The sequence below is a fragment of the Podarcis melisellensis genome (assembly GCF_964234715.1).
Source record: "Podarcis melisellensis genome assembly, chromosome: 2".
Taxonomy (NCBI): Eukaryota; Metazoa; Chordata; class Lepidosauria; order Squamata; family Lacertidae; genus Podarcis; species Podarcis melisellensis.
In genome coordinates, this window is record NC_138529.1 from 113,252,307 (window position 1) to 113,536,934 (window position 284,628).

Consider the following 284,628-nt stretch of genomic DNA (forward strand, 5'->3'; position numbering starts at 1 on the left):
TATCAATTTAGCCTTTTGTTCTGAATATATTGCATCAATCCCATTCTCGAACCCCCGACCCACTCCCATTTCTTTTAAATTCCCCTTCATAAACTTCCAGGATATGTTGTCAAAGGCCTTCTCCGCATCTATAAAAATTAGAACTGCTTTAGTGTTTATGTCTGTTTGTAAAAGTTCCAATATATCAATAATGTTCCTTGTATTAGCAGACATTTGTCTACCTGGGAGAAAGCCTGCCTGGTCTTTGTGAATTGCTTCGTTTAAAACTTTCTTGAGTCTGCTTGCCAAAACGTCTGCAAATATTTTGTAATCCACATTTAAAAGGGAGATGGGACGGTAGTTCTTAAGTTGTGTCTTTTCAGTTTCCGATTTTGGTATCAATGTGATAAAAGCTTCCTTCCACGATTCCGGCGCCTTCATCCCCTCCATAATTTCATTGCTGACCTCCATCAATGGTTGTATCAGATAGTCTTTCAGTGTATTATAATACTTGGAGGTCAACCCGTCTGGCCCTGGCGATTTGCCCTGTTTCATGTTCTGGATAGCCTGCTCAATCTCTTGTCGTGTTATTTTGCCGTTCAGGATTATTCTGTTTTCTTCTGACAGCTTTGCTAATCCATTTTTCTCCAAAAATTGTTTAATCTCAGTTTCATCTTGTGGCCCTTGAGTATATAATTTTTTGAAATATCTCTGGAAGCACTTTCTAATCTCTCCGGGGTTCTGAATACTTCTTCCTTCAATCTCTAAATTTGTCACTGTATTTAATTTTTGTCTCCTCTTCAACTGCCAGGCTAGCAGTTTTCCACATTTATTAGCCGATTCAAAAGTTTTTTGTTTCATTAATTTAATCTTCCATTCTATTTCCTGGTTTATCAGTTTAGAATATTGTGCTTGATAAAGTTTAATTTCTCTCAGAATCGGCTGAGACTTCGGATTGAATCTTAGCTTCTTCTCTAACTCTTTAATTTTTTCCAGAATTTTGTCCTTCCTTTCATTTTGTTTCCTTTTCTTTACAGTATTCTGTTGTATCAAGAACCCCCTCATCACGGCCTTACTTGCGTCCCAGATAGTTCTTTTTTCCACCGTAGTGTTCATATTAATCTCAAAATAGTCCTTTAGAGCTTTTTGGGCCTTCTTAGCAATCTCCTGATCTCTGAACAGGCCATCATTCATCTTCCATCTGAAGGAACCGGTTGGGATCAATGTCATGTCCATTCTCAGTGCGTTATGGTCGGAGCATGTCTTTGGGCAGATTTCCACCTTTCTAATCTTGGGTGCCAGACCTCTAGTTATCCATATTTGGTCGATTCTTGTCCAAGTCAGTTGGGCTTCAGAGAAGAATGTTCCTTCCCTTCCCAAGGGGTTTCTCACTCTCCAAATATCGATCCAATCCATATTGTCTGTCATTTCAAAGAAGGTCTTTGGTAGTCTCCCATCCTTAGTAACATTTTGGTTCTGTGACTTATCCATGTTAGTTGATACGACTCCATTCATATTTCCCATCATAATGATATTGTTGTAATCCAGATAATCCAGCATAGTCTCATGCAACTTCTTGTAAAATTCCGATTTCCCTTCATTTGGAGCATAAATTCCTAATATCAAAATTTTTTCTCCTTGATATTGTATTTCTATTGCCAAGATTCTTCCATGTTCATCTTTAAACAGAAGTTTAGGTGAAAGGCTCTCTTTTGCATAAATCACCAAACCTCTCTTTTTTACTGTGTCCGAAGATATAAATTCCTGACCGAGTCTTTTATTTATTAACACTTTTCTGTGGAGCCTGATCACATGTCCAGATAATGTCCAATTGTTCCTTTTTTAATATATGAAAATTTTTTATCCTTTTTTCTGGAATGTTACAGCCATTTATGTTCCAACTCAAGAGTTGCAGAGACATCCTGAATAAATCTGGTTATTCTTGCTGGGGTGGTACCTTGTTCTCCGGTTCTTGAGGATCCGGGGGTGCAGGCTCCCCTGGAAGTTCAGGCCCTGGGAGTACTCCAAGTCCTTTGTGAAGATCTTCTCCGTGTGCCGTCAAAAACTTATCTCTGTCCTCCGGCGTTCTAATTTTGATCTTCCTCTCTCTGAAGGTAAAAGATAATCCTTGGGGAAACTCCCACCTGAAGATAATTGAGTTGCTCCTCAGCAATTTTACTAGTTCCGAATAGTCAGATCTGAGGTCCAGCAGTTGTTTGGGAATATCCTTGTAAATTTCAATTCTTTTGCCCAAAATGTCCAGTGACCTTCTGTAGTGCAGACCCAAAATCTTGTCCCTTTCCTCCTTTGATCTCAGTATTATCAAGCAATCTCTGGGCTTCTCTTTCCTTATGAGTCTTCCAAGCCTGAAAGCAGATACTATTTTGAAGTCTTTTTCCTCTAGGTTCCAGAACTTGGAAAATTCTTTAGTCAGAAACTCAGTTAAGTTGCCTTCTTCCACTTCTGGTATTGACCGTATCCTCAAGTTGGCCTCCCTGTTCCGCAGTTCTGTCATAGAAAAATAGATCTGATGTTCTCCTACTTGTTTACTGAGTGGTCTTACTTCTTTTTCAAGCTCTCCTAGTCTTTGGCTAGTATCCTCAGCCAATTTCCGATTTTCACCTACAGCCTCCTTCAATTCTCCAATAGATTGAACATTCTGTGCAACTTGTCCAGTTATTCTGTTCAAACTTTCTGTGTTTTGATCAATTTTAGCTGTTTGCTGATCAGCCTTTCTGTCCAAAGCCTCCAATTTTTCAAAAATTTTCTCTAAAATAGAGCCACTTGCTCCTGAGGCCATATCTTCCAATTGTAGTTCCTCAGTTTCTCCCTCCCCTGCCTGTGACAGGGAAGCCGCTTCTACCTCAGGAGGCAAAGTGGAAGGCAGAGCAGGCACAGATGATCTACGCTGTGAGGCTGCAGATAAAGTTAAAGTTGTTTGTCTGGTTCTTCCCCTTTTTCTTGTTCCACTCATTCCAGAGTTATCTAAAGACCAAGGTCAAACTGAGTTGTTCCCATGAGAAAGCAACGGCCCAGATAGCAACAGTCAAACAGGAGGCCGGGAAAAAGAAAATAAAACAATGTCACTGCTGTAAGTCCAAAATCCTCTAGGGGGAGCTTAAAATGTCTTTAGGGAGGAAGTCAAATCCAGTTCAAATTGGTGAGTCTAATTCAGTGTCCAGAGACCTCCACAAAGATAAATTTTAGCAGAGTTAATACTTAAAACAAGACAATGTTTCTAACGGTGCTTAGACAGCAGATGTTTCAAAGTAGCAAGTTCAAACTCAGAGTATTTCAAAGTTTAGATTCAAAGTATCCAAATTTGCAGACTGACTGCTCAGTTGCTCAGGCAGCTCCAGCACCTGGGTTTCTTGCTTAATTTGTAATCCAATAGTTCAACAGAAGGAAAGTATCCTTGTCTCAATATAAATCCAAAAATCAGCCACTTAAAGTCCTTAATCCGCCCAGAAAAGCAGTTTAAATAGGTGCCAGATCGATTAGTTAGAACATTACTCTTGGTCTCCACTCCTCCTGCTCTTTACTTTTCAAGTTCAGTGTCAACGGAAGACGGACTTCCTGTTTATCGTCACTCCGCTTTCTGCCAGATTCAAAGTCTTAAAAGTCTTAAAATTTTGTAAGGTCCAAATTACTCACGGATTGTTACTTTCCGAATTTAGAGGTTTCAAGAAGAAAGGTCAGCGCTCACCGGCAACAGCAACGCGGCTTCGCTCCGTTGATTGCGAAACGACCCACAGCGCCGCTACCCCCTCTGCGATCCGGAGCCCCTTACGGGGTCCCTTCAGCATTTTGGGGGCTGCTTCTGGCGCCCGCCGGGTCTCAAGACCACAGGCTTCTGCCACCTGTGGTTTTCCTAAGTGGGTCTCCGCTTCGCCGCAGCGGACGACCCGTTTCAGCGGAGCTTCCCTCTCCATGTTAGGAGCGGGCAGCCATTACCGTTCGCGCCGCCTCCGGAAGTCTGTGTATTTAATCTCTTTTTGTTGCTGCTGCCTGGCCATATCACAGAGGTTGGTGTGTGTGTGTGTGTGTGTGTGTGTGTGTGCGTGCGTGTGTAAGGAAGACTACCCAAAGATAGGAAAAAAGCTTGCAGGACTTCCGGGTTGGCGCCATCGCCGAATGGCGGACTCCCTCCGAGCTCCGGAGGGAGTCTGCTCGGCAGGGGCTGGGTCCTACCGTGCCAGCGACGCGGGGACCCTTAAAAACCACGGGCACGGAGCCCGTGGACATGGGTGACTCGGCTGGCACCGTTAGCGCCCTCCCGACTCATGAAGGAGCCTTTTTAAAGGCTTCGGATCGGGTGCCGGGGAGTGGCGTGGTGCTGTGAGTCCTCTGCTTTCCCTGCCGAGCGAAGCCGCATGCCATTCAACGGAGAGCGCTGACTTCTTCCATTGAAAATTCGGACTATCAACAACAACCCGTGAGTAATTGGGAAACCGGGTTCAAAAGGAGAAAAAAAGAAAAAAAATTCGGATTCGGCATGAGCGGGGGTGATCCAAAAAGGAAGTCAGTCCCCCCCTATTGTAAACATTCTAAAACAAGGACTGGGTAACCAAGGTCGAAAAGAGAAGCATATTTTTGATAAAAATTATTAATTCCACGATGGGAAATTATAAGAACTGTGCTGGAGGAGAAGAGTGGAGGGTGAGAAGGAAAAGGTAACCCCCCCTGGGAACCGGGGCGATTTGCAGAGCCTGGTGAAGAGAGACGGAGACTTTGACAGCTGTCAAAGTAGCTGTCAAAGTTGGAGAATATAAAGAGGACTTTGTTATGAGGACTTTGCTGGTTAATTTTGTTACAATTTGTTACAATTTGGATATAAACTGTCAAAAATAAGGAACAACAACTTGACTTTTGGATTAGAGGAAACAAACTTACTACAATCCCCCTAGAAGGGTTTCGGGACATTACAAGAACGGTCGTAAGTGGAAAAATACTCTTGGATTCGCACAGGACTTGTTATCTTCTGGGAAAGCTGCAAAACTGAAACAGTATTTTGTCTACAGAGGTGTTTATATTAAAGGAGACAATAGAATTTTCTATTGAAGAAAGGAAGGGACTGGACGTAAGTTTTTGTTCCTGAACAACAATAACCTCTGTAGAGGTACCAGATTTCTGAATTAGAACGTTTTAGCAGCTGAACAGGACAAGAAACCTGAGAAAGTGAGGAATAAAAGAACAAAGGACTGACTATGACATGGAAAGAACAATGGGAGGAGCGGCAAAGATTAAGGAAATTAAAGGCCTTTTTTAGATTGGACGTTTGAAGTTAAATATCATTAAAATAAATAAATTAAAAGAAAACCGGCAAGGTGGAATTGGGGAGAAATCTGGCCATGAATTTGAGACCTCCAGGCTGATAACATACAGACTGATGGACATGGGGAATTCAAACCGGGGAAGGGGGGGGAGAGATTTGGAATCCAAAGGCTGTGTAACTATTTTTTGAATCTTTTTATATCTTTTATCTTCTATATGTTTATATAACTCTTGTATATCATTTTATTTTGATTGGACGTGTTTAAAAAAGGGAATTCGTGGAAGGAAACTGGGGTGGATCTTGGGGAAAAATCTTTTTTTCTTTTTCTGTTAATGATGTGGGATGGTGGTAAGATTGTATAATTCAAATTGGATAGTGGGCTAAACAAATTAAGTTTTAAACTGGGAGCGAGAGCTTGTAGAACCAAATTAATGAAAGGGGAATACAGTTGGGAGGGGGAGGGGGGAGTCCCAGAAAGTTGGCAATGAAAGTAAGGTTTTAAGTGTATTTTATCTTTTCTTTTTCTTTGTATTTCTATATCTTTTGTGCTCTGGAAAATTTAATAAATATGATTAAAAAAAAGAAAAGGAAAGAAGCTTGCAATTTCTCAGGGGTGAAATCTTGATCCAGAACAATATATAGGAGAAAATAGGTCCCATGCCTAGAAAGCATTTCCTCCCGTGCTTTCTAGGCACTGGTCAAAGCAGTTTCTTGTTTGCCCCTCTGCTTTCCCTGGGAAAACATACTGAATTAGGAATACAGTGGTACCTTGGTTTAAGTACTTAATTCGTTCCGGAGGTCTGTTCTTAACCTGAAACTGTTCTTAACCTGAAGCACCAATTTAGCTAATGGGGCCTCCTGCTGCCGCCGCACCACCAGAGCATGATTTCTGTTCTCATCCTGAAGCAAAGTTCTTAACACGAGATACTATTTCTGGAATAGAAATGAAATGAATAATAATAATGATATTGCTAATACTTCACAGTATCTATATTTGCCACACCACCAGCAAACTCTGATGGCTGCCCCACTCAGTCCCACACAGACACCTGTCCCACACACCATCTATGGGACTATTCCACAGAGTCCCACACAGTTACCTGTCACCCGTGGGGCTAAAAACAAGGAGCAGGAGCAGGCAGGACTTCCGGGTTAGCGCGAACAGAAAATGGCGGATTCCCTCTGAGCTCCGGAGGGAATCGGCTCAGTGGAAGAGGGGTCCTGCCGCGGCAGCGACGCGGGGACCCTCAGAAACCACAGGCGCGGATGCCTGTGGACTTGGTGACTCGGCGGGCACCATTTGCGCCGTCTTCGACCTGCAAAGAAGCTTTTTTTTCAAGGCTTCGGAGCGGGTGGCGGAGAGCGGCATGGTGCTGTGAGTAGACCGCTTCTTCCACGGAGTGAAGCCGCAAGCCATAGCTGGAGAGCGCTGACTTCTTTCCTTGATTATTCGGACTCCAAAAGTGACAACCCGTGAGTAATACGGAATTTGGAATTAAAAATTTACTTTGAATTCACTACGAATCCGGGGGAAGTGCCAAAAGGAAGTCCGCCTCCCCCCCTGCAGACATCTTAAAGCAAGGATTTAAAAAACTAAGATCGAGAGACTGTCTTTTTCTCTTCGGGATAAAACTCTTAATTTCACGACTTGGATCGATAAGTTTATTACTGGAGGATTAGAACTGATCATTAGAGTGAAGTGTAAACCCCCCCCCAGATCCGGGAGCGACCCGTGAGGAAGCCTGTGAAGCTATCTACAGAGTTTGACAGCTGTCAACTGAGCTGTCAAAGTCAGGAAATTCTGTTTTTGCTACTTGTGTCGGTTACTTTTGTTATATTGGACTGTAAGCTTTTAAAATTAGAGAGGTAATAACAACAAAATAACCTGATTGTTGGAGAAAAGAACACTTAGTAACCAAAATCCCTCTAGAGGGGACTTGGGACATTACAATGGCTGCAGATGGAAAATTACAAGCAGAGCTGGACAGGGTGTTTGAGTTTCTGGGAACACTGCAAGAGCAGAGTGATGTTATGTGTATGAATCTCATATCTTTGAGCTCTAAAATAAACACTTCTGCTGAAGTAGTGGACTCGACTCAAGAAGAATCTACAGCTGGAAAGCAAGACATATGTGCTGTTTCGGAGGAATGTGAAAGAGGAGCAGAAATGATGCAACTGAAAAAGAACAACCAGAGGCCTGCTAAGCTAGCACATAAAGAAGATAAAATTTGGAAGTTAGAAATTTGGTTTGAAATGGAGAGTGAGGATTGGGGATCTCTCCCTATGGGGAGTCCGGAAGACTTATGGATTACAAATTTGATCAAGGTGAAGACTGGAAACTTTGGGACATTTGGGAAATTTGAGCTGAGAAAGAACAAGAAGCAGGATCTGGACTCTTTCCTTAAATATGGAGGACTGGTTGGAAAAAATACAGACCCTATTGGGTCAATGATGCTCCGAGATCTGATGTTCAACATAAAGGACTGTCAACAAAGCCGGCTGAAAGGGACTGAGAGATTTAAGGGCCTCGGACGTGATAGATCCAGGCTGAGAACTGATAGACTAAAGGACAATCTTTGGGGATCGAAACCGGGGGAAGGGGGGGAAAGAACTTTAGAATCTAAAGGGTTATAATTATATGTTTTTACTTGTTAAGATTTTTTGTATTTTTTTATTAATTGGGAATTTCGTGAAAGGGAAGGTGGATCGACCTTAGAAAAAGGGGTTAAGGTTGAGTATTAAAATGAAACTTAGAAGTTTGAAATTGGCTAATTAAGACGAATTAAGTAAAATATTAACAAGGGTTTAATTGGGGTATAAAGAACTTGCTGGGCTAAGCTTTGGAATGGGGATGCAAGAAGGGGAGGTGGGGGAAGTCCGGGAAAGTGGTTAAGAAAATAAGGTTTTAAAATTATATGTGTTTTTTGTGTGTTGTGTTGACATGTATGTTTATGTATTGTGTGTTTGTCTTAAAAAAATGAGAAAGTCCTAATAAAAATTTATTTAAAAATAAAATAAAAACAAGGAGCAGGAGTTTACCATGTTCCTGAACATATCTCAGCTGCAATATGTAACTTCAAGGTGTCACTTGGGTTCATGCTAAGAGGATGTCGTTGTTTAATCGTTTAGTCGTGTCCAACTCTTCGTGACCCCATGGACCAGAGTACAGAATGTGAGCGGTATTGGCTTAGGCATTGATTGGACCTGACTATATCTGACTCCTGCCCATTGTGCAGGAAGTCCAGTAAGGGTAAGCCACTGGTAGGGGGAGCCCTGTCGATGTGAACCAACTCAAGCTCCCCCTGGTGTTCCCATCGGGGTCGTGTCAAGGCCCTAGCCCCCAGCCAGGCTTCAGACTAGATCAACACCCCCGGATTCCTTTATCAGAATGCCCTTAAGCATGAAGGGGCAGGTGATGGCCACACCTCCCCTCCCCCCCACAAGGTCAAACAATGCCTAACCGCCACAAGAGCCCAAAGGCTCGCCGCCACATACCCTCACATCTGTAACCAATTGTGCTGGTCCAGGGGGGAGGTTACCATGGGACGAGGTCCAGGATCTGAGTCGAGGGTCGGCAGACAGTCCTCCACGGGCAAAACGGGGTCCACAGCGAGGAGCCGGGCAAGGACAGGAACTCTGGGGGATCCGTACTGGGTGCTGGTCGAAACAGCTCTTCAACGACGTTGCTCCTGCAACCTGCGACCGGGCTGACTGGCCTTTATCTTCTCTGAGGCCAGGGGCGGTCCCGGCCTCCAGGAGACCCGCCTCTCCTGGCCTTAAGGCGAGCACTCCTCCTGGGAGAAACCAGTTCCCTCCGCCTCTCTGCCCTGAGCCTCTGCAGTTCGGGAGAGGCTGAAGGGTTACTGGACCCCGGGGGAGACTCACCTGTAGGCACTGCGTCCTCAACCACCTCCTGAGCCAGAGTGGATTCACCTGGTGCCTGCTCCTGAGGATCCGGCACAGGTGCAGGCGCTTCAGAATCAAGGCCCTGCCCCAGTTCAGCCGGCCCTGGAGGCGGGGACTCCTGTGCAGGCTGGGATTCCTCCAGTTCAGCCTCTGAATCGGATTCCCAGGCCATCACACCAATGCCTCAAGCCCTCTGCAATATCAGCCAGCTATATATCATTCCTCCAATCGGAAAGGTGCACACCATTGTTGTGAAATAAGGCCATTTTACTGAAAACAATGGGAGGGTGCGCGATCACCTGACCATTCAATGCAACCACTTTCTGAGAAATGGAATGATTCAAACGCTTACGGGCACAGTCTGTAGCGGCTAGGGAATTGCTGCCATGCCAAATGCATCTCTCCAACAGCAGTGACCAAACGAGAGTCATTCTCGAGAAATTCATTGCAAGAGTGTCCAAGTCCTTTTTGATAGTGAAAAGCAAGTCCACGGCCTTCCCAGCTGCACAACCAAAGTGTTGGGGGACATGTGCCTCCACCCTAGCCATCGCAATTGGCATCATCTCTGCCCAGTGCATCCCACGCCTCACTAACCAAGAAATCCAGATGTGGGGTGGAAAACCCAGTTGGCATCCCTGGCCATTAGCGGCCGCCCGTTCCCGGGCCCAGCGGACGATACTGTGTCCCACAATCCAGATTTCTATGAGGTTTGACCCTGAAAAGCAAGAAAATGACAGAGGCGTGTAAGTGATTGGTCTGTTTTAAATTTTGGAGCTGTCATGGATATAGTTTTTGTACGCATTGGATCGCCAGCGACCCATGTCTTTTATTCTGTCTGCTGGCAATTCCAAGTGAGCCGTCGTTGTGGCGGCCCTGATCCTAAAAGAATGGGTAGCATATTCCCTAGCCAGAAGCCCACAAGCTTCAATGGCTTTGCGCAACACCCGAGTGAATTGCTGCCTGGCAAGACGGGACCCATCCTCGTGTACCAGGAAAGGGCCGGAACCTGGGGGCCTGAGATCTAAAAACCTTTTTGTGTCCTTTACAGGCCAGGGACTGCTTTTCATGGTTGCCATCAACTGAACCAAGGCACCCTTTCCTTTTTGGTCTGTTTTTGAGCAACGGATGCGAACCACCAACATTGAATCTGAAAGCTGAATATCATCAAGCTGCAGGCCTCGGGATAAAGTACCCAGCTCACCTTCATGTACCACTTCACCAACTCTTAGAGTGCCAAAAAATGCTATGGAATATGCAGCTGAGAATAAACGGGCCTCATATTTGGACCAGCAAACTGATTTTAATTTATTGTGTATTTTATTAAGGAGATTGAATGAAATGGGCCTACGTCCTTCCTTGCTTGGTGGTTGTAATCTGCACCACCCCTCAAGAGCCCTGCACACCACAAACTCAGTGCAAGGGTCCGTGCAGTAAATAGATTTTGCAAAGAAGGAAATTGCAGCCGATTGTATAGTTAAGGTCTTTGCTGCACGACCAAGGTTACGCAGATGAACTAAGAATTGCAGCGCCTGGCCCGTGGTGGGGGGCTCTCGATGTGCAATACCCAAAGATTTTCGACGAAATGCTAGAAAATCAGACCAGGCTTTTGAGTAGGACCTAAGCATAGAAGGGGCAAAAGAAGCCAATACTCCCTGCATCACGTCTTGCTTCCAAGGCTCCACAGGTGCTCCGGGAATGACTCTGGCAATTGCTGTGTTTCTGGGCCTAACAACCAGAAGCAGTCCATCTGAAATCGAGATAGCACATCTGCAATATCGTTATTAATACCAGAAATGAATTTTGCTGAAAATATGATGTTAAATTGCAGGCACCGTAACACAAACGATCGCAGCAGCAAGGACACCCTTTCTGAACGCGGAGATTGTTTGGTCAGGACATTGACTACCGACTGGTTGTCCGTCCAAAAGCAGACACGCCAATCCTTAAAGTCTTCAGTCCAAAGATGAATGGCTACTACAATTGGGGGTAAATCCAAAAAGGTTAAATCCCGGGTAATGGAAGTACCCTGCCAACTTGCTGGCCATTGTTTGGAGCACCAGTGACCCCTGAAGAATACTCTGAAACTCAAGGATCCCACAGAGTCTGATTGCACCTGAAAATCAGCGAAAAGTCTAAAAGTATCCTGCCAGAGAGATATCCCGTTATAATTATCGAGAAAGCCAAGCCAAACCTTGAGATTGGCTTTTACGGACTTTGTGAGGCATACCCTGTGATGTGGTGACAGCAGCCCTGCAGATAACCTAGCCAGCTGTGAGCAGAAAGGGCGCCCAGGGGCTACCACCCGACAGGCAAAGTTTAAGTGGCCTAGGAAGGACTGAATTTGCCTGAGTGTTACTTTTTTGAGTGGGAGGAGCTGGGAGATTGTGCCGTTTTAAGAGCTGACAGCTTGGCCTCAGGCAAACGCGACGTCTGGGCGACCATGTCAAGCTTGATGCCCAAGTAAGTCATAGTCGTGACCAGACCCTCAGTTTTTTCCGCCGCCAGGGGAAGACCTAACTCCAGCGAAAGAGAGGCAAGAGCATCGAGCAACGTTGCGCATGAATTGTTATTTGGTGGTCCAATCAGTAAAAAAATCATCGAGATAATGAGTCACCCCAGATAAACCAGTTTTGAAATGCAGGGCCCAATCCAAAAAGGTGCTAAAAGTTTTGAAAGCAGCACATGCAACCAAACAATCCATTGGCATTGCTTTATCCACGTAATAGGAGCCCTCAAACTTAAAACCTAATCAATGAAAGTCTTCAGGATATATTGGCAGAAGGCAGAAGGCAGATTCAATGTCACATTTTGCTAATAGCACCCCTCTTCCGAAGGTCCGAATAAGTTTGATGGCATGATTGAAGGAGGCGTATTTCACTGAGCAAAGTTCGCCTGGGATGGCATCATTTACTGAGCCCCCTTTGGGATAAGACAAGTTATGAATCATACGAAATTCCCCAGGCGCCTTCTTGGGCACGATACCCAAGGGAGATATGTGCAAATTTGGAATAGGCGGGCTAGTGAAAGGACCTGCCACCTGCCTCCCAGCCGAGACAGGGGAATGGGGGGAAGAAGCCCGCCTATCCGTCTTTTGCAAGGTCTTCCAGCCTGTGCGCCGAGGCTGCTCATCCCCCCTTTGGGGCACGATGGCAGACTGAACATTTTTTCACTCGTGCAATGCAGAACAAGGTTGCTTGCTGTGGGGCTTAGGCGTGGGAGCCCTCTGCTGGGGTGCGGCATTAGTCGCTTGCAAATTATCAAAGAAGGCCTGGGATGTGCCAGGCATCTCACCATCATCACTATGGGACCCACTAGAGTCGCTGGCTCCTGTATCGGAAATGTGGTCAGGGGGAGACTGATGGCCTGAACCCTGGCCATTGTGTTCCGGCCTGAACCTATCCATCGTAGAGTCAAATTCAGTAAAAAAAACGTACGCAATGCACATGGGTTTTTAGCCATGCCTGCTAAGGTTGAACCCTATTGAACCCTGGGTTGCCCTATTGCCTGCCCCGCAATGGAAGAACCCTTGCCTGACTGAGCTGACTGTGCACGCTTGACAGGAGCACTCTTTGTTTCAGAGACAGCAGGGGCCGGATCAATATTTTTCTTTGGAGCCATTAGACCACCTAGCAAGCTCTCAACCACTTCAATTAAAAGGCAGCGCCTTCAAGGCTAGCTCAGTATTAATTACACTGCTGGCAACTGTAATAATATAATCAGTATCAAAGAGCACGCACTCTGCCCAAATATCCTATTGCAACTACCAATTGGGATTTTTTTTTTCTTTTTTCCAAATCCTTTTTATTGAATTACTTTTATACATACGAAAAGAAGAAAAACAAATACATTCACTTAAACACTTAATAAGAAAAAAGAAGAGAAAGAGAAAAAAAAATAGTGAAGTAAAAGAAAAATAAAAAAAGAAGATATTCAAAAGCAAAAAAGACAACAATGTTACAACATAAAAGATCGACTTCCTTCCCTACTAATCTCGGGTTTTTACATTTAATAGTTCTGTTTCACTGCTGGTATTTATTTTAAGTTTTTGCATCGGAAGTTTTATAACAAACCTGCTGTGATTGGTAAGTTTCTAAATTTGTCTTCAAAATATACCATGAATTTGTTCCAATCCTCCTTAAACTTTGTATTTTTTTGATTTCTAATTATTTGCGTCATTCTTGCCAATTCAATAAAGTCATATAATTTTAATTGCCAATCCCTTACCGTTGGGAGGTTAGGGCTTTTCCAATTTTGAGCGATTAAAATTCTGGCCGCTGCTGTTGAGTATTGAAATAAGGTCTTATCTTTTTCTTGAATTTCTTTCCCAACCATCCCTAGTAAGAAGGCCTCTGGATTTTTAGGAAATGTATATTTGAGTATCTTTTTTAACTCATTATATATCTGATTCCAGAATTTTTTTATTTCTTCTCAAGTCCACCACATATGTATGAAATTGCCTTCTTTTGTTTTACATTTCCAGCAGGCCTTATTTGCAGTTTTGTACATCCTACTCAATTTTTCTGGTGTTAAGTACCATCTGTATACCATCTTTTCTAAATTTTCTCTAATTGCAGCGCTTGCCGTAAATTTTAATCCTTCTGTCAGGGAACTGACATCTAAAGCGCCGGAGGCGCAAAGGCTCACTGAGGGTGAGAGAGCAGTAGCAGCGGAAGAGGGAACCAGTAGAGGGCGAGCAAGAACTCCAAGGGAAAGTGAGTCGGAGGGATGGCTCAGAGACGCTTCAAGCGAAACCAGTGGGGAGGTCTCAGGACCTCCTATAGGGACACCCACACCTCGACGGAAACTGTCACGCCGAGAGGCCAGACGACGTGTTTCCGTTAAGGAGCTTTTATGTTGGAAACGTTTCCGAAAGCAGCCACTTTCGGATTCTACTAGTGATTGACGCAGCCATGCTGGAGGGGCTCCGTCACAGGCAGAGGTTTGAAAGCCTGATCAAACTCTGAGGGACTTGCATTTTACGCACAAGCAGCTCATCGTCCCATCACAGCAATCCGAAAGTCTCCGAAAGCCAGCTTGTGCAGGGAGAGGCATCATGAGCAACCCAGCCGAAACCGGGGGAGCAGGAGCAGCTGGAGGAGGTCCAAGCCTGGAAGACAGGTACAGGGCGTTGGAGATCCAGTTGGCGCTGCAAACGGCGAGGCTTGAGGAGAGGAGGGCGCAGGATGCAGAAAAGGGAAAGGAGAAAACCACCCCGCTCGCCAGAAAGGTGCCAGGATTGGTGCAGAAATTCGGGGGGGATCCCAGGAACTATCATGCCTTTAGAACAGAGATGCAATACGCTCTAAACTTGCAGTTTGATGACTTCCCCGACGAGGAATCGCGAGTGGCGTATGTGATTGGCCATCTCGAATCCGGGGCGAAAGATTGGGTTAGACCCCTGATGGCAGCGAATAATGAGATCTTAAAGGACACGAGGAAGTTTTTTCGTGCCATGGACCTGATGTTTTCCAGCGATATTGAGCAGGGGGTGGTGCGAAGGCAGTTAATGGCTTGCCAGCAAGGAAGCAGATCTGTCCGTGAGTACTGGACTGAATTTACCATGTTGATTCACAAATTGGGGTGGGATCTATCGGCGGAGCCCATCCAAATGCTTTTCGAAGAGGGGCTTTCTTCAACCGTCAAAGATGAGCTTTCCCGGGGCCCCAGGGCGGAGTCTATGGACCAGTTAACCAAATCTGCGCTGGCCATAGGAGCGCGCCAGGAGGCGAGGGCTATGGAAAAGCGGGAAGGGAAAGGAAACCGTTGGAGGGAGTTCCGCATTCCAGACATTCCAGAGCCACCTTTCCCGCCGGCAGAGCCGATGGAAGTTGGAACAGCGCGGGCGCGCGCAGTTTCAAATCCCAGTGAAGGGCGGAAGAAGGAGGGAAAGAGCGCCAAGAGATGTTATCTCTGCCAACAGCCAGGGCACTTTGCCAGAGTTTGCCCACAAAGAAAGGAATGGCAAGGGATGGCAGGAGCTGTTGGGAAAGAGGAAGAGGAAGGCAAGGAGCAAGTAAAAGCCAATGCCTGGCTGCCACCGTTGGGGCACAGCAGCCAGGCCAAAGAGCAATGAAAGTGCCCATGCCAGAACCCCCCAGACCCGCTTTAGTGATAGAGGTGTTACTAGAACTGCCAAACGGACACCCACTAAAGGTCAGGGCGCTTTTGGATTCAGGCAGCTCCTGTAATTTCATGAGTAAGGAGTTTGCAGCTGAGCACCAGATACAGACTATCCCTTTAAGTAACCCCTTGCAGGTGACTACGATTGACGGCAGAGAGCTGTTGGGGGGAGAAGTTAGCCAACAGACTGTCCCGATGATAATGAGAGTGGCAAGGCACACCGAACAGATAGCGTTTAACGTGGCCATCCTGGGAGGAGCGCCCATCATTTTGGGGATGAGCTGGCTGGCGCTACACGATCCGCTAGTGGGCTGGCATCAGAGGGTGGTCTCCTTTGGGTCAGCGCATTGCCTAGAACACTGCAAGGAGGGGAAGATTTCGGGAGGAGACAGAGTCACCCTAGCGGGGATGGAAGTGATGGACAAAGGGAGGGTGCCCCCGCAATACGCAGATCTGAGCAACGTATTCAGCGAAAGGGAAGCAGACAAACTGCCACCGCATAGACCCTTTGACTGTCAAATCAACCTACTCCCAGGGGCCCAACTCCCAGTAGGCAAGCTGTACGCCATGTCAGACAGGGAGATGCAGGAGCTGAGGGAGTTCATTGACAAAAACTTGAAGCGAGGTTTCATCAGAGAGTCCCGAGCGGTGGGGGGCAGCCCAGTGTTTTTTGTGGACAAAAAGAACACAGACAAACCGAGACTGGTGTGTGACTTCAGGGCCCTCAATGCAGTGTCGGAGCCCCTGGCTTTCCCTATGCCCCGAATTGATGACATTTTGACCAGAGTAAGGAAGGGAAAGATTTTTACAAAACTGGACCTGCGGGGGGCGTACAACCTGATACGCATAAGGAAGGGAGATGAATGGAAGACCACCATGTTTACCCCTTTGGGAGCCTTTGAATACCTCGTTATGCCCTTCGGTCTACAAGGGGACTCCGCATGTTTTCAAGCTTTTATAAACCACGTTCTGGGACCTTTGCTCTACAAGAATTGTGTGGCCTTTTTAGACGACGTGTTGGTGTATTCGGAAAATGAGGAACAGCATGTGAGGGACGTTCGAGAAGTGTTGAGCAGGCTGCAAGCCAACCAGCTGTGGGTGAAACTGGAGAAATGCCAGTTTCATACCAAGGAGGTGGAATTCCTGGGGTACCGCTTGTCAGACAAGGGATTGGCCATGGATCCAGGCAAGGTCCAAGCGGTACTGGAATGGAAGACACCGAAGACCAAGAAGGACGTGCAAAGATTCTTGGGATTTGGGAACTTTTATCGGAAGTTCATCAAGAACTTTGCCCACTTGACGGCGCCCATCACCGACTGTCTCAGCAGCAAGAAGAAATTTGTTTGGACGGCAGAGGCGGATCTAGCCTTTGAAGAACTGAAAAGGGCTTTCGCCTCGGAAGAACAACTTCTGCATGTGGATTTACGAAAACCAATGAAAGTGGAAACAGATGCATCAGACCGGGCGGTAGGGGCGGTCCTTCTTCAACCGGGGAGGAGTGCGTCGGAGTGGAGACCGTGTGCATTCTTCTCGCGGAAGCTGAATAAATCCGAGAGAAATTACACGGTGTATGACAGGGAACTTCTTGCCATTCACGAAGCATTCCGGAGGTGGAGACATTTATTAATTGGGGCACAACACAAGGTGCAAGTGTGCACCGACCACAAAAATTTAGAGTATTGGAGAACAGCTCGAGTGCTCAACCAACGACAAGTGAGATGGGCACAGGAATTCTCCAAATTTAACTTTGAGATTTGTTATGTGCCAGGCCCAGAAAACGTCAGGGCGGACGCGCTCTCACGCAAACCAGAATATTGGGAAGGGGAGGAGGTGATCGAAGAGAGACATGTCATCCCTGAGGACCGCTGGGTGTGTGGGGCGGCGATGGTGGGGCAACGAGAACTGGTGGAGGAAACGGAAAATGATGAATATGCCCAGGATAAGCTCAGAGGTCTCAGGGGGGAAGGCGAGAGCCCCGGAGGTTTTGAGGAAAGAAATGGGGCATTGTATTACAAAGGGGCACTGTATATACCCGAAGGTGAATTGAGGGGGAGAGTACTCAAGCAGTTGCATGATAGCCCCACGGCGGGACATTTTGGGCAACACAAGACCATGTGGTTGGTTACCAGGGAATTTTGGTGGCCTAAGGTGAGGGAGGATGTAAGGGAGTATGTAAGAGGGTGTGACCAATGTCAGCGAGCCAAAGGGGAAAGAAGGGCGCCGGCAGGGTTATTAGAACCTTTACCCACACCAGAACGGCCTTGGGAAGCGATATCAATAGATTTTATGACGGATCTGCCAAGGTCCAAGGGAAAGACAGCCATCATGGTAGTAGTAGACCTGTTAACTAAGATGTGCCACTTTGTAGCATGCTCACATGCAGTCACAGCGGAAGAAACGGCGAAGTTGTTTGTGGAACATATCTTTAGGCTGCACGGGGCTCCCTCGAGGGTGATCTCAGATAGAGGCAAACAATTTACTTCCAGGTTCTGGAGGAAGCTCATGAGCTTGCTACACGTGGAAGTCAATTTTTCAACTGCCCGGCACCCTGAAACCAACGGGCAGGCGGAAAGGGCAAATGGCATTCTTCAACAATATCTTAGGTGTTATGTCAATGACAGAGAGAACGATTGGGTCGAAAAGTTGGCGTTGGCAGAATTTGCCTACAATAATGCGGAGAATGTGTCCACAGGGATGAGTCCCTTTTTGGCTAATTACGGGTGTCACCCCAGGGCATTTCCAGGGGAAGGAGGGGAGAGATGGAGCGTCCCAGCGGCCGAACATTTTGTAGAAGAGATGGAAGCCATCCATCAGCAGCTCCAGCTCAACTTAGAAAGGGCTAAGGCACAATATAAGAAGCAGGCAGACAAGAACAGAAGGGAAGGTGAAACCATAAGGGTGGGGGATCAAGTGTGGTTGTCAACCCAAGGGTTGCCGTTCAAAGGGGGGTGTAAGAAACTGAGACCCAGAAGATTGGGACCCTTTGAGGTGATTCAGCAGGTCAACCTGGTAGCTTTCAAACTCCGATTACCCAATCACATGAAATTGCACCCAGTGTTCCACAGGTCGTTACTGTCACCATACAGGGGAGGAGGTGAAGGGGAGCACGTCAGGGGACCAGCCTTGGAAGAGAGGGAACGCCGCAACCATGTAGCGGAAATCCTCGATTCCAGGTGGAAGGGAAATCAGGTGGAGTATTTAGTGGCGTGGGAAGGGGAACCGGAGTCAGAAAACACCTGGGTAAGTGCAGAGGAAGTCAATGACGAGGTTTTAACAGAAACGTTCCATCAAAGGTTCCCGAGGAAACCTCAGCCGATAGCAAGGTTTAGGAGGGAGTATTTCGGCACCACAGATGAGGAAGAGGAAATGGAAGGGTTCGCGGAGTCGGAGTTGGAAGAGGGAGTGGACTCTGATGACGAAGAGTACCTAGAGAGTAGGAACAGCAACAAGTGGAAGGAAGTGTTCGCGACGTCGGAAGATGAGGGAGGTTCTTTCAAGGGTTTTACCTCCTCACCGCCAGTAGGAGAGGAGACGGGAGGGGGTGAAGGGGGCCCTGGAGGGGAGGTGGATGTCAGGGAACTGACATCTAAAGCGCCGGAGGCGCAAAGGCTCACTGAGGGTGAGAGAGCAGTAGCAGCGGAAGAGGGAACCAGTAGAGGGCGAGCAAGAACTCCAAGGGAAAGTGAGTCGGAGGGATGGCTCAGAGACGCTTCAAGCGAAACCAGTGGGGAGGTCTCAGGACCTCCTATAGGGACACCCACACCTCGACGGAAACTGTCACGCCGAGAGGCCAGACGACGTGTTTCCGTTAAGGAGCTTTTATGTTGGAAACGTTTCCGAAAGCAGCCACTTTCGGATTCTACTAGTGATTGACGCAGCCATGCTGGAGGGGCTCCGTCACAGGCAGAGGTTTGAAAGCCTGATCAAACTCTGAGGGACTTGCATTTTACGCACAAGCAGCTCATCGTCCCATCACACCTTCATTCCACAATTTTGACCATTTTTCATATTCTATATTATGCCCCAAATCTATCGCCCACTTAACCATAACTTCCTTAATTTCTTCATCTTTAGTCTCCCATTCCAATAAAATGCTGTACATCTTAGATAATATCTTGGATTTGCTTTCAATTACTTCAATCTGAAATTTGGACTTTTTTTCGTTCATTCCTGTTTTTTTGTCTTCCGTCCACAATGCATTAATCTGATGATACTGCAGCCAACCCGTCAGCCTTTCCTTTAACTCTTCATATGGTCTTAATCTCCAGCTATCTTGGGATCTTACCAATAGATCTTCATATGTCAATTTTCTCTCTTCCAGGTTTATTTTTTTGATTGATAAGATGTCTGTTGGGGATAACCACCAAGGTGTTCTCCATTCTAGCAATTTTTTGTTTTTTCCCCAAACTTCATACAGGGGACCTCTAATAATGTGACTTGAAAACCCTTTGTGTACCTTTTCTTTATTTGACCAGAGGTAGGCATGCCAGCCAAACCTAATATCAGCCCCTTCTAAATCTAATAAATCCGTATTTTCTAAGGTTATCCAGTCTTTAACCCAGCAAAGACAGGCCGCTTCATAGTATAATTTTAAATTAGGTACTGCCAGCCCTCCTCTTTCCTTACAGTCTGTAAGTAATTTAAATCTAATCCTTGGCCTTCTTCCCTGCCATATAAATCTTGACAGAGTTTTCTGCCAGTCCTTAAATATTTTGGCCCCTCTAATGACAGGAATATTTTGAAATAGAAATAGCATCTTAGGGAGTATGTTCATTTTTATCGCTTCCATTCTGCCTAGCCACGAGAGTTTCACCCTATTCCAGACATCCAGATCTTTTTTAACTTTGTTCCATGTTGTCATATAATTATCTTCAATTAAATTTATATTTTTGGGTGTTAGCCAGATTCCTAGATATTTTATTTTTTTAGCTATTTTAATTCCATATTGTCTTTCCAATTCTTCCTTTACATCATTTTTCAGGTTCTTCGTCAATATTTTTGTTTTAGTTTTATTCAATTTAAAGCCCGATAATTTACCGTACTCCTCCAAAATCTCCAGTGCTTTACCTATACTTTCTTGCGGTTCTTCTAGAGATAACATCAAGTCATCCGCGTATGCTTTTAGTTTGAATTCTTTCGTTCCAATTTTAATCCCTTTTATCTCTGACTTTAACCTTATTTTGTTCGCCAGGACTTCTAGAACCAGAATAAACAGGAGCGGGGAAAGGGGGCATCCCTGCCTCGTTCCTTTCTCTATTTTAAATCTGTCCGTGAGGTTATTGTTTATTACCAATTTCGCATACTGGTTTGAGTATATTGCCTGTATTCCTTTCAAAAATTCCCCCTTGATCCCTGCCTTTTCTATAGATTTTAGTAGGAACCTCCAGGAGACGTTATCAAACGCCTTCTCTGCGTCAATGAAAATCAGGGACGCCGGTATGTTATTATTAATCTCCAAATATTCAATTAGGTTTACAACATGTCTTACGTTATCTTTCAGGAATCTATTTGGGAGAAAACCCGCTTGGTCTTTATGAATTAGATTTGTTAAGCATTTTTTCAGTCTGTTCGCCATGATATCAGTGTATATTTTGTAGTCATTATTTAATAGCGATATTGGTCTGTAGTTCTTCATGTTCAATTTGTCTGTGTCTGGTTTGGGAATTAGTGTTATAAAAGCTTCCCTCCACGACTCGGGTATGTTCCCTCCTCTTAAGATGTTATTCATAGTATCACATAATATTTGTGTCAGTTGGCCTCCTAAGACTTTATAATATTTGGCCGATAGGCCATCTGGGCCTGGTGCTTTTCCCGATTTCATTCTTTTTATCGCGTTCTCAATCTCTTCCATACTTATAGGTCTATTTAATTGAGCTCTTTCTTCTTCTGTAACAGTCTTCCCTGTACAGTTCTCTAAATATTTTTCTATTTGGGCCGGGTCCTCTTCTCCTTTCTTGTATAGCTCCTCATAAAATTGGAGGAAGTTCTTTTGTATTCCTTTGGGGTCTACTATTAAATCTTCTTTAACCATTATTTTATTTATAACATTCTGTTTCTGTCTTTTTCTCAGTTGCCAGGCTAGGAATTTTCCCGTTTTATTCGCCGATTCGAAATATCTCTGCTTCATTAGCTTAATTTTCCATTCTATTTCCTGGTTTGTTAATATTGAGTATTGTCTTTGTAATACTTTTATTGTTTGTATACTTTGCTCATCTTTCGGGTGTTCTATTAATTTTTTCTCCTGCTCCCTTAGCTGTCTCAGTATTTCATCTATCTTTTGCTGCCTTATTTTTTTCCTGTAATTATTCTGCTGGATGAAAAATCCTCTTAAGACCGCCTTACTGGCGTCCCAAACTATTTCTATATTTGTTCCCTTATTTAGGTTCCAATCTAAATACTCTTTTAGCGTAGCTTTGGCTTTTCCAATAATCTCCTCGTTATCTAGCAGGTGGTCCTTCAATCTCCATTTAAAGCCTCCTTGCGATTCTCCTTTAATTTCTAATGTTATTGAGTTATGGTCGGAGAAAGTTCTCGGTTGGATATCGCATTTTATAACTCTTAGAGTAATTTCTCTTGAGGCCCATATTTGGTCTATTCTTCCCCAGCTTTTATGTGCTTCTGAGAAGAAGGTAAACTGTTTTTCTGTTGGGTGCTTGTGTCTCCATACATCTGTTAGGTCCATGTTCTCTTCTAGGTCACAAAATGATTCCGGTAGCTTCCCTTGTTTTCGTTTTCTCTTTTCTGTTTGTCTGTCCATTTCTAATGTCGGCACTGCATTAAAGTCCCCCAAAAGTATCATCTTATTATTTCCTAATTCTAATAATACTTGTTCCAGTTTTTTATAGAACTCTGACCTGTTTGAATTTGGGGCGTAGATGTTTACCACATTAATCTTCTCTCCCTTAAAACTTATTTGAACCCCCAGTATCCTTCCCTCTTCATCCTTGTATATCAATTTGGGATCCCATTTTCCATCAACATATGTTACCACTCCCCTTTTTTTCTCTTTCCCTGAGTTTATAAATTCTGTTCCCAAAATCTTATTAACTAATACATGTTTGTGCTTTTTGGCTACATGAGTCTCTTGCATACAAATTACATCCAATTTTTTCTTCTTCAACACACTTGCAATTTTATTCCTTTTTGTTTTTTCATTCAGTCCATTTACATTCCATGTTAAAATTTTTAGATTCATTATCAATAATAAACTCAAAAATCAGTAATCTGTCGGTTTAGGTTTTAAGTTTTGACCGATTTGGATTCAGGTGTTTTAGTTCTCTGTTTCCTCCTGTTCTTCGCCTGACTCTTCCTCCCTTGTCTCTTCCGCCTCTTCCTCCTCTCTCCCCATCCCCTCCCCCCCTTCATTATCCAACCTCCCTCCCAAACCCATTCCCTCCCCCCCTCTCTCCACCCCTCCCTCCGAATCTCTCCACCAACCCCCCAAGGTCTTTTTCATATCTGCGAAGGAATTTGCTGACTTCCTGAATCTCTCTTATCTTGAATTTTTTTTCTTTATAAAAAAAGGAAATCCCTTCAGGGAATTCCCATCTATGTTGTATACCATTCTTTCTCAAAGTGTTGACTATCTGTTTGTAGCCCTCTCTTTTACGAAGAAGCCTGATAGGTATTTCCTTAAAAATGATGATAGGTCTCCCATCAATTATCAGTTTCCTCTGATAGCTTTCTTTCAGGATTCTGTTTCTCATCTCTATCGATTTAAAAATCACCAAGCAGTCTCCTGGGATTTTTTTCTGTTTGTTTTGTTTCGGTCTTATTTTTATTCTAAAAGCATTTTCTATGTTTCGTGCTACTTCGTCTTCTCTCAGTACTAACCACCTCGCCAGTTCCTTTGTTATTTTTTCTTTTATATCTTCATCCCTTTCTTCCCCCATTCCTCTAAATTTTAGATTTAGCTGCTTTTGTTTCATTTCCATCATAGCTAAATTGTCTAGTACTTGGTCTTGGCTTTTATTTAGTTCTTCAAAATTCTCTTTAATTTTCCCAACTTCTCTTCTCTGATCTTTCATCTCTCTTTGTATTTTCTTGTTGGAGTCCTCTAAGGATTTTGTTCGGACCGTTAGATCTTTAATTTTATTTGACATTTCCCCTACTGCAACCTCTATTTTCCTGTCAAAGGATTCCTGCATCTCTCCCAATTTTTTTTCCATATGGGTTTCGTTCTGTCTAAATTCCTCTTTTATTTTCAACCATAAAGCATCTAAGTCTCTTATTTCTTCTTGCTTTGAGGTTTTCCTCTCTGTTGGCGTTCCTACCCATTTTTTCCCATCCCTTCCTACCATCTGCCCGGTCCGATCCATCCCTCCTCCCCAATTCTTAAAGATAAACAGAATTGTATTTTTTACTACTCTCCCCTAGGGGGCGCACAATCTAGATAATTTTAATTGTTTCAAACAAAACTCCCCTATCCTGCTCCTTGGGGAGAGCAAAACACTTTTGTTAATTTCAATAAAAAGGGGAAAAAGAGAAGAGGACTGTAAAGAGAGGTTTAAGAAAGGTTTAAGAATCTTTTCTTTGGTCTAACTTCAGCCACTTGCTTGGCCTAATGCAATGCTCTTATCAACGTTCCGATGTTCAAATTTTAGTCAAATTAATGTTTCGTGAGGACAGCCAAAACTATCAACCGAGAGGGGGGGGTCGGAAGGGGGAAGGGTGCAAACCAAATGGAAGGGGGGAGGGTGCAAACCGAATGGGGAAAGGGGGGAGGCAGGGAACAGAGCAGAGATGAGAGTTCTACAGGTTTTCCGGACCTTTCTGCAGGATTTTGAATAGTTCACGAGGGGGGGGTTGCCTGTAGTTCACTCCTGGTTTCAAACAGGAATGAAGTGGGTGTTTCTACTGTCCCCAAAGTCTATTATCCCCAAAATCAAAAGAAAAAAATCAAAAGAAGAGTATTCTTCTGGCTAGTCAAAACTGAGAGAGGGCCACAGCTTCTTAGTGAGGTTGGGAGTTAAAGTCCGAAACAATAATTGATTCCGTTGTTGTCCAGCCCGGTATCAAAGTCTAGTCAAGTTTTAAAGTTCCGACTTAGTTGCAGCCCAGCGGGAATGGAAACTGGCGTACGTGCGTAAGCTCACACGGGGTTCTCCTCCCGCCACTATCCAATAATCAAAGCTACGGCAACTGACAAGAGCCAGGGAATCCGAAGGGGAAAAAAACAGAAAACGAGAAAACAAAAAGGAGAGGAGGGGGGGTGACGGAGATCTAAAATTGCTTTTGTATCACCATCAGAGTTGAAGAGCTGTTAAGGGGGGAGGTCGGATTCAATTCTTTCGTGCCTTAAGCCGAGCTTTCTCCTCTCCCCTTCCTGCCCTCTCCGTCTCAGTCTCCGTCTCCGGTTGCCTCCTCCGTTCGGTCTTCCTATTCCCCTTTCTAAATCTCTTTCTGAACTTGTCTTATCGATCTATTTACTACAAAGTCTCTAAATTCTCCTTTCTAAGTTAATACTTTCTTTCTTAGGTTCTTTTTGCCCCGTGAAGTTCCCAGCGGGGACTTTCCCTTCTTCGTTTCTACAACAGGTAAGTAATAGTTTCTTTGTTTCACTCTCCCGATTCGCGTCCCAGCGCCATCTTAACTCCGAGATATAGATCGGGCTTCTCAGTTCAATCTGATTACATCCAACACATCTTGGGCTCTATTCTTCAAATTTTCAACGCTGACAATTGTTAGAACAGCCCCAAGGACGGTTGTTCTTAGAATTACGGAGATTTGTCGCCGTTTTTCAGCGGGAGCTCGAGGCATTACTGCACGGGGTCCGCAGGGCTTACCATAGTGCGTCTCTCGATCCGCCGCTCCTGGATCTCCCCAAAATAGAGAAAGCCCAGAAAAGCTTCGGGTCCCTCCGACGCTGCTGGTTGCGCTTCCCTCAGGGGGGCCCCCCTTGAGGTTTCGGGGGTCGCGATGCCTTGCGTTGCCCCCTCAAAATCCCCTGTGCAGTCCGGAGAGATTTCTCCGCGCTCCCACACTGCAGGCGATCCAAACCGGAAGTCGCAACTACCAATTGGGATTGAAAGCGTTAAGTGAAGGAACCCCAAGGTAGAGCAGCAACAACCAAATGTAAATGGAACTCAATAAAGCAAATTTAAATTCAGCAGCGACAAGGCAAAAGGACTCAAATTCCAAATTAAAACCCAAATTAAAATTGCACTCTATGTGAACACCAGCTAAATCACTTAAAATGCGCGCGGGGGGGGGGCTGAATCCCCAAATTGAAACACCCGGAAGGGCAGTCACAAGATGAACAGCCACACTGAATACCAGTCAACTCTAAATAATTGGCCCACTGACTAGTAACCTGATCTCCTGCAGGCCACCCGATCCCCAATCAACTTTTTGACTTACAACTTAATCAATTAATTAATTGCCTGTAAACTATTTTTTTCTATGTGTGCGTATATATACGTTTTAATTTGTCCCTAATCCCCTGTTCAACAAGGACCCTCAATATCTCCTTGGATTCTGGAATTCACCAGGCACGGAGTCCTGTCAGCTTTTTAAATATATTTTTATAGAAATCCTCCAAACCTACTCCAGGCCACACGCCCCACCAGCAGCACATTGGCCTGCCAGGTGGGGGTGGGCCGAGCACACAGTTACCTGGTGGGTGGCACCTGGCCAGGTGGCCCCGCGTGGGGCTTCAAACTCCGCCCACCTGTTGGGAAGGGTTGAGTGGGAATTCTTTGCAATAATTCTACTGCAATACATTGTAAATAAGCATCAAGAAATGTAATATACAAATAAGCTATTAACAAACAATGAATTAACAGAATTAAAATCAAGTATAGATTAAAAGGTTTTGTTGGCCGTGGCTGCATTGGGAAGGTTGTGGCTGTGGCAGCGATATGGCTGGGGGGTAATCGTTGGAGGATCCTCCTTTACGCGGCTGCAGCTGCGAGTGGAGGATCCCGGCACCGGCAGCAAACTGCTAAGTACAGCGCATGTGTGGCGTCGCACGCACATGTAGTACATAGTGACGCCGCACATGCGCTTTATAGCAGTTTGCAGCTGGCGCAACTCCAGCGCCGTACAGACGGTGCCGGGATCCCTCTGGCACCACTGCAGCCTGTTCGCGATGCCTTCCTTCGCCGCTGCCCCCCCCCGAAGATTTCCTTAGAAAACCTCAACCACTTAGCAGGGGGGAACCCACAACAACTTTGTGGGTAAAGGTAAACAATATTTTGTCGTTACTATTTTAAATATTTCAATCCTAGCTAGTATGCTCCCACTACAGCCAACTTGTCCTTGATGTGATATAAAGTGCTGGATTCAATCTCTGCACAGCTAATATAAAAATGCTTAGATATAAGAATGTAGGTGTATTTTCAGGACAATAAAGAAACTTTAGGATCACTGTTGCCAAGCTCAAAATCTTTTAACTCTTAGTCAAATACACTTTAGCCTCCTCTAGGACAACAAATATGTGTGTAGTGGAATCATGGTTGTAAGAAAACAATGCTGGAGATCTGCAAAGGAAGGGAATTTGTTAGGTTGTCTAATTTGATTTCTTCCCCCTGATTACAATGTTAGCCTCTGAAAGCCCCAAATGGGCAATTCACACAGACAGAATCAAAGGAGGACCATTTTTCTCCTCTTGCCCCCATCCATCCCTCCTCCCCTTCACTGCATAGAAGAGCTGAGGGAATATTTTCTGGGCTGTTTTGGTTCTCAAAGGGTGACTGAATTGACAGGAGGGACACGATAAAATACATTGAGTAAAATGGCAGAAAAAGAAGTGGATAAAAATCCACAGAGAAGGTATTTATTCTGAGCTTAGTCTAGGAGAAAGAGGGGGGGTCCCAATCCTGAATGGAACGTGAGGAATCCCTATTTATCTGAGAGGGAATCTGCTTCTTCTTGGTGTTATTTTGGATCAGGATGTCCGTCTCTGACTCTTGGCTGATTCTGACTCACTTCTCTTTTCCTCATCTTCTCTCAACAGCAAATGTCACTCTGGATCCAGACACAGCCCATCCCAGTCTCATCCTGTCTGAGGATCGGAAAAGTGTGAGAAAGGGAAGCAAACGTCAAGTCCTGTCCAATTATCCTGAGAGATTCAGTGACATGCCTTGTGTGTTGGGATGTGAGGGATTCACAGCAGGCAGACATTTCTGGGAAGTCAATATGGGAAGTGAGGAATGGTGGGCTGTGGGGGTTGCCAGGAAGTCTGTAGAGAGAAAGGGCTTCTTCCCCTTAAGGCCTGAGGGAGGGGTCTGGGTTGTGGGGAAGTGGCTTGGTGAGTACAGGGCCTTCACATCCCCTGATTACTTTCCTCTGTCCCTGAGTGAGGAGCCCAGGAGGATCCGAGTGACTCTGGACTATGAAGAGGGCTATGTGTCTTTTTCTGACGCTGACTCAGGGGCTGAACTCTACACGTTCTCAGGAGCCTCATTCTCTGGGGAGACCCTCCTCCCTTTCTTTCATCTTGCCCTGTGAGAGGAGTCATTCCAGTCACACTTGGAGGAAATGACAGAACAAAATCTGGGATTTTCTTTTCCCTCCGCTTTCCCAGAAATCCCTCTGCAGTGGAGTCCTTAAGGAGAGGGAAACACTTTAACTGTCCCAATAAACAATCTATTTCTCCAAAGAATTCACTCGCCACCCCACCCCCGTGATCCTGGTTCTGTTGTTCACCTTCCTCTCATGACAGGACCGACACCAGCTGTTAAAATGCCCACATGATGGCATTGATAGATTATTGGAGAACAACCCCTCCAGGCACCTTTTGCAACTAAAGCTTGTGCATCTCAGGCAGGAAGGTGAAATAAATAAATTAAGGTCTTAGGAATATAATAAATGTTCATAAATGTACCAAGCAAACAGAGCAAGAGATCTCTCCCAGCCCCACATGTGCAACCCCCGTCCGCCAATAAGGACAGTTAAGTGTTCAGGGTAGTAGAGATGTCTCCAAGCCTCTTAAGTCTTTCTCCCTAGCAAAGAGAGGAGACAGTTGCCAGGGGTAGAAGGAGGGCTCTCTCAGCCCCTCGAGGGCAGCAGCTAGCATTCTTGTTCTCTCTTTGGTGGCTATTGAGGTGCTTCAGAGAAGGGAGAAGATACCCCTTCACCTTCCTCCCTGGCCCTTCTCTCCAGATCCACATAAGTCCAACAACCAGGGCGGGAGGGAGTTCAGCACACCAAAGGCCCTGTCTCCCCAGTGCTAATGCCCTTTTACTGTGTCAGGAACATGCTGCAGAATACACCAGCCTGGAGGGCCCCTTTACACAGCAAGGGAAGGAAATCTGCACCTCGGCCCTTTTCCTAATTAGGGACTGTGGGGTTTCATTGCTCCAATGAAGACCACACTGGGTGCAGTTCTCCAGGGGACCACTTGATGTCAGCGTTCCACCATGAGCAAGGCTCTTTTTATAGTATCCACCAGAGCTTTCCAAACTTTTCACCTTGCTGACACGCTTTTCAGACATGCGTCATTTTGCAACACAGTAATTGAGTTTTACTACAAACCAAAGGTTAAACCAGGGGTCCTCAAACTACGGTCCACGGGCCACATCTAGCCTGCCAGTGTCCTGAACCTGGCCCACCCCCAGGCCACACTGCCACTAAGCGAAAATCCTCTGTGGGCTGCGGTGTGCACCTCTCTGCCTTGCCCACCTCACAGGGCTGTTGTGGGATGCAAAGGCGGGCAAGTTCCACAGGAGCAGGGTGGGAGGGGATCCCGGATGGCCATGCCAGCTGCTCCTTTCCTCCAGCCCCGTCCCCTCTGCTAGCCCCGTCCTTCCCAGCACAGGTACTTCTGCTGGCCGCAATACTCCACGTGGAGGCTGCTTGGGCTTGCTGTGGGAGCACAGATGGGAGCCGAGCAGTGCAGCGCCGCCTTGCCCAGTGAGCCAGCCACCTGCTGCTGCCGCTGCTTCCGTCTGCCATGGCCGGCCGGGCCCAGGGTCGTCACGCCGGCACTGGGTATGCAGAGCTGCTCATCTTGCTCCTCCTTTTGGCGCTGGCGGCTTCCTAAAGGTGCCTGCTTTGGCATAACCTCTGCAGCATTCAGTGATGCCTATTCCTGTGCAAAGGGCTCCAAGCACACTGGCATTCGTGCAGTTAAGTTAGTGAGCTTTGTGAGCTTAGTCAGGTTTCCCACCCCAAAGGCTGTAATTCCCTGTGTGCTTACCTGGGAGTAAGCCTTATTGAATTCAGTGCGACTTACCTCTGAGCAGACAGGCATATGCTTGTATGGATACATTAGGGAAGAAAGCCTCAGAAGTAACTGCACTGCTTTCAGTGGGTTTACTCCCTGGTAGGGATGGCTGAATCCGTCCATTCTGGTGCCTTGTTTTTGCAATCTTACTTTCAGTTCTCCACATTTCCACATTAGTGTTCTTTTAATATATTTTTCAAGAAAAGGTACTTGTTAAGTTGTGGGCGGACATAGCAGACGACACAGTGATTTCTCCAGAGCAGCTCTTTATTGTAAGCTGGACAGAACTCAACAGCAAACAGTTCAGCCGGCCTGCTTTTATAGGCAGCGGGCTGTCAACATTGTAGCAACAACAACCCAGGGTTTCCCGCCTAAAATAACTGACGTGGACCTGAGTGAAAACTATCTACAGTATCCCCCTGCTGGCCCAGGGTGAGAACTTCAGTACATAACAGTACTCTTGAAAATTTGTCACCATTTTAGTCTGTGTTTCTCCTAAAATGCACATTTTTTTGTATGTTGTTTTGCCTAATAAATCTTTGCAAAGCAATTATCTGCAATAGTATGCATAAGGTACTTTAACCAATATGCAAGTTTTGGAGTCACCTTCAAAGGCAGAGAAGCTGTGGTCTGTTTATTTCCACTGTTGGGAATATTTGTATTGTATTGTTTTTCCTGTTTTTTGTGCACTACAAATAAAATATGTGCAGTGTGCATAGGAATTCGTTCATATTCGTTCATAGTCTGGCCCCCAACAGTGCCTGAAGGACAGTGAACTGGCCCCCTGTTTAAAAAGTTTGAGGACCCCTGGGTCAAACTAACACCTTTCCAAGAGCGCGGGGGTGTTCGTGTGACACACCTACACACTGCAGCTGACACACTCAATCACAACGCTCTGGTATATGTGCTAATTGGATCAGATTGCAGCAACAGCTGCCGCTGTCCTTCAGACAAAACAACTTCACAACTTCAGTGCAAATATTGGTGGTGGTCTTCACGCACCTACTTCTCACGTAAGTCTTCAGTCCATGGGTCGGATATACACATACACAAATTGGCTCAAGGCATGGCCTAGTCCCACAGTCTGGGGTGAGGGTAAGTGGACTTTTCCTGGCTTAGGGGGGCTCACCATACCTGCCCAGTTCCTACAGACTGGAGGTGTCACTGCCAGGCCTGGGTCTCCGCTGCTCCCCATAGGAAGGAGGGGCTGGGAGTCCTGCTCCAGGAGGGGCTTTGGTGCTGGGCAGTGACCGAATTGGGACCAGGAGGGTTCGCTTTCCAGTAAGGATGGCCGCCCTATTGCACCCATAAGGAGGATTGGGTAGGATAGGAGGGAAGGGGACCCTTGAACTTGATGGGTGAACATGCCTACAATAGTGCCTGCGCCAGATTATTTTGTACCCTAAGCAAGGCTAACTACTTGTACCCCTTGCTGCTGAAACAACAGCAGCCCCCAACTGCTTTGCAAGGCTGGGATCAGTCCAGCGCTGTCTCGAGAATAAACAAACTTTGGTTTGGCCTGATCTCGGTGTCAGACTCCTCCTTCTCACAGACCAATTGACCCTCTGGGGAAGATCCCTGGGGCAAATTTGTTCAACATGCTATGTGGTGGCCACGGAGAGGCAATAGGATGCTCCCTTGCAGCTACCACTGCCCTCACCACTGCTCAGAACAAGTGCTGGCTAATCCTCCTCCCAAGCTTATCAGCTGCTGCGCCCATGAGAAAAATAGGGACATCCCAGGATCAAATCAAAAGCCAGGATGGCTTTTGTAATTCCAGGACTGTGCCTGGAAAATAAGGACACTTGGATGTTATGTAAATATGACTTTATATACTTTATAAGTTTTCTCTCTAGCTGGTTTTTAGTGCTGTATGAATTGTTCGTGATCTTATGCTTTTTATGGTTTCATACTATTTTGTTGTAGTAGCTGTTAGTACAATTTTTCTATTGATGGTTTTAAATCAGTTATATTCCATTTTATTGATATTAATATACGGAATACCAGAGTACATGGTTATTTGGGAGGTATATGAAAGCCAAAAAGATGAAACGGTATTAAAGAAAAGCTCCAAACCTCCCTTGCAGGCTATTGAGGGGCCCCTCTATACTGGAGGGCATTTGCGGGTGTGTACTGCAGCGTATCACCAGAGTTTTATGAATCACCTTCTTAGGAAGAATCTGTATAGAGTTTAGGAGACATATAAAAATTTGCTGGAAAGGAAAATATACCTATGGCTATCTCCTATTGAGGCCATTACAGTCAAGACAATGAATAAGGATAGACAGTGGGTAACTTACAGGAAATTGTTGTACTTTACGGGGGGAACCTAAATTGAAATCAGTGGAAGATGTAAGGAGCCATGTTACGGATTGGTTACTATAGGTAAAGGTAAAGGGATCCCTGACCATTAGGTCCAGTCATGACCGACTCTGGGGTTGCGGCGCTCATCTCGCTTTACTGGCCGAGGGAGCCGGCGTACAGCTTCCGGTCATGTGGCCAGCATGACTAAGCCGCTTCTGGCGAACCAGGGCAGCACACAGAAATGCCGTTTACCTTCCCGCCGGAGCGGTACCTATTTATCTACTTGCAATTTCACGTTCTTTCGAACTGCTAGGTTGGCAGGAGCAGGGACCGAGCAACAGGAGCTCACCCCGTCATGGGGATTCAAACCGCCGACCTTCTTATTGACAGGTCCTAGGCTCTGTGGTTTAACGCACAGTGCCACCCACGTCCCTATAACTGCTAGGTAGGCTTGTCTAAATAAGAATGCCATCAACTGGCACTGAAACTAATACTGTGAAGGCGCCTTCCCCCTATCAACATGCAGGAGGTTCCACAAGTATCTCTGCCATCACACTAAACATTTGAGTTCTTACATACACAGTGTGGGTATTATGTGGCACCTGTAAAAGTGTCAATTCCACTGATTCCAGGTGATATTTTAGGTGAAAAAGTGTGGAAAATGATTTTTGGTTTTATAGATGACTTTCAGACAGTGGGACCAATTGTGGACGCTTCATTGCATAAGAAAGTGAAATGCAGAGTTAGTTTCTCTGGAAGGATGTGGAAATGCTTAATGCTGAACAGCTTTTACCTTACAGACATTTTTTCATTCCCCAGTCCCTTCACATTCTACTGCCATCCTGCAGCCGCCTCTCCTCTCAACAAAGCCAGACACTCTTGATCCCTCATGGCCTCAGCCCCACCATCCACGAACATAGAAGAGGAAGTCTTGTGCCCCATCTGCAAGGACCTCCTGACAGACCCCGTGACCTTGAACTGTGGCCACAACTTCTGCCGAGGCTGCATCACCAAGCACTGTGAGGTACGGGATGAAATTGACATGGGAGACTGCAAGTGTCCTGTCTGCATAGACAAGATCCAGAACAGGAATTTCCGCCCCAATTGGCAGCTGGCAAATGTAGTAGAAAGAATCAAACTCCAGAGAAAGGAACTATGTGAGAAGCACAAAGAAAATCTCCACCTGTTCTGCAAAGAAGATGAAGAATTGGTGTGTTTGGTTTGTGAGCGATGCCCAGAACATAAATCACACACTGTGGTCGTCAAGGAAGAGGCTGCCCAGGAATACAAGGTAGGAGTTTTTTTGACACTTGCTAACACAATCCTTTCATATCTGTATGTGTGCATGTGCAAAATATGCTTTCAACATAGCTGCAATGCAAACAGAAATTGCTAATCTGCACCTAAATGAGAATAAAAAATTCGGCCCCATTTCTGTACTATTCAAAACAAAACTTTGTTCTGCTTCAAAAGGAACCTTTAAAAATGTGTAGTAGTAGTAGTAATGCTATGTAGTTTTTTTAAGTTGATGTTTTATTTAAAATTTATCAAATATAAAGCAGTAAATTGATACGAAAAGAAAACACAGCTGTGTAAAGGGGGAAAACATTATATAAATGTATACAAAATTACCCTAACCCGAATGTATGTATGTATGTATGTATGTATGTACGCATGCAGTAAGAGTAATGAAATGGAAGTTCTCATATGAATCTTTATTTCAAAATGTACAGCAAAAAACAAGAAACTATTAATTATTATTATTATTATTATTATTATTATTATTATTATTATTATATTAAATTTGTATACCACCCTTCATCCGTAGATCTCATGGCAGTTCACAACTTCAAATTACAATATAAAACCCACAAAATATCAAAAGAACAACAACAAACAAATAATCCCCCCTTACACAACACATTTAAAAAGGCATGTCAATCAGCCCAAGGCCTGGTTGAAGAGGAACCTTTCCACCTGGAACCTGCAGAGAGCCTTCCACAGACAGGGAGCCACTGCAGAAAAGGCCCATTCTCATGCTGCCACCCTCCAGACCTTTTGAGGAGGAGGCTCATTAGGAAGGACCTCAGAAGATGATCTCTGGGGCCTTTAAGAACCATATTGTCAGAAAAGCAGTGTTTAATGTCTGGACAAAATACAAAGACTTATTAGAAAATAAAACTCCGAGGTGGCTTTCACCCTTGGAAGCTAAGGCTTGGAAAAGACCCAATATGGAAGCCCACTGGCCGAAATATTGGGAACTGTTAGAAAAAGATGGGGACAACTGGAAATTGCAGAGTATGGAGAAAATGAAGGATAAAGTGCGAGACTGGTTACATTACGCTCAGATTAAGGAAATTTTTAAAAGTGATAAAAAGCTAGGATTCCAGGTGGAGAAATCGAAGTTGGAGACAGAGCTGTTAGAACCTAAGACTAAGGTACTTTCAAGAATGTATAATTTGCTGCTGAAATGGAATACGCAAGACGAAATGGTTAAGTCGGCTATGATAAAATGGGCACAGGACATTGGGCATAACATTATGTTGGAGGACTGGGAAAGGTTGTGGACCACTGGGTTGAATTTCACTGCATGTAATGCTTTGAAAGAAAATGTAATGAAAATGATATATAGATGGTACATGACCCCAGTTAAACTTGCCAAAATATACCATTCGTCTGATAACAAATGTTGGAAATGTAAAGAAAATGAAGGAACATTCTTTCACCTCTGGTGGACCTGCCCTAAAGTGAAGGCCTTCTGGGAAATGATATATAATGAGTTGAAAAAGGTGTTTAAGTATACCTTCACTAAGAAACCAGAGGCTTTTCTTCTGGGCATTGTCGACCAGAAGGTGTTAAAGAAAGATAGAACATTTTTCATGTACGCAACAACAGCAGCAAGGATACTACTTGCTAAGAACTGGAAAACTCAAGATCTACCCACACTGGAAGAATGGCAGATGCAACTGATGGACTATATGCAACTAGCGGAGATGACCGGCAGAATCCGAGACCTGGGAGAAGAAAGGATTGAAGAAGATTGGAAGAAATTCAAGATCTACCTGCAGAAATATTGCGATTTAGTGGAATGCTAAGAAAGATGCTTGGTTATAAATAATTGGGCATCATTAAAATAGATTAAGAATTGATATTTAAGCATGTGAATATAGATTTGGAAATAAGATGATAATTTGCTTGACAAAAATTATTAAAGATGTAAATGGGAGCGGGAGACGTGAGGAAGTTCAAGAATATTATGAAACTTTGTTAAAACAAAGCAATAATGTTTATTATTATTGTATTCTCTTTTAAAAAAAACCTTAATAAATATTTATAAAAAAAAAGAAGAAGATGATGATCTCTGGGTCTGGGTAGGTTCATATGGAAAGAGGTGGTCCTTGAGGTGTTGCAGTCCTTTATAGGTCAAAATCAGCACTTTGAATTGGGCCCGGAAACTAATTGGTAGTCAGTGCAGTCAGGCCAGGATTAGCGTAATATGCTCAAAACCTTATGCCATGGTGAGTAACCTGGCTGCCCTGCACTAGCTGAAGTTTCTGAACCATCTTCAGAGACAGCCTTACATATAATGCTTTACAGTAACCTAACCTTGAGGTTACCAGAGCATAGACAACAGTAGTTAGGCTGTCCCTGTTCAGATGTGCTGGTCCCAGGGGGAGATTACCGTGGGGCGAGGTCCAGGACCTGAGTCGAGGGACGGCAGACAGTCCTCCACGGGCGAAGCGGGGTTCAAAGCGAGGAGCCGGGCAAGGACAGGAACACTGGAGGAACAGGACTGGATGCTGGCCAAAACAGCTCTTTAACGACGTTGCTCCCGCAACCTGGGACCGGGCTGACTGGCCTTTATCTTCTCTGAGGCCAGGGGCGCTCCCGGCCCCCAGAAGACCCGCCTCTCCTGGCCTTAAGGCGAGCACTCCTCCTGGGAGAAACCTGTTCCCTTTGCCTCTCTGCCCTAAGCCTCTGCAGTTCAGGAGAGGCCAAAGGGTTACTGGGCCCAGGGGGAGACTCACCTGTAGGCACTGAGTCCTCAACCACCTCCGGAGCCAGAGTGGATTCACCTGGTGCCTGCTCCTGAGGATCCAGCACAGGTGCAGGCACTTCAGAATCCAGGCCCTGCCCCAGTTCAGCCGGCCCTGGAGGCGGGGACTCCTGTGCAGGCTGGGATTCCTCTGGTTCAGCCTCTGAATCGGATTCCCAGGCCATCACACCAGAGAAGGGTGCAGCTGGGCCACCATCCAAAGGCACTCTGGGCCACTGAGGCCACCTGAGCATCAAGTGACAAGCAAAGGATCCAGGAGTACCCCCAATCTGTAAAAAAAAAAAGCTGATGTCTTGTTATTGCATGAATGAATGTTAGAAACAGTCTGTTCACATGCTTTCCACTGCAACAGTCTTTTTAGCAAGATAGATGGGGGGGGAATCATTTTCAGAAACCTCATTCTGTGTGCTGAGCAACCATTGTTGGGCCAGGGCCAGGCAGCTTCTGGTAACCTGCGTTTGTTGGGCCTCGTTTATCCTAGTAAGTTTTTTTCGTCTCTCAGGGCCATTACCTGTGCTCCCGGCTGGTGAGGTGGGGTTCAGGCCATGGGGTATCCCTGTTTTTGCCCTCTGCCTTGATTTTTCTGGAGTCCAGGGCTGGGCTTGTGGCTGTAACGCTGAGGCTCATGGCTGGGTACGTGGCATCGGAACCTTGATTACTGTTCCCAGCCTGAGGGGGTGGGGTGTGTCGGGCGTGGGGCCTGTGGGCATTCCATTTTCCAGTGACCTTCTTGCCTGCAGATGGCCCACTAGTTCCTTCCTAGGCATCTTCTGCCCTTCCCATGGACACCCTCCAGGATTAAGTCTTTGTCTCTGGCCTTCTGGCTGTTTATAATGTTTTAGATAGTTGGGGCCAAAACAACAAGACCGAAAGCAGCATAGCCCACTGCAAAAGTCGATTCAGCCCCCTCTGTCAGGTTCCCGCCCGCCTTGGCCAGATGAAATAGGCTTGTCTGCCAGGCAGGGGGCAGGTCCTGCAATACTCAGCTGCGACGGTCCAGAAAATCTTAATAGTAGGCTCCTAGGCACTAGAAGTAAGCATAATATTAAAGACAACCCCAGAGCCCTAATCAAAACTGAGACTTTGTTTTCTCTTTAGACGCTCATCTGTGGTCACCTGGAACATCTGAGGAAAGAGAAAGAGAAAATTCTGGCTTATAAAGCAAACATTGGAAAGCAAAGTGATAAACTGCTTGTAAGTGTCACCATTACTACAAAGGGGACCTGTACTGGAAGGACCAAGTCATGATGTAGAAATTCTGCAACAGAGAAATCCTAACTGTTTTACCATAACATTTTAAATTAAGGTCTTTCTAAAGATGCTTTCCTCCTCTTTCCTTTCTTCTTCCTGCTTCTTGCAGAAATTAACAAAAACTGAAAGGCAGAAGGCAGTGGAGAAGTTCAGACAACTGCACCAGTTTCTGGAAGAACAAGAAAAGCAACTGCTGAATGAAATAGAAAAGATGGAGAAGGAGATCACAAGAATAAGGGAGGAGCACCTGGCTAGACTCTCAGAGGAACTCTCCTCTCTTGAAAGGAGCGTCCGGGAGATGAAGGAGAAGAGTCAGCAGCCAGTGAGTGAACTCCTGCAGGTGAGACTGTGGCAGGAAAAGCCCAAAGTTCCTCTCTAATGGTTTAACCACACTTACCTTTTGCTTTCCAGGCACAGGGCAGTGCTTTCCCAGTCCCTACCCAAGCTTTTCTCCTAAGAAAGAAGAGAAGAGCATTGAAGACGTATGTCTAATTCACAGGTCTGAAAGAGCCACAAAAGGTAGACCTCCAAAGAGATTTGCTGATGAATTTGCTAAAGCGGCAAAAGCTGTAACTGCTGTTAATAGCTCCAAGAAGGTATTTGAACCTTCAAGCTTCCAAGAGGTCCAGGCTTTGGACTCGAAGGATGCTGAGCCATGGTTAACTGCCATGAAGGCTGAGCTTGATTCCTTAGAGAGGAACAACACAAGGGAGCTAGTTCCAGCAGTTCCAGTGATGAAACTGCTTGACAGTCTATGGGTCTTCAAAGCAAAGACAGATCAAAATGGCAAGGTAGTCAGGCACGTAGCCAGATTGGTAGCCAGAGGTTTTTCACAGGTACCAGGAGAAGACTATCACGAGACCTACTCACCCACCGTGAGAAATGAGAGCTTTGGCTTATGCTCAGACTTGCTGCAGAAGAGAATCTACATGTTTCTCATCACAATGTGAATACAGCATTTTTGTACGGAACCTTAGGTGAATCACTTTATATGCTTCCACCTGATGGCGTACAGGTAAAACAGGGATTTGTTTGTTCTCTAAAGAAGTCCCTATATGGTCTCAAGCAAAGTGCATGATGCTGGCACTCTAAACTCACTGAAGTGTTGTTTTCTCTAGGTTTTCAGCAAGGTAAAGCTGATCCATATGTATTTGTCAACAAGGAAGGGCAAAAGAAGCTGTATTGCTTGTTTTATGTTGATGATATTCTTTTCTTTTGGAAGGATGTCAAAATGTACAATAGCGCCCTAGCTCAACTGAAGGAACACTTTGACATGAAAGATATTGGTGAGGTAACCAACTACTTATCTCTGTAAATAGAGAGAGACCAAGATGGCAATATTCTAGTACACCAGTCACAGAAAATTGCTGATGTGTTAACCAAACTAACCCTGATGGATGCTAACCCTGTAGACACACCGATGACAACAGGTTATCAGGTAGATGATACTGAAGAAGCATTTTCTGACACGACACTGTACAGAAGAGGCAAACTAAACTTCATTGCCAGATGTTCAAGACCTGACATTGCAGTTAGCTGTAACTTGCTAAGCAGACAAGTCAACAATCCTACTGTTAAGGATAGGAAAGCTCTGAAACGCATAGCACACTATTTGAAAGGCACTATGCACTACAGACTGAGATTTAACAATCAGAAGTCTGGAGGTCTTGAGATATTTGCTGATGCGAGTTTTGGAAGTGACACTAAAGACAGGAAAAGCACGTCTGGAGTTTGCTATATGTACAACCAGGGTCTATTTGATTGGTCGTGCAAGAAGCAAACAACAGTAAGCTTAAGTATTTGTGAAGCTGAACTGAATGCACTGTCTTATTCACTTGTGGACTGTGAATGGTTATTACAATTGTGTAAAGACATGAGAATTCCTATCAGATGTCCAATCCAGGTTTACCAGGACAACAAAGCATGTTTGGCTTTGGTGAATTCTGAAGGTTGTAAGCAAAGCACGAAACATTTGCAATTGAAGTTGCAACATACTAGGGAATGTGTTCAGAAAGGACTTGTAACGGTGTCCTACATGCCAGTTAATGAAATTCCTGCTGATTTATTGTCCAAGGTTGTTCCGAAGGATCAACACTATACCTTTGTACAGAAATTGGGTTTGTACTAAGATTGTACATAACACACTGCCCAGTGGTGTTCACAGAAAGGGGGAGGATGTTAGTTTCTGTTTGTCACTGAGCAGTGCTTTTGGAGTCACAGGACTCTGTTTACATTCCAGGGATTCCAGGCTATGGGAAGTCTCACGGGAGACAGGAGACGGATGTGATGTTAGTGGTTTCCTGTTCTTTGTTCCATTGTTTGTTCAGGTTCCTCTCTGCTCTCACAGGGAGAGGATGTATTTTTCTTTGCTCTCTGCGTAGCTTAGTAATAAAGCATAGCATGTAGCCATAAATCTCATCACTTCCGCATGCTGTTTTGGATTCTCTGCTGAATGGGATGTGCCTGAGCCTCATCGAAGGCTCAGGTCGTTAATTATCGTAGGGGGCGATTCCGAAGGCTCGGCCGGAGGAAAATGAGCTTTATCAGCTCAGTCGAACGCAGATCCCGACAAGGAGAAGGTTCAGGTAGAATGGGCTGCTGTCAAATGGGGGACAGAGTTGCGGCTTGCATCTCATAGCAGGAGTATAGCGAAGGGAGGGCAAGGGAGGCCTTAGCCCCAGGCACATGATTTTGAGGGGGTGCGAGCCAGGCACCCCTCACAGGGATCCCACCCTGCCTGGTGCCAGGGGTCTTGCCACCATGCCCCTGCCCCCCCACACGGAATGGCAGTGTTGGGGGGAGCACTAGCCAAGGGCTGCATCAGAAACCTGATATGGAAAGGTGGGGTAAGTTAAAATCATATAAGTTAGATGATCCTTGGAATCCCTTCCAACACTACAGTTCTATGATTCTATGAAAAGCAAAGATCAGTGCAAAAAGCATGACAATACTGCCAAGGTTTTTGGTTTTGTTTCTTACTCTTCCTCTCTTGGTTGACTTGAGGGAATTGAAAAGCTGACAGAAAAGAATGGATAATTTTATTTGGCAAAGTAAGTTTCCCAGAGTGGATAATGTTACTATGCAAACTGACCCACAGAAGAGAGGATTGGCAGCACCTGATTTAGCTAAGTAGTGTGAAGCTGCTTAGCTAACTTTGTTAAAGTTAAGGATATCTCAGAAAAAGGAACTCTTTCAGCTGGAAGAGTTATCAATAAATTCTTCACTGGCCAAGATACTAGGGATACCTAGGAAAGACAGAGGAGATCTCATGAATTTTCATCAGAACATTTAAAATAAAAAAGAACTGAACTTAAGATGGGAAAATAATGGAAAGAAACCAGAATTGTTAGATGCATCCATACCTATCCAGAACTTTGGCATATGCTAGGCAGATTCACCCCAGAGGGCATCCATTGCAGGGGCTGATGGGTCTTCATTACAGGACCTGTGGTAGGCAGTGAATTCCATTCTGACTTTCCTCTTTTCCCTTCTAGGATGTTAAAAGAACTTTGCAGAGGTAAGGGGATCCTGCTCATCTCCATTAATATCACTCCCTGAAACTTCACAGGTAAACTGGGAAAGAATATAATATGAAGATTATAAAGTGGAATAGAAATGAAATGAATACTAATGATAATACTTCACAGTATCTAGATTTGCCACACCAACAGCAAACTCCGTGATGGCTGCCCCACTTAGTCCCACACAGACACCTGAGCAGGATGGTATCACTTGATTTTATTTTATTTCTCCATTTGAGTAGATGTAAGTGAAGAGTTTCAGACAAAGGGCTGCTCCTTTGGCCCTCCGTTGTCTGGCTTTGGAGTCCCTAGTAAGGAGGAATCTTCCCCCCCTCTGTGACTCCATTCCTCTGTCTCTCCCTCTTGGCTTTATACAGTTTCTTTCCTCCTCTCAGTTCCTTCCTTTTGCTGCACTCAGAAATTCTGAATTTGAAATGAGTTAACATGTCTTTTTCCCATCAGGTGTGAGCGAAGAGGGACATCTGAAAATCCACTGACTTTCCCACTAGAACTGAAGAGGAAATTCTCAACATTCAGGGCTGCAAATCCCTTTTTATATGTTGAGATGGAGAAAATAAAAAGTAATGAAGAATGGCTGCAGGGATTTTATTAGTCCAAAATATGTTATGAAGTGAAATTTTTCTTGCAAAATTATTTGAGTTATAAAAGTCTATTTCTCAAACTTTATATTACTTTGCTTTTTCAGATGATCTGTTACCCGGATTGCTTCAGAAAGGTAAATTTTGGGTTAAGGACCAAATTCAAGGTGGGGTTGGGGAATGGTATTTTATAATTGGACTGTTAATTGCCTCTTTTGCTCTATTCTAATATAATGAGTAGTCCACATACCCAAACCACCATGGTTATTTGAATGTAATGTGCACTGTTATGGTCAAATTACATTGCAGAAATTAGGGTGCCCATTACGTTTGATTGCACATTTATATTCACCCACAAATACTTTTTTTGGTTTCAAGGTATTGAAAATTGAGGTGCACATTAGATCTGATAGCGCATTAAATTCACGTAAATATGGTACCTGAATTTATCTATGAGGAGCAACTTCAGTCTTCTCCATTCATCCAGGAGGTTTTCCCTGTTGCATTTCCCCCCGTCTTCTATTTTGTTGGTTTTAATAGTGCTGATTATTTACCAACAGGGTAATTGCACAGAGAGCTGCCCGCTAATCCCCTCTTCAACAGGGACCCTCAATATCTCCTTAGATTCTGGAACTCACTAGGCACGGATTCCTGTCAGCTTTTTAAATATAATTTTTTTAGAAATTAGTCCTCCAAACCTACTCCAGACCACACCCACCAGCAGCCCACTGGCCCGCCAGGCGGGGGTGGGCCCAGCACACAGTTACCTGGTGAGTGGCACCAGGCCAGGTGGCCCCGCGCGGGGCCACAAACTCCGCCCACCTGTTGGGAAGGGATGAGCGGGAATTCTTTCCAATTGTTCTACTGCAATACATTGTAAATAAGCATCAAGGAATGTAATATACAAATAAGCTATTAACAAACAATGAATTAACAGAATTAAAATCAAGTATAGATTCACATGATTAAAAGGTTTTGTTGACCGTGGCTGCGTCGGGAAGGTTGTGGCTGTGGAGGTGATATAGTTGGGGGGGTAATCTCTCCCTTCCAGTGGCGGCGCATTGGGGGGTGTGGGGGGAGTTACGCCCTGGGTTCCATGCTTGTGGGGGTGACAAGAAGTCACCCCGCAGGGGCTGGTGGTGGCGTGAGCCGCCATTGTGCCGCAGCAGCCGCCTTTGGAGGATCCTCCGTTTGCGGCTGCAGTCACTGTTGCCAAGGTCAAAATCTTTTAACTCTTAGTCAGATAGACTTTAGCCTCCTTTAGGTCAACAAATGTGTGTGTAGTGGTAGCATGGTTGTAAGAAAACAATTCTGGAGGTTTGCAAAGGAAGGGAATTTGTTCGGTTGCCTAATTTGATTTATTTCCCCTGATTTCAATGCAAGCCTCTGAAAGCCCCAAATGGGCAATTCACACAGAGAGATTCAAAGGAAGACCATTTTTCTCCTCTTGCCCCCATCCCTCCCTCCTCCCCTTCACTGCATAGAAGAGCTGAGGGAATATTTTATGGGCTGTTTTGCTTCTCGAAGGGTGACTGAATTGACAGGAGAGACACAAAAAAATATGTTAAGTAAAATGGCACAAAAAGAAGTAGATAAAAATACACAGGGAAGGTATTTATTCTGAGGTTAGTCTGGAAGAAAGAGGGAAGGGTCCCAATCCTGAATGGAACGTGAGGAATCCCCATTCATCTGAGAGGGAATCTGCTTCTTCTTGGTGTTATTTTGGATCAGGATGTCCGTCTCTGACTCTTGGCTGATTCTGTCTCTCCTCTCTTTTCCTCATCTTCTCTCAACAGCAAATGTCACTCTGGATCCAGACACAGCCCATCCTTGCCTCATCCTGTCTGAGGATCGGAAAAGCGTAAAATGGGGAGACAAAGAGGAAGCCCTGCCCCACAATCCTGAGAGATTCAATAACCAGCCTTGTGTGTTGGGATATGAGGGATTCACAGCAGGCAGACATTTCTGGGAAGTCAATATGGGAAGTGAGCAATGGTGGGCTGTGGGGGTTGCCAGTAAGTCTGTTGAGAGAAAGGGCTCTTTCTCCTTAAGGCCTGAGAGAGGCATCTGGGCTGTGGGGAAGTGGAATGATGAATACAAGGCCTTCACCTCCCCTTGTTCCTCTCTTTCCCTGAGTGAAGAGCCCAGGAGGATCCGGCTGACTCTGGACTATGAAGGGGGATGTGTGTCTCTTTCTGACGCTGACTCAGGGGCTGAACTCCACATGTTCTCAGGAGCCTTGTTCTCTGGGGAGACCCTCCTCCCTTTCTTTTGTCTGTGGGGAAATGAAACCAAACTCATGATCTCCTGTTAAGAACAGAATTTGTAGCACCCTGCTTGTGGTTAACGCTTAGCTGGAATGAAATATTCAACGCAGCAACAGAGAAATTAAAATAATAATTTATTTGTCAGACAAATAAATGAGAGGCTCAGTGGTATATGGTTACCAAGCTCTGGCCTGCCTCCTGCCATTATGGCCAGCACTTATATTCCCTTAATCCAGCCCCCTTTGCTCCTCCTGGGGCTGCCTCTGTTCAATCAGCCTGGTTGGATTTCCTATTGGCTGATTGCTATAACTAATCACAAAAAGATACACCCATTTCCTTCTATCCTTATAAGGGAGACAAAGAGCTATATATATGACATATAAGTAATAATATATCTTACATGGAATCTTAATTACCAGCTCACCTCTTGCCCTATTGCCTTCTAAAACAAATGTTTAATCTTACATTTTTATGTTCAACAGATGTCAAGGATCTTGAGTTCACATCAACATTGAAAGATTTCCTTCATTTAAGGTTTCTAAACAAATGCCTGACAACTATATATCAAGAGTGCTTGGATGGCGTCTTCTGTCTGGCAGGGGGGCTAGGCTGGTGGCTGACTTAATTTCAGGATAAATACAACTCTTACAACCATATGAAATAAGAATCTAGCATTCCTTAAATCCTTTGCATAATTACATTTAAGCCAATATATTTAAGCTAATATATTTCATACATTATCATAGGTAGCCTTTTAAAAGAATAAAACCTTTGTAAAGTAAAAAGGAAGGAACTCAGTAAAAAACAGCTTTTAAAGATTTCCCAAAAATGCTCTCATTCTTCCTGTCAGCTAGATGTTTTTCCCCATTTTGTGACTTTGAGAATTGTTTTTCTACTATAAATCAATGGGGCCCTCTTGTCTTAGGAGAAAACCTCTTGCCAAGGTTTTTTCTGCCTGGCATGAAACCTTTGAAAATCTAAGCCCATTTAATTTAGGAACCTGATCAAGATATAAGCCAATATAAGTCTTGATTAAAAATGCAGTCTATATTCAGATGCCACAAATTGACACCTTTGCAGTTGCCCTGTGAGAGGAGTCATTCCAGTCACACATGGAGGAAACGACAAAAGAACATCTGGGATTTTCTTTTCCCTCTGCTTTCCCAAAATTCCCTCTGCAGTGGAGTCCTTAAAGAGAGGGAAACACTTTAATTGTCCCAATAAACAATCTATTCCTCCAAAGAATTCACTCGCCACCCCCTGCAATCCTGGTTCTGTTGTTCACCTTCCTCTCATGACAGGACCTCCACCAGCTGTTAAAATGCCCACATTGATTAATAGATTACTGGAGAACAATCCCTCCAGGCACCTTTTGCAACTAAAGCTTGTGCATCTCAGGCAGGAAGGAAATAAGAAGACTGTCTGTGAGGCCCCAACTTCCAACCCTTTGCAAATGCAGCCTCCCCATCTTCCTCAGAGAGAAATCTCTGAATCCAGAGTTGATGGGAGTTGTAGTCCAGCAACTTGGCTATATCTCCCTTTTATAATCCACATGGTGTCTTCCCTTTGCTCCCCCCCCCATGTGAAATGCTCCCCCAAAGAGGGTCTTTTCAGTATCTATGTGTTAAGTTGTGGGTGAACGTATCAGATGACACAGCGATTCTTCAAACAGCTCTTTATTTGTAAGCTAGAACAGAACTGAACAGCAAATAGCTCAGCCGGCCTGCTTTTATAGGCAGCCGGCTATCAACATTGTAGCAACAACAACCCAGGGTTTCCTGCCTAAAGTAACTGACATGGACCTGAGTGAAAACTATATACACAATACCCCTGGTGGCCAGGGTGAGAACTTCAATACATAACACTATGAAACGCCATCCCAGCAAATCACACTTCCCCACAGAGCAAGAGTCTCTCCCAGCCCCACATGTGCAACACCCGCCCGCCAATAAGGGGGAGAGTTAAGTGTTCAGGGTAGTGGAGATGTCTCCAAGCCTCTTAAGTCTTTCTCCCTAGCAAAGAGAGGAGACAGTTGCCAGGGGTAGCAGGAGGGCTCTCTCAGCCCCTCGAGGGCAGCAGCTAGCATTCTTGTTCTCTCTTTGGTGGTTATTGAGGTGCTTCAGAGAAGGGAGAAGACACCCCTTCACCTTCCTCCCTGCCCCCTCTCTCCAGATCCACATAAGTCCAACAACCAGGGCGGGAGGGAGTTCAGCACACCAAAGGCCCAGTCTCCCCCTCCTGGAGCCTGACTCTGTGCCTGCAAAGCAGCTAGCAGACCCAAGTGTGTCTCCTGTAACTTCCTGCTTTAAAAACCTGTAACCTTATACCAAAAGTGCTCTGGTTTACCTCCGACCTGCTTTCCTTGCGCTTCCACCCCTCCAGACAACAATGATGTGGCAGCATTGGGGAAGCATCCCAGAAGAATCAATAAAGCAGAAGAAACCCAGTGCTAATGCCCTTTTACTGTGTCAGGAACATGCTGCAGAATACACCAGCCTGGAGGGACCCTTTACACAGCAAGGGAAGGAAATCTGCCCCTCGGTCCTTTTCCTAATTAGGGACTGTGGGGTTTTCATGGCTCCAATGAAGACCACGCTGGGTGCAGTTCTCCAGGGGACCACTTGATGTCAGCGTTCCACCATGAGCAAGGCTCTTGTTATAGAATCCACAAGAGCTTTCCAAACTTTTCACATTGCTGACACGCTTTTTAGACACGCGTCATTTTGCAACACAGTAATTCAGTTTTACTAGCAAACCAGCGGTTAAACCAGGGGACCTCAAACTACGGCCCACAGGCCACATCCGGCCCGCCAGTGTCCTGAACCCAGCCCACCCCCAGGCCACACTGCCTCTAAGCCCAAATCCTTTGTGGGCTGTGGCGTGCACCTCTCTGCCTTGTCCACCTCACAGAGCTGTTGTGGGATGCAAAGGTGGGCAAGTTCCACAGGAGCAGGGTGGGAGGGGATCCCGGATGGCCGTGCCAGCTGCTCCTTTCCTCCAGCCCTGCCCCCTCTGCTAGCCCCGTCCTTCCCCACACAGGTACTTCTGCTGGCCCCAATACTCTGCGCGGAGGCTGTTCCGGCTTGCCGTGGGGGCGCAGATGGGAGCCGAGCAGTGCAGCACCACCCCCTGTGATCCTGTTCTGTTGTTCACCTTCCTCTCATGACAGGACCTCCACCAGCTGTTAAAATGCCCACATTGATTAATAGATTACTGGAGAACAATCCCTCCAGGCACCTTTTGCAACTAAAGCTTGTGGATCTCAGGAAATAAGAAGACTGTCTGTGAGGCTCCATCTTCCAACCCTTTGCAAATGTAGCCTCCCCATCGCCACACTTCCTCAGAGAGTAATCTCACTGAATCCAGAGTTGATGGGAGTTGTAGTCCAGCAACTTGGCTATGTCTCCCTTTTATAATCCACATGGTGTCTTCCCTTTGCCCCCCCCCCCCGGATGTGAGATGCTCCCGCAAAGAGGGTCTTTTCAGTATCACCTCCATCTTTTCCCCCTCCCCTCACCCCTGTCGCAGCTTTCAATCAGTGCTTTCTTAAAAGAAAAAAGAAGGTGCCAATACTCACCATGAAGTTGTTACAGTAAGTGACACAGTTTTAACATTTGTGGGGGTGCTGGTACTGCATACCCCTGAGAACCACCAGGAAAATAAGCACTGCTTTTAATAATTCAATCACACCCTCCAACATTTCTCAGATGAAAATAGGGACATTTCTCACTCCCTTGCCAACTGAAACTCCCCGCCCCCACTCTAATATATATGATGTAAACAGGACTGTGTTTACAGGACTCTTTACAGCACAAGCTGGGGAGTTGCCCTTGTAGCGCTTTCTTGAGAATAAACAAACTTTGGTATGGCCTGATCTCAGTGTCGACTCCTACTTTACACAGAACAATTGACCCTCTGGGGAAGATCCCTGGGGTAAATTTGTCCAACATGCTGCTAGGCCAGCAGTGGCGGCCATGTAGAGGCAATAGGATGCTCCCTTGCAGCCATCACTACTCTTGCCACTGCTCAAAACAAGCGCCAGCTAATCCTCCTCCCAAGCTTATCAGCCGCAGTGCCGGTGAGAAAAATAGGGACAGCCTAGGATCAAATCAAAAGCCAGGATGGCTTTCGTAATTCCAGGACTGTGCCTGGAAAATAGAGACACTTGGAGGTTATGTAATTATGACTTTATATACTTTATAAGTTTTGTTTTCTCTCTAGCTGGTTTTTAGTGCTGTATGAATTGTTTGTGATCTTACGCTTTTTATGGTTTTACACTATATTGTTGTAGTAGCTGTTAGTACAACTTTTCTATTGATGGTTTTAAATCAGTTATATTCCATTTTATTGATATTAATATACGGACAACCCAGAGTACACGGTTATTTGGGAGGTATATGAAAGCCAAAAAGATGAAACAGTATTAAAGAAAAGCTCCAAAACCTCCCTTGCAGGCTGTTGAGGGCCCCCTCTATATTTTTGCGGGTGTGTACTGCAGCGTATCATTGATGCAGTTATAGTGCATCAGTCATTGATTGACGCTAAACCACCCACACATCCACACTGCTTAAGAATTATTTTTATTTTAAATTTGATTTTGCTGTATTTCTGTGGAAGGACTGGCTCAGGCTTTGAGAATTGTGGCTCTATGGCAGAAGATACTTATGTTCACAAAGCAAAATACCACCAAGCTCAGGTGCGCCTATTCAGGTGCCACTAGGAGAAAACTTTTGTACGCCCACACAAGAAGAGAAAGTGACTTTCTCTGGAGAAACTGATGCCTTGATTCCTATCTAGACTGGCCACTGTTGTCACTCTAGGAGCAAACTCATGATGTCTGCCCCACTCAGTCCCCTATGGGGCTTTTCACAAGGGACCAGAAGTTACTGAACATATCCTAGACGCAATATGTAACTTCAAGGTCTTCCTCAGCTTCATGACAGAGAATATCAGGAGCATATTTGACTTTTACCAACAGCAACAACCACCCTCTTCTTTTTTATAATTTTTATTGAAATTTTCAGTTACATATCCACCATTATGATTGACTTCCCATTGACTTCCCTTCTTCTCCTTCCATGGTTCTTTTAATTTTCCCATTATTACGACATATTCCATTACAACCTTTCTATATTACCTCATTTTACTTTATACTGTTGAATTTACCTTAATCCAGCTATTATTATTATTATTATTATTATTATTATTATTATTATTATTATTATTTTATAATTTTGTACCCCACTCATCTGGCTGGGTTTCCCCATCCACTCTGGGCGGCTCTCAACCGCCAGAAGGCATTTTCACTTGTTTACATTTTCAAATATACATGGTTGCTAATTGTAAAAATTAAAAACGACAGCCATCCTCATCTACACACCTCTTCCCTTGGGCACATGGATTTTCTTGAAGCAGCCTCTGTTGCTCCATGACGTCAATGACTTTGTTAATTTTATTAATTTCTGAGAGTATTCTCACATTGCCCTCTCATAAAACATCCTGGTAGTTGCCATATATCTAAGACCATAAAATTCCTATCACAGTAGTATGCAACAATATAAGAGCATTAAAAACAATATAATAATTGAAACAATACTCTGGAAACTTTTAAGCAACTGCATAGGGTTGTCAGATTGCTTGCACGCACACACAAATCATGTGAGCACTGAGAATCTGACCGATTTCCAGGAAGGAAACGCCCAGTGAGTGAAAACTGAGAAAGTGAAACTAAACTCCGTCTCTCCGCCATGGCTGCTGCTGAGAGCCCCGTGAAGGATCTCTGCGATGAAGCCACTTGCTCCATCTGCCTGGAGTATTTCAAGGATCCAGTGACCATCGCAGAGTGCGGGCACAATTTCTGCCGATCCTGCCTGATCCAGTGCTGGGGAGGGGGAGCCACACGAGCTTCTTGCCCTCACTGCAGACAAACAGTCCAGCCAAAGAATCTGATCCCCAATCGGCAGCTGGCTAACTTTGTGGAAATAACCAAGAAGCTCAGTCTTCGCGGGGAGAAGGAGAGAGTCTGCGAAAAACACCAGGAGCTTCTGAAGCTCTTCTGCAAAGACCACGGAACCCCCATCTGTGTGGTGTGTGACAGATCCAGGGAGCATGAACGGCACAAAGTGATCCCCTTGGAGGAGGCTTCTGAGGAGTACAAGGTAGGAAATCAAGGTGGATCTTGTTTGGGGGCGGGGGGGGATAACTGTGGATTCATTGAGGCTATAATGCTTCTGAACACCAGTTGCATGAATACTATTTACATGACTGATGTTTGTTATGTAAATTGCATGACAACTGCCTCCCCCACCTCCCAATTCAGATCCAAGATGGTAAAAGCCCAGAAAGGCCAGGACAGATTTCAAAAACTAGAAGTTAGTTATCAGCTATCAAAGATTAGAACGTCAGAGCAATTGCTACATAAAAAGGCTAATATCAGGACCACTGGCCACTAGAAATAGGCAGGATATTCAACGTGTGTGTGTGTGTGTGTGTGTGTGTCTGTCTGTCTGTCTGTCTGTCTCATTCAAACCTGAGCTTTTGTTTTCCCTTTAGGGCTTGATCTGTAGCTGCCTGAAGAATCTGAGGAAAGAGAGAGAAGCTATTCTGGCATACCAAGCAGATGTGGAGGAGAAAAGCCAAGACCTCCTTGTAAGTGTCGCTGTTAATAGGATGGGAAGAAGTACTTGAAGATCCAAGTCATGGCTGAGGAGGGATGGGAAAATCTGTCTATTTAAGTTTCTCTCCATTTCTCATTTTTCCAATCTTCAGTTCAGTTCTACACAATTTCCACATCAGTTTGCGTGTTGTTGTTGTTTTAAAAAAAATCCTAAATAAAATTCACCAGTATTCTAGTGTGAATTTCCATGTGTGTTCTATACTTATTTTGGCAAAGCAATTTCCCCTAATATAATTCATTTTCTATAATATTTTCATGAAGAAATGCCTTATAAAGCAGGGAATCAGCAGCCCTGCGACTTTAAAATAAACATGTTAGTTAGCCTCTGCCATTTCTATGAAATGAAAGTTGCCAGTCTAAACTAAGGAAAGAGCGTTTTGTGTCCACAGGGACTGGCTGAACATTTTTTATCTCTGATTATGGTGGATGTTGATTTCATGCCTAGAAACAGTCAGATATGCCCTTCCTATGGAAATCTCATAAGTCTCCTAATGTTGTGGAAGCTGACCAAGTTCTTATTTCTGCCTCCTCTTTTCCTCTTTCTATCTGCTTCTTGCAGAAATTAACAGCAACTGAGAGGCAGAAGGCAGTGGAGAAGTTCAGACAACTGCACCAGTTTCTGGAAGAGCAAGAAAAACAACTACTGAATCAGATTGAAGAGGCGGAGAAGGACATTGCAAGGAAAAGGGATGAGCACCTGGCCAGACTCTCCGGAAAACTCTCCTCTCTTGAAAATATCATCAAGGAGATGAAGGAGAAAAGTGAGAAGCCAGCAATTCAACTCCTGCAGGTAAGACTGTGGCAGAAACAGTAAATAGCTCCACATTGAGAGCCAGTGTGGTGTAGTGGTTAAGAGCGGTATTCATGTAATCTGGGGAACCGGGTTCGCGTCTCCGCTCCTCCACATGTAGCTGCTGGGTGACCTTGGGCCAGTCACACTTCTCTGAAGTCTCTCAGTCCCACTTACCTCACAGAGTGTTTGTTGTGGGGGAGGAAGGGAAAGGAGATTGTTAGCCGCTTTGAGACTCCTGAAGGGGAGTGAAAGGCGGGATATCAAATCCAAACTCTTCTTCTTCATCAGGGCAAGGTTCCCTGCAAACCTTTATCTTCCTCCTTCATCCGTAAAGGGGCTCAGTTTATAGTGTCTCTAATCAAGTCTCTTGTGTACAGGAACATCCAAGAGAACTGGGATGGGTTGCTCACATTACTGCAGATTAGAGAACCTTATTTTCTGTTGATGGAAGCAGATGCTGTTTTCTGCCTTTTGCTGGGGATTTGCCTGCTAACTCCTTCCAGCCTGGCAGTTCTGCCTTTGTGCCCTGTGTTGATCTTCCCAGAGGCTGTTCTCTGGCCACCTTAGAGCTGAAGAAAAATAAAGTTAAGGAGAAGTGAGCTCTAGCACAGAGTGTGCTCTCTCTCTCTCTGATCTAAATTCACACCCAACATTTTCTGATTTATCCTTTCCTCTCAGTTCTGTACTGGCATTTGGGCCTATTTTAGTCATGAGCTAGTCACTTGACGAAGGGGACGCGGGTGGCGCTGTGGGTTAAACCACAGAGCCTAGGACTTGCCGATCAGAAGGTCGTCAGTTTGAATCCCAGCAATGGAGTGAGCTCCCATTGCTCGGTCCCAGCTCCTGCCAACTTAGCAGTTTGAAAGCACCTCAAAGTGCAAGTAGATAAATAGGTACCGCTCTGGCGGGAAGGTAAACGGCGTTTCCATTCACTGCTCTGGTTCATCAGAAGCGGCTTAGTCATGCTGGCCACATGACCCGGAAGCTGTACGCCGGCTCCCTTGGCCAATAAAGTGAGAGGAGCGCCGCAACCCCAGAGTCAGCCACGACTGGACCTAATGGTCAGGGGTCTTTTTACCTTTACCTTTACCTTACTAGTCACTTGACCAAAGTTTTCTTCTATTCCACACCACAGTTTCTGGGATAATCACCTTCACCATGCATGTAGATTTGCCTAAAACGAAGTTCAATAACAGTGACCAAAGAAAGAGAGGGATAGCGAATTTGGGCAGCATGGACTGTCGTCCAATGGGACACAGAGCAGGGCTTGAATTTCGGAACTTAAAATTGGAAAAATAAAATTGATAGAATGGGCCAGAGGGCATCCATTCTGGGATATGAAGAGGGTCTTCGTAGAGCGGCCTGTGGTAGATAGTGAATTCCATTCTCTTTTCCCTTCTAGGATGTGCAAAGGACTTTGCAGAGGTAAATGGATCCTGCTCATTTTCATTAGCATCACTGTGTGGAAAGGAAGGTCCCAAGAGGAAAGTAGATGGAAACTGGTCTTTGAGGGGCTCCTGGGGGAGAGACTGTGGGATGCCACACATACAGTGTTGAAATTGTGCCCCTCTAGGGGTGGGAAAGAAAAAGCGTTAAGACATTTCATCCTTGTTGAGAGTTGGGGTGCGAGTTGTGCCTGGCAGGTTTTTAATGTAGGTATCTGACTCTACTAGCTGGGGACGTGGGTATCTACTAGCTGGGAACGCGGGTGGCTCTGTGGGTTAAACCACAGAGCCTAGAACCTGCCAACTAGAAGGTCGGTGGTTCGAATCCCCGCAACGGGGTGAGCTCCCATTGCTCAGTCCCTGCTCCTGCCAACTTAGCAGTTCGAAACACATCAAAGTGCAAGTGGATAAATAGGTACCGCTGTGGCGGGAAGGTAAGTGGTGTTTCCGTGCGCTGCTCTGGTTCGCCAGAAGCTGCTTAGTCATGCTGGCCACATGATCCAGAAGCTGTACGCCGGCTCCCTTGGCCAATAAAGCGAGATGTGCTTCTCAACCCCAGAGTCAGTGACGAGTGGACCTAATGGTCAGGGGTCCCTTTACCTTTACCTATTTACTAGCTGATAGCATTTAAACATTGGGGAGATGTTTCAGCCATAGAGATTTAGGGAATCTGATGAAATCCTAGACGCTCTTGTGGATTTTAGGGCTGGCACGGCTGACACTCTAGTCAAGGATCCCATCACACACTGGAATGGCAAGATGTGCAAAACCTCCTCCACTCTGTGCCCCGTTGTTTTTCTTCACCAGGTATGAGCAAAGAGAGCGATTGGAGAATTCAGCGGCTTTCCCTCGAGAGCTGAAGAGGGGGCTCTTAGAATTCTGTGACATAAATCCACTTCTGGAGGGTGTCGTGAAGCAATTCAAAGGTATAGAAGAATGGCTGTGATGATTTTACCCTGGGCATTATATTAGTCCATAGCTCTCATTGTATTCTGTTATGGCCACAGACAGGGTAGCGCTATCATATCTTCCATCTTGGTGGCATTGCTGCCACTAGCTTCCCCCAGAATGCCCCATATACATTGGCTGATTGACATCCAATGCCCTTTTGAAATGTGTTGGGGTTATTGGGTAGTTTTTGTTTTTGTCTTGATTTTGTGTTTTTACACTGTGTTTTTAACTTATGAACTGCTCTGAGACCTAAGGGTATAGGGCGGTATACAAATTTAATAAATAATAATACTAATTGTCACTCATGGGGCACAGGAGTGCTGGTGGGAGATATATAGTGGTGCCTGGGAAGTTGATCGGAATCCGTTCAACTTCCAAAACATTTGGAAACCAAAGCGCAGGAAACTCCTGCAGTCAGTCAGAAGCCGCAGAAGCCCCATCAGACGTTCAGGTTCCAAAGAATGTTCACAAACACACTTACTTCTGGGTTTGCAGTGTTTGGGAGCCAAAATGTCCAAGTACCAGGGTGTTTGGGATCCAAGATATGACTGTATAGTGGTACCTCGGGATGCGAAAGGGATCCATTCCGCAGCCCCGTTCGCATCCTGAAGAGAACGTAAGACACAACTGTGCGGGTCACGTTTTGCCACTTCCGCGCATGCGCGTGACGTCATTTTGACCATCTGCACGAGTGGCGAAACCCAGAAGTAACGCGCTCCATTACTTCCAGGTCGCTGCGGAGCGCAACCCAAAAATACGTATTCTGAAGCATATTTATCCCAAGGTATGACTGTACTATATCTTGGCCACCACAAATAAAGGCACCAGGGTCTATAGTAAAGCCAGGATTTTCTACTCTGCTGTTTGTTGGTTTACAATTATACAGTAACTTCCTTTCATTTTTTTGACCATCAACACAATCTGGAGAGGTCCTTTTGGAGATTCTCAAACTCTGCTTGGGTTTTGCCATCTGGAAGGGCATTGAAAAGGGCATCAATAATCACCCAGTTCCTCTACTGCTGACTTAGCCTTGTTGTCTCCCAGCAGTGGAGTAACATCCTGAGCCATCTCCTCCTTAGATTTCCACCTGCAGCTGCCAAATGTAGGGAGGCAACCATCTCAATACCTCAAGAGTTCAACTAAATAAGATTGGCGACTTAAGTTGACAGAATATGCACAACTTGCAGGCTTAACATATAGAATAAGAGAACAAGAAGAACGTACGTTTAAAGAAGATTGGGAAACGTTTATTGAATATATGGGAAATAAATGTGTACAGCTGAAAACTCTGACAGCATTAAGATAAATTCAACAGTGTAAATAAGTTTTGATGGATGTAATAATGGAAAACTGATTGGTGTAGTTTTTGTAAAATATGCAGATATTTAAAATGAACCAAGATATGTAAAATGACCCATGGAAGTAAAGAAGGGAAGTCACTGATATCTCAAGTGTGTTAAATGTTTATCTGAAATTGTAAAACAGAAAATTTAATAAAAATATTTGAAAAATAATACCTCAAGAGTTCAGAGGGTCAGGGCATGAATAATAACAGCCTCTGCCTAAATGTTTGTTAACAGTCTGAAATAATTTCAAACGTTTGGTAAGGCAGGACCTCTAGTTGCATGAGAGCTCTGCTGATTTTTCCTCCGTAAGTTTGATATATCACTATCTTTAACAATTCCCCTAAGACAGGGATAAACCCCGAGAATACAGGTGTCTAACCATTCCAACTTCAGCTATTTTTTCACCAGTTTCATAGGAGCAGATGTTAATCTGCATCCAGTTGTCCTCTGTGCCCTTTTAAAAGATTGGCATTGTTCTGATGATCCTTCAGTCCTCCACAACAATCAGCTAATTCAGGAACGAACTACAGTGATGGATGCTGAAGGATTTTAAGGTGTTTTTTAATATAGTCCCTCACATGTTTTTCCCCTCTAGACTTGCAGGTTCGCCTTTTCTGATTTTGATAGTTTAATTTTTTAATCTATTCTTCATATGATTTCCTTTTTCTTTGTTTAAATTGTTTGCTCTACTACTTAGTATTAAAGACACAATAGATGCTATGGTTATGAAATGATATTTTAGTAACAAGGTTTATTTGAGGTACAACACTGTCATGCTAAAGCTTTGTATCTTTTTGCTTCTTCAGATGCCCAGTTACTCAGACAGCAGCTTTGGAAAGGTAAAATACCAAATTCACAGGAGAGGCTGGGGAGTGGTATTTCACGGGGCTTAAACAGCCTGTCCTGCAGACTTTAGACCCATCAATAGCTTTGTAGCACTATGGCAATGTTTAGATTATTCATATGTACAACTGTAGTTTTTACTTTTTGTATGTTTTAAATTACTGTTGAAATCTTCTTTAGCGATAATTTTATTTTATCTTTTTTTGCAAACCAGTTTGAAGGTTTTTTTTACAATTAAAGTTTATGGTACATAAATTTATGGTACATAATTTTTTATGAAATAAATTAATTAATTAAACAAAAAATGCACAGAATAAAAGGAGTGTCCTGACTGATATAGCAATTTTGAAGGAAAGCAAGGCAAGGCAATCTGCTAGATTGTCTAATTTGATCTCTTTCCCAATATAAATGTAACCCTTGATCCAGCTGCCATCCTAAAATGTCCAACCTCATCTTTGCAACTGTATGCTGTGGGAGATGGTGCTTGGAGGTGCAGTCGCAAGCTGCCATCAAAATGCCTACGGAAAGCTGAGAATAGCATTAATTCTGTAATAAGATTCAAAATGCAATAAGGTTCAAAACACTACTACATTTCTTACACAGAAAAGTCACCTTGTAGAAACTCAGTTGCAAATTATGATGTCAAAATTCACTATTGTTTTCATAATTATTGATCCACATTGATACCCGTAATTCTGTCTCCACTTGAGCCAGAATTAACTGAAGGGTCTAAACTGATACTGCCCATCCTCTAACCATAGTGAGGAAATAAATATTTTATGGCTGTTTGCTGCTTACCTGCTTGCCCCCTCACAGAAATCCAAAATGGTGAAAAGTGGGTGAATTCTCCCCACCCCTAAACTCGCATATTCCACTATTCACCCACACAAGAAAGCTGAGTAAATGTTTTCCGGACAGTTTTCCTCCTTGTCCCTAACTACCAGGACAGAATATAAGTATGTGGAATACTAAGAACAAAATCCTGATTTGAAATCCAAAAGGAAATGTTTTATTGTGAGCAAAGTCGGGAAGCAAAATATGGCTCCCCCAGTCCTAAATGCAGTGCCAGGAAATCCTGTTGATTTGAGAGGGAATGTGCTTCCTGGGGTGTTTCTTGGATCATGACACCAGCTGATTCTTCCTCTCTTATCTGTTTCTTCATCTCTCCCCTGCCCCCCTGCCCTTCAACAGCAAACATCACTATGGGTCAAAAAGCAGCAGCTCATCCCTCCGAGGATCGTAAACATGTGAAATGCAGACACAAAAGTCAAGACCTGTTGAACAATCCTGAGAGACTCAAACTTCTCCATTCTGCGCTGAAATGTAAGGGATTCATAGGAGCCACACATTTTGGGGAAGGATGGGCTGTGGGGATCAACAGGAAGTCTGTGAGGGGAAAGGGCTCATGTCCTGAGGGAAGGATCTGGGCTGTGGGCAAGTCGGGAGGTGAGTACAGGACCTCCAACCTGCCTGGTGGTCCTCTGCTGCCCAACTGAATCTGAGTGACTCTGAATTATGGAGGGAAGGTGTTTTTATTTAATGCTGATCTGTGCATTTTCATTCTCTGGTGTGACCCCACCACCACCACCACACCACACACTTTGACTGTGGAGAAATAAAACCCACCTCATATTTCCTTAAGTCTTATAGATTTTAGAGGGAAACTGGTTCCTGGCATCTGTCTTGGATCAGAGGTCCTTTGGCTGCATCGGGACGATATGGGATTGGGGGGGGGGCAACTCCCATCTCTTGCAGGGGCGCAATTAGTGCCATCACCGTCCGTTAAGAGTTTGGGTGTAATCTTCGACACCTCCCTTTCCATGGAGGTGCAGATTGCAGCTATAGCAAAGGCGGCATTTTTTCATCTCCACCAAGCTAAGCAGTTGGCTCCTTACCTTTCTCGTCGTGACCTAGCCACTGTGATCCACGCGACGGTCACCTCTAAACTTGATTTTTGTAACTCATTCTACATGGGGCTGCCCTTGAGACTGACCCAGAAACTCCAGCGTGTGCAGAATGCCTCCTTACAGGGTCCTCGCTGCGGGATCACATTCACCCGGTGCTATACCAGCTGCACTGGTTCCCGTTGGAGAACAGGATCAGGTTTAAGGTGCTGGTTTTAACCTTTAAAGCCCTATACGGCCTAGGACCCTCGTACCTATGGGACCGCCTCTCCGGGTATGCCCCATGGAGGACCTGACGGTCTTCAAATAAAAACATCTTGAAGGTCCCAGGCCACAGAGAGGTTAGGCTGGCCTCAACTAGAGCCAGGGCTTTTTCGGATATAGCTCCAATCTGGTGGAATGCTCTGTCACAAGAGACTAGGGCCCTGCGGGACTTGACATCTTTCCACAGGGCCTGCAAGACAGAGCTGTTCCACCAGGCCTTTGGCCAGGGCACAGCCTGACCCCCCTCCCTTGGCAATCCTCACAGAACTCTAGCCCAATGATTGCCATTAATTGATTCTGAATTGTTTTTAGAATGAATTGATTTTAGAATGTATTTCAATTAATTGATTGCGATTTTGTGTAAACTGTGTTATTTTTACTGTTGTTAGTCGCTCTGAGCCCGGCTTTGGCCAGGGAGGGCGGGAAATAAATAAATAAATAAATAAATAATAAGGATGTCCGTCTCTGTCTCAGCTCATATTCTACCTCTCTTCCCTTTTCCTCACCTTCCCTCAAAACAGCAAATGTCACTCTGGATCCAGACACGGCTCATCGTATTCTTGCCCTCTCCGAGGATTGCAAAAGTGTGAGATTGGGAGTCCCGCGTCAAGACCTGCCCGACAACTCTGAGAGATTCGACACAGTTATTTCCGTGCTGGGAAGGGAGGGATTTGCAGCAGGCAGACATTTTTGGGAGGTCATTGTAGAGAGAGAGGGAGAATGGGCAGTGGGGGTCACCAGGAAGTCCTTGAGGAGAAAGGGCTCCTTTCACTTAAGTTCCGAGGAAGGGATCTGGGCTGTGGGGAGGTGGGGAGGAGAGTACAAGGCCTTTGACCCCCCTGATGTCCCTTTTCTCTTCCTGAGAGGGGAGCTCAAGAGGATCCAAGTGTTTCTGAATTATGAAGCAGGGGAAGTGACTTTTCTCAATGCCGATTCAGGAGCCCCTCTCTACATGTTCTCAGGAGCCTCGTTCTCTGGAGAGACCCTCCTCCCTTTCTTCTATCTGTGGGGAGAGAAAACCCACCTCAGAATAGCCTGAGGAGACAACTGCGTCACACACTCAGGCAGAGTTTCTTTCCAGACCGGAATGGTTGCTCTATAAAGCAAACACTTATTAGCAGTTGAGGGAGGATTCACTTCAGTCACAATTGGTAGAAACAGCAAAAAGGGGTTTCGCTTTTTCATTCCCTTCCCCAGAATTCCCCACTGTCATTTAGCTCTTAAGGAGGCCGTTTACACTTAACAGTCCCCTGAAATCTATTTTTTAAAGGGGTTAAGTTTTCATCACTGTCAGCCTTGGGTTCAATTTTTGCCTCTCCACCTGCCCACAAGGCCGCTACCAGCAATTTAGATGCGGACATTATTAGACTACAGGAGTTGATCCCTACAAAATACCGGTAATCCCTCCTCCGACGTTAGCAGTGGTTGCTCATTGCTTTGTAGACCTCAGACAGGAGCGAAATAAAGAGAGGGAAGGCCCCATCCTCAGCCCATTCGGTGAACACAGTTTCTCCTGTCCACACTTAACAAGGTACATTTCCTTGAATTCAGTATAACTTCCTCCTAGCTAATTGCACATAAGATTGCTGCCTTAATGTTTTCCAGTAGTCAATTTGTTATTATTTTTTGTTAAATTTATACATTGCTTGATTGTGCAAAATAAGCAGTTTACAAATGTCTGATGTCTCTGGTCTCCTGCTCTCATCAGCCCCAGCCAGCTTGGCCAGAGGTCAGGCTGCAGCATGATGGGAACTGCAGTCAAGCAGTTTCTTGAAGGAACCACACTCCCTACAATTCACATTGAGACTCTGAGGCATAGCTGTCAACGTTTCCCCTTTTTTTAAAAAAAGGGAAATTCACTTATTCTGAATAGGATTCCTCGCAAGAAAAGGGAAGAGTTGACAGCTATGCTCTGTGGTAAACCACCCCCTCCGATTTATGGGATGCTCCCCAAAGAAGAAATTTTTGCCCCCAGGTGAACTTCCTTGTTCTCCTAGACTTTTTAATCATACTAGATTATTACATCCTAATTCTTAGAATTATATTATGTTCCTTCTTACTGGATTATAGTGTGGATTTTCTTGTTGTTATTCGTTTTGGGTTGCTTTTTATGGAGCTTACTTTATGCTAGTTATTTTTAGTTGACTGAATTTGTATTTTATATGTTTGTTGATAGTATTTGCACTTCATTTTCCAGAGTACAGGCTAATTGGGAGCAATGGTAGAAAAGATTTCTGTGAACCTCATCATTCAAATGAATAAAAGCATATTTCTTGAGGGAGGGGATTCTTTCCAACTCTTAGGGGGTGGACTGCCCTGGGTGTCATCCCTGAGGAGGGTGACAAAAATATTAGTTTAATTTTTTTTTAAAAAAATGGGCTCACGACTGAACTCACAGTTCAGTCAACAAACGTAATGAAACGTGGCTGGCACTGGGTGCCACACTGTGGGGGCCAGTGCTTACTGCGGGACCTGCAGCATGCCCAAGCCAGGCGTCTCTCCTGGGAGTGACGTTGTGGCTAGAGTGCCTGCAGGCTCCGCGCTGCCTGAAACGGCAGAATAGAGAGGCTATGGAACAATACAGCTTAAATATTTGTGACTTCATTTGTTCACAACCATCCCTATTCATCTGTTCCCCCACAATAAAAAAATAAAATAAATAAACTCCTAGGAGTAGGGAACTTCTTTATAAAATAAAAACGCTTGCATTTCCTTGACAAAGGTAAAGGTAAAGGGACCCCTGACCATTAGGTCCAGTCGTGGCCGACTCTGGGGTTGCGGCGCTCATCTCACTTTATTGGCCAAGGGAGCCGGCATACAGCTTCCGGGTCATGTGGCCAGCATGACTAAGCCGCTTCTGGGTTTGCCTTCCCGTCAGAGCGGTACCTATTTATCTACTTGCACTTTGACATGCTTTCGAACTGCTAGGTTGGCAGGAGCAAGGACCCAGCAACGGGAGCTCACCCCGTCACGGGGATTCGAACTGGCGACCTTCTGAACAGCAAGTCCTAGGCTCTGTGTTTTAACCTACAGCACCACCCTTTCCTTGACAAAAGCCTCATGTAAATAAGAAGAGTAAAATGCTTAAACTTTGGGGGAACTTGTACAGAGGAGAACAAACGGAGGCGAGAAATCATTTGAGCGCTCTGAATATGACGGAAGGTGCACACTAGTCTTTGTGAACATCAGAAAGTCCACACAGGAAAGAAACAGTAACGATAGTCAGATTTCAATATATTCTGTGGTTTGACTTGCCCATGTGAACTAGTATTATTCATCTGTTCAGTTTTTAGTCTGCCCACCCAAAAAGGCCATACACTGTTCTCTCTCCACCCCCACCCCCCATTTTATCCTCCCAACAACCCTGTGAGGGAGGCTAGACTAAGAAAGAACAATGTCAGCTAGTGTGCATTGTGGCTAGGCCTGCACACACACTGCGCATTTGAAGCACATCACCCCTTGGAAAATGTAGTCGATTTTCATATTTATAAATGTAATATATACAGGCTTCTCCCCCGTGTGGGTCCTCTTGTGCCGCACGAGGGTCGACTTCCGGCTGAAGCTTTTGCCGCAGGTTAAGCAGCCGTAGGGCTTCTCGCCGGTGTGGATTCTCTCGTGAGCGACAATGTTTGCTTGAATGTTGGACGTGGCCCTGCACTAGGAGCATTTGAACTTCCTCAGCCGTTTCTTCTGGTTCTTGAGGAGGTCCAAGCTCTGGCGGAGGCTCTTCTCGTAGTTGGTGCTGGCGATGCTGCTTCGCGGGCACGTGCTGTCGCGGACGACGCTTTCATGGAAAGTCTGGCCACTTCCTTCGCAGAGGAAGGCCTGCTGTGCTACCTTCCACAGATAGCTTTCCTGGTGCCTCTCTGGTCCCCCCTTGTTTCCAGGGATCTTTTCCAACTTGGGAGACTGGAAGAAATTATCTTTGGCTCTTTCTAAGGATATTCCGCTGCATCCCACATCTCCAGGCTCGGGACTTTTCACATGAAAGGGCTCCTCTTCATTCTCCAGCACTGGGTCTTGGACTCCTAGGAATAAGCAGAGAATCATTATCTGTGGGCATGAGATAGAACTTCTGCAAAGACCTGAAGGAGCGTCTCCACCCCCATCGTTCAGCCCAGACATTCTGGCAGTTCCCTCAGTGTGAGAAGTGAAGGTACAGGGAACCAGGCAGAGGGCCTTCTTGGCAGTGAGACCCTCCCTGTGGAATGTCCTCCCATCAGATGTCAAGGAGATGAAGAACTGCACAACTTTTAGAATACATCTGCAGGCAGCCTTGTATCAGGAAGTTGTTGCTTTTTTGTTTTTTTAAAAAAGATTTTTATTGATACAACAAGAAAAAAGAAAAAAACACAAAATACCAAATTACACCACAGGAATAACCATAGACACATAATTTTCTTAGCAAACAATAAAACATCTATTGGTCTTAACACTAAAGACCCGACCTCCCGTCTATTCCATATTTTGATTTCATATTACTTATTGCCAATACACACTTTTATCATAATTAAACTTTTTCTTAATATAGCTAATTTCTTATATCTACCTTGCAACTATTACTGAAGTTCCTCGAATGCTGCAACAGAATTTAAACTACTATATTTATTTTTCAGATATTCTTTGAAAACCTCCCATTTTGAAACAAATTCCTGTTTTGATTTATTCTTTATTTTTTTCTGATAGACCATCTAATTCGCCATATTCTGTCAGCTTTGGATCCAATCATGTATAGAGATTACTCTTCCATTTTGCCGCGATCAGAACTCTTGCTGCCGCGGTCGCATATAAAGATACCCTTCCTCTTTTGCGGAATATCTGGATCTGTTATTCTGTATCAGGAAGTTTTTAATGTGCCGGAAGCAGCCCAGACTGGCTGGGGAAAACCAGCCAGATGGGCGGGATATAAATTATTCATCATCATCATTTGGGAAGGGGCCATCGTTCAGTGGCAGAGCATCTGCCTTGCTTGAAGAAAGTGCTAGATTTCATCTCAGCATCTCTGGGAAAGGCTGGCGAAACACTCCTGTCTGCAATCCTGCAGAGCTGCTGCCAGTCAGTGTGGGTAATACTGAGCCAAACTGGCCAATGGATCTGGCTCAGGTTAAGACAGCTTCCTGTGTTCTATCAGTGGGAAAGGGGCTCCAGCAGCTGACTGTTTTGCACACACCAATCCTTACCCAGCAGTGTGACTTCCATGGACAGTTGCATCTTTGCAGAGTCTGGTAAATCTTGCTCTGATTTGGAGGCATTAATAATGGTCTCTTCCAAGAGCCCTGGAACCTGGAGTGGAGGAAAGGGAGAAGAAGTCAACAACATGCATATGTTTCTAGGTTTTAGGCAAGCATCAAGTTGGATGCTGGACTCGATTCCCCATTGGACAGATCCAGGGATCTGGGAGCTGGCTGAAGACAGACCAAGCTTGGTGAGGTCCAGTTGCCCATATAAACCAGCCACCACTCCAATTGGCACCTCAAAGTGACCAAAACACCTCACACGCCTCATACCTTTACTTCCTGTCTCTCTGACTCATGAAGTATCAAGAGGAAATCCTCGGCCAGAACCGCCACCTCAGCACATGTATGTGGGCTCCTTTCCCTCACCCAGTTCTTCATCTCCCGAGGCATAATGGTCAAGAACTGCTCCAGGATCAGCAGATCTAAGATCTGCTCCTTGGTGAGTTTCTTGGGAGTCAGCAAAGCTCCCGGAGCTTCCTGCAGATCTCCCGGGGGCCCTTGGCCTCGTGGTAGGACAGCTGCCTGAAGTGTTGTCGCCGCATCTCCATCCTGGCTGCGTCCCCCTCCAGAGCCTCTTCAACCTTCACCGTTGGAGGGGAGTCTAGGCTCCGACACACCTGCTGGGCCTCTCCAAGGAGGTCAGGCAGGGTCTGAGTCAGCCACTCCCCTATAGGCCGCAGGGTGGCATTGGATGTCCCCTTCAAGGGAGCCTGAGAAGACTTTGAGTTCTCCTCCAAGGTGGGAATGGGCAGCTGCAGGTGCCGCCACTCTGAGTGAGGGGACTTGGCTGTCTTGAAGAACTCCTGCCACTGGGCCTCCCAGCGCCATTCTCGGCCTTCTTCCGGCTCTTGTTTGATTTGTTGGGGGGCCACCCCAGTCAGGAGCTCCTGGGTGGTCTCAGCTTGGACAACACAAGGATCTCTTCCTCTGCCTTCTGGTTTGTTCCCAGGCTCAGGTCCGGTTGAAGCTTCCTGCTTTTCCATTTTTGTTCCTAGCTTTGCTTCTTGGAGGAATAGAAGAAAAGTCAGTCTTTTTGTCACGTGATTTGAAAAAAAGGGATTTTATTTATGTCAAAATTTTATAAACTGATTAAAGATTTAAAAACCCTTAAACAATATCAACAACATTAAAAAAAAATTTCAACAACATAAAACCAGTAATACTGGGTAGCTTGGTTGGTGAGAGCATGGTGCTGGTGATAATGCCAAGGTTGCATGTTTGATCCCTGTATGGGACAGCTGCATATTCCTGCATTGCAGGGGGTTGGACTAAATGATCCTCAGGGTCCCTTCCAACTCTACAATTCAATGATTCTATGTATCAACACAGGTTAAAACTCTGCTTCTAAAATGGAGGACTTTCCTTTGACCTGCTCTAAGTGGAACATCCTCCCACCCCATGATGTTGGCCGTTGAAGATCCTGTTAATATTGCTTTGAGCGGTGCATTTTATGTACTGTACTTTTACTGTGCATTTTCTTTTATACTGATACGTACTAATCTTCTTCACGACTTCGGGTGCCTTTAGGCTAAAAAGTGTTATATAAATAAACAATTCCATACCAGAACAAATTAAAAACAGGAATGTGTAGATCCATACCATGCATAGCTTCTGCCAAAGAATTATGGGAGCTGCAGTTTACCCTTCACAGAGCTACAATTCCCAACACCTTCAACAAACTCCAGTTCCCATAATTCTTTGGAGGAGTTGTAGCTGCTTCCAAGGTACGGTGTGGACATGTTTGATCTTATGGGTCAAGGAAAACTTTGGCAAAAGGATAGGTCGCTACAAGACATCTAAAACGACCTTATAGAATTTCCCAGCATGATCTAAGTGATCTTACGGGCCTATGCAGAAGCAGGCAGTCTTTTCAGCTAAGTTCACCCTGAGTTACTCAACACAGAGATAATCTGGAGGTGACCAGAGGAAAGGAGCTTGAAAGGTAAATGATTTGTATTCATTCATTGATATCAACTGTAATTGCACAAGCTGAATTTGAGGTACGTGATTGAATCCTACCTGAAAATAGCAACAGCCTGGATGCTGCCATAGTGCAGCAAACAAACCCTAAAAATCAGACTTTTGCGATCAGGAAAGTGATGGTTGAAATGCATTGGAAAGTGCGGGACAACTGGTGTACACATCATGAATTCAGTCTCAGGAATTGTAATTTACCCCTCACAGAGCTACAATCCCCAGCATCCTTAGCAAACTACAGTTCCCAAGATTCTTTAGGGCAGGTGGGAGAAATGTGCTATAAATATATAGAGTGTATGCAGACATCTAAGCTTCCTGCAAAAAAAATACAGTAATCAGAGGGAATGCTCAACAAATAGCCAACATTATCTAACCTCTCTGCAAAAGCAAGCTCAGTGGTCATCTGCAAGAACCCTCCTTTCCTTCTGACACACACACAGATGCCTGCTCCTTCTGCTTTTCTCTCTCCTTCCCCTGAATCCACTTCCCTGCTTAAACTCACCTGCTCCATGTAGCTTTTGCATAGCACCTTCTGGGAATACTGTATTTACAATCCTCCAGTTGCACCAAGGATAGCATATACCCCTAAAAGGGGAAGTTTATTATTATTATTTTAAATAATCAGGAAGGAAATAACAGCAGGACAGGAAGGAGGTTGGTTGCCTTTTTCTTTTTAGCTCTCTGTGCAGCTGTGCAGGAAAGTAGCTTCATCTTTTAAAAACTCTCATTCTCTCTCCCTTTCACACACATACATGCAATGCACACCCATTCCCGGTCCTCTCTAGGCAACAGAGCTCTGTGCAATTAACCCCATGAGCATCTCTGCAGAAGAAGCGAGCTGGGTTTCAATGAAATGACTAGGTGTAAAAATTAGGGCTGCTGCTGCCCCTAACCCCCCCCCCAAATACCCCCCTCCTGGCCAGATGCCTAAATCAAATGATATAAAATGAGAAGAGGGTGGGGAGAAAACATGTGTTGCTTACAACCCAAGTCAATGCATGTTTACTCACTAAGAAGTCCCAAGTGTGTTTTCTCCCAAGCAAGTGAGCATATTCAGTCATTCATTCCAGGGGTAGAGAACTTGTTTCACCCTGAGCGCCACATTCCCTTCTGGGGTGGGGGCACATGTCAGCAGGGGCCAGAGAAAAAAGTGGGGGGGGGGGTGCAAGTCATTGAAATTTTGCCTTTGTGCAGAAAGCTACTTTCTACCAAAAACATCCCTCCTCTAGCTAAGTAAAAACACTCAGGGTGGGTGCGAAGAAGGGCCAGAAAAGGGGCGTGAAGGGCCACTTTAACACACAAACACGGTTCCCCCATTGATTCTATTGCACAGTATATCCTGCCCTTTTCCAGGGAAGATCCTCTCCAGGCCGCTCACATAATTTTTTTTAAAAAAATCATTAAAATATGTATCAAAATGAAAAGGGGGAAAAAATAGCAGCATCACAGCTTCAATGCTATTCAAAGTTTCTGAGGAATGAACCCCACGGATATCAGTGAAATGTACTTCTTTCTTTCTTTTTTTGTTAGAGCGTTTATTAATTTTCCAATAAAAACATCCAATTAACATATCAAATCATAATCCAATAAAAATAAAAAATGGGGGGGGATGAAAAAGGAAGTACGATCTGGGAAACGCAAGGTGGAAAAACAGCAATGTTTAAAACAGCATAAAGCAGGAATGCTGAACCCAGTGCTTTCCTCCCTAGAAAAATAGGCGCTGGTACTCACTATGAGGTTGTTACTGTTAAGTGCTACACTTTTTAACAACCAAAAAGAGAGATGTGCTAGTACTGCGTACCTTTGAGCGCCCCCAGGGGGGAGCACTGGCTGATTCTATGGGCCTCAAGTTGTTGTTGGGACTCCTGCTCCCACTCACTCATCACGGGAACAATCACTACAAACCAGGGGTGCAATCCTAAGCATATTTATTTCATATTTTCACCACTTTATTCGGTGAGTTTTTATCCCCAGGTGAGCCTGCCAAGGGACGCCACCTAAATCATTAGAAACAACCACTGTAAACAGACAGAAAATAGGCCATGATTATCTCAAGTTTAATTATATTTGCTGTTAAAAAAGGAAAAACTGGCGCAGCAATTGCAATTCCACTACAAAGAAAGGGGTCCGTGACAGCTGACAGCTGCCTTTCAACTGCTACAACATCCCCCCTCCCCCTCTTCCAGCCAAAGGGGAGGGGCCGGAAGAGGAATCCAGCGCCGTTCCATGACCTTTCGAGCCTATCTAGGAAATCGGTGCTCTCTCTCTCCACTTAACCCTTTCAGGGCCCCTCTTCAAACAAAGGATTCTTCTCTTTCATCGAAGGAAAGTGGCGGAAAGGCCAGCGTGACCCCCTCCCGGCCCCCGGCCCCTTTCAGATTAATACAGCCTTGCAGGTAAGATGTCAGGTTCCCCACCCCACCAGGTAGAGCACATGCCATTTTAATGCCGAACCTTCTCTTTAAAAAAATAGAAATGAAAATGTATAGTCCGTGAAAGCGCCCCGTGGTTCTCTAATGGTTAAATCAGCGCAGTTCAGATGGCTAGAGAGGAAGAGGGTTTGGGGAGGGAGGAGGAGAATCTTCCTTCCTGCCGAATGCAATCTTCCGGAGCTTGGTGGTCGCCGCCGCCTTCTTCTTTCTCCCCTTGCAAATTTGTTGCTTTTTGTTAAAAAATAATTAAAATGCATGCCTGATTGTGTTTGCTAGGAAGCTGCAGGTTCCCTGCCAAGAGCCCCTGTCATCGCAGCTTCCAGTGGGAGGAGCTGGAAGGAGGCCTCGCCCGGGACCGGTAAGTTGGAAGGCGGGTTTGCCTGGTTCTTGGGGAGCAGAAGAGCTGCAGGCGGGGGAAGAGGGGGAGGGGAGGGGGCCTCGACATCCCATAATTGCGCTCTCCTTCCGCGCTTCCATTCAACAGTTGGGTGTGCAATGTAATTAGCGCTGTGGAAATCCATGCTGTGGGGAAAAGGCATGGACAAATAATTGCAATAAGAGCAGCAGGGCGCCAGCCCTTTCACTAAAAAGCAGTCAGTTCCCCAAAGTCTGTTGGGATGATAAAGTCTTAACTTGCTGTTGGAAGGACAGGAGGGAGTTCCATAGTCTGGGTGCCAACGCCAAGAAGGCCCTGCCCTGCACCCTCAGCAAGTGTCCCTGCGAGAACAGCCTCCTACAAAGATCCCAGAGATAAGGCAGGTTCATATGAAGCAATTCAGTTTTTCTCATGCCAAGGACCCATCTTGTATAGGACTTTACAGGTCACAACCAGCACTTTGAATGGCCCTGTTGTAACAAGGGTGTCATATGTTACTTTTAACCATCCCCAGTCAGCAGTCTCTCTGCAGCTCTTTGATCCCGTTGAAATTTCTGAGCATTTCGCAATGGCGGCCCCACCCAGAGTGTGTTACAATAATCCCAACAGGATGTAACCCAGGTGTTTGGAAGACATTAGAGCCAACGAGGTTTTGGTTTCATATCAAACTCCACTTAAACACATACTGGAAGTTCTTGCCTGCCCTTTACCCACTAATAAAGAGCGGTGATAATCTTATTTATTATACTATTTATTTGCTAGTAGTACTTTATCTGTCTTTCACAAGCAGGTCGCTGGAATGGACTACAACAATATAAATACAATATTAAATTGAAATCGCTTAAAAGAGGTGCATCTCAAAGAATGGGCTCGCAAGCCACCAGTGGGCCTTGGGCCTCCTTTTAGGTGGGCTTCCATACCACAGACTGGCTGGTGGGCTTTTCACATGCCTGCCATATCTCCTACCCATGCTGTGGTCTTTAAATTGGGCCAGTGCTATGGCAGAAGCTCTTGAAAGGACCAGTAGCTCCTCATTTCCTGAGCAAAGATGACAAGGAAGCCGTGTGTGTTTAGGGATGTAAGGCCTCCCTCTTCTGAGAGGAGGCCAGAGGAGGTAAAGGTAAAGGGACCCCTGACCATTAGGTCCAGTCGCAGATGACTCGGGGGTTGCGGCGCTCATCTCGCTTTATTGGCTGAGGGAGCCGGCATACAGCTTCCGGTTCATGTGGCCAGCATGCCTAAGCCACTTCTGGCAAACCAGAGCAGCGCACGGAAACGCCGTTTACCTTCCCGCCGGAGGGGTACCTATTTATCTACTTGCACTTGTGTGCTTTTGAACTGCTAGGTTGGCAAGAGCAGGGACCGAGCAACGGGAGCTCACCCCATCGCAGGGATTCGAACCTTCTGATTGGCAAGCCCACAGCGCCAAGGGTTAGTATTATTTGAAGTACATTCTCCTACAAAGGAAAGTTGATATTCATTATCACAGTTTCTTTAAAAAAAAATTGGGACTATAATGGGATAAGAGAATAAAGGTGTTTTTGGAAGAAGGAATAAACGTAAAAACTCTAGGAGGAAGGAAAAAGTAAAAATAAATTGCCAGCTTGAGGTGGGGTGGGAGAATAAGGTATCAGCTGAGTGTGGAAATGTTGCAGGAATCTCCAGTCAGTGACGACAGACACTGGATCTTTCCAAGGAAGGTCAGCATTTATTGACCTGCGCAGGTGACCCCAGTGAGATATCTCTCAGAGATTGAGGCCCTGAACCAGTTTCGGGGGCCCTTCTTATAGTGAGTTACCAATGAACAGGTATAAAAGAGGAACTTTACTCAAGCAGGCAAAAATAACAGATTAGCTTCTTCGCTCCCCCCTTGTTCGCCCAAACTTCAAAGTAAGAGCTTTCTAGTCTCTCCCCCACCCCGCTCCTGTCCTGTCCTGTCTGCATCTGCCAGCCTGTGCTGGTTTCTTGCCCATACACCTGACCTGTGCAAGTTTAAAAACAGACACCAGACATCAGTTAGCTCATCTTCTTGTGACTGACTTTCTTGAATAGCCAGTTTACACAGCATTTTGTGGCAAACTCAAAAGTGGGGGTTATGGGGGTCGTTGGGTTTCTCTCATTTCTGATCAGAGCCACTTTCTGTATAAAAACAACTTCCAGGGCACAAGAGCATGTGCAAAGCTCTATTACATAAGTTTCAACAAATAGATTAATTCCTGCATTTTCTGAGAAGGCATGCATACAGATGGCTAGACTGCTTACAGAGCAATTTCTGAGTGGGGCGGCGGCTATTGGGGCATATAGATTCTATTTCCTCCATTCATCAGTAGGAGAACAGGAAAATATAGTACTCTGAGAGGCATGTGGGTGTGAGAAGGGGGAAAAGCCATCTCCATTTTGAGCCTCTGGTTCAGCAGATTCCACAATATCCCTAGAGAAAATGCCTGTACAGTGGTACCTCAGGTTACATATGCTTCAGGTTACAGACTCCGCTAACTCAGAAATAGTACCTCAGGTTAAGAACTTTGCTTCAGGATGAGAAAAGAAATCGGGCTCCGGCGGCACAGCGGCAGCATTAGCTAAAGTGGTGCATCAGGTTAAGAACAGACCTCTGGAACGAATTAAGTACTTAACCCGAGGTACCACTGTATTTAACTTGAGGGAAGCTGAGCTATGGTACTCCTTGCCACTGACTCCCCATGTGTTCCCACACTCAGTTCAAAGTGCTGGTTTTAACCTTTAAAGCTCTTCATTCAGTGTTTTATTTGTATTCTTCTTTTCCACCCACCCCACCCCCCAAAAAAATTGCTCAAAGCGGCTTACAACAAATGAAGCCGAAATGTATTTCAAAGCCAAGCACTGCGAAACAATTACAAAACTGCACAATAAAACAACAACACGATATAAAATATAGCAACATACAAAACAACGGCAACATTTCAGTACTATAAATATAAGAAGATAGCGTAATATCCAATAGCAAAGTTAACAAGGAAGCTTGACACTTTCACCTTGGTCCTGGAAACACCTTTCCCTTGATGTTATTTTTATTCATTCATTCATTTATTAAAATCATATACTGCCCTTCATTCAAAGATCACAGGGCAATTCCCAACAAAAAAAATACAAAATATTAATACAAAAGCCATAATAAAACAAAAACAAACCAATAGCGCCCCCTCCCACAAACACATTTTAAAGGCCATATAATGTTAATCAGCCAAAGGCCTGGTTATAGAGAAATGTGTTTGCCTGCCACCTGAGAGAGAGAGCATTCCACAAATGGGGAGCCACCACAAAAAAGGCTGTTTTCATGTTGCCGCCCTCCAGACCTCTTGTGGAGGAGGCACATGAAGAAGCACCTCGGATGATGATCCCAGGGCTCAGTTGCTCAGAGTCCCTCTCCTCCTACAGCAACTTGCAGGTCTTCCAACGACAAGAGGTGGGGTAGCTGGAAACACCTCTCCCCTAATGTTGCTCTTCACGACTTGGTGACAGAATGCTCCACATGTGCCTGTTCGTGTTTTCACTTGAGGAAGCTCAGTCTAGCCTGATCTTGGAAGCTAAGCAGGATCAGTACTTGGTTAGTACAGTGGTACCTCAGGTTAAATACTTAATTTGTTCTGGAGGTTCGTTCTTAACCTGAAACTGTTCTTAACCTGAGGTACCACTTTAGCTAATGGGGCCTCCCGCTGCCGCCGCGCCACCGCTGTGCAATTTCTGTTCTCATCCTGAAGCCAAGTTCTTAACCCAAGGTACTATTTCTGGGTTAGCAGAGTCTGTAACCTGAAGCGTCTGTAACCTGAAGCGTCTGTAACCCAAGGTACCACTGTACTTGGATGCAAGACTTCCTGGGTATTACCATAGAAACTGAATTTCTGGTGGTGGCATCTTAATTATAAAATACAGTTACCTGATGTCTACTTTGGTGCCATTCTTGCATCAAGCTTTTTTTAAAAAAAAATCCTGGCTTGTTCTAGGGCAGGGGTAGGCAACCTAAGGCTGAGGGGCCAGATCCGGCCCAATCGCCTTATCAATCCAGCCCCGCAGACGGTCCAGGAATCAGCATGTTTTTACATGAGTAGAATGTGTCCTTTTATTTAAAATGCATCCTTAGGTTATTTGTGGATATGAATACGTTCATTTTTTCCCTCCAAAATATAGTCTGGTCCACCACATGGTCTGAGGGACGGTGGACTGGCCCACTGCTGAAAAAGGTTTCTGACCCCTGTTCTAGGGTAACTGAGTGGGGGATCACAACTCTGTATACAGCCTTGAAAGGGTGGGAAATGAATGCGCTAAAATAAATCACTCCTTGTAATAATGCGCTCGCATGTTGAGCGCTGACAACTTTTAAGCCACAATGGGGTTGCGTAGAAACAGAGGGAGGTATAGCCAGGATTGGTGGAATCCAAATAGTAGAATCATAGGATTGGAAGCGACCCTGAGGATCAGCTAAGCCCAACCCTCTGCATTGCAGGAATAGCAGCTATCCCATATGGGGATCGAACTGAAACCTTGGCATTATCAGCACCATGCTCTAACCAACTGAGCTATCCATGTTTGCTGATGTACAAGAATATACTGCCGGGCCCCAAACACAGTTCCATGGGTGATTCTGAGTCAACTCCCTGGGACAGTTTACTGTTGTATATTGTTGCTAAATTTAGTGTTGTACATTGTTTTAATTGTCTGTTTTAACCATATTTGCACAGCATTTTCTAATGTTCTGAGTGTCCTCTATTTCAGAGGCTTCTACTCTGCAGCCTCTTGTAGTTGTTTTAACTGCGAGTCTTTTAGTTCTTATGCTCTTACAGTTGCTTTAAATGTGTGTCTTTGTTTGTTTTTAATTCCTTTCTGTTTTAATTATCAAGTTTTTTATCCATACATTATCCGTGTTTAATCTTGTATTTTATCCAGATGTTTTATCCTATGCCTGTTTCCATGTCCTAATTTGCTCTAACAATTATCGGTTAAAAAAATCCTAACTGCTTTTTTAATCCTGGTCTGAGACCGTAATAAAGTTCATTCATTCATTCATTCATTCATACAGCCGGGCAGGGGCCGAGGGGGGAGTAAGTGGGATTGGAGAATGAAATGAAGTGTCTCGGCTAACTGGAAGCATGAAAAGCAGCCTTTCTCTTTGGAGGTGAGGACACAATGCACCATTTTTTGCTGCAGGTTCCACTTGTTAAAAAACAAAACATACTTCTTACTAGGGAGAAGAGCAATGTTATCCTTGTTGCCTCACTTGTTGTTTGTGCTTTTTGTCCTTCAGGGCAGCCCCAGACAAGCAAAGACGTCTGAGGAAGATTGGCATCGGCCTGAGCTCTTGGGGGTCTGCTTATTATCATTATTATTATTTATTGAACTTATATACCCCCCTATACCCGGAGGTCTTAGGGCGGTTCACAGAAACTCTTATCATGGCTGGAGTTCTGCTTCGACTTACTGCCGCCTTGCTGTAATTGCAGTTACGAAGCAAAGCTTTCCACTACATTGGCCTGAAAGGGGATGGAGGGACAGAGCTTAGCTAGGATCGTCGCTTATTAAAAAAAAAGAGAGAGGGTGGTTGTGGGTAGAAAATGACGACAGAGAAGGCAGCAGAATTCTCGCCCCTAGACCTTCATGAGTTTGACCAGCACGTGAAGCCAGAAATAAAAATGGAGAGGCGAGAACGTGGATCCAGGAGAGGGCTGCAGAGAACCGGGGAGACCTCCCTGGCCGCCGAGGTGGAGACGGTTATTGTTGCAGCATCGCCGCAAGGCATTAAAGAGGAAGTTGGCGAAGGGCCGTCGTCCCGGCAGTGGGACGGGCAGTGGCAGGACAACCCAGATGCCTCACAGTCCCCTCTGTCAGGGCAGGGAGACCTGGAACTGGAAGAGACAGGATTGACGGACAATGTTAAGGATTCCCTTTCCCACTCCGAAGGAGCAGCGTCCACCAGCCGGTGGGCTAAAGGCAGGACAAGGCCCCGGGTCGGGATTGGACGCACCCGGATAGCCCAAGAGGCCCAAAGTGTGAAAAGCGACAGCGGGAGCAGCGACGAGCAGGCAAGCGAGGCCGAGGCCACAGAGTCCATCAGTCCCGAATGCCAGCGCCAGCGCTTCCGGCAGTTTGGCTATGAAGAAGCCGAGGGGCCGTGGGAGGCCTACTGTCAACTGCGGAAGTTTTGCCACCAGTGGCTCATACCAGAGAGGCACACCAAAGAAGAGATCCTGGAGCTGGTGATTCTGGAGCAATTCTTGGCCATCCTGCCCCTGGAAATGCTGAGCTGGATCCGAGAACGCGATTCGGAGAGTTGCTTCCACGCTGTAGCCCTTGCTGAGCATTTTCTCCTGAGGCAGCGAGAGGCTCAGAGGCAGGACCAACAGGTATTTTCTTCTCAATGGTCCTGAGCTGGCCGTGCTATTGGTGGTAGGATGTATGTAAGCTGTGGTACTTAGCTGGCAGCAGTAGTGGGGAACCTGGGGTCTGTGGGCCTAATTAGGGCCACTTAAGCCTCCCAGGTTGTCTTGCCAGGCCATTTGAACCCTGTGCCTTTGCAAGCACAGATGATCACAGCAGCAAGCACTGAAAAATCAGTTGCCCATCAGTACCTGCGAAGCCCTGCAGTTTGCAATCGCCAGACATCGGGTGATGACGTGCAGTGCTGTGTGTGTTTGTTTTTTTCAAACCACCCAGGCAAACGGTAACAGGTCACCTGACATTGTTGTGGCGTCAGGTGATTGGCAGGGGTGGGTCAGGATCCATCCTGCTAGCTGGACCCGGTTCCCTTTCCCTGGCTTACAGGATGAGTCATTCTGGTAATAGTCGCTTCGTGTGACTGGGAGAGATGCAAAGCAGGGCAAGCAAAAATGTCCCATGGAGCACTTTCTTTACAAGGAAAGGCTTTTTTTGCTTCTGGAGGGGGGAAGATGCAACAAAAGTGGGTAGGGACATGAGCGAGATTTACAGCATTCATGCATGATGTAGAGGAAGAGACAGAAATGTTTTTGTTCTTTGCAATGCTAGACTTTGCAGCAGGGTGAGTCGGTTGGGAAATATCCTCCAGTGAAATTGATGATCAGTAGATTCAGGACATGGATGGGGGGTGGGCAGGAAACCACACTTCTTCAAGCAAAATGTGTGGCTGAGCTTATGGAACTCGCTGCCACAAGATGAGGTGACAGCCACCTGCTCAGACAGCTTTAAAAGGGGATGAGGAATTTGTAGCGAGTGAGGTTACCAATGGCTCTTTAGCCACGATAGGTGAATGCAGTATATACATCTCTGACTTGGGGAGGGCTGTTGACTTTTAGACCTGCTTGTGGGCTTCCCAGAGGCCTGGGCAGGAAATGGGATGTTGGTCTGATCCAGCAGGACTCGTCTTATGGGCTCCACCCCTGAGCTATCTTGGACTGAAATTCTCTCCCGTTGTTTCAGGTGGGGATGAAAGAGGAGGCTGCTATGAATTTCTCTGCGGGAGAAGGTTCTTCGATGGATCTGACCCTCAGGCAGCTCTACAGGGAGGTCAAGGAGGAGGGGGAAGAGGAGGAGGAGGAGGAAGAAGAAGAAGCCAGTGTGCTAGGCAAGGATGAGTTGCACTGGAAGCAAGTTGTACACTTGCTTATCTTGCTCTTGTTTCCTTTTCAAAAATTCTGTTACATATGCCATTTTGCTCTGGGGACGGGAAGGTGTTCCCATAGCTGAGTACTGTAATAGAGCACATGTTCCACCACCTAAGTTCATAGGTTCGATTCCTAGCATCTCCCAAATTAAAAAGGATTGAAAACCAGCTGACAAGGAAGCCTTCTTTGAAAGGTTACAGAGAACATACAAAGCAGAAAATACTGGGCTCAATGGACAAATAATTTGGCCTGGTATAAAACAGGTTCTGTGCAGTGGATCTGTTAGATAAATGAGGCACTGCCCCAGCAACTAGGGCAGGGTGATATATTGCTATGTCACTCAAAACCAGTTTGAAGTCCATATCGTGATATGGGCTTAGTTATTGACGTGGCAATATATTGAGAATTGTGTGTGTGTTGTGCAAAAATCGCAATGTGGGGGAAACCACGAAGCCAGCCAGTGGCTTTACATAGCTCCATCCTTATTTCAGACATTGGGATATATTCATATATCAAGATGTTTAAAGGTAAAGGGACCCCTGACCATTAGGTCCAGTCATGGCCGACTCTAGGGTTGCGGCGCTCATCTCGCTTTACTTGCCGAGTGAGCCGGCGTACAGCTTCTGGGTCATGTGGCCAGCATGACTTAGCCGCTTCTGGCGAACCAGAGCAGCGCATGGAAACGCTGTTTACCTTCCCACCGGAGCGGTACCTATTTATCTACTTGCACTTTGACGTGCTTTCGAACTGCTAAGTTGGCAGGAGCAGGGACCGAGCAACGGGAGCTCACCCTGTTGTGGGGATTTGAACCGCCGACCTTCTGATCAGCAAGTCCTAGGCTCTGTGGTTTAACCCACAGCACCACCCGCGTCCCTATCAAGATGTTTAGCTGGTGATATATCACGAAGTTGAAAACCAGCTCCATCCGTATTTCAGACCTTGTCCTATATCAAGGGTAGGCAAACTAAGGCCCAGGGGCTGGATCCGGCCCAATCGCCTTCTAAATCCGGCCTGCAGACGGTCCGGGAATCCATGTTTTTACATGAGTAGAATGTCCTTTTATTTAAAATGCATCTGTGGGTTATTTGTGGGGCATAGGAATTCATTCATTTCCCCCCATATAGTCCGGCCCCCCACAAGGTCTGAGGGACAGCGGACCGGCCCCCTGCTGAGAAAGTTTGCTGACCCCTGTCCTATATCAATAGATCACAATGTTTAGCTGGCGATATATTGCAAATGTTGAAAACCAGATGTGGCCCAGCCCTACCATCAAATTCAAGTTCTCCTTTGGCGGCTGCCTTTTTTTAAACCTTTTAAACTTAAAGCCACCCCAGCTGTTGGCACTGCCTGTCAGCTCCTTCCTTGGGGTTGGCACTTGTGGAACTCAGCAGAGAGGGAGGGAGGAGGCTGGGGATACAGCTGGAATTTATTGTGCCTGCCTGTCATTGATTCTGTTGGTCTGCTTTCCGCCCTACCAGCTCCAATGGGCACCAGCCTCCACTGCTTAAATGCTTATTGTAATTATGGCATGCAGGACCTGCAACAATGTGTTACACCATGGAGTGCCTCTTTTCAGGATTCCAGCCACTTCAGCCCATTCCCTCTCCTGGATTGCTGTCCCACAGCTGCCCCTCCTCCCCTAAAATGTCAATCATTATTCTATGGCCAGTGAGCAAGTTCATCTCTCCATTGACTGTTTTGTGGGTTCCCCCCCTTTTAGGGTTTTCTTCACCAGATTATTTGTGTGCACTTCTGCAAATCTTGGGGTTCCGCACACCCTCTTCTGTGTGAATGGAGCCGTTCTGCCATGGGCATAGCAAATAAATAAAAATATTTAACTAACTGACCAATCGCATTGCAGATAGCTTAGTTCTTCCTTCACACCACCCCAAATCCTGTGTTTTGGCTACATCAGCACCGCCACTCGCAACCTGAACATCAGAAATAGGAAGGGTGATGGTTTTCATTATTCTTATATTAATATCAGGTGACGAAGGTCAGGATGAAAATGACGGGATGCCACTAGAAGGAGAGAACTGCCCGGACTTTGAGGAGACAATTTCAAAACCAGCGGAGCCAAAGGAATATGGAACAGAGGAGCATAGGAATGAATCTGTTGCGCCGGAGGGTGAAACGGCAGTAGAACAGGCAACCCCCAAATTAAAGAGGCCAAGTGATAGATTATTCCATGGCCTCAACAGACATCAGAGGAACAACTCGGGGCAGGAACTCTATGACTGCTCCGATTGTGGCAAAGTGTTTATCTCCAGAGCTGGCTTCATCATGCATATAAGAGTCCATGGCCGGGAGAAACCGTACGAATGTGCAGACTGTGGCAAAAACTTCCGGCGGAGCTCACATCTCAATAACCACAGCAAAATCCATGCGGGAGTGAAGCCATTCAAATGCTTGGACTGCGGGAAAGGGTTCAGTCGGAACTCAAACCTTATTTCACATCAGAGAATGCACACGGGCGAGAAGCCATACTCGTGCTCCTCCTGCAGCAAACAGTTTTGTGATAAGTCGAGTCTGGTGAGACACGAGAGGCTTCACACTGGAGACAGGCCATACAAATGCACCGCATGTGGAAAAAGCTTCAGCCAGAGCCACCATCTCATAACGCACCAGAGAAGCCACACGGGCGAGAAACCGTACAAATGCCTGCTCTGCAGCAAAAGCTTTTGCGATCGATCGACTTACATTAGGCACCAGAAAAACCACACAGGGGAGAAGACGTTCAAATGCTCTGAGTGCGGCGAAAGTTTCAGCCGGAACAAGCACCTCATTAGACATCAGAGCATTCATACAGCCAGGGAGCTGTACACGTGCTCGGATTGTGGCGAAAGCTTTTGCCGCCGGTCAGGCCTGAAGATGCACCAGAAAATCCACACGGGGGAGAAGCCGTTTGAATGCACAGATTGCGGGAAGAAGTTCAATCGCAGCACAAACCTTATCAGCCATCAGAGAATCCACACTGGAGAGAGACCCTACGGATGCCCTGACTGTGGGAAAAGGTTCAATCGCAGGACACACCTTGTTAGCCATCAGAAAATCCACGGACCAAGGAAAGAATCTCCAGAAACGATCAAAACCGAAGAAGAGCTTCCATCTGACGACGTCTTTTTGCACCCATCTTATATCATCACAAGAACCCTGTGAGGTAAGTAATTGAATTGAAGAACTGAATTGAATTGAGTTATAAAAGTCCATACAAATACAGTGGTGCCCCGCAAGACGAATGCCTCGCAAGACGGAAAACCCGCTAGACGAAAGGGTTTTCCATTTTGGAGGTGCTTCGCAAAACGAATTTCCTATGGGCTTGCTTCGCAAGACGAAAATGTCTTGCAAGTTCCTGCGGGGTTTTTTTTCCTTCCCCCCCCTTTTTCTAAGCCGCTTAACAGCTGATCCGCTAAGCCACTTATCAGCTGATCCGCTAAGCCCCTAAGCCGCTAACAGCGCTAAGCCGCTAATGGGCTTGCTTCGCAAGACGAAAAAAACGCAAGACGAAGAGACTCGCGGAACGGATTCTTTTCGTCTTGCGAGGCACCACTGTACTCTTATTGGGAGAAATGACCTGACACCCAGGCAACATGTACTTCATGCAGAATGTTGGCCTGTGACCTTTTGCATATTTCATTTGTGTCCGCCAGCTTTTTTATTCCTTTCCTCTTTCCTTTATTTAATCTTGTGACTCCTTTGCTTTCAAATGTTCTATCAGACCCCCAGAGAATTACTCAGGCACCTTCAACTCCCCAACCCGGCTCCCCAGTTTCAACTTTAAAACTCCCCTCTCTCCATTGAAATTACAGTGGTACCTCGGGTTAAGTACTTAATTCGTTCCGGAGGTCCGTTCTTAACCTGAAACTGTTCTTAGCCTGAGGCACCACTTTAGCTAATGGGGCCTCCCGCTGCTGCCGCGCCACCGGAGCACGATTTCTGTTCTCATCCTGAAGCCAAGTTCTTAACCCGGGGTACTATTTCTGGTTAGTGGAGTCTGTAACCTGAAGCGTATGTAACCTGAAGCGTATGTAACCCGAGGTACCACTGTATAAACCTGGCTGCAAACTCTTTGTAAAGTCTGCTGCACAAATAAACCTCATTCCTTCCATGTGACTTAGTTGAATCCCGCCCTCTCTCTGTGCCATACTAGTTTAAAACAAACACAGAGCATCGTTTTCAGCCTATGCAACCCTGACCCAGGTTTATCCCATAACTGAGAACTAACCCTAAATTTATCTATGGAACCATCAGCAAATCGCCTAGCCATCTATCACTAGATCCTGATCTACAGTCTTCTGCCCATCCTTACCACTCAGTGGTAGAGCTCCGACTTCGCCGTCAGGTTCAGTCCCTGCCATTCCCTGTATTAAAAGGACTAGGCAGCTAGCATTGAAAACTAGGTTGCTAGTGATAAAGTCTGCCCTGAGATCTGCTGCCAGACAAGAGTGGATAACACTGACCCAGGGAGACAAATTACCCGACTTGGTAGAAGAAAGGCCTGATGTGTTTTGGAAAACAGAAAGGTCACCATCCACACCATATTTTTTAAGCACATTCCCCACCCCGGGGAATCCTACAGGTGCTGGTTTCTTGAGGCAGTGGCAGATTTGGGTTCTATGGCTCCCTGTGCGAGGCCTAAATTTGCCCCCTACCCCAGCCCTCACACTGTCTTCCCAAAGGCTTTGGGAAGGAGGCACTGCAAAGCCCAGGTAAGGATGTGCCCAACTTTGGGAAGAAGGTATGAAGGCTCTGACAGGGCCTTCTGACAAGGTTACCAGATTTTTTTCAATGAATCCGGGGCACTTTTCAACTTCAATGGATTTTGTCAGAGGACTGATTGTAAATCCGGGGACTTGTCCCGGGAAACGGGGATGCCTGGTACTCTAAAGCATGGTTAGGCAAACTAAGGCCCAGGGGCTGGATCTGGCCCAATCGCCTTCTAAATCCGGCCCGCGGACGGTCCGGGAATCAGCGTGTCTTTACATGAGTAGAATGTTTGCTTTTATTTAAAATGCATCTCTGGGTTATTTGTGGGGCATAGGAATTTATTCATTTTATTTTATTTTTCCAAAATATAGTCCGGCCCCCCACAAGGTCTGAGGGTCAGTGGACCGGCCCCCTGCTGAAAAAGTTTGCTCACCCCTGCCCTAAAGCTTCCCCAGCTTCCCAGAACTGGGAGAGCACTAGCTAGGCTTGGGGAAGGAGGTGGGAGGAAATTATACCTCTTTGAGGTGGGAGGTGAGCTACAGTTCCTGGGATTGTTTTGTGCTTTTAAGTGCATGGTGTGGATGCGACCAAATATAAGTTTGGAAAGAGGGGGCTTGTGGGTTTGGGTAAAGACAAAAGCAACAAGGAGGTATACATGCTTTTAAAAGAAATGTATTCTTATGCAGGGCTGGATCTGAAGAAAACTGAAGAGTAGAGACCTCTAAAGGATGCCGTTGTCAAACTGAATTGGAACCTGATCATCTCTCTGCTTGTGGAGCGGAGTCTCCGTCCAAGTGGAAATCGAATGACTTGCTGCTTGGCCGAATGAATTCTCTGCTCTCTGGTTCCTTTCCCCCTTGTGCTTATAGTTATCTCCCCTTCTTTGCTCCCCTGTGGATGTACTTCATCTTCCTCATGCCTTTTTGAAAAGTATGCATCTCTTTATGCCATTTGTGTGCTGTTTGGAAAAATAAATAAATAGAAGGAAGAGTTGGAGGCGGATGAGTTAGACATTTGTAGACCTATGTAGCTGTAATCCTGTGTGCACTTAGATGAACACAGCGGGGAATTACTTTGGAGTAAACCTACATAGGATTATGTTGTGTAAATGGGCTTTATAGCTGCTGGCAATGGGGGTGGTTGCTTTTGTATGGTGTGGGGGGGTGGGATTAGGTTCTTGCTCATGTTGGTGTTTTTGATGTTCCTTCAACCCAAAGGGATAGTTGGCAGTAGAGGTGGAATTATTTGTGAGCCGGATCAAAATAATTGGTGGTGGTGTTAAAGTGGGTTTTGATATATTCATGGAGGATGGGCTATTTTTCAAGGTATACAAGACTTTTTGAATGTTCACATTCAGCATTGCAGCCAGCCAGCCAGCCAGCCCATGATGCCCTCTCCTAGGATATTCCATTCCATTCCCCTCTTCCGAACAAACACATAGCACTTGGTTGCCACTGAGCATGCTCAGTCCTTATTGGGCTGTTCTGGATTTTTTAATATTGCGGGGTTAGGGGGTCTTTTTTTGTATTTCTGCAAAACCTTGGTGTTCCCACTGAGCATGCTAATACCTCCCTTCTTGTTTCTCGGTGACCCATTTTTGAATAAATGCTGTGAGCACTCAGCACCTGAGTGCACCACAAGAGGTAACGATAACTATATGGAGCCCCCTGTTTATAAGCAGTTTACCTGCGAGAGTAGTTGCTGATAGTCAACAGCAGGGAGGGGTTGTTTCCTTTGTGCCCCCTTGGCTTTGCAGTGGGGCTATTCTGGCCCCCCTCCCAATGCAGAGTAGCTCAGGGGGGGATCAAGTAAGAAAAAACTGGTTTGATTTTGGACAGAACGTTTCCTCAGAGTTGCTGCTTTGTTAAGGATTACGGAACCTGCTCAGAAGGAATCTACTGCCTTTGCTTTGTTCTTCTTTGGTTACTTAAAATTTCCTGCTCTTTTCAAAATAAAAAAAATAAAATGTTTTTTTTATTATTAAAAAAAGTTAGTCAGGTTTTTTTGGTGAGGGTGGGTGGATCTGATTCACTTTCTCCTGTGTGTCTTGCTTAAGACTGGGGCCCTGTCTGCACGTTACATTTAAGCCAGTATCATACCACTTTAAACAGGTACATCTTCTCCCTAAGAACCATGGGAAGTGTAGTTTCAAGGGTGCTGAAAGCCTTAGAAAAAAACCCTCCCCATTGCCCACACAGAGCTACATAGTTCCCTGTGAAGAGGGATTGTCTGTTAAACTACTCTGGGAACTGTAGTTATGTGAGAGGAGTTGGGGCCACCTCACAATTCTCAGCATCCTTAACAAACTACACTTCCCAGGGTTGTTTGGGGGTGTCTGTAGTAAAGGAGGGGATCTAAACCCACCATCTAAGCCAACATCACAATCCGATAATACGTGGAAGAGAAACAGGAATGGGGAATGTGGGGTGGGTGTGAAAGCCGTAAACTATACTAACTCGTTTATTAGGGACGTGGGTGGCGCTGTGGGTTAAACCACAGAGCATAGGACTTGCCGATCAGAAGGTCGGCGGTTTGAATCCCCGCAACGGGGTGAGCTCCCGTTCCTCTGTCCCTGCTCCTGCCAACCTAGCAGTTTGAAAGCACGTCAAAGTGCAAGTAGATAAATAGGTACCGCTCCAGCGGGAAGGTAAACGGCGTTTCCGTGCGCTGCTCTGGTTCGCCAGAGACGGCTTAGTCATGCTGGCCACATGACCTGGAAGCTGTACGCTGGCTCCCTCGGCCAATAAAGCGAGATGAGCGCCGCAACCCCAGAGTCGGCCACGACTGGACCTAGTGGTCCAGGGGTCCCTTTACCCTTTACCTTTACTTTAACTCGTTTATTACAACAGAAGAATCTGGGGTGGGTTGGACACGGCTCTCTCAGGTGACAAGGCCTCAACCACAGAAACCTGGGTGTATGGGAGCCGTTTTTCCACAAAAATAGCTCAGAAACAGCAATTTTGAGATTTTGCCCCAAAAGCTCAAGAATTTTTCAGTTCAGATTTTCACTGTTTGGAATATGGCAACTCTAGCCAGGAGGGCAGGCATTTGTGCAGCACCCCACTTCCCCCAGCCCTCCATAAGTCACCACTGCCTTAACCTATTTGCTTTTGCATTTGGAAAACCTCAGTTATTATCACCAGTGAACCCATATTTTAAAAATCAATACAGTTTTTGTAAAATAATACTGCTTTTTTATTTCTTTAATTGGAGAAAGAATAAAAGGATAGTTTACTATTAAAGAGGAAGCCCAACTCAAAATGTTATTCCAGAATCACTTAGAAGCTTAACATTTTATAAGCTAAAATTTAAGTGGTATCCAACGCCTGCCAAATTAAAGAAAAATATATCGTATGCTACTTACATACTACACTTGGATCTGAACATGCTAATTTTTCCTAAAATGGTATTTCAGGAATTTTTCATGATGAGGATTTAGAAACCAGTGACTGCACATCTGACTGCACAACCAGACTTAGTACAACATTCTGGATAGCTTATACAGTATATGCCAGATCTATTCCAATTATATAATAAATTTTGAGAAAAAGCTTTCTAAACCCACTTATTAGAGATGACACAGAAAGGGGAAGGGATTTTTGTAGGGTGTTTAAACCATTGGACTATTGTGTACACAATGTCAAGGTAACATTACACTTCATTTTCACTTTATCTCACATGGGGCTCGAACCCTAAGAAGACATCTGAAGGCAGCGCTGTTTAGGGAAGTTTTTTTATGCTTGATGATTTATTCTATCTTTTTTAAAAAAATAATTCTGTTGGGAGCTGCCCAGAACGGCTAGGGAAACGCAGCCAGATGGGCACGGTATTATTATTATTATTGCTGTATTATTATTATTACCCCAACAGCTCAGCGATTTGTGTACACGGGGACACAGATGGCGACGTGTGAACATCCCTAGAGAAGGGTGCAAAAAGCTTCTTCCCTGCTGCTCCAGAGCTAGGAATGGACCAGATCTCATCGGGCTAATCCATTTGCCCCGACAGCTAAGAGCAGAACCTCCAGGATCAGAAGCAGCGGGCTGCAAATTCGAGGGCAGGGGAAGCAGCAGGGCGGTCTCGCAGCCCTCGTCTTGCAAGGGGGCGCATCCAGCCTCGCAGCCCCCCAGGGCCCAACCCACAGCCAGCGAGCTCCGATGCCCAGAGAGGCAGGAAACGGGGCCATCCAGGGGGACTCGAGAGCGGCTGCACTTTCCTGTCCCCCGCCGAGGAGAGCGGAGGAGCAGCGGCCCGTGGCCTGGCGAGTTTCCCCGGAGAGGAGCCGGATTCCGCTGCAGGGACGGAGCGAGGAGTCCGAGGTGCAGGAGGCGGGGGGGGGAGGAGGAGGAGAGGAGGTGGGCCTGGCAGGATCAGGCCCCGAGTGGAGTCAGAGGCTGCAGGGCGCCCCCCCCAACCGGGCAGGAAGGGGAAGGGGCGCAGCTGAGGGGCAGGGCATCTGCAGGAGGGCACAGGGGCAAACATGGCTCAGGCTGGCACGGACCCTGCCGGAGACCCTGGGGAGCTGCTCCCTTCAGTCCTGAGCTCAAGGGGCAGAATGAGGGGTCCAAGGCAGCTGCTGCTTCCCGATGGACGATGCATATAGTCGCTCACGGATCAGCGGCGTAGCTGGGGCTTTTGCCGCCCCTCTCCCTGTCCCTCTGCAGGGAGCCCCGTCCTCTTCCACAGTCCTCCCCACGGCGGAGAGGGAAGGGGAGGCAGGGGGGAATGGAAGAGCAGTGTAGCAGGGAGGTGCCCTTCTCACTCTACAGCCCCTCCTGCCCCCCCTTCCTCTGCCAGTGCCATTGATAAACCTATTGTCCTCCTTCGTGAATTGGTCGCCTTTTAAAGCTCTCTTTGCCGCCACCACCATTACCGCATCTTGTGGCAATGATGTCCGTCAGGTTCATTTCGCAAGGAAATGGCTTCTTTTGCCTGCCCCAAATCAAGGTACACTGTGCCTACACATGGAGGTTCTGTTGATCTGTCACGGCAATTAAAACAGCTGATAGATCTATACTTCAGAGAATGCATCTGATCTTTTCCCAAGCTATCAAAGTTAGTGACCTCTTGTGTCTGCGTGTAAATAAGTGAGAGAGGCTTAAGCCTGTTTCGTTAAAGGTTTTATTTCCACCTTAGTAAGGCAGCAGAGTTTTGAGATGAAGGCTGAGGGTTGAAGTGGGTGACAGTTTTGAGAATGCAGAGGAAAGGAGGATTCTTAAGAAGTGTGGCATATGGAAATGAATTAACGATAATAAAAACATTGAAGACAGTATTGTTAAAGACTGAGGAAGGCGAAATTGAAATTAGCTATTCATGTTCAGATTATTACTCATTTCATTTCTATACTGCTTCGTATTTTTAAGGGAAAAAATCTCAAAGCAATTAAAGGGAAATCTCATTGCAGTTTATGTCCATAGGCTCTTGAGAACATTAACTCTGTAGATCCAGGAGTTCTCTCCTCCTGATACATCTAGCATACATACAAGTCTTGCAAACACAATCAGCATGTTTAGACCTTCCAACCCCAGTGCTGGGGTGGAGGAGAAATAAGAGCACAAGAAGACTCTGCTGAATTAGCAATGAGATCTGTGGAAAAAAGACCCTTCAGATTGTTCTTTAGAAATCCTTTTTAAAGAGCAGCCAGAGAGATCATTTATTTCCAGAGCAGGGCTTTCACCCAATTTCAGCACTGTGCTGATTTGTGCTGAAATTGGAGTTTAAAAGTTCTCTCAGGGAGGACTCCCCTGAGTGAGTGCTTGAGGGCCCTGCTCTTGCCACTTACCATCTGGCCTGGGGCGGGGCCTGAAGCCTCACAAGGACTGCTTGGTGCTTGCTGCCTGCTGCCCAGGAGGACTCCCCTGAGTGAGTGCCTGAGGGCCCTGCTCCTTCCTGCCACTTACTACCTGGCCTGGGGCGGGGCCTGACAGGCCTCACTAGGACAGTTGTTACTGCCAGAGGGGCAGAGTGTTTTTAAAATGTTTTTTTTTAAAAAAAATTGTATGTGGGGGGTGGGGGTGGGATGGATGTTTGGTTGGGCTTGGGGAATTTTTTATTGTTATTATTTTGATGTTTTTGTAATTTTTACATTTTTTGTTTGTATTGTTTTATTGGTTTTGTTTGTTTGTTTAAGGTGTTGTTTTGTTCTTAGGGGGAGGGGTCAGGGCTGCCGGGGAGTGGACCCCAGCCCACAAAATGGCTGGGGCATGTTCCACGGGGGGGATGCACTGGGGCAACCGATCTCGGTGATCACGGGTAGGAGGAGGAGTTACGCTAAGATTAGACCATGTCATTACAGAGGGGGCAGGTTTAGTGGCTATCCCTGCCTCCGGGTCTGGTCCTGACCGGATGGATACTAGAATCAGCAAGGGATACCCACATGACCTGAAGGTTCTGCTGTGCAAAGCCAGGTCAATGATTCATAAGACCACTGCCATCCATGACTTGATCATGGATGGAGGACTTGACCTGGCATGTGTAACAGAGACTTGGTTGGATGAAGCAGATGGGCCTGTTCTTGCCGCTGCTTGTCCACCAGGTTTCTCTTACGCACAGCAACCCAGGTCATGTGGGCAGGGGGGGGTTGCAGTGATTTTTAGGAAGTCATTAGTTTGCACCAGGCGTCCTATTGGGAAGACCCAGTTTTCCGAGTGCATGTTCTGGAAGTTGGGCAATAGGGGCAGTACAGGATTCCTTTTGGTGTACCGACCTCCCCGCTGCACCAAGGATTCCCTGCCCGAGCTGCTTCAGGTTGTGGCGGATGTTCTCCTGGAGACACCTAGCTTGGTCGTCCTAGGGGATTTTAACATCCATGCCGACACGACCTTACAAGGGGCCGCTCGGGACTTCGTGGAAAGCATGGCCTCCATGGGGCTGTCCCTGAATAAGTCTGGCCCAACCCATAGCCGCGGACATGCCTTGGACCTGGTGTTTACCTCTATGGATGTTGGTGATCTGACACTAAGTAAAAGCGAAACGAAAGAAGTGCCATGGTCAGATCACTTCCTGGTGCAACTGGACTTCTCTGCGACCCACCCCCTCTGCAGGGAGGTGGGACCAATTCGGATGGTCCGCCCCCGCCACTTAATGGATCCAAGTGGTTTCCAGAGAGTGGTAGGGGATGCTTTATCCCATGTTGATGGCCTTTCAGTCGATTCCCTGGTGGCCCGCTGGAATGCGGAGTTAACCAGGGCTATTGACTGTTTGGCTCCGAAGCGCCCTCTCCGATTGCATGGAGCCCGGACAGCCCCGTGGTTTTCCACGGATCTGAGGGCAATGAAACAATCGTTGAGACGGCTAGAGCGCCGGTGGCGGATAACTCATTCCGAATCTGACCGGACACAGGTTAGAGCTCAACGTCGAGCCTACCAAGTGGCGATAGCGACAGCGAAGAAGAATTTCTTCACCGCCTCTATTGCATCTGCAGAAAACAGCAGCAGGAGACTTTTTCAGGTGGTTCACAACTTAGCGGAACCACCTGCAACATCAGGGCCCAGTACGGGCCACATGTTCTCCTGCAATGATTTTGCAAAGTTTTTTGCAGATAAAATCACTCAGATTCGGGAAGAAGTAGACTCCACCGTGGGAGCAGGGCCGGGGCGGGAGAGTGCTAGAGTTCTGTCTAGTCAAGTTGAGTGGGATCAATTCCAATCTGTTACCTCCGAGGATGTGGACAGGCTGCTTGGACGAGTGAAACCAACCACCTGTCTCCTGGATCCTTGCCCATCCTGGCTCATAAAAGCTAGCCGGGAAGGACTGGGTGATGGGCTTCGTGGGGTGGTGAATGCTTCCCTCCATGAGGGAGCCTTCCCAGACCCGCTGAAAGAGGCAGTTATTAAACCGCTTCTTAAAAAACCCATCTTTAGATGCGGCCACGATGGCCAACTATCGCCCAGTCTCAAATCTTCCATTCTTGGGCAAGGTGATTGAGCGAGTGGTTGCCGAACAACTCCAGGCACGCCTGGAAGAAGCGGACCATTTGGATCCCTTCCAGTCGGGATTCAGGCCTCACCATGGGACTGAAACTGCCTTGGTCGCACTGGTTGATGATCTCTGGCGGGCTAGGGACAAAGGTGAGAGTTGTTTCCTAGTTCTGCTGGATCTCTCAGCGGCGTTTGATACCATCGACCATAACATCCTTCTGGACCGTCTTGAGGGGCTGGGAGCTGGGGGCACTGTCATACAGTGGTTCTGCTCCTTCCTCCTGGGCCGTGTTCAGAAAGTGGTGGGGGGGATGAGTGTTCAGACCCCTGGGCTCTCACTTGTGAGGTGCCTCAGGGTTCTGTCCTCTCCCTCATGCTTTTCAACATTTACATGCAGCCGCTGGGAGAGATCATCAGGAGGTTTGGGCTGGGTGTTCATCAGTATGCGGATGATACCCAGCTCTACCTCTCTTTTAAATCAGAACCAGTGAAGGCGGTGAAGGTCCTTTGTGAGTGTCTGGAGGCGGTTGGGGGATGGATGGCGGCTAACAGATTGAGGTTGAATCCTGACAAGACAGAAGTACTGTTTTGGGGGGACAGGAGGCGGGCAGGTGTGGAGGATTCCCTGGTCCTGAATGGGGTAACTGTGCCCCTGAAGGACCAGGTGCACAGCCTGGGAGTCATTTTGGACTCACAGCTGTCCATGGAGGCACAGGTCAAATCTGTGTCCAGGGCAGCTGTTTACCAGCTCCATCTGGTACGTAGGCTCGCCAGAGTGGTGCATGCTCTGGTTATCTCCCGCTTGGACTACTGCAATGCACTCTACGTGGGGCTACCTTTGAAGGTGACCCGGAAACTACAACTAATCCAGAACGTGGCAGCTAGACTGGTGACTGGGGGCAGCCGCCGAGACCACATAACACCGGTCTTGAAAAACCTACATTGGCTCCCAATACGTTTCCAAGCACAATTCAAAGTGTTGGTGCTGACCTTTAAAGCCCTAAACGGCCTTGGTCCAGTATACCTGAAGGAGCGTCTCCACCCCCATCATTCTGCCCGGACGCTGAGGTCCAGCGCCGAGGGCCTTCTAGCGGTTCCCTCATTGCGAGAAGCAAAGCTACAGGGAACCAGGCAGAGGGCCTTCTCGGTAGTGGCGCCTGCCCTGTGGAATGCCCTTCCAGCAGATGTCAAAGCGATAAACAACTACCTGACATTCAGAAGACATCTTATTTTTTAAATCATATTTATTGAAATTTCCAGAAAAATCCAAAATATAAAAGAAAAAAGAAAAAAAAGAAAGAAACATTTGCATTTAGGCCTTACTTTCATTAACATCTTTCCAGGACTTCCCCACCCCACCCCCTCTTGTATTCCATTTCCATTAAATTAGTTCCACAAGTTCTTACCCCAAATTCTAAGCTTATTATCATTGACCCAATGTTCAATTTAATTCATCTTATATGACCACTTTCCCTCTATATTCCACCATCCTTCAACTTAAAAATTTTTCCCCCTAAGATCGACCCCTGTTCCCTTCCACGAATTCCCCTCTTTAATACACAGAACAGAACGAAAAGAAAAAAAAATAGTTCAAAATATAATTTTACACCCTTTGGATTCCGAATTTCCCTCCCCCCTTTCCTGGTTTCGATCCCCAATGTCCATCAATCTATCTGCTGTCAGCCTGGAGGCCCCACATCCATGTCCAAATCTCTCTCAGCTCCACTTTGCCGTCTTTTTAGTAGTCTTTGCCGTCTTTTTGGTAGTCTTTAGTTTCAAACACCCAGTCTTGGAAAAGCTCTATCTCAAGAAGGTCCATTTTTTTTCCATCCAGATCTCTATATTTAAGAGTAAAACTCAAATTTTGTTTCTTAATCCTTTTAAATCTGAATGTCCCAAATGCTCCCACTTCCTGCTTAGTCCAATTCTTGTTGTTCTCTTTCCTCACTTTCCTCAGGTTTCTTTTCCTGCTCCGCTGCAAAAACATTCTAATTCCAAAAGCTTCTAGTTCCTCTACAGAGGCTTTATTTATTCAGGAACAAAAACTTGCGTCAAGTCCCTTCCATTCTTCAATAGGTATATCTATTGTCTCCTTTAGTGTTGAGACCTCTGTAGACAAAATAATGTTTCGTTTTTGCAGCTTTCCCAGGAGATAAAAAGTCCTATTCAGTTCCATGAGTATTTTTCCACTTACAGCGATTCTTGTAGTGTCCCAAAGCCCCCTCTAGAGGGATTATGGTAACTTAGTTTCCTTCCAAATCACACCCAAAAGTCAGACTAACTTGTTATCCCTTGTTTTCAACAATTTATATCCAAATTGTAACGAATCTAACTGGCAAAGTCATCGTAACAAAGTTCTCTTTTTATTCTCCAACTTTGACAGCTACTTTGACAGCTGTCAAAATCTCTATATCTCCTCACCAGGCTCTCTCACAGATCTCTCCCGGTTCCCGGGGGGGTTGCACTTTAGCTCACACAATCCACTTTTCTCCTCCAGCACAATCTTGTAATTTTCCATCGTGAAATTAATAACTTTTATCAATAAAAAACAGACCCTTCTCTCGATCTTAGTTGACAGATCCTTGCTTTAAATCCTCTACAACAGGGGGGAGACGGACTTCCTTTTTGCACCTCCCCCGCTCGTTCCAAATTAAAAAAAAAAATTTCCCCTTATAGATCCGATTTCCCAATTACTCACGGGTTGTTATTTTTAGTCCAAATTTTCAATGGAAGAAGTCAGTGCTCTCCGTCAAATGGCATGCGGCTTCGCTCGGCAGGGGAAGTGGAGGACTCATAGCACCACACCACCCCCCATCCCCCGCTCCGGAGCCTTTAAAAAGGCTCCTTCGCGGGTGGGGGGCACAAACGGTGCCCGCCGAGTCACCAGGTCCATGGGCTTCTGCACTCATGGTTTTTGAGGGTCCCCGCGTCGCCGGCGCGGCGGGACCCAACCCCTGCCGAGCAGACTTCCTCCGGAGCTCGGAGAGAGTCCGCCATTCGGCAATGACGCCAACCTGGAAGTCAGATCGTATAAATCTTTCGCCTTTTACAGAAGACATCTTAAGGCAGCCCTGTTTAGGGAAGTTTTTAACGTGTGATATTTTACTGTATTTTTGTTTTTTATGGAAGCCGCCCAGAGTGGCTGGGGAGGCCCAGCCAGATGGGCGGGGTATAAATAAATTATTATTATTATTATTATTATTATTATTATTATTATTATTATTATTATTATATCTCTAAGGGCCCTTTAGGCACCATTCTCTCCAGGACAGAGAGAGATCTTCATCCTATGATCAGATCAGGAGATGTGTTTATTTCTTTTCCAGCAGAGTGGTGTAAAAATGGAAGAGCAGAGACCCAGGAGACCCATTCAAAGGGAGAGACTGGAGTGCAAAGGAAGGAAACCTCCTGCCGGCCAAGTTGGGACCATCAGGGATCTTCTGCCTCAAGCAGATTTACGTCAAATTAAGCAGGAGGCAGAGGAGGGGCAGCCGCAGCAGCACTGGGATGCCCAGAAGCAGGATTTCCTGAAGACGATGCAGCCCACTCGTTCAGGGTGGGAAACCCCACAGGCTCCCAGTCCTCCCCACTCCGGGGAAGGTGTCCTCTCCTTCAGGGGAGCTGCGGATGCCAGTCGGAGGCCCAGTGGGAGAGCAAGGGGGACAGACCAGACCCTGCTCCCAGACACTGAGGGGCTTCTGGGAAAGGTAAGTGCCGCCCTCTCACCTGGGTTTCCAGCACATGGAGGTCACAGGTCCACTGCCTCTCGACATGGAGTTTCTGTTTACCTTTGGTGGTGAATATTCTTTCTTCTCCATGCAAGGGCAACCCATGTATTCAGAGCAGTCCTTTGTAGATTAACTCTTAAGTTCTATGGGGTCTACTCCCAGGCCACTAATGTGCATACCATGCCAGCCTTAGGAAGGGAGGTGGGACAGGCAGGTGAAAGGAATTGCCAAAGGTGTTTGAAAATGGGTGGGGGATCTTAGGAAGGGGGTGCCCAATTGGGGCTTCTCCAGGGGCAGCAGAATGTCTTGGGCAGAGAATCCCTGCAGGGGCTCTCAGACAGCCGTGGCTGCTTCTTCCCTCCCTCCCAGGAAGCTGCAACTTGCTCTGGCTTCTGCACTCCTCAGGAAGCTGAACCTGCAAACCTAGCTGAGACTGAACCTGCAACCCTGGCCAGAATGGAAGGAGGAAGATGGACGGTTGACCTGGTCAGGCTGTCTCCCGCATCCCTCCCCACAACCTCTGAGCATTCCCTCCCAGGACCCTTGGAGAAATCTGGTGAGTTCCAGGGGAGAGCAGATGGGGACAGGGATAGATGGAAGGTGGAGGGAGAAAGAGGAAAAGATGGAGAGGAGACAAATGGAAGGAAGTTCCTGACAGGAAGAAGGAAGGGGTGAGGCCTTCTCCAAAGCAGCTCTTTGTTCCTTGTATCCTTTTCCTAAAGTAGTGGGGGCAGATTTTCTTCCTCCAGGCTTTGAAATCTTAGCTGTTATTTCCACGGCAGGAATAATTGATGGTAATGAACTCTTATTTGTTATAGACAGGGTCAGAGTGATACATTCCACCAGCATCAAAACACAATAGATGCATGCACCTCCCCAGTTTGGTGGGCTTAAGGGACAAAGGACCCGTTATCATGATACACAATTCCTGGGGCTGGAGGCTCTGCACTTAGGATTGGGCATATAAAGTCCAAGAGCGTCTGGTATTATAAGCAAATTGTGCAAAATTGCCAATCTTACAGACTGGGGTTGTTTGTGAGAGTGAGTGAGTGAGTGAGTGAGTGGGATAATAAGTTATAGCTACCCTGTGTAATGGCCTGGTTCTCCCGCGCAGACGTAAGACAACTCCAGTAGTAATTATCTCAAACTCATAAATCACTGTGGAGCTCAGTCTTCGGCCTGTTCATCCCAGCTTGCAGTTGTCGAGTCCTCCAGCAAAGAACCCCCCACTTTCGCTTTCTTTTCCCCTCTTCTTGCAGATTCTCTCGAGCCTACGATTTTTTGGACAGGCTATTTCAGGGGCTCTGTGTCAGAGCTCAAACTGGAGATAACAGTCTGTGCCCCCCCCGGCACCCCCTCTTCCTGCTCTTTGTTCTTTGCTCCTGCTGCAGCTTGGCTGCTCCTCCCCTGCTTCACATTCCAACCGAATCCCATCTCTTGCATTCTCAGGCTCTGTCATCGGAGGCACGAGAGGCTTGAGATTCACAGAGCTGACACCCTGTAATTTTGTCCGTCCCTAAGCTTCTATGGAGACACTGTGGTACACCCTTGGTGCAAATTTGAAAATAAGTTCACAAAGCCAACAAAGAGACTCAGACCATTAGGTCCAGTAGTGACTGACTCTGCGGTTGCGGTGCTCATCTCGCTTTACTGGCTGAGGGAGCCAGTGTACAGCTTCCGGGTCATGTGGCCAGCATGACTAAGCCACTTCTGGTGAACCAGAGCAGCGCACAGAAACGCCGTTTACCTTCCCGTCGGAGCAGTACATATTTATCTACTTGCACTTTGACATGCTTTCGAACTGCTAGGTTGGCAGGAGCAGGGACCGAGCAACAAGAGCACACCCTGTCACGGGGATTCGAACTGCCGACCTTCTGATCGGCAAGCCGTGGCTCTGTGGTTTAGACCACAGCGCCACCCGCGTCCCTTAAAGATCCCTTAGAGAGATCCTTTAACTCCAATCTCAGCAGGAATCAGCACAGTGCTGAGATGGGATAGGAGTCCTGATCTAGAGATAAATGATCCCACTGGCTGCTCTTTAAAGAGGGTTTCTAAAGAACAATCAGAAGGTTCTTTTTTCATGGATCTCATTGCTAATTCAGCATGTTCTTCTTGTGCTCTTATTTTTCCCCACCCCAGCACTGGGGTTGGAAGGTCTAAACATGCTGGTTCATAGATGTCAACTTTCAGATTTGAAAATAAGGGATCAACAGCCTCACCTGTCCCCACGTCCCTGTGGCATCATGTATCCTGCTCAAAATTCCACTTTGTCAGACTGCAGCCCACAAAAGCTTAGGGCATAATACCTTTATCAGCTTTTAAGGGCTGCAAAAGATGAAAAAACAGAAGCATAGTTCATCTATGGAATCCATCCTACAGGAGACCGTGAGAGCCAGCAACATGGATAGCTTGAAAGAAAAGATAAGACTGATGTCTCTGCTCTGCCCTCGCGGTCCTAGGCAATAATCCTTCTTGATACTAGTTTCTGGAAAGCACACGAAGGCAGAGAAGACTCTTGTGCTCCAATCCTGCTTGCCGGTTTCCCACAGGCATCTGGTTGGCCTCTGTGAGAAGAGGATGCTGGACTAGGTGGGCCTTTGCCTGATCCAGCAGGCTCTTCTTAGGTTCCAATATATTGCAATATTTCTACAGTTACATGCAGCACTTAAGTTTTACTGATTTCACAAAGGAGACACTGTTACTCGAGAATGAGATTATTTCCTCACTTGAAAAAGAAAAATACAGAGATGTGTCTAATAAGCTAATTCCACCATTGATTTGTATTATAAAATGATGATGCTTTATTAAGTGTGAATGGAGTGCTCTGGGGTTGCTGTTGCCATTATCTCATCTGCTTTGCAAAAAAAATTGGAACCTAGAGAGAACAGTGGAGTTTGGAGACTGTTAAAATGAGAGAAGGTGCAGATAGGGATTGACATGTGTTCAGTTCCTTTTTTGTCTTGAAAGTCTAACAGGATTCTCTTTCCTCCCAGACTCCCAAACAGGTGAGGAAGATGAAGGTCAGAATTCTATGGAACCACCTGTCAATTCATTGGGAAGAACAAAGAAACTGAGGATACAACAACAAACTCACAAAGGAGAGAAACTATTTGAATGTATGAAGTGTGGAACGAGCTTTAGTCATAGTCAAGCACTTAGAATACATCAACGAACTCACACGGGTAAGAAACCATTTAAATGTATGGAGTGCGGTAAGAGCTTCAGTGGAAGTGGACATCTTAGAATACACCAACGTACTCACACAGGGGAGAAACCATTTGAATGCATTGAATGTGAAAAGAGCTTCAGTACCGCTGGGCAACTTAGAATACATCAGCGAACTCACACGGGTGAGAAACCATTTAAATGTATGGAGTGCGGTAAGAGCTTCAGTCAAAGTGGACATCTTAGAATACATCAACAAACTCACACAGGGGAGAAACCATTTAAATGTTTTGAGTGTGGAAAGAGCTTCAGTGAAAGTGGGAAACTTAAATTACACCAACGAATTCACACGGGTGAGAAACCATTTAAATGTATTGAATGTAGAAGGAGCTTCAGTGAAAGTGGAGCACTTAGAATACACCAACGAATTCACACGGGTGAGAAACCATTTAAATGTATTGAATGTGGAAAGAACTTCAGTCGAAGTGGAACACTTAGAAGTCATCTACGAATACACACAGAGGATAAACCATTTAAATGTATTGAATGTGGAAAGAGCTTCAGTGAAAGTGGAGCACTTAGAATACACCAACGAATTCACACAGGTGAGAAACCATTTAAATGTATGGAGTGTGGTAAGAGCTTCAGTGATAGTGGATCACTTAGAATACACCAACGTACTCACACAGGGGAGAAACCATTTAAATGTATTGAATGTGGAAAGAGCTTCAGTACAAGTGGGAAACTTAGAAGACACCAACGAACTCACACAGGGGGAAAACCATTTAAATGTATAGAATGTGGAAAGAGCTTCAGTGATAGTGGATCACTTAGAAGACATCAACGAACTCACACAGGGGAGAAACCATTTAAATGTATGCAGTGTGGAAAGAGCTTCCATGAAAGTGGAGCACTTAGAAGACATCAACAAACTCACACAGGGGAGAAACCATTTAAATGTATTGAATGTGGAAAGAGCTACAGTCGAAATGGAGAACTTATAATACACCAACGAACTCACACTGGGGAAAAACCATTTCAATGTATGGAATGTGGAAAAACCTTCAGTGTCAGTGGATCACTTAGAATACACCAACGAACTCACACAGGGGAGAAACCATTTAAATGTATGCAGTGTGGAAAGAGCTTCCATGAAAGTGGAGCATTTAGAAAACATCAACAAACTCACACAGGGGAGAAAACATTTGAATGTGTGGATTGTGGAAAGAGCTTCAGTCAAAGTGGGACACTTAGAAAACATCAACGAACTCACATAGGGGAGAAACCATTTAAATGTTTTGAGTGTGGAAAGAGCTTCAGTCAAAGTGGGACACTTAGAATACACCAACAAACTCACACAGGGGAGAAACCATTTAAATGTATTGAATGTGGAAAGAGCTACAGTCGAAGTGCAGAACTTAGAATACATCAACGAACTCACACGGGGGAGAAACCCTTTGAATGTGTGGATTGTAGAAAGAGCTTCAGTGATAGTGGATCATTTAGAAGACATCAACGAACTCACACAGGGGAGAAACCAATTAAAAGTTTATAGTGGCACCAGCTTTCCTGATCAGGAGTCCCCTTTGTCAGACTGCAGCCCACAAAAGCTTAGGCCATAATACATTTATCAGCTTTTAAGGGCTGCAAAAGATGAATAAACAGAAGAAGAAGAAGAGTTTGGATTTGATATCCCGCCTTTCACTCCCTTTAAGGAGTCTCAAAGCGGCTCACATTCTCCTTTCCCTTCCTCCCCCACAACAAACACTCTGTGAGGTGAGTGGGGCTGAGAGACTTCACAGAAGTGTGACTGGCCCAAGGTCACCCAGCAGCTGCATGTGGAGGGGCGGAGACGCGAACCCGGTTCCCCAGATTAGAGACTACCGCTCTTAACCACTACACCACACTGGCTCTCGAGAAGCCAGTTCATCTATGGAATCCATCCTACAGGAGTTCATCTATGGAATCCATCCTACAGGAGACAGTGACAGCCAGTAACATGGATAGCTTGAAGAAAAGGATAAGACTGATGTCTCTGCTCTGCCCTCATGGTCTAGGCAATAACGCTTCTTAATACTAGTTTCTGGAAAGCACACGAAGGCAGAGAAGACTCTTGTGCTCCAATCCTGCTTGCCGGTTTCCCACAGGCATCTGGTTGGCTTCTGTGAGAAGAGGATGCTGGACTAGGTGGGCCTTTGCCTGATCCAGCAGGCTCTTCTTAGGATTCTCTTTCCTCCCAGACTCCCAAACAGGTGAGGAAGATGAAAGTCAGAATTCTATGGAGCCACATGTGAATTTATGGGGGGAAACAAAGAAATTGAGGATACAACAACAAACTCACAAAGGAGATAAACAATTTGAATGTTTTGAATGTGGAAAGAGCTTCAGTGACAGTGGAAAACTTAGAATACACCAACGAACTCACACAGGGGAAAAACCATTTGAATGTTTTGAGTGTGGAAAGAGCTTCAGTGAAAGTGGATCACTTAGAATACACCAACGAACTCACACAGGGGAGAAACCATTTAGATGTATTGAATGTGGAAAGAGTTTTAGCATAAGCGGAGCACTTAGAGTACACCAACAAACACACAGGGGAGAAACCATATAAATGTATTGAATGTGTAAAGAGCTACAGTGAAAATGGATATGTAAAGAGCTTCAGTGAAAGTGGAAATCTTAGAAGACACCAACGAAATCACACAGGGAAGAAACCATTTGAATGTATTTAATGTGGAAAGAGTTTCAGTGATAGTGGATCACTTAGAAGACACCAACGAACTCACACGGGGGAGAAACCATTTCAACGTATGGAATGTGGAAAGAGCTACAGTCAAAATGAAGCACTTAGAAGACACCAACGAACTCACACAGGGGAGAAACCATTTGAATGTATTGAATGTGGAAAGAGCTTCAGTCGAAGTGGGGCACTTAGAAGACATCAACGAACTCACACGGGGGAGAAACCATTTGAATGTATTGAATGTGGAAAGAGCTTCAGTGAAAGTGGATCACTTAGAATACACCAACGAACTCACACGGGGGAGAAACTATTTAAATGTATTCACATTTATATCTAACAATGGCGCCTCCACAATTGATTATATAATCGTGTCGTATGATCTTCAAAACAAAGTTCTGGAATGCAAAGTGGAGGAGCGCTTAGACAGTGACCATCTGCCATTAAGTGCACTTGTAGCTGCGGGAAAGGATTTATCCTGCGCTGAGAAAATCGAACATTCGAGCCCTACAGCTTTGGAGCTCAGATATTCTCGTATCAGATGGACAGATGAACTGCATAAGGAAATTTCAAGTAGGCTATGCTCAAAGGAATTCCTCACTAAGAGAGAAAACCTTATAACTTCCTCAAGCCATGAATTAAAGATAAATTTATTTCAGGAGTTAATTTCACTCCTTCAAGATCCCCTGAAGGAAAAAAGGAACAGGTCAAGTAGGCAATCCTCAGTATATAAAAACTCCAAACCCTGGTTTGATCAAGAATGTCAGGACATGAAGCTAAACTTATTGAAAAAATACAAGAACTATAGATCTGCCAATTTACCCCAACTCCCCACGGTCTGGTTTGAAGATAAACGAAATTATAAAATCTTGATCAAAAACAAAAAACTCCTGGCACAGAAAAGAGAATGGAAATGCCTAATAGATGCATCCAGAGAGAGAGATTCGGCCACCTTCTGGAGACTGGTAGCAAATGGAGTGCGATCTACCTCCTCAGAAGTGGAGTATACTATACCTGCAGGGACTTGGGAGGCATTTTTCCAATCTTCATATTCAGCTCTGCCTTTGACACAGCCACTAATACAGTGTGCGGCAGGTGATGAGTGACCTCCGGTGTCGGTTGCGGAGATCAGGAGGCTTATTCAGGCACTCAAACACAGAAAAGCCCCGGGAGCAGATAATATCTCTCCTGAGCTTCTCAAAGCCAATATTGACTGGTGGGCCCCAGTCCTTGCCACCCTATTCACCAGCATAGATCAAACAGCAATAATACCAGAGGACTGGGGATTGGCAATCATCATTCCCATATTCAAGAAAGGCTGTAAACTTGATCCAGCCAATTACAGACCAATCAGTCTCTTAAGCATCATTAGCAAACTTTATGCAACTCACTTGCGTGAAAAGTTTGCGGATTGGCTGGAACAGGAGCACATCCTAAAGGAAGCCCAGGCTGGTTTCAGGGCACATAGATCAACTCTAGACCAAGGACTGGTATTGCAACATCTAGTGGAGAAATACACCTCAAAGAAAGGAGGCTCCCTCTATGTAGCCTTTATAGATTTCAAATCAGCTTTCGATTTGATACCCCGGCACAGACTTTGGGAAAAATTAAATGCCACAAACATCGATAGACGTCTTTTGCTTCTTATCCGTAGACTACATGAAAATACTCGGATCCGTGTTAGATGCGACCGTTATGGGAACCTATCAAAGGAAATCCAAAGTTTCCATGGTGTTAAGCAAGGCTGTGTTCTTGCTCCTATTCTATTTAACTTCTATATAAACTCCTTAGTCGGAAAGATGGAGGAAGCAAGTACTCATCCCCCAAACCTAAATAATATACCAATCCCAGTCCTTTTGTACGCAGATGATGCGGCACTTATTTCCTTCTCTTGTGTGGGTCTAAGAAAACTTTTACGAGCTCTTACAGAGTATTGCGAAGCTGAACACCTAATAATAAATTACACTAAATCAAAAATTATGGTGTTCTCCAAGAGAAAACGCCGACATAAATGGAAAATTAATAACCAACCTATTGAGCAAGTAACATCTTTTAGATATCTTGGAATAATTTTTGATGAGAAGGGATCTTGGTGCCATCAGATTAAGAATTCTATTGTAAATGCGCAAAGATCTTCCAGAGCTATCATAAGATTCTTTTACAGAAAAGGAGGTCAATATGTTCCTGCTGCCTCCCAGGTCTTTGTTGCAAAAATACTTCCACAATTGATGTATGGCACCCAGATATTAAATTGTCAAAAACTCAAGTCCCTGGAATCTGTACAAACTAAATTTTACCGCTCCCTACTAGGGTTACCTACCTGTGTCTCCAACACAGCCATCAGGCTGGAGGTAGGTCAACTCCCTATTAATGCCAGGATATGGATCCTGAAGATTCACTTCTGGCTAAAACTCATATTTTTCCCAGTGGGAGTGGCTCCATTGACTCTACTAGACCCGTTCCAGTCTAAATGGAGATTGTCGCTTTATGAAAAATTGAAGGGCCTGGGGCTTTCCCCACAAGAACTTATAGCCTCAGGTTTTGAAAAGGCTAAAAGGATAGTGAGCCAGCGAATAGGAGATGTAGAGCTTCAGGACCATATGAGCAAGATAGATAAATATCCAGCTATCCAAGATTATGGAAAAGGGTTTAATCTAACACCATATTTGCTGGATCTACAAATCGCAAAATACAGGCGGGCGTTTACCCTTACCAGATTTGATGTACTGCCATCTGCCTTACTAAAGGGCAGATAAGAGGGCACACCCTATGCTGAACGTGTTTGCCCATGTGGTCTGAAAGAGGTGGAAATGGCTTCACATGTGCTGTTACACTGCGACCTTTACGGGGATATTAGGTCACTGTTTATCTCCCCTATCGTTCAGAAATTTCCAGGTCGATCTGAATCTCAGCGGCTGAAAATCCTACTAGGAGATAAAAACCCAGAAGTAACACTGAAAGTGGCCAAATTTTCTGCGGCTGCGATCAAGTGGAGGGCATTAGCTGTAAAAAAGTAAAAGACTTGACCCCTGGACAAGCCCCTTCATTTTTTAAGTCTATACATATACTGTAGTGCATATATGTGTATATATGTGTGTGGGTGTGGGTGTGTGTGCATATGTGTATTGCTTTTATGCATAATTTTATAATTTTTAATTGACACCATTATTCCCTTTGTAAACTATTGTTGTTTTTTTATGCCTTTCTGGTCTATGGCCGTAATAAATTTATTCATTCATTCATATTTAAATGTATGGAATGTGGAAAGAGTTTCAGTGATAGTGGATCACTTTGAATACACCAACGAACTCACACAGGGGAAAAACCATATAAATGTATTCAATGTGGAAAGAGCTACAGTCAAAATGGAAGTGGCAGAGAGATATATCTAGATTTGTCTGGCAGGGCAAAAAGCCCAGAATAAAATTTAAAATATTAACTGATGTGAAGGAAAGAAGGGGATTTGCCCTGCCAGACTTTAAACTTTACTATGAATCAGCAGCTTTCTGCTGGTTGAAAGACTGGCTGCTTCTTGAGAACACTGATATTTTGGATTTGGAAGGTTTTAACAATGCTTTTGGATGGCATGCATATTTGTGGTACAACAAGGTTAAAGCGCACAAAGCTTTCAAACACCATATTGTCAGGAAAGCATTATTTAATGTCTGGATAAGGTACAAAGATTTACTGGAAAATAACACCCCAAGGTGGTTGTCACCCATGGAGGCAAAGGCTCTGAAAAGACTCAATATGGAGGCCAAATGGCCGAAATATTGGGAGATATTAGAACAAGAAGGAGATAAATTGAAACTGCAGTTTTGAGAAATTAAAAGATAAAGTGCGAGATTGGCTTCATTATTATCAAATAAGAGAGGCCTATAATTTGGACAAAAAATTGGGCTTCCAGGTGGAAAAATCGAAATTGGAAACAGAATTGTTAGAACCTAAAACTAAGATTCTTTCAAGAATGTATAACTTGCTGTTAAAATGGAATACACAGGATGAAACTGTTAAATCAGCTATGATTAAATGGGCACAGGACATTGGTCATAACATTATGTTTGCTGACTGGGAAAAGTTGTGGACCACCGGTATGAAGTTTACGGCATGCAATGCCTTAAGAGAGAATATTATGAAAATGATTTATAGGTGGTACATGACCCCAGTCAAGCTTGCTAAAATTTATCACCTGCCTGTTAATAAATGTTGGAAATGTAAAGAAACTGAGGGTACATTCTTTCACCTCTGGTGGACGTGCCCAAAGATTAAGGCTTTCTGGGAGATGATATATAATGAACTGAAAAAGGTATTTAAATATGCCTTCCTTAAGAAACCAGAGGCCTTTCTCCTGGGCATAGTTGGCCAATTGGTGTTAAAGAAAGATAGAACGTTTTTTATGTACGCAACAACAGCAGCAAGAATACTTATCGCAAAGCATTGGAAGACACAAGATTTGCCCACCTTGGAAGAATGGCAGGTGCAAGTAATAGACTACATGGAGATGGCAGAAATGACTGGCAGAATCCCAGACCTGGGAGAAGAAGCGGTGGAAGAGGACTGGAAGAAGTTTAAAGACTATCTGCAGAAACACTGTAAAATTTATGAATGCTAAAACGATGTTGGATTTAAAAATAATATGGCATTAGTGATATAAGTTTAAAAGCTATGTAAAAATGTAATTGATAAAGGGTGAAAGACTAAAGTTATATTATGTCAAAAGTAAACAATATGTTAAATGGGGGTTAAACATAAGGAGGAAGGATTGGAGACATAATAGAATGATTTTAATAATCAGAAATGAGTATTGAAAGAGGGTAAGGATTTACTGTATCTGATTGGGTAAAGAGGAACACAAAAAAGGGAGGCGTGAGGAAGTCAAGAAAGAAAGTTTTGTAAGCATGAATTTAAAAGCTGGAATTTTTATTTTTAATTTTTTCCCTTCTCTTTTTGATGGACGGATTTTTGTATTTAATTCTTCTTATCTGTTTTATGTGACTGTTTTTGTTTTTTCTCATTTTTGTGGTTGTTATGTTTCTTCTTTTCTGTAAAAGCAAATAAATTTTTTTTTTAAAAAAATGGATACCTTAGAATACATCAACGAACTCACATGGGAAAAACCACAGATACTTTAATAAACTGCATAGGTGTTTTTTACCTTTCCTTCTATGCTTCCTTGCAATACTGATAAAATCAAACCACCCCAATGCTTTCAGCCCCAGAAGAGGAGCTCCCCTTGGTGTCAGGGGAGGGATCCAAGGGAACATCTGTAGCCCTGCCATTCCTTCTGTCCCTGGCCCCTTCCCCTCCGCTCTCTGCCATCCCTGGGCCACTCCTTACTCCATAGGAGGAGACTGGATCTGTCTGTGATGGTGAGATGTCCTGGCTGGTTGAAGGACCACTTCCTGTTTCCTGGAGCTCCATCCTGCCTTCTCATGCAAGGTGGAGTCATGAAGCAGGTGAAGGCTGAGGACACCTAAGGGTGACCCGGGGGGGTGGGATTCTGCTTAACCTTTCCCCGTCTGCTCCTTTTCTGGATCCAAATCCCCACACAAAAAGGGGCAGTGTGAGGGCGCAATCAGTGTTATGGAGCTGCACTGGAAATAATTGCTTTGTGACTGTAAGAGGCCCTTCTCAAAAAAAGAAGCATCAAGAGAATTTAAGCTATAGAATTTAAAACAAACAGATAATTACAAAAAAAGAAAGCAGTCTGGTGCCACATTGCGTAGGAGTTACTTTAACACACTCTACCTGGGGCTGCCTTTGAAAAGAGCTCAGAAACTTCAATGGCTCAAAGAGCTGCAGAGTGCTGCGTTTTCAAAAAAGATGGACACACGACTATTTCTTTGTGGAGCTGAAAGGCATGCCCGTGTGCCTCATTTGTGGTGAGACCCTCTCCGTCCTGAAGAAGGCCCACCTGCAGAGGCACCACAGGACGAAGCACATCCAGTACGAAGAGTTCCAAGGGCAGCTGCACCAGGAGAAAGTCAAGGCGCTGAAAACGGACCTGTTGGGTAACCTGTGGCCCCTCCAGATGATGTCAAATTGCAACTCACGTCTTCTTCAAATTGCAACTCACGTCCTCAAAATGGTTCAGCCTCCACCACCTTTACTGCAGTCAACTGAAGGCAACCAACTGTGCCCTGGGGCCCTCAATCTTTCTCACTGCCAATGAAAACTAATAAATGAAAAGGAAGAGAAGCTACCCATCTCACACTGACACAAACACCTTGCATATGAACTTCGTAAAATAATGAAAGTGTACTACCCCTCCCCCGCTCGCTCTCCCCACCTCTCAATTCTCCAGCCTTACACTGTATACAACATTAAAGTCTGTCTGTCTGTGAATTTTTATGATATCCAAAGTAACAGAGTAGCTTATAGCTAGGAAGCCAAATAGCTATTCTAGTTGATAGTTCCTTTTTACAGACTACTCTATAACCTGAAGTGTATGTAAACCGAGGCACCATTGTACAATCTTCTGAGAACACGCGCGTGTTCTCACTTGAATTCTCTTATAGTTTCTTATGAAACATTTTTCTTTCACATCAGCAGTATTGTCTCTATTCCTGCACAGGTTTCTGCTTGTTAACATTTAGTGGCCGCAAGGACCACATAACACCAGTCTCGAGAGATCTGCATTGGCTCCCAGTATGTTTCCGAGCACAATTCAAAGTGTTAGTGCTGACCTTTAAAGCCTTAAATGGCCTCGGTCCTGTATACCTGAAGGAGCATCTCCACCCCCATCTTTCAGCCCGGATACTGAGATCCAGCGCCGAGGGCCTTCTGGCAGTTCCCTCATTGTGAGAAGTGAGGTTACAGGGAACCAGACAGAGGGCCTTCTCGGTAGTGGCCCCCACCTTGTGAAACACCCTCCCTTCAGATGTGAAGGAAATAAGCATCTATCCTATCTTTAAAAGACATCTGAAGGCAGCCCTGTTTAGGGAAGTTTTTAATATTTAATGCTGTACTGTTTTTAACACTTGATTGGGAGCCGCCCAGAGTGGCTGGGGAAACTCAGCCAGATGGGTGGGGTATAAATAATAAATTATTATTATTATATAGTGATCTGTTTCACTTCAGACAGATCACACTAACAAACTACAGTTACAGTTGCTCCACGATAATTCAGTGGGGCCTCTTCTCAGTTCATTCTCTTCTGGATCAGTGCCTTAATCCTTTGTAGATTCTGTATATCACAGAATAGTCATTGAGGTGTCCCCAGATGTTGTTGTCCAGTTCCCATCAGCTTCAGCCAGCAGGGATGACAGTCAAGGATGATAGGAACTCTAATCTGGACCTCACCACCTGGACTCTGCTGCCCTATATCCTTCCCATTGAAAGAAATGTGAGAATAAATTTTGGACACTATAGATTTATCCTGATCTGATGCATGCAATGTCTTTTGTTTTGCAGCTGTGTGATTTGTGCTCATATTGTATTGTGGTGGCCATTGGCTATAAACAATAAAATTTATAGATACGGTAGATTGAACTGCAAAAATAATAAAATAATAAAAGGATTTTATTTTTTTGGTCCTCACTCCAAAATGGTGAGTGTGTGTCTCCTGGTGTTTTTGGTTATATTGGGGGTGGGGTGGGGGGTGGAGAAGTATAAGGCCAAAACCACTCCCCTCCTCTGCTAAATGGATGCAGGAGACCAGAGGCAGCGAATGAAAAAGCAGGGAAAGAGAAACCCTCCAAGTGCCACTGTTTAGAATTAGAGAAGCCGTCCTGGTTTCTGATTCGATCCCAGAGTGTCACGCTTTTCCTTAGGGTGTCCCTGTTTTCATTGAAGAAATGTTGGAGGGAATGGAGTTATCCAACCCCCGGCCCTCTGAAGGCAATCCTCTATGGGAACGTTTTTTAATGTTTAATGTTTTATTATGTTTTTTATATATGTTAGAAACTGCCCAGAGTGGCTGGGACAACGTAATAAGATATGCGGTGTATAAATAGGAAAATTATATTTATGGAATGGGATGTTCCTATTTTCATCAGAGAAATGTTGGAGGGTTTGGAAAGGTCAGTTGCTGGAGCTAAGTGATTGCATGATCCCAACCAGCAGAGCTGGGAACTGGACTGCCTCCTCCAGCTACCCATTCGGGCTGCAGGCTGTCAACCTTCCCTTTTTTTGTGGGAAATTCCCTTACTCCAGTGCCATTTCCCGCTGCTATCCCGGATTGTTAGATATCCTGTAGACTGTCCCCGGGAGAGGTGAGTCAGCTGATCCCGTATTTTGAAATCTGAAAGTTGACAGCTATGGCTGCAGGGTGGCATCGTCCCAGCTTTCTGAAGCCAGAGAGGCGCACCAAGGAAGAGATGGTGGAGCTGCTGGTCCTGGAGCAGTTCCTGACCATCCTGCCTGCGGAAATGCAGAGCTGGGTCAAGGGAGGCAGGCCAGAGACCTGCGCCCAGGCGGCGGCCCTCGCTGAGGACTTCCTGCTGCAGCTGCAAGACACCGAGGGGCTTCCGGGAAAGGTAAGTGCCCTCCTCTCACCTGGGTCTCCAGCATCTCATGGTCACAGGTCCTGTGCCTCTAGACATGGAGGTTCTGTTTAGTTATGGTTGTGAATATTCCTCCTCTCTGCATTCTCTCTTATCCACTTTAAAAAGGCTTGTTAGAGCAAACTTTACTATACATGGGAGGTTGGCAATTATATCAGAGCAGGAGCTACGCCTGAAGAGTTGCCCCTCCACCAACCCCCGTTTTCCTCGTCTAAATTTCCTGTTTTCCCCGTCTAAATTGCCTCCATTTCCAAAATGCTGTTTGCTCCTGTGGCGATCGCACAGGGTCCTTGGGCCTTTCACTGTCTATTGATCCCTGTGCCACCAATTTATTTCTCGCTGCCAGCACCCATGCCATACCTGGGACAATACGGAGTCCAGTCAGGGTTAAATTGAAACATAAACCTCTGTTTATTTATTGCAGTTTAACATGCTGTCAGGGGTTCAGGAGCAGAGACACAGGAGGGGGAGCAAATGGAGAGCGAGGAGGAGGAATCCGAGGGGGGAGTAGGCAGTGACAGTGGTCAGAGAGATTCCATGAGTCTCACCAGCGAATCGGAAGACTCACAGAAAGGAGCGCCCATGGCCAGGGCGAGGGGGGTGCCAAAGGGGAAACCCCAGAAGGAAGGGGCCAGCGGGGACTCCTTGAGCAGCAGCTGGAAATCAGGACCAGCTTCCCCACCAGAGCGCAGTAGGGGGGAGGAGTCCCAGGAATCGGGAACAGTGTTCTCGCCACCAGCGAGAGGAGATGAGTCAGGGTTGACCACGCCTACATCGGAGAGCGGGGAAACGGTCAGGAGGAAGGTTACCGGCTGGGCGCGCGCGCCAAGTTCAAATGTACAGGCGAGCGGCAGAGCAGGTAGCCCGGATGGGGAGCCAGGTCCTAAAGCCCGCCGGAAGGAAGGGCAAGACTCAGGAGGGTCAGCGTCAGAAGAGTCCAGAAGGGAGGAAACCCCAGGGGGCAGAAGGACCCAGAGGAGGAAGGAACAGCGGAGGAGGTGGAGCCGGGCTAGGATCTTAAACTGGTGCGGAGGGGGTAGTGATTCAGAGGGGACTTCGCCGATCTGAAGTCAAGACGTAGGGTTGCACGCTCTGGGGTTTGAAATGGAAACTAAACTTCAATAAAGACTTTTGTACATTACATCAACTGGGCGTTGGTCCTCTGTGAGCTGGGACCTGGAGGCAACCCTGACACGTGTATGGTTTCATAAACTGTATCGGTCAATTACATTCATGGGGTGCCTATCCAGACCTATAACTTCTGCTACCTGCTCTCACTCACAAAACCACCTCTCAGATATTGACTTGTCTTCCCAGCTCCTAACTGTTCCTGACTCAGCTTATTTTGCTACACTAACTCAACCTCCCCACAGACACTATTCCAACTCACTCCCACGCCAACCAACCACCCAACTCCCAGCAAACTCCCCAACAAACTTCTCAACGAACTCCCCCTTTGCCCCTCCCTGAGCTCTTTTTATAGTGCCACTGACTCCACCCCCCTGGGTCCTGACTGGGCAACCTGTTTAACTATTTCACCTCCAGCACTCTCATATATGTTAACGTCACAGCTCCCTATTGGGATTTTAGCCCCCACCTATGCCATGCTGGCAGGAAACAGCAGATGCTGTTGACATCATGTGAGTTGGCACAGCATGAGACGGGATGTGAGATTCTGTTCTCAGCGTGACTCTCACTGTGTGCTGGGAGGAGGAGTCTGAGTCTCTTCGACTCTCAGGAGAAAGCTGGGTGTGTGGCAAAACCCAGGGCTTGACTGCTTAGACATGCAGTCTGTCAGGGAACTGCCATCTAAAGCGCCGGGGGCGCAAAGGCTCACTGAGGTTGAGAGAGGAGTAGCAGCGGAAGAGGGAACCAGTAGAGGGCGAGCAAGAACTCCAAGGGAAAGTGAGTCGGAGGGATGGCTCAGAGACGCTTCCAGCGAAAACAGTGGGGAGGTCTCAGGACCTCCTATAGGGACACCCACACCTCGCCGGAAACTGTCACGCCGAGAGGCCAGACGACGTGTTTCCGTTAAAGAGCTTTTATGTTGGAAACGATTCCGAAAGCAGCCACTTTCGGATTCTACTAGTGATTGACGCAGCCATGCTGGAGGGGCTCCGTCACAGGCAGAGGTTTGAAAACCTGATCAAACTCTGAGGGACTTGCATTTTACGCACAAGCAGCTCATCGTCCCATCACAGCAATCCGAAAGTCACCGAAAGCCAGCTTGTGCAGGGAGAAGCATCATGAGCAACCCAGCCGGAACCGGAGGAGCAGGAGCAGCTGGAGGGGGTCCAAGCCTGGAAGAAAGGTACAGGGCGTTGGAGATCCAGTTGGCGCTGCAAACGGCGAGGCTTGAGGAGAGGAGGGCTCAGGATGCAGAAAAGGGAAAGGAGAAAACCACCCCGCTCGCCAGAAAGGTGCCAGGATTGGTGCAGAAATTCGGGGGGGATCCCAGGAACTATCATGCCTTTAGAACAGAGATGCAATACGCTCTAAACTTGCAGTTTGATGACTTCCCCGACGAGGAATCGCGAGTGACTTTTGTGATTGGCCATCTCGAATCCGGGGCGAAGGATTGGGTTAGACCCCTGATGGCAGCGAATAATGAGATCCTAAAGGACACGAGGAAGTTTTTTCGTGCCATGGACCTGATGTTTTCCAGCGATATTGAGCAGGGGGTGGTGCGAAGGCAGTTAATGGCTTGCCAGCAAGGAAGCAGATCTGTCCGTGAGTACTGGACTGAGTTTACTATGCTGATTCATAAATTGGGGTGGGACCTATCGGCGGAGCCCATCCAAATGCTTTTCGAAGAGGGGCTTTCTTCAACCGTCAAAGATGAGCTTTCCCGGGGGCCCAGGGCGGAGTCTATGGATCAGTTAACCAAATCTGCGCTGTGCATAGGAGCGCGCCAGGAGGCGAGGGCTTTGGAAAAGCGGGAAGGGAAAGGAGACCGTTGGAGGGAGTTCCGCATTCCAGACATTCCAGAGCCACCTTTCCCGCCGGCAGAGCCGATGGAAGTTGGAACAGCGCGGGCGCGCGCAGTTTCAAATCCCAGTGAAGGGCGGAAGAAGGAGGGAAGGAGCGCCAAGAGATGTTATCTCTGCCAACAGCCAGGGCACTTTGCCAGAGTCTGCCCACAAAGAAAGGAATGGCAAGGGATGGCAGGAGCTGTTGGGGGAAAGGAAGAGGAAGGCAAGGAGCAAGTAAAAGCCAACGCCTGGCTGCCACCGTCGGGGCACAGCAGCCAGGCCAAAGAGCAGTGAAAGTGCCCATGCCGGAACCTCCCAGACCCGCTTTAGTGATAGAGGTGTTACTAGAACTGCCAAACGGACACCCACTAAAGATCAAGGCGCTTTTGGATTCAGGCAGCTCCTGTAATTTCATGAGTAAGGAGTTTGCAGCTGAGCACCAGATACAGACCTTCCCTTTAAGTAACCCCTTGCAGGTGACTACGATTGACGGCAGAGAGCTGTTGGGGGGAGAAGTTAGCCAACAGACTGTCCCGATGATAATGAGGGTGGCAAGGCACACCGAACAGATAGCGTTTAATGTGGCCATCTTGGGAGGAGCGCCCATCATTTTGGGGATGAGCTGGCTGGCGCTACACGATCCGCTAGTGGGCTGGCATCAGAGGGTGGTCTCCTTTGGGTCAGCGCATTGCCTAGAACACTGCAAGGAGGGGAAGGTTTCGGGAGGAGACAGAGTCACCCTAGCCGGGATGGAAGTAATGGACAAAGGGAAGGTGCCCCCGCAATACGCAGATCTGAGCAACGTATTCAGCGAAAGGGAAGCAGACAAACTGCCACCGCATAGACCCTTTGACTGTCAAATCAACCTACTCCCTGGGGCCCAACTCCCAGTAGGCAAGCTGTACGCCATGTCAGACAGGGAGATGCAGGAGCTGAGGGAGTTCATTGACAAAAACCTGAAGCGAGGTTTCATCAGAGAGTCCCGGGCGGTGGGGGGCAGCCCAGTGTTTTTTGTGGACAAAAAGAACACAGACAAACCGAGACTGGTGTGTGACTTTAGGGCCCTCAATGCAGTGTCGGAGCCCCTGGCTTTCCCTATGCCCCGAATTGATGACATTTTGACCAGAGTAAGGAAGGGAAAGATTTTTACAAAGCTGGACCTGCGGGGGGCGTACAATCTGATACGCATAAGGAAGGGAGATGAATGGAAGACCACCATGTTTACCCCTTTGGGAGCCTTTGAATACCTCGTTATGCCCTTCGGTCTACAAGGGGGCTCCGCGTGTTTTCAAGCTTTTATAAACCACGTTCTGGGACCTTTGCTCTACAAGAATTGTGTGGCCTTTTTAGACGACGTGTTGGTGTATTCGGAAGATGAGGAACAGCATGTGAGGGACGTTCGAGAAGTGTTGGGCAGGCTGCAAGCCAACCAGCTGTGGGTGAAACTGGAGAAGTGCCAGTTTCATACCAAGGAGGTGGAATTCCTGGGGTACCGCTTGTCAGACAAGGGATTGGCCATGGATCCAGGCAAGGTCCAAGCGGTACTGGAATGGAAGACACCGAAGACCAAGAAGGACGTGCAAAGATTCTTGGGGTTTGGGAACTTTTATCGGAAGTTCATCAAGAACTTTGCCCACTTGACGGCGCCCATCACCGACTGCCTCAGCAGCAAGAAGAAATTTGTTTGGACGCTAGAGGCGGATCGAGCCTTTGAAGAACTGAAAAGGGCTTTCGCCTCGGAAGAACAACTTCTGCATGTGGATTTACGAAAACCCATGAGAGTGGAAACCGATGCATCCGACCGGGCGGTAGGGGCGGTCCTTCTTCAACCGGGGAGGAGTGCGTCGGAGTGGAGACCGTGTGCCTTCTTCTCGCGGAAGCTGAATAAATCCGAGAGGAATTACACGGTGTATGACAGGGAACTACTTGCCATTCACGAAGCATTCCGGAGGTGGAGACATTTATTAATTGGGGCACAACACAAGGTGCAAGTGTGCACCGACCACAAGAATTTAGAGTATTGGAGAACAGCTCGAGTGCTCAACCAACGACAAGTGAGATGGGCACAGGAATTCTCCAAATTCAACTTTGAAATTTGTTATGTGCCAGGCCCAGAAAACGTCAGGGCGGACGCGCTCTCACGCAAACCAGAGTATTGGGAAGGGGAGGGGGTGATCGAAGAGAGACATGTCATCCCTGAGGACCGCTGGGTGTGTGGGGCGGCGCTGGTGGGGCAACGAGAACTGGTAGAGGAAACGGAAAATGATGAATATGCCCAGGATAAGCTCAGAGGTCTCAGGGGGGAGGGCGAGAGCCCCGGAGGTTTTGAGGAAAGAAATGGGGCATTGTATTACAAAGGGGCACTGTATATACCCGAAGGTGAATTGAGGGGGAGAGTACTCAAGCAGTTGCATGATAGCCCCACGGCGGGACATTTTGGACAACACAAGACCATGTGGTTGGTTACCAGGGAATTTTGGTGGCCTAAGGTGAGGGAAGATGTAAGGGAGTATGTAAGAGGGTGTGACCAATGTCAGCGAGCCAAAGGGGAAAGAAGGGCGCCGGCAGGGTTATTAGAACCATTACCCACACCAGAACGGCCTTGGGAAGCGATATCAATAGATTTTATGACGGATCTGCCAAAGTCCAAGGGGAAAACAGCCATCATGGTAGTAGTAGACCTGTTAACTAAGATGTGCCACTTTGTAGCATGCTCACATGCAGTCACAGCGGAAGAAACAGCGAAGTTGTTTGTAGAACACATCTTTAGGTTGCACGGGGCTCCCTTGAGGGTGATCTCAGATCGCGGCAAACAATTTACTTCCAGGTTCTGGAGGAAGCTCATGAGCTTGCTGCACATGGAAGTCAATTTTTCAACTGCCCGGCACCCTGAAACCAACGGGCAGGCGGAAAGAGCAAATGGCATTCTTCAACAATATCTGAGGTGTTATGTCAATGACAGAGAGAACGATTGGGTCGAAAAGTTGGCGTTGGCAGAATTTGCCTACAATAATGCGGAGAATGTGTCCACAGGGATGAGACCCTTTTTGGCTAATTACGGGTGTCACCCCAGGGCATTTCCAGGGGAAGGAGGGGAGAGATGGAGCGTCCCAGCGGCTGAACATTTTGTAGAAGAGATGGAAGCGATCCATCATCAGCTCCAGCTCAACTTAGAAAGGGCTAAGGCACAATATAAGAAGCAGGCAGACAAGAACAGAAGGGAAGGTGAAACCATAAGGGTGGGGGATCAAGTGTGGTTGTCAACCCAAGGGTTGCCGTTCAAAGGGGGTTGTAAGAAATTGAGGCCCAGAAGATTGGGACCCTTTGAGGTCATTCAGCAGGTCAACCCGGTAGCTTTCAAACTCCGATTACCCAACCACATGAAATTGCACCCAGTGTTCCACAGGTCGTTACTGTCACCATACAGGGGGGGACGTGAAGGGGAGTACGTCAGGGGACCAGCCTTGGAAGAGAGGGAACGCCGCAACCATGTAGCGGAAATCCTCGATTCCAGGTGGAAGGGAAATCAGGTGGAGTATTTGGTGGCGTGGGAAGGGGAACCGGAGTCAGAAAACACCTGGGTGAATGCAGAGGAAGTCAATGACGAGGTTTTAACAGAAACGTTCCACCAAAGGTTCCCGAGGAAACCTCAGCCGATAGCAAGGTTTAGGAGGGAGTATTTCGGCACCACCGATGAGGAAGAGGAAATGGAAGGGTTCGCGGAGTCGGAGTTGGAAGAGGGAGTGGACTCCGATGACGAAGATTACCGAGAGAGTAGGAACAGCAACAAGTGGAGGGAAGTGTTCGCGACGTCGGAAGACGAAGGAGGTTCTTTCAGGGGTTTTACCTCCTCACCGCCAGTAGGGGAGGAGACGGGAGGGGGTGAAGGGGGCCCTGGAGGGGAGGTGGATGTCAGGGAACTGCCATCTAAAGCGCCGGGGGCGCAAAGGCTCACTGAGGTTGAGAGAGGAGTAGCAGCGGAAGAGGGAACCAGTAGAGGGCGAGCAAGAACTCCAAGGGAAAGTGAGTCGGAGGGATGGCTCAGAGACGCTTCCAGCGAAAACAGTGGGGAGGTCTCAGGACCTCCTATAGGGACACCCACACCTCGCCGGAAACTGTCACGCCGAGAGGCCAGACGACGTGTTTCCGTTAAAGAGCTTTTATGTTGGAAACGATTCCGAAAGCAGCCACTTTCGGATTCTACTAGTGATTGACGCAGCCATGCTGGAGGGGCTCCGTCACAGGCAGAGGTTTGAAAACCTGATCAAACTCTGAGGGACTTGCATTTTACGCACAAGCAGCTCATCGTCCCATCACACAGTCCTTTGTGTTTGTTGTTTTGCAGTAAATAAAATGTAGTAATGAAACTACGAGATTGCCTTTTCCCTCTGATGTTGGCTAGGGAAATTCGTATGCTTCCTTATGAGAGAGAGGCTGCTTATTTGACCGGTCACCTGGACTGAGAGGAAGATTCCTGAACGGCAGCCAGAGAGTGACCATCGGAATGTTTCACCTTTGGAGTGCACCGGGAGGCTGGCACAGCTCCCAGGCTGGCAACATTTCAACACTCCCTGCTGTGGTAAAAATCTTGGCACGTCTTGCAGCCTCAGCACTGCCATGTGTAGTGCAAATAGAATAACACTGGCCTATCTTGCCAAGTTGTTGTAAGATTTATTATGATAATGGCCAGGTTCAGATGACTGAATCACAGCCTGAAAAGCTGGGTTACAAATAGGAACAGTTTTTGATGCGTTGCTGCAGCAAAGTTATGATAAAACCTAAGTTGACCCAAGTTCAAAACAAAAAACTCTAACTGCCGCCACCACAGTCTCCTGACCCCCACAACCAGAATGCATCACTCCAGGAAGGACCCCCACCCAACCTTTAGTGAGAGAGGGGAAAAGAGAAGGACTCTGCATGGGTAGTTGCACAAATTTACCAGCTGTGGTCCTGCACTGGCAGCAAGGCTAACAAACAGGGGAGCTGGGAACGTGCTCGTCCCGTATCTCCCTGCATCTGCCTCCTGACCTAATTGTCCCAGCTTATTTCATGATTGGTCCGGCCCTGAGGGTGAACTGTGATGAGACCAGGCAGTCTCTTATGAGCCATAACTAACAAACTTTCCATTTTGCCCAAACCAGGAAACTACAGCTGCCAGCTTTGGAACAAGCCGGGATATTAAGCGAACTTCAAACTTTGCTTGGTCTATGGGATCTACTCTCATGCCACTAATGTGCATACCATGCCAGCCTTAGGAAGGGAGGTGGGACAGGCAGGTGAAAGGAATTGCCAAAGGTGATCGAAAATGGGTGGGGGATCTTGGGAAGGGGATGCCCTGTTGGGGCTTCTCCAGGGGCAGCAGAATGTCTTGGGCAGGAGAATCCCTGCAGGGGCTCTCAGACTCCCTTGGCTTCTTCTTCCCTCCCTCCCAGGAAGCTGCAACTTGCTCTGGCTTCTGCACTCCTCAGGAAGCTGAACCTGCAAACCTAGCTGAGACTGAACCTGCAACCCTGGCCAGGATGGAAGGAGGAAGATGGATGGGTGACCTGGTCAGGCTGTCTCCCGCATCCCTCCCCACAACCTCTGAGCATTCCCTCCCAGGACCCTTGCAGAAATCTGGTGAGTTCCAGGGGAGAGGAGATAGGGACAGGGATAGATGGATTGTGGAGGGAGAAAGAGGAAAAGATGGAGAGGAGACAAATGGGAGGAAGTTCCTGACAGGAAGAAGGAACGGGTGAGGCCTTCTCCAAAGCAGCTCTTTGTTTCTTGAATCCTTTTCCTAAATTGTGGGGGCAGATTTTCAATCAATCAATTTCCTTTATTCGACCGATAGTCAGAAATAAAACACAGAATTAAAACACAATACAGAATTATGAACTAAAACATCATAGGGGTACATGAATAAGGTAGGGCCACAGCACTAAACCTCTCACAGATAACCCACATCAAGGCATTCAATTGTATGTTTCCGACGCTTGAGTGCCAGGAAAAGGAATTTAGCCACTGACAAAGTTGTTTTCCTAGAAGACTTATTTAGCAGATATGCTGTCTGCTTTCCTCTTTGTCGGGGACTAAGCTGGGGTAAGTATGGGGTTATAAGATACTGTCTTAAATCGTTGTAGAAGGGACAGCTCAGTAAAATGTGCTCTGTGGATTCTACCTCACCCAACACACAATGGCATAATCTCTGGTCATATGGGACTCCTCCATATCTTCCCTTCAGAACCGCCGAGTCAAGAACATTCAGCCTAGCCGCGGTAAATAGTCTGCGGTATTCCACATAGTGGATATCCGCCAGGTAGCGAGCTGGAGCAGCTCGGTACATCTGTTCCCCCAGAAACAGCCCTGGTTTCACACGGGCTATGTCCTCCTGTCTCGCAATATCCCTTAATCTTTGGGCAATCACCACCTTTGCGTGGCTATACGTCATGGACTCTCTATAAAGGGAGGACAACCCGCACTTCTGCACTTCCTCCACTATCTCCCCTTCCCCTGGAGATTGAAAGGTATTCCTCAGAATCAAGGGGGCCAAACCTACTGGTCTGAAACAAAGCTTAAGCCAAAGCCATAACTTCGCTTTCAGGGCCACATACCTAAAGGCTTGGCAACCGGTTTCCAGTCTCATGATCGCACCTGCCACTGAGGGGGGGATCCTGAGTATGGCCCTGAGGAATTGGGTTTGGATAGATTCCAATTTTTCAAAGTCCCTACGTGAGCCCAAGGCAATGCCCACCAGTAGAAGAGGGAGGACTTTCATTTTAAAGAGTCGCAAGGCAACTTTGACAGTTTGTGCCTGTTTCTTAGAGTACAGGGTTCTAATCACCAAGGCTGCTTTTGATGCGTTCGAGGCTATGTATTCCCTGTGCGCCAAGAAGGACCTATTTGATCTAACAACCTGACCCAGGTATTGAAGCAACTGCACTCCTCAGGAAGCTGAACCTGCAAACCTAGCTGAGACTGAACCTGCAACCCTGGCCAGGATGGAGGGAGGAAGATGGACGGGTGACCTGGTCAGGCTATCTCCCGCATCCCTCCCCACAACCTCTGAGCATTCCCTCCCAGGACCCTTGGAGAAATCTGGTGAGTTCCAGGGGAGAGGAGATGGGGACAGGGATAGATGGGTGGTGGAGGGAGAAAGAGGAAAAGATGAAAAGGAGACAAATGGAAGGAAGTTCCTGACAAGAAGAAGGAAGGGGTGAGGCCTTCTCCAAAGCAGCTCTTTGTTTCTTGAATACTTTTCCTAAAGTAGTGGGGGCAGATTTTCTTCCTCCAGGCTTTGAAATCTTAGGTGTTATTTCCACGGCAGGAATAATTGATGGTAATGATGTTGCACACCAATCCTGAAAAATCGGTGAAGTGGGATGGAAATGTTTCCCATAATTATTTATAATTAATGTACATAAATTGTTTCTATTACTCTTATTTGTTATAGACAGGGTCAGAATAATACATTCCACCAGCATCAAAACACAATAGATGCATGCACCTCCCCAGTTTGGTGGACTTAAGGGACAAAGGACCCGTTATCATGATACACAATTCCTGGGGCTGGAGGCTCTGCACTTAGGATTGGGCATATAAAGTCCCAGAGCATCTGGTATTATAAGCAAATTGTGTAAAATTGCCAATCTTACCGACTGGGGTTGTTTGTGAGAGTGAGTGAGTGGGATAATAATTTTAGCGCCCCTGTGTAATGGCTTGGTTCTCCCGCACAGACGTGAGACAACTCCAGTAGTAATTATCTCAAACTCATAAATCACTGTGGAGCTCAGTCTTCGGCCTGTTCATTCCAGCTTGCAGTTGCCGAGTCCTCCAGCAAAGAAGCCCCCACTTTCGCTTTCTTTTCCCCTCTTCTCGCAGATTCTCTCGAGCCTACAATTTTTTGGACAGGCTATTTCGGGGGCTCTGTGTCAGAGCTCAAACTGGAGATAACAGTCTGTGCCCCCCCCGTCACCCCCTCTTCCTGCTCCTTGTTCTTTGCTCCTGCTGCAGCTTGGCTGCTCCTCCCCTGCTTCACATTCCAACCGAATCACATCTCTTGGGCTTTCAGGCTCTGTCAGCGGAGGCACGAGAGGCTTGAGATTCACGGAATAACACCCTGTAATTTTGTCCGTCCCTAAGCTTCCATGGAGATACTGTGGTACAACCTTGGTGCAAATTTCAAAATAAGTACACAAAGCCAACAAAGAGACTCAGAGGTTTATAGTGGCACCAGCTTTCCTGGTCTAGAGTCCGCTTTGTCAGACTGCAGCCCACAAAAGCTTAGGCCATAATACATCTATCAGCCTTTAAGAGCTGCAAAAGATGAATCAACAGAAGCGTAGTTCATCTATGGAATCCATCCTACAGGAGACAGTGAGGGCCAGCAACTTGGATAGCTTGAAAAAAAGGATAAGACTGACGTCTCTGCTCTGCCCTCGTGGTCCAGGCAATAATGCTTCTTAATACTAGTTTCTGGAAAGCACAGGAAGGCAGAGAAGACTCTTGTGCTCCAGTCCTGCTTGCCGGTTTCCCACAGGCATCTGGTTGGCCTCTGTGAGAAGAGGATGCTGGACTAGGTGGGCCTTTGCCTGATCCAGCAGGCTCTTCTTAGCTTCCAATATATTGCAATATTTTTACAGTTAAATGTAGCACTTAAGTTTTACTTATTTCACAAAGGAGACACTGTTACTCGAGCCTGAGATCATACACTTGAGAAATAAAAATAGAGATGTGTCTAATAAACCAGTTCCAGCATAGATCTGTATTATAAAACGATGCTGCCTTATTAAGTTTGAATAGAGTGATCATGTTTTGCTCTTGCCACTGTCTCATCAGCTTTTGTAAAATTTGGAACCTAGAGAGGACAGTGGAGAATGAAGATGTTACAACGAGAGAAGGTGCAGATTGGGATGGACAGGTGTTCAGTTCCCTTTTTGTCTTTCTTGAAAGTCTAACAGGATTCTCTTTCCTCCCAGACTCCCAAACAGGTCTGGAAGATGAAAGTCAGAATTCTATGGAGCCACCTGTGAATTTATGGGGGGAAACAAAAAAATTGAGGATACAACAACAAACTCACAAAGGAGATAAACGATTTGAATGTTTTGAATGTGGAAAGAGCTTCAGTGAAAGTGGAAAACTTAGAAGACACCAACGAACTCACACGGGGGAGAAACCATTTAAATGTACTGTATGTGAAAAGAGCTTCAGTCTTAGTGAAACACTTAGAAGACATCAACGAACTCACACAGGGGAGAAACCATATAAATGTATTGAATGTGATAATAGCTACAGTGAAAATGGATACCTTAGAATACATCAACGAACTCACACAGGGGAGAAACCATTTAAATGTTTTGAATGTGGAAGGAGCTTCAGTTATAGTGGATCACTTAGAATACACCAACGAACTCACACAGGGGAGAAACCATATAAATGTATGGAATGTGGGAAGAGCTACAGTGAAAATGGATACCTTAGAATACATCAACGAACTCACACAGGGGAGAAACCAATTAAATGTATTGAATGTGGAAAGAGCTACAGTACAAGTGGAACCCTTATAATACATCAACGAACTCACACAGGGAGAAACCATTTAAATGTATTGAATGTGGAAAGAGTTTCAGTGATAGTGGATCACTTAGAAGACACCAGCGAACTCACACGGGGGAGAAACCATTTCAATGTATGGAATGTGGAAAGAGCTACAGTCAAAATGAAGCACTTAGAAGACACCAACGAACTCACACGGGGGAGAAACCATTTGAATGTTTGGATTGTGGAAAGAGCTTCAGTCGAAGTGGGGCACTTAGAAGACATCAACGAACTCACACGGGGGAAAAACCATATAAATGTATTGAATGTGGAAAGAGCTACAGTCAAAATGGATACCTTAGAATACATCAACGAACTCACACGGGGGAGAAACCATTTAAATGTATTGAATGTGGAAAGAGCTACAGTCAAAATGGATACCTTAGAATACATCAACGAACTCACACAGGGGAAAAACCACAGATACTTTAATAAACCGCATAGGTGTTTTTTACCTTTCCTTCTATGCTTCCTTGCAATACTGATAAAATCAAACCACCCCAATGCTTTCAGCCCCAGAAGAGGAGCTCCCCTTGATGTCAGGGGAGGGGTCCAAGGGAGCATCTGAAGCCCTGCCATTCTTTCTGTCCCTGGCCCCTTCCCCTCCTCTCTCTACCATCCCAGGGCCACTCTTGGCTCCACAGCAGGAGATTGGATCTGTCTGTGATGGTGAGATGTCCTGGCCGGTTGAAGGACCACTTCCTATTTTCTGCAGCTCCATCCTGCCTTCTCGTGCAAGGTGGAGTCATGAAGCAGGCGAAGACTGAGCACACCTACGGGTGGCACGGGGGGTGGGTGGGATTCTGCTTAACCTTTCCCTGTCTGCTCCTTTTCTGGATCCAAATCCCCACACAAAAATGGGCAGTGTGAGGGCGCAATCAGTGTTATGAAGCTGCACTGAAAATCATTGCTTTGTGAGCGTAAGAGGCCCTTCTCAAAAAAAGAAGCATCAAGAGAATTTAAGCTACAGAATTTAAAACAAACAGATAATTACAAAAAAAGAAAGCAGTCTGGTGCCACATTGCATAGGAGTTAGTTTAACACACTCTTCCTGGGGCTGCTTTTGAAAAGAGCTCAGAAACTTCAATGGCTCAAAGAGCTGCAGACACATTACTGACCAGGGCTGGCTATAGGCAGCATAGGACTCCTATATGAGAACAGCTCCGTCTGCCTAATTGTCTGTTTCTGGACACAATCAATGTGTCCACAAGAAGAGGAAGATAGATTTGGAGTGCCGCATTTTCAAAAAAGATGGACACACGACAAATTCTTTGTGGAGCTGAAAGGCATGCCCGTGTGCCTCATTTGTGGTGAGGCCCTCTCTGTCCTGAAGAAGGCCCACCTGGAGAGGCACCACAGGACAAAAGCACATTCAGTACGAAGATTTCCAAGGGCAGCTGCGCCAGGAGAAGGTCAAGGCGCTGAAAACGGATCTGTTGGGTAACCTGTGGCCCCTCCAGATGATGTCAAATTGCAACTCACGTCTTCTTCAAATTGCAGCTCACGTCCTCAAAATGGTTCAGCCTCCACCACCTTTACTGCAGTCAACTGAAGGCAACCAACTGTGCTCTTGGGCCCCTCGATCTTTCTCACTGCCAATGAAAACTAATAAATGAAAAGGAAGAGAACCTAGCCATGTCACACTGACACAAACACCTTGCATATGAACTTTGTAAAATAATGAAAGTGTACTACCCCTCCCCCCCGCTTGCTCTCCCCACCTCTCAATTCCCCAACTTTACACTGTATACAACATTAAAGTATGTCTGTCTGTGAATTTTTATGATATCCAAACAGAGTAGCTTATAGTTAGGAAGCCAACACCCTCCCTTCAGATGTGAAGGAAATAAGCAGCTATCCTATCCTAAAAGACATCTGAAGGCATCCCTGTTTAGGGACGTTTTTAATATTTAATGCTGTATTGTTTTTAACACTTGATTGGAAGCCGCCCAAAGTGGCTGGGGAAACTCAGCCAGATGGGCGGGGTATTAATAATAATAATATTAATATTTCACTTCAGATAATTCAGTGGGGCCTCTTCTCAGTCCATTCTCTTCTGGATCAGTGCCTTAATCCTTTGAAGATTTTGTATATCACAGAATAACCATTGAGATGTCCCCAGATGTTGTTGTCCAGTTCCCATCAGCTTCAGCCAGCAGGGCAGACAGTCAAGGATGATAGAAACTCCACTCTGGACCTCACCTTGGCTCTGCTGCCCTATATCCTTCCCATTGAAAGAAATGTGAAAATTAATTTTGTACGCTATAGATATATCCTGGTCTGGTGCATGCAATGTCTTTTGTTTTGCAGCTGTGTGATTTGTGCTCATATTGTATTGTGGTGGCCATTGGCTATAAACAATAAAATTTATAGATACAGTAGATTGAAATGCAAAAATAAGTAATAAAATATATAAAACAATTTTATTTTTTTGGTCCTCGCTCCCAAATGGTGTGTGTGTTTTTGGTTATATTGTGCTTTTGGTTATATTGGGGGTGGGGTGGGGGGTGGAGAAGTATGAAAGCCAAAAAGGCTCCCCTCCTCTGCTAGATGGATGCAGGAGACCAGAGGCAGTGAATGAAAAAGCAGGGAAAGAGAAACCCTCCAAGTGTCAATGTTTAGAATTAGAGAATGGAGTTATCCAACCCCCAGCCCTCTGAAGGCAATCCTGTATAGGAAAGTTTTTTAATGTTTAATGTTTTATTATGTTTTTTATATATTTTGGAAACTTCCCAGAGTTGCTGGGGCAGCGTAATAAGATGTGCGGTATATAAATAGGAAAATTATATTTATGGAATGGGATGTTCCTATTTTCATCAGAGAAATGTTGGAGGGTTTGGAAAGGTTGGTTGCTGGAGCTAAGTGACTGCATGATCCCAACCAGCAGAGCTGGGAACTGGACTGCCCCCTCCAGCTACCCATTCGGGCTGCAGGCATAGCTGTCAACCTTCCCTTTTTTTGCGGGAAATACCCTTATTCCAGTGCCATTTCCCGCTGCTATCCCGGATCGTTAGATATCCCGTAGAGTAGACTGCCCCGGGACAGGTGAGGACATTCTGTCCCCGAGACAGGTGCAACATTCTGGATAGCATATAAGATGCCAGGTAGATTCTAACGATACAATAAATTTTGAGGGAGACAGCGCAAGGGGGCGCATCCAGCTTCGCAGCCTCCCAGGGCCCAACCCACAGCCAGCGAGCTCCGATGCCCAGAGAGGCAGGAAACGGGGCCAGCCAGGGGGACTCGAGAGCGGCTGCACTTTCCTGTCCCCCGCCGAGGAGAGCGGAGGAGCAGCGGCCCGTGGCCTGGCGAGTTTCCCCGGAGAGGAGCCGGATTCCGCTGCAGGGACGGAGCGAGGAGTCCGAGGTGCAGGAGGCGGGAAGGGGAGGAGGAGGGGGAGAGCAGGTGCGCCTGGCAGGATCAGGCCCCGAGTGGAGTCAGAGGCTGCAGGGCGCCCCCCCCCAACCGGGCAGGAAGGGGAAGGGGCGCAGCTGAGGGGCAGGAGGGCACAGGGGCAAACATCTCTGGCTCAGGCTGGCACGGACCCTGCCGGAGACCCTGGGGAGCTGCTCCCTTCAGTCCTGAGCTCAAGGGGCAGAATGAGGGGTCCAGGGCAGCTGCTGCTTCCCGGTGGACGATGCATATAGTCGCTCACGGATCAGCGGCGTAGCTGGGGCTTTTGCCGCCCCTCTCCTTGTCCCTCAGCAGGGAGCCCCGTCCTCTTCCACGGTCCTCCCCCACGGGGGAGAGGGAAGGGGAGGCAGGGGGGAATGGAAGAGCAGTGCAGCAGGGAGGTGTCCCTCTCACTCTGCAGCCCCCTGACACCCTTTGCAGGCCACTACTCCTGCCCCCTCCCTCTGCCAGTGCCATTGATAAACTTATCGCCCTCCTTGGTGAACTGGTCTAATCGCCTTTGAAAGCTCTCTTTGCCACCACCATCGTTGCATCTTCTGGCAATGATGTCCATCCGATTCATTTAGCCAGGAAATGGCTTCTTTTGCCTGCCCCAAATCAAGGTCCACTGTGCCTACACATGGAGGTTCTGTTGATCTGGCACGGCAATTAAAACAGCTGATAGATCTATACTCCAGAGAATGCATCTGATCTATTCCCAAGCTGTCAATGCTAGTGACCTCTTGTGTCTGCGTGTAAATAAGTGAGAGAGGCTTAAGCCTGTTTCGTTAAAGGTTTTATTTCCATCTTCCTCATTAAGGCAAATGAAGGCTGAGGGTTGAAGTGAGTGCCAGATTTGAGAAGGCAGAGGAAAGGAGGATTCTATGTTCAGATTATTCATGTTCAGATTATTACTCATTTCTATGCTGCTTCATATTTTTAAGGGAAAAAATCTCAAAGCAATTAAAGGGAAATCTCATTGCAGTTTGTGTCCATAGGATGTTGAGAACATTAACTCTGTAGATCCAGTTCTCTCCTCCTGATAGTCTCAGATTTGATTGTTCTTTCCTATAGAGCAGGAGGAACATTTTGGGGCTTAAAGCTGCATTGATTCTGGAGGCCACATTCCAGTGAGCTTTGTGGCCAATGTATGCACATGCATGCGCACACAGAAAAGAGATGCAGACCATAAAGTCACATGCACACACGCCAGAGGTGCTGCACACACTCACCAGACATGCCATCTAGCATACATACAAGTTTTGCAAACACAATCAGCATGTTTAGACCTTCCAACCCCAGTGCTGGGGTGGGGAAAAATAAGAGCACAAGAAGACTCTGCTGAATTAGCAATGAGTTCTAAGAAAAAAGACCCTTCAGATTGTTCTTTAGAAATCCTCTTTAAAGAGCAGCCAGAGGGATCATTTATTTCCAGAGCAGGGCTTTTACGCCATTTCAGCACTGTGCTGCTTTGTGGTGAAATTGGAGTTTTAAAAATCTCTCCAAGGGCCCTTACGCATCTTTCTCTCCAGGACAGACAGAGATCTTCATCCTATGATCAGATCAGGAGATGGAAACGGCAGGGACTAGCAGGACACACCCTGAGGCTTGGCAAGCCATATGCAGCCAATGGACTGCAAGTTAGAATGTCTTCAGTCAAGAGAGTTTGTGACCATCAAATATAAAATATTTTGGATATTCCTTTTGTCCTTTTGTTCTTAGGCTGTGCAGATACCATACATTTAAAGTATGTGGCTTCCCCCAGAGAACCACAGGACCTGTAGTTTATTACTACAGTTCTCAACACCCCTAACAAACTGCAGCTGGCAGGATTTCTTGGGTGAAGCCGTGTACTTTAAGTGTTAGGTGGGTCTGTCGCAGCCTTAATCATATACAAAGATCTGTTGCTGCCTTTTTACTTTGTGTTTATTTCTTTTCCAGCAGGGTGACGTAAAAATTGAAGAGCAGGGACCCAGGAGACCCATTCAAAGGGAGAGACTGGAGTGCAAAGGAAAGAAACCTCCTGTCGGCCAAGTTGGGACCATCAGGGATCTTCTGCCTTGGGAAGATTTATGTCAAATTAAGCAGGAGCCAGAGGAGGGGCAGCCGCAGCAGCACTGGGATGCCCAGAAGCAGGATTTCCTGAAGACGATGCAGCCCCCTCGTTCAGGGTGGGAAACCCCACAGGCTCCCAGTCCTTCCCACTCCGGGGATGGTGTCCTCTCCTTCAGGGGAGCTGCAGATGCCAGTTGGTGGCCCAGTGGGAGAGCAGGGGGGACAGACCAGACCCTGCTCCCAGACACTGAGGGGCTTCTGGGAAAGGTAAGTGCCCTCCTCTCACCTGGGTTTCCAGCACCTGGAGGTCACAGCTCCACTGCCTCTCGACATGGAGGTTCTGTTTAGCTATGGTGGTGAATATTCCTCCTCCCTGCACTTTCTCTCTAATCCACTTTTAAAAGGCTTGCTAGACCAAACTTTCTAGATGGGTAGCTGTACAAATTTACCAGCTGTGGTCCTGCACTGGCAGCAAGGCTAACAAACAGGGGAGCTGGGAACGTGCTGGTCCCATCTCTCCCTGCATCTGCCTCCTGACCTAATTGTCCCAGCTTACCTCATGATTGGGCCGGCCCTTATGGGGAACTGTGATGAAACCAGGCAATCTCTTATGAGCCATAGCTAACAAACTTTCCATTTTGCCCAAACCAGGAAACTACAGCTGGCGGCTTTGGAATAAGCTGGGATGTTAAGCTAACTTCAAACTGTGCTTGGTCAAAACAGGAAACTCTGGTTGATCAGTGGCTTCGTGGTTTGACTGTTCCCACTGATAGCAGTAAAAATAGGAAGCCCTGTTGCATTCAAAGGGGTTGTTTGGACAGAGTCTGTGATCAGCATGCCAATCAGGACAGGCTTAAAAAGGTATAGGACACCTGACCATTAGGTCCAGTCGTGGCCGACTCTGGGGTTGCGGCGCTCATCTTGCTTTACTGGCCGAGGGAGCCGTCGTACACTTTTCGGGTCATGTGGCCAGCATGACTAAGCCGCTTCTTGCGAACCAGAGCAGTGCACGGGAATGCTGCTTACCTTCCTGTCAAAGCGGTACCTATTTATCTACTTGCACTTTGATGTGTTTTCGAACTGCTAGGTTGGCAGGAGCAGGGACCGAGAAACGGGAGCTCACCCCGTCGCGGGGATTCGAACCGCCAACCTTCTTATCAGCAAGTCCTAGGCTCTGTGGTTTAACCCACAGCGCTACCCGCGTCCTAGGACAGGCTTAGGAAGCAATTATTATTATTATTATTATTATTATTATTATTATTATTATTATTATTTGCATCCTGCCTATCTGACTGGGTTGCCTCTGCCCATCTGGGTAGCTTCCAACAAAATAAAAACTATCAACAATTTCCCTGTAAAAGGCTGTCTTCGGAAGTCTTCCATTTCGTAGAAATGGCCTTCGGTTTTAAAGAATCGCCCTCTTTAAGGAATCACGTCGTGTAAACATGTATGTTGTCCTCTAGGTCCAAACACACAGAGACACACACATAGTAGGAGCAAGCAGTGCTCCAAAGTGCTTATCTTGCGAACCTGCTGTCTAAGTTGTTTACTCCTGACCAAAGTTCCTGTTTCCCAAAAGGACAGGAGGGGGAGCAGAGGAGGAAATGGATGGGTTTGAAGGCTCTTTCCCTCAGCCGCTTCTCTCCCCTGAGGAACAAGAGCAAAGGGTGTTTGCAGGGCAGGAGGACAGAGGAGGCGGCAGCGAGGGAAGAGAGACGAGTGGGCGGATCCACTGCCTCTCCTAGGGGGTCCTGATGCAAGGCAGGGGCTTCCTCCTTCTCCATGCAAGGGCCACCCATGTATTCAGAGCAATCCTTTGCAAGTTAACTCTTAAGTTCCAAGGGATCTACTCTCAGGTCACTAATGTGCATAGCATGCCAGCCTTAGGAAGGGAGGTGGGACAGGCAGGTGAAAAGAATTGCCAAAGGTGTTTGAAAATGGGTGGGGGATCTTGGGAAGGGGGTGCCCAGTTGGGGCTTCTCCAGGGGCAGCAGAATGTCTTGGGCAGGAGAATCCCTGCAGGGGCTCTCAGACTCCCTTGGCTTCTTCTTCTTCTTCCCTCCCTCCCTCCCTCCCTCCCTCCCTCCCTCCCTCCCTCCCTCCCAGGAAGCTGCAACTTGCTCTGGATTCTGCACTCCTCAGGAAGCTGAACCTGCAAACCTAGCTGAGACTGAACCTGCAACCCTGGCCAGGATGGAGGGAGGAAGATGGACGGGTGACCTGGTCAGGCTCTCTCCCGCATCCCTCCCCACAACCTCTGAGCATTCCCTCCCAGGACCCTTGGAGAAATCTGGTGAGTTCCAGGGGAGAGGAGATGGGGACAGGGATAGATGGGTGGTGGAGGGAGAAAGAGGAAAAGATGAAGAGGAGACAAATGGAAGGAAGTTCCTGACAAGAAGAAGGAAGGGGTGAGGCCTTCTCCGAAGCAGCTCTTTGTTTCTTGAATCCTTTTCCTAAAGTAGTGGGGGCAGATTTTCTTCCTCCAGGCTTTGAAATCTTAGGTGTTATTTCCACTGCAGGAATAATTGATGGTAATGAAGTTGCACACCAATCCTGAAAAATGGGTGAAGTGGGATGGAAATGTTTCCCTTAATTATTTATAATTTATGTACATAAATTGTTTCTATTATTCTTATTTTTTATAGACAGGGTCAGAATGATACATTCCACCAGCATCAAAACACAATAGATGCATACACCTCCCCAGTTTGGTGGGGTTAAGGGACAAAGGACCCATTATCATGATACACAATTCCTGTGGCTGGAGGCTCTGTAATTAGGATTGCACATATAAAGTCCAAGAGCGTCTGGTATTATAAGCAAATTGTGTAAAATTGCCAATCTTACCGACTGGGGTTGTTTGTGAGAGTGAGTGAGTGGGATAATAATTTTAGCGTCCCTGTGTAATGGCTTGGTTCTCCCGCACAGACGTGAGACACCTCCAGTAGTAATTATCTCAAACTCATAAATCACTGTGGAGCTCAGTCCTCGGCCTGTTCATCCCAGCTTGCAGTTGCCGAGTCCTCCATCAAAGAAGCCCCCACTTTCGCTTACTTTTCCCCTCTTCTCGCAGATTCTCTCGAGCCTACGATTTTTTGGACAGGCTATTTCGGGGGCTCTGTGTCAGAGCTCAAACTGGAGATAACAGTCTGTGCCCCCCCCGTCACCCCCTCTTCCTGCTCCTTGTTCTTTGCTCCTGCTGCAGCTTGGCTGCTCCTCCCCTGCTTCACATTCCAACCGAATCACATCTCTTGGGCTTTCAGGCTCTGTCAGCGGAGGCACGAGAGGCTTGAGATTCACGGAGCTGACACCCTGTAATTTTGTCCGTCCCTAAGCTTCCATGGAGACACTGTGGTACAACCTTGGTGCAAATTTCAAAATAAGTACACAAAGCCAACAAAGAGACTCAGAGGTTTATAGTGGCACCAGCTTTCCTGGTCTAGAGTCCACTTTGTCAGACTGCAGCCCACAAAAGCTTAGGCCATAATACAGCAGCCCCCAAAAGCTTAGGCCTTTAAGGGCTGCAAAAGATGAATCAACAGAAGCGTAGTTCATCTATGGAATCCATCCTACAGGAGACAGTGAGAGCCAGCAACTTGGATAGCTTGAAAAAAAGGATAAGACTAACGTCTCTCCTCTCCCCTCGCGGTCCTAGGCAATAATGTGGCTTTTCGATGGAGTCCGGCACGCTTCCCTGCGCCCCACTGGACTCCCGTGGATAGCTCTCCATCAGCTTCCTGTAGCAGAGTCATCGCAGCGGTAGAAAACTGTTGCAATGTGTGTGTAATAAATCAGACTGCACACAAGCTTTCTTGCTTATCTCCAACAGTCTTTAATCGTGTAGAAAAACATCATAAATCAGCCCGGCGAAAGAGCGCACATCTTGCTGCCTCGCCGCAAAAGTGAAAGAAAAAAAACACACAGAGAAACACTCCCCTCTGTGTACATAGCCACGCCTCAGAATGTGAGACGTCACTCAGAACTGTTTAACCCTGTAAGTTCTGATTATCTTCACACCCCCTCTCGTCTCGCATCCTGAGGGAAACTGTGAACACACATCTACAGACCTCTTTGAGTTCAACTCCCTTTGCATTGCCTCTCGCCCCTTTCTGGCATTTGTCTCAGGCAACCGTTGAACCTCCTCAAAACTCCCAGGTTCGCACTGTGCGAAACCAACCCACGCGCTGGTGACCTGAAACCTCTCAGGTGGAACTCCCTTCGTGGTGCGAGTGGACCGTCTGAGCACAATCCCAGGTGCTCCTTCTGACCCACTGGGGCCAGCAAGTGTGTCCTCTACATCAGAAGACTCCCCCTCTGACTTACTACGTCTTCGAACCTTCTGCACTTTGCTAACAGGAGACGAAGGCTCACTCTTGGGCTCTCTTTTAACAACCTGTGGAGATGCCCAAACCTGTTCTTGACCCTGTTCAGAGACTTGGTCCTCAGTAACAGGTTCAGCCTCTGGCTCTCTCTCCTCCTCAGAATCAGACAGACATTCTGAGAGAACGTCAGGACTCGCATGGATCCTTGACCAACCATTCTGCTCACAGAACTCAGCATGTTTACTGATCAGAAGCTTAGTCTGATCACCTTCTGGATATGCAAACCTCCACTCCTTTGTCGCAGGTTCATATCCACAGAAGATCATTTTCTGGAACCTCGGGTCACCTTTCTTTTGTTGAGCCTTTGGCACAGGCACCCAGGCCTGTGAACCAAACACACGGAAGAAATGCAGCTTCGGCTTCATTCCGTGGAGCAAGAAATACGGGGTGTTACCTACCACTGAATTGTAGGACCTGTTCATCGTGAAATTGGCTGCCCTCCAAGCCTCGCTCCAAAAACTCTGAGGCAAACTGGAGTCATACAGTAGAATCTCTGTTTACTTAAGCCAGAGCTTTACTCTGAGGAGATGTAGCACCCGTCACCTTGTGACGTATCCCCTTCTGACGGAAGAACTCTGCAGAGTGGACCCAGTAAACTCTGCACCTCGGTCACTCTTGAACCCCTGCACTTTGGTGGAGAACCGTAGTTCCACTGCCACAACCCAATCTTTGATCAGTTGCGCTGCCTCGCCTTTCGTTCTCAGCGAGAAGCACCAGCCATTTTGGCTAAAATCATCTGTCAGCGTCAGCACAAACCTGGCCCCGCCCAGACTCGGCTTTGGCATGGGCCCAAAAAGGTCTGTGTGCACAAGCTCAAAAGGTTTTGTGGTTACCCTCTCCTTTCTGGGATAACTGCACCCTTTTACCTTTGCCTTTCTGCATGCCCTACAATCTAGGGATCAGTCACATGTTTTTATCCTGCACCCTACTGTGTACTGGGGCAACTTTTGGATATCTTCCCAAGAGCCATGTGACATTCTTTTGTGCCACAAGTGAGCACATGAATCATGAGTGGGAACGTTTGCACACTTCGCCTGTGCTCCCTCAGCGTCCCCCTCATCCTCCAGAGGTGTCTCCAGAACAAAGAGATTGTTCTGACATGCAACACTGACGAGTTGTCTCCCACCCCTGGAAATAGAACAGACATCATTTTCAAAGCAAACCTTGTACCCCTCCTGTAAGAGACAAGATACAGATAAAAGACAGTGTTTCATCTCAGGCACAACGTAGACCTCCAGCTCTGCCTGCAAGAAAGAAACAAAAACATTTGCCACGTTAGACAAAGGCCTCTGTGACCCATCAGCAAATACAACTGTTTTCCCAGCTGAAACAGCTCTGCAGTTCCACATTTCGACACCAAGTGTTGCTGTTATCAGGTGATGGCTGGCTCCAGAGTCAATGACCCAGCGCATCATTCTGTCCTCTCTGGAGTTGTCCTTAAGTGTTGCCATGGAGGCAGTTAGGTGATAAGGACCGTCTTCACTCCCTGAGTCACGTCCTCCCTTCGCTTTTCCACGCTGGTCTCCTCTCCTGGACTGGCTGCCATGGGAAATGACCTTGGAGACATCCTGGCTGGCCTCTCTGGCTCTCTGCGGACAGGATCTACACAGATGGTTAACTGAACCACAGACAAAACATTGACGAGTGGGAAAAGCCTGAACTGTGCCTTCCGCTGGCCTGCCCCCCCCCTGCAACCAGATGGGCCCCCTGTGCCAGCTCGGCCCTCTCTGATACGGCGTTCCTGTTCGTCACTCAAGCGTCCTGTCACATACGCCAGCGTAAGATCTGCGGGATTCATCGATTCCAAAGTTAGACACAAATTGTCATAACTTTTGTCCAAAGAGCTGAACAAAATATAAACTTTCAGTTCCTCAGAAAAGTTAACTTGCAACAGCCTCAACTGGTTGAAAACAGAGAGCATCTCAGTTACATGCTGTCTGATGCTGTCACCTGGATGCAGCTTCATCTCAAACAAGCGTCTGGTAGTGTGGATCTTTGCCCCAGCTGTGGTCCTGTGGTGCACTCTTTCTAGTGCCTGGTAGGCCTCATGAGCAGTCTCCAGCCCCTCTACCAAAGGTAGCTGCGAACCCTCCAAAATGAGCACGATAGCTCCCAGGGCTTTGTGATTTTTTCTCTGCGAAGCATGGGCAGTTGCAATATCTGCTGCCGAAGCACCAGCCGCCGCTTGCTGTGGAGGCCCTTGCACCGCCTCCCACAGACCCTTGGCTACCAGCCATGCCTTCAGCTTCCTACTCCACTCCTCCCAATTCTTTCCGTTCAATTTTTCGAACGGGACGGCGTACGATTCATGGCTGTCTGCCATCTTCTCCCCCGGGGCTGAGCGTACTCACGTAACAGCAGCAGCTCCTCCGGCACCCGGTCCTCGGAGATCCGATCCTCCCAGCGAGCTTCACTGCCTCAAACGTTAGGCAGGACTCCAGCTGACTTCAGCTTCCCCTCAGCTGGCTTTCACACACACCTACACGACTTGGCAACAGTTTGAAACGCTTGGCTGACCTCCATAACCTGTGGCTTTTGGATGGAGTCCGGCACGCTTCCCTGCGCCCCACTGGACTCCCGTGGATAGCTCTCCGTCAGCTTCCTGTAGCAGAGTCGTCGCAGCGGTAGAAAACTGTTGGAATGTGTGTGTAATAAATCAGGCTGCACGCAAGCTTTCTTGCTTATCTCCAACAGTCTTTAATCGTGTAGAAAAACATCATAAATCAGCCCGGCGAAAGAGCGCACATCTTGCTGCCTTGCCGCAAAAGCGAAAGAAAAAACACACACAGAGAAACACTCCCCTCTGTGTACATAGCCACGCCTCAGAATGTGAGACGTCACTCAGAACTGTTTAACCCTGTAAGTTCTGATTCTCTTCACAAATAACGCTTCTTAATACTAGTTTCTGGAAAGCACCGGAACGCAGAGAAGACTCTTGTGTTCCAGTCCTGCTTGCCGGTTTCCCACAGGCATCTGGTTGGCCTCTGTGAGAAGAGGATGCTGGACTAGGTGGGCCTTTGCCTGATCCAGCAGGCTCTTCTTAGGTTCCAATATATTGCAATATTTTTACAGTTAAATGTAGCACTTAAGTTTTACTTATTTCACAAAGGATACACTGTTACTCGAGCCTGAGATCATTCACTTGAGAAATAAAAATAGAGATGTGTCTAATAAACCAGTTCCAGCATAGATCTGTATTATAAAACGATGCTGCCTTATTAAGTTTGAATAGAGTGATCATGTTTTGCTCTTGCCACTGTCTCATCAGCTTTTGTAAAATTTGGAACCTAGAGAGGATAGTGGAGAATGAAGGTGTTAAAACGAGAGAAGGTGCAGATTGGGATTGACATGTGTTCAGCTCCCTTTTTGTCTTTCTTGAAAGTCTAACAGGATTCTCTTTCCTCCCAGAATCCCAAACAGGTGAGAAAGATGAAAGTCAGAATTCTATGAAGCCACCTGTGAATTTATGGGGGAAAACAAAGAAATTGAGGATACAACAAAAAAGTCACAAAGGAGAGAAACTATTTGAATGTACGGCATGTGGAAAGAGTTTTAGCATAAGCAGAGCACTTAGAATACACCAACGAACTCACACAGGGGAGAAACCATTTGAATGTATTGAATGTGGAAAGAGCTTCAGTCGAAATGATACACTTAGAATACACCAACGAACTCATACAGGGGAGAAACCATTTAAATGTGTTGAATGTGGAAAGAGTTTCAGCCAAAGTGCAGCACTTAGAACACACCAACGAACTCACACAGGGGAAAAACCATTTAAATGTGTTGAATGTGGAAAGAGTTTCAGCCAAAGTGCAGCACTTAGAATACACCAACGAACTCACACAGGGGAGAAACCATTTAAATGTATTGAATGTGGAAAGAGCTTCAGTACAAGTGGGAAACTTAGAAGACACCAACAAAGTCACACGAGGGAGAAACCATTTCAATGTATGGAATGTGGAAAGAGCTTCAGTGATAGGGGATCACTTAAAATACACCAACGAACTCACACAGGGGAGAAACCATATAAATGTATTGAATGTGGAAAGAGCTTCAGTGATAGTGGAAATCTTAGAATACACCAAAGAATTCACACAGGGGAGAAACCATTTGAATGTTTTGAGTGTGGAAAGAGCTACAGTCAAAATGAAGCACTTAGAATACACCAACGAACTCACACAGGGGAAAAACCATTTAAATGTTTTGAGTGTGGAAAGAGCTTCAGTGGTAGTGGAGCACTTAAAATACACCAACGAACTCACACAGGGGAGAAACCATTTAAATGTATTGAATGTGGAAAGAGCTTCAGTACAAGTGGGAAACTTAGAAGACACCAACAAAGTCACACGAGGGAGAAACCATTTCAATGTATGGAATGTGGAATGAGCTTCAGTGATAGTGGAGCACTTAGAATACACCAACGAACTCACACAGGGGAGAAACCATTTAGATGTATTGAATGTGGAAAGAGTTTTAGCATAAGCGGAGCACTTAGAATACACCAACGAACTCACACAGGGGAGAAATCATTTGAATGTATTGAATGTGGAAAGAGCTTCAGTCGAAATGATACACTTAGAATACACCAACGAACTCATACAGGGGAGAAACCATTTAAATGTGTTGAATGTGGAAAGAGTTTCAGCAAAAGCGCAGCACTTAGAATACACCAACGAACTCACACAGGGGAGAAACCATTTGAATGTTTTGAGTGTGGAAAGAGCTTCAGTGATAGTGGATCATTTAGAATACACCAACGAACTCACACAGGGGAAAAACCATTTAAATGTATTGAATGTGGAAAGAGCTTCAGTGATAGTGGATCACTTAGAATACACCAACGAACTCACACAGGGGAGAAACCATTTAAATGTATTGAATGTGGAAAGAGCTTCAGTACAAGTGGGAAACTTAGAAGACACCAACAAAGTCACACGAGGGAGAAACCATTTCAATGTATGGAATGTGGAAAGAGCTTCAGTGATAGGGGATCACTTAGAATACACCAACGAACTCACACAGGGGAGAAACCATATAAATGTATTGAATGTGGAAAGAGCTTCAGTGAAAGGGGATCACTTAGAAGACACCAACGAACTCACACAGGGGAGAAACCATTTAAATGTATGAAATGTGGAAAGAGCTTCAGTACAAGTGGGAGCCTTAGAATACACCAACGAATTCATACAGGGGAGAAACCATTTAAATGTTTTGAATGTGGAAAGAGTTTCAGTGAAAGTGGGAAACTTAGAATACACCAACGAACTCATACAGGGGAGAAACCATGAAAATGTATTGAATGTGGAATATGGAGCACTTAGAAGACATCAACGAACTCACACGGGGAAAATCACAGATACTTTAATAAACCGTATAGGTGTTTTTTACGTTTCCTTCTATGCTTCCTTGCAATACTGATAAAATCAAACCACCCCAATGCTTTCAGCCCCAGAAGAGGAGCTCCCCTTGGTGTCAGGGGAGGGGTCCAAGGGAGCATCTGAAGCCCTGCCATTCCTTCTGTCCCTGGCCCCTTCCCCTCCTTTCTCTGCCATCCCAGGGCCACTCTTGACTCCACAGCAGGAGACTGGATCTGTCTGTGATGGTGAGATGTCCTGGCCGGTTGAAGGACCACTTCCTGTTTCCTACAGCTCCATCCTTCTTTCTCATGCAAGGTGGAGTCATGAAGCAGGCAAAGACTGAGCACACCTAAGGGTGGCGCAGCGGGTGGGTGGGATTCTGCTTAACCTTTCCCTGTCTGCTCCTTTTTGGATCCAAATCCCCACACAAAAAGGGGCTTTGTGAGGGCCCAATCAGTGTTATGAAGCTGCACTGAAAATCATTGCTTTGTGGCCGTAAGAGACCCTTCTCAAAAAAACAAGCATCAAGAGAATTTAAGCTATAGAATTTAAAACAAACAGATAATTACAAAAAAAGAAAGCAGTCTGGTGCCACGTTGCGTAGGAGTTACTTTAACACACTCTACCTGGGGCTGCCTTTGAAAAGAGCTCAGAAACTTCAATGGCTCAAAGAGCTGCAGACACTTTGCTGACCAGGGCTGGCTATAGGCAGCATAGGACTCCCATATTAGAACAGCTCTGTCTGCCTAATCGTCTGTTTCTGGACACAATCAATGATTCCACAAGAAGAGGAAGATTGATTTGGAGTGCCGCATTTTCAAAAAAGATGGACACAGGACTATTTCTTTGTGGAGCTGAAAGGCATGCCCGTGTGCCTCATTTGTGGTGAGGCCCTCTCCGTCCTGAAGAAGGCCAACCTGCAGAGGCACCACAGGACAAAGCACATCCAGTACAAGGGACTTCCAAGGGCAGCTGCGCCTGGAGAAGGTCAAGGCGCTGAAAACAGACCTGTTGGGTAACCTGTGGCCCCTCCAGATGATGTGATATTGCAACTCACGTCTTCTTTAGCCGTTGGCCACGCTGGCTGGGGCTCATGGGAGCTGGAGTCCAAGGATCTAGGTCCACAAATGCCGGGGACATTTCAAATCCCTCCTCAGTCGTGAAGCCGATTGGGCGACTTAAAGCTGGTCACCATCTTTATGCAAAACCTCCCTCGCAGGTTTGCTGTGTGCGTGAAAGCAATATATCTTGTGGTGGGCTTGATGAGGGGAGTGTGGAACAGAAATGTAATTCATAGATAAGAAGACAGGAAATAATTCTGAATCTGACTGAAAATAAAGGATTCTTTGTCTCCAAATTGCATATAGCAAGCACCTGTGTTGTTGAACTCTAGCTGAAGTCTCAGCATCTGGTTCCTCAGCACTCTGCACTCTCTCTCTGGAAACCTCCAGCTGTCAGGTGACAGGAACCAGCCAATGCCTCCCAGTTCAGAAACAGTCTGCCAAGAGCTGAGACTGGAAGTAGACAACCAAGGAAACTTAGGGGAGCATTTTCATTTCCATGCTTATGAATATTGAATTGAATCAATTCATCTGATGTGTTCAAAATAGTAGAGAATATTTATGGTTGACACCACCTTGGGATAGTTTTGACAGGAATTCGGGGAACTAGGAATATTTTTAGTTCCATCTGGGTTGATGGATCAGCAAATAGCTAGAGAGGATTAAGGGGTGTGGGCGGGAATCAGGCCTTGTTTCTCATGTGACAGATAACCGATTCCACAGGTCTTAAATGTGACCATTTACGACACAAGATCTACCCACCAGGGAAGAATGGCAGATGAAGGTGATGGACTATATGGAACTGGCGGAAATGACTGGCAGGATCCGAGACCAGGGAGAAGAGTTGGTGGAAGAAGATTGGAAGAAATTTAAAGACTATTTACAGAAACATTGTAAAATTAATGAATGTTAGAAAGATATTGGAATGAACTTATGTGGTTTTAGCAGAAATGTTATAAAGGATTAGGAAAAAATAGACTGTTAATTGGTGAAACGAGGGAAAGTAAAGTTATATCATATTAAGATAAATTACAGGACAAAAATTGTAAAAGATGGAAAGGATTTGCTGAAATAGTTAACCGAACTAGAATATAAAAAAGGGAGGTGTGAGGAGGTCAAGAAAACAAGCTAACGAATGATAAGTTATAGGAAGATTCGATGTGTTTTTTTTTAATGGACTTTATTTTTCTGTTTTTGTATTTTTTTCTTTTTTTTCTTTGCTTGTTATGATGTGTTGTTTTTGATGTTGTTTAATATGATGTTATTATTTTTTCTTTTTGTAACCTTTAAAACCTTAATAAATATTATTATAAATAAATAAATAAATGTGACCATTTGCTGCCTCCCAAAATTATGCTTAAGCCTTTCCCCTCCCCACCAAAAAACAACAACAACTCAAACATGGTATCTCGTCTTGTCAAACGGGCCAATATAATGTTCATTTGGCAAGTTTGTTGTTGTTTAGTCGTTTATTTGTGTCCGACTCTTCATGACCCCATGGACCAGAGCACGCCAGGCATTCCTGTCTTCTGCTGCCTCCCGCAGCTTGGTCAAACTCATGTTCGTAGCTTTGAGGACACTGTCCAACCATCTTGTCCTCTGTCGTCCCCTTCTCCGTTTGCCCTCCATCTTTCCCAACATCAGGGGGGTCTTTTCCAGGGAGCTTTCTCTTCCCATGAGGTGGGCAAAGTATTGAAACCTCAGCTTCAGTATGTGTCCTTCCAGTGAGCACTCAGGGCTGATCTCCTTCAGAATGGATAGGTTTGATCTTGCAGTCCATGGGACTCTCAAGAGTCTCCTCCAGCACCATAATTCTTTTTTTAAAAATAAATAATATTTATTAAAGTTTCAAAGAATTACAAAAAGAAAAAGAAATCAGAAAAAACCAAAGTACAGAAAAATAAAAACAATTAAAAACAAATCAATCTTTACATGTCTTTCATTTACTTGTTTCCCTGACCTCCTCACACCTCCCTTTTTTGTATTCTAGTTCAATTGGTTACTTCAGCAAATCCTTTCCATTTTTGCTTTTATCTTAATGATTTATCTTAATATATTGTAACTTTACATTCTCACCTATTCATGATCTAATTTTACCTAATTCTATAACATTACTGCTAAAACCGCATAACTTCATTCCAGCATCCTTCTAACATTTCTTAATTTTACAATGTTTCTGTAGATAGTCTTTAAATTTCTTCCAATCTTCTTCTGCCGACTCTTCTCCCTGGTCTCGGATTCTGCCAGTCATTTCCGCCAGTTCCATGTACTCCATCACCTTCATCTGCCATTCTTCCCGGGTGGGTAGATCTTGTGTCTTCCAATACTTTGCAATAAGTATTCTTGCTGCTGTTGTAGCATACATTAAAAAATTTCTATCCTTCTTTAACACCAACTGACCGACCATGCCCAGGAGAAAGGCCTCTGGTTTCTTTAGAAAGGTATATTTAAATACCTTTTTCATTTCATTATAGATCATCTCCCAGAAAGCCTTAATCCTTGGGCATATCCACCAAAGGTGAAAGAATGTACCTTCAGTCTCTTTACATTTCCAACATTTATTGTCAGGCAAATGATATATTTTTGCGTGCCTAACTGGTGTCATGTACCACCTGTATATCATTTTCATAATATTCTCTCTTAAGGCATTACATGCCGTGAACTTCATACCTGTGGTCCATAACTGTTCCCAGTCAGCCAGCATAATGTTGTGTCCCACATCTTGTGCCCATTTAATCATAGCAGATTTCACCGTTTCATCCTGAGTGTTCCATTTCAACAGCAAGTTATACATTCTTGACAGAGTCTTAGTTTGGGGGTCTAACAGTTCTGTTTCCAATTTTGATTTTTCCACCTGGAAGCCAATCTTCTTGTCCAAATTGTATGCCTCCATTATTTGGTACAGTGGTACCCCGCAAGACGAACGCCTCGCGAGACGAAAAACTCGCAAAACGAAAGGTTTTTTCGTTTTCGAGTTGTCTCGCAAGACGAATTTCCCTATGGGCTTGCTTCGCAAAACGAAGCTTGCCCCGGGGACAGCGGGTCTTCTCTTTTGATTCAAGGGGCGGCGGGGAGATCGCTTCTCCCCACCGCCCCTTGCTTCAAAAGAGGTCCGGGGGCAGCTCTTCCCGCTGCCCCCGGACCTCTTTTGAAGCAAGCGGCTGCGGGGAGATCGCGTCTCTCCGCAGCCGCTTGCTTCAAAAGAGATCCCGGACCTCTTTTGAAGCAAGCGGCTGCGGGGAGATCGCGTCTCTCCGCAGCCGCTTGCTTCAAAAGAGATCCCGGACCTCTTTTGAAGCAAGCGGCTGCGGGGAGATCGCTTCTCTCCGCAGCCGCTTGCTTCAAAAGAGATCCCGGACCTCTTTTGAAGCAAGCGGCTGCGGGAGATCGCGTCTCTCCGCAGCCGCTTGCTTCAAAAGAGATCCCGGACCTCTTTTGAAGCAAGCGGCTGCGGGGAGATCGCGTCTCTTCGCAGCCGCTTGCTTCAAAAGAGATCCCGGACCTCTTTTGAAGCAAGCGGCTGCGGGAGATCGCGTCTCTTCGCAGCCGCTTGCTTCAAAAGAGATCCCGGACCTCTTTTGAAGCAAGCGGCTGCGGGAGATCGCGTCTCTTCGCAGCCGCTTGCTTCAAAAGAGATCCCGGACCTCTTTTGAAGCAAGCGGCTGCGGGAGATCGCGTCTCTCCGCAGCCGCTTGCTTCAAAAGAGATCCCGGACCTCTTTTGAAGCAAGCGGCTGCGGGGAGATCGCTTCTCTCCGCAGCCGCTTGCTTCAAAAGAGATCCCGGACACCTGCCCCAGCCGCTGGGCTTCGTAGCGCTGCTGCGAAGCCGGGCGGGGGGCGGGAACACCTGCCCCAGCCACCCCGCTTCGGAACGCTGCTCCGAAGCGGGGTGGGGGGGGCGGGAACACCTGCCCCAGCCGCCGGGCTTCGTAGCGCTGCTGCGAAGCCGGGCGGGGGGGCGGGAACACCTGCCCCAGCCGCCGGGCTTCGTAGCGCTGCTGCGAAGCCGGGCGGGGGGCGGGAACACCTGCCCCAGCCACCCCGCTTCGGAACGCTGCTCCGAAGCAGGGGGGGGCGGGAACACCTGCCCCAGCCACCGGGCTTCGTAGCGCTGCTGCGAAGCCCGCGCCCCCCAGCCTTCAGAAGAGGTCCGGGGACAGACTGTCCCCGGACCTGGTCTGAAGGCGGTTTCCCTAGGAACGCATTAATTGATTTTCAATGCATTCCTATGGGAAACCGTGCATCGCAAGACGAAAAAACCGCAAGACGAAGAGACTTGCGGAACGAATTAATTTCGTCTTGCGAGGCACCACTGTAATAATGAAGCCAGTATCGCACTTTGTTTTTTAGTTTTTCATAGCTCTGCAATTTTAATTTATCTCCCTCTTGTTCCAAAATTTCCCAATATTTCAGCCATTTGGCCTCCATATTGAGCTTTTTCTGAGCCTTCGCTTCCATTGGTGACAACCACCTTGGGGGTTTATTTTCAAATAAGTCCTTATATCTTATCCAGACATTAAATATTGCTTTCCTGACAATATGGTTTTTAAACGCTTTATGTGCTTTGACCTTATCATACCACAAATATGCATGCCACCCAAATACATTATTGAAACCTCCTAAATCCAAAATGTCTGAGTTTTCAAGAAGCAGCCATTCTTTCAGCCAGCAAAAAGCAGCTGATTCATAGTAAAGTTTAAGGTCTGGCAGGGCAAATCCACCTCTTTCTTTTGCATCAGTTAGTATTTTAAATTTTATTCTGGGCTTCTTGCCCTGCCAGACAAATCTAGAAATATCTCTCTGCCACTTGTCCACAATCCAACAGTCCATCTTGTCCACAATCTGTAAAGTTTGAAACAAAAACAGCAGTTTTGGCAGTACATTCATCTTTATGGCTGCAATTCGACCCAACAATGAAAGCTTCAGATTTGACCATATTTCTAAATCCTTTTTCACTTCTGTCCAGCATTTTTCATAATTATCTTTGAATAAATTCACATTCTTGGCAGTCATATTAACCCCCAGGTATTTCACTCTCTTAACCAATGTTAAACCTGTCTCCTTCTGAAACCTCTCCCTTTCAGTCACTGTTAGATTTTTCTCTAAAACCTTAGTTTTTAACTTACTCAACTTGAATCCTGCAACCTGACCAAATTCTTGAATCAGTTCCAATACTCTTTTAGTACTAGATTCTGGCTCCTGTAATGTCAATACTAGATCACCAGCAAATGCTTTCAATTTGTACTGTTTGGCTCCGACTTGTATACCGTTAACCAATTGGTCCCTTCTAATCATATTTAAGAGAACCTCCAGGACCGATATAAAAAGCAATAGGGAAATTGGGAACCTTGTCGTGTTCCCTCCAGCACCATAATTCAAAAGCATCAATTCTCCATCGATCAGCCTTCTTTATGGTCCGGCTCTCACTTCCATACATCACTACTGGGAAAACCATAGCTTTAACTATACAGACCTTTGTTGGCAAGGTGATATCTCTGCTTTTTAAGATGCTGTCTAGGTTTGTCATTGCTTTTCTCCCAAGAAGCGGGCGCTTTTTAATTTCGTGACTGCTGTCACCATCTGCAGTGATCATGGACCCAAGAAAGTAAAATCTCTCACTGCCTCCATTTCTTCCTCTTCTATTTGCCAGGAGGTGATGGGACCAGTGGCCATCATCTTCGGTTTTTTGATGTTGAGCTTCAGACCATATTTTGCGGTCTCCTCTTTCACCCTCATTAAGAGGTTAATTCCTCCTTGCTTTCTGCCATCAAGGTTGTGTCATCTGCATATCTGAGGTGGTTGATATTTCTTCCGGCAATCTTAATTCTGGCTTGGGATTCATCCACTCCAGCCTTTTGCATGTTGAATTCCGCATATAAGTTAAATAAGCGGGGAGCAATATACAGCATTGTTGTAAAGGTAAAGTAAAGGTATCCCTGCCCGTACGGGCCAGTTTTGCCAGACTCTAGGGTTGTGCGCTCATCTCACTCTATAGGCCGGGAGCCAGCGCTGTCCGCAGACACTTCCGGGTCACGTGGCCAGCGTGACAAGCCGCATCTGGCGAGCCAGCGTAGCACACGGAACTGTTGGGATACTGCCAGGGAGATAAAGTCCATCTGAGCCCCCATGCCGGCTGCCGGACGATCCATCGACCTCCCGTAGATTCAGTATCAGCAATTAGCGACACGAAGCCTTAGAAATAGCTTGCCACATTCTTGGGCTGGTGCACACTCTGTCAGCAGAATTCACACAGCAAAAGTTGCACTCAGGAGAGTATAATTTAGAATGTTTATTCAGTGTTGGTCAGAACAAAGAACAAACATGACTGCCTGCTAGCGTGTTCTGGCGCAGAGAGAGAGAAAACGAAAGCAATAGCAAACATAAACATCCTGTAAAAGGAAATGCGCAGACTCTGTGACTCACAAGCCTGCTCCCTCTTAAGGTGGAATGGAAATATCCTAACATCCTCCCCCTTTCCGTGTAACCTGTAGTACCTGTGGTTCAACCCAATTGCAACCTCTGTACGTAAACCTTAAGTTGTTCTCTGTTAACAACCTTAGACAACAGATCAGCAGGAATTTCATTTCCTGCCATGTAGGACACCTGAATCAGTCCTTTCTGAATACACTCTCTTGCACGATGTAGCTTAATCTGCAAGTACTTGGTTCTTTGCTTGCAACTCTCTGAGTTCAGCAAAGCCAAACAGGATCTATTGTTTTGATACACTTATATAGGACATTTCACAGTAACCCCAATGTCCTTAAACAGTTGCATCAACCATTCACAATCCATGAGTGAAAATGACAAAGCATTGAGTTCTGCTTCACAGGAACTTAGGCTCACTGTCGTCTGCTTTTTGCACAGCCAGTCAAACAGACAGTGGTTGTACATGTAGCACACTCCAGAAGTGCTTGTACCATCCGTGGTGTCACTTCCAAAACTTGCATCTGCAAAGATTTCAAGACCTCCAGTCTTCTGACTGGTGAACCTCAGCCTGTAGTGCATAGTCCCTTTCAAATAGCAGGCTATGCGCTTCAGAGCTTTCCAATCCTGAACAGTAAAATTGTTAGCATGTCTGCTAAGCAGGTTAGTGCTTACAGCAATGTCAGGTCTTGAGCAGTTACAGATATGTAGCCGTGTTGGTCTGCCATAGTCAAAACAAAACAAAAATTCCTTCCAGTAGCACCTTAAAGACCAACTACGTTAGTTCTTGGTATGAGCTTTCGTGTGCATGCATGTGTGTATCTGAAGAAGTGTGCATGCACACAAAAGCTCATACCCGGGAAGGTAAACGGCGTTTCTGTGCACTGCTCTGGTTCACCAGAAGTAGTTTAGTCATGCTGGCCACATGACCCAGAAGCTGTACGCCGGCTCCGTCGGCCAGTAAAGTGAGATGAACGCCGCAACCCCAGAGTTGTCTACAACTGGGTCTAATGGTCAGGGGTCCTTTTACCTTTACCTTTACTTGAAGGACCAAACCAAGAATTACAACTATCTCTTCCTCAAAATGGTTCAGCCTCCGCCACCTTTACTGCAGTCAACTGAAGGCAACCAACTATGCCCTGGGCCCCCCGATCTTTCTCACTGCCAATGAAAACTAATAAATGAAAAGGAAGAGAAGCTACCCATGTCACACTGACACAAACACCTTGCATATGAACTTCGTAAAATAATGAAAGTGTACTACCCCTCCCCCCCCCGCTCGCTCTCCCCACCTCTCAATTCCCCAACCTTACACTGTATACAACATTAAAGTCTGTCTGTCTTTGAATTTTTATGATATCCAAAGTAACAGAGTAGCTTACAGTTAGGAAGCCAAATAGTTATTCTAGTTGATAGTTCCTTTTTACAGACTATACAGTGGCCAGACTCTTGCTATTCAAAAGAACTTTACTTTCATAATCATATAACTGAGAAGAATAGAAGAGGAGTCTGTAACCTGAAGTGTATGTAACCCGAGGTACCACTGTACAATCTTCTGCTTATTCAAACACGGGCACGTTCTCCCTTGAATTCTCTTATAGTTTGTTATGAAACATTTTTCTTTCACATCAGCCGTATTGTCTCTGTTTCTGCACAGGTTTCTGCTTATTAACATTTAGTGGCCGCAAGGACCACATAACACCGGTCCTGAGAGATCTGCATTGGCTCCCAGTACGTTTCTGAGCACACTTCAAAGGGTTGGTGCTGACATTTAAAGCCTTAAACGGTCTTGGTCCTGTATACCTGAAGGAGCATCTCCACCCCCATCGTTCAGCCCGGATATTGAGATCCAGAGCCGAGGGCCTTCTGGTGGTTCCCTCATTGCGAGAAGTGAGGTTACAGGGATTCAGACAGGGGGCCTTCTCTGTAGTGGCGCCCACCCTGTGAAACACCCTCCCTTCAGATGTGAAGTAAATAAGCAGCTATCCTATGTTTAAAAGACATCTGAAGGCAGCCCTGCTTAGGGACGTTTTTAATATTTAATGCTGTATTGTTTTTAACACTTGATTGGAAGCTGCCCAGAGTGGCTGGGGAAACTCAGCCAGATGGGCGGGGTATAAATAATAAAGTATTATTATTATTATTATTATTATTATTATTATTATTATTATTATTATATAATGATCTTCCTCTGCTTCACTTCAGATAATTCAGTGGGGCCTCTTCTCAGTTCATTCTCTTCTGGATCAGTGCCTTAATCCTTTGTAGATTCTGTATATCACAGAATAACCATTGAGATGTCCCCAGATGTTGTTGTCCAGTTCCCATCAGCTTCAGCCAGCAGGGCAGACAGTCAAGGATGATAGAAACTCTAATCTGGACCTCACCACCTGGACTCTGCTGCCCTATATCCTTCCCATTTAAAGAAATGTGAAAATTAATTTTGGACGCTATAGATTTATCCTGGTCTGGAGCATGCAATGGCTTTTGTTTTGCAGCTGTGTGATTTCTGCTCATATTGTATTGTGGTGGCCATTGGCTATAAACAATAAAATTTATAGATACGGTAGATTGAACTGCAAAAATAAGTAATAAAATGATTTTATTTTTTTGGTTCTCACTCCAAAATGGTGTGTATGTGTTTGGTTATATTGGGGGGGGGGTGGAGAAGTATGAAGGCCAAAACCGTTCCCCTCCTCTGCTAAATGGATGCAGGAGACCAGAGGCAGCGAATGAAAAAGCAGGGAAAGAGAAACCCTCCAAGTGCCACTATTTCCCAGGCATGTCCCTGATTTAGAGAAGCTGTCCTGGTTTCTGATTTGATCCCAGAATATTCCGCTTTACCTTAGGGTCTCCCTATTTTCATTGAAGAAATGCTGGAGGAAATGGAGTTATCCGACCCCCGGGCCCTCTGAGAAGGCAATCCTGTATAGGGACGTTTGAAAATGTTTAATGTTTTATTATGTTTTTTATATATGTTGGAAACTTCCCAGAGTGGCTGGGTCAACGTAATAAGATGTGCGGTATATAAATAGGAGAATTATATTTATGGAATGGGATGTTCCTATTTTCATCAGAGAAATGTTGGAGGGTTTGGAAAGGTTGGTTGGTGGAGCTAAGTGATTGCATGATCCCAACCAGCAGAGCTGGGAACTGGATTGTCTCCTCCAGCTACCCATTCGGGCTGCAGGCATAGCTGTCAACCTTCCCTTTTTTTGCGGGAAATTCCCTTATTCCAGTGCCATTTCCAGGTGCTATTCCGGACTGTTAGATATCCAGTAGACTGTCCCCGGGACAGGAGAGGCTGCTGATCCTTTATTTTCAAATCTGAAAATTGACAGCTATGGCTGCAGGGTGGCATCGTCCCAGCTTTCTGAAAATATTTGCTGATAAGGAAACCATTGACTGCACATCAGATCACAAGGAGACTTATTTGTACAACATTCTGGATATCCGAGAAGATGCCAGGTAGATTCCAATGATACAATAAATTTTGAGGGACAGCGCAAGGGGGCGCATCCAGCCTCGCAGCCTCCCAGGGCCCAACCCACAGCCAGCGAGCTCTGATGCCCAGAGAGGCAGGAAACGGGGCCATCCAGGGGGACTCGGGAGCGGCTGCACTTTCCTGTCCCCGCCGAGGAGAGCGGAGGAGCAGCGGCCCCGTGGCCTGGCGAGTTTCCCCGGAGAGGAGCCGGATTCCGCTGCAGGGACGGAGCGAGGAGTCCGAGGTGCAGGAGGCGGGGGGGGGGGAGGAGGAGGAGAGCAGGTGGGCCTGGCAGGATGAGGCCCCGAGCCCAGCTAGAGGCTGCAGGGCGCCCCCCAACCGGGCAGGAAGGGGAAGGGGCGCAGCGGAGGGGCAGGGCATCTGCAGGAGGGCACAGGGGCAAACATCTCTGGCTCAGGCTGGCACGGACCCTGCCGGAGACCCTGGGGAGCTGCTCCCTTCAGTCCTGAGCTCAAGGGGCAGAATGAGGGGTCCAAGGCAGCTGCTGCTTCCCGATGGACGATGCATATAGTCGCTCACGGATCAGCGGCGTACCTGGGGCTTTTGCCTCCCCTGTCCCTGTCCCTCATCAGGGAGCCCCGTCCTCTTCCACGGTCCTCCCCACGGCGGAGAGGGAAGGGGAGGCGGGGGAGGAAGAGCAGTGCAACAGGGAGGTGTCCCTCTCACCCTGCAGCCCCCTGACACCCTTTGCAGGCCACTACTCCTGCCCCCCTTCCTCTGCCAGTGCCATTGATAAATCTTTCGCCCTCCTTCATGAATTAGTCTGATCGCCTTTGAAAGCTCTCTTTGCCACCACCATCGTCGCATCTTGTGGCAATGATGTCCGTCAGGTTCATTTAGCAAGGAAATGGCTTCTTTTGCCTGCCCCAAATCAAGGTCCACTGTGCCTACACATGGAGGTTCTGTTGATCTGTCACAACAATTAAAACAGCTGATAGATCTATACTCCAGAGAATGCATCTGATCTTTTCTCAAGCTGTCAAAGTTAGTGACCTCTTGTGTCTGCGTGTAAATAAGTGAGACAGGCTTAAGCCTGGTTTCATTAATTGTTTTATTTCCACCTTCCTCAGTAAGGCAAATGAAGGCTGAGGGTTGAAGTGAGTGCCAGATTTGGGAAGGCAGAGGAAAGGAGGATTCTTTGTTCAGATTATTCATGTTCAGATTATTACTCATTTCATTTCTATACTACTTCATATTTTTTAAGGAAAAAAATCTCAAAGCAATTAATGGAAAATCTCATTGCGGTTTGTGTCCATAGGATGTTGAGAGCATTAACTCTGTAGATCCAGTTCTCTCCTCCTGATAGTCTCAGATTTGATTGTTCTTTCTGATAGAGCAGGAGGAACGAAACGTTTATGGGCTTAAAGCTGCATTGATTCTGGAGGCCACATTCCAGTGAGCTTTGTGGCCAATGTATGCACATGATTGCGCACACAGAAAAGAGATGCAGACCATAAAGTCACATGCACACACGCCAGAGGTGCTGCACACACTCACCAGACATGCCATCTAGCATACATACAAGTCTTGCAAACACAAACAACATGTTTAGACCTTCCAACCCCAGTGCTGGGGTGGAGGAGAAATAAGAGCACAAGAGGACCCTTCTGAATTAGCAGTGAGATCTGTGGAAAAAAGACCCTTCAGATTGTTCTTTAGAAATCCTCTTTAAAGAGCAGCCAGAGGGATCATTTATTTCCAGATCAGGGCTTTTACCCATTTCAGCACTGTGCTTGGAGTTGAAATTGGAGTTGAAATTGGAGTTGAAAAAATCTCTCCAAGGGCCCTTTAGGCATCTTTCTCTCCAGGACAGACAGAGATCTTCATCCTATGATCAGATCAGGAGATGGAAACGGCAGGGACTAGCAGGACACATGAAGTGGGTTGTTTGATTTTGTTGGCCAATATTCCTTTTGCCTGTTTGTTTCTTAGGCTGTGCAGATCCCATACATTTAAAGCACATGGCTTCCCCCAGACAACCACGGGACCTGTAGTTTATTGCTACAGTTCTCAACACCCCTAACAAACGGCAGCTCACAGGATTTCTTGGGTGAAGCCATGTGCTTTAAATGTTAGGTGGGTCTGTTGCAGCCTTATCCATATACAAAGATCTGTTGCTGCCTTTCCAACATGCTAGAAGTTGCAGCCAGGATCAGCATTCCCTGTCCACTGAACATGCTTAGTCCTCTCACTGGGTTGTTTTTGGATTTCCCTCCCTCTGCCTTGGTCCCCCCCCCCAAATATTATTTGTACTTCTATAAACCTTGATGTTTCCCCCTCCTCCCTGGGTGGAGTTGTTTGGGTGACATAATGATTGTTATTCACAGCCTGGGTTTCCAGCACTGGAGGTCACAGATCCACTGCCTCTCGACATGGAGGTTCTGTTTAGCTATGGTGGTGAATATTCCTCCTCCCTGCACTTTCTCTCTAATCCACTTTTAAAAGGTTTGCTAGACCAAACTTTCTTATACATGGGAGTTTTGTGATCATATCTCCTTCTGTTCTTACTTTACCTAAACAGCTGCAGGGGACTCTGAATTTCATCAGAGCAGAAGCTACGTCAGAAGAGGGGTCCTTCCACCAACCTCCATTTTCCTCCTCTAAATTGCCTCCATTTCCAAAATGCTCTTTTCTCCCCACTGAGATAAAAATCTTGGCACGTCTTGCAGCCTCAGCACTGCCATGTGCAGTGCAAGTAGAATAACACTGGCCTACCTTGCAAGGTCGTTGCAAGATTTATTCAGATAATGTCCATGTTCAGATGACTGAATCACAGCCTGAAAAGATGGGTTACAATATGAACAGTTTTTAGTACATTGCTGTACTAATGTACATTTGGTGCATTACGATAAAACCTAAGTTGACCCAAGTTCAAAACAAAAAACTGTAGCCACCACCCCAGTCTCCTGGCCTCCACAACCAGAATGCATCACTCCAGGAAGGACTCTCACCCAACCTTTAGTGAGAGAGGGGAAAAGAGAAGGACTCCGCATGGGTAGTTGCACAAATTTACCAGCTGTGGTCCTGCACGGCAGCAAGGCTAACAAACAGGGGAGCTGGGAACGTGCTGGTCCCATATCTCCCTGCATCTGCCTCCTGACCTAATTGTCCCAGCTTACCTCATGATTGGGCCGGCCCTGAGGGTGAACTGTGATGAAACCAGGCACTCTCTTATGAGCCATAACTAACAAACTTTCCATTTTGCCCAAACCAGGAAACTACGGCTGCCAGCTTTGGAATAAGCTGGGATATTAAGCTACCTTCAAACTGTGCTTGGTCAAAACAGGAAACTCTGGTTGATCAGTGGCTTCGTGGTTTGACTGTTCCCACTGATAGCAGTAGAAATAGGAAGTCCTGTTGCGTTCAAAGGGGTTGTTTGGACAGAGTCTCTGATCAGCATGCCTAGCAGGACAGGCTTAAAAAGGTAAAGGGACCCCTGACCATTAGGTCCAGTCGTCACCAACTCTGGGGTTGCAGCGCTCATCTCGCTTTATTGGCCGAGGGAGCCGGCGTATACCTTCCGGGTCATGTGGCCAGCATGACTAAGCCGCTTCTTGCGAACCAGAGCAGCGCACAGAAACACCGTTTACCTTCCCGCTGGAGCGGTACCTATTTATCTACTTGCACTTTGACGTGCTATCAAACTCCTAGCTTGGCAGGAGCAGGGACTGAGCAACGGGAGCTCACCCCGTTGCGGGGATTTGAACCGCCAACCTTCTTATCAGCAAGTCCTAGGTTCTGTGGTTTAACCCACAGCGCCACCCGCGTCCTAGGACAGGCTTAGGAAGCAATTATTATTATTATTATTATTATTATTATTATTATTATTATTTGCATCCTGCCTATCTGACTGGGTTGCCTCAGCCCATCTGGGTAGCTTCTAACAAAATAAAAACTATCAACAATTTCCTTGTAAAAGGCTGCCTTCGGAAGTCTTCCATTTTGTAGAAATGGCCTTCAGTTTTAAAGAATTGCCCTCTTTAAGGAATCACGTGGTGTAAATATGTATGTTGTCCACTAGGTCCAAACGCAGACAGACTCACACATGGTAGGAGCAAGCAATGCTCTAAAGTGCTTATCTTGCGAACATCTAAGTGGTTTACTCCTGACCAAAGCTCCTGTTTTCCAAAAGGACAGGAGGGGGAGCAGTGGAGGAAACGGATGGGTTTGAAGGCTCTTTCCATCAGCCGCCTCTCTCCCCTGAGGAACAAGAGCAAAGGGTCAGGGCAGGATGACAGAGGAGGAGGCAGCGAGGGCAGAGGGAGCAGTGGGCGGATCCACCGCCTCTCCCAGGGGGTCCAGATGCAAGCAAGGGGCTTCCTTCTTCTCCATGCAAGGGCCACCCATGTATTCAGAGCAGTCCTTTGCAGATTAACTCTTAAGTTCCAAGGGCCACTAATGTGCATACCATGCCAGCCTTAGGAAGGGAGGTGGGACAGGCAGGTGAAAGGATTGGCAAAGGTGTTTGAAAATGGGTGGAGGCTCTTGGGAAGGGGGTGCCCAATTGGGACTTCTCCAGGGGCAGCAGGATGTCTTGGGCAGGAGAATCCCTGCAGGGGCTCTCAGACTCCCTTGGCTTCTTCTTCTTCCCTCCCAGGAAGCTGCAACTTGCTCTGGATTCTGCACTCCTCAGGAAGCTGAACCTGCAAACCTAGCTGAGACTGAACCTGCAACCCTGGCCAGGATGGAAAGAGGAAGATGGACGGTTGACTTGGTCAGGCTGTCTCCCACATCCCTCCCCACAACCTCTGAGCATTCTCTCCCAGGACCCTTGGAGAAATCTGGTGAGTTCCAGGGGAGAGGAGATGGGGACAGGGATAGATGGGTGGTGGAGGGAGAAAGAGGAAAAGATGGAGAGGAGACAAATGGAAGGAAGTTCCTGACAGGAAGAAGGAAGGGATGAGGCCTTCTCCAAAGCAGCTCTTTTTTTCTTGAATCCTTTTCCTAAAGTAGTGGGGAAAGATTTTCTTCCTCCAGGCTTTGAAATCTTCGCTGTTATTTCCACGGTGGGAAAAATTGATGATAATGATGTTGCACAACAATCCTGAAAAACGGATGAAGGGGAATGGATATTCTTCCCATAATTATTTATGATTAATGTATTAAAATGTTTCTATTACTCTTATTTTTTATAGACAGGGTCAGAATGATACATTCCACCAGCATCAAAACACAATAAATGCATGCACCTCCCCAGTTTGGTGGGCTTAAGGGACAAAGGACCCGTTATCATGATACAGAATTCCTGTGGCTGGAGGCTCTACACTTAGGATTGGGCATATAAAGTCCAAGAGTGTCTGGAATTATAAGCAAATTGTGTAAATCTTAGAGACTGGGGTTGTTTGTGAGAGTGAGTGAGTGGGATAATAATTTTTAGCGCCCCTTTGTAATGGCTTGGTTCTCCTGCACAGACGCGAGACAACTCCAGTAGTAATTATCTCAGGTTTATTGCTCAAACTCACAAATCACTGTGGAGCTCAGTCTTCAGCCTGCTCATCCCAGCTTGCAGTTGCCAAGTCTTCCAGCAAAGAAGCCCCCACTTTCGCTTTCTTTTCCCCTCTCGCAGATTCTCTCGAGCCTACGATTTTTTGGACAGGCTATTTCCAGGGTCTCTGTGTCAGACCTCAAACTGGAGATAACAGTCTGTCCCCACCCCGTCGGCACCCCCTCTTCCTGCTCTTTGTTCTTTGCTCCTGCTGCAACTTGGCTGCTCCTCCCCTGCTTCACATTCCAACCGAATCACATCTCTTACGTTCTCAGGCTCTGTCAGTGGAGCCACGAGAGGCTTGAGATTCACGGAGCTGACACCCTGTAATTTTGTCCGGCCCTAAGCTTCCATGGAGATACTGTGGTACAACCTTGGTGCAAAATTCAAAATAAGTACACAAAGCCAACAAAGAGACTCAGAGGTTTATAGTGGCACCAGCTTTCCTGGTCAAGAGTCCACTTTGTCAGACTGCAGCCCACAAAAGCTTAAGCCATAATACATTTATCTGCCTATAAGGGCTGCAAAAGATGAATAAACAGAAGCGTAGTTCATCTATGGAATCTATCCTACAGGAGACAGTGATGGCCAGCAACTTGGATAGCTTGAAGAAAAGGATAAGACTGACGTCTCTGCTCTGCCCTCGTGGTCTAGGCAATAACGCTTCTTAATACTAGTTTCTGGAAAGCACCGGAAGGCAGAGAAGACTCTTGTGCTCCAATCCTGCTTTCCGGTTTCCCACAGGCATCTGGTTGGCCTCTGTGAGAAGAGGATGCTGGACTAGGTGGGCCTTTGCCTGATCCAGCAGGCTCTTCTTAGCTTCCAATATATTGCAATATTTTTACAGTTACATGTAGCAGTTATGTTTTATTTATTTCACAAGGGAAATACTGTTACTCGAGCCTGAGATCATTTCTTCATTCAGAAAGAAAAAATAGATGTGTCTAATAAGGCAATTCCACCATAGATCTGTATTATAAAACGATGGTGCTTTATTAAGTTTGAATGGAGTGATCATGTGTTGCTCCTGCCATTATCTCATCTGCTTTTCAAAAAATATGGAACCTAGAGAGGACAGTGGAGAATGAAGGTGTTAAAATGAGAGAAGGTGCAGATTGGAATTGACATCTGTTCAGTTCCCTTTTTGTCTTTCTTGAAAGTCTAACAGGTTTTTTTTTCCTCCCAGACTTCCAAACAGGTGAGGAAGATGAAAGTCAGAATTCTATGGAGCCACCTGTCAATTCATTGGGAAGAATAAAGAAACTGACAATACAAGAACAAACTCACAAAGGAGAGAAACTATTTGAATGTATGAAGTGTGGAACGAGCTTTAGTCATAGTCAAGCACTTAGAATACACCAACGTACTCACACAGGGGAGAAACCATTTGAATGTGTTGAATGTGAAAAGAGCTTCAGTACCACTGGGAAACTTAGAATACACCAACAAACTCACACAGGGGGAAAACCATTTAAATGCATAGAATGTGGAAAGATCTTCAGTGATAGTGGATCACTTAGAGTACACCAACGAACTCACACAGGGGAGAAACCATTTAAATGTATTGAATGTGGAAAGAGCTTCAGTCAAAGTGGACGTCTTAGAATACACCAACGAACTCATACAGGGGAAAAACCATTTAAATGTATGGAATGTGGAAAGAGATTCAGTGATAGTGGATCACTTAGAATACACCAACGAACTCACACAGGGGAGAAACCATTTAAATGTGTGGATTGTGGAAAGAGCTTCAGTGAAAGTGGAAAACTTCGAATACATCAACGAACTCACACAGGGGAGAAACCATTTGAATGTGTGGATTGTGGAAAGAGCTTTAGTCGAAGTGGGACACTTAGAATACACCAACGAACTCACACAGGGGAGAAACCATATAAATGTGTGGATTGTGGAAAGAGCTACAGTCAAAGTGGAGAACTTAGAATACACCAACGAATTCACACAGGGGAGAAACCATTTAAATGTATGGAATGTGGAAAGAGCTACAGTCGAAGTGGAGAACTTAGAATACACCAACGAATTCACACAGGGGAGAAACCATTTAAATGTATGGAATGTGGAAAGAGCTTCAGTCGAAGTGGAGAACTTAGAGTACACCAACGAACTCACACAGGGGAAAAACCATTTAAATGTATTGAATGTGGAAAGAGCTACAGTCGAAGTGGAGAACTTAGAGTACACCAACGAACTCACACAGGGGAAAAACCATTTAAATGTATTGAATGTGGAAAGAGCTTCAGTACAAGTGGGAAACTTAGAAGACATCAGCAAACTCACACAGGGGGAAAACCACAGATACATTAATAAACTGCATAGGTCTTTTTTACCTTTCCTTCTATGCTTCCTTGCAATACTGAGAAAATCAAACCATGCCAATGCTTTCAGCCCCAGAAGAGGACCCTTGGTGTCAAAAGAAAGCAGTCTGGTGCCACATTTCGCAGCAGTTACTTTAACACACTCTACCTGGGGCTGCAACATCAACAACTTTTTCCAGGGAGCCTTCTCTTCTCATGAGGTGGCCAAAATATTGAAACCTCAGCTTCACGATCTGTCCTTCCAGTGAGCACTCAGGGCTGATCTCCTTCAGAATGGATAGGTTTGATCTTCTTGCAGTCCATGGGACTCTCAAGAGTCTCCTCCAGCACCATAATTCAAAAGCATCAATTCTTCGGCGATCAGCCTTCTTTATCGTCCCGCTCTCACTTGCATACCTCACTACTGGGAAAACCATAGTGTCAGGGAACTGCCATCGGAAAGAGAGATGGTGCAGAGGCTCCAGCAGACTAGGAGAGATTCTGCAGCGGAGGAGGGAACCAGCAGGGGGAGAGCAGAAGCTCCGGCAGAAGGGGAGTCGGAGGAGGGAGGGCTCTGGGATACTTCTAGTGAGAATAGTGCAGAGGTAACAAGACCCCCGTTGGCAACTCCCACCCTTCGCCGGAAGCTGTCACGCAGAGAGTCACGAAGGCGCATGTCCGTGAAACAACTTTTATGTTGGCGTAAATTTCGTAGACGCCCACTGTCAGATTCTACCAGCGACTAACGGAGTCACGCCTTGGGAGGCTCCGTTAGTGCCTCGGTTTGGTTGACCAGCCAAACACCAGAGGGATCAAGCTTTTACGCACAAGCAGCTCATTATCCCATCACAGCAATCTGACAGTCTTTGAAAGCAGCTTGTGCAAGCAGAGGGCATCATGAGCGAACCAGCCGGAACCGCAGGAGCTGGAGCTGGAGCAGGTCCAAGCCTGGAGGAAAGGTACAGGGCGTTGGAGGTCCAGCTCGCGCTGCAAACGGCGAGGCTTGAGGAGAGGAGGGCTCAAGATGCGGATAAGGGGAAAACCGCCCCACTTGCCAGAAAGGTGCCTGGATTGGTGCAGAGATTTGGGGGGGATCCCAGGAACTATCAAGCCTTTAGAACGGAGATGCAATATGCTCTCAATCTACTGTTTGATGACTTCACCGATGAGAGCTCTAGAGTGGCGTACGTAATTAGCCATCTAGAGGGAGGGGCGAAGGACTGGGTTCGACCCCTGATGGCAGCCAATAATGATATCTTAAAGGACACGAGGAAGTTTTTTCGCGCCATGGACTTGATGTTTTCCAGCGAGATTGAGCAGGGGGTGGTGCGGAGGCAGTTGATGGCGTGCAAACAGGGGAGCCGATCTGTACGTGAGTACTGGACTGAGTTCACTATGCTTATTCATAGACTGGGGTGGGATCTAGCAAGTGAACCTATTCAAATGTTATTTGAAGAAGGGCTCTCTCCGACAGTGAAAGATGAACTTTCCCGGGCGCCCAGGGCGGAGTCTATGGATCAGCTGACTAAATCTGCGCTGTCCATAGGAGTGCGCCAAGAAGCAAGAGCTTTGGAAAAGCGGGAAGGAAAGGGGGAACGTTGGAAGGACTTCCGCATTCCAGAGATTCCGGAGCAGTCTTTCCCGCCCGCAGAGCCGATGGAACTGGGAACAGCGCGCGCGCGCGCAGTTTCAAACACCAGTGAAGGGCGGAAGAAGGAGGGAAAGAGTGCCAAGAGATGTTATCTCTGCCAACAGCCAGGGCACTTTGCCAGAGTTTGTCCGCAAAGGAAGGAATGGCAGGGCATGGCGGGAACTGTTGGGGGAAAGGAGGAAGGAGAAATAGAGGAGCAAGTAAAAGCCAACGCCTGGTTGCCAACATCAGGGCACAGCAGCCAGGCCAGGGAGTAGTGAATGTGCCCACGCCGGAACCTCCAAGACCAGCGCTTGTGATAGAGGTGTTGCTGGAACTGTCAAACGGACACCCACTAAAGATAAAAGCGCTATTGGATTCAGGAAGCTCCTGTAATTTCATGAGTAAGGAGTTTGCTGCTGAACACCAGATACAAACTCTCCCATTAAGTAAGCCTTTGCAAGTAACCACGATTGATGGGAGGGAACTGTTGGGGGGAGAAGTGAGCCAACAGACTGTACCAATGATTATGAGGGTGGCAAGACACACAGAACTGATAGCGTTTAATGTAGCCACCTTGGGAGGAGCTCCCATCATTCTGGGAATGAGCTGGCTGGCACTACACGATCCGCTAGTAGGCTGGCATCAGAGGGTGGTTTCCTTTGGATCAGCACATTGCCTAGAACACTGCAAGGAGGGAGAGGGTCAGGCAGGGGCCAGAGCCACTCTAGCAGGGATGGAAGTGACTGACAAGGGGAAGGTGCCACCACAATACGCTGATTTGATTGACGTCTTCAGTGAAAAGGAAGCAGATAAACTGCCCCCGCACAGACCCTTTGACTGTCAAATCACCTTACTCCCAGGAGCACAATTGCCAGTGGGCAAGCTGTACGCCATGTCAGACCGTGAGATGCAGGAGTTAAGGGAGTTCATTGACAAGAACCTCAAGCGAGGTTTCATCAGAGAGTCACGAGCAGTGGGGGGCAGCCCAGTGTTCTTTGTGGACAAAAAAACCACGGGTAAACCCAGGCTTGTGTGTGATTTCAGGGCCCTAAATGCTGTGTCAGAACCAGTGACTTTCCCTATGCCCAGAATTGATGACATTCTGACACGGGTGAGAAAAGGGAAGATTTTTACCAAGCTGGACCTTAGGGGGGCATATAACTTGATACGTGTGAGGAAGGGGGATGAGTGGAAGACCACTATGTTCACCCCCTTGGGGGCGTTTGAGTACCTAGTTATGCCTTTCGGATTACAAGGGGGCTCCGCCTGCTTTCAATCATTCATGAATCACGTCCTGGGGCCATTGCTCTACAAGAACTGCGTGGCGTTCTTAGATGATGTCCTGGTGTACTCAGAGAATGAGGAGCAGCATGTGCGAGATGTTAGAGAAGTACTGAGCAAACTGCGAGAAAATCGGCTGTGGGTGAAACTGGAGAAATGCCAGTTTCATAGCAGGGAGGTGGAATTCCTGGGGTACCGGTTGTCTGACAAGGGGTTGGCTATGGATCCCAGCAAGGTTCAAGCGGTACTGGAATGGAAAACACCAAAGACCAAGAAGGACGTGCAAAGGTTCCTGGGCTTCGGAAACTTCTATAGGAAGTTCATCAAGAACTTTGCCCATTTAACAGCGCCCATCACGGATTGTCTTAGCAGCAAGAAAAAATTTGCTTGGACGGAAGAAGCGCAACGGGCATTCGAACGCTTAAAGGCAGCGTTTGCGTCGGAGGAGCAACTTTTGCACGTGGATCTACAGCAACCAATGCGAGTGGAGACTGACGCGTCAGACCGAGCGGTAGGGGCCGTGCTTCTCCAGCCGGGGAAAGATACGTCTGAATGGAGACCGTGTGCATTCTTCTCGCGGAAGTTGAACAAATCCGAGAGGAACTACACAGTATACAACCGAGAACTGCTCGCCATTCATGAAGCATTCCGGAGATGGCGGCACTTGCTGATTGGGGCGCAGCACAAGGTTCAAGTCCGGACTGACCACAAAAATCTGGAGTACTGGAGAACAGCCCGAGTGCTGAACCAGAGACAAGTGAGATGGGCCCAGGAGTTCTCCAAATTCAATTTTGAGATTCGTTACGTGCCAGGGTCCGAGAACGTAAGGGCGGACGCTCTTTCCAGAAAGCCTGAGTACTTAGAGGGGGAGGGCGCGCCGGAAGCAAGGCATGTAATCCCTGAAGACCGCTGGGTGTGTGGGGCGGCTTTGGTGGGGCAGAAAGAACTGTTAGAGGGTACGGAGAACGACGAATACGCCCAAGAGAAACTCAGAGAACTCAGGAGGACAGAGGAGAACACAGGGGGGTTTGAAGAAAAGAGTGGGGCGTTGTATTACAAAGGGGCACTGTACATACCCGATGGGGAACTGAGGGGCAGAGTACTCAAGCAGTTGCATGATAGCCCCACAGCGGGGCATTTTGGACAGCACAAAACCATGTGGTTGGTTACCAGGGAGTTTTGGTGGCCCAAGGTGAGGGAGGACGTACGGGAATATGTCAGGGGTTGCGACAGGTGCCAGCGAGCGAAAGGGGAGAGGGTGGCGCCAGCGGGGCTCTTACAACCCTTACCCACACCAGAAAGGCCATGGGAGGCAGTCTCCATAGATTTTATGACGGACCTGCCAAAATCCAAGGGCAAAACGGCGGTCATGGTAGTGGTAGATCTATTAACTAAGATGTGTCATTTTATAGCCTGTTCACATGCGGTCACAGCGGAGGAAACCGCCAAGTTGTTCGTAGAGCATATTTTCCGGTTGCATGGCGCCCCCTTGAGGGTGGTCAGCGACAGAGGGAAACAGTTTACTTCCAGGTTCTGGAGGAAACTTATGAGCTTACTGCACGTGGAAATCAATTTCTCCACTGCCCGGCACCCGGAAACAAATGGGCAAGCGGAAAGGGCAAACGGGATTTTACAACAATACCTGAGGTGTTATGTAAAGGACCGAGAAAATGATTGGGTAGATAAGTTACCTCTGGCAGAATTTGCCTACAACAACGCTGAGAACGTGTCCACAGGGATGAGTCCCTTTCTGGCAAATTATGGGTGTCATCCCAGGGCATTTCCAGGAGAAGGAGGGGAGAGGTGGAGCGTGCCGGCGGCGGAACATTTTGTTGAAGAGATGGAAGCCATCCACCGTCAGCTACAACTTAACTTAGAGAGAGCCAAGGAAGAATATAAAAAGCAAGCAGACAGAAATAGGAGGGAAGGTGAAACTCTAAGGGTGGGAGACCGGGTGTGGCTATCCACCCAGGGACTACCTTTCAAGGGGGGTTGTAAGAAACTGAAACCCAAAAGATTGGGACCCTTTGAGGTCATACAGCAGGTGAACCCAGTAGCATTCAAACTCAGACTGCCCAGTCACATGAAATTGCACCCAGTATTTCACAGGTCATTACTGTCGCCGTACCGAGAGGGACGTGAATGGGGGGGGAGCGTGAGAGAGAGGTCTCCCGAACGCCCGTGATAGAAGAGAGAGAACGCGACATGAACGTGGCAGGAATCATTGATTCCAGGTGGAAGGGGGATCAGGTGGAATATCTGGTAGAATGGAAGGGGGAAGTAGAGTCGGAAAACACTTGGGTACCCACTGAGGTAGTCAATGACGAGGTTTTAATAGAAACATTTCATCGGCGTTTCCCAAAAAAACCGCAACCCGTGGCACGATTTAGAAGGGAACACTTTGGGACCACCGATGAGGAAGGAGAGTTTGGAGGGTTCCCAGAGTCAGGGGTGGGTGAGGAAGCTGACTCCGACGAAGAAGAGGAAGACGGGGAGAGAGACGGTACGCCATGGTTAGAAGCGTTTGAATCCTCGGACGACGAGGAGAGTTCCTTTAGGGGCTTTCCGCCCTCACCGCCAGTGGGAGAGGAAGCGGGGGGTGAAGGGGGCCCTGAGGGGGAGGTGGATGTCAGGGAACTGCCATCGGAAAGAGAGATGGTGCAGAGGCTCCAGCAGACTAGGAGAGATTCTGCAGCGGAGGAGGGAACCAGCAGGGGGAGAGCAGAAGCTCCGGCAGAAGGGGAGTCGGAGGAGGGAGGGCTCTGGGATACTTCTAGTGAGAATAGTGCAGAGGTAACAAGACCCCCGTTGGCAACTCCCACCCTTCGCCGGAAGCTGTCACGCAGAGAGTCACGAAGGCGCATGTCCGTGAAACAACTTTTATGTTGGCGTAAATTTCGTAGACGCCCACTGTCAGATTCTACCAGCGACTAACGGAGTCACGCCTTGGGAGGCTCCGTTAGTGCCTCGGTTTGGTTGACCAGCCAAACACCAGAGGGATCAAGCTTTTACGCACAAGCAGCTCATTATCCCATCACACATAGCTTTAACTTTACGGACCTTTGTTGGCAAGGTGATGTCTCTGCTTTTTAAGATGCTGTCTAGGTTTTGTGGAGATTTATTGATTAGGTCTTGACCTAATGATTAGGCTTAATTGCTTTACGATCCTCAATTAGCCATTTACAGCGGTCCGGCACACTTCTTCTGCGCAGCTCTGCTTTCCGTCTCTTCAGTCACACTTTGCAGAGTAAACACAGCGGGGAAGCTGTCGCTAGCTTTAGACAAACACACAAAGTACAGGTTTGCCTATTTACAGTTCTTTATTGTGACATTTCTCAGAAAAACAGTCCATCACTGCTTGCAGCCATTGCAAACATGTCCGTCTTCCTCTAAAGCACAGAGGAAAGAGAAAGAACAAAGAACAAGCTCCTCCCACCTTCGAATCGCTTACGTCAGAAAGTAACGCACACCTGAGAACACTTAACCAGTTAAGTTCTGAACTCTAACAGGTTTGTCATTACTTTTCTCCCAAGAAGCAGGCGCTTTTTAATTTCGTGACTGCTGTCACCATCTGCAGTAATCATGGAGCCCAATAAAGTAAAATCTCTCACTGCCTCCATTTCTTCCCATTCTATTTGCCAGGAGGTGATGGGACCAGTGGCCATCATCTTCGGGGTTTTTGATGTTGAGCTTCAGACCATATTTTGCGCTCTCCTCTTTCACCCTCATTAAGAGGTTAATTCCTCCTCGCTTTCTGCCATCAAGGTTGTGTCATCTGCATATCTGAGGTTGTTGATATTTCTTCCGGCAATCTTAATTCTGGCTTGGGATTCATCCACTCCAGCCTTTCGCATGTTGAATTCCGCATATAAGTTAAATAAGCGGGGAGCAATATACAGCCTTGTTGTACTCTTTTCCAATTTTGAACCAATCAGTTCCATATCTAATTCTAACTGTAGCTTCTTGTCCCACATATAGATTTCTTATGTTAAGGAAATTAGTTGGGGCACATCTTTAAAGTTATTAAATGTTACAGATATTATGCCTGAATGTATCCTTTCAACTTGACAGCTCAGGGAAGTTACCGTATGTTTTGCTCTATAAGACTCACTTTTTCCCTCCTAAAAAGTAAGGGGAAATGTGTGTGGGTCTTATGGAGTGAATGCAGGCTGCACAGTTCTCACAGAAGCCAGAACAGCAAGATGTGTTGCTACTTTCACTGCGCAGCGATCCCTCTTGATGTTCTGGCTTCTGAGATTCAGAATACTTTTTTTCTTGTTCTCCTCCTCCAAAAACTAGGTGCGTCTTGTGGTCTGATGCGTCTTAAAGAGCGAAAAATACGGTACCTAGCTTTAAAAATAATATAAAATCAACTCCTTTGCCAGTTTCCTCCATTCCAAAGCTATTTTCCCCTTGAAAAAGGACTCCAGGAAGTGTCCAGGGGTGACAGTTGCTGAGCTGGGCCAAGGAAAGCCTAATCCCGTCACCAAACTTGCCAAGGGGCCAGACATGCAAAGGAAGTTCTATTGTACTTTGGGTGATGGGACTTCAGAGGTGTTTGCCTATGCTAATCTTATACCTGAGTCTTGCCCTGACATGGGCATGCTTATGCTAATCTTGTATCAATGACTTGTCTGGACATGTTTGCCAAGGTTAGACTAGTGTAACCCCTGTCTACCCCTCCGCTATTGTGACATGTCAGTGATGTAACAATCATATAGCAATGATGCTCTACGAACTGTATTCTGGGATATGGTGGGAAAGTTTTAAAAGTCTTTGTCACCCCATGCTTGGGGTCCAAAATTCCTCTTTGAACCTGTTGCGCAATAAACTTTGATCTACAGCTATTTGCTCCAGTTGGTGGCTGGATTCCTTCCTTTATTCTGCAAGGGACTTGCGGGCTCTTCCCAACGAGCTGGTTTGACTGAACAGCCTCACACCTAGATTTTTCCAGAACACTCAGGAGACCAATGAGGTGATCAGGCACCCCCATTTCTTTAAGAACTTGCCATAGTTTGCTGTGGTCGACACAGTCAAAGGCTTTTATGTAGTCAGTGAAGCAGAAGTAGATGTTTTTATGGAACTCCCTAGCTTTCTCCATAATCCAGCATGTTTGCAATTTGGTCTCTGGTTCCTCTGCCCCTTCGAAATCCAGCTTGAACTTCTGGGAGTTCTCAGTCCACATACTGCTTAAGCCTGCCTTGTAGAATTTTAAGCGTAAGCTTGCTAGCGTGTGAAATGATCAACAATTGTGCGGTAGTTGGAACATTCTTTGGCACTGCCCTTCTTTGGGATTGGGATGTAGACTGACCTTCGCCAATCCTTTGGCCACTGCTGAGTTTTCCAGAGTTGCTGGCATATTGAGTTTAGCACCTTAACAGCATCATCTTTTAAAATTTTGGTTCTCAAGGAAGAGGCAGCCCAGGAATACAAGGCAGGAATTAACCTTGAATCTTGCTAACAAAATCATTTCATAGCTTTTTGTGAGGGGTTTTTTGACTGCTAATCTTAAAGCCAGGATGAGCACTAAGAATTGGGCATCATTTCCTCTGTTATTAAAAATAAAATACTTGTTCTGGTTCTAAAGAAACCCTTTAGAATGCATTCTTATTCTTTTTTCATATAAAAAATTCAAACAGCTGCGCAAAGGTGCTCCTGTACAATGCAATGTCAGAATAACAAAATGATGAAACATCTCACAAGAGCTTTGTTTTTTTAAATATAGGGCTAAAAAAACCTTAAAACTCCTACAAAACTTACCAAATAGAAATCTAATAGGTGGCCCCCCAGGCACTAGGAGGCAACCTGATGTTCAAGGCTTCACCCCACCCGCAAACTCTGAGCTTTTGGTTTCTCTTTAGACACTCATCTGTGGTCGCCTGGAGCATTTGAGGGGAAAGAGAGAGAACATTGGGGCATACGAAGCAAACATAGAAAAAGAAAGTGACAACCTGCTTGTAAGTGTCATTGTTACTTGGAAGGGAACAAGTGCTATAAGTTTAATGTACATATAATGTACATATAATGCTGTGCTTGAATGCATTGTAATAAAAATACTATAAAGGGAAGTTTCTCTTAGACTTAGTTAGGCAAGAGGTTCCACTCTGACAAAAGCATCAGAGGAGGCTGGATCTTTCCTCATAACTCATCGCTGGAGGCCGAAGCTGCAGAGCTCTCACGGAAGGAAGCTTAAACTTGAGAAGCCAGTGTGTTCTTCATAGAATCGTAGAGTTGGAAGAGACCACAAGGGCCATTGGGTCCAACCCTCTGCCAAGCAGGAAACTTGCTGAAGATGGCTAGGAGAAGCAGCAGCAGCAGCAGTTGCAAATAAGTCATGCAATGTCGAAGAAGCTTAGGATCTCCCTCTGGGACCAGAAAGAGGAAAGCTGACTGAATTACATAAAGGACTGAACATTGTTTGCAACGTGCTACTTTATCATGCTTATCTTATTGTTAGACTGTTTAAAACTGTTCTGCAGTAAAGCTTCAAAACTTATTTTTGTGATGGAGAGAATTCATTTCCACACAAGGTCCAGATCAGGAATTCCACGAAACAACTTTAACAGCAAGTACTTGAAGGGTACTTCAACAACTACTTCAACAAGTACTTGAAGGGACCACAGAGCCTAGGGCTTGCCGATCAGATGGTTGGTGGTTTGAATCCCCGTGACAGGGTGAGCTACTGTTGCTCGGTCCCTGCTCCTGCCAACCTAGCAGTTCAAAAGCACATCAAAGTGCAAGTAGATATTTATTTAAGAATATTTATATTTATATTTAAGAAGATATTTACCTTCCCGCCGGAGGTACCGCTGGCTCCCTCGGCCAGTAAAGCGAGATGAACGCCGCAACCCCAGAATTGTCTACAACTGGGTCTAATGGTCAGGGGTCCCTTTACCTTTACCTTTACTTGAAGGACCAAACCAAGAATTACAACAATCTCTTCCTCAAAATGGTTCAGCCTCCACCACCTCTACTGCAGTCACTGAAGGCAACCAACTATGCCCTGGGCCCCCCGATCTTTCTCACTGCCAATGAAAACTAATAAATGAAAAGGAAGAGAACCTACCCATGTTACACTGACACAAACACCTTGCATATGAACTTTGCATATGAATCTGGACCTCACCACCTGTACTCTGCTGCCCTATATCCTTCCCATTGAAAGAAATGTGAAAATTAATTTTGGACGCTATAGATTTATCCTGGTCTGGTGCATGCAATGTCTTTTGTTTTGCAGCTGTGTGATTTGTGCTTATATTGTATTGTGGTGGCCATTGGCTATAAACAATAAAATTTATAGATACAGTAGATTGAAATGCAAAAAAAAAGTAATAAAATAATAAAACGATTTTTATATTTTTTTGGTCCTCACTCCCATGCTTATATTGGGGGTGGGGTGGGGGTGGAGAAGTATGAAGGCCAAAACCGCTCCCCTCCTCTGCTAAATGGATGCAGGAGACCAGAGGCAGTGAATGAAAAAGCAGGGAAAGAGAAACCCTCCAAGTGCCACTATTTTCCAGGGATGTCCCTGATTTAGAGAAGCCGTCCTGGTTTCTGATTTGATCCCAGAATGTCCCGCTTTTCCTTAGGGTCTCCCTATTTTCATTGAAGAAATGCTGGAGGGAATGGAGTTATCCGACCCCCGGCATCTGAGAAGGCAATCCTGTATAGGGACATTTGAAAATGTTTAATGTTTTATTATGTTTTTTATATATGTTGGAAACTTCCCATTATATTTATGGAATGAGCTGTCCCTATTTTCATCAGAGAAATGTTGGAGGGTTTGTAAAGGTCGGTGGCTGGAGCGAAGTGATTGCATGATCCCAACCAGCAGATCTGGGAACTGGACTGCCTCCTCCAGCTACCCATTCGAGCTGCAGGCATAGCTGTCAACCTTCCCTTTTTTGCGGGAAATTCCTTTATTCCAGCGCCATTTCCCGCTGCTATCCTGTTAGATATCCCGTAGACTGTACCCGGGAGAGGTGAGGCTGCTCATCCCTTATTTTCCAGTCGGCTGATCCCTTATTTCCAAATCTGAAAATTGACAGCTATGGCTGCAGGGTGGCATCGTCCCAGCTTTCTGAAAATATTTACTGATGAGGATTGCACATCAGATTGTGAATGATTGCACATCAGATCACAAGGAGACTTATTTGTGCAACGTTCTGCATATCCGAAAAGATGCCAGGTAGATTCCAATGATACAATAAATTTTGAGGGAGACAGCGCAATGGGGCGCATCCAGCCTCGCAGCCTCCCAGGGCCCAACCCACAGCCAGCGAGCTCCGATGCCCAGAGAGGCAGTAAAAGGGGCCAGCCAGGGGGACTCGAGAGCGGCTGCCCTTTCCTGTCCCCCGCCGAGGAGAGCGGAGGAGCAGCGGCCCGTGGCCTGGCGAGTTTCCCCGGAGAGGAGCCGGATTCCGCTGCAGGGACGGAGCGAGGAGTCCGAGGTGCAGGAGGCGGGGGGGGGGGGAGGAGGAGAGCACGTGGCCCTGGCAGGATCAGGCCCCGAGTGGAGTCAGAGGCTGCAGGGCGCCCCCCCCCCAACCGGGCAGGAAGGGGAAGGGGCGCAGCTGAGGGGCAGGGCATCTGCAGGAGGGCACAGGGGCAAACATGGCTCAGGCTGGCACGGACCCTGCCGGAGACCCTGGGGAGCTGCTCCCTTCAGTCCTGAGCTCAAGGGGCAGAATGAGGGGTCCAAGGCAGCTGCTGCTTCGCCCCTCTCCCTGTCCCTCAGCAGGGAGCCCAGCCCATTTCGACGGTCCTCCCCACGGCGGAGAGGGAAGGGGAGGCAGGGGGGGAATGGAAGAGCAGTGCAACAGGGAGGTGTCCCTCTCACCCTGCAGCCCCCTGACACCCTTTGCAGGCCACTACTCCTAACCCCCTTCCTCTGCCAGTGCCATTGATAAACTTATCGCCCTCCTTGGTGAATTGGTCTAATCGCCTTTGAAAGCTCTCATTGCCACCACCATCGTCGCATCTTGTGGCAATGATGTCCGTTAGATTCATTTAGCAGGGAAATGGTTTCTTTTGCCTGCCCCAAATCAAGGTACAACTGTGCCTACACATGGAGGCTCTGTTGTTCTGTCACGGCTAATAAAACAGCTAATAGATATTTTCCCCGGAGAATGCATCTGATCTTTCCCCAAACTATCAAAGCTAGTGACCTCTTGTGTCTGCGTGTGAATAAGTGAGAGAGGCTTAAGCCTGTTTCGTTAAAGGTTTTATTTCCACCTTCCTCAGCAATACAGCTGAGTTTTCAGATGAAGGCTGAGGGTTGAAGTGGGTGACAGTTTTGAGAATGCAGAGGAAAGGAGGATTCTTAAAAAGTGTGGCATATGGAAATGAATTAACGATAATAAAAACATTGAAGACAGTATTGTTAAAGACTGAGGAAGGCGAAATTGAAATTAGCTATTCATGTTCAGATTATTACTCCTTTCATTTCTATACTGCTTCATATTTTTAAGAAAAAAATCTAATTAGTAATTAGAGAAAAATCTCATTGCAATTTGTGTCCATAGGATGTTGAGAACATTAAATCTGTAGATCCTGTTCTCTCCTCCTGATAGTCTCAGATTTGATTGTTCTTTCCGATAGAGCAGGAGGAACGGAAGATTTATGGGCTTAAAGCTGCATTGATTCTGGAGGCCACATTCCAGTGAGCTTTGTGGCCAATGTATGCACATGCATGCGCACACAGAAAAGAGATGCAGACCATAAAGTCACATGCACACACGCCAGAGGTGCTGCACAAACTCACCAGACATGCCATCTAGCATACATACAAGTTTTGCAAACACAATCAGCATGTTTAGACCTTCCAAACCCAGTGCTGGGGAGGGGAAAAATAAGAGCACAAGAAGACTCTGCTGAATTAGCAATGAGATCTGTGGAAAAAACACCCTTAGATTGTTCTTTAGAAATCCTCTTTAAAGAGCAGCCAGAGGGATCATTTATTTCCAGAGCAGGGCTTTTATCCCATTTCAGCACTGTGCTGCTTTGTGGTGAAATTGGAGTTTAAAAGATCTCTCAAAGGGCCCTTTAGGCATCTTTCTCTCCAGGACAGACAGAGATCTTCATCCTATGATCAGATCAGGAGATGGAAACAGCAGGGACTAGCAGGACACACCCTGAGGCCTGGCAAGCCATATGCAGCCAGTGGACTGCAAGTTAGAATGTCTTCAGTCAAGAGAGTTTGTGACCATCAAATTTAAAATATTTTGGAGTGAGTTCTTAGTTTTTGTTGCTCAATATTCCTTTTGTTAGTTTCTTAGGCTGTGCAGATCCCATACATTTAAAGGACGTGGCTTCCCCCAGAGAACCACAGGACCTGTAGTTTATTGCTGAAGTTCTCAACACCCCTAACAAACTGCAGCTCGCAGGATTTCTTGGGTGAAGCCATGTACTTTCAATGTTAGCTGGGTCTGTTGCAGCCTTATCCATATACAAAGATCTGTTGCTGCCTTTCCAACATGCTAGAAGTTGCAGCCAGGATCAGCATTCCCTGTCCACTTAACATGCTCAGTCCTCTCACTGGGTTGTTTTTGGATTTCCCTCCCACTGCCTTGGTTCCCCCACCCCCAAATATTATTTGTACTTCCATAAACCTTGATGTTTTCCCCAGTCTTTGGATAACTTCCCCTCCTCCCTGGGTGGAGTTGTTTGGGTGACATAATTATTGTTATTCACAGCCTGAACATCAGAAATAGAAAGAGTAATAATATATTTCAAAAACTGGCAAATGGTAAATAAATGTGCTTTTGTTTTTATTCTTGAGTTTTATTTTACTTTGTGTTTATTTCTTTTCCAGGAGGGTGACGTAAAAATTGAGCAGGGACCCAGGGAGAGGGAGAGACTGGAGTGCAAAGGAAAGAAACCTCCTGCCGGCCAAGTTGGGGCCATCAGGGATCTTCTGCCTCTGGCAGATTTATGTCAGATTAAGCAGGAGCCAGAGGAGGGGCAGCCGCAGCAGCACTGGGATGCCCAGAAGCAGGATTTCCTGAAGACGATGCAGCCCCCTCATTCAGGGTGGGAAACCCCACAGGCTCCCTGTCCTCCCCACTCCAGGGATGGTGTCCTCTCCTTCAGGGGAGCTGCGGATGCCAGTCGGTGGCCCAGTGGGAGAGCAAGGGGGACAGACCAGACCCTGCTCCCAGACACTGAGGGGCTTCTGGGAAAGGTAAGTGCCCTCCTCTCACCGGGGTTTCCAGCACCTGGAGGTCACAGGTCCACTGCCTCTAGACATGGAGGTTCTGTTTAGCTATGGTGGTGAATATTCCTCCCCCCTGCACTTTCACTCTAATCCACTTTAAAAAGGCTTGCTAGACCAAACTTTCTAAATGGGTAGTTGCACAAATTTACCAGCTGTGGTCCTGCACTGACAGCAAGGCTAACAAACAGGGGAGCTGGGAACGTGCTAGTCCCGTATCTCCCTGCATCTGCCTCCTGACCTAATCGTCCCAGCTTACCTCATGATTGGTCCGGCCCTGAGGGTGAACTGTGATGAAACCAGGCAGTCTCCTATGAGCCATAACTAACAAACTTTCCATTTTGCCCAAACCAAGAAACTACAGCTGCCAGCTTTGGAATAAGCTGGGATATTAAGCTAACTTCAAACGGTGCTTGGTCAAAACAGGAAACTCTGGCTGATCAGTGGCTTCGTGGTTTGACTGTTCCCACTGTAAAAATAGTAAAAATAGGAAGCCCTGTTGCGTTCAAAGGGGCTGTTTGGACAGAGTCTCTGATCAGCATGCCTAGCAGGACAGGCTTAAAAAGGTAAAGGGACCCCTGACCATTAGGTCCAGTCATCACCGACTCTGGGGTTGAGGCGCTGATCTTGCTTTATTGGCCGAGGGAGCCGGCGTACACCTTCCGGTTCATGTGGCCAGCATGACTAAGCCGCTTCTTGCAAACCAGAGCAGCGCACAGAAACGCCGTTTACCTTCCCGCTGGAGCGGTACCTATTTATCTACTTGCACTTTGACGTGCTATTGAACTGCTAGGTTGACAGGAGCAGGGACTGAGCAACGGGAGCTCACCCCGTTGCGGGGATTCGAACCGCCAACCTTCTTATCAGCAAGTCCTAGGCTCTGTGGTTTAACCCACAGCGCTACCCGCGTCCTAGGACAGGCTTAGGAAGCAATTATTATTATTATTATTATTATTATTATTATTATTATTATTATTTGCATCCTGCCTATCTGACTGGGTTGCCTCAGCCCATCTGGGTAGCTTCCAACAAAATAAAAACTATCAACAATTTCCTTGTAAAAGGCTGCCTTCGGAAGTCTTCCATTTTGTAGAAATGGCCTTCGGTTTTAAAGAATTGCCCTCTTTAAGGAATCACGTGGTGTAAATATGTATGTTGTCCACTAGGTCCAAACGCAGACAGACTCACACATGGTAGGAGCAAGCAATGCTCTAAAGTGCTTATCTTGCGAACATCTAAGTTGTTTACTCCTGACCAAAGCTCCTGTTTCCCAAAAGGACAGGAGGGGGAGCAGTGGAGGAAACGGATGGGTTTGAAGGCTCTTTCCATCAGCCACCTCTCTCCCCTGAGGAACAAGAGCAAAGGGTGTTTGCATGGCAGGAGGACAGAGGAGGAGGCAGCGAGGGCAGAGGGAGCAGTGGGCGGATCCACCGCCTCTCCCAGGGGGTTCAGATGCAAGCAAGGGGCTTCCTTCTTCTCCATGCAAGGGCCACCCATGTATTCAGAGCAGTCCTTTGCAGATTAACTCTTAAGTTCCAAGGGATCTACTCTCAGGCCACTAATGTGCAAACAATGCCAGCCTTAAGAAGGGAGGTGGGACAGGCAGGTGAAAGGAATTGCCAAAGGTGTTTGAAAATGGGTGGAGGCTCTTGGGAAGGGGATGCCCAACTGGGGCTTCTTCAGGGACAGCAGGATGTCTTGGGCAGGAGAATCCCTGCAGGAGCTCTCAGACTCCCTTGGCTTCTTCTTCTTCCCTCCCTCCCAGGAAGCTGCAACTTGCTCTGGCTTCTGCACTCCTCAGGAAGCTGAACCTGCAAACCTAGCTGAGACTGAACCTGCAACCCTGGCCAGGATGGAAGGAGGAAGATGGATGGGTGACCTGGTCAGGCTGTCTCCCGCATCCCTCCCCACAACCTCTGAGCATTCCCTCCCAGGACCCTTGGAGAAATCTGGTGAGTTCCAGGGGAGAGGAGATGGGGAGAGGGATAGATGGAAGGTGGAGGGAGAAAGAGGAAAAGATGGAGAGGAGACAAATGGAAGGAAGTTCCTGACAGGAAGAAGGAAGAGGTGAAGCCTTCTGCAAAGCAGCTCTTTGTTTCTTGAATCCTTTTCCTAAAGTAGTGGGGAAAGATTTTCTTCCTCCAGGCTTTGAAATCTTAGCTGTTATTTCCACGGTGGGAATAATTGATGAGAATGATGTTGCACAACAATCCTGAAAAACAGATGAAGGGGAATGGATATGCTTCCCATAATTATTTATGATTAATGTATTTAAATTGTTTCTATTACTCTTATTTTTTATAGACAGGGTCAGAATGATACATTCCACCAGCATCAAAACACAATAAATGCATGCACCTCCCCAGTTTGGTGGGCTTAAGGGACAAAGGACCCTTTATCATGATACAGAATTCCTGCTGCTGGAGGCTCTACACTTAGGATTGGGCATATAAAGTCCAAGAGTGTCTGGTATTATAAGCAAATTGTGTAAATCTTAGAGACTGGGGTTGTTTGTGAGAATGAGTGAGTGGGATAAAAATTTTTAGCGCCCCTGTGTAATGGCTTGGTTCTCCCGCACAGACGCGAGACAACTCCAGTAGTAATTATCTCAGGTTTATTCCTCAAACTCATAAATCACTGTGGAGCTCAGTCCTCGGCCTGTTCATCCCAGCTTGCAGTTGCCAAGTCCTCCAGCAAAGAAGCCCCCACTTTCGCTTTCTTTTCCCCTCTTCTCGCAGATTCTCTCGAGCCGACGATTTTTTGGACAGGCTATTTCCGGGGTCTCTGTGTAAGAGCTCAAACTGGAGATAACAGTCTGTGCCCCCACCCCCCGTCACCCCCTCTTCCTGCTCTTTCTTTGCTCCTGCTGCAGCTTGGCTGCTCCTCCCGTGCTTCACCTTCCAAGTGAATCACATCTCTTGCGTTCTCAGGCTCTGTCAGCGGAGGCACGAGAGGCTTGAGATTCACAGAGCTGACACCCTGTAATTTTGTCCGTTCCTAAGCTTCCATGGAGATACTGTGGTACAACCTTGGTGCAAATTTCAAAATAAGTACACAAAGCCAACAAAGAGACTCAGAGGTTTATAGTGGCACCAGCTTTCCTGGTCAAGAGTCCACTTTGTCAGACTGCACCCCACAAAAGCTTAAGCCATAATACATTTATCTGCCTATAAGGGCTGCAAAAGATGAATAAACAGAAGCGTAGTTCATCTATGGAATCTATCCTACAGGAGACAGTGATGGCTAGCAACTTGGATAGCTTGAAAAAAAGGATAAGACTGACGTCTCTGCTCTGCCCTCGCGGTCCTAGGCAATAATGCTTCTTGATACTAGTTTCTGGAAAGCACAGGAAGGCAGAGAAGACTCTTGTGCTCCAATCCTGCTTGCCGGTTTCCCACAGGCATCTGGTTGGCCTCTGTGAGAAGAGGATGCTGGACTAGGTGGGCCTTTGCCTGATCCAGCAGGCTCTTCTTAGGTTCCAATATAGTGCAATATTTTTACAGTTACATGTAGCACTTAAGTTTTATTTATTTCACAAGGGAAATACTGTTACTTGAGCCTGAGATCATTTCTTCACTTCAGAAAGAAAAAATAGATGTGTCTAATTCCACCATAGATCTGTATTATAAAACGATGGTGGTTTATTAAGTGTGAATGGAGTGATCATGTGTTGCTCTTGCCACTATCTCATCAGCTTTCATAAAATTGGAACCTAGAGAGGATAGTGGAGAATGAAGGTGTTAAAATGAGAGAAGGTACAGATTGGGATTGACATGTGTTCAGTTCCCTTTTTGTCTTTCTTGAAAGTCTAACAGGATTCTCTTTCCTCCCAGACTCCCAAACAGGTGAGGAAGATGAAAGTCAGAATTCTATGGAGCCACATGTGAATTTATGGGGGAAAACAAAGAAATTGAGGATACAACAAAAAAGTCACAAAGGAGAGAAACTATTTGAATGTACGGAATGTGGAAAGAGCTTCAGTCAAAATGATACACTTAGAAGACACCAACGAACTCACACAGGGGAGAAACCATTTAAATGTATTGAATGTGGAAAGAGCTTCAGTCAAAGTGGAGCACTTAGAAGACACCAACAAACTCATACAGGGAGAAACTATTTGAATGTACGGCATGTGGAAAGAGCTTCAGTCAAAGTGTAGCACTTAGAATACACCAAAGAACTCACACAGGGGAGAAACCATTTGAATGTTGTGAGTGTGGAAAGAGCTTCAGTGAAAGTGGAGCACTTAGAAGACACCAACGAACTCATACAGGGGAGAAACTATTTGAATGTACGCCATGTGGAAAGAGCTTCAGTCAAAGTGTAGCACTTAGAATACACCAAAGAACTCACACAGGGGAGAAACCATTTGAATGTTTTGAGTGTGGAAAGAGCTTCAGTGAAAGTGGAGCACTTAGAAGACACCAACGAACTCATACAGGGGAGAAACTATTTGAATGTACGGCATGTGGAAAGAGATTCAGTCAAAGTAGATATCTTAGAATACACCAAAGAATTCACACAGGGGAGAAACCATTTGAATGTTTTGAGTGTGGAAAGAGCTTCAGTGAAAGTGTAGCACTCAGAAGACACCAACAAACTCACACAGGGGAGAAACCATTTGAATGTTTTGAGTGTGGAAAGAGCTTCAGTCGAAGTGGAACACTTAGAATACACCAACGAACTCATACAGGGGAGAAACCATTTAAATGTATGGAGTGTGGTAAGAGCTTCAGTGATAGTGGAAGTCTTAGAATACACCAAAGAATTCACACAGGGGAGAAACCATTTGAATGTTTTGAGTGTGCAAAGAGCTTTAGTCGAAATGATACACTTAGAAAACACCAACGAACTCATACAGGGGAGAAACAATTTAAATGTATTGAATGTGGAAAGAGCTTCAGTCGATATGAACACCTTAAAATACATCAACGAACTCACACAGGTGAGAAACCATTTAAATGTGTTGAATGTGGAAAGAGCTTCAGTGAAAGTGGAGACCTTAGAAAACACCAACGAACTCACACAGGGGAGAAACCATTTAGATGTATTGAATGTGGAAAGAGTTTTAGCATAAGCGGAGCACTTAGAATGCACCAACGAACTCATACAGGGGAGAAACCATTTAGATGTATTGAATGTGGAAAGAGTTTTAGCATAAGCGGAGCACTTAGAATGCACCAACGAACTCATACAGGGGAGAAACCATTGAAATGTGTTGAATGTGGAAAGAGCTTCAGTCAAAGTGGATCACTTAGAAGACATCAACGATCTCACACGGGGGAGAAACCATTTAAATGTGTTGAATGTGGAAAGAGCTTCAGTGATAGTGGAAAACTTAGAGTACACCAACGAATTCACACGGGGGAGAAACCATTTAAATGTATTGAATGTGGAAAGAGCTTCAGTGAAAGTGGAGCACTTAGAAGACATCAACGAACTCACACAGAGGAAAAATCACAGATACTTTAATAAACCGTATAGGTGTTCTTTACCTTTCCTTCTATGCTTCCCTGCAATACTGATAAAATCAAACCACGCCAATGCTTTCAGCCCCAGAAGAGGAGCTCTCCTTGGTGTCAGGGGAGGGGTCCAAGGGAGCATCTGAAGCCCTGCCATTCCTTCTGTCCCTGGCCCCTTCCCCTCCTCTCTCTGCCATCCCAGGGCCACTCTTGACTCCACAGCAGGAGATTGGATCTGTCTGTGATGGTGAGATGTCCTGGGTGGTTGAAGGACCACTTCCTGTTTCGTGGAGCTCCATCCTGCCTTCTCATGCAAGATGGAGTCATGAAGCAGGTGAAGGCTGAGCACACCTAAGGGTGGCGCGGGGGGTGGGTGGGATTCTGCTTGACCTTTCCCTGTCTGCTCCTTTTCTGGATCCAAATCCCCACACAAAAAGGGGCAGTGTGAGGGCACAATCAGTGTTATGAAGCTGCACTGAAAATCATTGCTTTGTGAGCGTAGGAGGCCCTTCTCAAAAAAACAAGCACCAAGAGAATTTAAGCTACAGAATTTGAAACAAACAGATAATTACAAAAAAAGAAAGCAGTCTGGTGCCACGTTGCGTAGGAGTTAGTTTAACACACTCTTCCTGGGGCTGCCTTTGAAAAGAGCTCAGAAACCTCAATGGCTCAAAGAGCTGCAGACACATTACTGACCAGGGCTGGCTATAGGCAGCATAGGACTCCCATATTAGAACAGCTCCGTCTGCCTAATTGTCTGTTTCTGGACACAATCAATGTGTCCACAAGAAGAGGAAGATAGATTTGAGGAAGGCCAACCTGCAGAGGCACTACAAGTCGAAGCACATCCAGTACCAGGAGTTCCAAGGGCAGCTGCACCAGGAGAAGGTGAAGGCGCTGAAAACGGACCTGTTGGGTAACCTGTGGCCCCTCCAGATGATGTGAAATTGCAACTCACGTCTTCTTTAGCCATTGGCCACGCTGGCTGGGGCTCATGGGAGCTGGAGTCCAAGGATCTAGGTCCACAAATGCCAGGGACATTTCAAATCCCTCCTCAGTCGTGAAGCCGATTGGGCAACTTAAAGCTGGTCACCATCTTTATGCGAAACCTCCCTCACAGGGTTGCTGTGTGCGTGAAAGCAATATATCTTGTGGTGGGCTTGATGAGGGGAGTGTGGAACAGAAATGTAATTCATAGGTAAGAAGACAGGAAATAGTTCTGAATCTGACTGAAAATAAAGGATTCTTTGTCTCCAAATTGCATATAGCAAGCACCTGTGTTGTTGAACTCTAGCTGAAGTCTCAGCATCTGGTTCCTCAGCACTCTGCACTCTCTCTCTCTGGAAACCTCCAGCTGTCAGGTGACAGGAACCAGCCAATGCCTCCCAGTTCAGAAACAGTCTGCCAAGAGCTGAGTTTGGAAGTGGACAACCAAGGAAACTTAGGGGAGCATTTTCATTTCCATGCTTCTGAATATTGATTTGAATCAATTCATCTGATGTGTTCACAATAGTAGAGAAAATTTATGGTTGACACCACCTTGGGATAGTTTTGACAGGAATTTGGGGAACTAGGAATATTTTTAGTTCCATCAGGGTTGATGGATCAGCAAATAGCTAGAGAGGATTAAGGGGTGGGGGCGGGAATCAGGCCTTGTTTCTCATGTGACAGATAACCGATTCCACAGTTCTTAAATGTGACCATTTGCGACACAAGATCTACCCACCAGGGAAGAATGGCAGATGAAGGTGATGGACTATATGGAACTGGCGGAAATGACTGGCAGGATCCGAGACCAGGGAGAAGAGTCGGTGGAAGAAGATTGGAAGAAATTTAAAGACTATTTACAGAAACATTGTAAAATTAATGAACGTTAGAAAGATATTGGAATGAACTTACGTGGTTTTAGCAGAAATGTTATAAAGGATTAGGAAAAAATAGACTGTTAATTGGTGAAACGAGGGAAAGTAAAGTTATATCATATTAAGATAAATTACAGGGCAAAAATTGGAAAAGATGGAAAGGATTTGCTGAAATAGTTAACCGAACTAGAATACAAAAAAGGGAGGTGTGAGGAGGTCAAGAAAACAAGCTAACAAATGATAAGTTATGGGAAGATTCGATGTTTTATTTTTTTAATGGACTTTTTCTGTTTTTGTATTTTCTTTTTTTTCTTTTCTTATTATGATGTGTTGTTTTTGATGTTGTTTAATATGATGTTATTATTTTTTCTTTTTGTAACCTTTAAAACCTTAATAAATATTATTAAAAATAAATAAATAAATGTGACCATTTGCTGCCTCCCAAAATTATGCTTAAGCCTTTCCCCTCCCCCCCCCAAAAAACAACAACAACTCAAACATGGTAGCTGGTCTTGTCAAACGGGCCAATATAAGGTTCATTTGGCAAGTTTGTTGTTGTTTAGTCGTTTATTTGTGTCCGACTCTTCATGACCCCATGGACCAGAGCACGCCAGGCACTCTTGTCTTCCACTGCCTCCCGCAGCTTGGTCAAACTCATGTTCGTAGCTTTGTGGACACTGTTGAACCATCTCGTCCTCTGTCATCCCCTTCTCCTTGTACCCTACATCTTTCCCAACATCAGGGTCTTTTCCAGGGAGCCTTCTCTTCTCATGAGGTGGCCAAAATATTGAAACCTCAGCTTCAGCATGTGTCCTTCCAGTGAGCACTCAGGGCTGATCTTCTTCAGAATGGATAGGTTTGATCTTCTTGCAGTCCGTGGGACTCTCAAGAGTCTCCTCCAGCACCATAATTCAAAAGCATCAATTCAAGAGTCTGGCTCTCACTTCCATACATCACTACTGGGAAAACCATAGCTTTAACTATACGGACCTTTGTTGGCAAGGTGATGTCTCTGCTTTTTAGGATGCTGTCTAGGTTTGTCATTGCTTTTCTCCCAAGAAGCAGGCACTTTTTAATTTCGTGACTGCTGTCACCATCAGCAGTGATCATGGAGCCCAAGAAAGTAAAATCTCTCACTGCCTCCATTTCTTCCGCTTCTATTTGCCAGGAGGTGATGGGACCAGTGGCCATGTTCTTCGTTTTTTTGATGTTGAGCTTCAGACCATATTTTGCACTCTCTTCTTTAACCCTCATTAAGAGGTTAATTCCTCCTCGCTTTCTGCCATCAAGGTTGTGTCATCTGCATATTTGAGGTTGTTGATATTTCTTCCGGCAATCTTAATTCTGGCTTGGGATTCATCCACTCCAGCCTTTCGCATGTTGAATTCCGCATATAAATTAAATAAGCGGGGAGCAATATACAGCCTTGTTGTACTCTTTCCCAATTTTGAACCAATCAGTTGTTCCATATCCAGTTCTAACTGTAGCTTCTTGTCCCACATATAGATTTCTTATGTTAAGGAAATTAGGGGGGGCGGCACATCTTTAAAGTTATTAAATGTTACAGGTATTATGCCTGAATGTATCCTTTCAACTTGACAGCTCAGGGAAGTTACCGTATGTTTTGCTCTATAAGACTCACTTTCCCCCTCCTAAAAAGTAAGGGGAAATGTGTGTGGGTCTTATGGAGTGAATGCAGGCTGCACAGCTATCACAGAAGGCAGAACAGCAAGAGGTGTTGCTACTTTCACTGCGCAGCGATCCCTCTTGCTGTTCTGGCTTCTGAGATTCAGAATACTTTTTTTCTTGTTTTCCTCCTCCAAAAACTAGGTGCGTCTTGTGGTCTGATGCGTCTTAAAGAGCGAGAAATACGGTACCTAGCTTTAAAAATAATGTAAAATCAACACCTTTGCCAGTTTCCTCCATTTGCTCCAGTTGGTGGCTGGATTCCTTCCTTTATTCTGCAAGGGACCTGCAGGCTCTTCCCAATGAGCTGGTTTGACTGAACAGCCTCACACCTAGATTTTTCCATAACACTCAGGAGACAGATGAGGTGATCAGGCACTCCCGTTTCTTTAAGAACTTGCCATAGTTTGCTGTGGTCGACACAGTCAAAGGCTTTTATGTAGTCAGTGAAGCAGAAGTAGATGTTTTTATGGAACTCCCTAGCTTTCTCCATAATCCAGCATGTTTGCAATTTGGTCTCTGGTTCCTCTGCCCCTTTGAAACCCAGCTTGAACTTCTGGGAGTTCTCAGTCCACATACTGCTTAAGCCTGCCTTGTAGAATTTTAAGCATAACCTTGCTAGCGTGTGAAATGAGCGCAATTGTGCGGTACTTGGAACATTCTTTGGCACTGCCCTTCTTTGGGATTGGGATGTAGACTGACCTTCGCCAATCCTCTGGCCACTGCTGAGTTTTCCAAAGTTTCTGGCATATTGAGTCTAGCACCTTAACAGCATCATCTTTTAAAATTTTGGTTCTCAAGGAAGAGGCAGCGCAGGAATACAAGGCAGGAATTTACCTTGAATCTTGCTATCAAAATCATTTCATAGCTTTTTGTGAGGGTTTTGTGGCTGCTAATCTTAAAGCCAGGATGAGCACTCAGAATTGGGCATCATTTCCTCTGTTATTAAAAATAAAATACTTGTTCTGCTTCTAAAGAAACCCTTTAGAATGCATTCTTATTCTTTTTTCATAAAAAAAATTCAAACAGCTGTGCAAAGGTGCTCCTGTGCAATGCAATGTCAGAATAACAAAATAATGAAACATCTCACAAGAGCCTTGTTTTTTAAATATACAGCTAAAATACCTTAAAACTCCAACAAGACTTACCAAATAGAAATCTAATAGCTGGCCCCCCAGGCACTAGGAGGCAACCTGATGTTCAAGGCTTCACCCCACCCCCAAACTCTGAGCTTTTGGTTTCTCTTTAGACACTCATCTGTGGTCGCCTGGAGCATTTGAGGGGAAAGAGAGAGAACATTGGGGCATACGAAGCAGACATAGAAAAAGAAAGTGACAACCTGTTTGTAAGTGTCATTGTTACTTGGAAGGGAACAAGTGCTATAAGTTTAATGTACATATAATGCTGTCCTTGAATGCATTGTAATAAAAATACTATAAAGGGAAGTTTCTCTTAGACTTAGGCTCCACTCTGACAGAAGCCTCAGAGGAGGCTGGATCTTTCCTCATAACTCATCGCTGGAGGCATAAGCTGCAGAGCTCTCACGGAAGGAAGCTTAAACTTGAGAAGCCAGTGTGTTCTTGCTGGAGATGGCTAGGAGAAGCAGCAGCAGCAGTTGCAAATAAGTCATGCAATGTTGAAGAAGCTTAGGATCTCCCTCTGGGACCAGGGATAGGAAAGCTGACTGAATTACATAAAGGACTGAACATTGTTTGCAATGTGCTACTTTATCATGCTTATCTTATTGTTAGACTGTTTAAGACTGTTCTGCGGTAAAGCTTCAAAACTTTTTTTTTGTGATGGAGAGAATTCACTTCCACACAAGGTCCAGATCAGGAAGTCCACGGAACAACTTTAACAGCAAGTACTTGAAGGGTACTTCAACAATTACTTCAACAAGTACTTGAAGGGACGCGGGTGGTGCTGGTTATTAAACCACAGAGCCTACGGCTTGCCGATCAGAAGGTCCCTGGTCTGAATCCCCGTGGCGGGGTGAGCTCCCGTTGCTCCGTCCCTGCTCCTGCCAACCTAGCAGTTCGAAAGAACATCAAAGTGCAAGTAGGTAAACGGCGTTTCTGTGCGCTGCTCTGGTTCACCAGAAGTAGCTTAGTCATGCTGGCCACATGACCCGGAATCTGTACGCCTGCTCCCTCGGCCAGTAAAGCGAGATGTGCGCCACAACCCCAGAGTTGTCTACAACTGGGTCTAATGGTCAGGGGTCCCTTTACCTTTACTTGAAGGACCAAACCAAGAATTACAACAATCTCCTCCTCAAACTGGTTCAGCCTCCACCACCTTTACTGCAGTCAACTGAAGGCAACCAACTATGCCCTGGGCCCCCCGATCTTTCTCACTGCCAATGAAAACTAATAAATGAAAAGGAATAGAAGCTACCCATGTCACACTGACACAAACACCTTGCATATGAACTTTGTAAAATAATGAAAGTGTACTACCCCTCCCCCCTGCTTGCTCTCCCCACCTCTCAATTCCCCAACCTTACACTGTATACAACATTAAAGTCTGTCTGTCTGTGAATTTTTATAATATCCAAGCAGAGTAGCTTATAGTTAGGAAGCCAACACCCTCCCTTCAGATGTGAAGGAAATAAGCAGCTATCCTATCCTAAAAGACATCTGAAGGCATCCCTGTTTAGGGAAGTTTTTGATATTTAATGCTGTACTGTTTTTAACACTTGATTGGAAGCCGCCCAAAGTGGCTGGGGAAACTCAGCCAGATGGGCGGGGTATAAATAATAAATTTTGATGATAATAATGTAATGATCTTCCTCTGTTTCACTTCAGATAATTCAGTGGGGCCTCTTCTCAGTTCATTCTCTTCTGGATCAGTGCCTTAATCCTTTGAAGATTTTGTATATCACAGAATAGTCATTGAGGTGTCCCCAAATGTTGTTGTCAAGTTCCCATCAGCTTCAGCCAGCAGGGCAGACAGTCAAGGATGATAGAAACTCCACTCTGGACCCCACCACCTTGGCTCTGCTGCCCTATATGCTTCCCATTGAAAGAAATGTGAAAATAAATTTTGTACGCTATAGATTTATCCTGGTCTGGTGCATGCAATGTCTTTTGTTTTGCAGCTGTGTGATTTGTTCTCATATTGTATTGTGGTCGCCATTGGCTATAAACAATAAAATTTATAGATACAGTAGATTGAAATGCAAAAATAAGTAATAAAATATATAAAACGATTTTATATTTTTGGTCCTCACTCCCAAATGGTGTGTGTGTTTTTGGTTATACTGTGCTTTTGGTTGTATTGGGGGTGGGGTGGGGGGGTGGAGAAGTATGAAGGCCAAAATCGCTCCCCTCCTCTGCTAAATGGATGCAGGAGACCAGAGGCAGTGAATGAAAAAGCAGGGAAAGAGAAACCCTCCAAGTGCTATAACCTTATTCCATTTCCCGGGCCGCTGCCAAGGGATCGAAGGAGACAAGAAACACCAGGGTGTGGTTCCACAGAGAAAAGGATTTATTTGAGATCTGCGCAGAGGCAACCAGTGGAATATCTTCCAAAGACTGGCGGCCCCTATACTGTGTTCAGCAAGCTCTCTTACACCTGGGAGCATACATTCGTCCCCCTAATCAGCTGGCAAGGTTACAACTTATTACCTTATATGGCATATGGCTATATTGCTAGCTAAGCTCCCCTCCCTCCCTCCTATGTGTTTTCTGCTTCTCTTGCATTACTGAAGCAGGAAGCAGGAAACAGCTTCTGGCCTAGATAGCTGAAGCAATTGCAGTTTTAACCACAGCTGCTGCTAGCTGCCTAACCACAACTGCAGCAGTTAGCTTGGGTCCTGATATTATTGAGATTAACCCTTCCCTCTCCCTTCAGTGCCACTGTTTAGAATTAGAGAATGGAGTTATCCAACCCCCGGCCCCCTGAAGGCAATCCTGTATAGGAAAGGTTTTTAATGTTTAATGTTTTATTATGTTTTTTATATATGTTGGAAACTGCCCAGAGTGGCTGGGGCAACGCAATAAGATGTGCGGTGTATAAATAGTAAAATTATATTTATGGAATGGGATGTCCCTATTTTCATCAGAGAAATGTTGGAGGGTTTGGAAAGGTCGGTGGCTGGAGCGAAGTGATTGCATGATCCCAACCAGCAGAGCTGGGAACTGGACTGCCTCCTCCAGCTACACATTCGGGCTGCAGGCATAGATGTCAATCTTCCCTTTCTTTGCGGGAAATTCCCTTATTCCAGTGCTATTTCCCGCTGCTATCCCGGACTGTTAGATATCCCGTAGACTGTCCCCGGGAGAGGTGAGGCTGCTCATCCCTTCTTTTCCAGTCTGCTGATCCCTTATTTTCAAATCTGAAAGTTGACAGCTATGGCTGCAGGGTGGCATCGTCCCAGCTTTCTGAAAATATGTAGTGATGAGAAAACCAGTGACTGCACATCGGATCACAAGGAGACTTATTTGTGCAACATTCTGGATATCTTATAAGATGCCAGGTATATTCCAATGGGACGCAGGTGGCGCTGTGGGTTAAAGCCTCAGTGCCTAGGACTTGCCGATCGAAAGGTCGGCGGTTCGAATCCCTGCGGCGGGGTGCGCTCCCGCTGCTCGGTCCGCTCCCGCTGCTCGGTCCCAGCGCCTGCCAACCTAGCAGTTCGAAAGCACCTCCGGGTGCAAGTAGATAAATAGGGACCGCTTACCAGCGGGAAGGTAAACGGCGTTACCGTGTGCGGCTCTGGCTCGCCAGATGCAGCTTTGTCACGCTGGCCACGTGACCTGGAAGTGTCTCCGGACAGCGCTGGCCCCTGGCCTCTTGAGTGAGATGGGCGCACAACCCCAGAGTCTGTCAAGACTGGCCCGTACGGGCAGGGGTACCTTTACCTTTTATATTCCAATGATACAATAAATTTTGAGGGACAGCGCAAGGGGGCGCATCCAGCCTCGCAGCCTCCCAGGGCCCAACCCACAGCCAGCGAGCTCCGATGCTCAGAGAGGCAGGAAACGGGGCCAGCCAGGGGGACTCGAGAGCGGCTGCACTTTCCTGTCCCCGCCGAGGAGAGCGGAGGAGCAGCGGCCCCGTGGCCTGGCGAGTTTCCCCGGAGAGGAGCCGGATTTCGCTGCAGGGAAGACTGTTTAAGACTGTTGTGCAGTAAAGGTTCAAAAAAATTATTCTTGTGATGGAGAGAACTCATTTCCCACACAAGGTCCAGATCAGGAATTCCATGGAACAACTTGAACAACAAGTACCTGAAGAACCAAACCACGATGTAGCCGTGCTCTTTCCATCCCTTTCCAAAATTGCAGCAAGCTGTTCCCCCTAATGGTTCTCCCTTCACTGCAGTCATCTGAAGGCACCAACTATGCCCTGTTCGCCCCGATCCTTCTCCGTATGAAGGCCCCCTCCTCTGCTGAATGGAGGCAGGAGACCAGAGGCAGCAAAGGAAACAGCAGGGAAAGACAGACCCTCCAAGTGCCACTGTCTTCCAGGGATGTCCCTGATTTACAGAAGCTGTCGTCAGTTTCTGACTTGATGCCAGAGGGTATGGGGCTATCCGACCCCCAAGTTGTCTGAAGGTAATCCTGTATAGGAAATTTTTAAAATGTTTTCTTATGTTTTTATATATGTTGGTAGCTGCCTGGAGTGGCTGGGGCAACCTAATAAGATGTGTGGGGTATAAATAGTAAAATTATCATTATGGAACAGGACACCCCTATTTTCATCAGAGAGATGTTGGAGGGTATGGAAAGAGAACAGTGCCCAGCCCTGGCATCTGTTGCTGGAGCTAAGTGATCACATGACCTAGGCCAGCAGAGCTGGGAACTGGACTGCCTCCTCCAGCTGCTAGGCATTCAGGCAGCTGGGTGGCATCTTCCCAGCTTCATGAAATGGTATTTCAGGAAGATTTCCTGTAGAGGATTTGGAAACCAGGGACGGCATACTGATCGCAAGCAGACTTATTTGTGCAACATACTGAAGAGCTTATAAAATGCCAGGTACATTCCAATGTTCTAATAAATGTTGAGAGACAGCTTTCCAAACAAAACCCACTTATTACAGAATTATTATTATTATTATTATTTATACCCCGCCCTCCCCAGCCAAGGCCGGGCTCAGGGCGGTTAACAAGCAATAATAAAAACAAGTTGAATGATTACAACTTAAAAACAAAATTAAAATACATTAGAATATTGAAACATTAAAATATTAAAATGTAGCCTCATCGCAGGAAGAGAAAGGAAAAGAAAAAAGAAAGGGAGGGAGGGAATCAATTTAGCTCCAAGCCAAAGACCAGGCGGAACAACTCTGTCTAACAAGCCCTGAGGAAAGAAATCAGATCCTGCAGGACCCTGGTCTCATGAGGCAGAGCGTTCCACAAGGCCGGAGCCAGAGTTGAAAAGGCCCTGTCTCTGGTTGAAGTCAATCTAACTTCCTTAGGGCCCAGGACCACTAGAGTGTTGCTATTTATGGACCTTGAGGCTCTCCGTGGAGCATACTGGGAGAGGCGGTTCTGTAGGTACGAGGGTCCTAGGCTGTGAAAGGCTTTAAAGGTCAAAAGCAGCACCTTAAATCTGACCTTGTACTCCACCGGGAGCCAGTGCAGCTTGAAAAGCACTGGGTGAATATGCTCCCATGGCCGAGACCCCGTGAGGAGCCTGGCTGCAGCATTCTGCACCCGCTGGAGTTTCTGGGACAGCTTCAAGGGCAGCCCCGCGTAGAGCGAATTACAGTAGTCAAGCCTGGAGGTGACCGTCGCATGGATCACTGTGGCCAGGTCGGGGCGGGAAAAGTGAGGGACCAACTGCTTGATGACAACGAGAGGGTATAGAAAGGGGAAGTTTTTGGGCTTCTCTAAAAACCATCGGACAATTGTGTACACAATTTCAAGGTAACATTACACTTTATTTCCGCTTTTTCTTACATGGGACTCGAACTCACAACCTTGAGTTAAAGCACCTCACGCTCTACCGACTGAGTTAAGACAGTAAGACAACTCAATGATTTGTGTACACGGGGACACAGATGGCGGCATGTGAACTTCCCTAGAGAAGGGTGCAAAAAGCTTGTTCCCTGCTGCTCCAGAGCTAGGAATGGACCAGATCTCATCGGGCTAATCCATTTGCCCCGACAGCTAAGAGCAGAACCTCCAGGATCAGAAGCAGCGGGCTGCAAATTCGAGGGCAGGGGAAGCAGCAGGGCGGTCTCGCAGCCCTCGCCTTGCAAGGGGGCGCATCCAGCCTCGCAGCCTCCCAGGGCCCAACCCACAGTCAGCGAGCTCCGATGCTCAGAGAGGCAGGAAACGGGGCCAGCCAGGGGGACTCGAGAGCGGCTGCACTTTCCTGTCCCCCGCCGAGGAGAGCGGAGGAGCAGCGGCCCGTGGCCTGGCGAGTTTCCCCGGAGAGGAGCCGGATTCCGCTGCCGGGACGGAGCGAGGAGTCCGAGGTGCAGGAGGCGGGGGGGGGGGAGGAGGAGAGCACGTGCGCCTGGCAGGATCAGGCCCCGAGTGGAGTCACAGGCTGCAGGGCGCCCCCCCCCAACCGGGCAGGAAGGGGAAGGGACGCAGCGGAGGGGCAGGGCATCTGCAGGAGGGCACAGGGGCAAACATCTCTGGCTCAGGCTGGCACGGACCCTGCCGGAGACCCTGGGGAGCTGCTCCCTTCAGTCCTGAGCTCAAGGGGCAGAATGAGGGGTCCAAGGCAGCTGCTGCTTCCCGATGGACGATGCATATAGTCGCTCACGGATCAGCGGCGTAGCTGGGGCTTTTGCCGCCCCTCTCCCTGTCCCTCAGCAGGGAGCCCCGTCCTCTTCCACGGTCCTCCCCACGGCGGAGAGGGAAGGGGAGGCGGGGGGGGGGAGGAAGAGCAGTGCAACAGAGAGGTGTCCCTCTCACTCTCCAGCCCCTCCTGCCCCCTTCCTCTGCCAGTGCCATTGATAAACCTATTGCCCTCCTTCGTGAATTGGTCGCCTTTTAAAGCTCTCTTTGCCACCACCACCATCACCGCATCTTGTGGCAATGATGTCCATCAGATTCATTTTGCAAGGAAATGGCTTCTTTTGCCTTCCTTACATCAAGGTACACTCTGCCTACACATGGAGGTTCTGTTGTTCTGTCAAGGCTAATAAAACATCTAATAGATCTATTTCCTGGAGAACGCATCTGATCTATTCCCAAGCTATCAAAGTTAGTGACCTCTTGTGTCTGCGTGTAAATCAGCGAGAGAGGCTTAAGCCTGTTTCATTAAAGGTTTTATTTCCACCTTAGTAAGGCAGCAGAGTTTTGAGATGAAGGCTGAGGGTTGAAGTGGGTGCCAGTTTTGAGAATGCAGAGGAAAGGAGGATTCTTAAGAAGTGTGGCATATGGAAATGAATTAATGATAATAAATATGTTGAAGACAGTATTGTAAAAGACTGAGGAAGGCAAAATTGAAATTAGCTATTCATGTTCAGATTATTACTCATTTCATTTATATACTTCTTCATATTTTTAAGGGAAAAATTCTCAAAGCAATTAAAGGGAAATCTCGTTGCAGTTTGTGTCCATAGGATGTTGAGAACATTAACTCTGTAGATCCAGGAGTTCTCTCCTCTTGATAGTCTCAGATTTGATTGTTCTTTCTGATAGAGCAGGAGGAACATTTTTGGGCTTAAAGCTGCATTGATTCTGGAGGCCACATTCCAGTGAGCTTTGTGGCCAATGTATGCACATGCATGCACACAGAAAAGAGATGCAGACCATAAAGTCACATGCACACACGCCAGAGGTGCTGCACACACTCACCAGACATGCCATCTAGCATACATACAAGTTTTGCAAACACAATCAGCATGTTTAGACCTTCCAACCCCAGTGCTGGGGTGGGGAAAAATTAGAGCACAAGAAGACTCTGCTGAATTAGCAAGGAAATCTGTGGGGAAAAGACCCTTCAGATTGTTCTTTAGAAATGCTCTTTAAAGAGCAGCCAGAGGGATCATTTATTTCCAGAGCAGGGCTTTTACCCCATTTCAGCACTGTGCTGCTTTGTGGTGAAATTGGAGTTTAAAAGATCTCTCCAAGGGCCCCTTAGGCATCTTTCTCTCCAGAACAGACAGAGATCTTCATCCTATGATCAGATCAGGAGATGGAAACCTCAGGGACTAGCAGGACACACCCTGAGGCTTGGCAAGCCATATGCAGCCAGTCGACTGCAAGTTAGAATGTCTTCAGTCAAGAGAGTTTGTGACCATCAAATATAAAATATTTTGGAGTGTGTTGTTTGATTTTTTGGTCAATATTCATTTTGTCAGTTTGTTTCTTAGGCTGTGCGGATACAATACATTTAAAGCACGTGGCTTCCCCCAGAGAACCACGGGACTTGTAGTTTATTGCTACAGCTCTCAACACCCCTAACAAACTGCAGCTGGCAGGATTTCTTGGGTGAAGCCATGTGCTTTAAATGTTAGGTGGGTCTGTTGCAGCCTTAATCATATACAAAGATCTGTTGCTGCCTTTCCAACATGCTAGAAGTTGCAGCCAGGATCAGCATTCCCTGTCCACTGAACATGCTCAGTCCTCTCACTGGGTTGTTTTTAAATTTCCTTCCATTGCCTTGGTTCCCGCGCCCCCCCCCAAATATTATTTGTACTTCCATAAACCTTGATGTTTCCCCCAGTCTTTGGATAACTTCACCTCGTCCCTGGGTGGAGTCATTTGGGTGACATAATGATTGTTATTCACAGCCTAAACATCAGAAATAGAAAGAGTAATAATATATTTCAAAAACTGGCCAGTGGTTAAAAAATGTGCAAACTTCCGGAGGCGGCGCGAACGGCAATGGCTGCCCTCTTCTAACTGTGAAGAGGGAGCTCCGCGGAAACGGGTCGTCCGCTATGGCGAAGCGGAGACCCCCGTTGAAAAACCACAGGCAGCTGAAGCCTGTGGCCGTGGGACCTAGCGGGCACCATTAGCGTCCCCCGAAACTTTAAAGGAACCCCGTAAGGGGCTCCGGAAAGTGACGGGGTTGGCGCGGTGCTGAGGGTCGATCGCTCTTTCCATGGGGTGAAGCCGCGAAGCTGTTGTCGGTGAGCGCTGACCTTTTTCCTGGGATCATCTGGCTAAGAGACAACTACCTGCGAGTAGGTGAAGTTTAAAGAAATTCTGCCTTTTGAAAGAGAAGCCTTAATTTGACACCGAAACGGGAGATGCAACCAGGAAGTCCGTCTTCTGGCTCTGTTTAAAGATTTAAAGCAACGACGTTCAGTTTGCTTTTGCTAAGAAACTGTGCCTAAAAAACTGTTATCCGAACATCAGATAGAGAATTTGACTTGAATTTAAGGTAGAAGAGGAAGAATTTGACTTTCCCTCTCCACGTGTGGATTTATAAAAAACATATTGAACTCCCGGTAACCGGCTGCCAAACGACTAGGGCTGTCAGGCTGCATGAACTGTCATGTTGCAACTCGCGCTTTTTGGAGACATTGTACCTTTTTATGTGCAACTCTGCAAAGTAAGGGATCTGTAAGGTTTTCTGGAGATTTGCAACTGTTACAAATCTGAAGGGACACTTTGTGATTTGGGAAAGGACTTTATATGTTATAAGACTTTATAAACTGTGTCTCTCCAAGGGAAACATTGTGTCCCTCTAGTGGAAAACTGAAGCTGTGCAACTGCTGGGGTTTTTTCCCATTTCTTGGACTTGGGATTTCCATGGGAACTGCAAACCGTGAGACCGACCTTGGCGCATAGACAGCTGTGGGATGAGTGGGAGTGGGAGGACAAGATCAAGCAAAGCCAAAACACAACAAACTACCATAACTTCACAGCTGCGCAGATCATCTGTTCCCACTGTTCCTGTGACAAGAGAGGAAGATTTAGAACAAATTAGGCCTGAAGGAATGGCCACAGGAGGGGACTCTACCTCTGTGCTAGATAAAATTTTCGAAAAATTGGATGGCCTAAGTAAACAAGTGGCTGATCAATCATCTAAAATTGACCAAAATACAGCCAGTGTTAACAATTTGACTCAACAAGTTACCGTATTTTTCGCACCATAGGACACACTTTTCCCCCCCTAAAAAGCAAGGGAAAATGTGTGTGCATCCTATGGAGCGAATGCAGGCTTTCGCTGAAGCCTGGAGAGCGAGAGGGGTCGGTGCGCACCGACCCCTCTCGCTCTCCAGGCTTCAGGAAGCTATCCGCTAGGAGTGGGAGACCCAGCTCTCCCACCGCTAGCGGAGCGCTGCATTAATCCCGAAGCTTGGGGCGTGCGGAGCTCAGCACGCCCCAAGCTTCTGGGTGCCGGCAAGGTCTCCGCTAGCCCTGGGAGAGCCCCGCGACGTCGCCCGGCTCTCCCAGGGCTAGCGGACCACTGCGCTAATCCAGAAGCTTGGGGCGTGCGGAGCTCAGCGCGCCCCAAGCTTCTGGGTGCCGGCAAGGTCTCCGCTAGCCCTGGGAGAGCCCCGCGACGTCGCCCGGCTCTCCCAGGGCTAGCGGACCACTGCGCTAATCCAGAAGCTTGGGGCGTGCGGAGCTCAGCGCGCCCCAAGCTCCTCGGTGCCGGCAAGGTCTCCGCTAGCCCTGGGAGAGCCCCGCGACGGCTAGTGGAGACCTTGCTGGCGCCCAGAAGCTTGGGGCGCGCTGAGCTCAGCACGCCCCAAGCTTCTGGGTGCCGGCAAGGTCTCCGCTAGCCCTGGGAGAGCCCCGCGACGTCGCCCGGCTCTCCCAGGGCTAGCGGACCACTGCGCTAATCCAGAAGCTTGGGGCGTGCGGAGCTCAGCGCGCCCCAAGCTTCTGGGTGCCGGCAAGGTCTCCGCTAGCCCTGGGAGAGCCCCGCGATGTCGCCCGGCTCTCCCAGGGCTAGCGGACCACTGCGCTAATCCAGAAGCTTGGGGCGTGCGGAGCTCAGCGCGCCCCAAGCTTCTGGGTGCCGGCAAGGTCTCCGCTAGCCCTGGGAGAGCCCCGCGACGGCTAGTGGAGACCTTGCTGGCGCCCAGAAGCTTGGGGCGCGCTGAGCTCAGCACGCCCCAAGCTTCTGGGTGCCGGCAAGGTCTCCGCTAGCCCTGGGAGAGCCCCGCGACGTCGCCCGGCTCTCCCAGGGCTAGCGGACCACTGCGCTAATCCAGAAGCTTGGGGCGTGCGGAGCTCAGCACGCCCCAAGCTTCTGGGTGCCGGCAAGGTCTCCGCTAGCCCTGGGAGAGCCCCGCGACGGCTAGCGGAGACCTTGCTGGCGCCCAGAAGCTTGGGACGCGCTGAGCTCCGCACGCCCCAAGCTTCGGGATTAGCGCTCCGCTAGCCGTGTCTAGGCTGCGGATAGCAGCCTGCTTCCCGGAGCGTCGGGCGCCCTGAAAGCAGAGCTCCCGGCGCTTCGGGAACACACCAGCAGCGTGGGGACCCTTGCAGGAGCTCCCCGCAAGGCTCCCCACGCTGCGGATAGCAGCCTGCCGCCCGGCGGGTGTGGCGCCCTGAAGCAGAGCGCCCCTCGCGCCAGGCATACATCCGCAGCTTGGGGAGCCCTGCAGCAGTTCCCCGCAAGGCTCCCCAAGCTGCGGATAGCAGCCTGCTTCCCGGAGCGTCGGGCGCCCTGAAAGCAGAGCGCCCGGCACTTCAGGAACACATCCGCTGCGTGGAGAGCCTTGCAGGAGTTCCCCGCAAGGCTCCCCACGCTGCGGATAGCAGCCTGCCGCCCGGCGCGAGGGGCGCCCTGAAGCAGAGCGCCCCTCGCGCCGGGCAGACATCTGCAGCGTGCAGAGCCCTGCAGCAGTTCCTCACAGGGCTCCCCACGCTGCGGATAGCAGCCTGCTTCCCGGAGCGTCGGGCGCCCTGAAAGCAGAGCGCCCGGCACTTCAGGAACACATCCGCTGCGTGGAGAGCCTTGCAGGAGTTCCCCGCAAGGCTCCCCACGCTGCGGATAGCAGCCTGCCGCCCGGCGCGAGGGGCGCCCTGAAGCAGAGCGCCCCTCGCGCCGGGCAGACATCTGCAGCGTGCAGAGCCCTGCAGCAGTTCCTCACAGGGCTCCCCACGCTGCGGATAGCAGCCTGCTTCCCGGAGCGTCGGGCGCCCTGAAAGCAGAGCGCCTGGCGCTTCGGGAACACATCCGCTGCGTGGAGAGCCTTGCAGGAGTTCCCCGCAAGGCTCCCCAAGCTGCGGATAGCAGCCTGCCGCCCGGTGAGTGGGGCGCCCTAAAGCAGAGCGCCCCTCACGCCAGGCATACATCCGCAGCGTAGGGAGCCCTGCAGCAGTTCCCCGCAAGGCTCCCCAAGCTGCGGATAGCAGCCTGCCGCCCGGCGGGTGGGGCGCCCTGAAGCAGAGCGCCCCGCGCGCTAGGCAGACATCAGCCAGCCCCACAAGCTCGGGGGACAGCAGGGAGGCCCAGCGCCACTATCCCGCTGTTCCTCGACCTGGTTCGGTTTCCCTGACCTGCTTTTGGGGGGGAAATAAAGGGAAATTTTTTCCCCTTTATTTCCCCCCAAAAAACTAGGCGCGTCCTATGGTCCGGTGCGTCCAATCGTGCGAAAAATACGGTAGTTTAAATGCACAAGCCATTGGGAAACTGCTGGTGGCCACTACATTAAATCGTAAAACAGCTGAGGAGGCCAAACAGAAAGCAGAGGCAGTACAAGAGGAAATCAAACCTATGTGCAAACAGATTGGCGAACATCAGGCATAACTGTCTATGTTAGAACTGAAAAGTAAAGAAAATAACTTAAGATTGAGGTCGGTTCCAGAACTTGAAAAGGAAGATTTAATTGAATACTTGACAAAAGAGTTTGCAGAATTTTGGCCTTTGGAAGAGGACAAAGATTTTAAAATTATAAGTGCATTCAGACTTGGAAAGGGAGGGAGGAAGGTCAGGTCAAGAGATTGCCTGATCTCCCTCAGAACGAAGGAAGAAAGAGACAAGATACTGAGTGCACATTTCCAAAAGACTCTTGAGATTCAGGACTTTAGAGTGGAAATTTACAAGGACATTCTGAAACACCTTCTGGAGCTTAGATCTAACTACGGAGACTTGGTGAAACTACTGAGAAGCAATAGAATCATCTTCAGATGGGAGTTCCCCCAGGGACTATCTTTTAACTTTAGAGGGAAAAAAGTTAAAATCAGAACAGTTGAAGACAAGGGAAAATTTCTGAGTGATTACGGAGAAGACCTTCAGAAAGAGATTGAAAAAGAACTAGGAGCCCCAGGATCTGGACCATTAAGTTCACTACTTACACCCTTGGGTCTTGACGAGCCGGAGAAAGTGATACCACCGTCAAAGGGAGAAGAACTTTTGGGAGCCGTAGGAGGAAAATAGACTTATCTCAACATGTCTCTGCAACTATTAAGTTGGAACATTCATGGTTGTAACTCCCCTGAGAAGAGGAGGAAGATCTTTCATATATTAAAAAAGGAACAATTAGACTTAATTTGCCTACAGGAAACGCATGTGATTAGGCTTCACAGGAAAGTTTTAATTAACAAAAGATTAGGTCAAGAATTTATCTCATCGGATAAAGTAAAGAGAGGAGTTGTTATTTATGCAAAAGAAAGCCTATCACCAAAATTCCTTTTTAAAGATGAACAAGGAAGAATTGGGGCAATTGAAATTCAAATACAAGGAGAAAAATTTTTGATTTTAGGAATTTATGCACCAAATGAGGGGAAGTCAGAATTTTACAAAAAGTTCCATGAGACAATGTTGGACTACATGGATTATAACAACATCATTATGATGGGCGATATGAATGGGGTGGTAAATATAAATATAATAATTTATTTACGGCTATTAGCCCATAAAATATGTACAAACATAAAAGCACAGAAACATAAAAACCAATACATCTAACAACAGAAGGGGAACACCACGATGCAAGGGTGGGTCATTGAGCAGTGACAAATAATAGCTTGAGGCCCGGAAAGATCCAAGGGACGGTTCACAGAAAAAGAAGAACTGGAGACGAGATCCGTCATGCACTCTCATCATAACTGTCCGATTAGTTTTTTTGTTGATGTTGTTTTTTGGTGGTTTTTGTGTGTGAGATAACCGCATTCAGGAATCTCGCCACCTGCAGAGTTACAGAAGGGTCTGTATCCTGCAAAAGCATTGCGGCATGTGACTCAACAGGCCTGCTAACCAAGCGCAGTAAAGCAGGACCCAGGAATTTAGTCCTGGCTATGCTATGTAAGGGACAGTTGAACATTATATGTGGAAGAGATTCAACTGTTTTCCCGTCACACTCACATAGCGGAGACACCAAACCCTTGGAAAATCTGTGGCTCAGCAGGTTCGATGGAAAAACATTGAACCTTGCACGAATAAATGCAAGTCAGTGTGATACAGATGAAAGAGATGACATGTATGATGGAAGGCCAAGTGGTGGGGTTATTCCATGATACCTGGGGGAGCAGACACCCCCACCCCTGGAGAGGTTGTGTTGATTTTCAATGTCTGCTAATCTTTGCTCGATAAGGCTTTTGGCTGAGCGTAGGTTCATCTTTAAGGAGTCCGCTGGGGAAATTCCGATGCTCAGAAGTTTGGCATGGATTTTCCCTACCCACGGATTAACAAAGTCATCCCGCCAGAGGCACTGAAAGAGGTAATGGTCGGGAAGCCTATGCCAGCAAGACAGCCAATAGCCAAAGACTCACTTCCAGATGGCAGTCTCCAATGATGCAATCCTTAGCTCCAGATGTATGGCTGCATTGCTCACACACATGGGGAGTTTCAGGAGGCGACGGAGAAACTGATTCTGCAATGTCCCCAGCGATGTTAAATTGGACCCTGGGGCCCAGAGCAGGGCAGCATAACAGAGGGTGGAAACCACTTTTGCGTGGTACACCTTCAATGCAGAAGGGATGTGGGAGGCTCCGTCGACCGCAAAAAATTGGAGTAGAGTGTAAAGTATTGTTTTCCCTTTGTTCAGTAAATACTGTATCTGTGGCTTCCAGCTTAGGTTGTAGTGAAAAAAGACTCCCAGGTATTTAAATTTGAAAACCTGTTCTAATTGGACTCCATCTAACTTCCAGCTGTAAGTTTTCCGAGACCTGGTAAAGACCAGTACTTTAGATTTTCCATGATTAATTGTCAGGCGGTTGAGTTTGCAAAAATCTTTAGAGCTCTGCATAAACCGACTCTAGAGTAGGAAAGGATCGCTGCATCGTCAGCATATAGGAGCAGAGGGCAGCGAAAATCAGCTAGGCGGGGGGCGTGAATGTTGGCTTGAGACTCACTCAGAAAGAGCTTCATGTCACTAATAAACAAGTTAAAGAGGAGTGGGGCCAAAACACAGCCTTGGCGCACTCCTCTATTTATTGGGACCTCATTGGATAGGTTTCCCGCCGGTGTGAGTCTCACTCTAGCCGACGACCCGTGGTGTAATTGGGTTATAAGCCATAACAGCCTTCTATCTATGCCCCATCTCTCTAATTTCTTCCATAGACAGTTTCTTGGGATACTGTCGAAGGCGGCCTTTAAGTCTATGAAAGCGACACATAGGCGTCCCCGACTCGGGGCAGAATATTTTCTGGCAAGATGATACATAATTACCATATGGTCAGTGGTCGAATAATTGTTCCTAAAGCCCGCTTGTTCATGGCCAATCAAATTTGAGTCGTATGCCCAATGGGACAGCTTAGACAGCAAAAATTTTGCATAGATTTTCCCGATGATAGACAAAAGGCTGATGTTCCGATAGTTCTCTGGGTCAGCAGGGGGACCCTTTTTATGGACTAGTACGATCACGGCCTCCTTCCATGACCTAGGGATAAGCCCCGTAGAATTAATTGCATCAAAGACTTTGGCCAGAATTTCAGCCCACCACCTCGGTTGCGCAACAATAGCCTCAGCAGGGACTAGATCCGGCCCAGGGGCTTTGCCCGTTTTCAGATCTAGTATCAAGTCCATTATCAGTTCTGGGTCGGTAGAGGGCCACAAAGGTAGATGGTCGGCTCGGAATTCCGTGGGTGAGTTGGATTCCTCTGCCAAAGAGAAATATTTACTCAAGAATTGTTCCCATGTGGGCGCAGGGATAATCGCCATTGGGTACTTCCTTCCTCTTTTGTTTATCAGAGCCCAAAATTCCTGTGGTCTGCGGGATCTAGAAGCCGCAATCAAGGCTCACCAACGCTTTTGATACCACTCGCGTTTGGCCAGCTTTAAAGTCTGTTTGTATGCTCTTTTGGCTTGTAAATAGGAGGGTGGTAGAGCCTGGGCATTAGAGTTTTTGTATTCATTATAGATAGAATGAAGAAGGGATCTTGCTTGTTTGCAAGAGGTGTTAAACCAAGGGGCCCCAGTACTGCAATGCGCCACTTTCGCCTTTTGAGGAGGTGATGTAAAAAAAAGTGGTAAGGTTTGTTATAAGAAGGTTAAAAAGTTTCAAAACCGAATTGAAGTCTTGTAAATCAGTAGATATTTGAGGTAGATAGGCAATGATTTCCCTATGAAAAAATTCCTGGTATTTTTGGGCCACAGCCTCTGACCATTTGATCCCTCTTATTTTGGTCGATGCTGAGGTTTCCAGAAGGACTGAGTGTTTATAGTCCTTCTGGCACCGGAACAATGACAAAGTGGTCACTATTGGAAGGTGATCACTGAAATGTTGGTTTTCAACTTGGAAGAAAAGTACATTAACGGCCAAATTTGCAGAGATCAAGAAGTAATCAATGACACTGTTAGATGCTAGTCCCAGGTGAGTGAACTCCCCCGGTATGTCGGGGGGGAAGGTGCCGTTCAAGAAAACTAGATTCAGGCGAATGGCCATTTGGTAAAGGGTCACTCCTGCTTTGTTTACTCTGTTGTCCTTTGAAGTTCTAATTCTGGCATGTTCCAAGTCAAAGTTGTCCAAGCATGGGGGAGTCCACCGTTTGGACTTAGTTAGTAGGTCCCAATTTGTGGCAATACGAGCATTAAAGTCTCCCCCAATTAAGGAGTACGAGTTAGGGCATTTGGTATGTGTCAGCATCGCCCTTGAGCCAGTGTACCAACTGGACTCATGCACTACAGCCCCGACTGGGCTAGGCGAGCTGGGTAGCACTGCCAGAGACCTCCTTTCCCACAGGAACAGGTGACAGTGCTGTGGACTCACAGCTTGGAGCTGAGAGCACCGAATTTACTTTCTCAATGATGCAGTCGTTGCGCAGCAGCGTTTTGCAGAGTCTTGCAGAGTATAAACCACTCGGAGAGCAGCTCTGTAAAATATCTTCCTTTTATTCTACAACTACAGCTATTATACAAAACTATATACAGAGCTACAAATTCTAAGCATAAATCAATGCTACACTCTGAGTGCCTGCAGAGTCTCTAAATATCTCTAAATAATATCTCTTGCACTCTCTCTCCGGCTCACTGACTGACTCTCTCACACACACAGAGATTCACTCACATGACTAATTAAGTAGAGAGCAATACATTGCTCCTCCTCTCTGTAGAGTCAGCAAAGACCTCAGGAGATGGTCAGGAGATTCTTGGGTATGGGAGGGGTGAAATCTCCTCCTCCATGACAATAGGTGATTTTCAAATGATTCCCATCTCCAATCAAGATCAGGTGCAGAGCCTTCAGGGGGGAGATAGAGAATGGGGTGGTATCTACAAATATGGATAAAGCACAAAGACAAAACATAACAAAAGATGGCAGGCTACCTAAAACCTTTTTTGATCTAACTGACAATATGGACTTGATTGACATCTGGAGAACAAAAAATCCCCTAGGGAGAGAAGGGACATTCTTCTCTGAAGCCAAAATGACCTGGACTAGGATTGACCAAATATGGATAACTAGAGGACTGGCACCAAAGACTAGAAAGGTGGAAATCTGCCCCCAAACCTGCTCCGACCATAATGCCGTGAAGATGGAAATGAAACTAACATTAACTGGTTCCTTCAGATGGAAGATGAATGACGTCTTACTAAGAGATCAAGAGATTGTTAAGAAGGCCCAAAAGACTTTGAGAGACTACTTTGAAGTGAATTTGATAACTACAGTTGAAAAAAGAGTAATCTGTGATGCAAGTAAAGCAGTCATGAGGGGGTTTCTGATACAACAGAATGCAATAAAAAAGAGAACCCAAAATGAGAAAAAAGATAAAATTTTGGAGAAAATAAAAGAAGGAGAGAAAAAATTAAGATCGAAACCAAAGTCACAGGAGATTCTGAGAGAAATTAAATTATATCAAGTACAATATTTGAAACTGATAAATCAGGAAATTGATTGGAAAATTAAACAAATGAGACAAAAGACTTTTGAATCAGCCAATAAATGTGGAAAACTGCTAGCGTGGCAGTTGAAAAAAAGACAGAAACTGAATACGGTTACAAGTCTTGAGGTTGAAGGGAGAAACATTCAGAATCCTGTGGAGATTAGCAAGTGCTTCCAGAGATACTTTAAACAACTCTATACCCAGGGGCCACAGAATGAGACTGAGATAGACCAATTTTTAAGAACTAATGGATTACAAAAAATATCTCAAGAAAACAAGACAATAACAGAACAGGAGATTGAATAATAATAATAATAATTTATTATTTATACCCCACCCATCTGGCTGAGTTTCCCCAGCCACTCTGGGCGGCTCCCAATCAGTATTAAAAACAATACAGCATTACATATTAAAAACTTCCCTGAACAGGGCTGCCTTAAGATGTCTTCTGAACGTCAGGTAATTCTTTATCTCTGACATCTGATGGGAGGGCGTTCCACAGGGCGGGCGCCACTACCGAGAAGGCCCTCTGTCTGGTTCCCTGTAGCCTCACTTCTCGCAATGAGGGAACCGCCAGAAGGCCCTTGGCGCTGGATCTCAGTGTCCGGGCTGAACGATGGGGGTGGAGACGCTCCTTCAGGTATACAGGACCGAGGCCGTTTAGGGCTTTAAAGGTCAGCACCAACACTTTGAATCGTGCTCGGAAACGTACTGGGAGCCAATGCAGATCTCTCAGAACCGGTGTTATGTGGTCCCGGCGGCCACTCCCAGTCACCAGTCTAGCTGCCGCATTCTGGATTAATTGCAGTTTCCGGGTCACCTTCAAAGGTAGCCCCACGTAGAGCGCGTTGCAGTAGCCCAAGTGTGAGATAACTAGAGCATGCACCACTCTGGCGAGACAGTCCGCGGGGAGGTAGGGTCTTAGCCTGCGTACCAGGTGGAGCTGGTAGACAGCTGCCCTGGACACAGAGTTAATCTGCGCCTCCATGGACAGCTGTGAGTCCAAAATGACTCCCAGGCTGCGCACCTGGTCCTTCAGGGGCACAGTTACCCCATTCAGGGCCAGGGAATCCTCCACACCTGCCCGCCTCCTGTCCCCCAAAAACAGTACTTCTGTCTTGTCAGGATTCAACCTCAATCTGTTAGCCGCCATCCAACCTCCAACATCCAACCTTCAAAACATGCAATTAGGCAAGTCTCCAGGACTGGACGGATTAACCTCCAAGTATTATAAGACTTTGAAAGACTATTTAATCCAACCATTAAAGGAGGTGTGCAACGAGATTCTGGAGGGGGAAAAGGCGCCGGAGTCGTGGAAAGAAGCTTTCATCACACTAATACCAAAATCTGAATCTGAAAAGACACAACTCAAGAACTACCGTCCCATATCCCTTTTAAATGTGGATTACAACATTTTTGCAGATATTTTAGCCAATAGATTAAAAAGAGTTTTAAATGAAGTGATACATAAAGATCAGGCAGGCTTTCTCCCAGGCAGACATCTTTCTGATAATACAAGGAACATTATTGACATTTTGGAGTTACTGCAAACGAACATTAACACAAAAGCAGTTTTATTCTTTATTGACGTGGAGAAGGCCTTTGATAATATTTCTTGGAACTTTATGAAGAAAAATCTTAAGGGAATGGGAGTGGGACAGGGGTTTGAAAATGGTATAGAAGCAATTTATTCAGAACAAAAAGCAAAGTTGATAGTTAATAATGTGGTGTCAGAAGAGTTTAGAATAGAAAAAGGAACATGACAGGGCTGCCCTATCTCTCCATTGCTATATATTTCGGTCCTGGAGGTGCTCTTGAACATGATTAGAAGGGACCGGCTGATTCAGGGAATTAGGGTCGGAGCTAAACAATATAAACTTAAGGCTTTTGCAGATGACTTGGTTTTGACATTACAGGAGCCAGAATCCAGTACGAAAAGGGTATTAGAATTGATTCAAGAATTTGGTCATGTGGCAGGATTTAAACTGAACAAGCAAAAAACTAAGGTTTTAGAGAAAAATTTGACAACAATGGAAAAAGAAAGGTTTCAGAAGGAGACAGACTTAAATGTGGTTAAGAAAGTGAAATACCTAGGGATTAACATGACGGCTAAAAATGTGAATTTATTTAAAGATAACTATGAGAAATGCTGGTCAGAAGTCAAAAAAGATCTAGAAATTTGGTCAAAATTGAAGCTTTCCTTGTTGGGTCGAATTGCAGCCATAAAGATGAATGTACTGCCAAAACTGCTGTTTTTGTTTCAAACTTTACAGATTGTGGACAAGATGGACTGTTTCAAGAGGTGGCAAAGAGATATTTCCAAATTTGTCTGGCAGGGCAAAAAGCCCAGAATAAAATTTAAAATATTGACCGATGCTAAAGAAAGAGGGGGGTTTGCCCTGCCAGACATGAAGCTGTATTATGAATCAGCAGCATTTTGCTGGTTGAAAGATTGGCTACTTCTTGAGAACACTGACATTTTGGACTTGGAAGGGTTCAACAATACTTTTGGGTGGCATGCATATTTGTGGTACGACAAGGTAAAAGCTAACAGAGCATTCAAAAACCATATTGTCAGGAAAGCTGTGTTTAATGTCTGGACAAGATATAAAGACATTGGAAAACAAGACCCCAAGGTGGCTATCACCTATGGAGGCTAAGGCTCTGAAAAAACTCAATATGGAGGCCAAGTGGCCGAAATATTGGGAGATACTAGAACAAGATCGAGACGCATTGAGATTGCAGAGTTTTGAGAAATTAAAAGATAAAGTGCGAGATTGGTTACATTATCATTAAATTAGAGAGGCCTTTAACTTGGATAAAAAAATTGGCTTCCAGGTGGAAAAATCGAAATTAGAAACAGAATTCTTAGAACCTAAAACTAAGATACTTTCGAGAATGTACAACTTGCTGTTAAAATGGAATACTCAGGATGAAACAGTCAAATCAGCTATGATTAAATGGGCACAGGACATTGGTCATAATATTATGTTTGCTGACTGGGAAGAGTTGTGGACCACTGATGTGAAGTTTATGGCATGCGATGCCTTAAGAGAAATTATTATGAAAATGATCTATAGGTGGTACATGACCCCAGTCAAGCTTGCAAAAATTTATCACCTGCCTGATAACAAATGCTGGAAATGTAAAGAAACTGAGGGAACATTCTTTCACCTCTGGTGGACATGCCCAAAGGTTAAGGCCTTCTGGGAAATGATATATAATGAACTAAAAAAGGTATTTAAACATACCTTCCCTAAGAAACCAGAGGCCTTCCTTTGGGGCATTGTCGGCCAATTGGTGTCAAAGAAAGATAGAACACTTTTTATGTATGCAACAACTGCAGCAAGAATACTCATCGCAAAGTATTGGAAGACACAAGATTTGCCCACCTTGGAAGAATGGCAGATGCAAGTGATCGACTACATGGAATTGGCAGAAATGACAGGCAGAATCCGAGACCGGGGAGAAGAGTCGGTGGAAGAGGACTGGAAGAAGTTCAAAGAATATCTCCAAAAACATTCTAAAATGTTTGAATGTTAAAATGATGTTGGATATAAAGATAATATGGCATCAGTGACATGGTAAAAAGAAATATGTAAAAATGATTTGAGAAAAAAGGGGTAAGATCAGAGTATTATTATGTCGAGACTAAACAAATGATACAAGGGTTAAGTTATAAAGAACATGTGATAAATGGTTTTAAAAGGTAAAGAAACCAAGGCATAATAGGTTGAAATCTATAATAGGGTATAAGATTGGAAAGAGGGTAGGAAATTGCTGAATTTGATTGTGTAAAGGGGAACACAGAAAAGGGAGATGTGAGGAAGTCAGGAAAGAGGGTTTTAAAGATAGTAAGTGAGGAATATTTTTTTCTCTGTTTTTTGTCATTTTTGGTTTGTGTTATTTTTGATTGTCTCTTTTTTCTCTTTCTTTTTGATTGTGATATTTGTTTTATTATGTAAAACCTTAATAAATATTTTTATATATATAAAAATAAAATAAATAAAAAATGTGCTTTTGTTTTCATTCTTGGGTTTTATTTTATTTGTGTTTATTTCTTTTCCAGGAGGGTGGCGTAAAAATGGAAGAGCAGAGACCCAGGAGACCCATTCAAAGGGTGAGACTGGAGTGCAAAGGAAATAAACCCCCTGCCGGCCAAGTTGGGACCATCAGGGATCTTCTGCCTCGGGCAGATTTATGTCAAATTAAGCAGGAGGCAGAGGAGGGGCAGCCGCAGCAGCACTGGGATGCCCAGAAGCAGGATTTCCTGAAGACGATGCAGCCCCCTCGTTCAGGGTGGGAAACCCCACAGGCTCCCAATTTTCCCCACTCCAGGGATGGTGTCCTCTCCTTCAGGGGAGCTGCAGATGCCAGGCGGAGGCCCAGTGGGAGAGCAGGGGGAGCAGACCAGACCCTGCTCCCAGACACTGAGGGACTTCTTGGAAAGGTAAGTGCCCTCCTCTCACCTGGGTTTCCAGCACCTGGAGGTCACAGGTCCACTGCCTCTAGACATTGAGGTCCTGTTTAGCTATGGTGGTGAATATTCTTTCTTCTCCATGCAAGGGCCACCCATGTATTCAGAGCAGTCCTTTGCAGATTAACTCTTAAGTTCTATGGGGTCTACTCTCAGGCCACGAATGTGCATACCATGCCAGCCTTAGGAAGGGAGGTGGGACAGGCAGCTGAATGGAATTGGCAAAGGTGTTTGAAAATGGGTGGGGGATCTTGGGAAGGGGGTGCCCAATTGGGGCTTCTCCAGGGGCAGCAGAATGTCTTGGGCAGGAGAATGCCTGCAGGGGCTCTGAGACTCCCTTGGCTTCTTCTTCCCTCCCTCCCTCCCTCCCTCCCTCCCTCCCTCCCTCCCTCCCTCCCTCCTAGGAAGCTGCAACTTGCTCTGGCTTCTGCGCTCCTCAGGAAGCTGAACCTGCAAACGTAGCTGAGACTGAACCTGCAACCCTGGCCAGGATGGAAGGAGGAAGATGGACGGTTGACCTGGTCAGGCTGTCTCCCACATCCCTCCCCACAACCTCTGAGCATTCCCTCCCAGGACCTTTGGAGAAATCTGGTGAGTTCGAGGGGAGAGGAGATGGGGACAGGGATAGATGGAGGGAGAAAGAGGAAAAGATGGAGAGGAGACAAATGGAAGGAAGTTTCTGACAGGAAGAAGGAAGGGGTGAGGCCTTCTCAGAAGCAGCTCTTTGTTTCTTGAATCCTTTTCCTAAAGTAGTGGGGGCAGATTTTCTTCCTCCAGGCTTTGAAATCTTAGGTGTTATTTCCACGGCAGGAATAATTGATGGTAATGATGTTGCACACCAATCCTGAAAAATTGGTGAAGTGGGATGGAAATGTTTCCCATAATTATTTATAATTAGTGTACATAAATTGTTTCTATTACTCTTATTTGTTATAGATAGAGTCAGAATGATACATTCCACCAGCATCAAAACACAATAGATGCATGCACCTCCCCAGTTTGGTGGACTTAAGGGACAAAGGACCCGTTATCATGATACACAATTCCTGGGGCTGGAGGCTCTACACTTAGGATTGGGCATATAAATTCCCAGAGCGTCTGGTATTATAAGCAAATTGTGTAAACTTGCCAATCTTACAGACTGGGGTTGTTTGTGAGAGTGAGTGAGTGGGATAATAATTTTAGCGCCCCTGTGTAATGGCTTGGTTCTCCTGCACAGACGTGAGACAACACCAGTAGTAATTATCTCAAACTCATAAATCACTGTGGAGCTCAGTCTTCAGCCTGTTCATCCCAGCTTGCAGATGCCGAGTCCTCCAGCAAAGAAGCCCCCACTTTCGCTTTCTTTTCCCCTCTTCTCGCAGATTCTCTCGAGCCTACGATTTTTTGGACAGGCTATTTCGGGGGCTCTGTGTCAGAGCTCAAACTGGAGATAACAGTCTGTGCCCCCCCATCACCCCCTCTTCCTGCTCCTCGTTCTTTGCTCCTGCTGCAGCTTGGCTGCTCCTCCCCTGCTTCACATTCCAACCGAATCCCATCTCTTGCGCTCTCAGGCTCTGTCAGCGGAGCCACGAGAGGCTTGAGATTCACGGAGCTGACACCCTGTAATTTTGTCTGTCCCTAAGCTTCCATGGAGATACTGTGGTACAACTTTGGTGCAAAATTCAAAATAAGTACACAAAGCCAACAAAGAGACTCAGAAGTTTATAGTGGCGCCAGCTTTCCTGGTCAAGAGTGCACTTTGTCAGACTGCAGCCCACAAAAGCTTAGGCCATAATACATTTATCTGCCTTTAAGGGCTGCAAAAGATGAATCAACAGAAGCGTAGTTCATCTATGGAATCCATCCTACAGGAGACAGTGAGAGCCAGCAACTTGGATAGCTTGAAAAAAAGGATAAGACTGACGTCTCTGCTCTGCCCTCGCGGTCCTAGGCAATAACGCTTCTTAATACTAAGGAGACACTTTTACTCGAGCCTGAGATCATTCACTTGAGAAATAAAAATAGAGATGTGTCTAATAAACCAGTTCCAGCATAGATCTGTATTATAAAACGATGCTGCCTTATTAAGTTTGAATAGAGTGATCATGTTTTGCTCTTGCCACTGTCTCATCAGCTTTGCAAAAAATTTGGAACCTAGAGAGGACAGTGGAGAATGAAGATGTTACAACGAGAGAAGGTGCAGATTGGGATTGACATCTGTTCAGTTCCCTTTTTGTCTTTCTTGAAAGTCTAACAGGCTTCTCTTTTCTCCCAGACTTCCAAACAGGTGAGGAAGATGAAAGTCAGAATTCTATGGAGCCACCTGTGAATTTATGGGGGGAAACAAAAAAATTGAGGATACAACAACAAACTCACAAAGGAGATAAACGATTTGAATGTTTTGAATGTGGAAAGAGCTTCAGTGAAAGTGGAAAACTTAGAAGACACCAACGAACTCACACGGGGGAGAAACCATTTAAATGTACTGTATATGAAAAGAGCTTCAGTCTTAGTGAAACACTTAGAAGACATCAACGAACTCACCCAGGGGAGAAACCATATAAATGTATTGAATGTGGAAAGAGTTTCAGCAAAAGTGGAGCACTTAAAGTACACAGACGAATTCATACAGGGGAGAAACCATTTAAATGTATTGAATGTGGAAAGAGCTTCAGTCGAAGTGGGGCACTTAGAAGACATCAACGAACTCACACAGGGGAGAAACCAATTAAATGTATTGAATGTGGAAAGAGTTTCAGCAAAAGTGAAGCACTTAGAGTACACCGACGAATTCATACAGGGGAGAAACCATTTAAATGTCTTGAATGTGGAAAGAGTTTCAGTGATAGTGGATCACTTAGAAGACACAAGCGAACTCACACGGGGGAGAAACCATTTCAATGTATGGAATGTGGAAAGAGTTTCAGTGATAGTGGATCACTTAGAAGACACGAACGAACTCACACAGGGGAAAAGCCATATAAATGTATTGAATGTGGAAAGAGCTACTGCCAAAATGGATACCTTAGAATACATCAACGAACTCACACGGAGGAGAAACCATTTAAATGTATTGAATGTGGAAAGAGCTTCAGTCGAAGTGGGGCACTTAGAAGACATCAACGAACTCACACAGGGGAGAAACCAATTAAATGTATTGAATGTGGAAAGAGTTTCAGCAAAAGTGAAGCACTTAGAACACACCGACGAATTCATACAGGGGAGAAACCATTTAAATGTATTGAATGTGGAAAGAGTTTCAGTGATAGTGGATCACTTAGAAGACACCAGCGAACTCACACGGGGGAGAAACCATTTCAATGTATGGAATGTGGAAAGAGTTTCAGTGATAGTGGATCGCTTAGAAGACACCAGCAAACTCACACGGGGGAGAAACCATTTGAATGTTTGGATTGTGGAAAGAGCTTCAGTCGAAATGGATATCTTAGAATACACCAACGAACTCACACGGGGGAGAAACCATTTGAATGTTTGGATTGTGGAAAGAGCTTCAGTCGAAATGGATATCTTAGAATACACCAACGAACTCACACGGGGGAGAAACCATTTAAATGTATGGAATGTGGAAAGAGTTTCAGTGATAGTGGATCACTTAGAATACACCAACGAACTCACATGGGGGAAAAACCATATAAATGTATTGAATGTGGAAAGAGCTACAGTCAAAATGGACACCTTAGAATACATCAACGAACTCACACAGGGGAGAAACCACAGATACTTTAATAAACCGCATAGGTGTTTTTTACCTTTCCTTCTATGCTTCCTTGCAATACTGATAAAATCAAACCACCCCAATGCTTTCAGTCTCAGAAGAGGAGCTCCCCTTGATGTCAGGGGAGGGGTTCAAGGGAGCATCTGTAGCCCTGCCATTCTTTCTGTCCCTGGCCCCTTTCCCTTCTCTCTCCACCATCCCTGGGCCACTCTTGACTCCACAGCAGGAGACTGGATCTGTCTGTAATGGTGAGATGTCCTGGCCGGTTGAAGGACCACTTCCTGTTTTCTGCTGCTCTATCCTGCCTTCTCATGGAAGCTGGAGTCATGAAGCAGGCGAAGACTGAGCACACCTAAGGGTGGCGCAGCGGGTGGGTGGGATTCTGCTTAACCTTTCCCCATCTGCTACTTTTCTGGATCCAAATCCCCCCACAAAAAGGGGCAGTGTGAGGGCGCAATCAGTGTTATGAAGCTGCACTGAAAATCATTGCTTTGTGAGCGTAAGAGGCCCTTCTCAAAAAAAGAAGCATCAAGAGAATTTAAGCTACAGAATTTAAAACAAACAGATAATTACAAAAAAAGAAAGCAGTCTGGTGCCACATTGCGTAGGAGTTAGTTTAACACACTCTTCCTGGGGCTGCCTTTGAAAAGAGCTCAGAAACCTCAATGGCTCAAAGAGCTGCAGACACATTACTGACCAGGGCTGGCTATAGGCAGCATAGGACTCCCATATTCGAACAACTCCGTCTGCCTAATTGTCTGTTTCAATCAATGTGTCCACAAGAAGAGGAAGATAGATTTGGAGTGCCGCATTTTCAAAAAAGATGGACATACGACAAATTCTTTGTGGAGCTGAAAGGCATGCCTGTGTGCCTCATTTGTGGTGAGGCCCTCTCCGTCCTGAAAAAGCCCACCTGCAGAGGCACCACAGGACAAAAGCACATTCAGTACGAGGAGTTCCAAGGGCAGCTGCGCCAGGAGAAGGTGAAGGCGCTGAAAACGGACCTGTTGGGTAACCTGTGGCCCCTCCAGATGATGTCAAATTGCAACTCACGTCTTCTTCAAATTGCAACTCACATCCTCAAAATAGTTCAGCCTCCACCACCTTTACTGCAGTCAACTGAAGGCAACCAACTGTGCCCTGGGCCCCTCGACCTTTCTCACTGCCAATGAAAACTAATAAATGAATAGGAAGAGAAGCTACCCATGTCACACTGACACAAACACCTTGCATATGAACTTCGTAAAATAATGAAAGTGTACTACCCCTCCCCCGCTCGCTCTCCCCACCTCTTAATTCCCCAGCCTTACACTGTATACAACATTAAAGTCTCTCTGTCTGTGAATTTTTATGATATCCAAAGTAAGAGAGTAGCTTATAGCTAGGAAGCGAAATAGGTATTCTAGTTGATAGTTCCTTTTTACAGACTATAGAGTGGCCAGACTCTTGCTATTCAAAAGAACTTTACTTTCATAATCATATAACTGAGAAGAATAGAAGAGGCGTCTGTAACCTGAAGTGTATGTAACCCGAGGTACCACTGTACAATCTTCTGCTGATTCAAACGCGCATGTTCTCACTTGAAATCTCTTATAGTTTCTTATGAAACATTTTTCTTTCACATCAGCAGTATTGTCTCTATTCCTGCACAGGTTTCTGCTTGTTAACATTTAGTGGTCGCAAGGACCACATAACACCGGTCCTGAGAGATCTGCATTGGCTCCCAGTATGTTTCCGAGTACAATTCAAAGTGTTGGTGCTGACCTTTAAAGCCTTAAATGGCCTCGGTCCTGTATACCTGAAGGAGCATCTCCACCCCCATCGTTCAGCCCAGACACTGAGATCCAGCGCCAAGGGCCTTCTGGCAGTTCCCTCATTGCGAGAAGTGAGGTTACAGGGAACCAGACAGAGGGCCTTCTCGGTAATGGCCCCCAACCTGTGAAACACCCTCCCTTCAGATGTGAAGGAAATAAGCAGCTATCCTATCTTTAAAAGACATCTGAAGCTAGCCCTGTTTAGGGAAGTTTTTAATATTTAATGCTGTACTGTTTTTAATACTTGATTGGGAGCCACCCAGAGTGGCTGGGGAAACTCACTAACAAACTACAGTTACAGTTGCTCCAAGATAATTCGATGGGGCCTCTTCTCAGTTCATTGTCTTCTGGATCAGTGCCTTAATCCTTTGTAGATTCTGTATATCACAAAATAGTCATTGAGGTGTCCCCAGATGTTGTTGTCCAGTTCCCATCAGCTTCAGCCAGCAGGGATGACAGTCAAGGATGATAGAAACTCTAATCTGGACCTCACCACCTGGATTCTGCTGCCCTATATCCTTCCCATTGAAAGAAATGTGAGAATAAATTTTGGACGCTATAGATTTATCCTGATCTGGTGCATGCAATGTCTTTTGTTTTGTAGCTGTGTGATTTGTGCTCATGTTGTATTGTGGTGGCCATTGGCTATAAACAATAAAATTTATAGATATGGTAGATTGAACTGCAAAAATAAGTAAAAAAATAATAAAAGGATTATTTTTTTGGTCCTCACTCCAAAATGGTGTGTGTGTGTCTCCTGGTGTTTTTGGTTATATTGGGGGTGGGGTGGGGGGTGGAGAAGTATAAGGCCAAAACCTCTCCCCTCCTCTGCTAAAACGATGCAGGAGACCAAAGGCAGCGAAAGAAAAAGCAGGGAAAGAGAAACCCTCCAAGTGCCACTGTTTAGAATTAGAGAAGCCGTCCTGGTTTCAGATTTGATCCCAGAATATTCCGCTTTTCCTTAGGGTGTCCCTATTTTCATTGAGGAAATGTTAGAGGGAATGGAGTTATCCAACCTCCGGCCCTCTGAAGGCAATCCTCTATAGGAACATTTTTAAATGTTTTATTATGTTTTTTATATGTTGGAAACTGCCCAGAGTGGCTGGGGCAGCGTAATAAGATGTGCGGTGTATAAATAGGAAAATTATATTTATGGAAAGGGATGTTCCTATTTTCATCAGAGAAATGTTGGAGGGTTTGGAAAGGTCAGTTGCTGGAGCGAAGTGATTGCATGATCCCAACCAGCAGAGCTGGGAACTGGACTGCCTCCTCCAGCTACACATTCGGGCTGCAGGCATAGCTGTCAACCTTCCCTTTTTTGTGGGAAATTCCTTTATTCCAGTGCCATTTCCCACTGCTATCCCGGATTGTTAGATATCCTGTAGACTGTCCCCGGGACAGGTGAGGCTCCTCATCCCTTATTTTCCAGTCTGCTGATCCCTTATTCTCAAATCTGAAAGTTGACAGCTATGGCTGTAGGGTGGCATCGTCCCAGCTTTCTGAAAATATTTACTGATGAGGAAACCAGTGACTGCACATCAGATCACAAGGAGACTTATTTGTCCAACATTCTGGATATCATATAAGATGCCAGGTAGATTCCAATGATACAAAAAAATTTGAGGGACAGCGCAAGGAGGCGCATCCAGCCTCGCAGCCTCCCAGGGCCCAACCCACAGTCAGCGAGCTCCGATGCTCAGAGAGGCAGGAAACGGGGCCAGCCAGGGGGACTCGAGAGCGGCTGCACTTTCCTGTCCCCGCCGAGGAGAGCGGAGGAGCAGCGGCCCCGTGGCCTGGCGAGTTTCCCCGGAGAGGAGCCGGATTCCGGTGCAGGGACGGAGCGAGGAGTCCGAGGTGCAGGAGGCGGGGGGGGGAGGAGGGGGAGAGCAGGTGGGCCTGGCAGGATCAGGCCCCGAGTGGAGTCAGAGGCTGCAGGGCGCCCCCCCCAACCGGGCAGGAAGGGGAAGGGGCGCAGCTGAGGGGCAGGGCATCTGCAGGAGGGCACAGGGGCAAACATGGCTCAGGCTGGCACGGACCCTGCCGGAGACCCTGGGGAGCTGCTCCCTTCAGTCCTGAGCTCAAGGGGCAGAATGAGGGGTCCAAGGCAGCTGCTGCTTCCCGATGGACGATGCATATAGTCGCTCACGGATCAGCGGCGTAGCTGGGGCTTTTGCCGCCCCTCTCCCTGTCCCTCTGCAGGGAGCCCCGTCCTCTTCCACGGTCCTCCCCACGGCGGAGAGGAAAGGGGAGGCAGGGGGGAATGGATGAGCAGTGCAACAGAGAGGTGTCCCTCTCACTCTCCAGCCCCTCCTGCCCCCTTCCTCTGGCAGTGCCATTGATAAACCTATTGCCCTCCTTCGTGAATTGGTCGCCTTTGAAAGCTCTCTTTGCCGCCACCACCATCACCGCATCTTGTGGCAATGATGTCCATCAGATTCATTTTGCAAGGAAATGGCTTCTTTTGCCTGCCCCAAATCAAGATACACTGTGCCTACACATGGAGGTTCTGTTGTTCTGTCAAAGCTAATAAAACATCTAATAGATCTATTTCCTGGAGAACGCATCTGATCTTTTCCCAAGCTATCAAAGTTAGTGACCTCTTGTGTCTGCGTGTAAATCAGTGAGAGAGGCTTAAGCCTGTTTCGTTAAATGTTTTATTTCCACCTTAGTAAGGCAGCAGAGTTTTGAGATGAAGGCTGAGGGTTGAAGTGGGTGACAGTTTTGAGAATGCAGAGGAAAGGAGGATTCTTAAGAAGTGTGGCATATGGAAATGAATTAATGATAATAAATATGTTGAAGACAGTATTGTAAAAGACTGAGGAAGGCAAAATTGAAATTAGCTATTCATGTTCAGATTATTACTCATTTCATTTATATACTGCTTCATATTTTTAAGGGAAAAATTCTTAAAGCAATTAAAGGGAAATCTCATTGCAGTTTGTGTCCATAGGATGTTGAGAACATTAACTCTGTAGATCCAGGAGTTCTCTCCTCTTGATAGTCTCAGATTTGATTGTTCTTTCTGATAGAGCAGGAGGAACATTTTTGGGCTTAAAGCTGCATTGATTCGGAGGCCACATTCCAGTGAGCTTTGTGGCCAATGTATGCACGTGCATGCACACAGAAAAGAGATGCAGACCATAAAGTCACATGCACACACGCCAGAGGTGCTGCACACACACACACCAGACATGCCATCTAGCATACATACAAGTCTTGCAAACACAATCAGCATGTTTAGACCTTCCAACCCCAGTGCTGGGGTGAGGAAAAATAAGAGCACAAGAAGACTCTGCTGAATTAGCAAGGAAATCTGTGGGGAAAAGTCCCTTCAGATTGTTCTTTAGAAATCCTCTTTAAAGAGCAGCCAGAGGGATCATTTATTTCCAGAGCAGGGCTTTTACCCCATTTCAGCACTGTGCTGCTTTGTGGTGAAATTGGAGTTTAAAAGACTTTGAGAGACTACTTTGAAGTGAATTTGATAACTACAGTCGAAAAAAGAGTAATCTGGGATGCAAGTAAAGTGGTCATGAGTCGGTTTCTGATACAACAGAATGCAATAAAAAAGAGAACCCAAAATGAGAAAAAAGATAAAATTTTGGAGAAAATAAAAGAAGGAGAGAAAAAATTAAGATCGAAACCAAAGTCACAGGAGATTCTGAGAGAAATTAAATTATATCAAGTACAATATTTGAAACTGATAAATCAGGAAATTGATTGGAAAATTAAACAAATGAGACAAAAGACTTTTGAATCAGCCAATAAATGTGGAAAACTGCTAGCGTGGCAGTTGAAAAAAGACAGAAGCTGAATACGGTTACAAATCTTGAGGTTGAAGGGAGAAACATTCAGAATCCTGTGGAGATTAGAAAGTGCTTCCAGAGATACTTTAAACAACTCTATACCCAGGGGCCACAGAATGAGACTGAGATAGACCAATTTTTAAGAACTAATGGATTACAAAAAATATCTCAAGAAAACAAGACAATATTGAACTATAAAATAACAGAACAGGAGATTGAAGGTGCCATTCAAAACATGCAATTAGGCAAGTCTCCAGGACCGGACGGATTAACCTCCAAGTATTATAAGACTTTGAAAGACTATTTTATCCAACCATTAAAGGAGGTGTGCAACGAGATTCTGGAGGGAAAGAAGGCGCCGGAGTCGTGGAAAGAAGCTTTCATCACACTAATACCAAAATCTGAATCTGAAAAGACACAACTCAAGAACTACCGTCCCATATCCCTTTTAAATGTGGATTACAACATTTTTGCAGATATTTTAGCCAATAGATTAAAAAGAGTTTTAAATGAAGTGATACATAAAGATCAGGTAGGCTTTCTCCCAGGCAGACATCTTTCTGATAATACAAGGAACATTATTGACATTTTGGAGTTACTGCTAACGAACATTAACACAAAAGCAGTTTTAATCTTTATTGACGCGGAGAAGGCCTTTGATAATATTTCTTGGAATTTTATGAAGAAAAATCTTAAGGGAATGGGAGTGGGACGGTGGGTTGAAAATGGTATAGAAGCAATTTATTCAGAACAAAAAGCAAAGTTGATAGTTAATAATGTGGTGTCAGAAGAGTTTAGAATAGAAAAAGGAACATGACAGGGCTGCCCTATCTCTCCATTGCTATTTATTTCGGTCCTGGAGGTGCTCTTGAACATGATTAGAAGGGACCGGCTGATTCAGGGAATTAGGGTCGGAGCTAAACAATATAAACTTAAGGCTTTTGCAGATGACTTGGTTTTGACATTACAGGAGCCAGAATCCAGTACGAAAAGGGTATTAGAATTGATTCAAAAATTTGGTCATGTGGCAGGATTTAAACTGAACAAGCAAAAAACTAAGGTTTTAGAGAAAAAATTGACAACAATGGAAAAAGAAAGGTTTCAGAAGGAGACAGACTTAAATGTGGTTAAGAAAGTGAAATACCTAGGGATTAACATGACGGCTAAAAATTTGAATTTATTTAAAGATAACTATGAGAAATGCTGGTCAGAAGTCAAAAAAGATCTAGAAATTTGGTCAAAATTGAAGCTTTCCTTGTTGGGTCGAATTGCAGCCATAAAGATGAATGTATTGCCAAAAATGCTGTTTTTGTTTCAAACTTTACAGATTGTGGACAAGATGGACTGTTTCAAGAGGTGGCAAAGAGATATTTCCAAATTTGTCTGGCAGGGCAAAAAGCCCAGAATAAAATTTAAAATATTGACTGATACTAAAGAAAGAGGGGGGTTTGCCCTGCCAGACATGAAGCTGTATTATGAATCAGCAGCATTTTGCTGGTTGAAAGATTGGCTACTTCTTGAGAACACTGACATTTTGGACTTGGAAGGGTTCAACAATACTTTTGGGTGGCATGCATATTTGTGGTACGACAAGGTAAAAGCTAACAGAGCATTCAAAAACCATATTGTCAGGAAAGCTGTGTTTAATGTCTGGACAAGATATAAAGACTTATTGGAAAACAAGACCCCAAGGTGGCTATCACCTATGGAGGCTAAGGCTCTGAAAAAACTCAATATGGAGGCCAAGTGGCCGAAATATTGGGAGATACTAGAACAAGATCGAGACGCATTGAGATTGCAGAGTTTTGAGAAATTAAAAGCTAAAGTGCGAGATTGGTTACATTATCATTAAATTAGAGAGGCCTTTAACTTGGATAAAGAATTTGGCTTCCAGGTGGAAAAATCGAAATTAGAAACAGAATTCTTAGAACCTAAAACTAAGATACTTTCGAGAATGTACAACTTGTTGTTAAAATGGAATACTCAGGATGAAACAGTCAAATCAGCTATGATTAAATGGGCACAGGACATTGGTCATAACATTATGTTTGCTGACTGGGAAGAGTTGTGGACCACTGATATGAAGTTTATGGTATGCGATGCCTTAAGAGAAAATATTATGAAAATGATCTATAGGTGGTACATGACCCCAGTCAAGCTTGCAAAAATTTATCACCTGCCTGATAACAAATGCTGGAAATGTAAAGAAACTGAGGGAACAATCTTTCACCTCTGGTGGACATGCCCAAAGGTTAAGGCCTTCTGGGAAATGATATATAATGAACTAAAAAAGGTATTTAAACATACCTTCCCTAAGAAACCAGAGGCCTTCCTTTTGGGCATTGTCGGCCAATTGGTGTCAAAGAAAGATAGAACACTTTTTATGTATGCAACAACTGCAGCAAGAATACTCATCGCAAAGTATTGGAAGACACAAGATTTGCCCACCTTGGAAGAATGGCAGATGCAAGTGATCGACTACATGGAATTGGCAGAAATGACTGGCAGAATCCGAGACCGGGGAGAAGAGTCGGTGGAAGAGGACTGGAAGAAGTTCAAAGAATACCTCCAAAAACATTCTAAAATGTTTGAATGTTAAAATGATGTTGGATATAAAAATAATATGGCATCAGTGACATGGTAAAAAGAAATATGTAAAAATGATTTGAGAAAAAAGGGGTAAGATCAGAGTATTGTTATGTCGAGACTAAACAAATGATACAAGGGATTAAGTTATAAAGAACATGTGATAAATGGTTTTAAAAGGTAAAGAAACCAAAGGCATAATAGGTTGAAATCTATAATAGGGTATAAGATTGGAAAGAGGGTAGGAAATTGCTGAATTTGATTGTGTAAAGGGGAACACAGAAAAGGGAGATGTGAGGAAGTCAGGAAAGAGGGTTTTAAAGATAGTAAGTGAGGAATAATTTTTTCTCTGTTTTTTGTCTTTTTTGTCATTTTTGGTTCGTGTTATTTTTGATTGTCTCTTTTTTCTCTTTCTTTTTGATTGTGATATTTGTTTTATTACGTAAAACCTTAATAAATATTTATATATAAAAAAATGAAAAAAAAATGTGCTTTTGTTTTCATTCTTGGGTTTTATTTTACTTTGTGTTTATTTCTTTTCCAGGAGGGTGGCGTAAAAATGGAAGAGCAGAGACCCAGGAGACCCATTCAAAGGGAGAGACTGGAGTGCAAAGGAAATAAACCTCCTGCCGGCCAAGTTGGGACCATCAGGGATCTTCTGCCTCAGGCAGATTTATGTCAAATTAAGCAGGAGGCAGAGGAGGGGCAGCCGCAGCACCACTGGGATGCCCAGAAGCAGGATTGCCTGAAGACGATGCAGCCGCCTCGTTCAGGGTGGGAAACCCCACAGGCTCCCAGTCCTCCCCACTCCGGGGATGGTGTCCTCTCCTTCAGGGGAGCTGCAGATGCCAGGCAGAGGCCCAGTGGGAGAGCAGGGGGAGCAGACCAGACCCTGCTCCCAGACACTGAGGGACTTCTTGGAAAGGTAAGTGCCCTCCTCTCACCTGGGTTTCCAGCACCTAGAGGTCACAGGTCCACTGCCTCTAGACATTGAGGTTCTGTTTAGCTATGGTGGTGAATATTTTTTCTTCTCCATGCAATGACCACCCATGTATTCAGAGCAGACCTTTGTAGATTAACTCTTAAGTTCTATGGGGTCTACTCTCAGGCCACTAATGTGCATACCATGCCAGCCTTAGGAAGGGAGGTGGGACAGGCAGGTGAAAGGAATTGGCAAAGGTGTTTGAAAATGGGTGGGGGATCTTGGGAAGGGGGTGCCCAATTGGGGCTTCTCCAGGGGCAGCAGAATGTCTTGGGCAGGAGAATCCCTGCAGGGGCTCTCAGACTCCCTTGGCTTCTTCTTCTTCCCTCCCTCCCAGGAAGCTGCAACTTGCTCTGGCTTCTGCGCTCCTCAGGAAGCTGAACCTGCAAACCTAGCTGAGACTGAACCTGCAACCCTGGCCAGGATGGAGGGAGGAAGATGGACAGTTGACCTGGTCAGGCTGTCTCCCGCATCCCTCCCCACAACCTCTGAGCATTCCCTCCCAGGACCCTTGGAGAAATCTGGTGAGTTCCAGGGGAGAGGAGATGGGGAGAGGGATAGATGGAAGGTGGAGGGAGAAAGAGGAAAAGATGGAGAGGAGACAAATGGAAGGAAGTTCCTGACATTAAGAAGGAAAAAGTGAGGCCTTCTCCAAAGCAGCTCTTTTTTTCTTGAATCCTTTTCCTAAAGTAGTGGGGGCAGATTTTCTTCCTCCAGGCTTTGAAATCTTAGGTGTTATTTCCACGGCAGGAATAATTGATGGTAATGATGTTGCACACCAATCCTGAAAAATCGGTGAAGTGGGATGGAAATGTTTCCCATAATTATTTATAATTAATGTACATAAATTGTTTCTATTACTCTTATTTGTTATAGACGGGGTCAGAATGATACATTCCACTAGCATCAAAACACAATAGATGCATGCACCTCCCCAGTTTGGTGGACTTAAGGGACAAAGGACACGTTATCATGATACACAATTCCTGTGGCTGGAGGCTCTACACTTAGGATTGGGCATATAAAGTCCAAGAGCGTCTGGTATTATAAGCAAATTGTGTAAAATTGCCAATCTTACAGACTGGGGCTGTTTGTGTGAGTGAGTGGGATAATAATTTGAGCACCCCTGTGTAATGGCTTGGTTCTCCCGCACAGACGTGAGACAACTCCAGTAGTAATTATCTCAGGTTTATTGCTCAAACTCACAAATCACTGTGGAGCTCAGTCTTCAGCCTGTTCATCCCAGCTTGCAGATGCCGAGCCCTCCAGCAAAGAAGCCCCCACTTTCGCTTTCTTTTCCCCTCTTCTCGCAGATTCTCTCGAGCCTACGATTTTTTGGACAGGCTATTTCGGGGGCTCTGTGTCAGAGCTCAAACTGGAGATAAGAGTCTGTGCCCCCCCCCCCCGTCGGCACCTCCTCTTCCTGCTCTTTGTTCTTTGCTCCTGCTGCAGCTTGGCTGCTCCTCCCCTGCTTCACATTCCAACCTAATCACATCTCTTGCGTTCTCAGACTCTGTCAGCGGAGCCACGAGAGGCTTGAGATTCACGGAGCTGACACCCTGTAATTTTGTCCGTCCCTAAGCTTCCATGGAGATACTGTGGTACAACCCTGGTGCAAATTTCAAAATAAGTACACAAAGACAACAAAGAGACTCAGAGGTTTATAGTGGCACCACGTATCCTGCTCAAAATTCCACTTTGTCAGACTGCAGCCCACAAAAGCTTAGGCCATAATACATTTATCTGCCTTTAAGGGCTGCAAAAGATGAATAAACAGAAGCATAGTTCATCTATGGAATCCATCCTACAAGAGACAGTGACAGCCAGCAACATGGATAGCTTGAAAAGAAGGATAAGACTGACGTCTCTGCTCTGCCCTCGTGGTCCAGGCAATAATGCTTCTTAATACTAGTTTCTGGAAAGCACAGGAAGGCAGAGAAAACTCTTGTGCTCCAATCCTGCTTGCTGGTTTCCCACAGGCATGTGGTTGGCCTCTGTGAGAAGAGGATGCTGGACTAGGTGGGCCTTTGCTGATCCAGCAGGCTCTTCTTAGCTTCCAATATATTGCAATATTTTTACAGTTAAATGTAGCACTTAAGTTTTATTTATTTCACAATGGAGACACTGTTACTCGAGCCTGAGATCATTTCTTCACTTCAGAAAGAAAAAATAGATGTGTCTAATAAGCCAATTCCACCATAGATCTGTATTATAAAACGATGTTGCTTTATTAAGTTTGAAACGAGTGATCATGTGTTGCTACTGCCATTATCTCATCTGCTTTTCAAAAAATATGGAACCTAGAGAGGACAGTGGAGAATGAAGGTGTTAAAATGAGAGAAGGTGCAGTTTGGAATTGACATCTGTTCAGTTCCCTTTTTGTCATTCTTGAAAGTCTAACAGGTTTTTTTTTCCTCCCAGACTCCCAAACAGGTGAGGAAGATGAAAGTCAGAATTCTATGGAGCCACCCGTCAATTCATTGGGAAGAACAAAGAAACTGAGGATACAAGAACAAACTCACAAAGGAGGGAAACTATTTGAATGTATGAAGTGTGAAACGAGCTTTAGTCATAGTCAAGCACTTAGAATACACCAACGTACTCACACAGGGGAGAAACCATTTGAATGTATTGAATGTGAAAAGAGCTTCAATACCACTGGGAAACTTAGAATACACCAAAAAATTCACACAGGGGAGAAACCATTTAAATGTATGGAGTGCGGTAAGAGCTTCAGTGATAGTGGATCACTTAGAATACACCAATGTACTCACACGGGAGAAAAACCATTTAAATGTATTGAATGTGGAAAAAGCTTCAGTGAAAGTGGACATCTTAGAAGACACCAACGAACTCACACAGGGGAGAAACCATTTAAATGTATTGAATGTGGAAAGAGCTACAGTCAAAGTGGAGAACTTAGAATACACCAACGAACACACACAGGGGAGAAACCATTTAAATGTGTGGATTGTGGAAAGAGCTACAGTCAAAGTGGAGGCCTTAGAATACACCAACGAACTCACACAGGGGAAAAACCATTTAAATGTATGGAATGTGGAAAGAGCTTCAGTGATAGTGGATCACTTAGAATACACCAACGAACTCACACAGGGGAGAAACCATTTAAATGTGTGGATTGTGGAAAGAGCTTCAGTGAAAGTGGAAAACTTAGAATACATCAACGAACTCACACAGGGGAGAAACCATTTGAATGTGTGGATTGTGGAAAGAGCTTCAGTCGAAGTGGGACACTTAGAAAACATCAACGAACTCACACAGGGGAGAAACCATTTAAATGTATTGAATGTGGAAAGAGCTACAGTCAAAGTGGAGAACTTAGAATACACCAACGAACTCACACAGGGGAGAAACCATTTAAATGTATGGAATGTGGAAAGAGCTACACTCGAAGTGGAGAACTTAGAAGACATCAACAAACTCACACAGGGGAAAAACCATTTAAATGTATTGAATGTGGAAAGAGCTACAGTCGAAGTGAAGAACTTAGAAGACGTCAACGAATTCACACAGGGGAGAAACCATTTAAATGTATGCAGTGTGGAAAGAGCTTCCATAAAAGTGGAGTACTTAGAATACATCAACAAACTCACACAGGGGAGAAACCATTTAAATGTATTGAATGTGGAAAGAGCGACAGTCGAAGTGGAGAACTTAGAAGACATCAACGAACTCAGGGGAGAAACCATTTAAATGTTTAGATTGTGGAAAGAGCTTCAGTGAAAGTGGAAAACTTAGAATACATCAACGAACTCACACAGGGGAGAAACCATTTAAATGTTTAGATTGTGGAAAGAGCTTCAGTGAAAGTGGAAAACTTAGAATACATCAACGAACTCACACAGGGGGAAAACCACAGATACATTAATAAACTGCATAGGTGTTTTTTACCTTTCTTTCTATGCTTCCTTGCAATACTGACAAAATCAAACCATGCCAATGCTTTCAGCCCCAGAAGAGGAGTTCCCCTTGGTGTCAAAAGAAAGCAATCTGGTGCCACATTTCCCAGCAGTTACTTTAACACACGCTACCTGGGGCTGCAACATCAACAACTTTTTCCAGGGAGTCTTCTCTTCTCATGAGGTGGCCAAAATATTGAAACCTTAGCTTCAGCATGTGTCCTTCCAGTGAGCACTCAGGGCTGATCGCCTGCAGAATGGGTAGGTTTGATCTTCTTGCAGTCCATGGGACTCTCAAGAGTCTCCTCCAGCACCATAATTCAAAAGCATCAATTCTTCGGCGATCAGCCTTCTTTATCGTCCCGCTCTCACTTGCATACCTCACTACTGGGAAAACCATAGCTTTAACTATACGGACCTTTGTTGGCAAGGTGATGTCTCTGCTTTTTAAGATGCTGTCTAGGTTTGTCATTGCTTTTCTCCCAAGAAGCAGGCGCTTTTTAATTTCGTGACTGCTGTCACTATCTGCAGTGATCATGGAGCCCAAGAAAGTAAAATCTCTCACTGCCTCCATTTCTTCCCCTTCTATTTGCCAGGAGGTGATGGGACCAGTGGCCATCATCTTCGGTTTTTTGATGTTGAGCTTCAGACCATATTTTGCGGTCTCCTCTTTCACCCTCATTAAGAGGTTAATTCCTCCTCGCTTTCTGCCATCAAGGTTGTGTCATCTGCATATCTGAGGTTGTTGATATTTCTTCTGGCAATCTTAATTCTGGCTTGGGATTCATCCACTCCAGCCTTTCGCATGTTGAATTCCGCATATAAGTTAAATAAGCGGGGAGCAATATACAGCCTTGTTGTACTCTTTCCCAATTTTGAACCAATCAGTTGTTCCATATCCAGTTCTAACTGTAGCTTCTTGTCCCACATATAGATTTCTTATGTTAAGGAAATTAGGGGGGGGCACATCTTTAAAGTTAATGAATGTTACAGATATTATGCCTGAATGTATCCTTTCAACTTGACAGCTCAGGGAAGTTACTGTATTTTTTGCTCTATAAGACTCACTTTTTCCCTCCTAAAAAGTAAGGGGAAATGTGTGTGGGTCTTATGGAGCGAATGCAGGCTGCACAGCTATCACAGAAGCCAGAACAGCAAGAGGGATTGCTACTTTCACTGCGCAGCGATCCCTCTTGCTGTTCTGGCTTCTGAGATTCAGAATACTTTTTTTCTTGTTCTCCTCCTCCAAAAACTAGGTGCGTCTTGTGGTCTGGTGCATCTTATAGAGCAAAAAATACGGTACCTAGCTTTAAAAATAATATAAAATCAACTCCTTTGCCAGTTTCCTCCATTCCAAAGCTATTTTCCTCTTGAAAAAGGACTCCAGGGTGTGTCCAGGGGTGACAATTGCTGAGCTGGGCCAAGGAAAGCCTAATCCCATCACCAAACTTGCCAAGGGGCCAGACATGCAAAGGAAGTTCTATTGTACTTTGGGTGATGGGACTTCAGAGGTGTTTGCCTATGCTAATCTTATACCTGAGTCTTGCCCTGACATGGGCATGCTTATGCTAATCTTGTACCAAGGACTTGTCTGGACATGTTTGCCAAGGTTGGACTAGTGTAACCCCTGTCTACCCCTCCGCTATTGTGACATGTCAGTGATGTAACAATCATATAGCAATGATGCTCTACGAACTGTATTCTGGGATATGGTGGGAAAGTTTTAAAAGTCTTTGTCACCCCATGCTGTTGCGCAATAAACTTTGGTCTACAGCTATTTGCTCCAGTTGGTGGCTGGATTCCTTCCTTTATTCCGCAAGGGACATGCGGGCTCTTCCCAATGAGCTGGTTTGACTGAACAGCCTCACACCTAGATTTTTCCATAACACTTAGGAGACAGATGAGGTGATCAGGCACTCCCATTTCTTTAAGAACTTGCCATAGTTTGCTGTGGTCGACACAGTCAAAGGCTTTTATGTAGTCAGTGAAGCAGAAGTAGATGTTTTTATGGAACTCCCTAGCTTTCTCCATAATCCAGCGCATGTTTGTAATTTGGTCTCTGGTTCCTCTGCCCCTTCGAAATCCAGCTTGAACTTCTGGGAGTTCTAAGTCCACATACTGCTTAAGCCTGCCTTGTAGAACTTTAAGCATAACCTTGCTAGTGTGTGAAATGAGCGCAATTGTGCGGTAGTTGGAACATTCTTTGGCACTGCCCTTCTTTGGGATTGGGATGTAGACTGACCTTCGCCAATCCTTTGGCCACTGCTGAGTTTTCCAAAGTTGCTGGCATATTGAGTTTAGCACCTTAACAGCATCATCTTTTAAAATTTTGGTTCTCAAGGAAGAGGCAGCCCAGGAATACAAGGCAGGAATTAACCTTGAATCTTGCTAACAAAATCCTTTCATAGCTTTTTGTGAGGGTTTTGTGGCTGCTAATCTTAAAGCCAGGATGAGCACTAAGAATTGGGCATCATTTCCTCTGTTATTAAAAATAAAATACTTGTTCTGCTTCTAAAGAAACCCTTTAGAATGCATTCTTATTCTTTTTTCATAAAAAAATTCAAACAGCTGTGCAAAGGTGCTCCTGTGCAATGCAATGTCAGAATAACAAAATAATGAAACATCTCACAAGAGCCTTGTTTTTTAAATATACAGCTAAAAAACCTTAAAACTCCAACAAGACTTACCAAATAGAAATCTACCGTATTTTTCGCTCTATAACACGCACCTGACCATAACACGCACGTAGTTTTTAGAGGAGGAAAACAAGAAAAAAAATATTCTGAATCAAATGTTGTACTAAACTATTTATTAAACAACCGGTATATCAGAATCATATTACAACCATGTAAAGTGAACAGCAGTCAACAGTGGCATTAAGAACCATCCTCACTGTCATTAACAAATGAAGAGAGCATTTTAGGTTCGAGTACTCTTCTAGTCTTCTGTGAACCCCAAGAACTCATCAGTGCTAGAGTCAGAATCTATGAAGTTCAGCTGCTCACAATCACTGGCATCACTTTCTTCGCCATCTTCATATAAAATCTCATCTTCTTTTGCATCCAAACCATTGCTAATGCCACATTTTTTGAATGACTATGCAACGATTTCCTCCTTCACCGAGTGCCATGATGTTTTCACCCATTCACAAACTTGAGTGATAGTGGGCCTCTTCATTCGTCCAGTAGGTGTCAGATCATGATTACCAGCAGCCATCCATTTGTTCCACTCTTCTCGCATAAAGACCTTAAATGGCTTGTTGATGGAAACGTCGAGAGGTTGCAACTGGCTGGTAAGACCTCCAGGAATTACAGCTAGATGAGTCTTCGCTTCTTTAAAACACTTTTTTGTAGTTTCGCTAATATGTGCTCTAAACTGGTCCAGTACTAATAAGGCAGGTTTTTTCAAAAGCCCTCCAGGACGTTTGGACCACACTTTTTCAACCCATACTCTCATTCCATTTTCGTCCATCCATCCTTTCTCATGAACATGTACAACAATTCCTCGTGGAATCACTTCTTTTGGAAATGTTTTCCTTTTGAAAATTAACATGGGTGGCAATTTGGTGCCGTCTGCACAGCAAGACAACACAACCGTGTAATGGGTTTTCTCATGTCCGGAGGTTTTCACAGCAATAGTTTTGGCACCTTTCAGATCCACAGTCCTATTAGATGGCACATCAAAGGTTAGCGGGACTTCATCCATATTCCCAATCTGGCCAATTTCAAATCCATTTCTCTTCCTAGCATCAATTACAAATTTATGAAAAGACAGAATCTTAGATTCATATTCTTCTGGCATTTTTTGTGCAATTCTAGTTTTCGTGCGCATAGCAAGGCCACATCGCTTCATAAATCTGTAGCACCATGATGGTGAGCCAGTAAAATCATGAATGCCTTTCTCTAAAGCAATGCGTTTGGCTTCATATATTATCATTTTTGTGGAGACTGTGATGCCATTATTCCGGTGATGTGTGATCCATTCTTTCATGGCCACGTCCAACTGTGGCCACTTTGCAGCATGTCCACGAAAAGTGTGCTTATTTTTATCTGCTTTTTGCAGCTGATCCTCCTGTTTCCTCCAATCTCTTATCATTCTTTCTGTTGGAGGTGGCCCAGAATGTCTCTCTGCTGCTCTGTTTCCATGCTCCTTAGCAAATTTTACTACCTCTAGCTTAAAAGGAATCTTATATGCTAGTCTTCTCTGCTTTATCATCCTTATCAGAACGGGGGAGGTTTTCTGCAAGAAAATACAGTTTTCTGCAAGAAAATGATGAAGGAACTGTCAGTAATGTATGGTATCTCCAATACAGTGATGAAGGAAGGGGGGGGGAGCTCACATTTCTCCTAGGCAAAGCAGCCAACTCCTATAGGCCTAGGTGCCTCCCCCCCATTAATATTTGAGGGAGTCATCCTCCCCCCATGCTGATGGGCATTGCCATTCATACAAGGTACCAGTGTGCATGCACTTTGTCTTGAGATCATTGCAATCTGTGAGATGGGGCTTACCTGTACCTGCCCCCCCTCAATATTTTATTGAAGTTGGAAGAGGGAGGGAGAGCTCACATTTGTTCTAGGCAAAACAGCCAATTCCTATGGGCCTAGGTGCCTCCCCCCCCATTAAATATTTGAGGGAGTCATCCCCCACTCCCCATTGTGGTATGTGAGGTGGGGCTTACCTGGCTGCCCCCCCCCAATATTGTTTGAAGTTGGAAGAGGGAGGGAGGGAGGGAAGGAAGAGAGAGGGGGAACTCACATTTGTGCAGCTGCCTTGCCTCGAATGAGAGCGAAAAGAGGAGGAGGAGACGCAGGGACACGAGCCTTGTAAGCCGCTTTGTTTGAATTTACCGGTGAGGTGCTGGGGGATGGACGGAAGGGGATGCTCTCTTTGTCCCTCCTTCCGGCTCATTGTAAAGAAAGCAGAGTAAGAGCTGCTTACATGTGTGTAAGGGAGAGCCATAGAGAAGGCAGACACTGAGAAAGAGAGGCTGCGTTCCTTCTCCGACCTTGGCTTTTACACGTGCTCAGCTGTTGCCGGCTTCCGAGCTGCCTCTCTTCTCCCACCTCGCTGGAAAGCCATAGAGCAGGCAGGCACTCTGCGCTCAGCTGTTGCCGGCTTCCCAGCTACGGAGGAGGGGAGGACAAATCTATAGAGCAGGCAAGCAGGCAGACACTCTGCGCTCAGCTGTTGCCGGCTTCCCAGCTACGGAGGAGAGGAGGACAAATCTATAGAGCAGGCAAGCAGGCAGACACTCTGCGCTCAGCTGTTGCCGGCTTCCCAGCTACGGAGGAGGGGAGGACAGGCTGCCGGAAACCCATAGAGCAGGCAAGCAGACAGACACGCTGCGCTCCTCCCGCCTGCATTCGCTCCATAACACGCACACACATTTCCCTTTATCTTTTAGGGGGGAGAAACTGTGTGTTATGGTCCGAAAAGTACGGTAATAGCTGGCCCCCCAGGCACTAGGAGGCAACGTGATGTTCAAGGCTTCACCCCACCCCCAAACTCTGAGCTTTTGGTTTCTCTTTAGACACTCATCTGTGGTCGCCTGGAGCATTTGAGGGGAAAGAGAGAGAACATTGGGGCATACGAAGCAAACATAGAAAAAGAAAGTGACAACCTGCTTGTAAGTGTCATTGTTACTTGGAAGGGAACAAGTGCTATAAGTTTAATGTACATATAATGCGGTGCTTCAATGCATTGTAATAAAAATACTATAAAGGGAAGTTTCTCTTAGACTTAGGCAAGAGGTTCCATTCTGACAGAAGCCTCAGAGGAGGCTGGATCTTTCCTCATAACTCATCACTGGAGGCATAAGCTGCAGAGCTCTAACGGAAGGAAGCTTAAACTTGAGAAGCCAGTGTGTTCTTGCTGGAGATGGCTAGGAGAAGCAGCAGCAGCAGTTGCAAATAAGTCATGCAATGTTGAAGAAGCTTAGGATCTCCCTCTGGGAACAGGGATAGGAAAGCTGACTGAATTACATAAAGGACTGAACATTGTTTGCAATGTGCTACTTTATCATGCTTATCTTATTGTTAGACTGTTTAAGACTGTTCTGCAGTAAAGCTTCAAAACTTATTTTTGTGATGGAGTGAATTCATTTCCACACAAGGTCCAGATCAGGAGTTCCACGGAACAACTTTAACAGCAAGTACTTGAAGGGTACTTCAACAATTACTTCAACAAGTACTTGAAGGGACGCGGGTGGTGCTGGTTGTTAAACCACAGAGCCTACGGCTTGCCGATCAGAAGGTCCCTGGTCTGAATCCCCGTGGCGGGGTGAGCTCCCGTTGCTCCGTCCCTGCTCCTGCCAACCTAGCAGTTCGAAAGAACATCAAAGTGCAAGTAGGTAAACGGCGTTTCTGTGCGCTGCTCTGGTTCACCAGAAGTAGCTTAGTCATGCTGGCCACATGACCCGGAATCCGTACGCCTGCTCCCTCGGCCAGTAAAGCGAGATGTGCGCCACAACCCCAGAGTTGTCTACAACTGGGTCTAATGGTCAGGGGTCCCTTTACCTTTACCTTTACTTGAAGGACCAAACCAAGAATTACAACAATCTGTTCCTCAAACTGGTTCAGCCTCCACCACCTTTACTGCAGTCAACTGAAGGCAACCAACTATGCCCTGGGCCCCCCGATCTTTCTCACTGCCAATGAAAACTAATAAATGAAAAGGAATAGAAGCTACCCATGTCACACTGACACAAACACCTTGCATATGAACTTTGTAAAATAATGAAAGTGTACTACCCCTCCCCCCTGCTCGCTCTCCCCACCTCTCAATTCCCCAACCTTACACTGTATACAACATTAAAGTCTGTCTGTCTGTGAATTTTTATGATATCCAAACAGAGTAGCTTATAGTTAGGAAGCCAACACCCACCCTTCAGATGTGAAGGAAATAAGCAGCTATCCTATCCTAAAAGACATCTGAAGGCATCCGTGTTTAGGGAAGTTTTTGATATTTAATGCTGTATTGTTTTTAACACTTGATTGGAAGCCGCCCAGAGTGGCTGGGGAAACTCAGCCAGATGGGCGGGGTATAAATAATAAATTATGATGATGATAATGTAATGATTTTCCTCTGTTTCACTTCAGATAATTCAGTGGGGCCTCTTCTCAGTTCATTCTCTTCTGGATCAGTGCCTTAATCCTTTGAAGATTTTGTATATCACAGAATAGTCATTGAGGTGTCCCCAGATGTTGTTGTCAAGTTCCCATCAGCTTCAGCCAGCAGGGCAGACAGTCAAGGATGATAGAAACTCCACTCTGGACCCCACCACCTTGGCTCTGCTGCCCTATATGCTTCCCATTGAAAGAAATGTGAAAATAAATTTTGTACGCTATAGATTTATCCTGGTCTGGTGCATGCAATGTCTTTTGTTTTGCAGCTGTGTGATTTGTTCTCATATTGTATTGTGGTCGCCATTGGCTATAAACAATAAAATTTATAGATACAGTAGATTGAAATGCAAAAATAAGTAATAAAATATATAAAACGATTTTATATTTTTGGTCCTCACTCCCAAATGGTGTGTGTGTTTTTGGTTATACTGTGCTTTTGGTTGTATTGGGGGTGGGGTGGGGGGGTGGAGAAGTATGAAGGCCAAAATCGCTCCCCTCCTCTGCTAAATGGATGCAGGAGACCAGAGGCAGTGAATGAAAAAGCAGGGAAAGAGAAACCCTCCAAGTGCTATAACCTTGTTCCATTTCCCGGGCCGCTGCCAAGGGATCGAAGGAGACAAGAAACACCAGGGTGTGGTTCCACAGAGAAAAGGATTTATTTGAGATCTGCGCAGAGGCAACCAGTGGAATATCTTCCAAAGACTGGCGGCCCCTATACTGTGTTCAGCAAGCTCTCTTACACCTGGGAGCATACATTCGTCCCCCTAATCAGCTGGCAAGGTTACAACTTATTACCTTATATGGCATATGGCTATATTGCTAGCTAAGCTCCCCTCCCTCCCTCCTATGTGTTTTCTGCTTCTCTTGCATTACTGAAGCAGGAAGCAGGAAACAGCTTCTGGCCTAGATAGCTGAAGCAATTGCAGTTTTAACCACAGCTGCTGCTAGCTGCCTAACCACAACTGCAGCAGTTAGCTTGGGTCCTGATATTATTGAGATTAACCCTTCCCTCTCCCTTCAGTGCCACTGTTTAGAATTAGAGAATGGAGTTATCCAACCCCCGGCCCCCTGAAGGCAATCCTGTATAGGAAAGTTTTTTAATGTTTAATGTTTTATTATGTTTTTTATATATGTTGGAAACTGCCCAGAGTGGCTGGGGCAACGCAATAAGATGTGCGGTGTATAAATAGTAAAATTATATTTATGGAATGGGATGTCCCTATTTTCATCAGAGAAATGTTGGAGGGTTTGGAAAGGTCGGTGGCTGGAGCGAAGTGATTGCATGATCCCAACCAGCAGAGCTGGGAACTGGACTGCCTCCTCCAGCTACACATTCGGGCTGCAGGCATAGCTGTCAATCTTCCCTTTCTTTGCGGGAAATTCCCTTATTCCAGTGCCATTTCCCGCTGCTATCCCGGACTGTTAGATATCCCGTAGACTGTCCCCGGGAGAGGTGAGGCTGCTCATCCCTTCTTTTCCAGTCTGCTGATCCCTTATTTTCAAATCTGAAAGTTGACAGCTATGGCTGCAGGGTGGCATCGTCCCAGCTTTCTGAAAATATGTAGTGATGAGAAAACCAGTGACTGCACATCGGATCACAAGGAGACTTATTTGTGCAACATTCTGGATATCTTATAAGATGCCAGGTATATTCCAATGGGACGCAGGTGGCGCTGTGGGTTAAAGCCTCAGTGCCTAGGACTTGCCGATCGAAAGGTCGGCGGTTCGAATCCCTGCGGCGGGGTGCGCTCCCGCTGCTCGGTCCGCTCCCGCTGCTCGGTCCCAGCGCCTGCCAACCTAGCAGTTCGAAAGCACCTCCGGGTGCAAGTAGATAAATAGGGACCGCTTACCAGCGGGAAGGTAAACGGCGTTACCGTGTGCGGCTCTGGCTCACCAGATGCAGCTTTGTCACGCTGGCCACGTGACCTGGAAGTGTCTCCGGACAGCGCTGGCCCCTGGCCTCTTGAGTGAGATGGGCGCACAACCCTAGAGTCTGTCAAGACTGGCCCGTACGGGCAGGGGTACCTTTACCTTTTATATTCCAATGATACAATAAATTTTGAGGGACAGCGCAAGGGGGCGCATCCAGCCTCGCAGTCTCCCAGGGCCCAACCCACAGCCAGCGAGCTCCGATGCTCAGAGAGGCAGGAAACGGGGCCAGCCAGGGGGACTCGAGAGCGGCTGCACTTTCCTGTCCCCGCCGAGGAGAGCGGAGGAGCAGCGGCCCCGTGGCCTGGCGAGTTTCCCCGGAGAGGAGCCGGATTTCGCTGCAGGGAAGACTGTTTAAGACTGTTGTGCAGTAAAGGTTCAAAAAAATTATTCTTGTGATGGAGAGAACTCATCTCCCACACAAGGTCCAGATCAGGAATTCCATGGAACAACTTGAACAACAAGTACCTGAAGAACCAAACCACGATGTAGCCGTGCTCTTTCCATCCCTTTCCAAAATTGCAGCAAGCTGTTCCCCCTAATGGTTCTCCCTTCACTGCAGTCATCTGAAGGCACCAACTATGCCCTGTTCGCCCCGATCCTTCTCCGTATGAAGGCCCCCTCCTCTGCTGAATGGAGGCAGGAGACCAGAGGCAGCAAAGGAAAAAGCAGGGAAAGACAGACCCTCCAAGTGCCACTGTCTTCCAGGGATGTCCCTGATTTACAGAAGCTGTCGTCAGTTTCTGACTTGATGCCAGAGGGTATGGGGCTATCCGACCCCCAAGTTGTCTGAAGGTAATCCTGTATAGGAAATTTTAAAAATGTTTTCTTATGTTTTTATATATGTTGGTAGCTGCTTGGAGTGGCTGGGGCAACCTAATAAGATGTGTGGGGTATAAATAGTAAAATTATCATTATAAAACAGGACACCCCTATTTTCATCAGAGAGATGTTGGAGGGTATGGAAAGAGAACAGAGCCCAGCCCTGGCATCTGTTGCTGGAGCTAAGTGATCACATGACCTAGGCCAGCAGAGCTGGGAACTGGACTGCCTCCTCCAGCTGCTAGGCATTCAGGCAGCTGGGTGGCATCTTCCCAGCTTCATGAAATGGTATTTCAGGAAGATTTCCTGTAGAGGATTTGGAAACCAGGGACGGCATACTGATCGCAAGCAGACTTATTTGTGCAACATACTGAAGAGCTTTTAAAATGCCAGGTACATTCCAATGTTCTAATAAATGTTGAGAGACAGCTTTCCAAACAAAACCCACTTATTACAGAATTATTATTATTATTATTTATACCCCGCCCTCCCCAGCCAAGGGCGGGCTCAGGGCGGTTAACAAGCAATAATAAAAACAAGTTGAAGGATTACAACTTAAAAACAAAATTAAAATACATTAGAATATTGAAACATTAAAATATTAAAATGTAGCCTCATTGCAGGAAGAGAAAGGAAAAGAAAAAAGAAAGGGAGGGAGGGAGGGAATCAATTTAGCTCCAAGCCAAAGGCCAGGCGGAAGAACTCTGTCTAACAAGCCCTGAGGAAAGAAATCAGATCCTGCAGGACCCTGGTCTCATGAGGCAGAGCGTTCCACAAGGCCGGAGCCATAGTTGAAAAGGCCCTGTCTCTTTGTTAGGGACTTCAAGATATGGACCAGAAATGTAAAAACAGGCAGCAAGGTTTCTTAAAGGAACAAGTTTTTATTATAATGGATTTTTGTCAGACAAAAATACCAGTGGGTACATTCAGAGAAAAATGAGAGAATGCCCCCGAGAGTTGGGGGCAGATAGTTTTTATAACTTGAAGCAAAGCACAGTTCAGCCCCTCAACACCCCCCTTTAGCCAATAATTAACACTTCTTATGCATATTCATTAAAAGCTCTGCCAATCAGATTGGCGGTAGCCTTGGTCTGTTTCAAGCTGCTGCGTCCACTAGATGTCACGCTAGGCTTACTATCTGTCTGACCTGTTTTACAGATTCCCAGTAAAACCTCAACCACCTGTTTTCTTAGAAGTGACCCTGTGGGTCTAACAGCTTTTTGCTTGAGTCTACTTTTATGCTTCTGCGGTGAGCTAGCTTTCCTGTTTGTGTCAACCGTCTGCTACAGGTGTCAACTGTCTGACCACACTGGATTTTGCATAGCTGCAGTTGTGCTTTTGCAAGAGAAATATCTTTTGGCTTTTAGCTTGCTCTCTAAGATGCTCTAAAATGGCTTCTGGCTTAAGAGATGGCGTCAGTCTGGTTCCATCACTCCTTCATTCCCCCCTTTCCATCATGAAAATGCTGACCGGTTCCGGTTCATCATTTTCAGTTGATGGATCCATAAGCTTAATATCATAAAGAGCTAGGACATGGGTACGCGTAGCTGCATCAACTGAACGGCTTATCATGCAGCGTACAAGCTGAATAAGGCATGGCAAAAGGCAAGATAGTAGCAATAAAGTGAGGAAGAGAAACAAAATCACAAACAAAATCTCTTTCAACCATCCCCAACCGGGGAGCCAGGAAGAGAACCAATTCCACATACTGGGGAGTTCTCCCCCGGCCAAACTGATTTTGTGATACAAATCCGCCTGCTCTTTAATGCGGTTAACATTATTCTCAACACGGTCACTGTGGTTGTATATAGTTGCTAACTTCCTAATTTGCTCAATATTGGTCACCACCCGATGGTCTTGATTGATGTACACACAGCATGAGGTGTTCAAAAGAGTACAAACCCCTCCCTGGCTGGCCAGTAGGTAGTCCAGAGCCATTCTGTTCTGTAGGGTGATAGTGGCTGTCTGTCTGATCTCTATCTGAAGGGCCAGGAGGGCCTCAGCCGTGAGGTTGGCTATTTGGGCCATTTGCTCTACCTCCTGTTGCAGGGTGGTTAAAGCATCAGCTGTGGAGGCGGCAAAGGTGTCCAGGGATGCTGAGACATTTACTAGAGCCCGTTCCAAGTCAAAAACACCATATCTGGGGAAGATCACTCTGAGAGCAGAATGGAAGGCGGTACCTCTGACCACCAGGGGGTTCTCTGCAAAGGGATTTTCCGATCTGCGGTAGCGGCTGCGCCTCTCCCCTACAAGAGTGTTCTGTATCGTAAGCCCGGGGTTCACGGTTCCCAGACTGCAGGTCCCATACCAATTGCGGGGTAAGGTTTTATAAGCCGTGTGGCCGCAGAGCCAAAACCATCCCGGGGTCCACCGTGGTGTTGCTAGGGGAAGGGTAAACGGGATCTGGGACACATGGGTTAAATTATATACATATGAACACCCTGAGTAACTGCCCACAAACGTTTCAGCCGGAAGATCCATCTTAAACCAAAGGTTCTTCTGGAAATAAGCGACTGATAAGGGAGGTACACTCCTGTGGACGCACGGGCCTCCCTCTATAACCTTATCAAGGGTCCAAAAATGGTGCTGGGGAACTACGTAGGAGTAGTTCAGGTTCGGGGCCCAAGCCACCTGGCTCCGAAAATTAGTTTCATTCATAGAGAAGGGCACTCCCGTTATTGGGATCCCCTGCCCTAGATGCATAGGGACATGTATACATACCCAGCACTCAGACCTGTTCAAGCTCTTGGCTACAACCGATGTCATGTTCAGGAAGGTGTTGCCCTTCCACCCTGTGGCCATTTGAGAGAGGAATACAATCAGGAGGCAGGATGTGATCTGATTCCTCATCCTGATCCAAGAGGTTTGCTGTACCCCAGAACAAAGACGCGTAGTACCAGCACAGAAATACCACAAAAAGGGCGACGCCGAACCCAAAGGGGATGGGGGCCCACCAAGGCCAGGGCATGTGGGCTGCTAACTCCTGGCTCTACTGCGGCGTGCACAGCGTTCACACACGCGCCGTTCCCACTCAACACTGGGGAAAATATCTGTTTGGGACTGATATACTGCTATTCCTCGGGAGCTGTGAGGATGACAATAGACTCTGTAGAGTTCAAAGGCTGGCCCCACTCCCCGGATCAGGGTGAAGGGTCTATAGACCCACTCCTGAGCCTCAGAAGCTCTGTAGAGTAGCCACAAGGGGGCACTGGGGTGTTGACGTAGGATGAAGCTATAGTGGCCACACCTTAACGTGCCTTCCTGCAAACGGAAGCCTCTTCGAGCAACTGGTCGGGCAAACCACCTATAGCACTGCTGCTCTGACCAAGCCTCTTGATATGGGTCTAAAGGGGAGGGGCGCCTCTGCATAGGAGGGTTTTGCTCCTAATTACCCAAATACCACCGGCGGAGTCCTGCTTGGGCTTGAAGATAAGCAATGTCCAGGACCTCCGCTATCTCAGGGCCGTCAGCGTTCCAGGGTCTGTACCAGGGTCTGGATTCGTCTGGAGCTAGGAGCCCTGTTCGTCTCCCTGCCGGTCCTGGTGGGTGGTGGTCACCTAAGTGGCCTCTGACCAGGGCCAATGGAGGCTGAAACCCTGGGGTGGCAACCCTTATGCAGCCACAAGAATACCCCGCCACATCCAAGGGTATTAGGTGTGGAAGCACTAGGCCCACTAGTTCAGGTGTTTTTCTTGGGGTCTGGGAGGCTCGGGCTACCACGATAGTCAGGGGTGGGGCTGCAGGATTTACTGGCACCTGTTCAGCAATTTCAATGTATACCTGATTCAGACTCCCTCCCATGCGGCACCTGGACCACGGTTAGGGTCTGGTCTACCAAAAAGGGTTGATATCCGGCCCTGCTTCCCGATACAGCACCCGGATAAGATCTGGGGCGTGGTCTGTCAGATGGGGTTGGTACAAGGCTCTACCTCCTGACAACCAGCTGGTTATCCTCCCCCCGCAGCAGGAACGGTCTAGAATTCGATAGATTTCGACCGTTCCTGTTTCTGCTACTTCTCGCACCAGTAGTACCCACGTATGCTGCGTGGTGTCATGGACAATGATCCACAGTGGGGCAGTGGGATGCCTTACTGCGACAACCTCCTGACCTCCTTTTCCCCAACGGCCAGCAAAAACACCGTCTCTTACCACCGGCAGGGCGAACCACTTGTAGCAAAGGTCAGCGGGCCAATGGGGTTGATATGGCTCGGTAGGGTCAGGACAATCAGACATCGAGCAAATCAATACAAAACATAATAGCGAAAAGAGAAAGAAAAGAAGGTCCTTATGCGAGTTCTTGTGATGATCCGCTGCAGGATCTCGTTGCCCGTGGCCCAACGCGTTCCCGGTCGCGTCAGACACAAGGTGATGATCAGTCGCAGGATATCATTGCCCGTGGCCTAACGAGCTCCCGGTCGCGTCAGACACAAGGGTTTTTGGAGAGAGTCAGCTTCAGAGGGTCAGCAGGATGTCCTTTGCACGTCCAGACACCCTCTGACTTCTTCAGACGCGTGTGATGTACCCAGGGGATCACCTCGGCTACTTTCACCGCAGTTGGGGTGGACAGGAGGACGGTGTACGGACCTCGCCACTTGGGGATGAGGGGGTCGTGCCTCCACTCCTTTATGTAGACACTGTCACCCGGTTGGAACTGGTGCACTGGCTCAGCGAGACTGCACGGCGTGCGCTCGAGGGAATACCTGGAAAGAGAAGCAAACACACGGGACAGGGATTGCACTTGTTCCTGGGTGATGTGATCTCCCGCTCGCTCTAAACTGGCGGGGATGTCTCTGACGAAAGGGGGCGGTCTGCCATACAAGAGTTCAAAGGGTGATAGACGCAGTCTTTTGGTTGGGGCACTTCCGATTCGAAATAAGGCAATGGGCAGGACATCTATCCAGTTGAGTCCTGTCTCTTGGGTCAGCTTGGCCAAGTGGGTCTTTAGGGTGCGGTTCATCCGCTCGGTCTTTCCGGAACTCTGGGGTCGGTAGGCTGCGTGTAGCTTCCAGTTGATCTGCAGTGCCTTGCACACTTCTTGCACCACTTTATCAATGAAGGCGGGGCCGTTGTCACTACCAATACTTCTGGGGAGGCCAAATCGGGGTATGATGTCATTCAACAATTTCTTGGTCACCTCCCGGGCCTTCTCGGTTCTGGTAGGATATGCCTCTATCCAGCCTGTCAGCGTACAGACAAACACCAGTAAGTATTTGAAGCCTCTAGCCGGAGGCAGTTCAGTGTAGTCTACTATAAGGCTCTCCATAGGGATGTAGCCTACGTGTTGTATGCCTGGTGGAGGAAGATGACCTTGCCTTGGGTTGTTCTTGACACACAGGACACACTTTTGGGAGGTCGCAGCAGTCAGTTGAGATAGGTTGGGGATGTAGAATATTCTCCCAAGGTGTGCTTTAGCAGCTGGGCTGCCTAGATGGGTAGACTCGTGGTAATTCTTGACAATCACACTGGCTAGATGCTGGGGCACAAAGACACGGTTGTCTGGTAGGTGAAACCATCCTTCGCGGAGCGTCGCACCCTCTTGGTGCGCCCACTGTTGTTCCTCAAGGGTATAACACGGCTTTACGTCGTCCGGAGTGAGTTCCGGGATAAGGGCAGCGGTGAGCATTGGTGGAGGTTTCAGAGCTGCTTCACGAGCTGCTTTATCTGCCTTCTGGTTGCCTTTAGTGACCATGTCCCGGCCTCTCCCATGGCCTTTGCAGTGCATCACAGCAATCTCTTCGGGGCCCCATACAGCTTCCAGTAACGTCTCAACTTCTGGACCGTATTTCAGGGCTTTCCCGTGGCTCCCAATCAGGCCGCGCTCCTTCCAGAGGGCTCCATGCGCATGCAGGGTCAAGAAGGCGTATTTGGAATCAGTGTAGATATTCGCCTTGCATCCAGCTGCCAATTGCAGGGCCCTGGTCAGTCCAATCAGCTCGGCCTTTTGGGCAGAGGTACCGGGGGAAAGGGGTTCGGCTTCCACAACTTCGTCATTGGTCACTACGGCATATCCTGCTTTCCGAACGCCATCCAAAATGAAGCTGCTGCCATCTGTGTAATATACAACGTCCGGATTCTTCAGCGGTTCGTCCTTCAGATCTGGTCTGCTAGAGTAGACCTCATCCATCACTTGGAGACAATCATGATGTTCCACGCTATCCGTGTCTGGCAGGGGTAGTAGAGTAGCTGGATTAAGGGTGTTGACAACCCGTAAATGTATTCTAGGATTTTCACATAGAAGTCCTTGGTACTTGGCCATGCGAGGGTTGGTCAGCCAATAGTTTCCTTTCAATTCCAGGAGGGTGAGGACTGCATGTGTCACATTCACGTACATTTCTTGGCCAAATGTGAATTTGCCCGCTTCTTCAACCAGGGTGGCTGTAGCTGCCACCGCTCGCAGGCATGGTGGCCATCCTTTCGCAGTGGGGTCTAATTGCTTGGAAAGATAGGCGACTGGCCGGTTCCAGCTCCCTAATTTTTGAGTTAAGACCCCAGCCGCTACACCATTTTGTTCATGTACATATAGTTGAAACTCCTTCCCGGGATTTGGCAAACCCAGGGCTGGGGCTGCCATGAGGCACCGTTTGATAGATTCAAAAGCTTGTTGCTGGGCCGGTCCCCACTCAAAAGGATCCCTTTCTCCTCCTCTGGTGCTCTCGTTGAGGGGTTTTGCTAAAATACTGAAGCCTGGGATCCAGATCCTGCAAAACCCTGCGGCTCCTAGGAACCCTCGCAGCTGTTTTCTGGTAGTGGGTTCCTTCATACAGCAGATAGCTTCCTTTCTCTCTGGGCGCAGTGCCCTCTGCTGGTGTGACACGTTAAAACCTAAATATTTCACTTCCTTCTGACATAGTTGAGCTTTCTTTCGGGAAACTTTGTATCCCGCCTTCCACAGCAGGTGGAGTAATTCTTCAGTGCCCTCCCTACAGGTCTCATAGTCCACTGCAGCCAAGATGATGTCATCAACGTACTGCAGCACCACCTTGTGGCCAGGTATGGAAGGGTACTTGGCCAAGTCTTTTGCTAAAGCTGTCCCAAACAGAGTGGGAGAGTTCTTAAAGCCTTGGGGGAGTCTCGTCCAGGTAAGCTGCCCCTTCGTACCAGTTACTGGGTCCTCCCACTGGAAGGCGAAAAGGGGTTGGCTTTGGGGGGCCAAGCGGCAGCAGAAAAAAGCGTCTTTGAGGTCTAGGACGGTGAAGAAGGTGGCTTCAGGTGGAATGAGACTCAGCAAGGTATAGGGGTTGGGCACGTTGGGGTGTAGGGTCTCTGTGGCTTGGTTGACGACCCTGAGGTCCTGTGCCGGACGGTAGTCGTTGGTCTGGGGCTTTTTGACCGGTAATAAAGGGGTGTTCCACTCAGATTGGCAGGGCTTGAGTAGTCCATAGTTGAGTAAGCGGTCCAAATGTTTTTGTATGCCTTCCACCGCTTGGCGTGGTAAGGGATATTGTCTTATGGACACTGGCGTTGCGAAAGGCTTCAATTTGACTATGATAGGTGGTATGTTGATGGCTAACCCCGGGGGATTGTCCTCAGCCCAGACGCCTGGTGGCACTCTGAGATTGTTGGGTATCTGGCTGTTGCAGGTAACTAGCTGTGGCTCTGTGGCTAGAGCTGCTATGAGTCCCCATGAATGCTCTCTAGGCACTGTGACTGACATTATGCCGCTCGCCTGTGAAGGCAGTTTTAATTCGGGTCCTTTCGGAGTGAAGGTGATTTGAGCCTGTAGTTTGGAGAGGACATCCCTACCCAACAAGGGCACGGGGCATTCAGGTATATACAAAAACTGGTGGGTCAGGTGTCGCCCCCCGATTTGACAGTCCAAGGGTTGCAGAAAAGGTTTCTTTGAATGGTTGCCAGTTGCCCCGACTATGCTCACTGTTCTGTGACTTTCCCGTTGTAGGGGCGTGGTTACCACCGAGTATTGAGCTCCGGTATCGATAAGAAAATCTACAAGTCGGTTCCCTAATTTGATTTTGACCATGGGTTCCGAGTGGGAACCTGAAAAGGCTGGCTGAGTGCCTACAAAAGAGGAACCCGGTCTGTCCTAGTCTTGGAAGTCTTGGTAGTCTCCCATGGCTGCCAGACCTACAAGGTCTGTCCGGTCCGGCCCTCTCGCATATCGTCCATCCATTAGTCTGCCCCTGCGCTCTCGTCCTCGGTTTCCTCCCATCCGTCCTGGCCGATTCTGAGGACATTCATCTTTCCAGTGACCCTCCTGTTTACAGACTGCACACTGGTTTCTTCCTAAAACCTGACCTCTGCCTCCTCCCCGGCCTCGGGTCGCTGAATGGCTGCGGCGGACCTCTCGGGTCTCTGGGTTATGAGCCATCGCCGCAGCTATCACTGCTGCCTTTTCCTTCATCCATTGCTTTTTCTCCTTCTTTTCAACCTCTCCCCTCTGTTCAAACACTCTCTGAGCAATGGCCATGATTTGAGATCTAGACATGCCCTGGAACCCGGGTTGTTTTTGGATCTTGGTTCGGATGTCTTTTGCACACTGTCCTATGAAGGCGGCATTCACCATTAATTCATGGGCAGGGGCTTCGGGATCGAAGGGGGTCCAAATTCTATAAGCCTCCATCAGGCGTTCCAAGAAGTCTCCCGGACTTTCATCTGCCCGTTGCACGACGGCTGCCACTCTAGACAGGTCCGTAGGTTTCCTAGCTGCCCTGCGCACTCCATGCAGGAGTACTTCGCGATAGGTACTTAAAGTGCCGCGAATTCCTGCAACATTTGGATCCCACCCGGGGTCGGTTAAGGGGTACCGATTAGGCCACTCTTGTTCTGGCACCTGATTTTCTTTAAAGTATTCCCAAGCCTGTGTATTTATCCTCCTCCTCTCCTCTGAAGTGAAAAGAGTGTTCAATAATTGTTGGCAGTCTGACCAATTAGGTTCATGCGCTGCAAATATAGAGGATAGCAAATCCAACATCGCCTGGGGCTTCTCGGCAAATGCTGGGGTGTGGGTCTTCCAATTAAGTAAATCGACCGTTGAGAAGGGTATGTATTGAAGGGTGAAAGTCCTAGGCTGCGGAGGCGGCGGCGGGACATTTTGGCCACCGCCTTGACCGGCGCCTTGGTCTGCCGCCTGTGGGGGTGCCGGAGGCGGACTGTCCCACACTACACGAAGGGGGGCCAAGACTCCTGTTCCTGTCTCTGCACTGGACGTGGACTGATTGGATCTGCACTGTTTTAGGTACTTTCCAAAGGCTTTTTCTCGACCCCTGCGATAAGCGTCTGCAGCCTCTCGATACATAGTGGTCGAACTTCTGTATTTGCTCATCTTGTCCCTCAATTCTTTAAGACTGGGGTATATTTCCTCCAGGACCTGGTCACTGGGTTCTGCCTTGTGCCCTCCGGGGCTGTCTGGGAACTCCCCTCCTCCTGCTCCGGTTCCCGGAGCCTCATTCTGGGGTAGCGGTGGAGCGTTGGGGGCAGGGGCAGGCGGCACCACAACAGTTGGAACATATGGAGGTGGTGGTGGTGGGGCTAGGAGTTCTGCTTCGGGTCCCTGGTAAATGGGCTTCTTGAGACTTTTCTTTGACTGTCCTGTCTTTATTTCAGCCCTGAGGGCCATGATTTTGCACTGTTCAGTTCTGCATTTCTTAAGCCAGGGGGGATTTTTGTCTATCACATTCAGCCAACTGTCAATGTAGGGAATCTGATCTGGATGTCCCCCCTGGTCCTTAATGATGTTGGCCCATAAACTTGCAACCAGGGACCGGTCATAACTCCCTTGGGACGGCCAGTTTGTTCCCTGCGTCGGCCAATCTACTTCACAGAGGCTGCGAAGACGTTCTGGTGTCATTTTGACGCCATAGTCTCCATTGAATCCTTTCTTGAAGTTGTTTAACATGCATTGTAGGGGAGTTACCGGACCTTTTGAGCCACTCCCTCCCATATTTAATATGGCCCTTGTGCAGCGTCCCCAAACACCAAACACACACACACTCAGTTCCCAATTTTCCTCGCCCAGTCGAGCTCGCGCTGCTGGGAAACGGAGTACTTATTGGTTCTACCCCAGGGGAATACCCTGGGGTTACACACACTCACGCACCAAGTGCCTCTTTCACTGGACGCTGTACCACACACACTAGCCTCCCGGTTCCCCCCCTTTCCTTTCTGCCTTCTTTTAAAACCTTAAGCGTGGGTGAATATCAGGGGCCAATCCTTCCCTTAGTACCACCAAGCACGCTTGGACATGTGATCAAGATGTCCCTTCCCCTTTTTAATTACAAGGGGGTCTCTGCCTTCCTCTGTCCCCAGGGCCCTTTTCCATGTACTCACCCCAGCCGGCTGGACTGTCAACCTCGGTCCTTCAATCCGTTGCCTCCTCTCCCAGGGTGCAGCAAGGGTCAAGATGCCCCTGCCACTCTCCTCCGAAGAAAGAATTCGGTGCGCGCCGGATCACGGCTGGGCTTTTTGGCCCCCGCTGCCCCTGCCCAGAAAGGGCAAGGGAAGCTGCCTTCTGGTCTTTTGGGGACTTAAGGTCCCTGATCCGAGTCACCTGGGCACCAAATGTTAGGGACTTCAAGATATGGACCAGAAATGTAAAAACAGGCAGCAAGGTTTCTTAAAGGAACAAGTTTTTATTATAATGGATTTTTGTCAGACAAAAATACCAGTGGGTACATTCAGAGAAAAATGAGAGAATGCCCCCGAGAGTTGGGGGCAGATAGTTTTTATAACTTGAAGCAAAGCACAGTTCAGCCCCTCAACACCCCCCTTTAGCCAATAATTAACACTTCTTATGCATATTCATTAAAAGCTCTGCCAATCAGATTGGCGGTAGCCTTGGTCTGTTTCAAGCTGCTGCGTCCACTAGATGTCACGCTAGGCTTACTATCTGTCTGACCTGTTTTACAGATTCCCAGTAAAACCTCAACCACCTGTTTTCTTAGAAGTGACCCTGTGGGTCTAACAGCTTTTTGCTTGAGTCTACTTTTATGCTTCTGCGGTGAGCTAGCTTTCCTGTTTGTGTCAACCGTCTGCTACAGGTGTCAACTGTCTGACCACACTGGATTTTGCATAGCTGCAGTTGTGCTTTTGCAAGAGAAATATCTTTTGGCTTTTAGCTTGCTCTCTAAGATGCTCTAAAATGGCTTCTGGCTTAAGAGATGGCGTCAGTCTGGTTCCATCACTCCTTCATCTTGTTGAAGCCAATCTAACTTCCTTAGGGCCCAGGACCACTAGAGTGTTGCTATTTATGGACCTTGAGGCTCTCCGTGGAGCATACTGGGAGAGGCGGTCCTGTAGGTACGAGGGTCCTAGGCTGTGAAAGGCTTTAAAGGTCAAAAGCAGCACCTTAAATCTGACCTTGTACTCCACCGGGAGCCAGTGCAGCTTGAAAAGCACTGGGTGAATATGCTCCCATGGCAGAGACCCCGTGAGGAGCCTGGCTGCAGCATTCTGCACCCGCTGGAGTTTCTGGGACAGCTTCAAGGGCAGCCCCGCGTAGAGCGAATTACAGTAGTCAAGCCTGGAGGTGACCGTCGCATGGATCACTGTGGCCAGGTCGGGGCGGGAAAAGTGAGGGACCAACTGCTTGATGACAACGAAAGGGTATAGAAAGGGGAAGTTTTTGGGCTTCTCTAGAAACCATCGGACAATTGTGTACACAATTTCAAGGTAACATTACACTTTATTTCCGCTTTTTCTTACATGGGACTCGAACTCACAACCTTGAGATAAAACACCTCACGCTCTACCGACTGAGTTAAGACAGTAAGACAACTCAGTGATTTGTGTACACGGGGACACAGATGGCGGCATGTGAACTTCCCTAGAGAAGGGTGCAAAAAGCTTGTTCCCTGCTGCTCCAGAGCTAGGAATGGACCAGATCTCATCGGGCTAATCCATTTGCCCCGACAGCTAAGAGCAGAACCTCCAGGATCAGAAGCAGCGGGCTGCAAATTCGAGGGCAGGGGAAGCAGCAGGGCGGTCTCGCAGCCCTCGTCTTGCAAGGGGGCGCATCCAGCCTCGCAGCCCCCCAGGGCCCAACCCACAGTCAGCGAGCTCCGATGCTCAGAGAGGCAGGAAACGGGGCCAGCCAGGGGGACTCGAGAGCGGCTGCACTTTCCTGTCCCCGCCGAGGAGAGCGGAGGAGCAGCGGCCCCGTGGCCTGGCGAGTTTCCCCGGAGAGGAGCCGGATTCCGGTGCAGGGACGGAGCGAGGAGTCCGAGGTGCAGGAGGCGGGGGGGGAGGAGGGGGAGAGCAGGTGGGCCTGGCAGGATCATGCCCCGAGTGGAGTCAGGGGCTGCAGGGCGCCCCCCCCCAACCGGGCAGGAAGGGGAAGGGGCGCAGCGGAGGGGCAGGGCATCTGCAGGAGGGCACAGGGGCAAACATCTCTGGCTCAGGCTGGCACGGACCCTGCCGGAGACCCTGGGGAGCTGCTCCCTTCAGTCCTGAGCTCAAGGGGCAGAATGAGGGGTCCAAGGCAGCTGCTGCTTCCCGATGGACGATGCATATAGTCGCTCACGGATCAGTGGCGTAGCTGGGGCTTTTGCCGCCCCTCTCCCTGTCCCTCTGCAGGGAGCCCCGTCCTCTTCCACGGTCCTCCCCACGGCGGAGAGGAAAGGGGAGGCAGGGGGGAATGGATGAGCAGTGCAACAGGGAGGTGCCCCTCTCACTCTCCAGCCCCTCCTGCCCCCCCTTCCTCTGCCAGTGCCATTGATAAACCTATTGCCCTCCTTCGTGAATTGGTCGCCTTTGAAAGCACTTTTAGCCGCCACCACCATCACCGCATCTTGTGGCAATGATGTCCATCAGATTCATTTTGAAAGGAAATGGCTTCTTTTGCCTTCCTCACATCAAGGTACACTGTGCCTACACATGGAGGTTCTGTTGTTCTGTCAAAGCTAATAAAACATCTAATAGATCTATTTCCTGGAGATCGCATCTGATCTTTTCCCAAGCTATCAAAGCTAGTGACCTCTTGTGTCTGCGTGTAAATCAGCGAGAGAGGCTTAAGCCTGTTTCATTAAAGGTTTTATTTCCACCTTAGTAAGGCAGCAGAGTTTTGAGATGAAGGCTGAGGGTTGAAGTGGGTGACAGTTTTGAGAATGCAGAGGAAAGGAGGATTCTTAAGAAGTGTGGCATATGGAAATGAATTAATGATAATAAATATGTTGAAGACAGTATTGTAAAAGACTGAGGAAGGCAAAATTGAAATTAGCTATTCATGTTCAGATTATTACTCATTTCATTTATATACTTCTTCATATTTTTAAGGGGAAAATTCTCAAAGCAATTAAAGGGAAATCTCGTTGCAGTTTGTGTCCATAGGATGTTGAGAACATTAACTCTGTAGATCCAGGAGTTCTCTCCTCTTGATAGTCTCAGATTTGATTGTTCTTTCTGATAGAGCAGGAGGAACATTTTTGGGCTTAAAGCTGCATTGATTCTGGAGGCCACATTCCAGTGAGCTTTGTGGCCAATGTATGCACATGCATGCACACAGAAAAGAGATGCAGACCATAAAGTCACATGCACACACGCCAGAGGTGCTGCACACACTCACCAGACATGCCATCCAGCATACATACAAGTCTTGCAAACACAATCAGCATGTTTAGACCTTCCAACCCCAGTGCTGGGGTGGGGAAAAATAAGAGCACAAGAAGACTCTGCTGAATTAGCAAGGAAATCTGTGGGAAAAAGACCCTTCAGATTGTTCTTTAGAAATCCTCTTTAAAAAGCAGCCAGAGGGATCATTTATTTCCAGAGCAGGGCTTTTACCCCATTTCAGCACTGTGCTGCTTTGTGGTGAAATTGGAGTTTAAAAGATCTCTCTAAGGGCCCTTAGGCATCTTTCTCTCCAGAACAGACAGAGATCTTCATCCTATGATCAGATCAGGAGATGGAAACGGCAGGGACTAGCAGGACACACCCTGAGGCTTGGCAAGCCATATGCAGTCAATGGACTGCAAGTTAGAATGTCTTCAGTCAAGAGAGTTTGTGACCATCAAATATAAAATATTTTGGAGTGGGTTGCTTGATTTTTTGGTCAATATTCATTTTGTCAGTTTGTTTCTTAGGCTGTGCGGATACAATACATTTAAAGCCCGTGGCTTCCCACAGAGAACCACAGGACTTGTAGTTTATTGCTACAGTTCTCAACACCCCTAACAAACTGCAGCTCGCAGGATTTCTTGGGTGAAGCCATGTACTTTAAATGTTAGGTGGGTCTGTTGCAGCCTTAGTCATATACAAAGATCTGTTGTTTCTTTTCCAACATGCTAGAAGTTGCAGCCAGGATCAGCATTCCCTGTCCACTGAACATGCTCAGTCCTCTCACTGGGTTGTTTTTAAATTTCCTTCCACTGCCTTGGTTCCCGCGCCCCCCCCCCAATATTATTTGTACTTCCATAAACCTTGATGTTTCCCCCAGTCTTTGGATAACTTCACCTCGTCCCTGGGTGGAGTCATTTGGGTGACATAATGATTGTTATTCACAGCCTAAACATCAGAAGTAGAAAGCTTAATAATATATTTCAAAAACTGGCCAGTGGTTAAAAAATGTGCGAACTTCCGGAGGCGGCGCGAATGGCAATGGCTGCCCTCTTCTAACTGTGAAGAGGGAGCTCCGCGGAAACGGGTCGTCCGCTATGGCGAAGCGGAGACCCCCGTTGAAAAACCACAGGCAGCTGAAGCCTGTGGCCGTGGGACCTAGCGGGCACCATTAGCGTCCCCCGAAACTTTAAAGGAACCCCGTAAGGGGCTCCGGAAAGTGATGGGGTTGGCGCGGTGCTGAGGGTCGATCGCTCTTTCCGTGGGGTGAAGCCGCGAAGCTGTTGTCGGTGAGCGCTGACCTTTTTCCTGGGATCATCTGGCTAAGTGACAACCACCCGTGAGTAGGTGAAGTTTAAAGAAATTCTGCCTTTTGAAAGAGAAGCCTTAATTTGACACCGAAACGGGAGATGCAACCAGGAAGTCCGTCTTCCGGCTCTGTTTAAAGATTTAATGCAACGACGTTCAATTTGCTTTTGCTAAGAAACTGTGCCTAAAAAACTGTTATCCGAACATCAGATAGAGAATTTGACTTGAATTTAAGGTGGAAGAGGAAGAATTTGACTTTCCCTCTCCACGTGTGGATTTATAAAAAACATATTGAACTCCCGGTAACCGGCTGCCAAACGACTAGGGCTGTCAGGCTGCATGAACTGTCATATTGCAACTCGCGCTTTTTGGAGACATTGTACCTTTTTGTGTGCAACTCTGCAAAGTAAGGGATCTGTAAGGTTTTCTGGAGATTTGCAACTGTTACAAATCTGAAGGGACACTTTGTGATTTGGGAAAGTACTTTATATCTTATAAGACTTTATAAACTGTGTCTCTCCAAGGGAAACATTGTGTCCGTCTAGTGGAAAACTGAAGCTGTGCAACTGCTGGGGTTTTTTTCCATTTCTTGGACTTGGGATTTCCATGGGAACTGCAAACCGTGAGACCGACCTTGGCGCATAGACAGCTGTGGGATAAGTGGGAGTGGGAGGACAAGATCAAGCAAAGCCAAAACACAACAAACTACCATAACTTCACAGCTGCGCAGATCATCTGTTCCCACTGTTCCTGTGACAAGAGAGGAAGATTTAGAACAAATTAGGCCTGAAGGAATGGCCACAGGAGGGGACTCTACCTCTGTGCTAGATAAAATTTTCGAAAAATTGGATGGCCTAAGTAAACAAGTGGCTGATCAATCATCTAAAATTGACCAAAATACAGCCAGTGTTAACAATTTGACTCAACAAGTTAGTTTAAATGCACAAGCCATTGGGAAACTGCTGGAGGCCACTACATTAAATCGTAAAACAGCTGAGGAGGCCAAACAGAAAGCAGAGGCAGTACAAGAGGAAATCAAACCTATGCGCAAACAGATTGGCGAACATCAGGCATATCTGTCTATGTTAGAACTGAAAAGTAAAGAAAATAACTTAAGATTGAGGTCGGTTCCAGAACTTGAAAAGGAAGATTTAATTGAATACTTGACAAAAGAGTTTGTAGAATTTTGGCCTTTGGAAGAGGACAAAGATTTTAAAATTATAAGTGCATTCAGACTTGGAAAGGGAGGGAGGAAGGTCAAGTCAAGAGATTGCCTGATCTCCCTCAGAACGAAGGAAGAAAGAGACAAGATACTGAGTGCACATTTCCAAAAGACTCTTGAGATTCAGGACTTTAGAGTGGAAATTTACAAGGACATTCTGAAACACCTTCTGGAGCTTAGATCTAACTACGGAGACTTGGTGAAACTACTGAGAAGCAATAGAATCATCTTCAGATGGGAATTCCCCCAGGGACTATCTTTTAACTTTAGAGGGAAAAAAGTTAAAATCAGAACAGTTGAAGACAAGGGAAAATTTCTGAGTGATTACGGAGAAGACCTTCAGAAAGAGATTGAAAAAGAACTAGGAGCCCCAGGATCTGGACCATTAAGTTCACTACTTACACCCTTGGGTCTTGACGAGCCGGAGAAAGTGATACCACCGTCAAAGGGAGAAGAACTTTTGGGAGCCGTAGGAGGAAAATAGACTTATCTCAACATGTCTCTGCAACTATTAAGTTGGAACATTCATGGTTGTAACTCCCCTGAGAAGAGGAGGAAGATCTTTCATATATTAAAAAAGGAACAATTAGGCTTAATTTGCCTACAGGAAACGCATGTGATTAGGCTTCACAGGAAAGTTTTAATTAACAAAAGATTAGGTCAAGAATTTATCTCATCGGATAAAGTAAAGAAGAGAGTTGTTATTTATGCAAAAGAAAGCCTATCACCAAAATTCCTTTTTAAAGATGAACAAGGAAGAATTGGGGCAATTGAAATTCAAATACAAGGAGAAAAATTCTTGATTTTAGGAATTTATGCACCAAATGAGGGGAAGTCAGAATTTTACAAAAAGGGTCACCTTCAAAGGTAGCCCCACGTAGAGCGCGTTGCAGTAGCCCAAGTGTGAGATAACTAGAGCATGCACCACTCTGGCGAGACAGTCCGCGGGGAGGTAGGGTCTTAGCCTGCGTACCAGGTGGAGCTGGTAGACAGCTGCCCTGGACACAGAGTTAATCTGCGCCTCCATGGACAGCTGTGAGTCCAAAATGACTCCCAGGCTGCGCACCTGGTCCTTCAGGGGCACAGTTACCCCATTCAGGGCCAGGGAATCCTCCACACCTGCCCGCCTCCTGTCCCCCAAAAACAGTACTTCTGTCTTGTCAGGATTCAACCTCAATCTGTTAGCCGCCATCCAACCTCCAACATCCAACCTTCAAAACATGCAATTAGGCAAGTCTCCAGGACCGGACGGATTAACCTCCAAGTATTATAAGACTTTGAAAGACTATTTAATCCAACCATTAAAGGAGGTGTGCAACGAGATTCTGGAGGGGGAAAAGGCGCCGGAGTCGTGGAAAGAAGCTTTCATCACACTAATACCAAAATCTGAATCTGAAAAGACACAACTCAAGAACTACCGTCCCATATCCCTTTTAAATGTGGATTACAACATTTTTGCAGATATTTTAGCCAATAGATTAAAAAGAGTTTTAAATGAAGTGATACATAAAGATCAGGCAGGCTTTCTCCCAGGCAGACATCTTTCTGATAATACAAGGAACATTATTGACATTTTGGAGTTACTGCAAACGAACATTAACACAAAAGCAGTTTTAATCTTTATTGACGTGGAGAAGGCCTTTGATAATATTTCTTGGAACTTTATGAAGAAAAATCTTAAGGGAATGGGAGTGGGACAGGGGTTTGAAAATGGTATAGAAGCAATTTATTCAGAACAAAAAGCAAAGTTGATAGTTAATAATGTGGTGTCAGAAGAGTTTAGAATAGAAAAAGGAACATGACAGGGCTGCCCTATCTCTCCATTGCTATTTATTTCGGTCCTGGAGGTGCTCTTGAACATGATTAGAAGGGACCGGCTGATTCAGGGAATTAGGGTCGGAGCTAAACAATATAAACTGAAGGCTTTTGCAGATGACTTGGTTTTGACATTACAGGAGCCAGAATCCAGTACGAAAAGGGTATTAGAATTGATTCAAGAATTTGGTCATGTGGCAGGATTTAAACTGAACAAGCAAAAAACTAAGGTTTTAGAGAAAAATTTGACAACAATGGAAAAAGAAAGGTTTCAGAAGGAGACAGACTTAAATGTGGTTAAGAAAGTGAAATACCTAGGGATTAACATGACGGCTAAAAATGTGAATTTATTTAAAGATAACTATGAGAAATGCTGGTCAGAAGTCAAAAAAGATCTAGAAATTTGGTCAAAATTGAAGCTTTCCTTGTTGGGTCGAATTGCAGCCATAAAGATGAATGTACTGCCAAAACTGCTGTTTTTGTTTCAAACTTTACAGATTGTGGACAAGATGGACTGTTTCAAGAGGTGGCAAAGAGATATTTCCAAATTTGTCTGGCAGGGCAAAAAGCCCAGAATAAAATTTAAAATATTGACCGATGCTAAAGAAAGAGGGGGGTTTGCCCTGCCAGACATGAAGCTGTATTATGAATCAGCAGCATTTTGCTGGTTGAAAGATTGGCTACTTCTTGAGAACACTGACATTTTGGACTTGGAAGGGTTCAACAATACTTTTGGGTGGCATGCATATTTGTGGTACGACAAGGTAAAAGCTAACAGAGCATTCAAAAACCATATTCTCAGGAAAGCTGTGTTTAATGTCTGGACAAGATATAAAGACATTGGAAAACAAGACCCCAAGGTGGCTATCACCTATGGAGGCTAAGGCTCTGAAAAAACTCAATATGGAGGCCAAGTGGCCGAAATATTGGGAGATACTAGAACAAGATCGAGACGCATTGAGATTGCAGAGTTTTGAGAAATTAAAAGATAAAGTGCGAGATTGGTTACATTATCATTAAATTAGAGAGGCCTTTAACTTGGATAAAAAAATTGGCTTCCAGGTGGAAAAATCGAAATTAGAAACAGAATTCTTAGAACCTAAAACTAAGATACTTTCGAGAATGTACAACTTGCTGTTAAAATGGAATACTCAGGATGAAACAGTCAAATCAGCTATGATTAAATGGGCACAGGACATTGGTCATAATATTATGTTTGCTGACTGGACCACTGATGTGAAGTTTATGGCATGAGATGCCTTAAGAGAAATTATTATGAAAATGATCTATAGGTGGTACATGACCCCAGTCAAGCTTGCAAAAAATTATCACCTGCCTGATAACAAATGCTGGAAATGTAAAGAAACTGAGGGAACATTCTTTCACCTCTGGTGGACATGCCCAAAGGTTAAGGCCTTCTGGGAAATGATATATAATGAACTAAAAAAGGTATTTAAACATACCTTCCCTAAGAAACCAGAGGCCTTCCTTTTGGGCATTGTCGGCCAATTGGTGTCAAAGAAAGATAGAACACTTTTTATGTATGCAACAACTGCAGCAAGAATACTCATCGCAAAGTATTGGAAGACACAAGATTTGCCCACCTTGGAAGAATGGCAGATGCAAGTGATCGACTACATGGAATTGGCAGAAATGACAGGCAGAATCCGAGACCGGGGAGAAGAGTCGGTGGAAGAGGACTGGAAGAAGTTCAAAGAATATCTCCAAAAACATTCTAAAATGTTTGAATGTTAAAATGATGTTGGATATAAAGATAATATGGCATCAGTGACATGGTAAAAAGAAATATGTAAAAATGATTTGAGAAAAAAGGGGTAAGATCAGAGTATTATTATGTCGAGACTAAACAAATGATACAAGGGTTAAGTTATAAAGAACATGTGATAAATGGTTTTAAAAGGTAAAGAAACCAAGGCATAATAGGTTGAAATCTATAATAGGGTATAAGATTGGAAAGAGGGTAGGAAATTGCTGAATTTGATTGTGTAAAGGGGAACACAGAAAAGGGAGATGTGAGGAAGTCAGGAAAGAGGGTTTTAAAGATAGTAAGTGAGGAATATTTTTTTCTCTGTTTTTTGTCATTTTTGGTTTGTGTTATTTTTGATTGTCTCTTTTTTCTCTTTCTTTTTGATTGTGATATTTGTTTTATTATGTAAAACCTTAATAAATATTTTTATATATATAAAAATAAAATAAATAAAAAATGTGCTTTTGTTTTCATTCTTGGGTTTTATTTTACTTTGTGTTTATTTCTTTTCCAGGAGGGTGGCGTAAAAATGGAAGAGCAGAGACCCAGGAGACCCATTCAAAGGGTGAGACTGGAGTGCAAAGGAAATAAACCCCCTGCCGGCCAAGTTGGGACCATCAGGGATCTTCTGCCTCGGGCAGATTTATGTCAAATTAAGCAGGAGGCAGAGGAGGGGCAGCCGCAGCAGCACTGGGATGCCCAGAAGCAGGATTTCCTGAAGACGATGCAGCCCCCTCGTTCAGGGTGGGAAACCCCACAGGCTCCCAATTTTCCCCACTCCAGGGATGGTGTCCTCTCCTTCAGGGGAGCTGCAGATGCCAGGCGGAGGCCCAGTGGGAGAGCAGGGGGAGCAGACCAGACCCTGCTCCCAGACACTGAGGGACTTCTTGGAAAGGTAAGTGCCCTCCTCTCACCTGGGTTTCCAGCACCTGGAGGTCACAGGTCCACTGCCTCTAGACATTGAGGTCCTGTTTAGCTATGGTGGTGAATATTCTTTCTTCTCCATGCAAGGGCCACCCATGTATTCAGAGCAGTCCTTTGCAGATTAACTCTTAAGTTCTATGGGGTCTACTCTCAGGCCACGAATGTGCATACCATGCCAGCCTTAGGAAGGGAGGTGGGACAGGCAGCTGAATGGAATTGGCAAAGGTGTTTGAAAATGGGTGGGGGATCTTGGGAAGGGGGTGCCCAATTGGGGCTTCTCCAGGGGCAGCAGAATGTCTTGGGCAGGAGAATGCCTGCAGGGGCTCTGAGACTCCCTTGGCTTCTTCTTCCCTCCCTCCCTCCCTCCCTCCCTCCCTCCCTCCCTCCCTCCCTCCCTCCTAGGAAGCTGCAACTTGCTCTGGCTTCTGCGCTCCTCAGGAAGCTGAACCTGCAAACGTAGCTGAGACTGAACCTGCAACCCTGGCCAGGATGGAAGGAGGAAGATGGACGGTTGACCTGGTCAGGCTGTCTCCCACATCCCTCCCCACAACCTCTGAGCATTCCCTCCCAGGACCTTTGGAGAAATCTGGTGAGTTCGAGGGGAGAGGAGATGGGGACAGGGATAGATGGAGGGAGAAAGAGGAAAAGATGGAGAGGAGACAAATGGAAGGAAGTTTCTGACAGGAAGAAGGAAGGGGTGAGGCCTTCTCAGAAGCAGCTCTTTGTTTCTTGAATCCTTTTCCTAAAGTAGTGGGGGCAGATTTTCTTCCTCCAGGCTTTGAAATCTTAGGTGTTATTTCCACGGCAGGAATAATTGATGGTAATGATGTTGCACACCAATCCTGAAAAATTGGTGAAGTGGGATGGAAATGTTTCCCATAATTATTTATAATTAGTGTACATAAATTGTTTCTATTACTCTTATTTGTTATAGATAGAGTCAGAATGATACATTCCACCAGCATCAAAACACAATAGATGCATGCACCTCCCCAGTTTGGTGGACTTAAGGGACAAAGGACCCGTTATCATGATACACAATTCCTGGGGCTGGAGGCTCTACACTTAGGATTGGGCATATAAATTCCCAGAGCGTCTGGTATTATAAGCAAATTGTGTAAACTTGCCAATCTTACAGACTGGGGTTGTTTGTGAGAGTGAGTGAGTGGGATAATAATTTTAGCGCCCCTGTGTAATGGCTTGGTTCTCCTGCACAGACGTGAGACAACACCAGTAGTAATTATCTCAAACTCATAAATCACTGTGGAGCTCAGTCTTCAGCCTGTTCATCCCAGCTTGCAGATGCCGAGTCCTCCAGCAAAGAAGCCCCCACTTTCGCTTTCTTTTCCCCTCTTCTCGCAGATTCTCTCGAGCCTACGATTTTTTGGACAGGCTATTTCGGGGGCTCTGTGTCAGAGCTCAAACTGGAGATAACAGTCTGTGCCCCCCCATCACCCCCTCTTCCTGCTCCTCGTTCTTTGCTCCTGCTGCAGCTTGGCTGCTCCTCCCCTGCTTCACATTCCAACCGAATCCCATCTCTTGCGCTCTCAGGCTCTGTCAGCGGAGCCACGAGAGGCTTGAGATTCACGGAGCTGACACCCTGTAATTTTGTCTGTCCCTAAGCTTCCATGGAGATACTGTGGTACAACTTTGGTGCAAAATTCAAAATAAGTACACAAAGCCAACAAAGAGACTCAGAAGTTTATAGTGGCGCCAGCTTTCCTGGTCAAGAGTGCACTTTGTCAGACTGCAGCCCACAAAAGCTTAGGCCATAATACATTTATCTGCCTTTAAGGGCTGCAAAAGATGAATCAACAGAAGCGTAGTTCATCTATGGAATCCATCCTACAGGAGACAGTGAGAGCCAGCAACTTGGATAGCTTGAAAAAAAGGATAAGACTGACGTCTCTGCTCTGCCCTCGCGGTCCTAGGCAATAACGCTTCTTAATACTAAGGAGACACTTTTACTCGAGCCTGAGATCATTCACTTGAGAAATAAAAATAGAGATGTGTCTAATAAACCAGTTCCAGCATAGATCTGTATTATAAAACGATGCTGCCTTATTAAGTTTGAATAGAGTGATCATGTTTTGCTCTTGCCACTGTCTCATCAGCTTTGCAAAAAATTTGGAACCTAGAGAGGACAGTGGAGAATGAAGATGTTACAACGAGAGAAGGTGCAGATTGGGATTGACATCTGTTCAGTTCCCTTTTTGTCTTTCTTGAAAGTCTAACAGGCTTCTCTTTTCTCCCAGACTTCCAAACAGGTGAGGAAGATGAAAGTCAGAATTCTATGGAGCCACCTGTGAATTTATGGGGGGAAACAAAAAAATTGAGGATACAACAACAAACTCACAAAGGAGATAAACGATTTGAATGTTTTGAATGTGGAAAGAGCTTCAGTGAAAGTGGAAAACTTAGAAGACACCAACGAACTCACACGGGGGAGAAACCATTTAAATGTACTGTATATGAAAAGAGCTTCAGTCTTAGTGAAACACTTAGAAGACATCAACGAACTCACCCAGGGGAGAAACCATATAAATGTATTGAATGTGGAAAGAGTTTCAGCAAAAGTGGAGCACTTAAAGTACACAGACGAATTCATACAGGGGAGAAACCATTTAAATGTATTGAATGTGGAAAGAGCTTCAGTCGAAGTGGGGCACTTAGAAGACATCAACGAACTCACACAGGGGAGAAACCAATTAAATGTATTGAATGTGGAAAGAGTTTCAGCAAAAGTGAAGCACTTAGAGTACACCGACGAATTCATACAGGGGAGAAACCATTTAAATGTCTTGAATGTGGAAAGAGTTTCAGTGATAGTGGATCACTTAGAAGACACAAGCGAACTCACACGGGGGAGAAACCATTTCAATGTATGGAATGTGGAAAGAGTTTCAGTGATAGTGGATCACTTAGAAGACACGAACGAACTCACACAGGGGAAAAGCCATATAAATGTATTGAATGTGGAAAGAGCTACTGCCAAAATGGATACCTTAGAATACATCAACGAACTCACACGGAGGAGAAACCATTTAAATGTATTGAATGTGGAAAGAGCTTCAGTCGAAGTGGGGCACTTAGAAGACATCAACGAACTCACACAGGGGAGAAACCAATTAAATGTATTGAATGTGGAAAGAGTTTCAGCAAAAGTGAAGCACTTAGAACACACCGACGAATTCATACAGGGGAGAAACCATTTAAATGTATTGAATGTGGAAAGAGTTTCAGTGATAGTGGATCACTTAGAAGACACCAGCGAACTCACACGGGGGAGAAACCATTTCAATGTATGGAATGTGGAAAGAGTTTCAGTGATAGTGGATCGCTTAGAAGACACCAGCAAACTCACACGGGGGAGAAACCATTTGAATGTTTGGATTGTGGAAAGAGCTTCAGTCGAAATGGATATCTTAGAATACACCAACGAACTCACACGGGGGAGAAACCATTTGAATGTTTGGATTGTGGAAAGAGCTTCAGTCGAAATGGATATCTTAGAATACACCAACGAACTCACACGGGGGAGAAACCATTTAAATGTATGGAATGTGGAAAGAGTTTCAGTGATAGTGGATCACTTAGAATACACCAACGAACTCACATGGGGGAAAAACCATATAAATGTATTGAATGTGGAAAGAGCTACAGTCAAAATGGACACCTTAGAATACATCAACGAACTCACACAGGGGAGAAACCACAGATACTTTAATAAACCGCATAGGTGTTTTTTACCTTTCCTTCTATGCTTCCTTGCAATACTGATAAAATCAAACCACCCCAATGCTTTCAGTCTCAGAAGAGGAGCTCCCCTTGATGTCAGGGGAGGGGTTCAAGGGAGCATCTGTAGCCCTGCCATTCTTTCTGTCCCTGGCCCCTTTCCCTTCTCTCTCCACCATCCCTGGGCCACTCTTGACTCCACAGCAGGAGACTGGATCTGTCTGTAATGGTGAGATGTCCTGGCCGGTTGAAGGACCACTTCCTGTTTTCTGCTGCTCTATCCTGCCTTCTCATGGAAGCTGGAGTCATGAAGCAGGCGAAGACTGAGCACACCTAAGGGTGGCGCAGCGGGTGGGTGGGATTCTGCTTAACCTTTCCCCATCTGCTACTTTTCTGGATCCAAATCCCCCCACAAAAAGGGGCAGTGTGAGGGCGCAATCAGTGTTATGAAGCTGCACTGAAAATCATTGCTTTGTGAGCGTAAGAGGCCCTTCTCAAAAAAAGAAGCATCAAGAGAATTTAAGCTACAGAATTTAAAACAAACAGATAATTACAAAAAAAGAAAGCAGTCTGGTGCCACATTGCGTAGGAGTTAGTTTAACACACTCTTCCTGGGGCTGCCTTTGAAAAGAGCTCAGAAACCTCAATGGCTCAAAGAGCTGCAGACACATTACTGACCAGGGCTGGCTATAGGCAGCATAGGACTCCCATATTCGAACAACTCCGTCTGCCTAATTGTCTGTTTCAATCAATGTGTCCACAAGAAGAGGAAGATAGATTTGGAGTGCCGCATTTTCAAAAAAGATGGACATACGACAAATTCTTTGTGGAGCTGAAAGGCATGCCTGTGTGCCTCATTTGTGGTGAGGCCCTCTCCGTCCTGAAAAAGCCCACCTGCAGAGGCACCACAGGACAAAAGCACATTCAGTACGAGGAGTTCCAAGGGCAGCTGCGCCAGGAGAAGGTGAAGGCGCTGAAAACGGACCTGTTGGGTAACCTGTGGCCCCTCCAGATGATGTCAAATTGCAACTCACGTCTTCTTCAAATTGCAACTCACATCCTCAAAATAGTTCAGCCTCCACCACCTTTACTGCAGTCAACTGAAGGCAACCAACTGTGCCCTGGGCCCCTCGACCTTTCTCACTGCCAATGAAAACTAATAAATGAATAGGAAGAGAAGCTACCCATGTCACACTGACACAAACACCTTGCATATGAACTTCGTAAAATAATGAAAGTGTACTACCCCTCCCCCGCTCGCTCTCCCCACCTCTTAATTCCCCAGCCTTACACTGTATACAACATTAAAGTCTCTCTGTCTGTGAATTTTTATGATATCCAAAGTAAGAGAGTAGCTTATAGCTAGGAAGCGAAATAGGTATTCTAGTTGATAGTTCCTTTTTACAGACTATAGAGTGGCCAGACTCTTGCTATTCAAAAGAACTTTACTTTCATAATCATATAACTGAGAAGAATAGAAGAGGCGTCTGTAACCTGAAGTGTATGTAACCCGAGGTACCACTGTACAATCTTCTGCTGATTCAAACGCGCATGTTCTCACTTGAAATCTCTTATAGTTTCTTATGAAACATTTTTCTTTCACATCAGCAGTATTGTCTCTATTCCTGCACAGGTTTCTGCTTGTTAACATTTAGTGGTCGCAAGGACCACATAACACCGGTCCTGAGAGATCTGCATTGGCTCCCAGTATGTTTCCGAGTACAATTCAAAGTGTTGGTGCTGACCTTTAAAGCCTTAAATGGCCTCGGTCCTGTATACCTGAAGGAGCATCTCCACCCCCATCGTTCAGCCCAGACACTGAGATCCAGCGCCAAGGGCCTTCTGGCAGTTCCCTCATTGCGAGAAGTGAGGTTACAGGGAACCAGACAGAGGGCCTTCTCGGTAATGGCCCCCAACCTGTGAAACACCCTCCCTTCAGATGTGAAGGAAATAAGCAGCTATCCTATCTTTAAAAGACATCTGAAGCTAGCCCTGTTTAGGGAAGTTTTTAATATTTAATGCTGTACTGTTTTTAATACTTGATTGGGAGCCACCCAGAGTGGCTGGGGAAACTCACTAACAAACTACAGTTACAGTTGCTCCAAGATAATTCGATGGGGCCTCTTCTCAGTTCATTGTCTTCTGGATCAGTGCCTTAATCCTTTGTAGATTCTGTATATCACAAAATAGTCATTGAGGTGTCCCCAGATGTTGTTGTCCAGTTCCCATCAGCTTCAGCCAGCAGGGATGACAGTCAAGGATGATAGAAACTCTAATCTGGACCTCACCACCTGGATTCTGCTGCCCTATATCCTTCCCATTGAAAGAAATGTGAGAATAAATTTTGGACGCTATAGATTTATCCTGATCTGGTGCATGCAATGTCTTTTGTTTTGTAGCTGTGTGATTTGTGCTCATGTTGTATTGTGGTGGCCATTGGCTATAAACAATAAAATTTATAGATATGGTAGATTGAACTGCAAAAATAAGTAAAAAAATAATAAAAGGATTATTTTTTTGGTCCTCACTCCAAAATGGTGTGTGTGTGTCTCCTGGTGTTTTTGGTTATATTGGGGGTGGGGTGGGGGGTGGAGAAGTATAAGGCCAAAACCTCTCCCCTCCTCTGCTAAAACGATGCAGGAGACCAAAGGCAGCGAAAGAAAAAGCAGGGAAAGAGAAACCCTCCAAGTGCCACTGTTTAGAATTAGAGAAGCCGTCCTGGTTTCAGATTTGATCCCAGAATATTCCGCTTTTCCTTAGGGTGTCCCTATTTTCATTGAGGAAATGTTAGAGGGAATGGAGTTATCCAACCTCCGGCCCTCTGAAGGCAATCCTCTATAGGAACATTTTTAAATGTTTTATTATGTTTTTTATATGTTGGAAACTGCCCAGAGTGGCTGGGGCAGCGTAATAAGATGTGCGGTGTATAAATAGGAAAATTATATTTATGGAAAGGGATGTTCCTATTTTCATCAGAGAAATGTTGGAGGGTTTGGAAAGGTCAGTTGCTGGAGCGAAGTGATTGCATGATCCCAACCAGCAGAGCTGGGAACTGGACTGCCTCCTCCAGCTACACATTCGGGCTGCAGGCATAGCTGTCAACCTTCCCTTTTTTGTGGGAAATTCCTTTATTCCAGTGCCATTTCCCACTGCTATCCCGGATTGTTAGATATCCTGTAGACTGTCCCCGGGACAGGTGAGGCTCCTCATCCCTTATTTTCCAGTCTGCTGATCCCTTATTCTCAAATCTGAAAGTTGACAGCTATGGCTGTAGGGTGGCATCGTCCCAGCTTTCTGAAAATATTTACTGATGAGGAAACCAGTGACTGCACATCAGATCACAAGGAGACTTATTTGTCCAACATTCTGGATATCATATAAGATGCCAGGTAGATTCCAATGATACAAAAAAATTTGAGGGACAGCGCAAGGAGGCGCATCCAGCCTCGCAGCCTCCCAGGGCCCAACCCACAGTCAGCGAGCTCCGATGCTCAGAGAGGCAGGAAACGGGGCCAGCCAGGGGGACTCGAGAGCGGCTGCACTTTCCTGTCCCCGCCGAGGAGAGCGGAGGAGCAGCGGCCCCGTGGCCTGGCGAGTTTCCCCGGAGAGGAGCCGGATTCCGGTGCAGGGACGGAGCGAGGAGTCCGAGGTGCAGGAGGCGGGGGGGGGAGGAGGGGGAGAGCAGGTGGGCCTGGCAGGATCAGGCCCCGAGTGGAGTCAGAGGCTGCAGGGCGCCCCCCCCAACCGGGCAGGAAGGGGAAGGGGCGCAGCTGAGGGGCAGGGCATCTGCAGGAGGGCACAGGGGCAAACATGGCTCAGGCTGGCACGGACCCTGCCGGAGACCCTGGGGAGCTGCTCCCTTCAGTCCTGAGCTCAAGGGGCAGAATGAGGGGTCCAAGGCAGCTGCTGCTTCCCGATGGACGATGCATATAGTCGCTCACGGATCAGCGGCGTAGCTGGGGCTTTTGCCGCCCCTCTCCCTGTCCCTCTGCAGGGAGCCCCGTCCTCTTCCACGGTCCTCCCCACGGCGGAGAGGAAAGGGGAGGCAGGGGGGAATGGATGAGCAGTGCAACAGAGAGGTGTCCCTCTCACTCTCCAGCCCCTCCTGCCCCCTTCCTCTGGCAGTGCCATTGATAAACCTATTGCCCTCCTTCGTGAATTGGTCGCCTTTGAAAGCTCTCTTTGCCGCCACCACCATCACCGCATCTTGTGGCAATGATGTCCATCAGATTCATTTTGCAAGGAAATGGCTTCTTTTGCCTGCCCCAAATCAAGATACACTGTGCCTACACATGGAGGTTCTGTTGTTCTGTCAAAGCTAATAAAACATCTAATAGATCTATTTCCTGGAGAACGCATCTGATCTTTTCCCAAGCTATCAAAGTTAGTGACCTCTTGTGTCTGCGTGTAAATCAGTGAGAGAGGCTTAAGCCTGTTTCGTTAAATGTTTTATTTCCACCTTAGTAAGGCAGCAGAGTTTTGAGATGAAGGCTGAGGGTTGAAGTGGGTGACAGTTTTGAGAATGCAGAGGAAAGGAGGATTCTTAAGAAGTGTGGCATATGGAAATGAATTAATGATAATAAATATGTTGAAGACAGTATTGTAAAAGACTGAGGAAGGCAAAATTGAAATTAGCTATTCATGTTCAGATTATTACTCATTTCATTTATATACTGCTTCATATTTTTAAGGGAAAAATTCTTAAAGCAATTAAAGGGAAATCTCATTGCAGTTTGTGTCCATAGGATGTTGAGAACATTAACTCTGTAGATCCAGGAGTTCTCTCCTCTTGATAGTCTCAGATTTGATTGTTCTTTCTGATAGAGCAGGAGGAACATTTTTGGGCTTAAAGCTGCATTGATTCGGAGGCCACATTCCAGTGAGCTTTGTGGCCAATGTATGCACGTGCATGCACACAGAAAAGAGATGCAGACCATAAAGTCACATGCACACACGCCAGAGGTGCTGCACACACACACACCAGACATGCCATCTAGCATACATACAAGTCTTGCAAACACAATCAGCATGTTTAGACCTTCCAACCCCAGTGCTGGGGTGAGGAAAAATAAGAGCACAAGAAGACTCTGCTGAATTAGCAAGGAAATCTGTGGGGAAAAGTCCCTTCAGATTGTTCTTTAGAAATCCTCTTTAAAGAGCAGCCAGAGGGATCATTTATTTCCAGAGCAGGGCTTTTACCCCATTTCAGCACTGTGCTGCTTTGTGGTGAAATTGGAGTTTAAAAGACTTTGAGAGACTACTTTGAAGTGAATTTGATAACTACAGTCGAAAAAAGAGTAATCTGGGATGCAAGTAAAGTGGTCATGAGTCGGTTTCTGATACAACAGAATGCAATAAAAAAGAGAACCCAAAATGAGAAAAAAGATAAAATTTTGGAGAAAATAAAAGAAGGAGAGAAAAAATTAAGATCGAAACCAAAGTCACAGGAGATTCTGAGAGAAATTAAATTATATCAAGTACAATATTTGAAACTGATAAATCAGGAAATTGATTGGAAAATTAAACAAATGAGACAAAAGACTTTTGAATCAGCCAATAAATGTGGAAAACTGCTAGCGTGGCAGTTGAAAAAAGACAGAAGCTGAATACGGTTACAAATCTTGAGGTTGAAGGGAGAAACATTCAGAATCCTGTGGAGATTAGAAAGTGCTTCCAGAGATACTTTAAACAACTCTATACCCAGGGGCCACAGAATGAGACTGAGATAGACCAATTTTTAAGAACTAATGGATTACAAAAAATATCTCAAGAAAACAAGACAATATTGAACTATAAAATAACAGAACAGGAGATTGAAGGTGCCATTCAAAACATGCAATTAGGCAAGTCTCCAGGACCGGACGGATTAACCTCCAAGTATTATAAGACTTTGAAAGACTATTTTATCCAACCATTAAAGGAGGTGTGCAACGAGATTCTGGAGGGAAAGAAGGCGCCGGAGTCGTGGAAAGAAGCTTTCATCACACTAATACCAAAATCTGAATCTGAAAAGACACAACTCAAGAACTACCGTCCCATATCCCTTTTAAATGTGGATTACAACATTTTTGCAGATATTTTAGCCAATAGATTAAAAAGAGTTTTAAATGAAGTGATACATAAAGATCAGGTAGGCTTTCTCCCAGGCAGACATCTTTCTGATAATACAAGGAACATTATTGACATTTTGGAGTTACTGCTAACGAACATTAACACAAAAGCAGTTTTAATCTTTATTGACGCGGAGAAGGCCTTTGATAATATTTCTTGGAATTTTATGAAGAAAAATCTTAAGGGAATGGGAGTGGGACGGTGGGTTGAAAATGGTATAGAAGCAATTTATTCAGAACAAAAAGCAAAGTTGATAGTTAATAATGTGGTGTCAGAAGAGTTTAGAATAGAAAAAGGAACATGACAGGGCTGCCCTATCTCTCCATTGCTATTTATTTCGGTCCTGGAGGTGCTCTTGAACATGATTAGAAGGGACCGGCTGATTCAGGGAATTAGGGTCGGAGCTAAACAATATAAACTTAAGGCTTTTGCAGATGACTTGGTTTTGACATTACAGGAGCCAGAATCCAGTACGAAAAGGGTATTAGAATTGATTCAAAAATTTGGTCATGTGGCAGGATTTAAACTGAACAAGCAAAAAACTAAGGTTTTAGAGAAAAAATTGACAACAATGGAAAAAGAAAGGTTTCAGAAGGAGACAGACTTAAATGTGGTTAAGAAAGTGAAATACCTAGGGATTAACATGACGGCTAAAAATTTGAATTTATTTAAAGATAACTATGAGAAATGCTGGTCAGAAGTCAAAAAAGATCTAGAAATTTGGTCAAAATTGAAGCTTTCCTTGTTGGGTCGAATTGCAGCCATAAAGATGAATGTATTGCCAAAAATGCTGTTTTTGTTTCAAACTTTACAGATTGTGGACAAGATGGACTGTTTCAAGAGGTGGCAAAGAGATATTTCCAAATTTGTCTGGCAGGGCAAAAAGCCCAGAATAAAATTTAAAATATTGACTGATACTAAAGAAAGAGGGGGGTTTGCCCTGCCAGACATGAAGCTGTATTATGAATCAGCAGCATTTTGCTGGTTGAAAGATTGGCTACTTCTTGAGAACACTGACATTTTGGACTTGGAAGGGTTCAACAATACTTTTGGGTGGCATGCATATTTGTGGTACGACAAGGTAAAAGCTAACAGAGCATTCAAAAACCATATTGTCAGGAAAGCTGTGTTTAATGTCTGGACAAGATATAAAGACTTATTGGAAAACAAGACCCCAAGGTGGCTATCACCTATGGAGGCTAAGGCTCTGAAAAAACTCAATATGGAGGCCAAGTGGCCGAAATATTGGGAGATACTAGAACAAGATCGAGACGCATTGAGATTGCAGAGTTTTGAGAAATTAAAAGCTAAAGTGCGAGATTGGTTACATTATCATTAAATTAGAGAGGCCTTTAACTTGGATAAAGAATTTGGCTTCCAGGTGGAAAAATCGAAATTAGAAACAGAATTCTTAGAACCTAAAACTAAGATACTTTCGAGAATGTACAACTTGTTGTTAAAATGGAATACTCAGGATGAAACAGTCAAATCAGCTATGATTAAATGGGCACAGGACATTGGTCATAACATTATGTTTGCTGACTGGGAAGAGTTGTGGACCACTGATATGAAGTTTATGGTATGCGATGCCTTAAGAGAAAATATTATGAAAATGATCTATAGGTGGTACATGACCCCAGTCAAGCTTGCAAAAATTTATCACCTGCCTGATAACAAATGCTGGAAATGTAAAGAAACTGAGGGAACAATCTTTCACCTCTGGTGGACATGCCCAAAGGTTAAGGCCTTCTGGGAAATGATATATAATGAACTAAAAAAGGTATTTAAACATACCTTCCCTAAGAAACCAGAGGCCTTCCTTTTGGGCATTGTCGGCCAATTGGTGTCAAAGAAAGATAGAACACTTTTTATGTATGCAACAACTGCAGCAAGAATACTCATCGCAAAGTATTGGAAGACACAAGATTTGCCCACCTTGGAAGAATGGCAGATGCAAGTGATCGACTACATGGAATTGGCAGAAATGACTGGCAGAATCCGAGACCGGGGAGAAGAGTCGGTGGAAGAGGACTGGAAGAAGTTCAAAGAATACCTCCAAAAACATTCTAAAATGTTTGAATGTTAAAATGATGTTGGATATAAAAATAATATGGCATCAGTGACATGGTAAAAAGAAATATGTAAAAATGATTTGAGAAAAAAGGGGTAAGATCAGAGTATTGTTATGTCGAGACTAAACAAATGATACAAGGGATTAAGTTATAAAGAACATGTGATAAATGGTTTTAAAAGGTAAAGAAACCAAAGGCATAATAGGTTGAAATCTATAATAGGGTATAAGATTGGAAAGAGGGTAGGAAATTGCTGAATTTGATTGTGTAAAGGGGAACACAGAAAAGGGAGATGTGAGGAAGTCAGGAAAGAGGGTTTTAAAGATAGTAAGTGAGGAATAATTTTTTCTCTGTTTTTTGTCTTTTTTGTCATTTTTGGTTCGTGTTATTTTTGATTGTCTCTTTTTTCTCTTTCTTTTTGATTGTGATATTTGTTTTATTACGTAAAACCTTAATAAATATTTATATATAAAAAAATGAAAAAAAAATGTGCTTTTGTTTTCATTCTTGGGTTTTATTTTACTTTGTGTTTATTTCTTTTCCAGGAGGGTGGCGTAAAAATGGAAGAGCAGAGACCCAGGAGACCCATTCAAAGGGAGAGACTGGAGTGCAAAGGAAATAAACCTCCTGCCGGCCAAGTTGGGACCATCAGGGATCTTCTGCCTCAGGCAGATTTATGTCAAATTAAGCAGGAGGCAGAGGAGGGGCAGCCGCAGCACCACTGGGATGCCCAGAAGCAGGATTGCCTGAAGACGATGCAGCCGCCTCGTTCAGGGTGGGAAACCCCACAGGCTCCCAGTCCTCCCCACTCCGGGGATGGTGTCCTCTCCTTCAGGGGAGCTGCAGATGCCAGGCAGAGGCCCAGTGGGAGAGCAGGGGGAGCAGACCAGACCCTGCTCCCAGACACTGAGGGACTTCTTGGAAAGGTAAGTGCCCTCCTCTCACCTGGGTTTCCAGCACCTAGAGGTCACAGGTCCACTGCCTCTAGACATTGAGGTTCTGTTTAGCTATGGTGGTGAATATTTTTTCTTCTCCATGCAATGGCCACCCATGTATTCAGAGCAGACCTTTGTAGATTAACTCTTAAGTTCTATGGGGTCTACTCTCAGGCCACTAATGTGCATACCATGCCAGCCTTAGGAAGGGAGGTGGGACAGGCAGGTGAAAGGAATTGGCAAAGGTGTTTGAAAATGGGTGGGGGATCTTGGGAAGGGGGTGCCCAATTGGGGCTTCTCCAGGGGCAGCAGAATGTCTTGGGCAGGAGAATCCCTGCAGGGGCTCTCAGACTCCCTTGGCTTCTTCTTCTTCCCTCCCTCCCAGGAAGCTGCAACTTGCTCTGGCTTCTGCGCTCCTCAGGAAGCTGAACCTGCAAACCTAGCTGAGACTGAACCTGCAACCCTGGCCAGGATGGAGGGAGGAAGATGGACAGTTGACCTGGTCAGGCTGTCTCCCGCATCCCTCCCCACAACCTCTGAGCATTCCCTCCCAGGACCCTTGGAGAAATCTGGTGAGTTCCAGGGGAGAGGAGATGGGGAGAGGGATAGATGGAAGGTGGAGGGAGAAAGAGGAAAAGATGGAGAGGAGACAAATGGAAGGAAGTTCCTGACATTAAGAAGGAAAAAGTGAGGCCTTCTCCAAAGCAGCTCTTTTTTTCTTGAATCCTTTTCCTAAAGTAGTGGGGGCAGATTTTCTTCCTCCAGGCTTTGAAATCTTAGGTGTTATTTCCACGGCAGGAATAATTGATGGTAATGATGTTGCACACCAATCCTGAAAAATCGGTGAAGTGGGATGGAAATGTTTCCCATAATTATTTATAATTAATGTACATAAATTGTTTCTATTACTCTTATTTGTTATAGACGGGGTCAGAATGATACATTCCACTAGCATCAAAACACAATAGATGCATGCACCTCCCCAGTTTGGTGGACTTAAGGGACAAAGGACACGTTATCATGATACACAATTCCTGTGGCTGGAGGCTCTACACTTAGGATTGGGCATATAAAGTCCAAGAGCGTCTGGTATTATAAGCAAATTGTGTAAAATTGCCAATCTTACAGACTGGGGCTGTTTGTGTGAGTGAGTGGGATAATAATTTGAGCACCCCTGTGTAATGGCTTGGTTCTCCCGCACAGACGTGAGACAACTCCAGTAGTAATTATCTCAGGTTTATTGCTCAAACTCACAAATCACTGTGGAGCTCAGTCTTCAGCCTGTTCATCCCAGCTTGCAGATGCCGAGCCCTCCAGCAAAGAAGCCCCCACTTTCGCTTTCTTTTCCCCTCTTCTCGCAGATTCTCTCGAGCCTACGATTTTTTGGACAGGCTATTTCGGGGGCTCTGTGTCAGAGCTCAAACTGGAGATAAGAGTCTGTGCCCCCCCCCCCGTCGGCACCTCTTCCTGCTCTTTGTTCTTTGCTCCTGCTGCAGCTTGGCTGCTCCTCCCCTGCTTCACATTCCAACCTAATCACATCTCTTGCGTTCTCAGACTCTGTCAGCGGAGCCACGAGAGGCTTGAGATTCACGGAGCTGACACCCTGTAATTTTGTCCGTCCCTAAGCTTCCATGGAGATACTGTGGTACAACCCTGGTGCAAATTTCAAAATAAGTACACAAAGACAACAAAGAGACTCAGAGGTTTATAGTGGCACCACGTATCCTGCTCAAAATTCCACTTTGTCAGACTGCAGCCCACAAAAGCTTAGGCCATAATACATTTATCTGCCTTTAAGGGCTGCAAAAGATGAATAAACAGAAGCATAGTTCATCTATGGAATCCATCCTACAAGAGACAGTGACAGCCAGCAACATGGATAGCTTGAAAAGAAGGATAAGACTGACGTCTCTGCTCTGCCCTCGTGGTCCAGGCAATAATGCTTCTTAATACTAGTTTCTGGAAAGCACAGGAAGGCAGAGAAAACTCTTGTGCTCCAATCCTGCTTGCTGGTTTCCCACAGGCATGTGGTTGGCCTCTGTGAGAAGAGGATGCTGGACTAGGTGGGCCTTTGCTGATCCAGCAGACTCTTCTTAGCTTCCAATATATTGCAATATTTTTACAGTTAAATGTAGCACTTAAGTTTTATTTATTTCACAATGGAGACACTGTTACTCGAGCCTGAGATCATTTCTTCACTTCAGAAAGAAAAAATAGATGTGTCTAATAAGCCAATTCCACCATAGATCTGTATTATAAAACGATGTTGCTTTATTAAGTTTGAAACGAGTGATCATGTGTTGCTACTGCCATTATCTCATCTGCTTTTCAAAAAATATGGAACCTAGAGAGGACAGTGGAGAATGAAGGTGTTAAAATGAGAGAAGGTGCAGTTTGGAATTGACATCTGTTCAGTTCCCTTTTTGTCATTCTTGAAAGTCTAACAGGTTTTTTTTTCCTCCCAGACTCCCAAACAGGTGAGGAAGATGAAAGTCAGAATTCTATGGAGCCACCCGTCAATTCATTGGGAAGAACAAAGAAACTGAGGATACAAGAACAAACTCACAAAGGAGGGAAACTATTTGAATGTATGAAGTGTGAAACGAGCTTTAGTCATAGTCAAGCACTTAGAATACACCAACGTACTCACACAGGGGAGAAACCATTTGAATGTATTGAATGTGAAAAGAGCTTCAATACCACTGGGAAACTTAGAATACACCAAAAAATTCACACAGGGGAGAAACCATTTAAATGTATGGAGTGCGGTAAGAGCTTCAGTGATAGTGGATCACTTAGAATACACCAATGTACTCACACGGGAGAAAAACCATTTAAATGTATTGAATGTGGAAAAAGCTTCAGTGAAAGTGGACATCTTAGAAGACACCAACGAACTCACACAGGGGAGAAACCATTTAAATGTATTGAATGTGGAAAGAGCTACAGTCAAAGTGGAGAACTTAGAATACACCAACGAACACACACAGGGGAGAAACCATTTAAATGTGTGGATTGTGGAAAGAGCTACAGTCAAAGTGGAGGCCTTAGAATACACCAACGAACTCACACAGGGGAAAAACCATTTAAATGTATGGAATGTGGAAAGAGCTTCAGTGATAGTGGATCACTTAGAATACACCAACGAACTCACACAGGGGAGAAACCATTTAAATGTGTGGATTGTGGAAAGAGCTTCAGTGAAAGTGGAAAACTTAGAATACATCAACGAACTCACACAGGGGAGAAACCATTTGAATGTGTGGATTGTGGAAAGAGCTTCAGTCGAAGTGGGACACTTAGAAAACATCAACGAACTCACACAGGGGAGAAACCATTTAAATGTATTGAATGTGGAAAGAGCTACAGTCAAAGTGGAGAACTTAGAATACACCAACGAACTCACACAGGGGAGAAACCATTTAAATGTATGGAATGTGGAAAGAGCTACACTCGAAGTGGAGAACTTAGAAGACATCAACAAACTCACACAGGGGAAAAACCATTTAAATGTATTGAATGTGGAAAGAGCTACAGTCGAAGTGAAGAACTTAGAAGACATCAACGAATTCACACAGGGGAGAAACCATTTAAATGTATGCAGTGTGGAAAGAGCTTCCATAAAAGTGGAGTACTTAGAATACATCAACAAACTCACACAGGGGAGAAACCATTTAAATGTATTGAATGTGGAAAGAGCGACAGTCGAAGTGGAGAACTTAGAAGACATCAACGAACTCAGGGGAGAAACCATTTAAATGTTTAGATTGTGGAAAGAGCTTCAGTGAAAGTGGAAAACTTAGAATACATCAACGAACTCACACAGGGGAGAAACCATTTAAATGTTTAGATTGTGGAAAGAGCTTCAGTGAAAGTGGAAAACTTAGAATACATCAACGAACTCACACAGGGGGAAAACCACAGATACATTAATAAACTGCATAGGTGTTTTTTACCTTTCTTTCTATGCTTCCTTGCAATACTGACAAAATCAAACCATGCCAATGCTTTCAGCCCCAGAAGAGGAGTTCCCCTTGGTGTCAAAAGAAAGCAATCTGGTGCCACATTTCCCAGCAGTTACTTTAACACACGCTACCTGGGGCTGCAACATCAACAACTTTTTCCAGGGAGTCTTCTCTTCTCATGAGGTGGCCAAAATATTGAAACCTCAGCTTCAGCATGTGTCCTTCCAGTGAGCACTCAGGGCTGATCGCCTGCAGAATGGGTAGGTTTGATCTTCTTGCAGTCCATGGGACTCTCAAGAGTCTCCTCCAGCACCATAATTCAAAAGCATCAATTCTTCGGCGATCAGCCTTCTTTATCGTCCCGCTCTCACTTGCATACCTCACTACTGGGAAAACCATAGCTTTAACTATACGGACCTTTGTTGGCAAGGTGATGTCTCTGCTTTTTAAGATGCTGTCTAGGTTTGTCATTGCTTTTCTCCCAAGAAGCAGGCGCTTTTTAATTTCGTGACTGCTGTCACTATCTGCAGTGATCATGGAGCCCAAGAAAGTAAAATCTCTCACTGCCTCCATTTCTTCCCCTTCTATTTGCCAGGAGGTGATGGGACCAGTGGCCATCATCTTCGGTTTTTTGATGTTGAGCTTCAGACCATATTTTGCGGTCTCCTCTTTCACCCTCATTAAGAGGTTAATTCCTCCTCGCTTTCTGCCATCAAGGTTGTGTCATCTGCATATCTGAGGTTGTTGATATTTCTTCTGGCAATCTTAATTCTGGCTTGGGATTCATCCACTCCAGCCTTTCGCATGTTGAATTCCGCATATAAGTTAAATAAGCGGGGAGCAATATACAGCCTTGTTGTACTCTTTCCCAATTTTGAACCAATCAGTTGTTCCATATCCAATTCTAACTGTAGCTTCTTGTCCCACATATAGATTTCTTATGTTAAGGAAATTAGGGGGGGGCACATCTTTAAAGTTAATGAATGTTACAGATATTATGCCTGAATGTATCCTTTCAACTTGACAGCTCAGGGAAGTTACTGTATTTTTTGCTCTATAAGACTCACTTTTTCCCTCCTAAAAAGTAAGGGGAAATGTGTGTGGGTCTTATGGAGCGAATGCAGGCTGCACAGCTATCACAGAAGCCAGAACAGCAAGAGGGATTGCTACTTTCACTGCGCAGCGATCCCTCTTGCTGTTCTGGCTTCTGAGATTCAGAATACTTTTTTTCTTGTTCTCCTCCTCCAAAAACTAGGTGCGTCTTGTGGTCTGGTGCATCTTATAGAGCAAAAAATACGGTACCTAGCTTTAAAAATAATATAAAATCAACTCCTTTGCCAGTTTCCTCCATTCCAAAGCTATTTTCCTCTTGAAAAAGGACTCCAGGGTGTGTCCAGGGGTGACAATTGCTGAGCTGGGCCAAGGAAAGCCTAATCCCATCACCAAACTTGCCAAGGGGCCAGACATGCAAAGGAAGTTCTATTGTACTTTGGGTGATGGGACTTCAGAGGTGTTTGCCTATGCTAATCTTATACCTGAGTCTTGCCCTGACATGGGCATGCTTATGCTAATCTTGTACCAAGGACTTGTCTGGACATGTTTGCCAAGGTTGGACTAGTGTAACCCCTGTCTACCCCTCCGCTATTGTGACATGTCAGTGATGTAACAATCATATAGCAATGATGCTCTACGAACTGTATTCTGGGATATGGTGGGAAAGTTTTAAAAGTCTTTGTCACCCCATGCTGTTGCGCAATAAACTTTGGTCTACAGCTATTTGCTCCAGTTGGTGGCTGGATTCCTTCCTTTATTCCGCAAGGGACATGCGGGCTCTTCCCAATGAGCTGGTTTGACTGAACAGCCTCACACCTAGATTTTTCCATAACACTTAGGAGACAGATGAGGTGATCAGGCACTCCCATTTCTTTAAGAACTTGCCATAGTTTGCTGTGGTCGACACAGTCAAAGGCTTTTATGTAGTCAGTGAAGCAGAAGTAGATGTTTTTATGGAACTCCCTAGCTTTCTCCATAATCCAGCGCATGTTTGTAATTTGGTCTCTGGTTCCTCTGCCCCTTCGAAATCCAGCTTGAACTTCTGGGAGTTCTAAGTCCACATACTGCTTAAGCCTGCCTTGTAGAACTTTAAGCATAACCTTGCTAGTGTGTGAAATGAGCGCAATTGTGCGGTAGTTGGAACATTCTTTGGCACTGCCCTTCTTTGGGATTGGGATGTAGACTGACCTTCGCCAATCCTTTGGCCACTGCTGAGTTTTCCAAAGTTGCTGGCATATTGAGTTTAGCACCTTAACAGCATCATCTTTTAAAATTTTGGTTCTCAAGGAAGAGGCAGCCCAGGAATACAAGGCAGGAATTAACCTTGAATCTTGCTAACAAAATCCTTTCATAGCTTTTTGTGAGGGTTTTGTGGCTGCTAATCTTAAAGCCAGGATGAGCACTAAGAATTGGGCATCATTTCCTCTGTTATTAAAAATAAAATACTTGTTCTGCTTCTAAAGAAACCCTTTAGAATGCATTCTTATTCTTTTTTCATAAAAAAATTCAAACAGCTGTGCAAAGGTGCTCCTGTGCAATGCAATGTCAGAATAACAAAATAATGAAACATCTCACAAGAGCCTTGTTTTTTAAATATACAGCTAAAAAACCTTAAAACTCCAACAAGACTTACCAAATAGAAATCTACCGTATTTTTCGCTCTATAACACGCACCTGACCATAACACGCACGTAGTTTTTAGAGGAGGAAAACAAGAAAAAAAATATTCTGAATCAAATGTTGTACTAAACTATTTATTAAACAACCGGTATATCAGAATCATATTACAACCATGTAAAGTGAACAGCAGTCAACAGTGGCATTAAGAACCATCCTCACTGTCATTAACAAATGAAGAGAGCATTTTAGGTTCGAGTACTCTTCTAGTCTTCTGTGAACCCCAAGAACTCATCAGTGCTAGAGTCAGAATCTATGAAGTTCAGCTGCTCACAATCACTGGCATCACTTTCTTCGCCATCTTCATATAAAATCTCATCTTCTTTTGCATCCAAACCATTGCTAATGCCACATTTTTTGAATGACTATGCAACGATTTCCTCCTTCACCGAGTGCCATGATGTTTTCACCCATTCACAAACTTGAGTGATAGTGGGCCTCTTCATTCGTCCAGTAGGTGTCAGATCATGATTACCAGCAGCCATCCATTTGTTCCACTCTTCTCGCATAAAGACCTTAAATGGCTTGTTGATGGAAACGTCGAGAGGTTGCAACTGGCTGGTAAGACCTCCAGGAATTACAGCTAGATGAGTCTTCGCTTCTTTAAAACACTTTTTTGTAGTTTCGCTAATATGTGCTCTAAACTGGTCCAGTACTAATAAGGCAGGTTTTTTCAAAAGCCCTCCAGGACGTTTGGACCACACTTTTTCAACCCATACTCTCATTCCATTTTCGTCCATCCATCCTTTCTCATGAACATGTACAACAATTCCTCGTGGAATCACTTCTTTTGGAAATGTTTTCCTTTTGAAAATTAACATGGGTGGCAATTTGGTGCCGTCTGCACAGCAAGACAACACAACCGTGTAATGGGTTTTCTCATGTCCGGAGGTTTTCACAGCAATAGTTTTGGCACCTTTCAGATCCACAGTCCTATTAGATGGCACATCAAAGGTTAGCGGGACTTCATCCATATTCCCAATCTGGCCAATTTCAAATCCATTTCTCTTCCTAGCATCAATTACAAATTTATGAAAAGACAGAATCTTAGATTCATATTCTTCTGGCATTTTTTGTGCAATTCTAGTTTTCGTGCGCATAGCAAGGCCACATCGCTTCATAAATCTGTAGCACCATGATGGTGAGCCAGTAAAATCATGAATGCCTTTCTCTAAAGCAATGCGTTTGGCTTCATATATTATCATTTTTGTGGAGACTGTGATGCCATTATTCCGGTGATGTGTGATCCATTCTTTCATGGCCACGTCCAACTGTGGCCACTTTGCAGCATGTCCACGAAAAGTGTGCTTATTTTTATCTGCTTTTTGCAGCTGATCCTCCTGTTTCCTCCAATCTCTTATCATTCTTTCTGTTGGAGGTGGCCCAGAATGTCTCTCTGCTGCTCTGTTTCCATGCTCCTTAGCAAATTTTACTACCTCTAGCTTAAAAGGAATCTTATATGCTAGTCTTCTCTGCTTTATCATCCTTATCAGAACGGGGGAGGTTTTCTGCAAGAAAATACAGTTTTCTGCAAGAAAATGATGAAGGAACTGTCAGTAATGTATGGTATCTCCAATACAGTGATGAAGGAAGGGGGGGGGAGCTCACATTTCTCCTAGGCAAAGCAGCCAACTCCTATAGGCCTAGGTGCCTCCCCCCCATTAATATTTGAGGGAGTCATCCTCCCCCCATGCTGATGGGCATTGCCATTCATACAAGGTACCAGTGTGCATGCACTTTGTCTTGAGATCATTGCAATCTGTGAGATGGGGCTTACCTGTACCTGCCCCCCCTCAATATTTTATTGAAGTTGGAAGAGGGAGGGAGAGCTCACATTTGTTCTAGGCAAAACAGCCAATTCCTATGGGCCTAGGTGCCTCCCCCCCCATTAAATATTTGAGGGAGTCATCCCCCACTCCCCATTGTGGTATGTGAGGTGGGGCTTACCTGGCTGCCCCCCCCCCAATATTGTTTGAAGTTGGAAGAGGGAGGGAGGGAGGGAAGGAAGAGAGAGGGGGAACTCACATTTGTGCAGCTGCCTTGCCTCGAATGAGAGCGAAAAGAGGAGGAGGAGACGCAGGGACACGAGCCTTGTAAGCCGCTTTGTTTGAATTTACCGGTGAGGTGCTGGGGGATGGACGGAAGGGGATGCTCTCTTTGTCCCTCCTTCCGGCTCATTGTAAAGAAAGCAGAGTAAGAGCTGCTTACATGTGTGTAAGGGAGAGCCATAGAGAAGGCAGACACTGAGAAAGAGAGGCTGCGTTCCTTCTCCGACCTTGGCTTTTACACGTGCTCAGCTGTTGCCGGCTTCCGAGCTGCCTCTCTTCTCCCACCTCGCTGGAAAGCCATAGAGCAGGCAGGCACTCTGCGCTCAGCTGTTGCCGGCTTCCCAGCTACGGAGGAGGGGAGGACAAATCTATAGAGCAGGCAAGCAGGCAGACACTCTGCGCTCAGCTGTTGCCGGCTTCCCAGCTACGGAGGAGAGGAGGACAAATCTATAGAGCAGGCAAGCAGGCAGACACTCTGCGCTCAGCTGTTGCCGGCTTCCCAGCTACGGAGGAGGGGAGGACAGGCTGCCGGAAACCCATAGAGCAGGCAAGCAGACAGACACGCTGCGCTCCTCCCGCCTGCATTCGCTCCATAACACGCACACACATTTCCCTTTATCTTTTAGGGGGGAGAAACTGTGTGTTATGGTCCGAAAAGTACGGTAATAGCTGGCCCCCCAGGCACTAGGAGGCAACGTGATGTTCAAGGCTTCACCCCACCCCCAAACTCTGAGCTTTTGGTTTCTCTTTAGACACTCATCTGTGGTCGCCTGGAGCATTTGAGGGGAAAGAGAGAGAACATTGGGGCATACGAAGCAAACATAGAAAAAGAAAGTGACAACCTGCTTGTAAGTGTCATTGTTACTTGGAAGGGAACAAGTGCTATAAGTTTAATGTACATATAATGCGGTGCTTCAATGCATTGTAATAAAAATACTATAAAGGGAAGTTTCTCTTAGACTTAGGCAAGAGGTTCCATTCTGACAGAAGCCTCAGAGGAGGCTGGATCTTTCCTCATAACTCATCACTGGAGGCATAAGCTGCAGAGCTCTAACGGAAGGAAGCTTAAACTTGAGAAGCCAGTGTGTTCTTGCTGGAGATGGCTAGGAGAAGCAGCAGCAGCAGTTGCAAATAAGTCATGCAATGTTGAAGAAGCTTAGGATCTCCCTCTGGGAACAGGGATAGGAAAGCTGACTGAATTACATAAAGGACTGAACATTGTTTGCAATGTGCTACTTTATCATGCTTATCTTATTGTTAGACTGTTTAAGACTGTTCTGCAGTAAAGCTTCAAAACTTATTTTTGTGATGGAGTGAATTCATTTCCACACAAGGTCCAGATCAGGAGTTCCACGGAACAACTTTAACAGCAAGTACTTGAAGGGTACTTCAACAATTACTTCAACAAGTACTTGAAGGGACGCGGGTGGTGCTGGTTGTTAAACCACAGAGCCTACGGCTTGCCGATCAGAAGGTCCCTGGTCTGAATCCCCGTGGCGGGGTGAGCTCCCGTTGCTCCGTCCCTGCTCCTGCCAACCTAGCAGTTCGAAAGAACATCAAAGTGCAAGTAGGTAAACGGCGTTTCTGTGCGCTGCTCTGGTTCACCAGAAGTAGCTTAGTCATGCTGGCCACATGACCCGGAATCCGTACGCCTGCTCCCTCGGCCAGTAAAGCGAGATGTGCGCCACAACCCCAGAGTTGTCTACAACTGGGTCTAATGGTCAGGGGTCCCTTTACCTTTACCTTTACTTGAAGGACCAAACCAAGAATTACAACAATCTGTTCCTCAAACTGGTTCAGCCTCCACCACCTTTACTGCAGTCAACTGAAGGCAACCAACTATGCCCTGGGCCCCCCGATCTTTCTCACTGCCAATGAAAACTAATAAATGAAAAGGAATAGAAGCTACCCATGTCACACTGACACAAACACCTTGCATATGAACTTTGTAAAATAATGAAAGTGTACTACCCCTCCCCCCTGCTCGCTCTCCCCACCTCTCAATTCCCCAACCTTACACTGTATACAACATTAAAGTCTGTCTGTCTGTGAATTTTTATGATATCCAAACAGAGTAGCTTATAGTTAGGAAGCCAACACCCACCCTTCAGATGTGAAGGAAATAAGCAGCTATCCTATCCTAAAAGACATCTGAAGGCATCCGTGTTTAGGGAAGTTTTTGATATTTAATGCTGTATTGTTTTTAACACTTGATTGGAAGCCGCCCAGAGTGGCTGGGGAAACTCAGCCAGATGGGCGGGGTATAAATAATAAATTATGATGATGATAATGTAATGATTTTCCTCTGTTTCACTTCAGATAATTCAGTGGGGCCTCTTCTCAGTTCATTCTCTTCTGGATCAGTGCCTTAATCCTTTGAAGATTTTGTATATCACAGAATAGTCATTGAGGTGTCCCCAGATGTTGTTGTCAAGTTCCCATCAGCTTCAGCCAGCAGGGCAGACAGTCAAGGATGATAGAAACTCCACTCTGGACCCCACCACCTTGGCTCTGCTGCCCTATATGCTTCCCATTGAAAGAAATGTGAAAATAAATTTTGTACGCTATAGATTTATCCTGGTCTGGTGCATGCAATGTCTTTTGTTTTGCAGCTGTGTGATTTGTTCTCATATTGTATTGTGGTCGCCATTGGCTATAAACAATAAAATTTATAGATACAGTAGATTGAAATGCAAAAATAAGTAATAAAATATATAAAACGATTTTATATTTTTGGTCCTCACTCCCAAATGGTGTGTGTGTTTTTGGTTATACTGTGCTTTTGGTTGTATTGGGGGTGGGGTGGGGGGGTGGAGAAGTATGAAGGCCAAAATCGCTCCCCTCCTCTGCTAAATGGATGCAGGAGACCAGAGGCAGTGAATGAAAAAGCAGGGAAAGAGAAACCCTCCAAGTGCTATAACCTTGTTCCATTTCCCGGGCCGCTGCCAAGGGATCGAAGGAGACAAGAAACACCAGGGTGTGGTTCCACAGAGAAAAGGATTTATTTGAGATCTGCGCAGAGGCAACCAGTGGAATATCTTCCAAAGACTGGCGGCCCCTATACTGTGTTCAGCAAGCTCTCTTACACCTGGGAGCATACATTCGTCCCCCTAATCAGCTGGCAAGGTTACAACTTATTACCTTATATGGCATATGGCTATATTGCTAGCTAAGCTCCCCTCCCTCCCTCCTATGTGTTTTCTGCTTCTCTTGCATTACTGAAGCAGGAAGCAGGAAACAGCTTCTGGCCTAGATAGCTGAAGCAATTGCAGTTTTAACCACAGCTGCTGCTAGCTGCCTAACCACAACTGCAGCAGTTAGCTTGGGTCCTGATATTATTGAGATTAACCCTTCCCTCTCCCTTCAGTGCCACTGTTTAGAATTAGAGAATGGAGTTATCCAACCCCCGGCCCCCTGAAGGCAATCCTGTATAGGAAAGTTTTTTAATGTTTAATGTTTTATTATGTTTTTTATATATGTTGGAAACTGCCCAGAGTGGCTGGGGCAACGCAATAAGATGTGCGGTGTATAAATAGTAAAATTATATTTATGGAATGGGATGTCCCTATTTTCATCAGAGAAATGTTGGAGGGTTTGGAAAGGTCGGTGGCTGGAGCGAAGTGATTGCATGATCCCAACCAGCAGAGCTGGGAACTGGACTGCCTCCTCCAGCTACACATTCGGGCTGCAGGCATAGCTGTCAATCTTCCCTTTCTTTGCGGGAAATTCCCTTATTCCAGTGCCATTTCCCGCTGCTATCCCGGACTGTTAGATATCCCGTAGACTGTCCCCGGGAGAGGTGAGGCTGCTCATCCCTTCTTTTCCAGTCTGCTGATCCCTTATTTTCAAATCTGAAAGTTGACAGCTATGGCTGCAGGGTGGCATCGTCCCAGCTTTCTGAAAATATGTAGTGATGAGAAAACCAGTGACTGCACATCGGATCACAAGGAGACTTATTTGTGCAACATTCTGGATATCTTATAAGATGCCAGGTATATTCCAATGGGACGCAGGTGGCGCTGTGGGTTAAAGCCTCAGTGCCTAGGACTTGCCGATCGAAAGGTCGGCGGTTCGAATCCCTGCGGCGGGGTGCGCTCCCGCTGCTCGGTCCGCTCCCGCTGCTCGGTCCCAGCGCCTGCCAACCTAGCAGTTCGAAAGCACCTCCGGGTGCAAGTAGATAAATAGGGACCGCTTACCAGCGGGAAGGTAAACGGCGTTACCGTGTGCGGCTCTGGCTCACCAGATGCAGCTTTGTCACGCTGGCCACGTGACCTGGAAGTGTCTCCGGACAGCGCTGGCCCCTGGCCTCTTGAGTGAGATGGGCGCACAACCCTAGAGTCTGTCAAGACTGGCCCGTACGGGCAGGGGTACCTTTACCTTTTATATTCCAATGATACAATAAATTTTGAGGGACAGCGCAAGGGGGCGCATCCAGCCTCGCAGTCTCCCAGGGCCCAACCCACAGCCAGCGAGCTCCGATGCTCAGAGAGGCAGGAAACGGGGCCAGCCAGGGGGACTCGAGAGCGGCTGCACTTTCCTGTCCCCGCCGAGGAGAGCGGAGGAGCAGCGGCCCCGTGGCCTGGCGAGTTTCCCCGGAGAGGAGCCGGATTTCGCTGCAGGGAAGACTGTTTAAGACTGTTGTGCAGTAAAGGTTCAAAAAAATTATTCTTGTGATGGAGAGAACTCATTTCCCACACAAGGTCCAGATCAGGAATTCCATGGAACAACTTGAACAACAAGTACCTGAAGAACCAAACCACGATGTAGCCGTGCTCTTTCCATCCCTTTCCAAAATTGCAGCAAGCTGTTCCCCCTAATGGTTCTCCCTTCACTGCAGTCATCTGAAGGCACCAACTATGCCCTGTTCGCCCCGATCCTTCTCCGTATGAAGGCCCCCTCCTCTGCTGAATGGAGGCAGGAGACCAGAGGCAGCAAAGGAAAAAGCAGGGAAAGACAGACCCTCCAAGTGCCACTGTCTTCCAGGGATGTCCCTGATTTACAGAAGCTGTCGTCAGTTTCTGACTTGATGCCAGAGGGTATGGGGCTATCCGACCCCCAAGTTGTCTGAAGGTAATCCTGTATAGGAAATTTTAAAAATGTTTTCTTATGTTTTTATATATGTTGGTAGCTGCTTGGAGTGGCTGGGGCAACCTAATAAGATGTGTGGGGTATAAATAGTAAAATTATCATTATAAAACAGGACACCCCTATTTTCATCAGAGAGATGTTGGAGGGTATGGAAAGAGAACAGAGCCCAGCCCTGGCATCTGTTGCTGGAGCTAAGTGATCACATGACCTAGGCCAGCAGAGCTGGGAACTGGACTGCCTCCTCCAGCTGCTAGGCATTCAGGCAGCTGGGTGGCATCTTCCCAGCTTCATGAAATGGTATTTCAGGAAGATTTCCTGTAGAGGATTTGGAAACCAGGGACGGCATACTGATCGCAAGCAGACTTATTTGTGCAACATACTGAAGAGCTTTTAAAATGCCAGGTACATTCCAATGTTCTAATAAATGTTGAGAGACAGCTTTCCAAACAAAACCCACTTATTACAGAATTATTATTATTATTATTTATACCCCGCCCTCCCCAGCCAAGGGCGGGCTCAGGGCGGTTAACAAGCAATAATAAAAACAAGTTGAAGGATTACAACTTAAAAACAAAATTAAAATACATTAGAATATTGAAACATTAAAATATTAAAATGTAGCCTCATTGCAGGAAGAGAAAGGAAAAGAAAAAAGAAAGGGAGGGAGGGAGGGAATCAATTTAGCTCCAAGCCAAAGGCCAGGCGGAAGAACTCTGTCTAACAAGCCCTGAGGAAAGAAATCAGATCCTGCAGGACCCTGGTCTCATGAGGCAGAGCGTTCCACAAGGCCGGAGCCATAGTTGAAAAGGCCCTGTCTCTTTGTTAGGGACTTCAAGATATGGACCAGAAATGTAAAAACAGGCAGCAAGGTTTCTTAAAGGAACAAGTTTTTATTATAATGGATTTTTGTCAGACAAAAATACCAGTGGGTACATTCAGAGAAAAATGAGAGAATGCCCCCGAGAGTTGGGGGCAGATAGTTTTTATAACTTGAAGCAAAGCACAGTTCAGCCCCTCAACACCCCCCTTTAGCCAATAATTAACACTTCTTATGCATATTCATTAAAAGCTCTGCCAATCAGATTGGCGGTAGCCTTGGTCTGTTTCAAGCTGCTGCGTCCACTAGATGTCACGCTAGGCTTACTATCTGTCTGACCTGTTTTACAGATTCCCAGTAAAACCTCAACCACCTGTTTTCTTAGAAGTGACCCTGTGGGTCTAACAGCTTTTTGCTTGAGTCTACTTTTATGCTTCTGCGGTGAGCTAGCTTTCCTGTTTGTGTCAACCGTCTGCTACAGGTGTCAACTGTCTGACCACACTGGATTTTGCATAGCTGCAGTTGTGCTTTTGCAAGAGAAATATCTTTTGGCTTTTAGCTTGCTCTCTAAGATGCTCTAAAATGGCTTCTGGCTTAAGAGATGGCGTCAGTCTGGTTCCATCACTCCTTCATTCCCCCCTTTCCATCATGAAAATGCTGACCGGTTCCGGTTCATCATTTTCAGTTGATGGATCCATAAGCTTAATATCATAAAGAGCTAGGACATGGGTACGCGTAGCTGCATCAACTGAACGGCTTATCATGCAGCGTACAAGCTGAATAAGGCATGGCAAAAGGCAAGATAGTAGCAATAAAGTGAGGAAGAGAAACAAAATCACAAACAAAATCTCTTTCAACCATCCCCAACCGGGGAGCCAGGAAGAGAACCAATTCCACATACTGGGGAGTTCTCCCCCGGCCAAACTGATTTTGTGATACAAATCCGCCTGCTCTTTAATGCGGTTAACATTATTCTCAACACGGTCACTGTGGTTGTATATAGTTGCTAACTTCCTAATTTGCTCAATATTGGTCACCACCCGATGGTCTTGATTGATGTACACACAGCATGAGGTGTTCAAAAGAGTACAAACCCCTCCCTGGCTGGCCAGTAGGTAGTCCAGAGCCATTCTGTTCTGTAGGGTGATAGTGGCTGTCTGTCTGATCTCTATCTGAAGGGCCAGGAGGGCCTCAGCCGTGAGGTTGGCTATTTGGGCCATTTGCTCTACCTCCTGTTGCAGGGTGGTTAAAGCATCAGCTGTGGAGGCGGCAAAGGTGTCCAGGGATGCTGAGACATTTACTAGAGCCCGTTCCAAGTCAAAAACACCATATCTGGGGAAGATCACTCTGAGAGCAGAATGGAAGGCGGTACCTCTGACCACCAGGGGGTTCTCTGCAAAGGGATTTTCCGATCTGCGGTAGCGGCTGCGCCTCTCCCCTACAAGAGTGTTCTGTATCGTAAGCCCGGGGTTCACGGTTCCCAGACTGCAGGTCCCATACCAATTGCGGGGTAAGGTTTTATAAGCCGTGTGGCCGCAGAGCCAAAACCATCCCGGGGTCCACCGTGGTGTTGCTAGGGGAAGGGTAAACGGGATCTGGGACACATGGGTTAAATTATATACATATGAACACCCTGAGTAACTGCCCACAAACGTTTCAGCCGGAAGATCCATCTTAAACCAAAGGTTCTTCTGGAAATAAGCGACTGATAAGGGAGGTACACTCCTGTGGACGCACGGGCCTCCCTCTATAACCTTATCAAGGGTCCAAAAATGGTGCTGGGGAACTACGTAGGAGTAGTTCAGGTTCGGGGCCCAAGCCACCTGGCTCCGAAAATTAGTTTCATTCATAGAGAAGGGCACTCCCGTTATTGGGATCCCCTGCCCTAGATGCATAGGGACATGTATACATACCCAGCACTCAGACCTGTTCAAGCTCTTGGCTACAACCGATGTCATGTTCAGGAAGGTGTTGCCCTTCCACCCTGTGGCCATTTGAGAGAGGAATACAATCAGGAGGCAGGATGTGATCTGATTCCTCATCCTGATCCAAGAGGTTTGCTGTACCCCAGAACAAAGACGCGTAGTACCAGCACAGAAATACCACAAAAAGGGCGACGCCGAACCCAAAGGGGATGGGGGCCCACCAAGGCCAGGGCATGTGGGCTGCTAACTCCTGGCTCTACTGCGGCGTGCACAGCGTTCACACACGCGCCGTTCCCACTCAACACTGGGGAAAATATCTGTTTGGGACTGATATACTGCTATTCCTCGGGAGCTGTGAGGATGACAATAGACTCTGTAGAGTTCAAAGGCTGGCCCCACTCCCCGGATCAGGGTGAAGGGTCTATAGACCCACTCCTGAGCCTCAGAAGCTCTGTAGAGTAGCCACAAGGGGGCACTGGGGTGTTGACGTAGGATGAAGCTATAGTGGCCACACCTTAACGTGCCTTCCTGCAAACGGAAGCCTCTTCGAGCAACTGGTCGGGCAAACCACCTATAGCACTGCTGCTCTGACCAAGCCTCTTGATATGGGTCTAAAGGGGAGGGGCGCCTCTGCATAGGAGGGTTTTGCTCCTAATTACCCAAATACCACCGGCGGAGTCCTGCTTGGGCTTGAAGATAAGCAATGTCCAGGACCTCCGCTATCTCAGGGCCGTCAGCGTTCCAGGGTCTGTACCAGGGTCTGGATTCGTCTGGAGCTAGGAGCCCTGTTCGTCTCCCTGCCGGTCCTGGTGGGTGGTGGTCACCTAAGTGGCCTCTGACCAGGGCCAATGGAGGCTGAAACCCTGGGGTGGCAACCCTTATGCAGCCACAAGAATACCCCGCCACATCCAAGGGTATTAGGTGTGGAAGCACTAGGCCCACTAGTTCAGGTGTTTTTCTTGGGGTCTGGGAGGCTCGGGCTACCACGATAGTCAGGGGTGGGGCTGCAGGATTTACTGGCACCTGTTCAGCAATTTCAATGTATACCTGATTCAGACTCCCTCCCATGCGGCACCTGGACCACGGTTAGGGTCTGGTCTACCAAAAAGGGTTGATATCCGGCCCTGCTTCCCGATACAGCACCCGGATAAGATCTGGGGCGTGGTCTGTCAGATGGGGTTGGTACAAGGCTCTACCTCCTGACAACCAGCTGGTTATCCTCCCCCCGCAGCAGGAACGGTCTAGAATTCGATAGATTTCGACCGTTCCTGTTTCTGCTACTTCTCGCACCAGTAGTACCCACGTATGCTGCGTGGTGTCATGGACAATGATCCACAGTGGGGCAGTGGGATGCCTTACTGCGACAACCTCCTGACCTCCTTTTCCCCAACGGCCAGCAAAAACACCGTCTCTTACCACCGGCAGGGCGAACCACTTGTAGCAAAGGTCAGCGGGCCAATGGGGTTGATATGGCTCGGTAGGGTCAGGACAATCAGACATCGAGCAAATCAATACAAAACATAATAGCGAAAAGAGAAAGAAAAGAAGGTCCTTATGCGAGTTCTTGTGATGATCCGCTGCAGGATCTCGTTGCCCGTGGCCCAACGCGTTCCCGGTCGCGTCAGACACAAGGTGATGATCAGTCGCAGGATATCATTGCCCGTGGCCTAACGAGCTCCCGGTCGCGTCAGACACAAGGGTTTTTGGAGAGAGTCAGCTTCAGAGGGTCAGCAGGATGTCCTTTGCACGTCCAGACACCCTCTGACTTCTTCAGACGCGTGTGATGTACCCAGGGGATCACCTCGGCTACTTTCACCGCAGTTGGGGTGGACAGGAGGACGGTGTACGGACCTCGCCACTTGGGGATGAGGGGGTCGTGCCTCCACTCCTTTATGTAGACACTGTCACCCGGTTGGAACTGGTGCACTGGCTCAGCGAGACTGCACGGCGTGCGCTCGAGGGAATACCTGGAAAGAGAAGCAAACACACGGGACAGGGATTGCACTTGTTCCTGGGTGATGTGATCTCCCGCTCGCTCTAAACTGGCGGGGATGTCTCTGACGAAAGGGGGCGGTCTGCCATACAAGAGTTCAAAGGGTGATAGACGCAGTCTTTTGGTTGGGGCACTTCCGATTCGAAATAAGGCAATGGGCAGGACATCTATCCAGTTGAGTCCTGTCTCTTGGGTCAGCTTGGCCAAGTGGGTCTTAGGGTGCGGTTCATCCGCTCGGTCTTTCCGGAACTCTGGGGTCGGTAGGCTGCGTGTAGCTTCCAGTTGATCTGCAGTGCCTTGCACACTTCTTGCACCACTTTATCAATGAAGGCGGGGCCGTTGTCACTACCAATACTTCTGGGGAGGCCAAATCGGGGTATGATGTCATTCAACAATTTCTTGGTCACCTCCCGGGCCTTCTCGGTTCTGGTAGGATATGCCTCTATCCAGCCTGTCAGCGTACAGACAAACACCAGTAAGTATTTGAAGCCTCTAGCCGGAGGCAGTTCAGTGTAGTCTACTATAAGGCTCTCCATAGGGATGTAGCCTACGTGTTGTATGCCTGGTGGAGGAAGATGACCTTGCCTTGGGTTGTTCTTGACACACAGGACACACTTTTGGGAGGTCGCAGCAGTCAGTTGAGATAGGTTGGGGATGTAGAATATTCTCCCAAGGTGTGCTTTAGCAGCTGGGCTGCCTAGATGGGTAGACTCGTGGTAATTCTTGACAATCACACTGGCTAGATGCTGGGGCACAAAGACACGGTTGTCTGGTAGGTGAAACCATCCTTCGCGGAGCGTCGCACCCTCTTGGTGCGCCCACTGTTGTTCCTCAAGGGTATAACACGGCTTTACGTCGTCCGGAGTGAGTTCCGGGATAAGGGCAGCGGTGAGCATTGGTGGAGGTTTCAGAGCTGCTTCACGAGCTGCTTTATCTGCCTTCTGGTTGCCTTTAGTGACCATGTCCCGGCCTCTCCCATGGCCTTTGCAGTGCATCACAGCAATCTCTTCGGGGCCCCATACAGCTTCCAGTAACGTCTCAACTTCTGGACCGTATTTCAGGGCTTTCCCGTGGCTCCCAATCAGGCCGCGCTCCTTCCAGAGGGCTCCATGCGCATGCAGGGTCAAGAAGGCGTATTTGGAATCAGTGTAGATATTCGCCTTGCATCCAGCTGCCAATTGCAGGGCCCTGGTCAGTCCAATCAGCTCGGCCTTTTGGGCAGAGGTACCGGGGGAAAGGGGTTCGGCTTCCACAACTTCGTCATTGGTCACTACGGCATATCCTGCTTTCCGAACGCCATCCAAAATGAAGCTGCTGCCATCTGTGTAATATACAACGTCCGGATTCTTCAGCGGTTCGTCCTTCAGATCTGGTCTGCTAGAGTAGACCTCATCCATCACTTGGAGACAATCATGATGTTCCACGCTATCCGTGTCTGGCAGGGGTAGTAGAGTAGCTGGATTAAGGGTGTTGACAACCCGTAAATGTATTCTAGGATTTTCACATAGAAGTCCTTGGTACTTGGCCATGCGAGGGTTGGTCAGCCAATAGTTTCCTTTCAATTCCAGGAGGGTGAGGACTGCATGTGTCACATTCACGTACATTTCTTGGCCAAATGTGAATTTGCCCGCTTCTTCAACCAGGGTGGCTGTAGCTGCCACCGCTCGCAGGCATGGTGGCCATCCTTTCGCAGTGGGGTCTAATTGCTTGGAAAGATAGGCGACTGGCCGGTTCCAGCTCCCTAATTTTTGAGTTAAGACCCCAGCCGCTACACCATTTTGTTCATGTACATATAGTTGAAACTCCTTCCCGGGATTTGGCAAACCCAGGGCTGGGGCTGCCATGAGGCACCGTTTGATAGATTCAAAAGCTTGTTGCTGGGCCGGTCCCCACTCAAAAGGATCCCTTTCTCCTCCTCTGGTGCTCTCGTTGAGGGGTTTTGCTAAAATACTGAAGCCTGGGATCCAGATCCTGCAAAACCCTGCGGCTCCTAGGAACCCTCGCAGCTGTTTTCTGGTAGTGGGTTCCTTCATACAGCAGATAGCTTCCTTTCTCTCTGGGCGCAGTGCCCTCTGCTGGTGTGACACGTTAAAACCTAAATATTTCACTTCCTTCTGACATAGTTGAGCTTTCTTTCGGGAAACTTTGTATCCCGCCTTCCACAGCAGGTGGAGTAATTCTTCAGTGCCCTCCCTACAGGTCTCATAGTCCACTGCAGCCAAGATGATGTCATCAACGTACTGCAGCACCACCTTGTGGCCAGGTATGGAAGGGTACTTGGCCAAGTCTTTTGCTAAAGCTGTCCCAAACAGAGTGGGAGAGTTCTTAAAGCCTTGGGGGAGTCTCGTCCAGGTAAGCTGCCCCTTCGTACCAGTTACTGGGTCCTCCCACTGGAAGGCGAAAAGGGGTTGGCTTTGGGGGGCCAAGCGGCAGCAGAAAAAAGCGTCTTTGAGGTCTAGGACGGTGAAGAAGGTGGCTTCAGGTGGAATGAGACTCAGCAAGGTATAGGGGTTGGGCACGTTGGGGTGTAGGGTCTCTGTGGCTTGGTTGACGACCCTGAGGTCCTGTGCCGGACGGTAGTCGTTGGTCTGGGGCTTTTTGACCGGTAATAAAGGGGTGTTCCACTCAGATTGGCAGGGCTTGAGTAGTCCATAGTTGAGTAAGCGGTCCAAATGTTTTTGTATGCCTTCCACCGCTTGGCGTGGTAAGGGATATTGTCTTATGGACACTGGCGTTGCGAAAGGCTTCAATTTGACTATGATAGGTGGTATGTTGATGGCTAACCCCGGGGGATTGTCCTCAGCCCAGACGCCTGGTGGCACTCTGAGATTGTTGGGTATCTGGCTGTTGCAGGTAACTAGCTGTGGCTCTGTGGCTAGAGCTGCTATGAGTCCCCATGAATGCTCTCTAGGCACTGTGACTGACATTATGCCGCTCGCCTGTGAAGGCAGTTTTAATTCGGGTCCTTTCGGAGTGAAGGTGATTTGAGCCTGTAGTTTGGAGAGGACATCCCTACCCAACAAGGGCACGGGGCATTCAGGTATATACAAAAACTGGTGGGTCAGGTGTCGCCCCCCGATTTGACAGTCCAAGGGTTGCAGAAAAGGTTTCTTTGAATGGTTGCCAGTTGCCCCGACTATGCTCACTGTTCTGTGACTTTCCCGTTGTAGGGGCGTGGTTACCACCGAGTATTGAGCTCCGGTATCGATAAGAAAATCTACAAGTCGGTTCCCTAATTTGATTTTGACCATGGGTTCCGAGTGGGAACCTGAAAAGGCTGGCTGAGTGCCTACAAAAGAGGAACCCGGTCTGTCCTAGTCTTGGAAGTCTTGGTAGTCTCCCATGGCTGCCAGACCTACAAGGTCTGTCCGGTCCGGCCCTCTCGCATATCGTCCATCCATTAGTCTGCCCCTGCGCTCTCGTCCTCGGTTTCCTCCCATCCGTCCTGGCCGATTCTGAGGACATTCATCTTTCCAGTGACCCTCCTGTTTACAGACTGCACACTGGTTTCTTCCTAAAACCTGACCTCTGCCTCCTCCCCGGCCTCGGGTCGCTGAATGGCTGCGGCGGACCTCTCGGGTCTCTGGGTTATGAGCCATCGCCGCAGCTATCACTGCTGCCTTTTCCTTCATCCATTGCTTTTTCTCCTTCTTTTCAACCTCTCCCCTCTGTTCAAACACTCTCTGAGCAATGGCCATGATTTGAGATCTAGACATGCCCTGGAACCCGGGTTGTTTTTGGATCTTGGTTCGGATGTCTTTTGCACACTGTCCTATGAAGGCGGCATTCACCATTAATTCATGGGCAGGGGCTTCGGGATCGAAGGGGGTCCAAATTCTATAAGCCTCCATCAGGCGTTCCAAGAAGTCTCCCGGACTTTCATCTGCCCGTTGCACGACGGCTGCCACTCTAGACAGGTCCGTAGGTTTCCTAGCTGCCCTGCGCACTCCATGCAGGAGTACTTCGCGATAGGTACTTAAAGTGCCGCGAATTCCTGCAACATTTGGATCCCACCCGGGGTCGGTTAAGGGGTACCGATTAGGCCACTCTTGTTCTGGCACCTGATTTTCTTTAAAGTATTCCCAAGCCTGTGTATTTATCCTCCTCCTCTCCTCTGAAGTGAAAAGAGTGTTCAATAATTGTTGGCAGTCTGACCAATTAGGTTCATGCGCTGCAAATATAGAGGATAGCAAATCCAACATCGCCTGGGGCTTCTCGGCAAATGCTGGGGTGTGGGTCTTCCAATTAAGTAAATCGACCGTTGAGAAGGGTATGTATTGAAGGGTGAAAGTCCTAGGCTGCGGAGGTGGCGGCGGGACATTTTGGCCACCGCCTTGACCGGCGCCTTGGTCTGCCGCCTGTGGGGGTGCCGGAGGCGGACTGTCCCACACTACACGAAGGGGGGCCAAGACTCCTGTTCCTGTCTCTGCACTGGACGTGGACTGATTGGATCTGCACTGTTTTAGGTACTTTCCAAAGGCTTTTTCTCGACCCCTGCGATAAGCGTCTGCAGCCTCTCGATACATAGTGGTCGAACTTCTGTATTTGCTCATCTTGTCCCTCAATTCTTTAAGACTGGGGTATATTTCCTCCAGGACCTGGTCACTGGGTTCTGCCTTGTGCCCTCCGGGGCTGTCTGGGAACTCCCCTCCTCCTGCTCCGGTTCCCGGAGCCTCATTCTGGGGTAGCGGTGGAGCGTTGGGGGCAGGGGCAGGCGGCACCACAACAGTTGGAACATATGGAGGTGGTGGTGGTGGGGCTAGGAGTTCTGCTTCGGGTCCCTGGTAAATGGGCTTCTTGAGACTTTTCTTTGACTGTCCTGTCTTTATTTCAGCCCTGAGGGCCATGATTTTGCACTGTTCAGTTCTGCATTTCTTAAGCCAGGGGGGATTTTTGTCTATCACATTCAGCCAACTGTCAATGTAGGGAATCTGATCTGGATGTCCCCCCTGGTCCTTAATGATGTTGGCCCATAAACTTGCAACCAGGGACCGGTCATAACTCCCTTGGGACGGCCAGTTTGTTCCCTGCGTCGGCCAATCTACTTCACAGAGGCTGCGAAGACGTTCTGGTGTCATTTTGACGCCATAGTCTCCATTGAATCCTTTCTTGAAGTTGTTTAACATGCATTGTAGGGGAGTTACCGGACCTTTTGAGCCACTCCCTCCCATATTTAATATGGCCCTTGTGCAGCGTCCCCAAACACCAAACACACACACACTCAGTTCCCAATTTTCCTCGCCCAGTCGAGCTCGCGCTGCTGGGAAACGGAGTACTTATTGGTTCTACCCCAGGGGAATACCCTGGGGTTACACACACTCACGCACCAAGTGCCTCTTTCACTGGACGCTGTACCACACACACTAGCCTCCCGGTTCCCCCCTTTCCTTTCTGCCTTCTTTTAAAACCTTAAGCGTGGGTGAATATCAGGGGCCAATCCTTCCCTTAGTACCACCAAGCACGCTTGGACATGTGATCAAGATGTCCCTTCCCCTTTTTAATTACAAGGGGGTCTCTGCCTTCCTCTGTCCCCAGGGCCCTTTTCCATGTACTCACCCCAGCCGGCTGGACTGTCAACCTCGGTCCTTCAATCCGTTGCCTCCTCTCCCAGGGTGCAGCAAGGGTCAAGATGCCCCTGCCACTCTCCTCCGAAGAAAGAATTCGGTGCGCGCCGGATCACGGCTGGGCTTTTTGGCCCCCGCTGCCCCTGCCCAGAAAGGGCAAGGGAAGCTGCCTTCTGGTCTTTTGGGGACTTAAGGTCCCTGATCCGAGTCACCTGGGCACCAAATGTTAGGGACTTCAAGATATGGACCAGAAATGTAAAAACAGGCAGCAAGGTTTCTTAAAGGAACAAGTTTTTATTATAATGGATTTTTGTCAGACAAAAATACCAGTGGGTACATTCAGAGAAAAATGAGAGAATGCCCCCGAGAGTTGGGGGCAGATAGTTTTTATAACTTGAAGCAAAGCACAGTTCAGCCCCTCAACACCCCCCTTTAGCCAATAATTAACACTTCTTATGCATATTCATTAAAAGCTCTGCCAATCAGATTGGCGGTAGCCTTGGTCTGTTTCAAGCTGCTGCGTCCACTAGATGTCACGCTAGGCTTACTATCTGTCTGACCTGTTTTACAGATTCCCAGTAAAACCTCAACCACCTGTTTTCTTAGAAGTGACCCTGTGGGTCTAACAGCTTTTTGCTTGAGTCTACTTTTATGCTTCTGCGGTGAGCTAGCTTTCCTGTTTGTGTCAACCGTCTGCTACAGGTGTCAACTGTCTGACCACACTGGATTTTGCATAGCTGCAGTTGTGCTTTTGCAAGAGAAATATCTTTTGGCTTTTAGCTTGCTCTCTAAGATGCTCTAAAATGGCTTCTGGCTTAAGAGATGGCGTCAGTCTGGTTCCATCACTCCTTCATCTTGTTGAAGCCAATCTAACTTCCTTAGGGCCCAGGACCACTAGAGTGTTGCTATTTATGGACCTTGAGGCTCTCCGTGGAGCATACTGGGAGAGGCGGTCCTGTAGGTACGAGGGTCCTAGGCTGTGAAAGGCTTTAAAGGTCAAAAGCAGCACCTTAAATCTGACCTTGTACTCCACCGGGAGCCAGTGCAGCTTGAAAAGCACTGGGTGAA

The 284,628-nt window shown here is 46.3% G+C and overlaps 11 protein-coding genes and 2 long non-coding RNA genes across 23 annotated transcripts; 11 read left to right on the forward strand and 2 right to left on the reverse strand.

The window, feature by feature from the left end:
• Nucleotides 1-13,628: 13,628 nt before the first annotated feature.
• LOC309365369 lies at nucleotides 13,629-22,478 on the reverse strand. The gene is made up of 2 exons (XR_014166064.1): nucleotides 19,259-22,478; nucleotides 13,629-13,755 (listed from the first exon to the last, which is right to left on the reverse strand). It is a non-coding gene; the product is annotated as an uncharacterized lncRNA (long non-coding RNA).
• Nucleotides 22,479-26,779: 4,301 nt separating this feature from the next.
• On the forward strand, nucleotides 26,780-27,730 carry LOC309363228 (butyrophilin subfamily 1 member A1-like; the record flags this gene model as incomplete). Its single annotated transcript, XM_081899334.1, has 1 exon — nucleotides 26,780-27,730. Exon 1 carries the CDS (start codon nucleotides 27,173-27,175, stop codon nucleotides 27,728-27,730), a length of 558 nt encoding a protein of 185 aa, XP_081755460.1. The 5' UTR covers nucleotides 26,780-27,172.
• A 2,707-nt stretch (nucleotides 27,731-30,437) lies between these two features.
• On the forward strand, nucleotides 30,438-43,497 carry LOC309364838 (tripartite motif-containing protein 10-like). Its single transcript, XM_081902790.1, has 8 exons — nucleotides 30,438-30,460; nucleotides 32,571-33,042; nucleotides 36,907-37,002; nucleotides 37,169-37,399; nucleotides 40,554-40,576; nucleotides 41,043-41,161; nucleotides 41,287-41,346; nucleotides 42,976-43,497. Exons 2-8 carry the CDS (start codon nucleotides 32,641-32,643, stop codon nucleotides 43,491-43,493), a joined length of 1,449 nt encoding a protein of 482 aa, XP_081758916.1. The 5' UTR covers nucleotides 30,438-30,460; nucleotides 32,571-32,640; the 3' UTR covers nucleotides 43,494-43,497.
• A 5,519-nt stretch (nucleotides 43,498-49,016) lies between these two features.
• LOC309364762 (E3 ubiquitin-protein ligase TRIM11-like) lies at nucleotides 49,017-65,387 on the forward strand. Of its 2 annotated transcripts, XR_014165876.1 has the most exons (9): nucleotides 49,017-49,604; nucleotides 49,999-50,094; nucleotides 50,682-50,912; nucleotides 52,318-52,340; nucleotides 53,168-53,286; nucleotides 55,464-55,496; nucleotides 56,692-56,823; nucleotides 58,190-59,199; nucleotides 64,235-65,387. XR_014165876.1 is itself a non-coding variant. In XM_081902642.1 (8 exons), exons 1-8 carry the CDS (start codon nucleotides 49,194-49,196, stop codon nucleotides 58,705-58,707), a joined length of 1,563 nt encoding a protein of 520 aa, XP_081758768.1. In that variant the 5' UTR covers nucleotides 49,017-49,193; the 3' UTR covers nucleotides 58,708-59,269. The 2 variants fall into 2 exon arrangements, 1 of the variants encoding a protein (XP_081758768.1); XM_081902642.1 differs by lacking the exon at nucleotides 64,235-65,387 and having other exon boundaries at nucleotides 58,190-59,269.
• LOC309365146 (uncharacterized protein) lies at nucleotides 61,180-65,935 on the reverse strand. Of its 7 annotated transcripts, none has more exons than XM_081903337.1 (4): nucleotides 65,893-65,935; nucleotides 65,385-65,467; nucleotides 62,849-63,905; nucleotides 61,180-61,696 (listed from the first exon to the last, which is right to left on the reverse strand). In XM_081903337.1, the coding sequence occupies exons 3-4, from the start codon at nucleotides 63,171-63,173 to the stop codon at nucleotides 61,326-61,328; spliced, it is 696 nt and encodes a 231-aa protein (XP_081759463.1). In that variant the 5' UTR covers nucleotides 63,174-63,905; nucleotides 65,385-65,467; nucleotides 65,893-65,935; the 3' UTR covers nucleotides 61,180-61,325. The 7 variants fall into 5 exon arrangements, 5 of the variants coding, with proteins under 5 accessions (XP_081759463.1, XP_081759464.1, XP_081759461.1 ...); XM_081903338.1 differs by lacking the exon at nucleotides 65,893-65,935 and having other exon boundaries at nucleotides 62,849-62,951; nucleotides 63,176-63,905; nucleotides 65,385-65,479; XR_014165926.1 differs by lacking the exon at nucleotides 65,893-65,935 and having other exon boundaries at nucleotides 62,849-63,908; nucleotides 65,385-65,523.
• A 1,230-nt stretch (nucleotides 65,936-67,165) lies between these two features.
• On the forward strand, nucleotides 67,166-81,003 carry LOC309364506 (uncharacterized protein). Its single transcript, XM_081901960.1, has 6 exons — nucleotides 67,166-67,278; nucleotides 67,591-67,672; nucleotides 72,969-74,064; nucleotides 75,116-75,260; nucleotides 77,288-78,460; nucleotides 80,694-81,003. The coding sequence occupies exons 3-5, from the start codon at nucleotides 73,276-73,278 to the stop codon at nucleotides 78,457-78,459; spliced, it is 2,106 nt and encodes a 701-aa protein (XP_081758086.1). The 5' UTR covers nucleotides 67,166-67,278; nucleotides 67,591-67,672; nucleotides 72,969-73,275; the 3' UTR covers nucleotide 78,460; nucleotides 80,694-81,003.
• A 3,669-nt stretch (nucleotides 81,004-84,672) lies between these two features.
• LOC309364453 (uncharacterized protein) lies at nucleotides 84,673-96,481 on the forward strand. Its single transcript, XM_081901770.1, has 4 exons — nucleotides 84,673-85,062; nucleotides 91,253-91,633; nucleotides 92,024-92,210; nucleotides 94,648-96,481. The coding sequence occupies exons 1-4, from the start codon at nucleotides 85,033-85,035 to the stop codon at nucleotides 96,372-96,374; spliced, it is 2,325 nt and encodes a 774-aa protein (XP_081757896.1). The 5' UTR covers nucleotides 84,673-85,032; the 3' UTR covers nucleotides 96,375-96,481.
• A 906-nt stretch (nucleotides 96,482-97,387) lies between these two features.
• On the forward strand, nucleotides 97,388-219,477 carry LOC309361170 (uncharacterized protein; the record flags this gene model as incomplete). The annotated part of the gene is made up of 3 exons (XM_081896135.1): nucleotides 97,388-97,495; nucleotides 215,072-215,737; nucleotides 219,404-219,477. Exons 2-3 carry the CDS (start codon nucleotides 215,290-215,292, stop codon nucleotides 219,475-219,477), a joined length of 522 nt encoding a protein of 173 aa, XP_081752261.1. The 5' UTR covers nucleotides 97,388-97,495; nucleotides 215,072-215,289.
• On the forward strand, nucleotides 103,367-205,532 carry LOC309365370. The gene is made up of 3 exons (XR_014166065.1): nucleotides 103,367-103,921; nucleotides 178,280-178,620; nucleotides 205,272-205,532. It is a non-coding gene; the product is annotated as an uncharacterized lncRNA (long non-coding RNA).
• On the forward strand, nucleotides 105,854-133,837 carry LOC309364470 (uncharacterized protein). 2 transcript variants are annotated; one of them, XM_081901807.1, is made up of 3 exons: nucleotides 105,854-106,036; nucleotides 114,468-114,654; nucleotides 131,850-133,837. In XM_081901807.1, the coding sequence occupies exons 1-3, from the start codon at nucleotides 105,878-105,880 to the stop codon at nucleotides 133,730-133,732; spliced, it is 2,229 nt and encodes a 742-aa protein (XP_081757933.1). In that variant the 5' UTR covers nucleotides 105,854-105,877; the 3' UTR covers nucleotides 133,733-133,837. The 2 variants fall into 2 exon arrangements, with proteins under 2 accessions (XP_081757933.1, XP_081757934.1); XM_081901808.1 differs by lacking the exon at nucleotides 114,468-114,654 and adding an exon at nucleotides 126,166-126,352 and having other exon boundaries at nucleotides 106,036-106,125.
• On the forward strand, nucleotides 116,413-174,680 carry LOC309365118 (uncharacterized protein). Of its 3 annotated transcripts, XM_081903282.1 has the most exons (3): nucleotides 166,316-166,684; nucleotides 168,480-168,666; nucleotides 170,548-174,680. In XM_081903282.1, exon 3 carries the CDS (start codon nucleotides 171,428-171,430, stop codon nucleotides 172,184-172,186), a length of 759 nt encoding a protein of 252 aa, XP_081759408.1. In that variant the 5' UTR covers nucleotides 166,316-166,684; nucleotides 168,480-168,666; nucleotides 170,548-171,427; the 3' UTR covers nucleotides 172,187-174,680. The 3 variants fall into 3 exon arrangements, with proteins under 3 accessions (XP_081759410.1, XP_081759408.1, XP_081759409.1); XM_081903284.1 differs by lacking the exons at nucleotides 166,316-166,684; nucleotides 168,480-168,666 and adding an exon at nucleotides 116,413-116,430; XM_081903283.1 differs by lacking the exons at nucleotides 166,316-166,684; nucleotides 168,480-168,666 and adding an exon at nucleotides 169,597-170,189 and having other exon boundaries at nucleotides 170,530-174,680.
• LOC309361161 (uncharacterized protein) lies at nucleotides 206,660-214,910 on the forward strand (the record flags this gene model as incomplete). Its single annotated transcript, XM_081896126.1, has 5 exons — nucleotides 206,660-206,722; nucleotides 211,802-212,182; nucleotides 212,577-212,763; nucleotides 214,661-214,837; nucleotides 214,885-214,910. The coding sequence occupies exons 2-5, from the start codon at nucleotides 211,817-211,819 to the stop codon at nucleotides 214,908-214,910; spliced, it is 756 nt and encodes a 251-aa protein (XP_081752252.1). The 5' UTR covers nucleotides 206,660-206,722; nucleotides 211,802-211,816.
• Nucleotides 219,478-253,898: 34,421 nt separating the features above from the next.
• On the forward strand, nucleotides 253,899-266,712 carry LOC309361185 (uncharacterized protein; the record flags this gene model as incomplete). Its single annotated transcript, XM_081896136.1, has 5 exons — nucleotides 253,899-253,961; nucleotides 259,041-259,421; nucleotides 259,816-260,002; nucleotides 261,896-262,025; nucleotides 266,583-266,712. The coding sequence occupies exons 2-5, from the start codon at nucleotides 259,056-259,058 to the stop codon at nucleotides 266,710-266,712; spliced, it is 813 nt and encodes a 270-aa protein (XP_081752262.1). The 5' UTR covers nucleotides 253,899-253,961; nucleotides 259,041-259,055.
• Between the last annotated feature and the right edge of the window lie 17,916 nt (nucleotides 266,713-284,628).

Bases quoted from the DNA above. Each gene is read 5' to 3' on its own strand.
- LOC309364762 (XM_081902642.1), top strand. From the start codon at position 49,194: ATGGCTGCTGCTGAGAGCCCCGTGAAGGATCTCTGCGATGAAGCCACT. The intron at 49,605-49,998 runs GTAGGAAATCAA...TTTTCCCTTTAG, and splicing joins AGGCTTCTGAGGAGTACAAG to GGCTTGATCTGTAGCTGCCT. The intron at 52,341-53,167 runs GTAAATGGATCC...TTTCTTCACCAG, and splicing joins GTGCAAAGGACTTTGCAGAG to GTATGAGCAAAGAGAGCGAT.
- LOC309364453 (XM_081901770.1), top strand. From the start codon at position 85,033: ATGCATCTGATCTTTTCCCAAGCTATCAAA. The intron at 85,063-91,252 runs GTTAGTGACCTC...TTTCTTTTCCAG, and splicing joins TCTTTTCCCAAGCTATCAAA to CAGAGTGGTGTAAAAATGGA. The intron at 91,634-92,023 runs GTAAGTGCCGCC...CCTCCCTCCCAG, and splicing joins CTGAGGGGCTTCTGGGAAAG to GAAGCTGCAACTTGCTCTGG.
- LOC309364470 (XM_081901807.1), top strand. From the start codon at position 105,878: ATGGTGGAGCTGCTGGTCCTGGAGCAGTTCCTGACCATCCTGCCTGCG. The intron at 106,037-114,467 runs GTAAGTGCCCTC...CCTCCCTCCCAG, and splicing joins CCGAGGGGCTTCCGGGAAAG to GAAGCTGCAACTTGCTCTGG. The intron at 114,655-131,849 runs GTGAGTTCCAGG...CTTTCCTCCCAG, and splicing joins AGGACCCTTGCAGAAATCTG to AATCCCAAACAGGTGAGAAA.
- LOC309365146 (XM_081903337.1), bottom strand. From the start codon at position 63,173: ATGAGGCGTGTGAGGTGTTTTGGTCACTTTGAGGTGCCAATTGGAGTG. The intron at 61,697-62,848 runs GTAAGGATTGGT...GCTTATTCCTAG, and splicing joins CATGGAAGTCACACTGCTGG to GAGTCCAAGACCCAGTGCTG.
- LOC309365118 (XM_081903284.1), top strand. From the start codon at position 171,428: ATGGAGTGTGGTAAGAGCTTCAGTGATAGTGGAAGTCTTAGAATACAC.
- LOC309364838 (XM_081902790.1), top strand. From the start codon at position 32,641: ATGGCCTCAGCCCCACCATCCACGAACATAGAAGAGGAAGTCTTGTGC. The intron at 33,043-36,906 runs GTAGGAGTTTTT...TTTTCTCTTTAG, and splicing joins AGGCTGCCCAGGAATACAAG to ACGCTCATCTGTGGTCACCT. The intron at 41,162-41,286 runs GTAATGAAGAAT...TTGCTTTTTCAG, and splicing joins TGAGATGGAGAAAATAAAAA to ATGATCTGTTACCCGGATTG.
- LOC309364506 (XM_081901960.1), top strand. From the start codon at position 73,276: ATGACGACAGAGAAGGCAGCAGAATTCTCGCCCCTAGACCTTCATGAG. The intron at 74,065-75,115 runs GTATTTTCTTCT...CCGTTGTTTCAG, and splicing joins CTCAGAGGCAGGACCAACAG to GTGGGGATGAAAGAGGAGGC. The intron at 75,261-77,287 runs GCAAGGATGAGT...TATTAATATCAG, and splicing joins AGAAGAAGCCAGTGTGCTAG to GTGACGAAGGTCAGGATGAA.